Genomic DNA, 233,933 nt, shown 5'->3' with positions numbered 1-233,933 from the left:
AACTGGGAACTCGGAAATCTCTGACTTCTGACTTCAGTGCGTTCAAGACAACTGGAAACTCGGAAATCTCTGACTTCTGACTTCAGTGCGTTCAAGACAACTGGAAACTCGGAAATCTCTGACTTCTGACTTCAGTGCGTTCAAGACAACTGGGATCTCGGGAAAACACGAGCTCCTACTGGCAAAAACCTTTTGAACGGTCATCCAACTCAGGAACACTGGCATCTTTCTAGAGAAGTGTCTCCCGGCCCTGGTCCTTGAGTACCCCCAACAGAACACAGTCTCATTGTAGACCTTGACAAACATGCCTAATTCAACTCATTGAGGGCTTGACGATTAGTTGACAAGTTGAATCTGGTGTGCTTGTCCAGGGTTACAATAAAAAATGATTGTAAACGCAATACAGTTCATGGCTCACTCGGAATACGTCATCAGAGTCGATACAGCTTCTTCACGCATCGCACCTACAGAAACGAACATCTCTCTGGTAAGAAGAAGGGCGGGCGTGAATGCCTTGTGATTAACAAGACGAGGTGTGATCATAACAACATACAGAAACTCAAATCCTTCTGTTCACCTGACTTAGAATTCCTCACAATCAAATGCCTACCGCATTATCTACCAAGAGAATTCTCTTCGATCATAATCACAGTCGTGTGTATCGACCCAAAGCAGACAGATCGACGGCCCTGAATGAACCTCATTTGACTCAATGTAAACTGGATACCACATATCCTGAGGATGCATTTATTGTAGCTGGGGATTTTAACAAGGCTAATCTGAAAACAAGGCCCCCTAAATTTTATCAGCATATCAAATGCGCGACCCGGGCTGGCAAAACCCTGGATCATTGTTCTTTTAACTTCCGCAACGCATATAAAGCCCTCCCCCGCAGTCCTTTCAGAAAATCTGACCACGGCTCCATTTTGTTGCTCCCAGCCTATAGACAGAAACTAAAACATGAAACGCCCATGCTCAGGTCTGTTCAATGCTGGTCTGACCAATCGGAATCTACGCTTTAAGATTGCATCGGTCACTTGGACTGGATATGTTCCGCATAGTGTCGGGCAACAACATTGATGAATACGCTGATTCGGTGAGCGAGTTTATTAGCAAGTGCGTCGGGGTTGTTGTACCCACAGCGTCTATTAAAACCTTCCCCAACCAGAAACTGTGGATTGATGGTTGCATTCGCGCAAAACCGAAAACGCAAACCTCTGCTTTTAACCGTGGCAAGGTGACTGGAAACATGTCCGAATACAAACAGTGTAGCTATTCCCTCCGCAGGGAAATCAAACAAGCTAAGTGTCAGTATAGAGACAAAGTAGAGTCACTATTCAACAGCTCAGACGCGAGAGGTAAGTGGCAGAGTCTACAGTCAATCATGGACTACAAAAAGGAAAACCAGCCCCGTAGCGGACACCAATGTCTTTCTCCCAGACAAACGAAACAACTTCTTTCCTCGCTTTGAGGACAATACAGTGCCACTGACACAGCCCACTACCAAAACCTGCGGGCTGTCCTTCACTGCAGTCAATGTGAGTAAAACATTTAAACGTGTTAACCCTCGCAAGGCTGACGGCCCAGACGGCATCCCCAGCTGCGTCCTCAGAGCCTGCGCAGACCAGCTGGTTGGCGTGTTTACGGACATATTCAATCGATCCTTATCCCAGTCTGCTATTCCCACATGCTTCAAGGAGGCCACCATTGTTCCTGTTCCCAAAAAAGCAAAGGTAACTGAGCTAAATGACTATAGCCCCTTAGCACTCACTTCCGTCATCATGAAGTGCTTTGAGAGACTAGTCAAAGACCATATCACCTCCACCCTACCTGACACCCTAGACTCACTCCAATTTGCTTACCGCCCCAATAGGTCCAGAGACAACGCAATCGCAATCACACTGCCCTAACCCATCTTCACACTGCCCTAACCCAGAGGAATACCTATGTAAGAATGCTGTTCATCGACTACAGCTCAGCATTTAACACCATAGTACCCTTCAAACTTGTCATTAAGCTCAAGACCCTGGGTCTCGAACCCGCCCTGTGCAACTGGGTCCTGGACTTCCTGACAGGCCGTCCCCAGGTGGTGAGGGTAGGTAACAACATCTCCACCCAGCTGATCCTCAACACTGGGGCCCCACAAGGGTGCGATCTCAGCCCTCTCCTATACTCCCTGTTCACCCATGACTGCGTGGCCATGCACGCCTCCAACTCAATCATCAAGTTTGCAGACGACACTACAGTGGTAGGCTTGATTACCAACAACGACGAGACCGCCTACAGGGAGGAGGTGAGGGCACTCGGAGTGTGGTGTCAGGAAAATAACCTCACACTCAATGTCAACTAAACAAAAGTAAATGATCTGACTTCAGGAAACAGCAGAGGGAGAAACCCAGTATCCACATCGACGGGACAGTAGTGGAGAAGGTGAGAAGTTCCTCGGCGTACACATCACGGACAAACTGAAATGGTCCACCCACACAGATCACTGCCTGGTACAACAACTGCTCCGCCCACAACTGTAAGGCTCTCCAGAGGTTAGTGAGGTCTGCACAACGCATCACCGGGGTCAAACTACCTGCACTCCAGGACACCTACACCACCTGATGTCACAGGAAGGCCAAAAAAATCATTAAGGACAACAACCACCCGAGCCACCGCCTGTTCACCCCGCTATCATCCAGAAGGCGAGGTCAGTACAGGTGTATCAACGCGGGACCGAGTTGAGAGACTGAAAAACAGCTTCTATCTCAAGGCCATCAGACTGTTAACCAGCCATCAATAACATTGAGTGGCTGCTGCCAACATACTGACTCATCTCTAGCCACTTTAATAATTTAAAAAAATTATGTAATAAACATATCATGTATGTAATAAATGTATCACTAGCCACTTTAAACAATGCCACTTCATATAGTTTATATACCCTACATTACTCATCTCATATGTATATACTGTACTCTATACCATCTACTGCATCTTGCCTATGCCGTTCGGCCATCGCTCATTCATGTATTTTTATGTACACATTCTTATTAATTTCTTTACACTTGTGTGTATGAGATAGTTGTTGAGAAATTGTTAGGTTAGTTTACTTGTTAGATATTACTGCGTGGTCGGAACTAGAAGCACAAGCATTTCGCTACACTCGCATTAACATCTGCTAACCATGTCTACGTGACAAATAACATTTGATTTGATTTGAGTAGTGGTGTGTGGGTCACCAGGAAAAAAATCTCCATATTACAACCCATGTGTTGTGATAATTGCGTTGTTTTGCTCTATTGTTAGTTCATATTCCTTGCCACCAGTGGCAATTTTAGCATGTAAATCTTGATGGGGCAAACAAAACAATGTGGAATGCATGCCAGCAAAGCCACTACACAACAAAACAAGTTTACATACACCTTAGCTAACTACATTTAAACTCCGTTTTTCACAATTCCTGACATTTAATCCTGGTAAAAATTCACTGTCTTAGGTCAGTTAGGATCACCACTTTATTTTAAGAATGTGAATTGTGATTTATTTCAGCTTTAATTTCTTTCATCACATTCCCAGTGGGTCAAAAGTTTACATACGCTCAATTAGTATTTGGTAATATTGCCTTTAAATTGTTTAACTTGGGTCAAACATTTCAGGTAGACTTCCACGATAAATTGGGTGAATTTTGGCCCATTCCTCCTGATAGAGCTGGTGTAACTGAGTCAGGTTTGTAGGCCTCCTTGCTCGCACATGCTTTTTCAGTTCTGCCCACACATTTTCTATAGGATTGAGGTCAGGGCTTTGTGATGGCCACTCCAATACCTTGACTTTGTTGTCCTTAAGCCATTTTGCAACAAATTCGGAAGTATGCTTGGGGTCATTGTCCATTTGGAAGACCCATTTGCAACCAAGCTTTAACTTCCTGACTGACGTCTTGAGATATTGCTTCAATATATATCCACATAATTTTCCTACCTCATGATGCCATCTATTTTGTGAAGTGCACCAGTCCCTTCTGCAGCAAAGCACCCCCACAACATGATGTTACCACCCCTGTGCTTCACGGTTGGGATGGTATTCTTCGGCTTACAAGCTTCCCCCTTTCTCCTCCAAACATAATGATGGTCATTACAACCAAACAGTTGTAACAGACCAGAGGACATTTCTCTAAGAAGTTCAATCAATCTTTGTCCCCATGTGCAGTTGCAAACTATAGTCTGTCTTTTTTATGGCGGTTTTGGAGCAGTGGCTTCTTCGTTGCTGAGTGGCCTTTCAGGTTATGTCAATATAGGACTCGTTTTACTGTGGATATAGATACTTTTGTACCCATTTCCTCCAGCATCTTCTGGGATTGATTTGCACTTTTTGCACCAAAGTACATTCATCTCTAGGAGACAGAACGCGTCTCCTTCCTGAGTGGTATGACGACTGCATGCTCCCATGGTGTTTATACTTGTGTACTATTGTTTGTGCAGATGAACATGGTACCTCCAGGCATTTGGAAATTGCTCCCAAGGATGAACCAAATTTGTGGTGGTGTGCAATTTATTTTTCCTGAGGTCTTTGATTTTCTTTTGATTTGACCCATGATGTCAAGCAAAGAGGCACTGAGTTTGAAGGTAGGCCTTGAAATACATCCACAGGTACACCTCCAATTGACTCAAATTATGTCAATTAGCCTATCAGAAGCTTCTAAAGCCATGACATCATTTTCTGGCATTTTCCAAGCTGTTTAAAGGCACAATCAACTTAGTGTATGTAAACTTCTGACCCACTGGAATTGTGACACGGTGAATTATAAGTGAAATAATCTGTCTGTAAACAGTTGTTGGAAAAATTACTTGTCATGCACAAAGTAGATGTCCTAACCGACTTGCCAAAACTATAGTTTGTTCACAAGAAATTTGTGGAGTGTTTGAAAAACGAGTTTCAGTGACTCCAACCTAAGTGTATGTAAACGTCCGACTTCAACTGTATATATTGTTTTCTGTATTTCTCTATCGACAATGTTTTTCCAGTCTTTGTCAAAGAGAAGGTCATTGGGACAATAATTAACATTTTGTAGGTGGTTCCTAAACAATATAGCTTTTGCTTTGTTGTCTTTGATCTTGTTACTTTAGCACAGGTATGATATTATTAGTTTTGTCTCCATTTATTGTTTAGATTTTTTGCCAGAAGGTCCGGGGGTTGGTGTCTGTTTCTAGCTGGTGATAAAAGGCAGTCCACTCAAAGCATCCTTCACTCATGCTGCCAAACATACCCTCGTAAAACTGACTATCCTACCGATTCTTGACTTCGGCGATGTCATTTGCAAAATAGCCTCCAACACTCTACTCAGCAAATTGGATGCAGTCTATCACAGTGCCATCCGTTTTGTCACCAAAGCCTCATATACTACCCACCACTGCAATCTGTATGCTCTCGTTGGCTGGCCCTCGCTTCATATTCGTCGCCAAACCCATTGGCTCCAGGTCATTTATAAAAGTCTTTGCTTTGTGACATCTGTCACTCCAGTGTTTAATTCCTAAATTGGAATTATTTCGCCACTACAGCCTATTTATTGCCTTTTCTCCCTAATCTTACCTCATTTGCAGACACACTGTACATGGACGTTTCTATTGTGTTATTGACTATATGTTTGTTTATTCCATGGGTAACTCTGTGTCGTTGTATGTGTCGAACTGTTAATGCTTCATCGTGGCCAGGTCGCAGTTGTAAATGAGAACTTGTTCTCAACTGGCCTACCTGGTTAAATAAATATCTCGAAAGTGTTTTATCAGAAGCCTTTTGGCCTCTGCAGAACCTCTGTCAGCCACCAAATGTTGGCAACTAGATCTCTGGGTTGCCCCATGTGGAATTGCTCCAAAAGGTGCAGCCTCTTGTCACGGCTTCTATAAGTAGTGGGTGGAGGAGTCCGGTGCAGAGAGCAGGGTAGTTCAAAAGATGTGGATCTTTATTTTCCAAAAAAAACAGAGAGACGGTCACGCCACACACACAAGGGTGCGTAAAGACCCAGTCCAAACAAACAGGACGAAACTGATCGGAAAAGTAATACCACAAAATAATCTCACACCATAAACAGAAAAACAAGCCCGCACAAAAGCCGACGCGCCTACTGGGTTTAAATAGCCCACAACCAAAACCTAAACACAAAACAGGTGCAACTAAATGACACAGAAAAGGGGATCGGTGGCAGCTAGTAGGCCGGCGACGACGACCGCCGGAAAAACAGGAAGCGGCACCATCTTCGGCGGGATTCGTGATTCGTGACACCTCTCTTTGCTGTTCTCGGTACTGACTTCAATAGCATGTTCAAAAAGGCTCCGCATGTGTGTCAGTTGACCTACGATGAAACAAGAGCTATGTGGTGGTAGCCCTTTGTTACAACATACTACTTTGACCCTGGCCCTGTGCAGTAAGCACAGACGTGGTGAACAATAGGGATCCCAGGTCAGCCCATGGTGTTTGGTTGTGTGCTATGGGGACTTGTGACATACCTCTTGTAGCCAATTCACTGAAAGGGACTGTTCACGTGACAGCACTGTTAGCCAATATTTCAGCTTCGAGTTGAGTCTCTTGTTTCTCTGATGCTTGTTCCCTTTTTTTCAATACTTCAACTTTAACCTTTTCAGCCTCCAAATGGAGCCTGATAGAAGATGTGGTGGATTGTACAGAGTGCCTGCTGTGTTGTGATCCATTTCCATGTTTTGAGGAGACATTTTAGATACTGTCCCTTGGCAGTATCTCCTCATCAGGTTTGTTAGCCGCTGAGCACTGGTTCTTCCAGCCACTGGTTCTTCCAGCCACTGGTTCTTCCAGCCATGTGTCCACTGTGGTTGCAAAATAACCCAGTGTTGATGCATTTGGGCCATACCATTCTTCCGGATCCTTTCCTGCCTCCTCGGCAGGTAACAAAGATTGTATGGACACATGGAGATCATGCAACTCCTTAATAAACAACTTTGAGAAATCAGTGCACATCTTTGTGTCAACCAAGTCAACATTTCCACCATAAACTGTGTGATCTCGTTTATCTTTTTAGTAAGTGCACCTAACTTAGCACTTCTAGATCCTTTCAATTTCTGCAGTTTCCATTGTAAAGGCACCTAACACTGAACATAAATCCCATTCAATTCCATTGATTTGCAACCATCAGCACAGTATGAACGCATTTTAGCACGTCACAGCTTAAATGAATGAGCCCAACAGTCCTCAAAACAGACACAACAGCCAATCAGCAAAGCGACCGATTTTCTCTCCGCTCCACAGCCAGTTCTCAACTCAGAGCGCGAATCCAAACATCAGAAGACACACACAATTTAAACTCGAAGAGTAACCAAAATTCGAGCAGATTGAGCAATACAAAGAGCAACTGCACTTCATTCCCCTCGCTCCACAGTGAGTAGCACAAATCAAACAGTCAGAGAGTTACAATAGCTTCCGTCACTTCTTAATTTATACAGTAGAGCATCAGCGCTTTTTCACCTTTGTTCAAATTAAATCTTTACCTCCAATCCGATGTTTGATCATGCTGATAACCCATTCGTCAGCCTTCCATCCAGCGATAGTTTTTTGGCAATTTGTATTTCAACTCCACAGGTATGTGATGCAGGGCAGTCAGATGCGCTTCCAAAGTAACCACAGAACAGGGAGTCCAAAACTCCAATAATGTAAAAATAAACATTTATTATGCAAGCAAACCGTAATTTCATAGGCTATATTCCATCGATTAACAGAGTCAAAGCGATCGGATGTAAAGTGTATAGACTACTATCAGCTTGCTTAGTGTAGCGGAGGGAACTGAGGTTGACCCATACTGCTAAATAGTTAAGGGGAAAGAAGGAATGTGCCCAGGAAAGGCTCCATAATGGTTTTACATACCCATGATAACCATAGAAAACCAAAAAAACACGAGTTAATCAATCATACTCCATAATGCAATATTTATACTTATATTCATATAATGTTTTTTTTTCTAAATTGAGCAAAACAATAAATATAGCACAAATAAAGAAAATTGGAATTTGGCTCCAACACTATGTATGTGTACGGCGTCGTGTGGCCGAGCGGTTTGCTGTCAGCGTTGTGAACAGAATGACCCATTGTGGCAATTTAAATGCACAAAAAAAATCAAAAATACCTTGAGGAGATCCTTAGGCCCATTGTAAGGCCCATTGTAAGGCCCAAGGTATCGTATCTGTGACCAACATGCATATCTGTGTTTCCAGACTGTTTCCTGACATGTGAAATCCAAAGATTAGGGCCTAATTAATTCATTTTAATCGATGGACTTCCTCATATGAACTGTAACTAAGTAAAATCCTTGAAATTGTTTCGTGTTCAGTATAATTATGGCTCTAAAGAGTTCAGACATGTAACAATGCTAGTGGTCATGAAAAGGAATGTGTCATCAGTATTCCTTTTAGCTATGAGTAACCCTGTGTTCCTATATTGTGTCATATCTGGAGAGTTGAATGGACCACTGGACTATAGAGAAACAAGGGTCTATACAAAACCAACTACAGAAATGAGGCCAAATCTATCCGTGAAGCACTACTCAAAATCCACTGGTCCATGCTCACCCGGAGGCTCTCCTTCTCTACTTACAACACCAGACCTGAAACATGTAACCTTGTTGTTAATCTACTGAAATAACAATCATGGAAATGCCTTGAGTTAATCCATGATTCTTATTAAGCTTCATAAGGGATTGACATGGCCTAGCCTACCTGCTATTTACGCTTGGCATTCATGATCATTTTCACAGATTCACAATTCCCCCACAGGAGACTGAAAAGATTTGGCATGGGTCCTCAGATCCTCAAAAAGTTCTACAGCTGCACGATCGAGAGCATCCTGACTGGTTACATCACTGCCTAGTATGGCAACTGCTCGGCCTCTGAAGGCACTACAGAGGGTAGTGTGAACGGCCTTGTACATCACTGGGGCCAAGTTTCTTGCCATCCAGGACCTCTATACCAGGCGGTGTCAGAGGAAGGCCCTAAAAATGGTCAAAGACTCCAGCCACCCTAGTCAATGACTGTTTTCTCTGCTACCGCAAGGCAAGCAGTACCGGTGCGCCAAGTCTAGGTCCCAAAAACTTCTTAACAGCTTCTACCCCCAAATGGCTACCCAGACTATTTTCAACCCCCCCCCCCTTTTACGCTGCAGCTCCTCTGTTTATTATCTATGCATAGTCACTTTAACTATACCTACATTTCACTGTAATACCTGTTGTATTTGGCGCATGTGACAAATTGGATTTGATTTTAAATTAATATCCAACTAGTCAGTGACAACTGTGTGGAGTTTGTGACAGCAACTACGTGAGCTTATGACAGAAGGAATGTCCACCAGAGCTGTTGACAGAGAATTTCATGTGAATTTCTCTAGCATAAGTCATGAAACGGAAGAATATTTCTGTCTGTAATAAAGCCCTTTTGTGGGGAAACTCATTCTGACTGGCTGGGCCTTGCTCCCCAGTGGGTGAGTCAGTTTCCCAAGTGGGTGAGCCTTTGCCCTCCCAGGCCCACCCACTTCATGTGAAATCCATAGATTAGGGCCTAATACATTTTTTTTTTAATTGGCTGATTTCCTTACATGAACTATACCTTAGTAAAATTGTTGAAATTGTTGCATGTTGCATTTATATTTTTGTTCAGTATAGATCAAATCAAATCTTATTTGTCACATGCGCTGAATACAACAGGTGTAGGTCGACCTTACAGTGAAATGCTTACTTACAAGTCCTTAACCAACTATGCAGTTGTAAGAAAATACCTTTTAAAAAAAGTAAGAGATAAGAATAACAAATAATTAAAGAGCAGCAATAAATAACAATAGCGGGGCGAAATGCAGGGGGTACTGGTACAGTAGAGTCGATGTGCATGTGCACCGGTGTTCGGGTAATTGAGGTAATGTGTACATATATAGTTATAGGTATAGTTATTAAAGTGATAATAACAGAGAGTAGCAGCCGCAGTGTAGAAGGGGGGGGACAATGCAAATAGTCTGGGTAGCCATTTGATTAGCCATTCAGGAGTCTTATGGCTTGTGGGTAGAAGCTGTTAAGAAGACCCTACTGAGTATTTCCAATCCCACTTTTACATCCACATGTACACATTTTTGTCTCATTAAGCCAACATGTAATTGATAGGCCTAATGCATTGGGGGCATTTATTTAACTTAGGAAAATGTTTTAAAACCCACAAATAATGCAAATGTCACATAAATATGAACAAATATGAATCATTGTTAATGTTTGGACAGTTTTTTTGTTTATATATACACACACATGTATACACATAATAATTATATATATATATAGACACACAATTAAATATATACACATGCACACTTTTATTTTGAAAACTTTTGATATTCCGTGACCCGGAAGTACTTTTTTAATGTTGATGACGAAATGCTGATGTAAGGAAGTGCACATCAAATTGGATAATGATTTAGCTACAATGATGCTATTTCAAATGTTAACAGTAAGTTCTACTATGCATATATTTTGTTGAAGTATTGTTGTAGTAACACTAGTCGTTCGTTTGATTGACGTTAAACTCTGGTTGATTAATCTTTTGCCGTTAGAGCCGCTACAGTTAATAGTTAACTAGCTACTATGGCTTGAATTGTTGGGATATTTGACGAATGACTGACTACCTGTTAGGGCTAGGCGGATGCTTGCTAGTCTAGGTAACTAGCTGCTGTACTAGTTAAACACTATCGTCGCCAGCAGGTAGCTAACAAGCTAGCTAAGCGAGTTTGCAGGCGATAAGTTAAAGTTAACCAACTGCCCTCGTAGAGCCAGTGGTTAAGGAACTTGTGAACGTACGTAGCTAGGTAACTAACTAGGCCTGGCTTGTTAGCAAACTAACGTTAGATAGTTTGTGTTAGCTTTCTAGTGTAAATTATTCGAAGTGTGTAGTCACGACCTTGTTCACTACAACTAACTAACTAGTTGGTGGTAGCTACTAATGCAGAATTTATGGTAGGTCAGTTAACTACTTACTTTGTATCCAATACATATTGACCAATAAATAGCCTATTGCCAGCCTATCATTACGTTCAGGATCACAGAGAGACCGATCACCACATAGCAGGACTTTTTGACCCCACAGTTGTCATTGACTGTCTGAATGTACAAGACAAGTAATTTAGTTATTATTAATGTTTTTTTTTTACCAGGCAGGTCAGTTAAAAACGAATTCTTATTTACGATGATGGCTTGGCAAAGGGCAAGTATATCTTTACTTTTACTTGAGTAATATTAAAGATAACTTTTTAATAGAAAATGACTTTAGTAAAAGGGAAAGTCACCCAATAAATTACTACTTGAGTAAAAGTCTAAAAGTATTTGTTTTTAATACTTAAGTACCAGAAAGTAGTTGTAATTTCTAAAATATGCTAAAGTATCAAAAGTAAGTCATTTCCAATTCCTTATATAAAGCAAACCAGATGCCATCATTTTTTATTTACGTATAGGCAGGGGCTCCAACACTCAGACATCATTTATAAAATAAGCATGTGTTGAGTGAGTCTGCCAAATCAGAGTCAGTAGGGATGACCAGGGATGTTCTCTTGATAAGTGTGTGAATTAGACAATTGTTCTGTTCTGATAAGCATTCAAAATGTTCCAAGTACTTTTGGGTGTCATGGAAAATGGAGTAAAACGTACATTATTTTCTTTAGGGATGTAAGTGAAGTAAAAGTTGTCAAAAATATAAATAGTACAGTACATATACCCCAAAAAAGACTTAAATAAAAATACTTGAAAGTACTACATAAGAACTTTACACCACTGAGTAAAAATACTTTAAATTAAGTTAGAGTTCATATGAGGAAATCAGTCAATTGAAATAAGTAAATTAGGCCCTAATCTGTGGATTTCACATGACTGGTCACAAATATGTACAAGAAAAAAAATTGACCTCAGTATCTCGTAATGGTATTTTTGTGCATTGAAATTGCCAATTGATAAAATGCAATTGTGTTCATTGTTTGTAGCTTATCCCTGCCATACCATAACCCTACTGCCACCATGTTTACAACGTTGACATCAGAAAACCGCTAGCCCACACGACGCTATAAACATGGTCTGTGGTTGTTAGGCTGTCTGAATGTACTGCTAAATTCTCTTACACGGTACACCTGGCGCCGACAGAGATGGTCGCCTCACTTCGCGTTCTTAGGAAACTATGCAGTATTTTATTTTTGTATGTATTATTTCTTACACTGTGTTACCCCAGGAAATATAAAGTCTTATCACATACAGCCGGGAAGTACTATTGGATATAAGAGCAACGGCAAATGACCAACATTACGAACAGGAATAGGACTTTCCCGAAGCGGATCCTCTGTTTGGACCACCACCCAGAACAATGGATCGAATCCCAGTAGGCGTCCCAAAACAATGGCGCCGCAGGAGGGGAAGACAAGAGCGGTCTTCTAGTCAGGCTCCGTAGACGGTCACATTGCGCATCGCTCCCAAGCATACTACTTGCCAATGTCCAGTCTCTTGACAACAAGATAGATGAAATCCGAGCAAAGGTTGACTTTCAGAGAGACATCAGAGATTGTAACATTCTCTGTTTCACGGAAACATGGCTCTCTCGGGATACGTTATCAGAGTCGGTACAGCCACCCGGTTTCTTCACGCATCGCTCCAACAGAAACAAACATCTTTCTGTTAATTAAGAAGAAGGGCGGGGCTGTATGCCTTATGATTAACGAGTCATGGTGTGATCATAACAACATACAGGAACTTACATCCTTTTGTTCACCTGACCTAGAATCCCTTACAATCAAATGCCGACCGCATTATCTACCAAGAGAATTTTCTTCGATTATAATCACAGTCGTGTACATCCCCCCCAAGCAGACACCTCGACGGCCCTGAAAGATCTTCATTGGACTCTATGTAAACTGGAAACCATATATCCTGAGGCTGCATTTATTGTAGCTGGGGATTTTGCACGACCCGGGCTGGCAAAATTCTGTTATCATTGTTACTCTAACTTCCGCGATGCATACAAAGCCCTTCCCCGCCCTCCTTTCAAACCAATCTGACCACGACTTTTATGTCCATTTTGTTGCTCCCAGCCTACAGACAGAAACTAAAACAAGAAACGCCCGTGCTCAGGTCTGTTCAATGCTGGTCTCACCAATCGGATTAAAACTGAGCTAAATGACTATCGCCCTGTAGCACTCACTTCCGTCATCATAAAGTGCTTTGAGAGACTAGTCAAGGAACATATCACCTCCACCCTACCTGACACCCTAGACCCACTCCAATTTGCTTACCGCCCCAGTAGGTCCACAGACGATGCAATCACACTGCACTATCCCATCTGGACAAGAGGAATATCTACAGTTGAAGTAAGAAGTTTACCTACACTTAGGTTGGAGTCATTAAAACTTGTTTTACAACCACTCCACAAATTTCTTATTAACAAACTATAGATTTGGCAAGTCGGTTAGGACATATACTTTGTCCATGACACAAGTAATTTTTCCAACAATTGTTTACAGATATCACTTATAATTCACTATCACAATTCCAGTGGGTCAGAAGTGTACATACACTAAGTTGACTGTGCCTTTAAACAGCTTAGAAAATTCCAGAAAAGAATGTCATGGCTTTATAAGGTTCTGATAGGCTAATTGACATCATTTGAGTCAATTGGAGGTGTACATGTGGATGTATTTCAAGGCCTACCTTCAAACTCAGTGCCTCTTTGCTTGACATCATGGGAAAATCTAAAGAAATCAGACAAAACCTCAGAAAAATCATTGTAGACCTCACAAGTCTGGTTCATTCTTGGGAGCAATTTCCAAACGCCTGAAGGTACCATGTTCATCTGTACAAAAAATAGTACACAATTATAACCACCATGTCATACACAGCTGTCATACCTCAGGAAGGAGACGTATTCTGTCTCCTAGAGATTAACGTGCTTTGGTGCAAAAAGTGCAAATCAATCCCAGAACAACAGCAAAGGACCTTGTGAAGATGCTGGAGGAAACAGGTACAAAAGTATCTATATCCACAGTAAAACGAGTCCTATATCAACATAACCTGAAAGGCCGCTCCGCATGGAAGAAGCCACTGCTCCAAAACCGCCATAAAAAAGCCAGACTACGGTTTGCAACTGCACATGGGGACAAAGATCGTACATTTTGGAGAAATGTCCTCAGGTCTGTTGAAACAAAAATAGAACTGTTTGGCCATGATGACCATTTATGTTTGGAGGAAAAAGGGGGAGGCTTGCAAGCCGAAGAATACCATCCCAACCGTGAAGCACGGGGGTGGCAGCATCATGTTGTGGGGGTGCTTTGCTGCAGAAGGGACTGGTGCACTTCACAAAATAGATGGCATCATGAGGTAGGAAAATTATGTGAATATGTTTTGAAGCAACATCTCAAGACGTCAGTCAGGAAGTTAAAGCTTGGTCGAAAATGGGTCTTCCAAATGGACAATGACCCCAAGCATACTTCTAAAGTTCTCGCAAAATGGCTTAAGGACAACAAAGTCAAGGTATTGGAGTGGCCATCACAAAGCCCTGACCTCAATCCTATAGAAAATCTGTGGGCAGAACTGAAAAAGTGTGTGCGAGCAAGGAGGCCTACAAACCTGACTCAGTTACACCAGCTCTGTCAGGAGGAACGGGCCAAAATTCACCCAACTTATTGTGGGAAGCTTGTGGAAGGCTACCTGAAACATTTGACCCAAGTTAAACACTTTAAAGGCAATGCTACCAAATAGTAATTGAGTGTATGTAAACTTCTGACACTGGGAATGTGATGAAAGAAAATTAAAGCTGAAATAAATCACTCTCTACTATTATTCTGACATTTCACATTCTTAAAATAAAGTGGTGATCCTCACTGCCCTAAGACAGGGAATTTTTTACGTGGATTAAATGTCCGGAATTGTTAAACTTAGTTTAAATGTATTTAGCTCAGGTGTATGTATACTTCCAACTTCAACCATAAGTAAGAATGCTGTTCATCGATTACAGCTCAGCATTTAACACCATTATACCTTCCAAATTCGTCATTAAACTCCAGACCCTGGGTCTCGACCCCGCCCTGTGCAACTGGGTCCTGGACTTTCAGACAGGCCGCCCCCAGGTGGTGAGGGTAGGAAACATCTCCACCCCGTTGATCCTCAACATTGGGGCCCCACAAGGGTTTGTTCTCAGCCCTCTCCTGTACTCCCTGTTCACCCATGACTGCGTGGCCATGCACGCCTCCAAATCAATCATCAAGTTTGCAGACGACATTACAGTGGTAGGCTTGATTACCAACAATGACGAGACGGCCTACAGGGCGGAGGTGAGGGCACTCGGAGTGTGGTGTCATGAAAATAACCTCACACTCAACGTCAACAAAACAAAGGAGATGATTGTGGACTTCAGGAAACAGCAGAGTGTGCACCCCCCTATCCACATCGATGGGACAGTAGTGGAGGAGTTGGAAAGTTTCAAGTTCCTCGGCATACACATCACGGACAAAATGAAATGGTCCACCCACACAGACATTATGATGAAGAAGGCGCAACCTCAGGAGGCTGAAGAAATTTGGCTTGCCACCTAAAACACTCACAAACTTTTACGGATGCACAATCGAGGGCATCCTGTCGGGCTGTATCGCCGCCTGGTACGGCAATGGCACCGCCCACAACCGCAAGGCTCTCCAGAGGGTAGTGAGGTCTGCACAACGCATCACCGGGGGCAAACGATCTACCCTCCTACAACACCCGATGTCACAGAAAGGCCAAAATGATCATCAAGGACAACAACCACCCGAGCCACTGCCTGTTCACCCCGCTATCATCCAGAAGGCGAGGTCGGTACAGGTGCATCAAAGCAGGGACCGAGAGACTGAAAAACAGCTTTTATCTCAAGGCCATCAGACTGATAAACAGCCATCACTAACAGTGAGTGGCTGCTGCCAACATACGGACTCATCTCTAGCCACTTTAATAATTAAAAATGGAATGTAATAAATGTATCACTAGCCTCTTTAAAAATGCCACTTTATATGTTAATATGCCCTACATTATTCATCTTATATGTATATACTGTACTCGATACCATCTACTGCATCTTGCCTATGCTGTTCGGCCATCGCTCATCCATATATTTATATGTACATATTCTTATTCTTCTCTTTACACTTGTGTGTATAAGGTAATTGTTGTAAAATTGTTAGATATTACTGCACGGTCGGAACTAGAAGCACACGCATTTTGCTACACTCGCATTAACATCTGCTAACCATGTGTATGTGAACAATAACATTTGATTTGATTCGTAAAAGACGTTTGAGGCGTCTTATGGTAGAGAAATTAACATTACATTCTCTGGCAACAGCTCTGGTGGACATTCCTGCAGTCAGCATGCCAATTGCACGCTCCCTCAACTTGAGACATCTGTGTCGTTATGTTGCGACAAAACTGAACTGGACATTTTAGAGTGCCCTTTTATTATCCCCAGAACAAGTTGCACCTGTGTAATGATCGTGATGTTTAATCAGTTTCTTGATATGGTACACCTGTCTGGTGGGATGGCCCGTGATGGCACAAGGTCAGTTTGACAATCTAGATACCGCCACTCCAAAAAAATAAGCAAAAAACTTCATGTATTGTTTTATATTTCTTGATGGTAAACATTGTCAGTGTAAACTGAAATGACTAAAAACAAAGAATGTTTTTGACTAAGAATCTTGGAGAACTAACAGTCACAAATTAAAAACTAGACAGTTGGAGACAATCTAAAATTCATAAAATGTCGTGGCATGTGGCCGCAATTGTTAAAATGTTTTGAGTCGCTCAGATAGTATAAGAAGACGGATGAAGCCATGTCACAATGACAAAGAATATCAAGAAATTAGCTTTAAAGCTGAAATGTTTTCTCAGCCCCAAGACAAAAAGTGTATCATTGCTTTAAAAAGCAAAATATTGTCTCTGTGACCAAGAGGGCCTTTACAAATGTTGGCCACAGCCACTACCATGCCCCCTACAATCATTGCAGCTCAAGAACTCAATTCAACTTCCTCTTGCAGTACGCAGTCAGACCAATCTATCTTAGATGCTCCTATTTTTCGGATGTCATGGAGAAATGTGCTGAATAGTGCAATTTCTGTTTTGAAACATGGTTTTTATTTATGATTTTAACAATCCATAATTGAGTAGACTTTGTGCCGTAAGAACTGAACACCTCAGAATGTTGCCTACATGAATGTCATATTTGACTAAGCTCTGGCTAGGCAAACCATTTGAGTATGTGTTAGACTGAGCCCCAACCAAATCCTTTTTCTCCCTCCCCCTTTGTTCCAGGTGCCTAGTCAAACCTTGCCTTAGTGTGGGACCCCCGGCCTGGGTATGGCTCTAATCGAGGGGGTGGGGGACGAGGTCACCCTGCTCTTTGGGGCGGTCCTCCTGCTGCTGGTACTGGTGATTGCCTGGGCCTCCACGCACACGGCCGAGCCCCCCGAAAACCTCTTCACAACACCCCCTACCTCATCCTCCTCCTCTTCAGTCTCTGCCTCCCTCCAGCTCCGGACCGCCCCCTCTGATCCGCACCCGGCTCCCAATAACATCACCACCAATGACAGCGACAGTTCGGAGTTGCCACCTACCACAACCACTCTGGTCAGCCTGACCCCACCTTTGGGGGAGGAAGGCAAGGCAGAGGCCGGAGGACAGATTCCTGAGGTGGGTGGAGAAAGGGGAGTAGAGGGGGCAGGTGGAGAGAGCAGCCTTCTGGAAGAAGAGGGGTCGGGCTTCAGGAGGGATGGTGTGAGACACCGAGAGGGCGTCGGAGGTGGCCAGGCTGGAGCCGGCCCCTCTCCTTCCCCTTCTTTCCCCACCCCGACTCCACTAGACAGTGCCTCAAGTGACAGCCACTTCCCTGATGTGGATACTACTGCCGCTGCCGAGAGGAACATGGTCTTGCGTCTTAAGTTCCTCAACGACACAGAGAGGATGGCCCAGGTCAAGCCTGAGGACACCATTGGTTACATCAAAAGGTACCTATTCTTTTGAGGTTTGTATCTATCTATTGCATTTGACCTATTCATTCATATGAACACTTGAGACACATTCAATTTGGTTTGCCTCTTAGTTAAGAGGGCAGCTTTCAAGTAGACCTACACTTCCTCCTATTCTTTCAGGGTCTATCTGCAAGTTTAAATGTATTTTAATTTTTTAATGTGATTGAACATTTATGCAGAGACTTGCAGGGATTAACCAAGTCCAAGGCTAACTCATTCTTAACAGAGCCTTCTCACAGCATTCTGTCTCTCCTTATAGACCTTGGGGATGGTGACACACATGGCAAGGTGTTTCAGGATGCTTTTTAGGCTGACCTATAGCATCAAGGGAATCGACTTAATCGTTTTCCAAATACTTAGGCAGAAACTAGGGATTTGTGGGTTGTAGTAAGATTGTTTGAATATAATCCCTATGGTTAAGATTTGGGTAGTGTGTTTACATAGATTCACACTGGTGCCGACCACTATTGAGGCTGGCAGAGGTGAAGGGGTGGGTGTGTATCAATCAGACCTGCGTTCATAGAACTATATTTAAATTATTTTCAAGTACATTTGGCAAAAACCATTTAGATTAGGTTATTTGAAAATACATCTATATTTAATTTAGTATTAAATGCATTTAGAAGATATTGGCAGGCATTTACAACTACGTCTATTTGAAGAAGACTAGTTGGTTTGGGCTGTGTATTTGAAAATATCCAAAACACGAAAGTGTATTTCCAAATAAAAAAATACTGCTGCTTGTGGCAACATACTGCTGAGTCTCATTTGAAGATTGTGTACAATTTATAATGTGGTGCCCTTAACTATGTAGCTTATTTCAAAGTGGGAAACCATTGTTTATGTTGTAGGGTTAGGGTTTACTAAGGCGCTTGTAACGCCAGGGTAGTGGGTTCGATTCCCGGGACCACCCATACGTAGAATGTATGCACACATGACTGTAAGTCGCTTTGGATAAAAGCGTCTGCTAAATGGCATATACTAAGGGATGTTCTATATGAATTCAATCACTCTTTTACCTCACTTTGATTTGATTTGAACAAAACCTTCCATACATGTTTGCCCATGGTAGAAGAGGTCAGAAAGAGACGTTTTGGACCTGATTTACAAAATATTAAGGAGATGGAGGTTCTCAAAGTTGACCCTTCTGCAAATTTAATGACCCCCCCCTGTAAAAAAAAAAAAAAAATCACATTTACATAAGTATTCAGTCCCTTTGCTATGAGAATCAAAATTGAGCTCAGGTGTATCCTGTTTCCATTGATCATCCTTGTGATGTTTCTCCAACTTGATTGGAGTCCATCTGTGGTAAATTCAATTAATTGGACATGATTTGGAAAGGCACACACCTGTTTGGAACCACCAAGACTCTTCCTAGAGCTGGCCGCCCGGCCAAACTGCGCATCGGGGGAGAAAGACATTGGTTAGGGCGGTGACCAAGACACAATGGTCACTCTGACAGAGCTCCAGAGTTCTTCTGTGGAGAACCTTCCAGAAGGACAACCATCTCTGCAGCACTCCACCAATCAGGCCTTTATGATAGTGGCCAGACGGAAGCCACTCCTCAGTAAAATGCATGACAGACCGCTTGGAGTTTGCCAAAAGGCACCTAAAGGACTCTGACCATGAAAAAAACAGATTCTCTTTTCTGATGAAACCAAAATTAAACTCTTTGGCCGGAATGCCAAGCATCATGTCTGGAGGAACCCTGGCACCATCCCTACTGTGAAGCGTGGTGGTAGCGTCATGCTGTGGGAATGTTTTTCAGCGGCAGGGACTGGGAGACTAGTCAGGATAGAGGGTAAGATGAATAGTGCAAAGTACAGATCGATCCTTGATGAAAACCTGCTCAGAGTGCTCAGGTCCTCAGACTGGGGCAAAGGTTCACCTTCCAACAGGACAACAACCCTAAGCACACAGCCAAGACAAAACAGGAGTGGCTTCGGGACAAGTCTCTGAATGTCCTTGAGTGTCCCAGCCAGAGCCCGGACTTGAACCCGATCGAACATTTCTGGAGAGACCTGAAAATAGCTGTGCCGCGATGCTCCCCATCCAACCTGGCAGAGCTGGAGTGGATTTCCAGAGAGGAATGGGACAAACCCATCAAATACAAGTGTGAGAAGCTTGTAGCGTCATACCCAAGAAGACTAGAGGCTGTAATCGCTGCCAACGGTGCTTCAACAAAGTACTGCGTAAAGGGTCTGAATACTTTTATTACATGTATTATTTCAGTTTTTGTTTTTAATACATTTGCAAAAATATCTAAACAGTTTTTGCTTTTTTATGAGGTATTGTGTGTCAATGGGGGGACAGGGACTATTTAATCCATTTTAGAATAATGTAATGTAACAAAATGCGCAACAAAATGCACATCAAGGGGCCTGAATACTTTTCAAATGCGTTGTAAATGTAAATTATCCAAAAACTCAAATAAAAAAGTTTTGCATATGTTATAGCTCAGACCCTATTTTACTATAGAAAGTTACGGGGAATAATTATCCCAGGAAAAATAGTTTTGGGGGCGTGCTCTTTGCATCTGTAACTGTGCGTCTGAGTTTCATCATTATACATGATTTATTCATGATCATCCATAACCGTGGTAGCATCCACATTAATCTAGAAGTGCTCAAACATATTATTTTCTTATTTACAATAAAACTAACTCCAAAATGACACTAGATTACTTAACGATTCATTTCTATTGGGCACAACAATTCCAAACACGACCAAAACAAATTGCAAATGCATCCAACAAGTTTGTAGTCACAAGCTTGATGTAGTCATTGCGTGCTAGGAATACGGAATCAAATAATCTTTTGACAAAATTGAATACACTAAGTGAATTTGTCCAAACACTTATGACCCCTTCAAATGTGGGGACTAGATACATAAAGTGATTTAATTTCTAAACAGTAAATCAGATAAAATACCCTGAAATAAAAGGTGACGTACTGTCACGTCATATAAAACATTGTATATCAAATAGAAAATGCTGGAGCAAAATGTAAAGTTTTAGCTTCTCTGTCCAAATAAGTAGTGGTTCTTGAGGAATAGAACTTATAAATGTCTCATGAACTTATACTGAACAATTATATAAACGAAACATGTAAAGTATTCATGAGCTGAAATAAAAGATCCCAGAAGTTTTCCATGCACACAAAAAGTTAACTCACCTATTTTGTGCACAAATTTGTTTATGTCCATTGCTGAGCATTTCTCCTTTGCCAAGATAATCCATCCACCTGACAGGTGTGGCAGCTTGTGCTGGAGACAATAAAAGGCCCTTTTAAAATGTGATGTTTTCTCACACAATGCCAAGTTGTGAGGAGTGTGCAATTGGCATGCTGACTGCATGAATGCCTACCAAACCTGTTGCCAGAGTACCAGTCAGATTGCAGACAAGCGTGTATGGCGTAGTGTGGGCAAGCGGTGGGGTTATGGTATGGGCAGGCATATGCTACGGTCAAGAAACACAATAGCATTTTATCGATTTAAAAATTTGAATGCACGGAGATACCGTGATGAGATCCTGAGGCCCATTGTTGTGCCATTCTTCCACCTCCATCACCTCATGTTTCAGCATGATAATGCACGGTCCCATGTTGCAAGGATCTGTACACAATTCCTAAGAAGCTGAAAATGTCCCAGTTCTTCCATTGCGTGCATGTCACCCATTGAGCATGTTTGGGATGCTCTGGATTGACATGTACGACAGCGTGTCCAGTTCCCGCCAATATCCAGCAACTTCGCACAGCCATTGAACAGGAGTGGAACATCTAGCCACAATCAACAGCCTGATCAGCTCTATATGAAGGAGACGTCACACTGCGTGAGGCAAATAGTCACACCAGATACTGACTGGTTTTCTGATCCACGCCCCTACTTTTTTTTTTTTTTTTATGGTATATTTGACCAACAGATGCATATCTGTATTCCCAGTCATGTGAAATCCATAGATTTGGGCCGAATGAACTATCCTACCACAGCAGAACCTAAAATATAAGGGCAATTCTAGCATTCTGGATGTGACACCCCCATGCAATATCACAACTTTAATATCTCAGAGAATGGCCAAACAGAACATACATTCAATGTTTGGTGTGTGTTTCTATAGTCCCCCTTGGTGAGGGAGTATACCCCAAAAAACAGACTTTATGGATGTGAATGGCCAAGCTTTTTTGGGGGAGATTAAACATATTAGCATAAGGGTAAAAACATGGTTAGCCATTTCAAAAGGAAGGCTCTACTGAACACAAAAAAATCGTACATTTGAAAATATTGTTATTTTCAATATTACCTTGGAGAGATAAAAAAACAACGGTTATGGAAGTTACACCCTTTGTTGTTGTGGATGGGACTGAGTCTGAAATAGACATTTGTTGTCGCCTGGAACATTTTTTATATTATTATTATTATTATCATTTCAGCAGAAGGTAAAGTACTTTAGGGTAGCCTGAATAATATACTGCGTTAGGCTAAGGCCAGGCACCACACCCAAATAGGGGAATTTGTACTCTTTACATACACTGAGTGTACAAAACATTAAGAACACCTTCCGAGCATGAGTGTTGAAAGTGTTCCACAGGGATGTTGGACCATGTTGTGTCCCACATTTGTGTCAAGTTGGCTGGATGTCCTTTTGGTGGTGGACCGTTCTCAAAATGTTGAGCGCAAACCCAGCAGTGTTGCAGTTCTTGACACAAACTGGTGCGCCTGGCACCTACTTCTATACCCCGTTGAAAGGCACTTGTCTTGGCCATTCACTCTCTGAATTACACACATACACAATCCATGTCTCAATTATTGTCTCAAGGCTTAAAAATCCTTCATGTACAGTGATTGAAGTGGATTTAACAAGAGCCATCAATAAGGGACCATAGCTTTCACCTGGATTCACCTGGTCAGTCTTTAACCTGTCTCCTCCCCTTCATGTACAGTGATTGAAGTGGATTTAACAAGAGCCATCAATAAGGGATCATAGCTTTCACCTGGTCAGTATGTCATGGGAAGAGCAGGTCTTCATAATGTTTTGTACAATCAGTGTATATCACAATTAACCATAACCAGTTGAATGTAGACACAAATTTGAGATTTGTAATAAAATATACATGTGCCTATACCACCAATTCAATTGGAGACCAAATAAAACCTTGATGGAAGTTAGCTTTACAGAGCGTTTCAAGATGATGTGAGGTGCATGTATTACAAAAACATTTTTAAAAAAAACACACAAAAAAACATGGATGTTGTTACATTACAGTTGCAATCGTCTTTCTTTCTTACATGACTTTAGAACTCGCAAATAAATCCCAGGACACTTCAGTGTGGTCTGTATTATTTAATTGAGATGTTAACTTCATAAACACTGGGGGACAGCTGTGAGTGTCCAGTATAATAGCCAACATTCATGCAATTTCTTACTTAAACTCGTCATATAAAGCATACATTCCAACATATAGTTCATGACATCTGCTCGATCATCTGGTCTGAGACCACTCTCGGCAGATGTCCACATGTTGCATGTGGTCTTCCCGGAGGTTAACCACAATATGAGAGTAATGGCAGCCAGCAGAAAACTACCTAACTCTGATGTAACCTTTGTCCTTTCTCCCCAACCCCACTTCAGGACCTACTTCGCCGGTCAAGAGCACCAGGTGCGCCTCATCTACCAGGGCCAGCTGCTACAGGATGATGGCCAGACACTGGCCTCGTTAAACCTGTCTGACAACTGCGTCTTGCACTGCCACATCTCCCAGCACGCCACCAGGGCAGCACCAGCAGGGGCCCGGGCTGCCGACCAGGTCCACGTGGCCCTCAACGTGGGCAGCCTCATGGTGCCCCTGTTTGTGCTCATGCTGTCTGTGCTCTGGTACTTCCAGATACAGTACCGTCAATTCTTCACCGCGCCCGCCACCGCGTCACTGGTGGGCATCACCATTTTCTTTAGCTTTGTGGCGTTTGCGGTCTATCGCCGCTGAGGTGAGTTTCCCTTTGGTACGAGCCACATCCCGGATGTTCTTAAATGAGCTTCGTTAATTTGCAGTAGTAAAAGTGGCTCCGGATTGTCTCGTTCTATTTATCTGCACTGGTGTGGAACAGCAAGACAGACAGCTATTGCCTCAGTAGGTGTCCTCTAGTCTACCATATTGTGCTTTCACATGAGTGCAGATGAAGGGGAGATGAGGCCATTTTAGACTATCGAGATGTACCCTTACTTAGTTCCTCTCCCTTCGTGGATTCTCTGTGAAACAAGCTTTCTGTCTTTCCTTCCCCAAATGCTCCATTCATGTAAAGAACAATGTCACCAGATGGATGTGCTGTGATTTTATTTCTCCTCCCCCATGTTTTTTTTGCATAGCGATTCTCATTGTGCCTATCCTAATATTACAGTTTTTTTTCTTATGTATTCTGGTATGCTACCGCCTCCAGTTTAGTTGGTGCTTGCCTGTAGATAGAGTCTATTTTTGGGGCTTACCCCCTTTTGACTCGAGGCAAGACTTGGACTTGGCCAGAGGACAATTTGTCTGTTTGCCTGTCTTTCTCACTGCAGTGATGGAGGTTCAACTGCTGTTGTGCTGTATGTATGTAGGTTGGGACTTAAAGCCTAATTTATGTTTAAAATATGGCTTTTTGAAAGGAAAATATTCAAATTCTATTAAATCATTCTTTTATTTACTGCTGGCTTTTGTGTGTGCATCTTTTGAAGAGGTTTTCAATATTTCCACATTGGGTTTGCATCAGTCATTGTTTTTGGCCTTTATATACAATATTAACCATTAATTTATTAAAGCTACAGACTGGATTTGGGAAATTGTTCGAAGGTAATTTTAATTTGTGATATTTACCCATCGATTCTTGAATAATTGATTTATCTGCACCCCAGTAAATCAATGGATTTGATTAATTAGATTCAATGCAATTTCATCTTTGTGGATTGCACAGATCCCGAAGCTTCTGCCCATGTACGGGATGCTCTACTCATTCGGCTTCCCAGAGAACAAGCTACTCCGGTGAATGTCAGTGATGAATGGCGCTCGTTTAAACAAGTTAGATCAAAGCTGAATCAATGTCTGCAAGATCACATGATGATAGAATTCTACATAACAGAACCAAATATAATAGCACAGTATAACATTATTTTAAGACAAAAATATCACCTTATGATTGGTTGCATTTTTCTCTCGTGGCCAAAACTCAACGTATTGGTGGAGTGCTGCAGAGATGGTTGTCCTTCTGGAAGGTTCTCACATTTCCACAGAGGAACTCTGGAGCTCTGTCAGAGTGACCATCGGCTTCTTGGCCATCTCCCTTACCCTGGGCCCTTCTCCGCCAATTGCTCAGTTTGGCCAGGCGGCCAGCTCTAGGAAGAGTCTTGATAGTTCCAAACTTCTCCCATTTAAGAATGATGGAGGCCACTGTGTTCTTGGGGACCTTCACTGCTGCAGAAATGTTTTGGTACTGTAAAGTAACAAATTGTAGAACAAGTCAAGGGGTCTGAATACTTTCCGAAGACACTATGCTTCATGATCAAAACCTATTTCTTCATGCAACAAACTTGGATAGTTAATTGTTTTACTTTGAGGTTAATTTTAGTGTTTTAACGACCATTCCACAGGTGCATGTCATTTATTGTTTATGGTTCATTGAACAACCAATGGGACACAGTGTTTAAACCCTTTACAATGAAGATCTGTGAAGTTATTTGGATTTTTACGAATTATCTTTGAAAGACAGGGTCCTGAAAAAGTACTTTTTTTTTCTGAGTTTACATATGATATTGGCAGAAAGTTTAAATTATTGTTAATCTAACTGCACTGTCCAATTTACAGAGAGAGGATGTCATGCTATTGTTTTAGGAGAGTGCACAATTGTGAACTTAAAAGGATTTAACCAATTTGGCAGTCTTGATACAACATTTTGAACAGATATGCAATGGTTCATTCTAAAACTCATCACTAAGCTAAGAACCCTATTAAACACCTCCCTCTGCAACTGGATCATGGACTTCCTGATGGGCTGCCCCCAGGTGGTAAGGGTAGATAACAACATATTTGCTTCCATGATCCTCAACACGGGGGTACCTCGGGTGCGTGCTCAGTCCCCTCCTGTACTCCCTATTCACCCATGGCCAAGCACGACTCCAACACCATTAAGTTTGCAGACGACACAACAGTGGTAGGCCTGATCACTGACAATAAGACAGCCTTTAGGGAGGAGGTCAGAGACCTGACCGTGTGGTGCAAGGACAAGAACCTCTCCCTCGATGTGATCAAGACAAAGGAGCTGATCATGGACAACAGGAAAAGGATTCCCGAACACACACCCTTTCAGATCAGATGGGGCTGTAATGGAGAGGGTTGAGAGTTTCAAGTTCCTTGTTGTCCACAACACTAACATACTGTCATGTTCCAAACACACCAAGACAGTCGTGAAGAGGGCACGACAATACATTTTCCCCTTCAGGAGACTGAAAAGATTCGGCATGGGTCCCCAGATCCTCAAAAAGGTCACCAGCTGCACCATCGAGAGCATCCTGACCGTTTGCATTACCACATGGTATGGCAACTGCTCGGCTTTCGCCCCTAAGGCAGTACAGAAGGTAGTGCATACGGCCCAGTACATCTTGGGGCCAAGGGTCACCCTAGTCGTAGACTGTTCTCTCTGCTACAGCACGGCAAGTGGTAACGGAGCGTCAAGTCTAGGTCCAAAAGACTCCTTAACAGCTTTTACCCCCAAGCCAAAAGACTGATGAACAATTAATCAAATGGCCACCCTGACTATTTACATTGACCCCCCCCCCCTTTTTACACTGCTGCTACTGGCTGTTGGCTGTTTATTATCTATCCATAGTCACTTTACCCCTACCTACATGTACAAATGACCTCGATTAACCTGCACACCGACTCGGTACCGGTAGCCCCTGTATATAGCCTCATTATGTTATTGTGTTTGTTTTTATTTGATTTAGTAAATATTTTCTTAGCCAACAATGCAGCTCAGGAAATAGTTAAGGGTTTGTATAAGTAAGCATTTCACATTAAGGTCTACATGTTGTATTCTGCAGATGTCACAAATAATATGTAATTGGATATACACTAAAGCAAGGCTTGTTTTGGTAATGAATATAGGCTACAAGATAGATAGGCTGTTTGTAATAAGTGAATTACCCTTTGAAAGAAGCGGTACACACAGCTGTCTTACCAAAATAATGCAAAACTAAATGCTTGAAAGGAGTAGCCTAGTTATTCATGCACGCAAACAAAAATACTGAATAGCAGTTTTGCTTAGAATATCAACACAACTGGAATGCGAACGAATGAATGCAAGCAGAACAAATCAGCAGCAACAAGTGGGCCTAGTAAACTAAATAAAGCTATGACACAATGTATATTTAGGCTAGTTACAGTACATTAACAGTGACCACACCCCATAAAAGGTGAATGGAGAACCAAAACACAGCGAGATGCAGCCATGCACAGCTGTCTTGCCAAATAAATAGGCCTATAGGCCCACTTCAGACATGGAAAATCATGCCGCTCATTAGTACAGCAACACGTTGTAGTGTGGCACAATACACTTCGGTGAATTAAATTCCACCCACCCACGTAATCAAATAAGCAATGCTGGCCTACCATAAACATGTTTCCAGAGTATTAAGATTGTTAAAATATGTATAGTCTTCTGATTATTTTCGGGAAAATTTGCAAACTATATGCACATTTTGTGTCACCTTTTTGGGCCTTCACCATTTTGTGTCACCTTTTTCGGCCTTCACCAGTTTGTCACCTTTTTGGGCCTTCACCAGTTTGTATCCCTGCTTCCTCACTGCCTCCCTCTACTTAAGGCCTCAGCATGCTTCAGTTCCCGACAGCCGAAGTTGGCTAGACGAAGTACTCAAAGTACTCGAGTACTCCCTTAAGACATTTGCTTAAAAAAACTAGAAAAAAATAGTCAACATTACTGTTTGTCCAATTTGAGATGCCGTGGCCAGTATACACTTCCTCAAAATAGTCAGAATTAATCTAAGATAACTCAAGAAATCTGTCAATTATCTTTACTTTTTATCAAACTAAGATGTTTGGTGCAGTATTTCTAAAAGAAAAATTATGTGCATGAAAACAAGTCGTTTCTCATTGAATGACAACAAAGACTTTACTGAAGAATCCCTACTGTTTACCAATCACCGACGAAGGGGTGTAGACTTTGGGTACGGACTTCGGCTTGCCTCAAGAAAAATTGCTTGAACAATCAAAAAAGCCTTAATCGAAGTCCAAAACTAAGAAAAACACCACAAAACGTTGTAATATATGCACATAATCTTCCAAACTGTTTTGGCTATGCGGACGCCTTAGAGGCCTCCAGCTCCCCTTGAAAGAAGGCAGTGGCAGTGAGGCCTTCTGCTTTGTAAGTCTGGCTTTTTTTAGAGCAGGTAGAGTACTTTACCTCTCTGGTCTGATAAAATCAAATCAAAGTTTATTTGTCACGTGCGCCGAATACAGTGAAATGCTTACTTACAGGCTCTAACCAATAGTGCAAGAAAGGTATTAGGTGAACAATAGGTAGGTAAAGAAATAAAACGACAGTAAAAAGAGTCTATAAACAGAAGTGAGGCTATAAAAGTAGCGAGGTTAGTTTGTGTCTCATCAACCTGCTTGTCGGTGATCAGGCCTTTGTACCACTGTTGTCAGGTCTCTGCAAACTTAATGATGGTGTTGGAGTCGTGCCTGGCCATGCAGTCGTGGGTGAACAGGGAGTACAGGAGGGGACTGAGCACGCACCCATGGGGAGCTCCAGTGTTGAGGATCAGCGTGGCAGATGTTGCTACCTATCCTCACCCCCTGGAGGCAGCCCGTCAGGAAGTCCAGGATCCAGTTGCAGAGGGAGGATTACCAGGACGTGCAGGTCTTTGTGTTCTTGGGCACAGGGACTATGGTGGTCTGCTTGAAACATGTTGGTATTACAGACACAATCAGGGACATGTTGAAAATGTCAGTGAAGGCACCTGCCAGTTGGTCAGCACATGCCGGAGCACATGTCCTGGTAATCTGCCTGGCCCCACAGCCTTGTGTATGTTGACCTGTTTAAAGGTCTTACATCTGCTACGGAGAGCGTGATCACACAGTCGTCCGGAACAGTCGTCCGGAACAGCTGATGCTCTCATGCATGATTTAGCTCATCTGGTAGGCTCGTGTCACTGGGCAGCTCGCGGCTGTGCTTCCGTTTGTAGTCTGTAATAGTTTGCAAGCCCTGCCACATAAGACGAGCGTTGGAGCCGGTGTAGTATGATTCAATCTTTGTCCTGTATTGAACCTTTGCCGGTTTGATGGGTCATCGCAGGGCATAGCAGGATTTCTTGTAAGCTTCCGGGTTAGAGTCCCGCACCTTGAAAGCAGCAGCTCTAGCCTTTAGCTCAGTGCAAATGTTTCCTGTAATCCATGGCTTCTGGTTGGGGTATGTACGTACAGTCACTGTGGGGACGACGTCCTCGATGCACTTATTGATAAAGCCAGTGACGGATGTGGTCTATTCCTCAATGCCACCGGAAGAATCCCGGAAAATGTTCCAGTCTGATAGCAAAACATTCCTGTAGTTTAGCATCTGCTTCATCTGACCACTTTTTTATGGACCGAGTCACTGGTGCTTCCTGCTTTAATTTTTGCTTGTTAGCGGCAATCAGGAGGATAGAGTTGTGGTCGGATTTACCAAATGGAGGGCGAGGGAGAGCCTTGTACGCGTCTCTGTGTGTGGAGTACAGGTGATCTGGAATTATTTCCCCCTCTGGTTGCACATTTAACATGTTGATAGAAATTTGGTAGAACTGATTTAAGTTTCCCTGCTTTAAAGTCTCTGGCCACTAGAAGCGCCGCCTCGGTGTGTGGTTTCCTGTTTGCTTATTTCCTTATACAGCTGACTGAGTGCGGTCTTAGTGCCAGCATTTGTCTGTGGTGGTAAATTAACAGCCAAATAAATTAATGAAGGAGCCATCACTGAGGTGGACAGGTAATCATTACATTTTTTTCACCATCCTCTTGACTGCGGCCTGGGTCATGGGCATCCTGGGGAGGACGCCCCGCAGGTGGGTTTACAGGAGCAGGTAGCGTGGCAGGGACTGTTTCACACTCTGCAGTAACATAATGCCACAGCTGTCAAGAATCCAGAAGCTTCTCTGGGCTGGTGTTAAGAGCAGATCCACCCGCTCCAGGATGTCTTTCCCTGTGGTGCTTGGCCAGTATCCCATCATTGGCAGCTCTCATGGGCTCTGTCCATCGACTGTGGTCCAATACGACCCTTGCTTGATGGCCCCAGAGCAGGCAGCACAGGGAGAAGCTGTCAGGGACAGTGGTGTTGTGGCTGGCAGCGGCCAAGATGTGCTTGGCAGATCTAAAAGAAAGGCACAATATTCTTTGAATGACAAAGCCTTGACGATACACTAACCTAAATAGTGTGTGTGTGTGTGTGAGAGACAGAATGAGTCACAGTGCCTGCAGAGGGTATTCGCACCCCTTGACTTTTTCCAAATGTCGTTGTATTAGAGCCTAACTCAGTTACCGCAGAGAAAAGAAACCACTCAGGGATTTCACCATGAGGCCAATTGTGATTTGAAAACAGTTTGAGTTTAATGGCAGTGATAGGAGAAAACTGAAGATGGATCAATAACATTGTAGTTACTCCACAATACTAACAGAGTGAAAAGAAGGAAGCCTTGTACAGAATACAAATATTCCAAAACATCCTGTTTGCAACAAGGCACTAAAGTAATACTGCCTGCATCATGTAATGAGTATGCTTGTCATTGTCAAGGACTAGGGAGGTTCTTTTATAATAAAATTAAACGGAATTGAGCTAAATCCAGGAAAAATACTAAAGGAAAACCTGGTTCAGTCTAGGAGAATATTGCACCTTTCAGCAGAACATTTTTTAAAATGTTTTATCTATATTTTATTTCACCTTTATTTAACCAGGTAGGCTAGTTGAGAACAAGTTCTCATTTACAACTGCGACCTGGCCAAGATCAAGCAAAACACATTAAACAACTCAGAGTTACACATGGAATAAACAAACATACAGTCAATAATACTGTAGAAAAGTCTATATACAGCATGTGCAAATGACGTAGGCTAAAGGAGGTGAAGCAATAAATAGGCCATGGTGTCGAAGTAATTACAATATAGCAAATAAACACTGGAATGGTTAAATGTGCAAGAAGAGATACTGGGGTGCAAAGGAGCAAGATAAATAAATACATAAATATTATAAATACAGTATGGGGATGAAGTAGATTGGATGGGATATTTACAGATTGGCTATGTACAGTGATCTGTGAGCTGCTCTGACAGCTGGTGCTTAAAGCTAGTGAGGGAGGTAAGAGTCTCCAGCTTTACTGATTTTTACAGTTCGTTCCAGTCATTGGCAGCAGGATGACATGGAAATGGCTGGCTAGCAATGATCAACACCCAATTTCACAGTTTGAAGAATTTTTAAAATAATGTACAAATATTGTGCAACCCAGGTGTGCAAAGCTCTTAGAGATCCATAAAGACTCACAGCTGTAATTGCTGCAAAAGGTGGGGGTTGATTACTTATCTAATCAAGATATACAGGCAGTTCACTATACACTGTTCCTAGGCCGTCATTGAAAATAAGAATTTGATCTTAACTGACTTGCCTAGTTAAATAAAGGTAAAATAAAAAATAAACAGTGAGGGAAAAAAGTATTTGATCCCCTGCTGATTTTGTACGTTTTCCCACTGACAAAGACATGATCTGTCTATGATCAGGTTTATTTGAACAGTGAGAGACCAAATAACAACAAGAAAATCCAGAAAAACGCATGTCAAAAATGTTATAAATTGATTTGCATTTTAATGAGGGAAATAAGTATTTGACCCCCTCTCAATCAGAACGATTTCTGGCTCCCAGGTGTCTTTTAAACAGGTAACGAGCTGAGATTAGAGCACACTCTTAAAGGGAGTGCTCCTAATCTCAGTTTGTCCACAGAAGCAATCAATCAGATTCTCCAAGGATGTCAGGGACAAGATTGTAGACCTACACAAGGCTGGAATGGGCTATCGTCAAGCAGCTTGGTGAGAAGGTGACAACAGTTGGTGCGATTATTCGCAAATGGAAGAAACACAAAAGAACTGTCAATCTCCCTCGGCCTGGGGCTCCATGCAAGATCTCACCTCGTGGAGTTGCAATGATCACAAGAACGGTGAGGAATCAGCCCAGAACTACACGGGAGGATCTCGTCAATGATCTCAAAGCAGCTGGGACCATAGTCACCAAGAAAACAATTGGTAACACACTACGCCGTGAAGGACTGAAATCCTGCAGCGCCCGCAAGGTCCCCCTGCTCAAAAAAGCTCATATACATGCCCGTCTGAAGTTTGCCCATGAACATCAATGATTCAGAGGACAACTGGGTGAAGTGTTGTGGTCAGATGAGACCAAAATGGAGCTCTTTGGCATCAACTCAACTCGCCGTGTTTGGAGGAGGAGGAATGCTGCCTATGACCTCAAGAACACCATCCCCACCGTCAAACATGGAGGTGAAAACATTATGCTTGGGGGTGTTTTTCTGCTAAGGGGACAGGACAACTTCACTGAATCAAAGGGACGATGGACGGGGCCATGTACCGTCAAATTTTGGGTGAGAACCTCTTTCCCTCAGCCAGGGCATTGAAAATGGGACGTGGATGGGTATTCCAGCATGACAATGACCCAAAACACACGGCCAAGTCAACAAAGGAGTGGCTCAAGAAGAAGCACATTAAGGTCCTGGAGTGGCCAAGCCAGTCTTCAGACCTTAATCCCATAGAAAATCTGTGGAGGGAGCTGAAGGTTCGAGTTGCCAAACTTCAGCCTCGAAACCTTAAAGACTTGGAGAAGATCTGCAAAGAGGAGTGGGACAAAATCCCTCCTGAGATGTGTGAAAACCTGGTGGCCAACTACAAGAAAAGTCTGACTGTGATTGCCAACAAGGGTTTTGCCACCAAGTACTAAGTCATGTTTTGCAGAGGGGTCAAATACCTATTTCCCTCATTAAAATGGAAATAAATGTATAACTTTTTTGACATGTGTTTTTCTGGATTTTGTTGTTGTTATTCTGTCTCTCACTGTTCAAATAAACCATTAAAATTATAGACGGACCATTTCTTTGTCAGTGGGCAAACGTACAAAATCAGCAGGGGATCAAATACTTTTACCCTCACTGTATTATTGTTTTATTTGTAGGATTATGTCAGGATTATTATTCCACTTTGATAGAGTATTTTGTGTAGATTGTTGACAAAACTACAATTAAATACATTTTATTCCCACTTTAACACAAAATGTGGACAAAGTCAAGAGGTGTGAATACTTTCTGAAGGCACTGTACATGTGTGTGATATCATTTGAATTACCTGTATCCAGCAGGAACTCTTCAGAGCACTCTTTTGTTGCAGCAAGAGCTGGTGCCAAAGGGAAGCAGAACAGGACGGCCTATAGGGAGGACTCCCAGCTAACAATTCAAAGGAGAGAGATTGTTTTTGTGATGTTACCCGTAATGTTCCCCTTATGTCTGTGTCCAGTTTTCCGTTAGTTAGGGGAACATTCTATCTATGTTAACTTTCTGATAACATTTTAGCATGTTGTGGTGTTAAAGTGAGGAGAACCTTCCCTTAATGTCAATATTAATTTATCTAAAATGTGGTTACATTTTCAAAATATATAACATTAACACTAGATGACTTTTATGGGACATAGCAAGAACATTGTGTCCAGTTTCCTACGGTTTACGAGAATATTCCATCAAACTACTTTTCTGCAGCTGCCACCACATCTATTTTCTCAGATTTTACATTCCATTTCTGCAGTACAGTTGAAAACCATTGCTATGAACGCTAACCTTGACGCCTTGACTTTTTCCAAATTTTGTTATGTTACAGCCTTATTCTAAAATTGATTAAACATTTTTTTTATCAATCTGCATACCCCATAATGACAAAGCAAAACAGGTTTTTAGAAATGTTTGCAAATTTATAAAAATAAATAAAAAAACATACCTTATTTACATAAGTATTCAGGCCCTTTACTATGAGACTCGAAATTGAGCTCAGGTGCATGCTGTTTCCATTGACGATCTACAACAGGAGTCCACCTGTGGTGAATTCAATTGATTGGACATTATTTGGAAAGGCACACTCCTGTCTGTATAATGTGCCACAGTTGACTGCATGTCAGAGCAAAAACCAAGCCATGAGGTTGAAGGAATTGTCCGTAGAGCTCTGAGACAGGATTGTGTCAAGGGTACAAAAAATATGTATCCAGCATTGAAGGTCCCCAAGAACACAGTGGCCTCCATCGTTCTTATATGGAAGAATTTTGGAACCACCAAGACTCTTCCTAGAGCTGGCCGCCCGGCCAAACGGAGCAATCAAGGGACGAGGGCCTTGGTCAGGGAGGTGACTAAGAACCTGATGGTCACTCTGACAGAGCTCCAGAGTTCTTCTGTGGCGATGGGAGAACCTTCCAGAAGGACAACCATCTCTGCAGCACTCCACCTATTACGCCTTTATGGTAGAGTGGCCAGACGGAAGCCACTCCTCAGTAAAAGAAAAAAGGCACATGACAGCCTACTTGGAGTTTGCCAAAAGGCACTGAATGGACTCTTCGACCATGAGAAACCAAATTCTCTGGTCTGATGAAAGCAAGATTGAACTCTTTGGCCTAAATGCCAAGCATCATTTCTGGAGGAAACCTGACACCATCCCTACTGTGAAGATTGGTGGCGTCAGAATCATGATGCGGGGATGTTTTTCAGCAGCAGGGACTGGGAGACTAGTCAGGATTGAGAAAAAGATGAACAGAGCAAAGTACAGAGAGATCCTTGATGAAAACCTAATCAGGACCTCAGACTGGGGCAAAGGTTCACCTTCCAACAGGACAACGACCCGAAGTACACAGCCAAGACAACGCAGGAGTGGCTTCAGGACAAGTCTCTGAATGTCCTTGAGTGGCCCAGCCAGAGCCCAGACTTGAACCCGATCAAACATCTCTGGAGAGACCAGAAAATATCTGCAGCGATGCTCCCCATCCAACATGACAGAGCTGGAGAGAATCTGCAGAGAAGAATGGGAGAAACTCCCCAAATACAGGTGTGCCAAGCTTGTAATTTCTAAAAACCTGTCTTTGCTTTGTCATTATGGGGTATTGTGTGTAGATTGATTTTAGAATAAGGCCGTAATGTAACAAAAAAGTCAAGGGGTCTGAATACTATCCGAATGCACTGTATATCAGTCGTTGGACTATCACTCTGTGCTGGCACATATCTACTACTCTCAGGATCCCTCACCCTTGACCCATCCTCCTCTGCTTTCTTCACTGCCTCAGCATACGACACCTTCTGCACTACTCTGACTCGAGCCACCTCAACCTGCCTCTGCGATACAGGACACTTCCGGCCCCCAGCAACATGGCCACCCCAACAGCTGACAACTTTATCCACCGAAACTACACAAACTGTGTTAACTAACCTCCAGACGAGCTTCCATGCCATACAACTCTCCTTTCTGTTGCCTCCAACTGCTCTTAAATGCAAGTAAAACTTAAATGCGTGCTCTTCAACCGATCGCTTCCCGCACCTGCCCACCCGTCCAGCATCACTACTCTGGACGGTTCTGACTTAGAATATGTGGACAACTACAAATACCCAGGTGTCTGGTTAGACTGTAAACTCTCCTTCCAGACTCACATTACGCATCTCCAATCCAAAATTAAATCTAGAATTGGCTTCCCATTTCGCAACAAAGCGTCCTTCGCTCATGCTGCCAAACATACGCTCGTAAAACTGACCATCCTACCAATCCTTGTCTTTGGCGATGTCATTTACAAAATAACCTCGAACACCCTACTCAACAAATTGGATGCAGTCTATCACAGTGCCATCCGTTTTGTCACCAAAGCCCCATATACTACCCACCACTGCAACCTGTACGCTCTCGTTGGCTGGCCCTCGCTTCATACTCGTCGCCAAACCCACTGGCTCCAGGTCATCTACAAGACCCTGCTAGGTAAAGTCCCGCCTTATCTCTGCTCGCTGGTCACCATAGCTGCACCCACCCGTAGCACGCGTTCCAGCAGGTATATCTCACTTGTCACCCCCAAAGCCAATTATTCCTTTGGCCGCCTCTCCTTCCTGTTCTCTGCTGCCAATGACTGGAACGAACTGCAAAAATCTCTGAAACTGGTAACACTTATCTCCCTCACGAGCTTTAAGCACCAGCTGTCAGAGAAGCTCACAGATCACTGCACTTGTACATAGCCCATCTATAAATAGCCCAAACAACTACCTCTTCCCCTGCGGTGTTTATTTATTTATTTTTCTCCTTTGCACCCCAGTATTTCTACTTTGCACACTGTCAAATCTACCATTCCAGTGCTTTACTTGCTATATTGTATTTACTTCGCCACCATGGCCTATTTATTGCCTTTACCTTCCTTATCTCACCTCATTTGCTCCCATTGTATATAGACTTTTTTTTCTACTGTATTATTGATTGTATGTTTGTTTTACTCCATGTGTAACTCTGTGTCGTTGTATGTGTCGAACTGCTTTGTTTTATCTTGGCCAGGTCGCAGTTGTAAATGAGAACTTGTTCTCAACTTGCCTTCCTGGTTAACTAAAAAGGTGAAATAAAAAATTAAATTAAATAAAAATTCACACTGGCTGCTCAATTGCCTGCACAGGGAGTAGCATAGAAACTCATCAGGACATTCTTAGACCCTTGATAGTGTGATATGTTTTCTCTGATTGTTATGCCAGTGTGAAAGAGACTGCAAATGCATATGATGTAAGATGATCTGAAATACTTATTTATACATACATGTGATTGACAGGTGAAATCAGGAAGAAGTCTGCAAGTAAGATCCTGGGAGGGAGGAAGAGTAAATGGGTGGAGGAGGGGCGAGTTAGTGAAATATCTCACTGGAAAAATGGGCAACAACATCACCCCCATAACCTTCATAGTCTAAATACATGTTTAAAGATTTTTTGAGTCAATTATGTTGTCATGATGTGTAGAAGCTGTTATTGACTGAAGAATCATAAATCAATAGAAAATGTTGTTGTTCCATGTACAATAGATTGAGGAGTGGTCATTAGAAAAGTGGTGGTTGATTGCATGTGGATGGTAGTCATGGATAATAATGGATGAATAATTTAAATTGAAATGTAGTCCACTCCTGATCAGCTAAATATTCACATTTGCAAAATAAGGATACACAACCCTAACACAACATTCACTGCTCTTCCAAAACCTTGACTATTGGTCTCACGTTAATCAGGACAACAGTCACAAAGTGATTTACAGATACCCAGCCTAAAACCCCACAGAACAAGCAATGCAGAGGCAGAAGCACAGTGACTACCTGGCAAAACTTGATCAGTGGGACAAGGTAACACACCTAGTGAAATCAGGTCAGGGATTCACAGCTTCAATCTGACCAGCAGCAAAAACCTTGGAAGTTGTCAGCCACATTGTTAAAATACAACCAAACCAGAAGGTGGCAGTAGCGTTGTTTGGCTATGCATATCCATGTGTATTGCTTATGGTCTAGATTCCAAGCTATCTGCGCTAATGTTGCTATTTTGGAGAAAGCCCTTGTTGATACTAGCCAGATTGCCACAGTTAGATAACTACATAGCAAGATGACAAAAGAAAATGTAATTTACTCACCATACTGCCAGTGCCAGCCCAGCCAAATGTTTATCTAGCTACCTAATGTTAGCATATTCACTAGCTAGCACAACATAGCTAGTTAGCTAACTAGGTAAGGACACTGTACTAATTCGGCAGCTAACACAGGCAGCTGTTTCATGTAAAATAGCTAATCCATTGAGATTTAATCATAATGTCAATACTAGCTACAGTGGTTAGCTAGCTTGGATGGAAGTATTTAGTGTATGGGTTCATGCTCCCTGATTGGCTCAATGTCAAGTTTTTGGCCACTGACGGGCATTGAGATTATACAAGTAAAATCGGTAGGTTTGCCGCTACCGAGTCTGCATGCACCAGGTATCGCTTTTGCTCTAGCAAGAGAAGGAACGGACTCCCACTGGGATATGTACCTATCGGCAGTGAGATTCTCAGTGTGTTTCATGCTTAAGATCACACCAGGCCCATATTCACAAAGCATCCAATGCTATTTGTCTACTTTAACACTAGTGTTTACATACTGTTTCAACCACTTTATATGTATATACTGTATTCTAGTCATGGCTCATCCTGTATACAGTGTCAAGAAAAAGTATGTGAACCCTTTGGAAATACCTGTATTTCTGCATAAATTGGTCATAAAATTTGATCTGACCTTCATCTAGGTAACAACAATAGACCAACACAGTCTGCTTAAACTAATAACAAACAAGCAATTATACATTTGCATGTCTTTATTGAACACACCGTGTAAATATACACAGTGGAAAAAGTATGTGAACCCTTGGATTTAATAATTTTTAAAATTTGATTTATTTCACCTTTATTTAACCAGGTAGGCCAGTTGAGAGCCAGTTCTAATTTACAACTGCGACCTGGACCAAGATAAAGCAAAGCAGTGTGACACAAACAACAACACAGAGTTACACATGGAATAAAAAAAACATACAGTAAATAACACAATAGAAAAGTCTATATACAGTGTGTCTGCAAATGAGGTAAGATTAGGGAGGTAAGGCAATAAATAGGCCGTAGTGGTGAAGTAATTACAATTTAGCAATTAAACACTGGAGTGATAATTGTGCAGAAGATGACTGTGCAAGTAGAGATACTGGGGTGCAAAGGAGCAAAATAAATAAATAACAATATGGGGATGAGGTAGTTGGTTGGGCTATTTACAGATGGGCTGTGTACAGGTGCAGTGATCTGTGAGCTGCTCTGACAGCTGATGCTTAAAGTTAGTGAGGGAGACATGAGTCTCCAGCTTCAGTGATTGACCCTCCTTTGGCAGCAATAACCTCAACCAAACATTTTCTGTAGTTGCGGATGAGACCTGCACAGCGGTCAGGAGGAATTTTGGACCATTCCTCTTTACTAAACTGTATCAATTCAGCAACATTCTTGAGGTGTCTGGTGTGAACCGCTCTCTTGCGGTCATGCCACAACATCTCAATCGGGGTTGAGGTCAGAACTCTGACTGGGCCACTCCAGAAGGCGTATTTTCTTCTGTTGAAGCCATCCTGTTGTTGATTTACTTCTGTGATTTTGGGTCGTTGTCCTGTTGCATCCCCCAACTTCTGTTGAGCATCAATTGGATTACATTCTCCTGCAAGATGTCTTGATAAACTTCATTTTTATTAATTTTGTCTGGTGATGATAGCAAGCTGACCAGGCCCTGAGGCAGTAAAGCAGCCCCAAACCATGATGCTCCCTCCACCAGACTTTACAGTTGGGATGAGGTTCTGATGTTGGTGTGCTGGGCCCTTTTTTCTCCACACATAGTGTTGTATGTTCCTTCCAAACAACTCATCTGTAGTTTCATCTGTCCACGGAATATTTTGCCAGTAGCGCTGGGGAACATCCAGGTGCAATTTTGCAAACTTCAGATATGCAGCAATGTTTTTTTTGGACAGCAGTGGCTTCTTCTGTGGTGTCCTCCCATGAATATCATTATTGTTTAGTGTTTTACGTATCGTAGACTCGTTAACAGAGATGTTAGCACGTTCCAGAGATTTCTGTAAGTCTTTAGCTGACACTCTAGGTTTCTTCTTAACCTCATTGAGCATTCTGTGCTGTGCTCTTGCAGTCATCTTTGCAGGACAGCCACTCCTAGGGAGAGTAGCAAGAGTGCTGAACTTTTTCCATTTATAGACAATTTGTCTTACCATGGACTGATGAACATCAAGGCTTTTAGATATACTTTTGTAACCCTTTCCAGCTTTATTCAAGTCAACAATTCTTGATCTTAGGTCTTCTGAGATCTCTTTTGTTCGAGGCATGGTTCACATCAGGCAATGCTTCTTGTGAATAGAAAACTCACATTTTGTGAGTGATTTTTATAGTTCAGGGCAGCTCTAACCAACATCTCCAATCTCGTCTCATTGATTGGACTCCAGGTTAGCTGACTCCTGACTCCAATAAGCTTTGTAAAAGTCATTAGCCTTGGGGGGTTCACATACTTCTTCCAACCTACACTGTAAATGTTTAAATGATGTATTCAATATAGACAAGAAAAATACAATAATTTGTCTGTTATTAGTTTAAGCACACTACGTTTGTCTATTGTTGAGACTGAGATGAATATCAGATTACATTTGATGACCAATTTATGCGGAAATCCAGGTAATTCCAAAGGGTTCACATACTTTTTCTTGCCTCTGTAACTACTGCTGTACACACCTTTTCTATTCATATCCACGCTGTCTATCCACGCCATTGTAAATAACAACGCATTCGGAAAGTATTCAGACCCCCTTCCCTTTTTTCACATTTTGTTACATTACAGTTTTACGGATTACGGATAATCCTGCATGGATCCGGAGGTACCTGCGTCTTCATCCTCAGTTCTGTCTCCCTCTCCGGTGGCTTCTACCTCGGTTCTGTCTCCCTCTCCGGTGGCTTCATCCTCGGTTCTGTCTCCCTCTCCGGTGGCTTCTACCTCGGGTCTTATAGCCCTTCCCCTTCTATTAATACAACATAAGCATCATCAATTATTATAATACATCAATAATTTAGTGCAGCCCCTATCATGACCCCTATCACTTTACACCCCCTGCTATAATGTGGATAAAAACTTGCCTAACAGAACACAGAGGGTGTTCTTTAATGGAAGTCTCTCAAACATAATCCAGGTAGAATCAGGAATTAGCTGTTTAGGCCCCTTGCTTCTTACATTTTTTACAAACGACATGCCACTGACTGAATAAAGCCAGAGTGTCTATGTATGCGGATGACTCAACACCATACATGTCAGCTACTACAGCGACTGAAATGACTGCAACACTTAACAAAGAGCTGCAGTTAGTTTCAGAATGGGTGGCAAGGAATAAGTTAAGTCCTAAATATTTCTAAAACTAAAAGCATTGTTTTAAGGAAAAAAACACTCACTAAACCCTAAACCTCAACTACATCTCGTGAATGAATAATGTGAACATTTAGCAAGTTGAGGTGACTAAACTGTTTGGAGTAACCCTGGATTGTTAACTGTCATGTTCAAAACATATTGATAAAATAGTAGCTAAGATGGGGAGAAGTCTGTCCATAATAAAGTGTTGCTCTACCTTCTTAACAACACTATCAACAAGGCAGGTCCTACAGGCCCTAGTTGTGTTAGACTTTACTGTTCAGTCGTGTGATCAGGTGCCACGAAAAAAGGACTTGTATTTATGAAAGTTATTGACATGTTGAATGCACCGAACTGTCTGTTTAAACTATTAGCACACAGCTCAGACATCCATGATTACCCCACAAGACATGTCACCAGAGGTCTGTTTAAAATATTAGCACACAGCTCAGACATCCATGATTACCCCACAAGACATGTCACCAGAGGTCTGTTTAAACTACTGGCTCCAGCTCAGACATCCATGATTACCCCACAAGACATGTCACCAGAGGTCTGTTTAAACTACCGGCTCCAGCTCAGACATCCATGATTACCCCACAAGACATGTCACCAGAGGTCTGTTTAAACTACCGGCTCCAGCTCAGACATCCATGATTACCCCACAAGACATGTCACCAGAGGTCTGTTTAAACTACCGGCTCCAGCTCAGACATCCATGATTACCCCACAAGACATGTCACCAGAGGTCTGTTTAAACTACCGGCTCCAGCTCAGACATCCATGATTACCCCACAAGACATGTCACCAGAGGTCTGTTTAAACTACCGGCTCCAGCTCAGACATCCATGATTACCCCACAAGACATGTCACCAGAGGTCTGTTTAAACTACCGGCTCCAGCTCAGACATCCATGATTACCCCACAAGACATGTCACCAGAGGTCTGTTTAAACTACCGGCTCCAGCTCAGACATCCATGATTACCCCACAAGACATGTCACCAGAGGTCTGTTTAAACTACCGGCTCCAGCTCAGACATCCATGATTACCCCACAAGACATGTCACCAGAGGTGAAAAAAACACCTTATGGAACAGCGAGGACAGAGAGAGTTGAAAACAGCAGGTCTGGAACAGGTAGCAGGTCCGGTGAACAGGTCAGGGTTCCATAGCCACAGGCAGAACAGTTGAAACTGGAGCAGCAGCACGGCTAGGTGGACTGGGGACAGCAAGGAGTCATCAGGCCAGGCAGTCCTGAGGCATGGTCCTAGGGCTCAGGTCCTCCGAGAGAGAGAGAAAGAAAGAGAGAATTAGAGAGAGCACACTTACATTCACACAGGACACCGAATAGGACAGGAGAAGTACTCCAGATATAACAAACTGACCCTAGCCCCCCGACACATAAACTACTGCAGCATAAATACTGGAGGCTGAGACAGGAGGGGTCAGGAGACACTGTGGCCCCATCCGAGGACACCCCAGGACAGGGCCAAACAGGAAGGATATAACCCACTGTGCCAAAGCACAGCCCCCACACCACTAGAGGGATATCTTCAACCACCAACTTACCATCCTGAGACAAGGCTGATGTTAGCCCACAAAGATCACCGCCATGGCACAACCCAAGGAGGGGGCGACAACTCCCAGGTAACTTTTGACCCCTCAACATTATCGATCACCACTGAGCTGACATTTCTAATTAACAGAAAACCTAGGAATGCACTCACTGTCTTATCTAAAAACCCCAGAGCTAAGTTTCTGTAGGTTCAATGCTAGGTTGAACGACCTTATGTGTTTACACAGTCCCCAACCCATTAGTTTCTTCCTAGTTGGAATGGTGTTCATTAACTTTAATTACTCCTTGTCCGTGTCTCACAATCCCTTCTTATGAACTCATATTGTTAATCAGATATAATAAAACAGAGTATAAGTTTGACTTAGTTACAGTTCCATTTAAAATGATTCGTTCAGTCATTTAATCATAATTTTACCAACAGAAGTCCTGACGAACCATGTCCAGATAAAACGTCCAGAGTGAAAAAGTTGAATGAAAAAAAGTTGAGTGAGGGAAAAACTAAAAATATAAACGGTAATTTAAAAGTAAAAAACGTAAAAGTTGTCAGGTAGCAAGGTAAGGTTGGCAACAAAACGCACAGCAGCACGTAAACAAGTCTGCTAGTTGTGACCAGAAATGACAAGCAATAGGGAGTGTCCCAAATGGCACCCTATTCCCTATGGGCCCTGGCGTTTTAGTAGAAGCTATCTTTGGAATTCCGGTAACTCTCACCTGCCCACCAGGTGGCAGGGTGACAGGTTGTCTGTGCGAACCAGACCGCTCCTCTCTTTTCGTCTTCATCAGTTGCGCTTTCTCTCATATGCCTCCTTGATAACAGGATGGACTTGTAATGTGCTAAGGACATCTTCACCTTCCTTTTCTCTGCAAGTCTCTACACTACAGACGTATTTGTGCCGACCAAAATAGACACGTCACCTTTCATGGCCGGATCAGGACATACCAACACAAGTTCTTCCATGGTCTCTGCAACACACGCAACCGATGCTGATAACTCAAGCTTGAGCGACATATAGCCATCAAATGGATACTGATCAGAGCTAAGTCCCCATATCTCTAAGTTTCCTACTGGAATCAATGGCGAATGCGTCAGGTACTTGTCATAAAAGATAAATAAAAGTAAAAGTATAAAAGTAAAAGTATCTGTAAAGTAGCGTAATCTGAGAACCACTATCTAGTAAAGCTTTAGCATAGATACCTTCAATCTGTACAGGAACAACAGAACTTGGACCAACTAAACATGTAGGTCTTTCATGTCTTCATACTTGTGGCACTTTGTGGAACATATCTTCACCGGGATGTCAGGCCGCTCCTTTACTGGGTCCCACTGTAGTTTCCCATAGACCGCTTTTGTTTGATCAGGTGTGAGTTGACTTTCCTCAAGTTATCTTCACCTTCACAGTTTCTCTTGAAATGGCCATCTTCTCCACATCTATAACAGAACACTCCAGGTTTGCTGTCGGCTTGTGTCTGTTCTTGTGATTGATTTACTTTCTTGTTTTTGTGTGTCAGATTGAGCTGCTGTGACATTAGCAGACAGGAGACGCATCATTTCAGTTTTTAAACATTTTAGCTCTTTTCTTCTATCTCAGAATTAGCTTCTTCGCAAACTGTAGCAACAGGAGCAACAGCTGATTACTTCACAACACTCTTCGTTGTGTTCCTGTCTTGAATCATGCCGTCCCCCTCCTCCCTTACTTCTTGCAGCAGCTCAGTAAAGGTTGGTGGTTCACACAGCTTATAGGTCATGCGAATACAAAGTGCAACCATGTCATGTAAGGATGCACCTCTCACTACTTGGCCAATGCTTGTGCGATTCATCTCTGACAGCTCAATGCCTCCTTTTCGATACACAGTATGCAGCAATTTGTCTCAACAGGTAAGCTGAACGCTTTTCTCCTTCACTCTGGAATGTGTTTTCTGAACCTTACCATGAGATCAGGTGCACTTTCGGTGGTACCGAATGCTGTTTCTAGAGCCTTCATGTATTTGATCGCTGTAGCATGGGGGTTTCCTGTCTTGCAGAACCTCACAATGTCAGCAGCAGAGGCCCTTTAAGACTTTCTATTATTCTCTGTTCTTTCACATTGTCGGTGCACTGCCATCCCTCTAGTAGAAAATTGGTGGTTTGTTCAGCCACTGCGTCATACTCTTCCTCACCACTAGAAGTGGGTTTCACACCTGAGAACATACGCCGCTTACAGTAACTCTGACATGGAACCAAAACCGGCTGCGCGCATGCGCCATTGTGCGCCATCGTGCATACATGTATTTTGTCCCCCCACAACAAACGCGATCACGACACACAGGTTAAAATATCAAAACAAACTCTGAACAAATTATATTACATTTGGAGACAGGTTGAAAAGCATTAAATCAAATCAAATCCAATGTTATTTGTCACATACACATGGTTAGCAGATGCTAATGCGAGTGTAGCGAAATACTTGTGCTTCTAGTTCCGTGAATGCAGTAATAACCAACGAGTAATCTAACCTAACAATTCCACAACTACTACCTTATACACACAAGTGTAAAGGGATAAAGAATATGTACATAAATATATATGAATGAGTGATGGTACAGAACGGCATAGGCAATATGCAGTAGATGGTATAGAGTACAGTATATACATATGAGATGAGTAATGTAGGCTATATAAACATAAAGTGGCTAGTGATACATGTATTACATAAAGATGGCAAGATGCAGTAGATGCAGCAAGATGCAGCAGTTTAAATGAGTACAGTATATACATATATGAGATGGTATGTAAACATTATATTAAGTGGCATTGTTTAAAGTGGCTAGTGATACATTTTTACATACATTTCTATCAATTCCCATTATGAAAGTGGCTGCAGTTGAGTCAGTATGTTGGCAACAGCCACTCAATGTTAGTGGTGGCTGTTTAACAGTCTGATGGCCTTGAGATAGAAGCTGTTTTTATGGCCCCCGGTGATGCGTTGTGCAGACCTCACTACTCTCTGGAGAGCCTTACGGTTGTGGGTGGAGCAGTTGCCGTACCAGGCGGTGATACAGCCCGACAGGATGCTCTCGATTGTGCATCTGTAGAAGTTTGTGAGTGCTTTTGGTGACAAGCCGAATATCTTCAGCCTCCTGAGGTTGCTCCTGAGGTTGCTGCTGCACTTTCTTCACAACGCTGTCTGTGTGGGTGGACCAATTCAGTTTGTCCGTGATGTGTATGCCGAGGAACTTAAAACTTACTACCCTCTCCACTACTGTCCCGTCGATGTGGATAGGGGGGTGCTCCCTCTGCTGTTTCCTGAAGTCCACAATCATCTCCTTTGTTTTGTTGACATTGAGTGTGAGGTTATTTTCCTGACACCACACTCCGAGGGCCCTCACCTCCTCCCTGTAGGCCGTCTCGTCGTTGTTTCTAATCAAGCCTACCACTGTAGTGTCGTCCAAAAACTTGATGATTGAGTTGGAGGCGTGCATGGCCACTCAGTCGTGGGTGAACAGGGAGTACAGGATAGGGCTCAGAATGCACCCTTGTGGGGCCCCAGTGTTGTTACCTACCCTCACCACCTGGGGGGTGGCCCGTCAGGAAGTCCAGTACCCAGTTGCACAGGGCGGGGTCGAGACCCAGGGTCTGACGAGTTTGGAGGGTACTATGGTGTTAAATGCTGAGCTATAGTCAAACAGCATTCTCACATAGGTATTCCTCTTGTCCAAATGGGTTAGGGCAGTGTGCAGTGTGTTTGCGATTGCGTCGTCTGTGGTCCTATGGGGCGGTAAGCAAATTGGAGTGGGTCTAGGGTGTCAGGTAGGGTGGAGGTGACTAGTCTCTCAAAGCACTTCATGATGACGGAAGTGAGTGCTACGGGGGCGGTAGCCTTTTATCTCAGTTACCTTAGCTTTCTTGGGAACAGGAACCATGGATGCCCTCTTGAAGCATGTGGGAACAGCAGACTGGGATAAGGATTGATTGAATATGTCCGTAAACACACCAGCCAACTGGTCTGCGCATGCTCTGAGGACGCGGCTGGGGATGCCGTCTGGGCCTGCAGCCTTGTGAGGGTTAACAAGTTTAAATGTTTTACTCAAGTTGGCTGCAGTGGAGAGCCCGCAGGCTTCCTCGAAAAGAAAGCGCAGGGGCAGAGTTTTGGTGGCGTACACGAGCGCTGTGATAGCACCGCACCCACCCCAGCCTCGGACGCGTCCACCTCCACTATGAATGTTAGAGAGGGGTCCGGGGGCGCCAACACGGGTGCATCCGTGAACAGCGCCTTCAACCTGTTGAAGCTCTGTCCGCCTCTGCTGACCACCGCAAATGCACCGGCCCCCCTTCAGCAGTGAGGTAATGAGAGCCGCTATCTGTCCAAAACCACGGATAAACCTCCAGTAGTGGTTGGCAAAACCCAAAAACCGCTGCACCTCGTTTACCGTGGTCGGAGTCGGCCAATTACGCACGACCTTAATGCAGTCACACTCCATCACCCCCTCCCCGAGGTGGAAATGCGATAACCCAGGAAGGAGACGGCTCATTTGGAGAACACACACTTCTCAGCCTTGACGTATAGGTCATGCTCCAGCAGTCTACCAAGCACCTTGCGTACCAGGGACACATGCGCAGCGCGGGTGGCTGAGTAGATCAGAATGTCATTGATATAAACAACCACGCCCTGCCCGTGCAGGTCCCTAAGAATCTCGTCTACAAAGGATTGAAAGACGGCTGGAGTATTCTTTAACTCATACGGCATGACGAGGTACTCATAGTGGCCCGACGTGGTACTAAACGCGGTTTTCCACTTGTCTCCATCCCGAATACGCACCAGACTATACGCGCTCCTGAGATCCAGTTTTGTGAAGAACTGGGCTCCGTGAAATGATTCCACCGCTGTAGCGATGACAGGTAGTGGGTAACTAAACCCCACTGTGATGGCAGTTAGACCTCTATAATCAATACACGGACAGAAAACCTCCCTCCTTTTTCTTCACAAAAAATGAACTTGAGGAGATGGGTGAGATGGAGGGCCGAATGTACCCCAGTCTCAGAGACTCCGTGTCATATGTCTCCATAGCCAACGTCTCCTCCTGGGACATGACTCATCCCCTCCCGGTCGATGAGGTAGTAATTTAGTCGCTTTCTTTTTACTGAAAGCGATTGCCAAATCGACATTTTCGGGGGGCATGTGCACCGTGGAACCCTGGTCTGGACTCTCCACTGACGTGGCACCGATGGAATCTCCCAGACACCTTCCAGAACCGAGCCGAGCCAGCCAGGGAATCCCCAGCACCACTAGAAACGCAGGCGAATCAATAATAAAGAGACTTATACGCTCCCTATGATTCCCCTGCGTCCCCATGTCCAGTGGAACCGTGGCCTCCCTGACCAATCCTGACCCTAATGGGGAGTGTACGGGAAAGGGAGAATCTATCGGCACAAGCGGAACACCCAACTTGATGGCGAGTCCACGATCCATAAAGTTCCCAGCTGCACCTGAATCGACTAGCGTCTTATGCTGGAAAGAGGGGGAAAAAATCAAGAAATAAAATCAAGAGAAACATGTGACCAACAAGGGGTTCTGGGTGAGTTTGGTGCTGACTCACCTGGGGTGACCGAGAAGCATTCCGCCTGCCATCTCGACTCCCAGACGGACCCCCCCAGCACCGATCGGCCATGTGACCTCTGCGACCACAGCTGGTGCATGGGGAGCCTCCTCCTCCGGTACGCCTCGGCACGGCCCCTACCAACTCCATTGGAATGGGAGCAGGGGTGCTGGGTGGTGGAACGCACAGGACCCTCTCCGAATGCCGGTGGGCAGCAGGCAGATTGTCCAGCCGGATGGACATGTCAATTAGTTCATCTAGGGAGAGAGCGGTGTCCCGACACACTAGTGGTCGATAAGGGCCCTGTCGTTCCACCCAGATCCAGCGGCCAAGGTCCGGAACTCCAGCGCGTAATCCTGGGCGCTCCTCCTCTCCTGCCTAAGATGGAACAGTCGCTCTCCCGCCGCTCGTGCCCCTGGAGGGTGGTCAAACACGGCACGAAAGTGGCGGGTGAACTCTGGGTAGTGCTCCTTCGCTGAGTCTGGGCCATTCCAGACCACGTTCGCCCACTCCAGAGCACGACCCATCAGGCAGGAGACGAGGACACTCACCCTCTTCGCTCCCGAGGGAGTGGGTCTCACGGTCGCCAGGTACAGTTCCAGTTGGAGTAAGAACCCCTGACACCCCGCCGCCGCTCCATCATAATCCCTCGGGAGCGCAAGACGGAGAGCGCTGGAGCCGGGGGATGGGGAGAAAGGAGAAAGGGAAGTCTTGAGCTGGGGAAGCCGAAGGTGGAGAGAGGAGACTACTCCTCCCCCATCGGTCCATTCTCTCCATCATTTGGTCCATGGCGGATCCGATCCGATGGAGGACGGTGGTGTGGTGGAGAACACGTTCCTCCATCGATGGGAGGGGGTTGGCCGCTGCTCCTGCTGAAGTGGTTTAGTAATAATAGTTTGTTTCTGTTGTTCAGTGGGAGCAGGGCACCATTGAAAGGAGTGATTAATGGGGGTTGGGGTAAATGTGAAAATGGACCAACCGAAGTGGAAGATTCCCGGTATTTGTGATGCTCATCGTTTGATGTGACGCAGAACGGGTGGCGTGAGTGGTGAAACAGAAGTCATTGTCTGTTCTTTTGAGTTTTGATATTGATTCTTTGCCCGACAGTGATGTTAGGATATCAGTAATCCCTTACAATATTTTTTGGCCTGAGGTGCGACTAAATAGATTTAGCGGAGTAGGTAGGTGGGTTTTAAATGAGTGTATGGGTTATTGTAGACTATTTGTGGATTTTTTTTTAAAGCAAGGTATAAGGGAGTTATACTCCAGACTAGTTGGTGGCGGTAATGCAACATTTATTTGATGCCACAGTCATTAAACCTCATAGAAGAAGAAACAGGTCCCACCTCCCAGATCTCATGCTCGCTCTGGCCTTACTTGCAAATGGCTGTTTGCACATCTACCAATATTTTTGTCATTGTAGGGCGCAAAAGTACAGCTTAAAGTCTGAGTGTGAAATTGACATGTGTGGCAATAATTGCGTAATTTAAATTAGTTTTTTTAAATGTTCACAACTCATCAGTTACACGTTTGAGTAAATGTGTTTACAACTACAGAGTATTATTTCATGTTCACTATTAATCAGTTCCACACTTACAAATGTATTCTACACGCCCAAATCATTATGTCCATGATTTACCTCCACAGGGCAGAGACATGCGCAAAGCTTTTCCTTGTTTATTTTCGTCACGAACGCGGGGAGAGACAGACAGCAGATAATGACAGACAGCAGATAGGGCGAGAGAATAAAAAACAAGGGGAAAAGATAAGCGGCTGCCAGAGCCTCGACAATAATTGCAATAACGGAATTGTCTCTCGGTGCCTAAAAGCTTGTTCTTGAAAAACGTATCACCACATTTGGCAATGAGGACATCTGTCGCCCGTGCATACCATTTGTTTTTGGAGGATTCGGGGACACAACTGAATCGGGTTTTTACAGCTGAAAGGGTGTAATTAAAGCTTGGATATAGGGAAAGGTTGGAAATAGTGTGGAGAGGACGTTTTGGGCAGGACATTTCACCATATCCAACGGATACTTTAAAAAAATGATCTCATCGTGTGTTATTAAACAGAGGTTGATTCCGTAGCCTACAATTCCCATTTCAATCTAATTTGTGGTGTTGGTTTTTTGATTTTCCACTCATCTTTTTCCGTGGTAAAGGATGCCAGACCAGATCTCGGTATCCGAGTTCCTCTCGGAGACCACCGAGGACTACAATTCCCCCACGACTTCCAGTTTCACCACCCGGTTGCAGAGCTGTAAGAACACCGTCAATGTTCTGGAGGAGGTAAGGCCGTGCAGAAAACGCTTAATTGGCAATGAGATGAGCACAGGGGACAAACGTATAAACTCAACTATGAGTTACGTGAATGTCATGCAATTGCACTTGCAATTAGTCCATACTCGGCTCTTGAAATTGAATGAAATCGGCCCCAACTCTCTCGAACTGCTTCAACACAGCATTCATTCTGCTTTACCTGAAGGGCAGGCTATGTTAGGCTACAATGCGTCCACGTTGTGCAATAGGGGCCACGCATTTTCCACAGGGATGAGTGTTGGCATGCGGAAGAATGAATGGTCAGATAAGCCCATTGTTCTGCTAGGTCTATTTTAATATTTAATTTATAGCGGTCCCAAGGATGGTAGGAGTGATTCCATACGAAACCAGGACAGAAAAAGACCATGATTGGGGGGATTTTCACGAAATTAAATAAAACAACGTGGAGGAAGACTGTTGACATACATTTGACATCTGTATCTTAAAGCATAATTGAGAAATAATTGATCAAAGTTGCCATATTGATTACATTTTGGCCATACCCGGCCTCCTTTTATAGGCGGCAGGTAGTTAAGAGGGTTGACCAGAAACTGAAAGGTAAAAAATCTGCTCATGTGCTCCTGAGCAAGGCACTTATCTCTCTAATTAAATCGCTCTGGATAAGTGTCTGCTAAAGCTTCATATGACACCAAGTGTTGCTTTGTAGCACCTACAGAGTAAACATTATGGTGTCTTAAAGGGATAGTTCACCCAAATTACAAAATGACATTTTGGTTTCCTTACCATGTAACCAGTCCATGGACTAGGTGTGACAGCAATCCATGCTTTGCTTGTTTCCACCTGCTAATATTGGTCCCATGACTTGAAAAGTATTTGTGCCACATGCTAAAATGTTAGCCTCTGGAAACAGTGTCAGGGAAACTAAACCAGGGTATGGGTTGCTGTCATGCCTTGTCCATAGACTGCTTACAGGGTAAGGAACCCAAAATGTCATTTTGTAATTCGGGTGAACTATCCCTTTAAGACACCATCATGTTTAATCTGTAGGTGCTACAAAGCAACACTTGGTGTCATATGAAGCTTTACTTTTTGCTCTGTAATATGAGTAGTATTTTGATATCAATACAAAAATATGTAGTTATATGACATTAATTTATGAATATAAAACAAATATAAAGATGAATATTGAAAACACAATTTGTGGCAAATTATTCTTTATATTGCTGAACATAATATTCTGTATGGGCATATCAAAGGTCTAGAGTGGGATTTCTGCTACTTTTAGACTTACTATCCAATTTGCATTACCAACAGAATTAATGTGAACATTTATAAAAAATGTTTGCCCTCTGCCAGTGATTTGCAGTATGTGCAATGATACAAGTGAAAGGTGGGCAATGATTGGTTATATTGCCTACTATTCCAATTTCTCTGAATAAAATGGACCATATCTTTAAAACTAGCAGGGTTCCCACACTGGAACTTTGATATGCCGTAGAGCAGGGTTCCCACACTGGAACTTTGATATGGCGTAGAGCAGGGTTCCCACACTGGAACTTTGATATGCCGTAGAGCAGGGTTCCCACACTGGAACTTTGATATGCCGTAGAGCAGGGTTCCCACACTGGAACTTTGATATGCCGTAGAGCAGGGTTCCCACACTGGAACTTTGATATGCCGTAGAGCAGGGTTCCCACACTGGAACTTTGATATGCCGTAGAGCAGGGTTCCCACACTGGAACTTTGATATGCCGTAGAGCAGGGTTCCCACACTGGAACTTTGATATGCCGTAGAGCAGGGTTCCCACACTGGAACTTTGATATGCCGTAGAGCTAATTGGTCAACTGTGGCGAATGCATTGGAACGTAAAGGAAGACCGATGAGCTCACAGATTGCTTTGACGCAGTTGTCGGTCTATTATAGGCTACTGTTTTCCCTTTGAATAATTTTAATGACTCTATTTAGGCTTCCAGTTGACAACTCTCTGGTTTCCTAGTGTGTTCATATTCTCTTGGGGAAATGCAAGGCAAAAGTGATGAATCGCCTGGGGCAGAGAAGAGGTGCATGATGGTCTTTTGATGTTGGCACACTGGGTTCATTGCACTGCAGTGACTGCACAGCTCTCTTCCTGTCACACTTCACATCTCTTAAACTTAAATGTCTTTTGTCTGCATAATCAAATTGTATTTGTCACATGCGCTGAATACAACAGGTGTGGACCTTACTGTGAAATGCTTACTTACAAGCCCTTAACCAGCAATGCAGTTTGAAGAAAATACCTAACAAAAAAAGTAAGAGATAAAAATAACAAATAAAGAGCAGCAGTAAAATAACAATAGCGGGGCTATTTACAGGGGGTACTGGTGGAGTCAATGTGCACCGGTGTCGAGGTAATTGAGGTAATATGTACATGTAGGTAGAGTTATTAAAGTGACTATGCATAGATGATAACAGAGAGTAGCAGCAGAGGGTGGGGGGGATGGGGGCAAGGCAAATAGTCCGGGTTGTCATTTGATTAGCTGTTCAGGAGACTTATGGCTTGGGGGTAGAAGCTGTTTAGAAGCCTCTTGGACCTATACTTGGCGCTCCGTTACCGCTTTCCGTGCGGTAGCAGAGAGAACAGTCTATGACTAGGGTGGCTGGGGTCTTTGACACATTTTAGGGCCTTCATCTGACACTGCTTGGTACAGAGCTCCTGGATGGAAGGAAGCTTGGCCCCACTGATGTACTGGGCTGTACGCACTAGCCTCTGTAGTGCCTTGCGGTCTGGGCCGATTAGTTGCCATACCAGGCAGTGAAGCAACCATGCTCTCGATGGTGCAACTGTAAAACCTTCTGAGGATCTGGGGACCCATGCCAAATCTTTTCTGTCTCGTGAGGGGGAATAGGTTTGTCGTACCCTCTTCACGACTGTCTTGCTGTGCTTGGACCATGTTAGTTTGTTGGTCATGTGGACGCCAAGGAAGTTCTCAACCTGCTCCACTACAGCCCCGTCGATGAGAGTGGGGGCGTGCCCATTTCTCCTTTTCCTGTAGTCCACAATCATCTCGTTTGTCTTGATCAAATTGAGGGAGAGGTTCTTGTCCTTGCACCACACTGTCAGGTCTCTGACCTCCTCCCTATAGGCTGTCTCATCGTTGTCGGTGATCAGGCCTACCACTGTTGTGTCATCAGTGAACTTAATAATGGTGTTGGAGTCGTGCCTGGCCGTGCAGTCATGAGTGAACAGGGAGTACAGGAGGGAACTGAGCACGTACCCCTGAGGGGCCTCCGTGTTGAGTATCAGCGTGGCAGATGTTGTTACCTACCCTTACCACCTGGGGGCAGCCCGTCAGGAAGTCCAGGATCCAGTTGCAGAGGGAGGTATTTAGTGCCAGGGTCCTTAGCTTAGTGATGAGCTTTTAGGGCACTATGGTGTTGAACGCTGAGCTGTAGTCAATGAACTGCATTCTCACATAGGTGTTCCTTTTTGTCCAGGTGTGGATCTAGGATTTTGGGGATAATGGTGTTGATGTGAGCCATGACCAGCCTATGGGTCGGTAGTCATTTAGGCAGGTTATCTTAGTGTTCTTGGGCACAGGGACTATGGTGGTCTGCTTGAAACATGTTGGGATTAGAGACTCGGACAGGGAGAGGTTGAAAATGCCAGTGAAGACATACTATACACAGTTAAGGTGGCAGGTTGCTGGTTCGACTCTCCGAGCCGGCAAGGTGTAAAAATGCCCTTGAGCAAGGCGGTTAACCCCCAACAGCAACTGCACCCTGGGCGCCAATGACATGGACGTTGATTAAGGCATCCCCCCGCACTGCTCTGATTTGAGGGGTTGGGTTAAATGGGGAAGACACATTTCAGCTGAATGCATTGTTGTGCAACTGACTAGGTATCCCCTTTCCCTAATTATTAATGGTTAAAGAGTTCATTTTTAATGGGGGTGGTAGTTGCCTCGTCCCCCAAATGACTTAGGTACCTATACCATAGACATGCATCACACACACACACCCTCATCATCTCCATCAGCATCATGAATGTGTTTATGCATTGTTTCTCATCGATTCATTCTCTAATCGAACCGAATCATTTCAAACTAAAATGTGTTGTTCCTGTGGTATTGGGGTCCATGTAGATGGGTATCGAATCGTCTTGAAAGGTAAAAATGCAAATCCCTTACCCGAGAGTCTATGGAGTTCCTATGGCTTCCATTGTCAGATCCAACAGAAGATTGCTTTGTTTCTTGGGACCTAGAACTAGCATCTCTGTTTTGTCCGAGTTTAAAAGTAAAACATTTTCTGCAGCAACTTTCTTATGTCAGAAACACAGGCAATTTTGGGGCTCCGGAGAAGGCAATTTTGGGTCTTCGCCATGTTTCATCGAAATGTACAGCTGTGACTGTCCGCATAGCAGTGAAAGTTATGTTTCCGAATGACATCACCAAGAGGTAAAATGTATAGTGAAAACAATAGTGGTCCTGTAACGTAACCTTGATGAACACTGAAATTTACATTTGATTTGTCAGAGGACAAACGATCCATAGAGACAAACTGATATCTTGCCTTCATTGTTAAAACAAAGCCTTCAATCACCCCACTTCCCTGCCTACACACACTGCCATAGAACTGAGGTGTGTTTGTGTGTTCATTTATTGACGATGATTCAAGCCATGATTCATACACACACACACAGGCATAGTTCAATGGGCCTATATTCGGCTTATACTGTAAACTGTAATGTAGATTTGTGTTTTGTGTCGATTTTGAGTTGCATCAGCAAAAAAGCGGCAAATGGAGAGATCTGTGCTTGAGTGTGTATTCTTGCCGACGTCTACTTGTGTGATCACTCGTACAAATCATTCATCCCTTAAAGAGCCATGGTTACCATGGCACAAGTCTGATTTATTTTGGAATAGAAGCACAGATAGCAATTCCAATGTACAGACAATCAGTCCGCAGGGATGCCAGTATACGCCATGCCAGAAAATAAAATATCTTAAAAAAAACAAGTGAAGGCATTGTACAATAAACACTTGACTGAACTGTCCATTTGCAATGGCGGTTGAATGTCATTGTCCATGGGGAAAAAAAAGAAGCTTTTCATGATTAGGGCTGAGATTCTAACAAGTGCAGATAATCAACATCAGCTGGTGATTTTCCTCAATAGAAACTAGAACCATGGGCCTCCCGAGTGGCGCAGTGCTAGAGACGTCACTACAGACCCGGGTTCAATCCTAGACTGTATCACAACCGGCTGTGATTTGCGGTCCCATAGCGCGGGGCACAATTGGTCCAGTGTTGTCCAGGTTAGGGGAGGGTTTGACCGGGGGGCTTTACTCATCACGCTATAGCGACTCGTTGTGGCAGGCCGGGTGCCTGCAGGCTGACCTCGGTGGACTGTGTTTCCTCCGACACATTGCTGCGGCAGGCTTCCTTCCGGGTTAAGTGGCTGGGTGTTTGGTGGGTCATGTTTCGGGGGACGCATGATTCGACCTTCGCCTCCCGAGCCCGTTGGGGCGTTGCAGCGATGAGACGAGATCGAAATTGGGTAGAAAAAGGGGGTAGCAAAAAATTAACTAGAACCATTAGTTTGGTATTGTCAAAAGGGGATCCAGAGTTGGACTATGACCAGATCTGTCAGAGAGCGAGAGAAAGAACATAGAGGGAGAGCATGAACAGAGAGTAATGCATTTTCCGATACTGATAATCTAATCCAGAGAGCGAGAGAGAGCGCGATAGAGCCTCTGGGCTTTCCAAACATAGAGAAAAACCCCAGGCACAGACACTGCAGTCAGAGGATTTCAGGGCTACCAATGCAGACATAAAACCCACCAGTAGAAACTTACTGCAGTAATAATGCGGTAACGACAGACTTCATCTCAGTGTGGACTGCTTTAAATTGTGCATGTCAAATATGAGGTGGCTCTATTCAATCAACTGTTGTTTCAATCTGGGCCTTTTTTCAGTTTATGTAGTTTGAAGATAATCGCACTGTGGTTCTGCGAGGCGATATCTGTATTTATGTTTCTAACAAATGTGTGTGTTTTAGCACTAGGGTTGGGCGGTATACCTTATACTGTATGTATTTTGAAACACCCATGTTCTGATTTTCAATAGTAACTACTGTTAAATATTTTTTTGTATTTTTGAATACATTTCAATATTTGTGCTTCTTTGAATAAATACCTCCAGTCAACTTGTGCACAAGGTAATATAAAAAGCACATCATGTTCTTAATTTCACGTGTCAGATTATTCATTATGAAACATTCCCCAAACGGCTGATTTAAGCCATGGCATTTGTGTTGACATAGAAACACAATGAGCAAATGGGAGCAAATGGGAGCCTTGTGATGTCAGTCACTCCAGGTCAGCGTGTTATTTACATCTGTATGAAATTCACAACTATTGTTTAAAGTAGTTTTTTAATCAAGTTAATTGCAGGATTTGCTGTGATTAATACCAAAATATTATTAAAAAACATGACATGAATATTCACCTTTTTTGTAACGGTTAGGAAAATCTGGTAAATTGACAAAGCCCACTTTCTTTAACCTTAATGTAAACTTGTTTTGACATTGTTGTTTTTTAGCTGTATATATTTAGGATGTTTTAGTGTATTTAGAATACTTTCAATACTTTCAGTGCGATGAATCACGTTTAATGAAAATGAGTGCACTGAAATTACAAAAAGTTAACTTGACAAAACTGATTTAATTCTGGCAGCCCTAGTTTAAAGTGAATTATCTAAGATGTGCAACATTTATTATATCCAGCTGTGTATTTGGTTTGCTAACTTGTTAGCTAGTGGCTTGCAATATCAAGCATCTTGGTAACAGCAGCTGCTAGAGACAATACCCTTCTGGATCAAGGGATCCTGGATCCCCTCCTGCTGTGTAATATTTGTTTTGTGTGTGCAGTAAACTATGAGTAGCCTTTTGAGATACTTGTATAACGTTGAGTTGTCTGTCCTTGGGGTTAGTTTGTTTGCTCACGCTAGTTAGCATTTACCATGTATCCAATACAGGAATTAAAAAAAAAAAATATATATATATATGCCATTTAGCAGACGCTTTTATCCAAAGCGACTTACAGTCATGTGTGCATACATTCTACGTATGGTCATGTGTGCATACATTCTACGTATGGGTGGTCCCGGGAATCGAACCCACTATCGTGGCGTTACAAGCGCCATGCTCTACCAACTGTGCTACAGAATTCCCATGTATAGGATTTGTTAGCATTCTAGTAACACATGCTTGTTGGGCTTTTATCTATCATGGTCCAAACACACCAACACGGTTTTGAAGAGGGCACAACAATGCCTCTTCTCGCTCAGGATTCAGCCTTTATTTAACTAGGCAAGTCCGTTAAGAACAAATTCTCATTTACAATGACGGCCTTCTGGAAACAGTGGGTTACCTACCTTGTTCAGGGGCAGAAAGACAGATTTTTTACCTTGTCAGCTCGGGGATTTGATCCAGCAACCTTTTGGTTATTGACCTAGCGCGCTAACCACTAGGCTACCTGCCGCCCCAGGAGGCTGAAAGGATTTGGCCTGGCCCCTCAGATCATTAAAAAGTTCTTGACTGGCTGCATCATCACTTGGTATGGCAACTGCTTGGCATCCGACCGCAAGCCGCTACAGAGGGTAGTGAGTACGGCCCAGTACATCACTGCCATTCAGGACATGTTGAAATCATGAACATGTATTGAACATATCTTTAGTAATGCTTCAGAAATGTGCTTGAAAGCAGTGTACAGATCCATCAGATGTAGTGATCACAACATAGTAGCCATATCTAGGAAATCCAAAGTTCCAAATTCTGGGCCTAATCTAATGTATAAGAGGTCATAACAATAAGTTTTGTAGTGATTCCTATGTTGTTGATGTAAAGAATATTTGTTGGTCCGTGGTGTGTAATTAGGAGCAAACAGACTTGACTTCACTTGACAGATTTATGAAATTACTAATAAGCACACCCAATAAGAAAATCAAAACTGTAAACACTGTTAAATCCCCTTTGATTGATGAGGAATTGAACAATTGTATGGTTTAGAGGGATGAGGCAAAAGGAATGGCAAATAATTCTGTCTGCACAACCGATTGGCAAAAGTACTGCAAATTTAAGAAATCATATGACTAAACTGAATAAAAAGAAAAAACTACACTATGAAACAAAGATAAATGACATAAAGAATGTAAATAAGTAAAGTAAATAGCTTTGGAGCACCTTCAATGAAATGTTGGGAAAAAAGGCAAACTCAGCTCCTTCATCCACTGAATCAGATGGCTCATTCATCACACAACCAACTGATATTGCAAACCACTTTAGTGATTGTTTAATTGCCAAGATTAGCAAATTTAGGCATGACATTCCAGCAACAAACGCTGACACTACACATCCACGTATATTTGAATTCTGTAAAGTCAGTGTGGAAGAGGTGAAAAATGACAAGCCACCGGGGTCTGACAACTTGGATCGCAATTTACTGAGGATAATAGTGGACGATATTGCCACTCCTATGTGTCATATCTTCAAATTAAGCATCTTAGGAAAGTGTGTGCCCTCAGGCCTGGAGGGAAGCAAAAGTCAATCTGCTACCTAAAAATAGTAAATCCCCCTTTGCTAGCTCAAATAGCTGACCAACCAGCCTGTTACCAACCCTTAGTAAACTTCTGGAAAACATTGTGTTCGACCAGATACAATGCTATTTTACAGTAAAAAACAGGCGTTCAGCATGTTTATGGAGAAGGACATTCAACAAGCACAGTACTTACAGAAATTACTGATGATTGGCTGAGAGAAATTGATAATAAAAATATTCTGGGGGCTGTTTTGTTAGACTTCATTTCAGCTTTTGACATTATCCATCAAAGTCTGCTGGAAAAAACGTGTTATGGCTTTACACCTCCTGTTATAATATGGATAAAGAGTTACCTGTTTAACAGAACACAAAGGGTGTTCTTTAATGATGGCCTCCAACATAATCCATGTAGAAACAGGTTTAGGCCCCTTACTTTTTCAATATTTACTAACAACATGCCACTGGCTTTGAGTAAGGCCAGTGTGTATGTATGTTGATGAATCAACACTATACATGTCAGCTACTACAGTGACTACAATTACTGCAACAATTAACAAAAGAGCTGCAGTTAGTTTCAGAATGTGTGGCAAGGAATAAGTTAGCCCTAAATAAAAAAAATATAAAAAATGAAGCATTGTATTTGGGACAAATCACTCACTCAACCCTAAACCTCAACTACACCTCCTAATGAATAATGTGGAAATCGAGCAAGTTGGTCATGGTCAAAACATATTGATACAACAATAGCTAAGATAGGGAGAAGTCTGTCCATAATAAGGCGCTGCTCTACATTCTTTACAGAACTATCAACAAGGCAGGTCCTACAGGCTCTAGTTTTGTCACACCTTAAGTCCCTGTTCAGAGGGACTTAGGAAAATTGCAATTGGCTCAGAACAGGACAGTATGGCTGGCTCTTGGATGTACACAGAGAGCAAACATTAATACTATGCATGTCAATCTCTCCTGGCTCAAAGTGGAGGAGAGATTGACTTCATCACTACTTGTATTTGTGAGAGGTATTGGCATGTTAAAAGCACAGATGTTTAACTTCTTAGGGACTGGGGGGAAATATTGAGTAGCTTGGATAATAATAAGGTGCCCGGAGTAAACTGCCTGCTACTCAGGCCCAAAAGCTAGAAGATGCATATAATTACATTTGGATAGAAAACACTCTGAAGTTTCTAAAACTGTTTGAATGATGTCTGTGAGTATAACATAACTCATATGGCACGCAAAAACCTGAGAAAAAATCCAACCAGGAAGTGGGAAATCTTGAGGTTTGTAGTTTTTCAAGTTATTGCCTATTGAATGAATATACAGTGTCTATGGATTCATATTGCACTTCCTATGGCTTCCACTAGATTTTAAGTCTTTAGAACCTTTTTTGAGGTTCTACTGTGAAGGAGAGAATGAGAGCTGTTTGAGCCAGAGGTCTGTCAGAGTGCCATGAGCACAGTCTCGCACACGCTCGTGAGAGGTAGCTGCGTTACATTGCATTTCTAAAGACTAAGGAATTCTCCGGTTGGAACATTGGACAGTTATTGTGGAACTGGGATTCCTGGGAGTGCATTCCGATCAAGATCATCAAAGGTAAGTTTCTATTTATAACGCTATTTCTGACTTTTCTGACACCTCTCCTTCTTTGGAAAATGGCTGGATGTTTTTCTGTGACTAGGCGCTGACCTAACATAATCGTTTGGTGTGCTTTCGCCGTAAAGCCTATTTGAAATCTGCTGTTTTGAATTTGGCACCATGCAATTTCACTGGCTGTTGGCGAGGTGAGACGCTACCATCCCACATATCCCAGAGAGTTAAACGACTAGCACACAGCTCAGAGGTCTCTTCACAGTCCCCAAGTCCAGAACAGACTTTGGGAGGCTCACAGTACGACATAGAGCCATGACTACATGGAACTCTATTCCACATCAGGTAACTGATGCAAGCAGTAGAATCAGATTTAAAAAAACAGAAAAATGCACCTTAAGGAACAGTGGGGACTGTGAAGCAACACAAACATAGGCGCAGACACATGCGCACACACACACACACACACACACACACACACACACACACACACACACACACACACACACATGGATTTTGTGTTGTAGATATGTGGTAGTAAGAGTAGGGGCCTGAGGTCACACACTTAGTGTGTTGTGAACGCTGTTATTAATGTGTTGTAATGTTTTAAAAATTGTGGAACTGCCTTAATTTTGCCAGACCCCAGGAAGAGTAGCTGCTTCCTTGGCAGCAGCTAATTGTGATCCATGATAAATATAAATACACCAGGCGGTGTCAGAGGAAGACCCTAAAAATGGTCAGACTCCAACCACCCAGGTCAGAGACTGTGCTCTCTGCTACCACATGGCAAGAGGTATCGATGCACCAATTCTGGAACCAACAGGACCCTGAACCGCTTATACGCCAAAGCCATAAGAATGCTAACTTAGTTAAATAGTTTATCAAAAAGCTATCAGGACTCGCTGCATTGACCCTTTCTGCACTAACTTTCACTCATCACATACGCTGCTGTTACTGTTTATTATCTGTCACTATATTCCTCGTTATATGTATATATATCTACCTCAATTACCTCGTACCCCTGCACATCAACTCGGTACTGGTGTCCTGTGTATATAGCCAACCTATCATTACTCATTGTGTATTTATTATTACGTATAATGACTTTTCTATTATTTCTCTATATTCTCTCTGCATCGTTTACAAGGGCCCGTAAGTAAGCATTTCACTGTTAGCCCATACCTGTTTAGAAAGCATGTGACGAATAACATTTGATAAAATTTTGTTGACATGAGACACATTTGATGGAAGAAACGGGAGTTAGAGAAATGCAGGTACCGAACCGTTTTTCATGTTGTAGTATCGAAAATGTACCAAAGTTACGGTATACCGTACAACACTATTGTGAACTACATAAATGAATAACATGCATTCTTCCAACATGAGCAGTCCAATATTAATTATAAGCTTTTGAGCCTCACATTCTAAATGCTGGGTTGAAATCTCAAACATGAACCTTCAAAATAATCAAACTGGTGTCCTCTCTATAGGGTAAAGATGATTTATGTATTAAGATGCGCAATCTAAGGATCATTTTCTATGGATGGTCAATGTGATCTGCCGTTGATAAAAAAAAAAATGGTGCGCCCCATGACTAACAGCAGTTAAGAAGAATTAAACTATTGGTCCAAATATCAGTCTATGAAATTTTGCGACTGACTTTTTACATTATTTTACATACTGTACCTCTTTGATCATCATCAGTACAATTGTACCAGAATCACTCGCTCTGATTTAGGATTTTTTGGGGGGTCAGTTTGAAAGGTAAAGAATACATGGTTGTCTCGACTGGTTTATAGGGTAGCTTTTGGGACTGAGCTGTGTCTTTGTGGAAGGAAAATTGCCTGGCTCAGCTGGTGTCATTGTGGTGGAGTTGACTGACGCTGTTGTGACTTTGCCTGGGGACAGTGGCAGGGCGGTGCCCGGCGATGCTCTATGGCAGCGTTACACAAGCCCTGTCTCCTGTCCTCGGGAGTGAGGTCACCAAACCATTCATGGTTACTGCTGTTGTTGTCTCGACTGAGATTTGAGTCTTGTGGATTCTCTTTGTCACTGTAATAGGAAAACAGTGTGCCCTAAATGTAACAAAAGAAGGGGTTGAGCTGCTCAATTTGTCTTGAGTTTCAGGTGTAATGGTAGAAACACTAGGATGGTGCAGTGTCGTGATAGATGGGGCAGTAAGACTATCATAATACTTAATTAAAAGTATGGCAGTTAGAGAACAGCACATCTGATTGATACACACACGACTCACCTATACAGTAGTCAGTTAATGTTGATTTCCACATCTGTTGTTTTGGTCAGTGGAAACCACCCAAACACGATTTTGCATATTTGAAGTGCTCTTCAGTGTCATTAAATAAGTTCCCTCTTTGTAAAACTTTGCCCCCTACTACTTCTTTCCTGTCAAGGCAACAATAACAACTCCCCTAACCTGTGTCAAGGAGTGAGGGGTTTGTGGTTAACAATTTGTTTCCTGATGTATCATGTCAGAAATGTTACTAACTCTACTGTAACACGGAACCCAAACCGGCTGCACGCGCATCGTGCATAAATACATTTTGTCCCCCTACACCAAATGCGATCACGACACGCAGGTTAAAATATTAAAACAAACTCTGAACCAATGACATTAATTTGGGGACAGGTCGAAAATCATTAAACATGTATGGCAATTTAGATAGTTAGCTTGCACTTGCTAGCTAATTTGTCCTATTTAGCTAGCTTGCTGTTGCTAGCTAATTTGTCCTGGGATATAAACATTGAGTTGTTATTTTACCTGAAATGCACAAGGTCCTCTACTCCAACAATTAATCCACACATAAAACGGCCAACCAAATAGTTTCTAGTCATCTCTCTTCCTTCCAGGCTTTTTCATCTTTGAACTTATATGGTGATTGGCATCTACACTTCCATAGTATTACCACGACAACCGGCAAAACATCTTTTAGTCACCCACGTGGGTATAACCAATGAGGAGATGGCATGTGGGTACCTGCTTCTTTAAACCAATGAGGAGATGGGAGAGGCAGGACTTGCAGCGCGATCTGCATCAGAAATAGGAATGACTTCTATTTTAGCCCTTGGCAACGCAGTCGCTCGCGAGCATTGTGGGCGCAATAATTGAATAACATGGATTTCTAAATGTATTTTGCGACGCTCGCGCACGCGACGTGTCCGGTCTGGTCAGCATGTAAGACAGCTGTGAGGATTGTTCGTAGGTGAAACATTTCACCCTTCCTTTATCCTGTTCATAGTGCCCAATTAAGATGTCACTTTATTCATGAATTGTACACAAGGTCCAGCGGAAATTTGACTTCCGCTTTATCCTAACCCCTCCAAAAGACACACATGCATATACAGGTTGGAGCAGGGGGATAACACACCGCAGTCACCTGCTGCTTTTAGCCATTTGTCGTTCTGGTGTGAAAATAGTCGTTTTTTCAGCCTGTATCTAGTAAGTCTCTTTGGCTTTTTTTAAAATTGAAAATATTTTAAATTAAATTTTACTATAATAGATGAATCCATATAAATACAATCTGTTTTGACATCAATACGTGGGTTCATTATTAGTGGGTTCGTTATTAGTGGGTTCATTATTAGTGGGTTCATTATTAGTGGGTTCATTATTAGTGGGTTCATTATTAGTGGGTTCATTATTAGTGGGTTCATTATTAGTGGGTTCATTATTAGTGGGTTCATTATTAGCCTACTTAACATGATTGTTATATTTAAGTGTCCATGAAAGTTTTTGTAGGTGAACCTGTTTTTTTGGAGTCCAGCTTTCTTTCTCCTTTTTAATTCCGTTTTGATTTGCTTTAAAAATAGTGTTCGAGGGACAAAAAGTTATTTTATAGTCATAATGGTCCTTCTGTAGCTCAGTTGGTAGAGCATGTAACGCCAGGGTAGTGGGTTCGATTCCCGGGACCACCCATACGTAGAATGTATGCACACATGACTGACTGTAAGTCGCTTTGGATAAAAGCGTCTGCTAAATGGCATATATTTATTATATATTATAATGCACCTCGTCTTCCAAATCTTATTGTCCACCAAAAGTATTTAGGATTGTCATTCCAGCTATTGTCATCCATCAACAAACCTACTCATCCCAGGGTTTTTCTTTATTTCTACTATTTAATACATTGTAGAATAATAGCGAAGACATCAAAACTATGAAATAACACATGGAATCATGTAGTGACCAAAAAAGTGTTAAACAACTAAGATAGCCCTATTTGGTAAAATACCAAGTCCATATTATGGCAAGCACAGGTCAAATAAGCAAAGAAAAATGGCAGTCCATCATTGCTTTAAGACATGAAGGTCAGTCAATCCGGAAAATGTGTGTGCAGTTGCAAAAACCATCAAGCGCTATGATGAAACAGGCTCTCGTGAGGACCGCCACAAGAAAGGAAGAACCAGAGTTACCTCTGCCGCAGAGGATCAATAAATTAGAGTAACTGCACCTCAGATTGCAGAACAAATAAATGCTTCACGGAGTTCACGTAACAGACGTATCTCCACATCAACTATTCAGAGGAGACTGTGTGAATCAGGCCTTCATGGTCGAGTTGCTGCAAAGAAACCACTACTAAAGGACACCAATAAGAAGACATTTTTGGTTCCAACCGCCATGTCCTTGTGAGACGCAGAGTAGGTGAACGGATGATCTCCGCATGTGTGGTTCCCACCGTGAAGCATGGAGGAGGAGGTGTGATGTGGGGGTGCTTTGCTGGTGACACTGTCAGTGATTTATTGCGAATTCAAGGCACACTTAACCAGCATGGCTACCACAGCATTCTGCAGCGATACGCCATCCCATCTGGTTTGTGCTTAGTGGGACAATCATTTGTTTTTCAACAGGACAATGACCCAACACCGCTCCAATCTGTGTAAGGGCTATTTTACCAAGATTGAGTGAACCCAATTGAGATGGTTTTGGATGAATCAGACTGCAGGATGAATGAAAAGCAGCCAACAGGTGCTCAGCATATGTGGAAATCCTTCAAGACTGTTGGAAAAGCTGGTTGAGAGAATGCCAAGAGTGTGCAAAGCTGTCAAGGCAACGGGTGGCTACTTTGAAGAATCTCAAATGTACACTCCCATTCAAAAGTTTGGGGTCACTTAGAAATGTCCTTGTTTTCCATGAAAACATACATGAAATGAGTTGCAAATTGAATAGGAAATAAAAAATATTGATTTTTTTAATTGAAATAATTAATTGCAAAGAATGCAGGTGGTTATACTAGGGAAATTGGATTTCCATAGCTAGCTTTGATTGTGAGAAACAACCTCTGGATAATCAAAACAGAGCTTTGTGAGGTGTTAACATTCACAGTTAGCCATTGTTATGTAAATGAAAGCTGAAAAGTACCATGTCCTGGCTTTGGTCTGCCGGAGCCATGGCCCAGTGTGACACGGGTGCCGGCCCACAAAGAAACGGAAAAGTCTGAGCCTTTTTTGGGTAATACACTGGGTTAAATTTATTTAGCAAATTCTCAATAGTCATAAAGATGTCAGAATACAGATCCACTGCGTGGTTCAATATGCCCATAAATCAGTGCAATTTTTTAATGATTAAAAAAAAAAAAATGCCGGGGTCATGGAAATAGAATTGGGGTCATGTATACTGTGATAATGCAGATACAAAATAAGAGTAACAGAGAGCAATTTCTAACACGGCAAACTTAGCATACGTGGCATTTGTGGAACTGCATGGATGCGGACATCTTTATGCACGTCTGCTATTTTGCCTTCAACATAATGTTGAAAGCCCTGCAGCCTTCTGTCATAAGAGTTCATGAAACGTCCACCTCAGCACTTGTCTCTGTGCTATACACTTCCATCTATCCCTGACCACTTGCAAAGTGGGCCATTTTTAGCTGTGCTGAGAGGGAAGGTTGTAATCTTGCAAAGGTTTAGTGTTTCTTCCTTGACGATAACTGGTGCAGCTCTACATGAGTGTTGTCTAATTTGCCTTTGGCAGTCGCTCTCAGGGATGTTTTGGTTTGGAAAGGGAAAGGGAGTTGAATAGTGGTGGTCTGATAGGGAGAGCAGGACAGGTAGTGATAGAGGGTTAGGAAAAGGACAGAGGAGAAGGGAGAATGGACAAGAAAAATAGGTAGAGGAAGAGCGAAAGAAAGAGTTGAGGGCTAAATGTTGGGTTTAGTGAAGTGGCTCCATTGAGATCAAGAGACGTGAGTGCGTGTACCTTCTGACCAAATAGCTTGGCAGTGTGATGTATGTTCAGCTGCGTTGTCTGGCTGTATGCACATCAGTGTGGGTGAGAGATTGTGTGTGTGTGTGTATTTTTTATGCTACCCTTCAGACAGGGTCTTGAAAATCCAGTCTCTCTCATGACATCATTTGATATTGTCCCATAGATGTGTTACTTTTCCTACAAACTTGAAATGGACACAATGGCTATGTTAAGCCTGAATGTGTTTGTTTGTGATGTGTTTGGTAGGTTTTTGCTGAGTAACATCACTTTGCACGCTTGTCCTTGGCAAATCTAAATACTGGTGATTGACACCTTTCTTTATGGTCTTTGCTGACCCAGTTCATTGTTTTGGACTTGGACAAGAGAATGCTGAATCAGGTTGTCAGTTGTTTGGCTCACACTGCAGAAATGGTCTTGCATCTGAGTTCTGGAAGTGTGTGTGTGTGTGTGTGTGTGTGTGTGTGCCTGCATGCCTGTGTGCAAGAGAGAGAACTCTCATTATCAGGTGTCTCCTGGACTAAAAGCCATGCTTAATTCATTTTATCCACACCACAGCCATTTGAACATTAAAATTTTCCAACAAGGCACATTTTCTAATGAAGTATGAAGTGAAGAGTGAAAAACCTTCCCATAGTGTGATCTGTAGGCTGTATATTATAAATGGCTGCACACCAATGCACAAAAATGTTATATTTCGATTTGGAATAATAATCATACTCATAATAATTAATTTAAATTGTAAAGCGCGTTTCTGCCACCCAAGGCGCATACATGCCATAGTAAAAAATACAAAAATAGATTTCCCCTCACTCGAAGGGAGGACCTTGTCCAATGCTGCACTGAGGTCCAATGGTATGAGGATGCTGGCAGTCCCAGAGTCAGCACTCATGAAGAGGTCATTGGTGGCCTTTTACCAGGGCAGTCTCGCTGCGGTGTCTAGCCCAGAAACTTGACTGGAAGTGCTCCAGTAGCTTGTGAGGGGTCAGATGGTGTTGGAGTTGTCTAGACACAGCATGTTCAAGGAGCTTACCTGAAAAGGGCAGGTTGGAGTTCTCAAGGTCATCTCGGTCAGATCCAGGCTTTTTAAGTACTGGGTGAGCTGAGGAGAACTTTGCTGTAGAACCATTGCTAGTGCACTGTCATTGCTATTGGGTGTCCCGATCTGGCCGTATTCGTAACCGGATCCCTAAATTGACAGTTAATAGTCAGATTGGCTGATACTCATGATCTAAAAAATTTAATTGTTTTTAAAATAGTTGAATTATTTAGAGCACACTTTTTGAGTGACATGAAAGAGATGCGTGCTGGCTGCTAAAAACATATATTATTTTTAGATCACGCATAATTACAAAAAATACTCTTATCATAATCATATTGTGACAATTTTCCATATCGTTACGATACTAGTTTTGATGGAGTACTCAGAACAGCCCTAGTCTTTGTCCTCTACCACCTTGATTTTAATAGTGCTTTATTAGCTAACTGCACTAGTCGTCTATGGAGAATAGCTATGAAAAAGGTCTATGGAGAATCTTTATTCAAGGTGTTTTTAGTCTAGGAATAGGTTCAATCTGGGTCCAGGAAATCATCACAATGAGTTTAATCAGTTGTGTTAATTAGCGCTGCAGCAAAAGTGTGACACTGTTGTGGTCCTCGAGGACAAAAACTACCCCGCCGTTGGTTAAAGGAGAAGTCTGCCTGTACCACTTGCCAAGTTCCTTGCTGTGAGAGCATTTTGACTCAGATCCAACCCACTGAGCACACCACATCATTTCAAGATGGATAATTGGGTAATGTTTGGTTGATATGTTGATCAGAGAGATTATAACCTATTTATTTGTATTTATTCAGGGGAGCCCAATTGAGACCCTGTCTCATTTGCAATGGTGCCCTGAGGACAAACATTCCATAAATACCCCCCACTCCCAAAAAAGACAGCTATAAATACATTGAATCAGGTTATTACAACAAGTTATAATAGTCAATTAAAACAATTGCACACTTCAGTGTACTCCTTTTAATAGCAGAGTTTTAAACTGCCCTATCAGCACCAGGGAATCCAGGTGGAATTTGTTTTAAACTGCCCTATCAGCACCAGGGAATCCAGGTGGAATTTGTTTTAAACTGCCCTATCAGCACCAGGGAATCCAGGTGGAATTTGTTTTAAACTGCCCTATCAGCACCAGGGAATCCAGGTGGAATTTGTTCTGTAAGGTATTCCATAACTGTGGTGCGTTAAAACTAAAGGTGGATTTAACCAACTTTGGAGACAAGCGGGTCCTTGAGTTGACCAACAAACGGGTTTGGTATCTTATATTTCAACAGGGAAGTAAGGTACAGTGCCTTCTGTAAGTATTCACACCTCTTGATCTTTTCTACATTTTGTTGTGTTACAGCCAGTGTCACTGTGTTTTTGGCAGAAATGCCTTCTGGAACATGTGAACTTTCATGTGCCTTAATAAACAACGTGTATGCCATCTGTAAATATGAATCAAAATGTTTAATTACAAACCTTGTTGGTTAAGCCACAGCAAAAGTCAGCAACCTTCCCACTAGCCATTATTGGCTGAGATTAGTGGGCTGGACATGCCGAGAGAGGAGTTCAGATTGGTCTGCCATATAGAATGTTTCTGTCAATATGAGCTGGTCAGTCTGTGTCGGTAATCCTGTTGAACGCAGTTAAAAAAATTTATTGTATAGTGAAGCTGCATAAGTGTTGCTCTCCACTTTCTGGAGGATAAAGTTTTGAAATCGGTCGAATTAGAGAATGATAGCTGAAGAGATTGAGAACCTGTCTCCGGATTACATCTTCAAACTAAGGGCAACCGTGGCATGGCATCTGTGACAGGGAGACGAGTCCATCATGCATGATGATGTATACAGGTAAGATAGTCTAGCGTCAGCTAGCTACATTTTCCAGATATTACACAAGGTGGTTTTATGTCAAGTTAGTGTACTGTTAGCTAGCTAGCTAACATTAGCTGGCTGGCTCCCTAGCTAACGTTACATGTATGATGTTATTATTTGTATCCCAGAAGCATTTGCTTTGCTAGTTAGAACCTAATATGAGCTAGCTAACAATGAACCTGGTTGGTTAGCTCCCAGCAGATTCATGCAGGGTAGTACCGACATGATTTGGCACTATGTTCATTGTTGTTTAACTAGCTAACATTAGCTGGCTGGCTCGTTACTTGACGTGTGTGTGATCTTAAACATTGTTTACCTAACTAGGTTCATTGTTTACTAGCTAGCTAGCTAGCTAGCTTTATGTCTTAAGCTAAAGTGTACAACACCCTTTGAATATGGCCCGTGTCAGTAAACATCAGCAAAAAAGTATAATGAAATCTTTGCCAGCAGAGCTGGTTAGGCTGTTTTTATGTTATCCAGAGGAACACAAATCATTGGCTAGAGCGTCAAGTGTGGGCTCTGAACGCTCCGAGAGCGAAACGATATGGGTAAATTTTAAGGTGTGAACAATGCTGAATGGGTGTGTAGACAAGAAGAAATCTTCACTCGATACCAAAACGTTCGAAGGCCATTTTCTCAAAAGTGAGTTTACAAGTTGATCAATTTTCAATGCAGAATTACTTTCCCATTGTTCCTCAAAAATACACTGTATGATATACCATTTTGTATCTCTGAGTCTCTACTTTTATCCAATGTAAAAAACACAATTTCGAATTTTGCTACATATGACCAAATCCAGGTGGTGAGTCACATATATTTAGTTTTTCCTGCACTAAGTACACGTTTTAAATCAAATTGGGCTTTCTGTAATTCAACAAAATCAGATTGCAGCTCTAATTTAGCTTGGTCAACAATTGGTGCAATTGCATACATAACTGTACATAACTATACATGGACCAATATTATTTACGTCTGCATACAGATTAATATTACAGGATTTAATACATGGACCAATATTATTTAAATATCTATCTATAGAGAGTTTTTGTTCATATCCCAGAAATGTTCCATATGCACAAAAAGCGTATTTCTCTCAAAATTTGTGCACAAATGGGATGTAAACCAAAGAGGCTGATTAAACAGTATGGTAATGACACAGGTGCACCTTGTGCTGGGACAATAATAGGCCACTCTAAAATGTGCCGTTTTGTCACACAACACAATGCCACAGATGTCTCAAGTTTTGAGGCTGTGGGCAATTGGTATGCTGACTGCAGGAAACTGTCATTTAAATTCTCTATCATAATCCACTTTCTACATATAATTATATATATGTGTTATTTTTTTATTTAATACATTTTTGTTATTTTTCCATGTTTTTTCTTTATTTTCTTATTTTACCCCTTTTTCTCCCCAGTTTCGTGGTATCCAATTGGTAGTTAGTCTTGTCTCATCGCTGCTACTCCTGTATGGACTCGGGAGAGGCGAAGGTTGAGAACTGTGCGTCCTCCGACACACAACCCAACCAAGCCGCACTGAGGAAACACTGTACACCTGGCGACTGTGTCAGTGTGCACAGCGCCCGGCCCACCAGAGGAGTCGCTAGTGCTCAATGGGACAAGGACATCCTTGCTGGCCAAACCCTCCCCTAAGCGGGATGACGCTGGGCCAATTGTGCGCCGCCCCATGGGTCTCCTGGTTGCAGCCGGCTGTGACAGAGCCTGGACTCTAACCCAGAATCGACTGCGATGCAGTGCCTTGCGCCACTCGGGAGGCCCTTCAACATATCTTTTGAGAATTTGTAAGTATGTCCAACTGGCCTCATAATCGCAGACCAAGTGTATGTTGTCTTGTGGGTGAGTGGTTTGCTGGTTTTGCTGTCAATGTTGTGAGCGTAGTGCCCCATGGTGGTGGTTGGTTATGGTATGGACAGGCATAAGCTATGGACAACGAACACAATTGCATTTTATCGATGGCAATTTGAAGGCACAGAAATACTGTGAAGAGATCCTGAAGCCCAAGTCATGCCATTCATCTGCCACCATCACCTCATGTTTCAGCATGACAATGCAAGGCCCCATGTCACAACTATCTGTACACAATTCTTGGAAGCTGAAAATGTCCCAGTTCTTCCATGGCCTGCATACTCTCCAGACATGTCACACATTGAGCATGATGAGATGCCCTGGATCGACGTGTACGACAACGTGTTCCAGTTCCCGCCAATATCCAGCAACAGGCCACAATCAACAACCTGATCAACTCTATGCGAAGGAGATGTGTCGTGCTGCATGAGGCAAATGGTGCTCATACCAGCTACTGATGGGTTTTCTGCCCCTACTTTTTTTTCCACTGTATCTGTGACCAACAGATGCTTATCTGTTTTCCCAGTCATGTGAAATCCATAGATTAGGGCTTAATTAATTAATTTAAATGGACTGTTTTCCTTATATGAACTGTAACTCATTAAATATTTAAAAATGTTGCATTTATTCAGTATAGTAAAGAGAGCAGGTCCCAGTACCGACCCCTGTGGTACACCTTTCGTAATATCCAGGAAACTACACTTGACACCATCAGAAAGCACACATTGTATCCTGTTTGTCAGATAGCTCTTAAACCATTTGCAAGACTTACTTCCAGGCCCATTTAAGAATGAGTACGGAATAGTCAACGATGTTGAATGCCTTAAAAAGCTCTAGAAATAGGGCAGCACAATGTTTTTTTTACGATCTTGGCAATTTAATGCATCATCTAAAACAAGCATAGTGGCAGTGCTATGTCCAGTTCTAAAATCAGACTGGTGCCTATTTAGAATAGAATGAGAAGTTTTAAAAAAAAGTTGTTAACTGGGAGTTGGTCAGGGATTCACCTTAAAAAGACAGCTAAAAGTGAATTGAATTATCACTATGCTTTCAACCATCTAAAAGCACCACTGAATTCCAATGGAAAAACAATGTCCAATTTATGTTTTAGTTGTCACCCAAATGTCTATCACTGCTCTTTCAACTATCTTAAAAGCACAGCGAAGTTCAAATCAGATATTTAGTTTATTTATTCATCAGTTTATTGTATTATCACTGTGATTCATCTAAAAGCACAACCAAATTACCTGAATTGCAGTTGAGATTACATTAAAAGTACAAAATGCAAGTGATCAGTGCTGTAGAAATTCTGCACAGATTATTACAGCAATCGTGAAGATCTCCACAGACCTGCAATGACCTATACATGGTATCAATGACCTATACATGGTATCAATGACCTATACATGGTATCTTGAACATGTATGCTTTACAGGTATATGATTACAGAAGAAGAAATGTATAGGTACACTAACCTCAATGTGGCCATGGACGTGTTACTCATTTTAAGGTTGAATATTACATTCGTTTGTAAGATGGCCTCAACTTTTGGCTATTTACTGTATTAGAAAAGTGATATTGAATTGTGCTGGGTTGACAACTCATCCAACAAATGTACATTTACATCTGAGCCGCTGGCATAATCTAAATGTTTTACTTTTATTTTTGGTTGATTTGGATACGTGAATCCAACTCATTTTTTAACTTGTTAATTAAAAAAAAAAAAGTTTATTGTATTTCAAAAGAACTTGAATTCTTTTGGTTGTCATCAATAATGTCATCGAATAATCGAATATCAACATTTGAAGGAGATGTCTCTTTCTCTTGGATACTTCCATCTGTTCCACTGACTTCGTCTGGCTTTAATTTCAGTTTGTCTACAAATTAATAATTGATATGTTCGATGCACGTCTCCATCTCAAACAATTATAGAAATAGAAAAATAGGACTAAATTGAAACTTTAAATTGAGTTTCATTTGCTTTAGTCCTAGTCTTTCACTTTTGGTTGAGATTGAGACGTGAATCTGACATATCAATTATTAATTTGTAGACAAACTGGAATTAAAGCTAAAATAAGTCAGTGACACAGATGATCCTTCAATGTTTAATATGTGGTTGCATTGACAACCAAACACAATTCAACATCACTTAATATCATTACATTTTAAATCAGGGGTTGAAACCCTAGCCTAGGCCTATAATTACTCTACCAGTCAAAAGTTTAAGAACACCTACTCATTCAAGGGTTTTTCTTTATTTGTACTATTTTCTACATTTGTAGAATAATAGTGAAGACATCAAAACTATGAAAAAACAGATATGGAATCATCTAGTAACCAAAAAAACATGTTAAATGAATCAAAATATATTTGCCTTGATGACAGCTTTGCACACTCTTTGCATTGGCAGTTAATACATGGTGGAAGCATCTTTGACAGCACTCTTAGGGCAACATATATCCATTGTTTTGTCAAAATTGCTCAAGCGCTGTACATTTGGTTGGGAATCATTGATGGACAGGAATATTGTAAATAAAAGTGTAATTGTGCCACTGAAAAACATCACTTTTCTAATACAGTAAATAGCCAAAAGTTAAGGCCATCTTACAAACTAATGTAAACTGGGGTTAGGTTTTCAACTTTATACTTGGGCTTTGCTCCTTTCATGATCCTGACAAACTCTCCATTCCCTGCTGGTGACAAGCATACCCATAAAGTGATGCTGCCAACACATTACTTGAAAATACAGAAATTACAGGCAGCACAATGTCACAACTGTGCAAAGAGTCTGTAGACGTTCACTAAGCAGACTTTGTCATCAGCTCCAGTTCAGGCAGTACATCTGACACTGAGGTGACCCACATCCCGGGGTCGTGGTTGCTGTGGCAACAAGGACCGCCGGAGACACGTAGCATCATTCCGCGGTTCTCTTCCCTCCCCCTCACCTCTGGCTGTAGACCTTTGTCTACCTCACCTTTCATGTATTCTTGGGATTTATATTTTACATCAGATTAAGACAGTGAATGCTCACTTTTTGTATAGTCGAAGCCCAGTCTTTGAGCCGAGGAGGTCAAAATGATGAGAGAAGGATATTGGCAAAGAACTTGAAACATTATGTAGACCTAGGAGGGCATTATTGGGAAAGCTTTTAAGAAATGATCTCAAGAGATTGTCAGAAAGACAGTACAGATAGAGAGATCATTAGTAGTTTAATGGTGGTGGTGGTAGTAGTAATGGTAGTTGTAGTAGTACTGATGTAACGGTGATGATGATGATGGTGGTAATAGTTTTAGTAGGTACAGATAGTAGTGGTAGTAATGCTAGTAGTGATGATGGTGGTAATAGTTTTAGTAGGTACAGATAGTAGTGGTAGTAATGCTAGTAGTGATGATGGTGATAATAGTTTTAGTAGGTACAGATAGTAGTGGTAGTAATGCTAGTAGTGATGATGATGGTGGTAATAGTTTTAGTAGGTACAGATAGTAGTGGTAGTAATGCTAGTAGTGATGATGGTGGTAATAGTTTTAGTAGGTACAGATAGTAGTGGTAGTAATGCTAGTAGTGATGATGGTGGTAATAGTTTTAGTAGGTACAGATAGTAGTGGTAGTAATGCTAGTAGTGATGATGGTGGTAATAGTTTTAGTAGGTACAGATAGTAGTGGTAGTAATGCTAGTAGTGATGATGGTGGTGGTAATAGTTTTAGTAGGTACAGATAGTAGTGGTAGTAATGCTAGTAGTGATGATGATGGTGGTAATAGTTTTAGTAGGTACAGATAGTAGTGGTAGTAATGCTAGTAGTGATGATGGTGGTGGTAATAGTTTTAGTAGGTACAGATAGTAGTGGTAGTAATGCTAGTAGTGATGATGGTGGTGGTAATAGTTTTAGTAGGTACAGATAGTAGTGGTAGTAATGCTAGTGTACTAAACTCTATTCTACTGTGCTCTACTATACTAAACTCTCCTACTGTGCTCTACTATACTAAACTCTTCTACTGTCCTCTACTGTACTAAACTCTATTCTACTGTGCTCTACTGTACTAAACTCTATTCTACTGTGCTCTACTGTACTAAACTCTATTCTACTGTGCTCTACTGTGCTAAACTCTCCTACTGTGCTCTACTGTACTAAACTCTATTCTACTGTGCTCTACTGTACTAAACTCTATTCTACTGTGCTCTACTGTACTAAACTCTATTCTACTGTGCTCTACTATACTAAACTATATTCTACTGTGCTCTACTATACTAAACTCTATTCTACTGTGCTCTACTGTACTAAACTCTATTCTACTGTGCTCTACTGTACTAAACTCTTCTACTGTACTAAACTCTTCTACTGTACTAAACTCTATTCTACTCTGCTCTACTGTACTAAAATGTATTCTACTGTGCTCTACTGTACTAAACTCTATTCTACTCTGCTCTACTGTACTAAAATTAATTCTACTGTGCTCTAACGGAAATAAACTCTATTCTACTGTGCTCTAACGGAAATAAACTCTATTCTACTGTGCTCTACTGTACTAAACTCTATTCTACTGTGCTCTAACGGAAATAAACTCTATTCTACTGTGCTCTACTGTACTAAACTCTATTCTGCTGCGCTCTACTGTACTAAACTCTATTCTACTGTGCTCTAACGGAAATAAACTCTATTCTACTGTGCTCTACTGTACTGAGCTCTTCTGTGCTGTGATACATAAACATCTATGATTGGTACAGATTTGGTCTGTGGAATTGCCCTACAACATCTTCCTTTGGTTCACAGCCTTACATCCCATCTGGGTTTGAAGACTGTTGTCCAAGAAAAGCACTTGTTCCAAAAAAGACTGGCAAGATGGTTTCTATGGTTACTGTGTGACAATACCCCTCATCAAGCCTCTGTCTGTGAAACCGGCCTCATGGGAGCAACAGTACACGTACACACACGTACACGTACACACACGTACACACACACACACGTACACACACACACGTACACACACACACGTACACACACACACACACACACACACACACACACGTACACACACACACACGTACACACACACACACGTACACGTACACACACACACACACACGCACATTCTCTGATATGAGTACTGCGTCTGTGTTAACACGCTTGGGCACATGGAAAATCAATATTCCTTGATTTAATTTATTTTGCCTCATGTAAGGGTGTTCTCCAGGGCTGTACTTTACTTGCACTAATGGATGTTGCTTTTGTCTTATGCCTTTTTGCTTTGAATATGAGGGGTTGGGACCTTGGATCCTGTTGCTATATTATTACTGATGGCCATAAATACATTGTGTTGAAATTGATTCCTCACTAATGTAGGGAAGGAATGGATCTTTCCCCTTTCGGTATAAATGGCACCGCCTCCCTTTCCATAGCACATATTGAACTGCTTGAGTCAGCAATTATAAAGCGAAATTGCTCTCTCAAATGGCAATGTTAGTGTAGTTTCGGTTCCCATTGCCTATTACATTTACATTTAAGTCATTTAGCAGACGCTCTTATCCAGAGCGACTTACAAATTGGTGCAAACACCTATGACAACCAGTGGAACAGCCACTTGCATCTAAATCTTGTTGGGGGGGGGGGAGAAGGGGGAGGGTGAGAAGGATTACTTACCCTTACTTACCCTATCCTAGGTATTCCTTGAAGAGGTGGGGTTTCAGGTGTCTCCGGAAGGTGGTGATTGACTCCGCTGTCCTGGCGTCGTGAGGGAGTTGATGATTGATCAATTGATGATTGTCTTTACCATATCGTGTACATTATCACACAAGGCTAACGTTGGTCAGTGCTTTCTTTACATCTCTGTCATCTCAGTTACCTTGTATTTAAGTCTTTTGTTCATAAGTTTTCAAATTACGGTAACAGCAAGCTGTTTAATTGTTATGAGCACCTCTTCTCTTTGAGGCATCTGTTGTTGGGAGTGTTGCATACAGTTTATTTTTGCTTCTCTCAAGCCCTTTGCCTTTGCTGCAGAAAACAGGTGTTGCCTCTGTCTCTTGTGAGAACCTATGACCTTGTGACCTTGTGGCATAGCTGAAAGTCATCCAACGGTGATTTGAGGAGATGTGTGAACATTGTAAAAAGGACTACAAGAATTGAATTCTCAAGTTATTTTCTCTCTAGGCTAGCCTACTTCAATGTGCTACTACCAAAAGCCTATTTAATCAAACATGACCTCAGATTGAATTAATATAAATTCCACCTTGTGCCATAATGCTGAATTTGGGGAGTCATATAAAGGTGTGAAAATGAAACGTATTCAGTACCAAAGTTTGGACACAGCTACTCAAGTTTTTCTTTATTTTTCCTATTTTCTACATTGTAAAATAATAGTAAAGACATCAAAACTTTGAAATAACACATATGGAATCATGTAGTAACAAAGAAAGTGTTAAATGAATCAAAAGGTTATATATTTGAGATTCTTCAAAGTAGCCACACTTTGCCTTGATGTCAGCTTTGCACAATCTTGGCATTCTCTCAAACAGCTTATGAAGTAATTTACAGGTGTGCCTTTTTTAACCTTTTGCGACTAGCAATCCCGGATCCGGGAGCGTAATCATAGCCTCAAACGAATTAGCATAACGCAGTGGACATAAATACCCCTAAACTTTTCCTATTCATGAACATCGCAAATGAAATATATTCAAACACAAGCTTAGCCTTTTGTTAATCACACTGTCATCTCAGATTTTCAAAATAGGAGACTCCCAGTTAGATAGCAAATGTTCCTTTTTTCCAAAAATATTATTTTTGTAGGCGAAATAGCTCCCGTTTCTTCATCATGCTTGGCTGAGAAATCGACCGGAAAATGCTACCACTACAACGCCAAACTTTTTTCCAAGTTAGCTCCATAATATCGACAGAAACACGGCAAACATTGTTTAGGATCAATCCTCAAGGTGTTTTTAAATCAAATCAAATCAAATCAAATTTATTTATATAGCCCTTCGTACATCAGCTGATATCTCAAAGTGCTGTACAGAAACCCAGCCTAAAACCCCAAACAGCAAACAATGCAGGTGTAAAAGCACGGTGGCTAGGAAAAACTCCCTAGAAAGGCCAAAACCTAGGAAGAAACCTAGAGAGGAACCGGGCTATGTGGGGTGGCCATTCCTCTTCTGGCTGTGCCGGGTAGAGATTATAACAGAACATGACCAAGATGTTCAAATGTTCATAAATGGCCAGCATGGTCGAATAATAATAAGGCAGAACAGTTGAAACTGGAGCAGCAGCACAGTCAGGTGGACTGTGGACAGCAAGGAGCCATCATGTCAGGTAGTCCTGGGGCACGGTCCTAGGGCTCAGGTCCTCCGAGAGAGAGAAAGAAAGAGAGAATTAGAGAGAGCATATGTGGGGTGGCCAGTCCTCTTCTGGCTGTGCCGGGTGGAGATTATAACAGAACGTGGCCAAGATGTTCAAATGTTCATAAATGACCAGCATGGTTGAATAATAGTAAGGCAGAACAGTTGAAACTGGAGCAGCAGCATGGCCAGGTGGACTGGGGACAGCAAGGAGTCATCATGTCAGGTAGTCCTGGGGCATGGTCCTAGGGCTCAGGTCCTCCGAGAGAGAGAAAGAAAGAAGGAGAGAATTAGAGAACGCACACTTAGATTCACACAGGACACCGAATAGGACAGGAGAAGTACTCCAGATATAACAAACTGACCCTAGCCCCCCGACACATAAACTACTGCAGCATAAATACTGGAGGCTGAGACAGGAGGGGTCAGGAGACACTGTGGCCCCATCCGAGGACACCCCCGGACAGGGCCAAACAGGAAGGATATAACCCCACCCACTTTGCCAAAGCACAGCCCCCACACCACTAGAGGGATATCTTCAACCACCAACTTACCATCCTGAGACAAGGCCGAGTATAGCCCACAAAGATCTCCGCCACGGTACAACCCAAGGGGGGGGGGCGCCAACCCAGACAGGCCGACCACAACAGTGAATCAACCCACCCAGGTGACGCACCCCCCCCAGGGACGGCACGAGAGAGCCCCAGCAAGCCAGTGACTCAGCCCCAGTAACAGGGTTAGAGGCAGAGAATCCCAGTGGAAAGAGGGGAACCGGCCAGGCAGAGACAGCAAGGGCGGTTCGTTGCTCCAGAGCCTTTCCGTTCACCTTCCCACTCCTGGGCCAGACTACACTCAATCATATGACCCACTGAAGAGATGAGTCTTCAGTAAAGACTTAAAGGTTGAGACCGAGTATGCGTCTCTGACATGGGTAGGCAGACCGTTCCATAAAAATGGAGCTCTATAGGAGAAAGCCCTGCCTCCAGCTGTTTGCTTAGAAATTCTAGGGACAATTAGGAGGCCTGCGTCTTGTGACCGTAGCGTACGTGTAGGTATGTACGGCAGGACCAAATCAGAGAGGTAGGTAGGAGCAAGCCCATGTAATGCTTTGTAGGTTAGCAGTAAAACCTTGAAATCAGCCCTTGCTTTGACAGGAAGCCAGTGTAGAGAGGCTAGCACTGGAGTAATATGATCAAATTTTTTGGTTCTAGTCAGGATTCTAGCAGCCGTATTTAGCACTAACTGAAGTTTATTTAGTGCTTTATCCGGGTAGCCGGAAAATAGAGCATTGCAGTAGTCTAACCTAGAAGTGACAAAAGCATGGATTAATTTTTCTGCATCATTTTTGGACAGAAAGTTTCTGATTTTTGCAATGTTACGTAGATGGAAAAAAGCTGTCCTCGAAATGGTCTTGGTATGTTCTTCAAAAGAGAGATCAGGGTCCAGAGTAACGCCGAGGTCCTTCACAGTTTTATTTGAGACGACTGTACAACCATTAAGATTAATTGTCAGATTCAACAGAAGATCTCTTTGTTTCTTGGGACCTAGAACAAGCATCTCTGTTTTGTCCGAGTTTAATAGTAGAAAGTTTGCAGCCATCCACTTCCTTATGTCTGAAACACATGCTTCTAGCGAGGGCAATTTTGGGGCTTCACCATGTTTCATTGAAATGTACAGCTGTGTGTCATCCGCATAGCAGTGAAAGTTTACATTGTTTTCGAATAACATCCCCAAGAGGTAAAATATATAGTGAAAACAATAGTGGTCCTAAAACAGAACCTTGAGGAACACCGAAATTTACAGTTGATTTGTCAGAGGGCAAACCATTCACAGAGACAAACTGATATCTTTCCGACAGATAAGACCTAAACCAGGCCAGAACATGTCCGTGTAGACCAATTTGGGTTTCCAATCTCTCCAAAAGAATGTGGTGATCGATGGTATCAAAAGCAGCACTAAGGTCTAGGAGCACGAGGACAGATGCAGAGCCTCGGTCCGATGCCATTAAAATGTCATTTACCACCTTCACAAGTGCCGTCTCAGTGCTATGATGGGGTCTAAAACCAGACTGAAGCATTTCGTATACATTGTTTGTCTTCAGGAAGGCAGTGAGTTGCTGCGCAACAGCCTTCTCTAAAATCTTTGAGAGGAATGGAAGATTCGATATAGTCCGATAGTTTTTTATATTTTCTGGGTCAAGGTTTGGCTTTTTCAAGAGAGGCTTTATTACTGCCACTTTTAGTGAGTTTGGTACACATCCAGTGGATAGAGAGCCGTTTATTATGTTCAACATAGGAGGGCCAAGCACAGGAAGCAGCTCTTTCAGTAGTTGGGCCATCACGGTTGACAACTCCATTGTGTCCTCCTCCCAGAGCGCTAAGAACCTTGGCGTGATCCTGGACAACACCCTGTCGTTCTCAACTAACATCAAGGCGGTAGTCCGTTCCTGTAGGTTCATGCTCTACAACATCCGCAGAGTACGACCCTGCCTCACACAGGAAGCGGCGCAGGTCCTAATCCAGGCACTTGTCATCTCCCGTCTGGATTACTGCAACTCGCTGTTGGCTGGGCTCCCTGCCTGTGCCATTAAACCCCTACAACTCATCCAGAACGCCGCAGCCCGTCTGGTGTTCAACCTTCCCAAGTTCTCTCACGTCACCCCGCTCCTCCGCTCTCTCCACTGGCTTCCAGTTGAAGCTCGCATCCGCTACAAGACCATGGTGCTTGCCTACGGAGCTGTGAGGGGAACGGCACCTCAGTACCTCCAGGCTCTGATCAGTCCCTACACCCAAACAAGGGCACTGCGTTCATCCACCTCTGGCCTGCTCGCCTCCCTACCACTGAGGAAGTACAGTTCCCGCTCAGCCCAGTCAAAACAGTTCGCTGCTCTGGCTCCCCAATAGTGGAACACACTCCCTCACGACGCCAGGACAGCGGAGTCAATCACCACCTTCCGGAGACACCTGAAACCCCACCTCTTTAAGGAATACCTAGGATAGGATAAAGTAATCCCCCCTTAAAAGATTTAGATGCACTATTGTAAAGTGGCTGTTCCACTGGATGTCATAAGGTGAATGCACCAATTTGTAAGTCGCTCTGGATAAGAGCGTCTGCTAAATGACTTAAATGTAATGTAAATGTAGTTTAGTTGGAATAGGGTCCAGTATACAGCTTGAAGGTTTAAGGTTTAACATATATATTCGATAATATATCCGTTGAGGCAATTTGTTTCTCATAAGAAGCGATTGGAAAAATGTCTACCTCAGTATTTTACGCAAGATTTTCTGCGGGAGACACCATGTGACCACTTTCTAAATATGGTCCCTTACGGCTATTCTTCAAAGGAAATGCGTAAAAAGACGTCACAATGCTGTAGACACCTTGGAATACATAGAAAACGTTAGCTCATTCATTGCAGTTTTGGAAACGTCAGTGTTTCTATCCAAAGCTGTCAATTATATGCATAGTCGAGCATCTTTTCGTGACAAAATATCTTGTTTAAAACGGAAACGTTTTTCATCCAAAAATTTAAATATCGCCCCCTTGTCGCAAGAAGTTTTTAAAGTTAATTTGTGGAAGTTCTTTCCTTAATACATTTGATCCATCATTTGTGTTGTGACAACGTAGGGGTGGTAATACAGGTAAAAGACCAAGTCCATATTATGGCAAGAAAAGCTCAAATTAGCTACGAGAAACAACAGTCCATCATTACTTGAGACATGGTCAGTCAATGCAGAAAATTTCAAGAACTTTGAAAGTTTATTCAACTGCAGCCACAAAAACCAACGAGTTATGATGAAATTGGCTCTCATCAGGACCGGCACAAGAAAAGAAGAGCCAGAGTTACCTCTGCTGCAGAGGATAAATTCATTAGAATAACTGCACCTCAGATTGCAGCCCAAATAAATGCTTTACAGAGTTCAAGTAAAAGACACATCTCAACATCAACTGTTCTGAGGAGTCTGTGTGAATCAGGCCTTCATGGTCGAATTGCTGCAAAGAAACCACTACTAAAGGACACCAATAATAAGAAGAGACTTGACTAGGCCAAGAAACACGAGCAGTGAACCAGTGGAAATCTGTCCTTTGGTCTGGTGAGTACAAATTTGAGATTCTTGGTTCCAACCGCCGTGTCTTTGTGAGACGTAGAGTAGGTGAACGGATGATCTCCACGTGTGTGGTTCCCACCGTGAAGCATGGAGGAGGAGTGATGGTGAGTGTGTGCTTTGCTGGTTACACAGTCTGTGATTTATTTAGAATTCAAGGCACACTTAACCAGCATGGCTACCACAGCATTCTGCAGCAACACACCATCCCATCTTGTTTGTGCTTAGTGGCACTATCATTTGCTTTTCAACAGGACAATGACTCAAAACACACCTGCAGGCTGTGTAAGGGCTATTTGACCAAGGAGAGGGACGGCGTGCTGCATCAGATGACCTGGCCTCCACAATCACCCGACCTCGACCCCAATTGAGATGAAATGGGCCGCAGAGTGAAGGAAAAGCAGCCAACAAGTGCTCAGCATATGTGGGAACTCCTTCAAGACTGTTGGAAAAGCATTCCTCATGAAGCTGGTTGAGAGAATGCCAAGAGTTTGCAATGCTGTCATCAAGGCAAAGGGTGGCTACTATAAATATATTTTCATTTGTTTAACACTTTTTTTGGTTACTAGAATACTCCATATGTGTTGTTTCATAGTTTTGAAGTCTTCACTATTATTCTACAATGTAGAAAATAGTAACAAAATAAAGAAAAACCCTTGAATGAGTAGGTGTGTTCATACTTTTGACTGGTACTGTGTGTATATTCCTCACTTCAGAGATGCCATACTGCACTGTAAACACATACCACCAACCTTGGTTGTTTGGCATTAAAGTATCTTGTATTAGTAAAACGTAATATTAAACTGCCTGTGTAATAATATAAGTGTTACTTTTGGAGCAATGTTTTATTAGCATGTTACAAAATACTTTGGTAATTGCATTTTAATTGCATAGCAATGAGCTGAGACTTTGTAACTACTGTACATGAGGAATAGTGACTAACTTATTCCACTTTACAAAGCAATTTCTAAAGTCCTATGTAACAACAATGTTGCTATTTTAATAATCACTAGTTACTTCACATGTTTAAAAACTGAAAATTACTGTAATACCTTATGTCACTCATTATGGAAATATATTTGCTAGTCATTTTGAAGATGTAAAAGTGGTTTACTCTAATGTTGAGGCGATTTCATGTCCCTCGTATTTAACTCTAGGCTATATTAAGATTTAGGCTATATTAGGATTAATATCTGAGAGCTCTCCAAACCATGTGCTTATGATAATATATCTAAACTAATTCAACTAACTGTTATAGTTTTTTTGTTCTTCATCATCCGCAGCTAGCTAGCTGCTATCCAAGTGACTAGTGGCTAACGTCGGTCCCGGAGCAAGCACCAATTAGCCTGGAGCTAGCCCATGCTAGGCCCTTTCTCCCGGCTAGGTAAAAAGGCCCATCAGCCACTCCTGGGTTCCAGTACCCGGACCCCTTCTACTGCCGGTACGGGGCACGGAATCACGCCGATTCCTCACGACTGGACTACGACGTAGTCTGCTGGAGGGGGTACTCAACTGGCCTCTACATTGCGACGTCCCCTGAATGCCCATCTGCTAGCAGCGGCCCGCTAGCTGTCTAGAGCATTTTGGACTGTTAGCTGTATAGATCCATCTGCCAAGTTCTCAGGCCACTATACCTATTTTGCTTGGACCCCTCTGCTACTCGGAACCCTACTAATCCATCACGACTGGTCTATCAATGTCACTGCATACGGAGGCTAAAACAGACTTTCCTCTGTCGAGACGTCCCTCTGAGGTCTGCTAGCTTGCGAGCCCCGGTCTGCTAGCTTGCGAGCCCCGGTCTGCTAGCTTGCGAGCCCCGGTCTGCTAGCCGTATCTCCAGCCAGCCCAACCACTCAATGGACCCCTATTGATCACCTGGCTACGCATGCCTCTCTCTAATATCAATATGCCTTGTCCATTACTGTCCTGGTTAGTGATTATTGTCTCTAGAGCCTCTATCCCTGCTCAATATGCCTTAACCACCATTTAGTTCCACCTTGAACAAATGCGGTGACATCACCTGGTTTAAACGTCTCTAGAGACAATATCTCTCTCATCATTACTCAATGCCTAGGTTTACATCCAATGTACTCAAATCCTACCATACCTCTGTCTGTACATTATGCCTTGAATCTATTCTCTCGCGCCCAGAAATCTGCTCCTTTTACTCTGCTCTGAACACACTAGACGACCAGTCCTGATAGCCGTTAGCCGTACTCTTATCCTACTCCTCCTCTGTTCCTCTGGTGATGTTGAGGTTAATCCAGGCCCTGCAGTGCCTAGCTCCACTCCTACTACCAAGGTGCTCTCAATTGTTGACTTCTGTAACCGTAAAAGCCTTGGTTTGGGGCGACAGCGTAGCCTTGGGGTTAGAGCGTTGGACTAGTAACTGAAAGGTTGCAAGTTCAAATCCCCGGGTTGACAAGGTACAAATCTGTCGTTCTGCCCCTGAATAAGGCAGTTAACCCACTGTTCCTAGGCCATCATTGATAATAAGAATTTGTTCTTAACTGACTTGCCTAGTTAAATAAAGGTAAAATAAGATGAAAAAAAATGCATGTTAACATTAAAAGCCTCAAATTTGTTTTATTCACTGCTTTAGCACACTCTGCCAATCCGGATGTCCTAGCCGTGTCTGAATCCTGAAATCCTGAAGTGTCAAAACCCCTGAAATTTTCATCCCTAACTATAACATTTTCTGACAAGAGAGAACTACCAAAGGGGGTGGTGTTGCAATCTACTGCATAGAGCCTGCAGAGTCCTGTCTTACTATCCCAAACAATTCAAGCTTCTACTTTTAAAAATACACCTTTCCAGAAACAAGTCTCTCACCATTGCCGCTTGCTATAGACCACCCTGCCCTGGACACATATGTGAATTGATTGCCCCCCATCTCTCTTCAGAGCTCGTGCTGCTAGGTGACCTAAACTGTGACATGCTAACACCCCGGCCATCCTACAATCTAATCTTGATGCCCTCAATCTCACGCAAATTATCAATGAACCCACCAGGTACAACCCCAAATATGTAAACACGGGCACCCTCATAGATATCATCCTAACCAACTTGCACTCCAAATACATCTCTACTGTTTTCAACCAAGATATCAGCTTCACTGCCTCATTGCCTGCATCCATAATGGGTCTGCGGTCAAACGACCACCCCTCATCACTGTCAAACTCTCCCTAAAACACTTCAGCAAGCCAGCTTTTCTAATTGACCTGGCCAGCGTATCCTGGAAGGTTATTGTCCTCATCCTGTCAGTAGAGGATTCCTGGTTATTCTTTAAAAGTGCCTTCCTCACCATCTTAAATAAGCATGCCCCTTAAAAAAAAATTTGAACCAGGAACAGATATAGCCCCTTGTTCTCTCCAGACATGACTGCCGTTGACCAGCACAAAAACATCCTGTGTCGTTCTGCATTAGCATCGAACAGCCTCCGTGATATGCAACTTTTCAGGGAAGTTAGGAACAAATATACACAGGCAGTTAGGAAAGCTAAGGCTAGCTTTTTCAAGCAGACATTTGCATCCTGCAGCACAAACTCAAATAAGTTCTGGGACACTGTAAAGTCCAATGAGAATAAGAGCACCTTCTCCCAGCTGTCCATTGCACTGAGGCTTGGAAACAGTGTCACAAACAAATCCACTATAATTGAGAACTTCAATAAGCATTTTTCTATGGCTGGCCATGCTTTCCACCTGGCTACCCCTACCCCGATCAACAGCCCTCTGCCCCCCACAGCAACTCGCCCAAGTCTCCCCCACTTCTCTTTCACCCAAATCCAGATAGCTGATGTTCTGAAAGAGCTGCAAAATCTGGACCCCTACAAATCAGACGGGCTAGATAATCTGGACTGTCTCTTTCTAAAATGATCCGCCTCAATTCTTGCAAACTCTATTACTAACTAGCATGTTCAACCTCTTTCGTATCGTCTGAGATTCCCATAGATTGGAAGGCTGCTGCGGTCATCCCCCTCTTCAAAGGGTGACACACTCTAGACCCAAACTGCTACAGACCTATATCTATTCTTCCCTGCCTTTCTAAGGTCTTCGAAAGCCAAGTTAACAAACAGATTACCGACCATTTCGAATCCCACCGTACCTTCTCCGCTTTGCAATCTGGTTTCAGAGCTGGTCATGGGTGTACCTCAGCCATGTTCAAGGTCCAAAACCTCCATCGATAAGAGACATTACTGTGCAGCCGTATTCATCGACCTGGCTAAGGCTTTCGACTCTGTCAATCACAACATTTTTATTGGCAGACTCAACAGCCTCGGTTTCTTAAACGATTTCCTTGCCTGGTTCACCAACTACTTCTCTGATAGAGTTCAGTGTGTCAAATCGAACGGCCTGTTATCCGGACCTCTGGCAGTCTCTCTTGGGGTGCCACATGGTTCCATTTTCAGGCCGACTCTTTTCTCTGTATACATCAATGTCGCTCTTGCGGCTGGTGATTCTTTGATCCACCTCTACGCAGACGACACCATTCTGTATCCCTCTTGCCCTTCTTTGGACACTGTGTTAACTAACCTCCAGACGAGCTTCAATGCCATACAACTCTCCTTCCGTGGCCCCCAACTGCTCTGAAATGCAAGTAAAATTAAATGCATGCTCTTCAACCGATTGCTACCTGCCCGCCCGTCCAGCATCACTACTATGTACTGTTCTGACTTAGAATACGTGGACAACTACAAATACCTAGGTGTCTGGTTAGACTGTAAACTCTCCTTCCAGACTCACATTAAACATCTCCAATCCAAAATATAATCTTGAATCGGCTTCCTATTTTGCATCAAAGCATCCTTCACTCATGCTGCCAAACATACCCTCTTAAACAGATCTTAAACTTGTCTCAGCTCATTGGTCACCATAGCAGCACCCACCTGTAGAACGCTCTCCCGCAGGAATTTCTCAATAGTCACCCCCAAAGCCAATTATTCCTTTGGCCGCCTCTCCTTCCAGTTCTCTGCTGCCAATGACTGGAACAAACTGCAAAAAGCAGTAAAGCTGGAGACTCTTACCTCCCTCACTAGCTTTAAGCACCAGTTGTCAGAGCAGCTCACAGATCACTGCACCTGTACACGCCCATCTAATCTACCTCATCCCCATACTGTATTTATTTATCTTTATCCTTTGCACCCCCAGTATCTCTACTTGCACATTCATCTTCTGCACATTCTACCATTCCAGTGTTTAATTGCTATATTGTAATTACTTCGCCACCATGACCTATTTATTGTCTTTACCCCCCTTATCCTACCTCATTTGCTCATACTGTATATAGACTTTTCTACTGTATTATTGATTGTATGTTTGTTTATTCCATGTGTAACTGTGTTGTATGTGTCGCACTGCTTTGCTTTATCTTGGCCGGGTCGCAGTTGTAAATGAGAACTTGTTCTCAACTAGCCTACCTGATTAAATAAAGGTTAAATAAATTTAAGATAAAATAAAATCAAGTATATATAAGAAATATGTTTGTAATTTGTTTTCAGATAACTTTATTTAAATACCTTCAAATATCATTTGTTTTTCTCAGACCTGTATTTGAATATTTAAAGAAAAAACATTAACTACAGTGGGGCAAAAAAGTATTTAGTCAGCCACCAATTGTGCAAGTTCTCCCACTTAAAAAGATGTGAGAGGCCTGTAATTTTAATCATAGGTACACTTCAACTATGACAGACAAAATGAGAAGAAAAATCCAGAAAATCACATTGTAGGATTTTTTAAAATGAATTCATTTGCAAATTATGGTGGAAATTAAGTATTTGGTCACCTACAAACAAGCAATATTTCAAAAATCAAATAAACTACAAAATACTATTTTCTGCTTAGGTCTGTAAGGGTCCTCCCTGAAAAATGCTGATCCCCTCAACTTCTACAGTCATTGATGATTATGTTTAAAATATAGTTTAACACATGTTCCGGTAATACAAGGATGCACTGTATCTTGAAGACTTTCAAATGTGTCTGATCTCATCTCCCTTTTCTCTTATCTCCCCGTCCTCAGGCTTTGGATCAAGACCGGACTGCTTTACAGAAGGTGAAGAAGTCTGTGAAAGCCATCTACAACTCTGGTCAAGGTAGTCTCGTCCTCTTACTCAGTCCATACTCCTACACGTCCCCGAAAGGCCTCATCGTCTCAACTGTTCTGGTTTTGCGCCTCCCAATTTTTTTTTCAAGCCCAAATTTCTAGCTCAGTGCATGAAATATGTGATTAATCACTGCACAAAAATTGTATGTGTGGCGGTGGGACTGTCGACATTGTGTTATTGGTTTTCTTCCTGTATGTACCACAGTGAGTGGGTGTATAGTTCTGACCCTTCAAAATGAAGTTTTCTTGTTTTACCTCAGTGAAGGAGACCCATGGTGCACCATGTGGCAGTAAGCACAATTACAAGTTGGTTTGTTACAAGCTGGTGTACAGTCACAGTGGAGGGAGTTCAAATATCGAAAGCTGAATTTTAAAACACCCACGTCTGAATGACAGTCCCAGCTAGTACCAACGCCTCATAGTTTTTCCCCACAATTTATATTCTAATTCACATATAAGTGACGATACTTTGTCATCCTGCGTCCCTCCAATATAAATCGATGCAAGGCTTTCACATTAACGACTTCACCATAGATTGTCTGTCAATTATGGAGTGTGTGTCGGGCACAGTATTTAAAAAAATATTTGATTGGGTGGGACAACAATATGTTATTCCGGCAACCGCTTCATTTTTACTGCAGTGAGTTTGTCGAACTGTTAAAGTTGACAGTTCTATAAGTGGCGTACACCTAATGACTATATTACTAGGTCACTACAGCTTCAACCTGTAGCTGTATGCTCAATCTTCCTTTAGCCTGTTCCATTCTATCCAACCCCCATCTGTCTACTGCTGCCCCCTTGTTAGCCCATGCGTCAACCCTGGAGGGATATTCAACCACCAAGGCCAGGACATGCACAATGCCCTTATGGCCTCGCCCTTTCTCAACTTAACTCAATATCTGTGATGGCTTACACAATTCAGAGCTACATATTGGAATGGGACTAGTGGCTAAGACTATGCCTCGTCAGACACTGGCCCCCAGGGGTGAGAAGGAAGGTGTGTTATATACACTATAACTACTTATATAGGCCATGGTTCACTTGCTAAACAGATGATGACAAAGGCTAAAACATTTTCATAGTTTGTGTTTCTAATGTGTTTTTTAAAGTATAAGGGATAAAGTATAAGTGTAATTGTTGCCAATTTCATACAATTCTTTGTTGTGAAACAATACAAAACATTCGTTATCATTAGATTTACAATAGAAGGACACTTTGTTGGGTCTTGAAGTCAGCAGGGGCTGTGGTTCATTAGAGCTAACCGCTGCAGTTCGATACAGATTTAAACTTATCTTGTGCCTTATGTCCCATATTGACCTGTAGTAGGTTGGTGATCTCCCAAGGGATCAATAATCCTCCAAGACAAAGATCCCTTTGGGGGAAACACTGCATTTTCACTGTCGATGCTGCCTAGCAAATGTTAGCTACTGCTCCTTGAATGTGAATCAGGTGAAATCCAATGGTCTTTACGGAGAAGGCTTCTGTGGCAGGTTCCATATTAGGACATGACATTTCTATTCAAGAAAAAAAATTATTGAACGTTCGGTGTAGGACGCCTGGGAGTCATGTGACTGCGCCATTGATAGGATAGAGGGGTGTTTGTGTTCGTAATACACGTAATAACCTCTTTAGGATATGTGGGACACTAGCGTCCCACCTGGCCAACATCCGGTGAAATTGCAGAGCACTAAATTCAAAAACAGAAATACTCATAATTAAAAATTCATAAAACATACAAGTGTTCTACATCTCCTTAAAGACGAACTTCTTGTTAATCCAGACACTATGTCAGATTTCAAAAAGGCTTTACGGCGAAAGTATACCATGCGGTTATCTGAGGACAGAGCCCAGCACACAAAAGCATACAAGCATTTTCCAGCCAGATAGAGGAGTCACAAAAGTCAGAAATAGCGATAAAATGAATCACTTACCTTTGATGATCTTCATATGGTTGCACTCACAAGACTCCCAGTTACACAGAAAATGTTTGTTTTGTTCAATAAAGTCCCTCTTTATGTCCCAAAAACTCGGTTTTGTTGGCGCGTTTTGTTCAGTAATCTGATGGCTCCAAGGCGGTCACAGCAGGCAGACGAATGCATACGAAAAACACCGGTAAAGTTAGTTGAAACATGTCAAACAATATTTATATTTAATCCTCAGGTTGTTTGTCTTTATAATCAATACTTTTTAAACTGGATAATACTGTTTTCAATAGAAAGGAAAAATAACAAACGGTGTGCTGACGGGAGCACGCCGAATCAGGTCTGTTAAGTTCCTTTGTCCTCTGACCAACATTGCTGTTTACTCGTCGTTTTTCAAAATTAAAGACTGAAACCATGTCTAAAGACTGTTGACATCTATTGGAAGCCATAGGAACTGCAATCTGGGTCCTAACTTATTGGATTATCTATAGGCATTGAGTTGAAAAACAGCCACATGAAAATAATTCCACTTCCTGGATGGATTTTTCTCAGGTTCTCACCTGCCATATCAGTTCTGTTACACTCGCATACATTATTTTAACAGTTTTAGAAACGTTAGTGTTCTATCCAAATCTACCAATTATATGCATATCTTAGCTTCTGGGCCTGAGTAATTTCAAATATTACACGTTTCTAATTTTGTCAGGACGTCGTTTTCATTTCAATTTAAAGCGTACTGTTAGCTAGCTAGCTAACGTTAGTAGGCTGCCTAGCTAATGTTAAGTGTATGATCTGTGTAGTTCTATTATTTGTATCTCAGATCCATTTGCATTGCTAGTTATAGCCTAATGTTAGCCAGCTAACATTGAACCTGGTTGGTTAGGTACCTGCAGATTCATTCAGGGTAATAATGTTATGAGTTGCGATTATGGTTCATTGTTTAACTAGCTAGCAAGCTACATGTCTAAGCACAAAACTCCACATTTTAAAATGTGTTTTTATTTAACCTTTTATTTAACTAGGCAAGTCAGTTAAAACCTCTTTGGGCAGAGATCACGCTAACGGGATCGATATGACAACAGCCAGTGAAAGTGCAGGGCGCCAAATTCAAAACAACAGAAATCCCATAATTAAAATTCCTCAAACATACAAGTATGTTACACCATTTAAAGATACACTTGTTGTAAATCCAGCCACAGTGTCCGATTTCAGGCTGTTTGGCCATAATGACGATCGTTATGTTTGGAGGGAAAAGGTGGAGGCTTGCAAGCCGACGAACACCATCCCAACTGTGAAGCATGCGGGTGGTAGAATCATGTTGTGGGGGTGCTTTGCTGCAGGAGGGACTGGTGCACTTCACAAAATAGATGGCATCATGAGAAATGCAAATTATGTGGATATATTGAAGCAACATCTCAAGACATCAGTCAGGAAGTTAAAGCTTGGTCGCAAATGGGACTTCCAAATGGACAACGACCCCAAGCATACTTCCAAAGTTGTGGAAAAATGGCTTAAGGAGAACAAAGTCAAGGTATTGGAGTGGCCATTACAAAGTCCTGACCTCATCCTATAGAAAATTGTGGGCAGAACTGAAAAAGCGTGTGCGAGCAAGGAGGCCTACAAACCTGACTCAGTTACACCACCTCTGTCAGGAGGAATGGGCCAAAATTAATCCAACTTATTGTGGGAAGCTTGTGGAAGGATCCCCAAAACGTTTGACCCAAGTTAAACAATTTAAAGGCAATGCTACCAAATACTAATTAAGTGTATGTAAACTTCTGACCCACTGGGAATGTGACGAAAGAAATAAAACTGAAATAAATCATTCTCTCTCCTAATATTCTGACATTTCACATTCTTAAAATAGTGGTGATCCTAACTGCCCTAAGACAGGTCATTTTTTACTAGGATTAAATGTCAGGAATTGTGAAAAACTGAGTTTAAATGTATTTGGCTAAAGCGTTTGTAAACTTCCGACTTCAAGAATGTTGTTCATTGACTATAGCTCACCATTCAACACCATAGTACCCTCCAAGCTCATCATTAAGCTTGAGGCCCTGGGTCTGAACCCTGCCCTGTGCAACTGGGTCCTGGACTTCCTGACTGGCTGCCACCTTGTGGTGAAGATAGGAAACCACCTCTCCTTCGCTGATTCTCAACACTAGGGCCCCACACTCAGCACTCGATGTCACAGGAAGGCCAAAACTTCATCAAGGACGACATCCACCCGAGCCACGCCTGTTCTCCCTGCTATCATCCAGAAGGCGAGGTCGGTACAGGCGCATCAAGCTGGGACCGAGAGACTGAAAAACAGCTTCTATCTCATGGCCATCAGACTGTTAAATAGCCATCACTAGCACATTAGAGGCTGCTGCCCAAACTTGAAAACACTGACCAATTTTTAATAATGGAACGGTCGTCACTTTAATAATGTTTACATATTTTGCATTACTCATCTCATATGTATATACTGTATCCTATCCTATTCTACTGTCTTAGTCTATGCCGCGCTGACATTGCTCATTCAAGTATTTATATATTCTTAATTCCATTCCTTTACTTTAGATTGTGTGTATTGTTAGATATTACTGCTCTGTTGGAGATAGAAACACAAGCATTTCACTACACCCGCAACAACATCTGCTCAACATGTGACAAATATAATTTGATTGGATTTTTCCACCTTTGGATGTTGGTAAGTAGTAGTTCCCCCTTTTGAGGTTCACTATGGTTTTCTTGCTGGGGAACTTAACAATCATAATAATTGTAATAATAACAATAATACCAATCAAATCAAAATTTTGTTATCATGTAGACATGGTTAGCAGATGTTAATGCCAGTGTAGTGAAATGCTTGTGTTTCTGGTTCTGACAGTGCGGTAATATCTAACAAGCAATCTAACAATTACCCAACAACTACCTAATACACACACATCTAAAATGGGTGAAGGAGAACCCTTTCTGTCCCAGCTTTGATGCACCAACCTCACCTTCTGGGTGGTAGCGGTGTGAACAGGCAGTGGCTCGGGTGGTTGTTGTCTTTGATCTTTTTTGCCTTCCTGTGACATCGGGTGCTATATTTGTCATGGAGGGCAGGTAGTTCTCCCCGGTGATGCGTTGTGCAGACCGCACTAATCCTAACCATTCTTTAAATGTTATAGGCCTATTTCTGTTTGGACCTATTTATCAAAAGTGTTGGAACAACTTGTCAATAATCAACTGACTGGCTTTCTTGATGTCTGTAATATTCTCTCTATGCAATCTGGTTTCCCCTGAGGTTATGGATGTGCCACTGCAACCTTGAAGGTCCTAAATTATGACACTATTGCCCTTGATTCTAAGGAATTGTTGTGCTGCTATTTTTATTGGCCAAGCTTTTGATATGGTAGACCACTCCATTCTTGTGGGTAGGTAAGAAGTATTGGTGTCTCTGAGGGTTCTTTCGCCTGGTTTACTAACTACCTCTCTCAAAAGAGTGCAGTGTGTAAAGTTAGAACATCTTCTGTCTCAGCCACTACCTGTCACTAAGGGAGGAAGTACCCCAAGGGTCGATCCCAGGCCCCACACTCTTCTCAATTTACATCAACAACATAGCTCAGGCAGTAGGAAGGTCTCTCATCCAGCTCTTCAGTAAGGCCAATTTAATGCCAATGTTTGTCTATGGAGATTCCATGGCTGTGTGCTCGATTTTATACACCTGTCAGCAATGGGTGTGGCTGAAATAGCCTAATCCACTAATTTGAAGGGATGTCCATATACTTTTGGAAATTATTCAGACCCCTTGACTTTCCACATTTTGTCAAAAAAAATGTTTTAAAGCTCATCAATCTACACACAATACCATATAATGACGTAGTGAAAATAGGTTTTTGAAATGTTTGCAAATTTAATAAAAATCAAAAAACAGATACCTTATTTATGTAAGTATTCAGACCATTTTCTACGAGACTCGAAATTCAGCTCAGTTGCCTCCTGTTTCCATTGATCATCCTTGAGATGTTTGTACAACTTGTTTGGAGTCCACCTGTGGTAAATTCAATTGATTGGACATGATTTAGAAAGGCACACACCTTTCTATATAAGGTCCCACAGTTGAGAACAGGGCTCCGGGCAGCCGAGCGGAAATGGAGGAAAACTCTCCTCCCTGCGGACCTGGCATCCTTTCACTCCCTCCTCTCTACATTTTCATCCTCTGTCTCTGCTGCTAAAGCCACTTTCTACCACTCTAAAATCCAAGCATCTGCCTCTAACCCTAGGAAGCTCTTTGCCACCTTCTCCTCCCTCCTGAATCCTCCCCCCTCCTCCCTCTCTGCAGATGACTTCGTCAACCATTTTGAAAAGAAGGTCGACGACATCCGATCCTCGTTTGCTAAGTCAAACGACACCGCTGGTTCTGCTCACACTGCCCTACCCTGTGCTCTGACCTCTTTCTCCCCTCTCTCTCCAGATGAAATCTCGCGTCTCGTGACGGCCGGCCGCCCAACAACCTGCCCGCTTGACCCTATCCCCTCCTCTCTTCTCCAGACCATTTCCGGAGACCTCCTCCCTTACCTCATCTCGCTCATCAACTCATCCCTGACCGCTGGCTACGTCCCTTCCGTCCTCAAGAGAGCGAGAGTTGCACCCCTTCTGAAAAAACCTACACTCGATCCCTCCGATGTCAACAACTACAGACCAGTATCCCTTCTTTCTTTTCTCTCCAAAACTCTTGAACGTGCCGTCCTTGGCCAGCTCTACCGCTATCTCTCTCAGAATGACCTTCTTGATCCAAATCAGTCAGGTTTCAAGACTAGTCATTCAACTGAGACTGCTCTTCTCTGCATCACGGAGGCGCTCCGCACTGCTAAAGCTAACTCTCTCTCCTCTGCTCTCATCCTTCTAGACCTATCGACTGCCTTCGATACTGTGAACCATCAGATCCTCCTCTCCACCCTCTCCGAGTTGGGCATCTCCGGCGCGGCCCACGCTTGGATTGCGTCCTACCTGACAGGTCGCTCCTACCAGGTGGCGTGGAGAGAATCTGTCTCCTCACCACGCTCTCTCACCACTGGTGTCCCCCAGGGCTCTGTTCTAGGCCCTCTCCTATTCTCGCTATACACCAAGTCACTTGGCTCTGTCATAACCTCACATGGTCTCTCCTATCATTGCTATGCAGACGACACACAATTAATCTTCTCCTTTACCCCTTCTGATGACCAGGTGGCGAATCGCATCTCTGCATGTCTGGCAGACATATCAGTGTGGATGACGGATCACCACCTCAAGCTGAACCTCGGCAAGACGGAGCTGCTCTTCCTCCCGGGGAAGGACTGCCCGTTCCATGATCTCGCCATCACGGTTGACAACTCCATTGTGTCCTCCTCCCAGAGCGCTAAGAACCTTGGCGTGATCCTGGACAACACCCTGTCATTCTCAACTAACATCAAGGCGGTGGCCCGTTCCTGTAGGTTCATGCTCTACAACATCCGCAGAGTACGACCCTGCCTCACACAGGAAGCGGCGCAGGTCCTAATCCAGGCACTTGTCATCTCCCGTCTGGATTACTGCAACTCACTGTTGGCTGGGCTCCTGCCTGTGCCATTAAACACCTACAACTCATCCAGAACGCCGCAGCCCGTCTGGTGTTCAACCTTCCCAAGTTCTCTCACGTCATCCCGCTCCTCCGCTCTCTCCACTGGCTTCCAGTTGAAGCTCGCATCCGCTACAAGACCATGGTGCTTGCCTACGGAGCTGTGAGGGGAACGGCACCTCAGTACCTCCAGGCTCTGATCAGGCCCTACACCCAAACAAGGGCACTGCGTTCATCCACCTCTGGCCTGCTCGCCTCCCTACCACTGAGGAAGTACAGTTCCCGCTCAGCCCAGTCAAAACTGTTCGCTGCTCTGGCCCCCAATGGTGGAACAAACTCCCTCACGACGCCAGGACAGCGGAGTCAATCACCACCTTCCGGAGACACCTGAAACCCCACCTCTTTAAGGAATACCTAGGATAGGATAAGTAATCCTTCTCACTCCCCCCTAAAAGATTTAGATGCACCATTGTAAAGTGGCTGTTCCACGGGATGTCATAAGGTAATGCACCAATTTGTAAGTCGCTCTGGATAAGAGCGTCTGCTAAATGACTTAAATGTAATGTAAATGTTGACAGTGCATGTCAGAGCAAAAACCAAGCCATGAGGTCGAAGGAGTTGTCCGTAGAGCTCCGAGACAGGATTGTGTCGAGGCACAGATCTGGGGAAGGGTACCAGAATATTTCAGCAGCATTCATAATGCTGCAGAACCTTCCAGAAGGACATCCCTCTCTGCAGCACTCCACCAGTTAGGCCTTTATGGTAGAGTGGCCAGACGGAAGCCACTCCACAGTAAAAGGCACGTCAGTCAACTTGGCGTTCGCAAAAAAGGATTCAGAGAATCAGAAACAATATTCTTTGGTGTGATGAAACCAAGATTTGGACTGAATACCAAGCGTCACATCTGGAGGAAACCTGGCATCATCCCTACGGTGAAGCATGGCGGTGGCAGCATCATGCTGTGGGAATGTTTTTAGGCGGTAGGGACTGGGAGACTAGTCAATATCGACGGAAAGACGAACGGAGCATAGTACAGAGAGATCCTTGATGAAAACCTCCTCAGGAACGTGGACTGGGGTGAAGGTTCACCTTCCAATGGGACAACGCAGGAGTGGCTTTGGGACAAGTCTCTGAATGTTCTTGAGTGGCCCAGCCAGAGCCCGGACTTGAACACGATCGAACATCTTTGGAGACACCTGAAAATAGTTGCGCAACAATGTTCCCCATCCAACTTGATGGAGCTTGAGAAGATCTGCAGAGAAGATTGGGAGAAACTCCCCAAATGCAGGTGTGCCAAGCTTGTAGTGTCATACCTAAGAAGACTCCAGGCTGTAATGGCTGCCAAAACTGCTTCGACAAGGTACTAAGTAAAGCGTCTGAAAATATTATGTGACTTGTTAAGCAGCATTGTACTCCTGACCTTATTTAGGCTTGCCATAAAGGGGTTGAATACTTATTGTCTCAAGATCTTTCAGCTTTTTATTTTTGTATTAATTTGTAAACATTTCTAAAAACAGAATTCCACTTTGACATTATCTCAGTTTAATCCAATCTAATTTCAGGCTGAAACTAAACAAAATGTAGAAAAAGTCAAGAGGTGCGAATACTTTCTGAATACTTTCTGTACTTTTGGATTTTGAGATCTATCTATTCTTTTGGATGTTATATTGATCATTAAAAACAAAGTCTGCTGTTAAAATGGAAACTTTTTAAAACAAATATAATGGGTCCCTATATTTTATGTCATTGATGTTTCCGACTTCAAAATCACTCATTACAAAGATATACAAGGACCTTCAGAATTCCCCCCAGTGGCAAACCGTTATCGGGGGAGGGTCTATATTAAAGAAAAGTATTGGCTGATCCCACCATACATTTGAGGATTTCATTGATAATTTGGTGTGTCTAAATACAAAGTTTGATTGATGTTACTCAACTTATATGAAGGGAAATTACATTGTGAGTGAAATGATTAATTATCACTTAAGCTAAATATTTTTCAAGGGTTAATGACCTTAGATTTGAGCATCTGTGGCCTCAGTTTATGAAAATCCTCAATTAAAAAATTGATGTTACTACTACTACTTTTGGCGCAATGTTATCATAATGGTAAAAACTCATTAAGCTGCCATATTAGGTGATTTTCCAAAATGCCACCGCAAATAAAGAACGATATAGTAACGATATAATATCCATAATGTCTATATACATTTCATAGACTTAGGGTACCAGTTATATGTGAAGAAAATATTTTGGTCTGTTGAACATGAAAGGGATACTTAGCTCCAGGAACGTTATTAATGAAACCCTTGTTTTGAGTGAACATGTTTTTCCATGTGTTGTGTCACACTTGCAGATCACGTCCAGAATGAAGGGAATTATGGCCAGGCACTGGACAAGTTTGGTAGCAACTTCATCAGCAGGGACAACCCCGATCTAGGAACCGCCTTTGTCAAGTTCTCCAGCCTCGTCAAGGAGCTGTCCGCACTTCTGAAGAACCTGGTGAGATTTTTTTAAATAAACAGATAGTGATCATGGCTCTGTATTAAACTGCGTTGCCGTGACTTCGTTTTGGACTTGGGGACTGTGAAAAGATCCCTGGTGCCATGTAATTGTGAGGTGTGTATCGGAGTCTGAGCTGAATGTTAATTGATTATGCAGACAATATGACATTTTTGAATTTTATAATAAAAACTAGAAGATAAGTAGTTAATCTCTCATCAACCCTCAACCATGAAAGTCTGGTATGCATGTTATTTCTGTATGTGCAGTTAAGAGCAAGGCATGGTTCTCTGTTTGGAGCCAGCTGTAGTTTTGCTCGGTTTTTCTGTGCTGTACTAGACCATATTACCGGACAGTAATCAAGATGGGACCAAAGCCTCAACTAGTACAGTTTGTTTTGTGTGTTTTTTAAATTTGATTTATTTCACCTTTATTTAACCAGGTAGGCTAGTTGAGAACATGTTCTCATTTGCAACTGCGACCTGGCCAAGATAAAGCAAAGCAGTGTGACACAGACAACAACACAGAGTAACACATGGAGTAAACAATAAACAAGCCAATAACACAATAAACAAGTCAATGACACAGTAGAAAAAGAAAGTCTATATACAGTGTGTGCAAAAGGCATGAGGAGGTAGGCAATAATAGGCCATAGGAGTGAATAGTTACAATTTAGCAGATTAACACTGGAGTGATAAATGAGCAGATGATGATGTGCAAGTAGAGATACTGGTGTGCAAAAGAGCAGAAAAGTAAATCAAATAAAAACTGTATGGAGATGAGGTAGGTGGATTGGGTGGGCTATTTACAGATGGACTATGTACAGCTGCAACGATAGGTAGTTGCTCAGATAGTTGATGTTAAGTTGGTGAGGGAAATAAGTCCCCAACTTCAGTGATTTTTGCAATTCGTTCCAGTCACTGGCAGCAGAGAACTGGAAGGAAAGGCGGCCAAAGAGGTGTTGGCTTTGTTTTGTGTGTCAAAAAACGCAGAACATATTTTTATTAGACACCCCTTCCAATCTTCACAACAACTATCATGGTCAACTTTATTCAAATAAAATAAAAAGAGAAAACAAAAATGGTTACGCTGACAATGTCTTTTCATTTCTGAATGAGATGTTGAAATGATTAAATAAATGTTTCAAATAAAATAAAAAGAGAAAACAAAAATGGTTACGCTGACAATGTCTTTTCATTTCTGAATGAGATGTTGAAATTATTAAATAAATGTTTCCTCCCTTGATTAAGTTAGCCTGCTGGTTCCCCCGAACAAATACAGGTTTCTCCTCTACAACTACAGTCTGCCCACCATAACCCAGACCTGTGTGTGACCTGCCTACTGAAAAACAAATGACCAAATACAACTCCTCAAATTAAAACAAAACAAAACAGGATAAAATATTTGAATTTAAAAAATCCTCAATTTTCAATTTAGAAAATTCCATCTATCAAGTAGTTAAATGTGTAAATCCACAGAAAAATACATTGTAGTAATGCATTGTAAGGTCACATACATGGGCCAAAAAGCTGGACCTGATACTGTGACATACTGTGACATTAGGCAAGGCTTCTTTCACTAGAATTGTCTACTTGGAGAGGGCTGTTTTTTTTTTTGTTAAACTGTTCAACTATTGTCTCTCTCTCGGAGACAACTACTCACCACATTTTATGCACTGCAGCGCTAACTAGCTGTAGCTTATGCTTTCGGTTGACCATGATAATTGACCATCCAATGTCATCCTGTACCTAGGAGTTTCGCTTCCTCCACTTGCTGAATGCTCACACACCCTTTATGTACAACTCCAATTGAGGTTTAGGTCTTAGAGAATATTTTGAAACCGCAAAGCATCCCCACACCACCTCCTCCATGCTCCTACTCTGCGTCTCACAAAGACGTGGCGGTTGCAACCAAAAATCTCTAATTTGGATTTGAAATTTTCCGGATTGACTGACCTTCATGTCTTAAAGTAGTGACAGACTTTTGTGTCTATTTGCTTATTTGAGCTGTTCTTGCCATAATATGGACTTTTATCAAATAGGGCTATCTTCTGTATACCAACCCTACCTCGTCACAACACAACTGATTGGCTCAAACACATGATAAAGGAAAGGAATTCCACAAATTAAGGTTCACCTGTTAATTGAAATGCATTCCAAGTGACTACATCATGGAGCTGGTTGAGAGAATGCCAAGAGTGTGCAAAGCTGTCATTAAGGTAAAGTGTGGCTACTTTGAAGAATCTCTAATATAAAATATATTTTGTTTAACACTTTTTTTTGGTTATGACATGATTCCATATATGTTATTTCATAGTTTTGATGTCTTCACGTCCAAACTTTTGACTGGTACTATATGTTCTTTTGCCCATCTAAAGTATTTCTTTTTTTGGCCAGTCTGAGATATGGCTTTTTCTTTGCAACTTTCCTAGAAGGCCAGCATCCCGGAGTCGCCTCTTCACTGTTGACGTTGAGACTGGTGTTTTGCGGGTACTATTTAATGAAGCTGCCAGTTGAGGACTTGTGAGGCGTCTGTTTCTCAAACTAGACACTCTAATGTACTTGTCCTTGTTAAAGGAATTTTTATCAATAATGACTAATTATGTATACATTTCAATCAGGACTGACTAACCAGAATACTATTATGTTACTGTATATGTACTAATCAGAATACTATTATGTTACTGTATATGTATGAATTTTCTTTCTTAATCCTAGTACTGAATATAATGTGTAAATATAATGAAGAATTAGAACAATGACTGTCACTTCCTTGGTAGAAATGAATTAACTATATCTTCAGGCTGGCTAGAATGCACAAGAAGACCTTGACTCGGCCATAAATTATATTCAATTGATAGGGAGACGATGTGGGAAGGCTTGAAATACTGCCTTTGTACCAGGGTGGGAGAAGAGACGGGTTGGTACTGGAACTAATGACATCATTTTCAGTTTATAACCTGTGGTAACCTGTATCGTGTTCAGTACTCTCGTGAATAAACTCTGCTGTTTGACTTTAAGACTGGGCTCTGTCCATTAATATAAAATAAGGGTCTTACAAATCCTTATGAATTGACAGAGTGTTTTAATTTTAATTGGGTATTAAAACAGAGCAATTTAATTCCTGCAACAGTCCTCTTGCTCAGTTGTGCACCGGAGCCTCTCACTTCTCTTTCAATTCTGGTTAGATTCAGTTTGCGCTGTTCTGTGAAGGGAGTAGAACACAGCATTGTACGAGATCTTCAGTTTCTTGGCAATTTCTCTCATGGAAAAGCCTTCATTTCTCAGAACAAGAACAGACTGCTGAGTTTCAAAAGAAAGTACTTTGTTTCTGGCCGTTTTGAGCCTGTAATCGAACCCACAAATGCTGAGGCTCCAGATACTCAACTAGTCTAAAGAAGGCACGTTTTATTGCTTCTTTTAATCAGAACAACAGTTTTCAGCTATGCTAACATAATTGCAAAAGGGTTTTCTAATGATCAATTTAACATTATTACATTGGATTAGCGAACACAATCTACAATCAAAGATGGTGTAGCAGTCAGACGTCTTTGTCGTGTTCCTTGTATATATCTTTTTCATCGCATATCCTTCAAAATATTTTGCTAAACCTCAACATCTAAATACTCTCCTGCAACCCGCCTCACCCAATGTGGCGTGGATCTGCTTTTTTCCCCTAAAGTATTTATATTTACTTCGGATCTGGAATTCCTCAACTGAAGCTAGCCAGTTAACTACCAGCTATCAGTCAGCAAACCATTGCCAGCGGTCATCATCATCAACCTTCAGCTCGGAAAGCTCTCGTCAGTTCGAACAACGTGTCTCTAACCAGAGCGTAACAGACCTGTTATTTTTATCCCCGGATTCCTACCGCAAACTGAAAATGTTCATCTAGCTAACCGCAATCCCGGATGACTACTCCTGGCTAGCGTTTCCATCCCAGAGCAAGCACAAATTAGCTTGAAGCTAGCCCGGGAGGGGCGCCTGTGCTACCACCGAAGTATACTCCTGGGCTACAATATCCGGACCCCTTCTACAGCCGGTATGGGGCATGGAACCCCGCAGATCCCCTAAGACTGGAATACCGACATAATCTGCCCGAGGACTCCCAACAGGCCCCTCGGGCGCGATGCCCGCTGAAGGCCCATTATGCTAACCAGCTAGGCCTGCTAGCTACCTAGAGCTACTTGGAACCCTACTAATTCCATGACTGGTCTATCAACGTCACCGCACGAAGAGGCAAAAACAGACGTCCTCCAAAGGCTAACTTTCTAGCTCCCGCTATCTGCTTGCTTGCTATCCCGGTCGGCTAACTGCTAGCTTGCCTGCCCGGTCTGCTAACTGCTAACTGCTAGCCCTTGCTAATTGCTTGCTTGCTAGCTAACCCGGTCTGCTAACCCGCATGCCTCTTTTTTTTCTTTTTACCCCTTTTTCTCCCCAATTTCGTGATATCCAATTGTTGTACTATCTTGTCTCATCGCTACAACTCCCGTACAAGCTCGGGAGAGACGAAGGTTGAATGCGTCATGCGTCCTCCGATACACAACCCAATTCACGCTTCTGATAATTTACATAATTTGGGTCAATTTGAGGTGTACCTGTGGATGTATTTCAAGGCCTACCTTCAAACTCAGTGCCTCTTTGCTTGACATCATGGGAAAATCAAAAGAAATCATCCACAAGTCTGGCTCATCCTTGGGAGCAATTTCCAAACGCCTCAAGGTGCCACGTTCATCTGTACAAACAATAGCACACGAGTATAAACACCATGGGACCACGCAGCCGTCATCCCACTCAGGAAGGAGACGCGTTCTGTCTCCTAGAGATGAACGTACTTTGGTGCGAAAAGTGCAAATTATCAAAGGACCTTAACATGAAAAGACCTTGTGAAGATGCTGCAGGAAACAGGTACAAAAGTATCTATATCCACAGTAAAACGGGTCCTATATCGGCATAACCTGAAAGGCCGCTCAGCAAGGAAGAAGCTACTGCTCCAAATCCACCATAAAACAGACTATGGTTTGCAACTGCATATGGGGACAAAGATTGTGCTTTTTGGAGAAATGTCCTCTGGTCTGATGAAACAAAAATAGAACTGTTTGGCCATAATGACCACCGTTATGCTTGGAGACAAAAGGGGGATACTTGCAAGCCGAAGAACCCCATCCCAACCGTGAAACACTGGTGTGGCAGCATCATGTTGTGGGGCTGCTTTGCTGCAGGAGGGACTGTTGCGCTTCACAAAATAGATGGCATCATGAGAAATGAAAATTACGTGGATATATTGAAGCAACATCTCAAGACATCAGTCAGGAAGTTAAATGGGTCTTCCAACTGGACAATGACCCCAAACATACTTCCAAAGTTGTGGCAAAATGGCTCAAGGAGAACAAAGTCAAGGTATTGGAGTGGCCATCACAAAACCCTGACCTCAAGCCTATAGACAATTTGCGGGCAGAACTGAAAAAGCGTGTGTGAGCAAGGGGGCCTACAGTTCTGACTCAGTTACACCAGCTCTGTCAGGAGGAATTTTGGGGAAGCTTGTGGAAGGCTACCCAAAATGTTTGACCCAAGTTAAACAATTTAAATGCAATGCAACCAAATACTAATTGAGTGTATCTAAACGTATGACCCACTGGGAATGTGATGAAAGAAATAAAATCTGAAATCATTCTCTCTACTATTATTCTATTATTCTGACATTTCACATTCTTAAAATTGAGTGGTGATCCTAACTTACCTAAAACAGGGATTTTTATTTCTTTATTTTTTATTTGGATTAAATGTCAGGAATTGTCATAGTGAAATGTATTTGGCTAAGGTGTTTGTAAACTTCCAAGTGGCAGATCAAATGCAAGCCTGGCAATATAATTAAAATATGCCACTTTGCAGGTGCTTTTGTCCAAAACGGTGAAAACATTTCTAGGATGTCTGTGATGATTCCTTTTGGAATTAAATCCATGACCTCTGTGTTGCTGGTGCCATTCTCTTACCAATTGATCCTTCGCTAAGCCCTACACCCTTGGTTACTGTTGCAACCTCTGACAACATTTTCCCTGGAAGCCACATTCTTACCACATGCGAAATCCCCTCACAATGGTCTCAAACTGTGTTTTTAATACAACAGGCTCTGCATTTCAGGAATCACAGTAGCAAATAACCCTGGTGCCCTATTCAATTATTTAGCCATTTAAACAATTTGTTTTTGTATCAAAACTATTTTGTAATGCCCTCAATGGCTTTCATGTGTTTCAAACGTGATCTTGTCCGAGACTTCTGAGTCGACCACAGTTGCTATCCATTGGAGCACTGCGATTGGTTGGCCAAAATTCTGGGGCAGATCTTAGCGTCGGGTCAATTGAGCCAGGCAAAATCGAAGAACCACAAAGATAAATGTGTGTATTGGTTATGTCATTCACTGGCTCTGTGCATGACACCTCAAATTCAAGTACTGTGATTAGAGCTGCCAAATTCCCATCGAAATAAAAGAATGAACCATCCTCTGTCTCATCCACAGCTCCAGAGCTTGAGCCATAATGTGATCTTCACCCTGGACTCTCTTCTCAAAGGGGACCTCAAAGGAGTTAAGGGGGTAAGTTGTTGCTGTATTGGATAGAATCCACGACCTCATCACGTCCTGCCAAGTTAATAAGAGGCCGTCTCTTTGCAAAGATTTACTGACCCATAACATTATGAAACCTAAATCTGAAAATCTACATAGTAAATGTCAGAAGTACTAGTCAGTGGGTTTTTCACTCTGGCTTTCCTTTAATACACATGTATAATAATATATATATATATATATTATAATATATAATAATATTTAATATGTCCTATTTTTGACTGCCATTTCCTGATGTCATCCCCAAAATTCTGCTGGGCCTTTTTTCTTGTTAATGCACGAGTGTACATAAAATCAAATTGTATTAGTCACATACACCGAATACAACCTTACAGTGAAATGCTTACTTACGAGCCCCTAACCGACAATGCAGTTTAACAAACATATGGATAAGAATAAGAAATAAAAGTAACAAGTAATTAAAGAGCAGCAGTAAAATAATAATAGCGGGACTATCTATATACAGGGGGCTACCGGTACAGAGTCAATGTGCGGTGGTACTGGTTAGTTGAGGTAATATGTACATGTAGGTAGAGTTATTAAAGTGAGATGACAGAGAGTAGCAGCGGTGTAAATGGGGGGGAAAATGCAAATAGTCTTCGTAGCCATTTGATCAGGTGTTCAGGAGTCTTATGGCTTGGGGGTAGAAGCTGTTTAGAAGCCTCTTGGACCTAGACTTGGCACTCCGGTACTGCTTGCCGTGCGGTAGCAGAGAGAACAGTCTATGACTAGGGTGGCTGGAATCTTTGACAATGTTTAGGGCCTTCCTCTGACACCGCCTGGTATAGGGGTCCTGGATGGCAGGAAGCTTGGCCCCAGTGATGTACTGGGCCGATCACACTACCCACTGTAGTGCCTTGCGGTCGGAGGCCGAGCAGTTGCCATACCAGGCAGTGATGCAACCAGATGCTCTAGATGGTGCAGCTGTTGAACCTTTTGAGGATCTGAGGACCCATCCCAAATCTTTTCAGTCTCCTGAGGGGGAATAGGTTTTGTCGTGCCCTCTTCACGGCTGTCTTGGTGTGCATGGACCATGTTAGTTTGTTAGTGATGTGGACACCAAGGAACATGAAGCTCTCAACCTGCTCTACTGCAGCCCCGTCGATGAGAATGGGGGCGTGCTTGGTCCTCTTCTTCCTGCAGTCCACAATCATCTCTTTTGTCTTGATCACGTTGTGGGAGAGGTTGTCATCCTGGTACCACACTGTCAGGTCTCTGACCTCCTCCCTATAGGCTGTCTCGTTTTCATTGGCAAACTTAATGATGGTGTTGGAGTCGTGCCTGGCCATGCAGTCATGAGTGAACAGGACTGCGCACACACGCCTGAGGGGCCCCTGTGTTGAGGATCAGCGTGGCAGATGTGTTGTTACCTACCCTTACCACCTGGGGGTGGCCCGTCAGGAAGTCCAGGATCCAGTTGCAGTTGTTTAGTGCCAGGGTCCTTAGCTTATTGATGAGCTTTGAGGGCACTATGGTGTTGAACGCTGAGCTGTAGTCAATGAAAAGCATTCTCACATAAGTGTTCCTTTTGTCCATGTGGGTAAGTGCATTGCAGAGTGCAATAGAGATTGCATCATCTGTCGATCTTTTGGGGTGGTATGCAAATTGGAGTGGGTCTAGGGTTTCTTGGATAATGGTGTTGATGTGAGCCATGACCAGCCTTTCAAAGCACTTCATGGCTACAGACGTGAGTGCTACGGGTCGGTAGTCATTTAGGCAGGTTACTTTATTGTTCTTGGGCACAGGGACTATGGTGGTCTGCTTGAAACATGTTGGTATTACAGCCTTGGACAGAGGTTGAACATGTCAGTGAAGACACTTGCCAGTTGGTTAGCACATGCTCGCAGTACACATCCTGATAATCCGTCTGGCCCTGCAGGACTTTGCGAATGTTGACCTGTTTAAAGGTCTTACCCACATCGGATGTGGAGAGCGTGATCACACAATCTTCCAGAATAGCTGGTGCTCTCATGCATATTCCAGTGTAATTTGTCTGGAAGTGAGCATAGAAGTAGTTTAGCTCGTCTGGTAGGCTCATGTCACTGGGCAGCTCTCGGCTGTGCTTCCCTTTTGTAGTCTATAATGGTTTTCAAGCCCTGCCACATCCAACGTGCGTCAGAGCCGGTGTAGTACAATTCAATCTAAGTACTTTATTGAAGCTCTGACTGTTTGATTGTTCATCGGTGGTATAGCGGGATATCTTATAAGCTTCCGGGTTAGAGTCCCACTCCTTGAAAGCGGCTGCTCGAGCCCTTAGCTCAGTGCGAATGTTGCCTGTAATCCATGGCTTCTTGTTGAGGTTTGTGAGCATTTTCTTGTTTGCTTATAGCGGAATACAGCTCATTCAATGCTATCTTAGTGCCAGCCTCTGACTGTGTTGGTATGTAAAACAGCTATGAAAAATACAGATCAAAACTCTCTAAGTAGGTAGTGTGGTCTACAGTTTATCATGAGATACTCTACCTCAGGTGAGCAATAGCTCGAGACTTCCTTAGATATCGTGCACCAGCTGTTATTTACAAAAATACATAGTCCGCTGCCCCATGTCTTACCAGATGCTGCTATTCTATCCTGCCAGTGCAGCTTATAGCCAGCTGTATGTTGATAGTGTTGTCATTCAACCACGACTCCGTGAAGCATAAGATATTACAGTTGTGAATGTCCCGTCGGTAGTTTAATCTTACGCGTAGGTCATCAGTTTTATTGTCCAAAGATTGCCCATTTGCTAGCAGAATGGAAGGAAGCGGGGGTTTATTTGATCGCCTACGAAATCTCAGAAGACAGCCCCGCCCTCCGGTCCCTTTTTCTGCGCCTCCTCATCACGCAAATAACAGGGATCAGGGCCTGTTTCCGAGAAAGCAGTATATCGTTCGCGTAGGCCTCAACAGTATCCTTAAAGGAGAAAAAGTATTCTGCCAGTCTGTGGTGAGTAATCGCAGTCATGATGTCCAGAAGTTATTTTTGATCATAAAGCGGCAACATTTATGTAAAACAATAGTTACAAACAACACTAATAAACAAACAAAAAAATACAATCGGTTGGGGGCACATAAAAATTCTGCCGCCTTCTCCGGTGCCATCTTAAATCCGTGTACACAAGACACAGAAATGTCTTGTGTACACAGAAATGTCTTGTGTACACAGAAATGTCTTGTGTACACAGAAATGTCTTGTCTCAAAACAGAAAATACATTCATCAAAACTAAAAGATACCGTAAAACTGGCAAATTCCAGCTTTGCACACCTGATTATGGGGAGTTTCTCGCATTCTTCTCTGCAGATCCTCTCAAACTCTGTCAGGTTGGATGGGGAAGGTCACTACACAGCTATTTTCAGGTCTCTCCAGATATTCAATCCGGTTCAAGTCCAGGCTCTGGCTGAGCCACTCAAGAACATTCAGAGACTTGGCTGTATGCTTAGGGTTGTTGTCCGTTGGAAGGTGAACCTTCGCCCCCAGTCTGAGGTCCTGAGTGCTCTGGAGCAGGTTTTTATCAAGGATCTCTCTGACTTTGCTTCGTTCATCTTTCCCTCAATCCTGACTAGTCTCCCAGTCCCTGCTGCTGAAAAACATCCCCACAGCATAATGCTGCCCCCACCATGCTTCATTTTAGGCATGGTTCCAGATTTCCTCCAGAAGTGACTGTCGGCATTCAGGCCAAAGAGTTCAATCTTGAGTTCAATCTTGGCAAACTCCAATTGGGCTGTCATGTGCCTTTTACTGAGGAGTGGCTTCCGTCTGGCCACTCTACCATAAAGACCTGATTTGGTGGAGTGCTGCAGAGATGGTTGTCCTTCAGGAAGATTATCTCATCTGCACAGAAGAACTAGAGCTCTGTCAGAGTGACCATCGGGTTCTTGGTCACTTCCCTGACCAAGGCCCTTCTCCCTCGATTGCTCAGTTTAGCCGGGCGGCCAATTGGTATTTTACCAATTGACATCTTTTGCAGGATAAATCAATGTTAAAGTTTGTATATCTGGCCATATGTGGATGTAAAATGTTCCTTTATTGGTTGGTTATGTAGGCTTCTTCTAACCCATCGCTTTCTACTTCATATAATATGGTTAAATTAAATCTTCACATCAAACCAAAGTCTATCAGAAATCGAGTCAGTCCAATAAATGTTATACTTCTTGGTCTTCAAGAATAGGACTTGGAAATATGTACGTATAGATTAGCCAAATTGTTTTACCTGAATATGACCCCAAAACGAAGAACTTATGAGCTCGCCCTACTCTCGTGTTTATGATTTTGTTGTCATTGAGGACTGTTTGGGCCTATTGATTGGCATATCCTCTACCCCTTGATTCCATTCGCTCCGTTCCAGCTATTATTATGAGCCGTTCTCCCCTCAGCAGCCTCCACTGGTTTCATTCCATTCCATTCGCTCCGTTCCAGCTATTATTATGATCCGCTCTCCCCTCACCAGCCTCCACTGGTTTGATTCCATTCGCTCCGTTCCAGCTATTATTATGAGCCGTTCTCCCCTCAGCAGCCTCCACTGGTTTGATTCCATTCCATTCGCTCCGTTCCAGCTATTATTATGAGCCGCACTCTCCCCTGACCAGCCTCCACTGGTTTGATTCCATTCCATTCGCTCTGTTCCAGCTATTATTATGAGCCGTTCTCCCTCACCAGCCTCCACTGGTTTGATTCCATTCGCTCCGTTCCAGCTATTATTATGAGCCGTTCTCCCCTCAGCAGCCTCCACTGGTTTGATTCCATTCCATTCGCTCCGTTCCAGCTATTATTATGAGCCGCTCTCCCCTCACCAGCCTCCACTGGTTTGATTCCATTCGCTCCGTTCCAGCTATTATTATGAGCCGTTCTCCCTCAGCAGCCTCCACTGGTTTGATTCCATTCCATTCGCTCAGTTCCAGCTATTATTATGAGCTGTTCTCCCCTCACCAGCCTCCACTGGTTTGATTCCATTCCATTCGCTCCGTTCCAGCTATTATTATGAGCCGTTCTCCCTGACCAGCCTCCACTGGTTTGATTCCATTCCATTCGCTCTGTTCCAGCTATTATTATGAGCCGTTCTCCCCTCACCAGCCTCCACTGGTTTGATTCCATTCCATTCGCTCCGTTCCAGCTATTATTATGAGCCGTTCTCCCTCAGCAGCCTCCACTGGTTTGATTCCATTCCATTCGCTCCGTTCCAGCTATTATTATGAGCCGTTCTCCCTCAGCAGCCTCCACTGGTTTGATTCCATTCGCTCCGTTCCAGCTATTATTATGAGCCGTTCTCCCCTCACCAGCCTCCACTGGTTTGATTCCATTCCATTCGCTCCGTTCCAGCTATTATTATGAGCCGTTCTCCCCTCAGCAGCCTCCACTGGTTTGATTCCATTCCATTCGCTCCGTTCCAGCTATTATTACGAGCCGTTCTCCCCTCACCAGCCTCCACTGGTTTGATTCCATTCGCTCCGTTCCAGCTATTATTACGAGCCGCTCTCCCCTCAGCAGCCTCCACTGGTTTCATTCCATTCCATTCGCTCCGTTCCAGCTATTATTATGATCCGCACTCCCCTCAGCAGCCTCCACTGGTTTGATTCCATTCGCTCTGTTCCAGCCATTATGAGCATGAAATGTTAACTGGTAGTCTTTCTTGAAAGAACTGTATAATTATTATTTGTATCAATTGGGTGGTCATTGTTTTACCAACTGTGCCACGACGTGCTGCAGCAGTAGGCCTAACAACAGAAACATTGCTAGACCAACACATGTCCTCCCCCTGCCCCTGGATGTTGTTTCTCTATGAATAATTGTAATATCGAGGATTTAAAAAAGAAAGATGCAAAACCAGGAAATACAAAACGGAGAAAACAGAATTGTGGTCTCAAAGTTGGTATTTGAAAAGGTATGTTGACAGAGTTGGTATTTGACCAGGTGTGTCGACAGAGTTGGTATTTGACCAGGTGTGTCGACAGAGTTGCTATTTGACCAGGTGTGTCGACAGAGTTGGTATTTGACCAGGTGTGTCGACAGAGTTGGTATTTGACCAGGTGTGTCGACAGAGTTGGTATTTGACCAGGTGTGTCGACAGAGTTGGTATTTGACCAGGTGTGTCGACAGAGTTGGTATTTGACCAGGTGTGTCGACAGAGTTGGTATTTGACCAGGTGTGTCGACAGAGTTGGTATTTGACCAGGTGTGTCGACAGAGTTGGTATTTGACCAGGTGTGTCGACAGAGTTGGTATTTGACCAGGTGTGTCGACAGAGTTGGTATTTGACCAGGTGTGTCGACAGAGTTGGTATTTGACCAGGTGTGTCGACAGAGTTGGTATTTGACCAGGTGTGTCGACAGAGTTGGTATTTGACCAGGTGTGTCGACAGAGTTGGTATTTGACCAGGTGTGTCGACAGAGTTGGTATTTGACCAGGTGTGTCGAGAGAGTTGGTATTTGACCAAGTGTGTCGACAGAGTTGGTATTTGACCAGGTATGTTGACAGAGTTGGTATTTAACCAGGTATGTTGACAGAGTTGGTATTTGACCAGGTATGTTGACAGAGTTGGTATTTGACCAGGTATGTCGACAGAGTTGGTATTTGACCAGGTATGTTGAGAGAGTTGGTATTTGACCAGGTGTGTCGACAGAGTTGGTATTTGACCAAGTGTGTCGACAGAGTTGGTATTTGACCAGGTATGTTGACAGAGTTGGTATTTAACCAGGTATGTTGACAGAGTTGGTATTTGACCAGGTATGTTGACAGAGTTGGTATTTGACCAGGTATGTCGACAGAGTTGGTATTTGACCAGGTATGTTGAGAGAGTTGGTATTTGACCAGGTGTGTCGACAGAGTTGGTATTTGACCAAGTGTGTCGACAGAGTTGGTATTTGACCAGGTATGTTGAGAGAGTTGGTATTTGACCAGGTGTGTCGACAGAGTTGGTATTTGACCAAGTGTGTCGACAGAGTTGGTATTTGACCAGGTGTGTCGACAGAGTTGGTATTTGACCAGGTGTGTTGACAGAGTTGGTATTTGACCAAGTGTGTCGACAGAGTTGGTATTTGACCAGGTGTGTCGACAGAGTTGGTATTTGACCAGGTGTGTCGACAGAGTTGCTATTTGACCAGGTGTGTCGACAGAGTTGCTATTTGACCAGGTGTGTCGACAGAGTTGCTATTTGACCAGGTGTGTCGACAGAGTTGGTATTTGACCAGGTGTGTCGACAGAGTTGGTATTTGGCCAGGTGTGTCGACAGAGTTGGTATTTGGCCAGGTGTGTCGACAGAGTTGGTATTTGACCAGGTGTGTCGACAGAGTTGGTATTTGACCAGGTGTGTCGACAGAGTTGGTATTTGACCAGGTGTGTCGACAGAGTTGGTATTTGACCAGGTGTGTCGACAGAAAATACATATCTTGTACACCAATAACCCAGGGAAGAGTTTCAGGGTAGAGGATGTGCCAATATGAAAGCTATAAAAATGGGTTACACTTTACTTGACACACAGCGTCATAACACATTACTACACGATCATAACCATGTCATAATATGTCATAACACTGTCATTTACATATTTTGAGACATATATTGTGTGTTCATAAACATATTGTTGACACTATGGTGTAATGACATGTTTTGCTTTGTGTGGTCGGTTTTGTGGGTTTTGACACAGGTGTCATAACCAGCCATAAAATAACGCAATATATGTCACAACAGGTCTAAATATGTGTCATGACAGTGTCATGACCATGTTATATGAGCTACCAAAAAGTGTTACCCAAACAATTTGTAGCTCACGATATGTTTATATATTTTGTAAAAAGCTCTCATGCTAGAAAAGGTGGAAGAACCTTGTTCTATAGGTACGATTGACCACAGCTCCAAAAGAGTCGTTGTACATGATTGAGAAAAATGCTAATATTGATTTATTTGCAATGATTTGATTGGCTTCTTTCCTCGTTAATCTTCAGGACATAAAGAAGCCGTTTGACAAGGCATGGAAGGACTATGAGGCTAAGTTGTAAGTTTGCTTTACTGCACATTTGTGTGCGTGCATATGCTTGTGTAAGTCAACTTACATTTTTCGTATTGTATTCTCTGTGACTGTATTTTGAATGTGATCCTAACCTTGAGTGGAATTCTGGATTTTTTTCCCCCCCAGCACCAAAATTGAGAAAGAGAAGAGGGAGCATGCTAAACAACATGGGATGATTCGGACTGAGATTACCGGAGCTGAGATTGCAGAGGAGATGGAGAAGGAGCGACGTCTCTTCCAGTTACAGATGTGCGAGGTCAGTGAGTTTGTGTGCTTGCGTGTGGATGGGATAGTATGCGCACGTACTTTCTCTCTCATGCTCTGCTTTAGCTTCTCGCTCTTCCTCCACTCTCTGTGACTGAACAAAAATATAAACGCAACATGTGTTTTCCATATGCAAAGAAAAGCTTATTTCTCTCTAATGTTGTGCACAAATGTGTTTACATCGCTGTAAGTGAGCATTTCTCCTTTGCCAATATAATCCATCCACCTGAGAGCTGTGGCATATCAAGAAGCTGATTAAACAGCATGATTATTACACAGATGTGTCTTGTGCTCTGGAGAATAAAATGCCACTCTAAAACGTGCAGTTTTGTCACACAACACAATACCACAGCTGTCTCAAGTTTTGAGGGAGGGTGCAATTGGCAGGCTGACTGCAGGAATGTCCACCAGAGCTGTTGCCAGAGAATTGAATGTTCATTTCTCTACCATAAGCCGCCTCCCAATGTCATTTCAGAGAATTTGGCAGTACATTCAGCCCACATTCATTGTGTGAGCGAGCGGTTTGCTTATGTCAACGTTGTGAACAGAGTGCCCAATGATGGCGGTGGGGTTATGGTATGGGCAGGCATTAGATATGGACAACGAGCACAATTGCATTTTATTGATGGCAATTTGAATGCACAAATTCTTCATCTGTATTTTTTCGTTTTTGTTGTATTATCTGTGATGGTTTTGTTTCTTGTTTAGTTTTTGAATCATTATTGTACCTAAACTGTCTGTGTAAACATGTACATGCAGGGCCCAGCTGTAAACGAGACCTTGATCTCTTTCTGTGTTCCTTGTTGAAACAAAGGTATAATAATAATCTGAGACCAGCCACCCGCACAGTTGGCAAACTGTCAGAATTTCTCATTTTTAATAGTTTTTTATTTAACCTTTATTTAACTAGACAACAACACTGTGGGTCTTGACCAGGTTCTCGAACTGACTGCAGTTTGGCGTCGTAACCGACTTCAGTTGGCAAATGCTCACCTTTGATTGCCATTGGTACGCTGGAGAAGAGTGAATCCCGGTTTCAACTGTACTGGGCAGATGGCAGACAGCTTGTATGATGTCTTGGGTGAGCGGTTTGCTGTCAACATTGTGAACAGAGTGCCCCATGGTGGCGGTGAGGTTAGGATATGGGCAGGCATAAGTTACGGACAACAAACACACTTGGCATTTGGTAGCCTTCAATAGTGGCTGTACTAGAGAATGCAGGCACACGGGAGACCGGGGTTCAATTCCCCGACGGGCGGGAAGGAGTAGGCTGTCCTTGTAAATAAGAATGTGTCCTTAACTGATTCCATGTGTATTATTTCATAGTTGTGATGTCTTCACTATTATTCTACAATGAAGAAAATAGTAAATGTAAAGAAAAACCCTGGAATGAGTGTGTCCAAACTTTTGACTGGTACTTGCTTAATTAATTAATAGTAATGGTGTTTCTACTCTAAGAAAAACGAAAAACCCTCTGGGTTTCCGTTAGGATGGAACGGAAAGTATGGCAGTGTACAATTTGACGGTCGGGAATACAGTAGTGTGTTATAAAGAATCCCTGTGTCGCGCGGGAGACCGGGGTTCAATTCCCCGATGGGGAGGAAGGAGTAGGCTGGCCATTGTAAGTAAGAATTTGTTCTTAACTGACTTGCCTAGTTTAATAAAGGTTGTACTAAGAGCATACCATTTCTACACCCTAATTTTCTAATTCTAGTCCAACGAATAGCCAAACAGAGATTCAGTGAAAATAAAAATCTCATTGATTTATTAAAGCCAGTCCCCATGCTTGTCTCAGAGCAGCACAAAACGGTGCTAAAATAGTTGTAGTCTATTCCTTCAAATCCTATTGCTTCTAACTTCAATATGCTCTTTAAATAAATAAAACCTACACCACTTTTAACATCACATTACTCAACACTAGTGAGACTCGTGTCGCCTACAGTATATCAGAAAATATGACGTGACTCTCAATAATTACATATGGAGGATATTTCTGTAATTCAGTGATATTTATTCCCATAGTAATTCGTTATGGATCCATAACTAAATAAACATTGAGTATTTTTATCAGTATTTTATTAACGAAAGCATAAAGATGCCATTGTTAGTTACATTGTTTTAGTTTGAACGTGCAGACTGGCACTAAGAACAGAACAGTGGGAACGTTTCCCTAGTCAGCGCCATCATTAGTGCAAAGCCCCTTAAAGTGTGGCGTGGAGGGGGTCCATCCCCCTTCCCCTTCCTCCTCCTCCCTTCCCCATGGTCTTAGGTCGGTCTTCTTTGCGCGGCTCTGCGGCCCATCCCTCGTGCCTTGAACCTGGCGCACTTTCAGTGGATACAGTTGGAGAACTGCAAGGCAATCCCATTGTGCGCCACTCGGGAGCCATTACCAATATGACCGATATGTATTGTCCTGCTAATAACAGGGTTAATAATATATTTGTGAGAATATCCAACACGCTTTTATATAATTATAAATTCTATAAATGTATTTATAATAATAATCGCTTTGTTTAAAAAATAACAATATTTTGGAGATGATTTTAGTTTTCAAATTAAGTGAAATGAGCGAGGAGAAAGCCATTCTTGAACATGGGGTGAGACATTGTTACTAATTTGTAAATAAAGCCAGTTTGTTACTTAGAATTCTTTCTGTTTTTAGAGGGAGAGAAAGCAAAATCCTACAATCATCTCATGGGTCTCCCAGTCGAGGGCAGCACGGGTATTGATCCAGCATCTGTAGCAATACGGCTTGCACTGCTATGCAGTGTCTTAGATAGTTACACCACTCTGTGCAACATGACCGGTTGGGTCGACAGTACTATAGTGTGTATGTCTTTGTTGTCTCTCTGTTGAAATCACTGGTCCATCTGGGGAGTAATTTGACAATGTCTCTGATTTGTCCATCAGAGAGCAAGGTCTTTCGTAGTTGTAGCTCTGTTATAATGAATACACCACACTCAGTCAAGTTTACTAGACTACAGTACTTAAACAGCTACAGACTGAATGTTCCTGTGTAGTCCTTCATCTAGTCCTTTAACTTCCCTGCCGTTGTGTGGGAGAGAGTTTCTGCAGGTATTTACGACCGTCATCAAACTGTAGTGGGAGGGTGGTGTATCTTAAACCTATGATCCTCACCCAAAAGGGCAAGTCATGACAATGTTTACTATTTTTTACATTGTTAATAGTGAAGACATCAAAACTATGAAATAACACACATGGAGTCATCTAGTAACCAAAACATATATTTTATATTTGAGGTTCTTCAAAGTTGCCACACTTTGTCTTGATGACAGATTTGCGCATTCTTGGAACTTTCTCAACCAGCTTCACCTGGAATGCTTTTCTAACAGTCTTGAAGAAGTTCCCACATATGCTGAGCACTTGTTGGCTGCTTTTCCTTCACTCTGCTGTCCAACTCATCCCAAACCATCTCAATTGGGTTGAGGTCAGGTGATTGTGGAGGCCAGGTCATCTGATGCAGCACTCCATCACTCTCTTTCTTGGTCAAATAGCCCTTACAAAGCCCGGAGGTGTGTTGGGTCATTGTCCTGTTAAAAAACAAATGATAGCCCCTAAACCAGGTGGGATCGTGTATCGCTGCAGAATGCTGTGGTTGCCATGCTGGTTAAGTGTGCTTTGAATTCTAATAAATTACCGACAGTGTCACGAGCAAAGCACCCTCACATCAACACACCTCCTCCTCCTCCATGCTTCATGTGGTGGGAACCACACATGCAGAGATCATCCGTTCACCTACTCTGCGTCTCACAAAGACACCTCTGAACAGTTGATGTTGAGATGTTTCTGTTACATTGACTCTGAAGCATTTATGTGGGCTGCATTTTCTGAGGCAGGTAACTCTAAAACTGATCCTCTGCGGCAGAGGTAATTTTGGATCTTCCATTCCTGTGGCAGTCCTCGTGAGAGCCAGTTTCATCAATCATAGTGCTTGATGGTTTTTGCAACTGTTCTTGAAGAAACTTTCAAAGTTCTTGAAATTGTCCAAATTGACTGACCTTCATGACTTAAAGTATTTGATGGACTGTCGTTCTCTTTGCTTATTTGAGGTGTTCTTACTATATTATGGACTTGGTCTTTTACCAAATAGGGTTATCTTCTGTATACCACCCTTACCTTGTCACAACACAACTGATTGGTTCAAAGGCATTAAGAAGGAAAGACATTCCACAAATGAACTTTTAACAAGGCTCATCTGTTAATGTAACTGCATTCCAGGTGACTACCTCACAAAGCTGGTTGAGAGAATGCCAAGATTGTTCACAGCTGTCATCAAGGCAAAGAGTGGATACTTTGAAGAATCTGAAATATGTTAGCAATTTATGTTATTCTTCAATAACACAAACTCCAAAGGAAATCAGGGAAGAAAAATATGTTTATTCAGAGAGGACAAATCAAGATGTTATGCTGGGAGTCAGATGTTCAGTCTCCCCTGTCCTCAGCTTTCCCACCCAGAGCAAAGGACAGGATGCCACTTATAACCCCCCACCCTAGTCTGGTGTTGACCAATCAGAAGTGCTTGCTGGACAACTTGGCCAATGGCCAAATAACAAGTATCCCACTTCCAACAATTGTTTACAGACAGATTATTTCACTTATAATTCACTGTATCCCACTCAAAACTCCACAATTCTAGTTATCTATGGGACTGATACCAGTGTGGAAGAGCTGGTCATGTCTAATAGTTATCTATGTGGGACTGATACCAGTGTGGAAGAGCTGGTCATGTCTAATAGTTATCTACTCAATACTTTAGTAGTGTCCATAGATCTTTACTCATTACTTGAGTAGCGTCCATAGTTCCTGTTCAACTATACCCATGTCCCATAGATCTTTAATCACTACTTTAGTAGCGTTCATAGCTTCCTGTTCAACTATACCCATGTCCCATAGATCTTTACTCACTACTTTAGTAGTGTCCATAGCTCCTGTTCAACTATACCCATGTCCCATAGATCTTTACTCACTACTTTAGTAGTGTCCATAGCTTCCTGTTCAACTATACCCATGTCCCATAGATCTTTACTCACTACTTTAGTAGTGTCCATAGCTTCCTGTTCAACTATACCCATGTCCCATAGATCTTTAATCACTACTTTAGTAGTGTCCATAGCTCCTGTTCAACTATACCCATGTCCCATAGATCTTTAATCACTACTTTAGTAGCGTCCATAGTTCCTGTTCAACTATACCCATGTCCCATAGATCTTTACTCATTACTTTAGTAGCGTCCATAGTTCTGTTCAACTATACCCATGTCCCATAGATCTTTACTCACTACTTTAGTAGCGTCCATAGCTTCCTGTTCAACTATACCCATGTCCCATAGATCTTTAATCACTACTTTAGTAGTGTCCATAGCTTCCTGTTCAACTATACCCATGTCCCATAGATCTTTACTCACTACTTTAGTAGTGTCCATAGCTCCTGTTCAACTATACCCATGTCCCATAGATCTTTACTCACTACTTAGTAGTGTCCATAGTTTCCTGTTCAACTATACCCATGTCCCATAGATCTTTAATCACTACTTTAGTAGTGTCCATAGCTTCCTGTTCAACTATACCCATGTCCCATAGATCTTTAATCACTACTTTAGTAGTCCATAGTTCCTGTTCAACTATACCCATGTCCCATAGATCTTTACTCATTACTTTAGTAGCGTCCATAGTTCCTGTTCAACTATACCCATGTCCCATAGATCTTTAATCACTACTTTAGTAGCGTTCATAGCTTCCTTGCTAATGGGATACTGTTTTGTGCAAGGTGGGGCAACAGCTGTCAAGCACACTGATTCCATATCCAAAGTGCCACACTCATTTTTCTCCGTAGTCCAAATAGCATGGTTCTGAACTATAGTTTCGGTTCTGTCAGAAGTCTACCTACACCTGAGCCAAATTAATTTAATCTCAGTTTTTTTTTTCACAATTCCTGACATTTAATCCAGGATTTGTGAAAGGCCTTGTTTTAGGTTAGTTAGGATCACCACTTTATTTTACGAATGTGAAATGTCAGAATAATAGTAGATAATTATTTATTTCAGTTTTTATGTCTTTCATAAAATTCCCAGTGGGTCATTTTCTGCAATTTTCTAAGCTGTTTGAAAGCACAGTCAATTTAGTGCATGTCAACTTCTGACCCAATGGAATTGGGATACAGTGAATTATAAGTGAAATAATCTGTCTGTAAACAATTGTTGGAACAATTACTTGTCATGCACAAAGTAGGTGTCCTAACCGACTTGCCATAACTATAGTTTGTTAACAAGAAATTTGTGGAGTGGTTGAAAAACGAGTTTCAGTGACTCCAACTTAAGTGTATGTAAACTAGTTTTAATGACTCCAACTTAAGTGTATGTAAACTTCTGACTTCAACTGAATATATTTAGCATAAGATATGGGCAATACAGTGACTTCAGCACCCGTATCCACTAAAAATTCTACTGCAAAGTTGTTAACCGTCATGTTAATATTTCTTCCATCCGATTTCATATGTACACCAGCTGAGATGAGGCAGAAGAGGGATTCTATTAATTTACCTCCTCAGCATCTAGCATCCTCTGCTGCTGAGCCAGAGAGAGCTTCTTACATTTCTGCACAAGTATTATGTCGTTGGGGCTGTTGTCTTGATTCCGTTTTCCCTGAGACAGACCCTTCTTCTCCTGGCCACTTCTCATAAAACCAAGTTTTCTTTTCCTACTTTCTCGTTGCCAGTGACCGGAAATCCTGCAATTAATAACATACGTTTGTCTTCTACTGAACGAATAATGTCGTTGGTTTCACTCGGAACCTGTACGACACTGATAAGCACGTCTTGTGGATGTTTAAACGTTGTTGACCATTTTAACCAAACTGTTTTGGAAATGCTGATTTATGTGTGATCTCCAGAAGTTTTGTCTTTTACTTCCTTTTAGAGCCTGTGTTCTGGTCGGCCGAAGACATCATTCGTCACTGCTGTCAGAATCTGTTGACTCAGTCAGGCAGTGCTGACCAGTTGCTTGAAACCTGATCTGCCTTGCCCAATTCAGTGTGAAAGGGAAGCAGTGTGGGGGTCACGTCTGACTTTTTCACGTGCGTCTCCTCTTCTACTTAGAAATGGTTGTGGACAGTGAATTTCATGTTCACATCCGGAAGAGCGGTTCCACCCTTTTCCAGAGTGGTTTTCTCACTTAACAAAAGTTGTATAATCTATGTCTATGTTTATATATTTATTTCACCCCATTACACATTATACATTACACATTATACATTACACATTATACATTACACATATTATACACGACATGATAATACTATACATCATATACATAGCACAACATAATACATGACATAATATACATAACAAATATATAATATACATAGCAATACATAATATACAGTACATAATACATGACATAATATACATAACAATATATAATATACATAGCAATACATAATATACATAGTACATAATACATGACATAATATACATAACAATATATAATATACATAGCAATACATAATATACAGTACATAATACATGACATAATATACATAACAATATATAATATACATAGCAATACATAATATATAAGCAATACATAATATACAGTACATAATACAATACAATATATAATATACATAGTACATAATAATACATGACATAATATACATAACAATATATAATATACATAGCAATACATAATATACAGTACATAATACAGTACATAATATACATAACAATATATAATATACATAGCAATACATAATATACATAGCAATACATAATATACAGTACATAATACATGACATAATATACATAACAATATATAATATACATAGCAATACATAATATACAGTACATAATACATTACATAATATACATAACAATATATAATATACATAGCAATACATAATATACAGTACATAATACAGTACATAATATACATAACAATATATAATATACATAGCAATACATAATATACATAGCAATACATAATATACAGTACATAATACATGACATAATATACATAACAATATACACCCGTGGCATCTTTCTTTTGGTGTTTTTCCAGAGTCAGTAGAAAGGACTCTTTAATGTCCTAAGTTTTCATAACTGTGACCTTAATTGCACATACATACATACATACATACATACATACATACATACACACACACACACACACACACACACACACACACACACACACACACACACACACACACACACACACACACACACACACAGCTCCAAAAATAAAGGGAACACTTAAACAACACAATGTAACTCCAAGTCCATCACACTTCTGTGAAATCAAACTGTCCACTTAGGAAGCAACACTGATTGACAATAAATTTCACATGCTGTTGTGCAAATGGAATAGACAACAGGTGGAAATTATAGGCAATTAGCAAGACATCCCCAATAAAGGAGTGGTTCTGCAGGTGGTGAACACAGACCACTTCTCAGTTCCTATGCTTCCTGTCTGATGGTTTGGTCACTTGAATGCTGGCAGTGCTTTCACTCTAGTGGTAGCATGAGACGGAGTCTGCAACCCACACAAGTGGCTCAGGATGGAGGCGCTACCAGGAGACAGGCCAGTACATCAGGAGACGTGGAGGAGGCCGTAGGAGGGCAACAAGCCAGCAGCAGGACCGCTACCTCCACCTTTGTGCAAGGAGGAGCAGGAGGAGCACTGCCAGAGCCCTGCAAAATGACCTCCAGCAGGCCACAAATGTGCATGTGTCTGCTCAAACGGTCAGAAACAGACTCCATGAGGGTGGTATGAGGGCCCGACGTCCACAGGTGGGGGTTGTGCTTTCAGCCCAACACCGTGGAGGACGTTTGGCATTTGCCAGAGAACACCAAGATTGGCAAATTCGCCACTGGCGCCCTGTGCTCTTCACAGATGAAAGCAGGTTCACCCTGGGCACACGGCACATCTGGAGATGCCGGAGAACGTTCTGCTGCCTGCCACATCCTCCAGCATGACCGGTTTGGTGGTGGGTCAGTCATGGTGTGGGGTGGCATTTATTTGGGGGGCCGCACAGCCCTCCATGTGCTCGCCAGAGGTAGCCAGACTGCCATTAGGTACCGAGATGAGATCCTCAGACCCCTTGTGAGACCATCCAATGCTAGACCTCATGTGGCTGGAGTGTGTCACAGTTCCTGCAAGAGGAAGGCATTGATGCTATGGACTGGCCCGCCTGTCCAGATCTGGGACATCATGTCTTGCTCCATCCACCAACGCCACGTTGCACTACACTGTCCAGGAGATGGCGGATGCTTTAGTCCAGGTCTGGTAGGAGATCCCTCAGGAGACCATCTGCCACCTCATCAGGAGCATGACCAGGCGTTGTAGGGAGGTCATACAGGCACGTGGAGGCCACACACACTACTGCGCCTAATTTTGAATTGTTTTAAGGACATTACATCAAAGTTGGATCAGCCTGTAGTGTGGTTTTCCACTTTAATTTTGAGTGCGACTCCAAATCCAGACCTCCATGGGTTGATAAATTTGATTTCCATTGATCATTTTTGCGTGATTTTTGTTGTCAGCACATTCAACTATGTAAAGAAAAAAGTATTTAATAAGAATATTTCATTCATTCAGATCTAGGATGTGTTACTTTGTTATTTCAGTGGACCCAAACCTCTTCTAGAACAAATTGTTTCTGTGGAGCCTGGCTACCCATAACTTATGTTCATTCAAAGCTTGTTGAATGCTTACAAGGCTTACTTTAACCACATGTGTATAAATTGCTACTCAACTAGCAATTCACTTCTATGCAACAAGGTTACACCCCCCAAAAAATCTTCTCAACGAGCAACTCACTTCTATACAACAAGCAACAACAACCTTTTCGTAGAGAGGCCTCCAACCTTTTCGTAGAGAGGCCTCCAACCTTTTCGTAGAGAGGCCTCCAACCTTTTCGTAGAGAGGCCTCCAACCTTTTCGTAGAGAGGCCTCCAACCTTTTCGTAGAGAGGCCTCCAACCTTTTCGTGGAGAGGCCTCCAACCTTTTCGTGGAGTGAGGCCTCCAACCTTTTCGTGGAGTGAGGCCTCCAACCTTTTCGTGGAGTAACAAAGGACTAAACTCTGTAATATAACAAAGGACTTGAACACTGATACATCACAGATACATATCACTCATTGCATGCACTATTTTAACCTGATTTGGTTCTTTAACAATGACATTGGTCTAGACTCACCCAGCATTTCTGCCATCAATCAGGAGATTAAGAATTGGCTCCCCAAAGTGGGTTTTGTCCAGCCTTCTCTCTTTCTCTGGATAAACACTCAGATAATGTTTTATTGTTATAAGAAATGCATGCTATAATTTGGTCCTATTATTTCTAATACAATAGAGAATTTTCGAAAGGATGAAGAGTGTAAGTTGTAACTGGGAATTACATCTCCATACCACTCTATGGCATAACAAGGCTATTACTTCCCGTAATAAACCTTTTGAGTCTAGAGCCTGGTCGGCAAAACAGGTAAATAATCTAGGGGAGATATTTAACTCAAAGGGTCTTCTTAGTTTTCAGGTACTTTGTCTTCATTTTCATATTCAAGGGCCATCATTCATTCTATATCTTAGACTGCTGTCAGCTCTTCATCCCTATGGGGTTCATTCTATATCTTAGGCTGCTGTCAGCCCTTCATCCCTATGGGGTTCTATATCTTAGACTGCTGTCAGCTCTTCATCCCTATGGGGTTCTATATCTTAGACTGCTGTCAGCTCTTCATCCCTATGGGGTTCTATATCTTAGGCTGCTGTCAGCTCTTCATCCCTATGGGGTTCTATATCTTAGACTGCTGTCAGCTCTTCATCCCTATGGGGTTCTATATCTTAGACTGCTGTCAGCCCTTCATCCCTATGGGGTTCTATATCTTAGACTGCTGTCAGCTCTTCATCCCCCTATATCTTAGACTGCTGTCAGCTCTTCATCCCTATGGGGTTCTATATCTTAGACTGCTGTCAGCTCTTCATCCCTATGGGGTTCTATATCTTAGACTGCTGTCAGCTCTTCATCCCTATGGGGTTCATTCTATATCTTAGACTGCTGTCAGCTCTTCATCCCTATGGGGTTCATTCTATATCTTAGACTGCTGTCAGCTCTTCATCTCAATGATTTAAAGCAGAAATATCCATGGGTAAATTATTTTTGCTGTCGTGGGCTATTGATTGGTTCAATGTCTGGTAGGATTTATGAATTCATTCTTTATATCTTAGACTGCTTTCAGCTCTTCATCACCCTATGGGATGTCCTGAGGTTTACGAGTTTGAGGACAGTGTCATATATTCTCTCTGACATGGGGTTCTATATCTTAGACTGCTGTCAGCTCTTCATCCCTATGGGGTTCATATTCTGGTTACCATGATCTTAGACTGCATACAATCAGGATGTAATTATGTTTGAGTGTAATTGTTTTTTTTAATGATTGTATTGCCCTTGTCACCCAATAAAAAAACAGTTGTCACAAAAAAATAAAAACCTGATCTTGCTTTGTCATTATGAGGTATTGTGTTTAGATTGATGTAAGTTTAAAATGTAATTTTAGCGATTTTAGAATAAGGTTGTACTGTAACAAGATGTGGAACAAGGAAAGGCGTCTGAATTCTTTCCGAATGCACTGCAGAGTACATTGATGTGTCCTATAAGGAGCATTGGTGGCAAATCTGATGGTAAAATGGTAAAGAACATCTCGCCGCTCGAGAGCACCCTTACCTGTTAGAACTATAAATGATGTCTCCGTAATCTAGCATGGGTAGGATGATCATCTGAATCAGGGTTAGCTTTGGCAGCTGGAGTGAAAGAGTAGCGAATACGATAGAGGAAACACAGTCTAGATCTAATTCTGCAGCTTGTATATGTGCTAAGAGAAGGACAGTGTAACGTCTACCCATGCTCCCAAGTACTGGTATGAGGTGACTACCTCAAGCTCTTAAACCCTCAGAGGTAGTAATCACACAGTGGGGGGAATTCTTCTTACTGAACCACATGACCTTTGTTTTGGATGTGTTCAGAACAAGATTAAGGGCAGAGAAAGCTTGTTGGACACTAAGAAAGCTTTGTTGTAGAGCATTTAACACAAATTCCGGGGAGGGGCCAGCTGAGTATAAGACTGTATCATCTGCATATAAATGGATGAGAGAGCTTCCTATTGCCTCATCTATGTTGTTGATGTAAATTGAGAAGAGTGTGGGGCCTGGGATCGAGCCTTGGGGTACTCTCTTGGTGACAGGTAGTGGCTGAGACAGCAAATATTCTGACTTTTTTACTGCACTCTTTGAGAGAGTTGTTAGCAAACCAGGCCAAAGACCCCTCAGAGACACCAATACGCCTTACCTACCCACAAGAATGGAATGGTCTACCATATCAAAAGCTTTGGCCAAGTCAATAAAGATAGCAGCACAACATTGCTTAGAAGTAAGGGTAATGGTGACATCATTTAAAACCTTCAAGGTTGCAGTGACACATCGATAAGCTGAGCAGAAACCAGATTGCATACCAGACCAGAGAGAATACTACAGACATCAAGAAAGCAAGTTTTTCCCAACACTTTTGATAAACAGGGAAAGATCAAAATTGGCCTATAACATTTAGAATCGGCTTGATCTCTCCCTTTAAATTAAGGATGCACGGTGGCTGCCTTCCAAGCACTGGGAACCTCCCCAGAGAGGAGATATGTGAGAGGCTCTGTGATAATAGGGGCAGCAACCTCAAAGAAGAAAGGGTCTAAACATCTGACCCAGATGTTTTTTGGGGTCAAGTTTAAGGAGCTCCTTTAGAACAGTAGACTGGATAGTGTTATCTGAAGAGGTTTACAGCCAGTGTTGGTGATTTACTGCCACCTGGATAGTGTTATCTGAAGAGGTTTACAGCCAGTGTTGGTGATTTACTGCCATCTGGATAGTGTTATCTGAAGAGGTATACAGCCAGTGTTGGTGATTTACTGCCATCTGGATAGTGTTATCTGAAGAGGTATACAGCCAGTGTTGGTGATTTACTGCCACCTGGATAGTGTTATCTGAAGAGGTTTACAGCCAGTGTTGGTGATTTACTGCCACCTGGATAGTGTTATCTGAAGAGGTATACAGCCAGTGTTGGTGATTTACTGCCACCTGGATAGTGTTATCTGAAGAGGTATAGAGCCAGTGTTGGTGATTTACTGCCACCTGCTTTCTGGAATGTTTGCTCAGGAGTATAATTAATTGATTCTTCCTGATGACCTCGATGAAATTATGTGATCCTTACTTAACCCATAAGAAGTCCCACCCAGTTGACTACTTTAAGAGGTTGAAACCCCTTAAAGGTATTTTCCATGCTAAAACCAGTTCTATCCATCCAGATTCCCCGTTCTACCCCTATGAGCGTTCAGCAGTGCTAAAGTGAGTGCCGCTGTCCACTGTGAATCAGCCAGCACCGCTGTCCACTGTGAATCAGCCAGTGCCGCTGATGCTGAACAGGAAACGATCCTTCTGTAGCTCAGTGAGTGCATGGCGTTTTCTGTGGGCAGAGGTTTGCACACATGACTCCATGATGCTGAAATGGAAACATTATTATTATTATTATTATCTTTTATCCTTTTGCTTGTGGCCCTGTCCATGGTGCTGAAGGGGGTGTCCTTCGGTCATGGCTTGAAGATATCCAGCTTTTGACAACCCAGACTTTTTTCCAAACCTTAAGCAATTTTTTCTGTCCTGCTACGTTAATCCTAACCTGCTGCGTAAATTCTCCTAACCTGCTACGAAAAGTTATCTGATTTTAATCTCATGTTAATTTGACAATCTGTCCTTCAGCCACACCTACGCTCATACCTCTCTTGGTGCCACACCCTTTTCATCGTGATCAGCTACAACAGCTGGATGCCCAGGAATGTACAAGACAATTCTTGCTTATCACTTACTCAGTCACTCATGCCACAACTTCCTGAGCATACACACACACACATATACACACACACACGCTACAATTCACCAAGCACACTCAAACATTGGGGAAAAAAACGTTGGGATTTGTGTGCCATACAATTGAAAAGTTTAGATGACTGGTTTCTGATTGTACATTTTTTAAAATTGTTTTGATTTGTGTAAGAGGCTGTCATTCCAAATATCGTCATTTTTCTTCATGTCCCAACAGTACCTGATCAAAGTGAATGAGATCAAAACTAAGAAGGGAGTTGACCTGCTCCAGAACCTCATAAGGTACTACCATGCACAGTGCAAGTAAGTATACTGACACAACTTCCAGCTCATACTTCCTGTTCACACCAGAAAAGGCAGTGTTTATCCATTAATCAATATCTTTGTACCACAGTCAGGGATGCAACAGTAAAAACAATAACCATACAACAGATGTACAACATAAGAAAAATAGTAAGAGATCCACTACACTATTAAAATCATCAAATAGGAGCCGTTTATTTCGGCCCCATGCTGATTCAAATCAAATGTATTTATATAGCCCTTCTTACATCAGCTGATATCGCAGTGCTGTACAGAAACCCAGCCTAAAACCGCAAACAGCAAGCAATGCAGGTGTAGAAGCACGGTGGCTAGGGAAAAGCTCCCTAGAAAGGTTTAAACCTCGGAAGAAACCTAGAGAGAAACCAGGCTCTGAGGGGTGGACAGTCCTCTAGCTGTGCCGGGTGGAGTTTATAACAGAACATGGCCAAGATGTTCAAATGTTCATAAATGACCAGCGTGGTCAAATAATAATAATCACAGTAGTTGTCGAGGGTTCAACAAGTCAGCATCATCGATCATTGAGAGTATATCTACTGCTCCTGCTGTCTCTAGAGAGTTGAAAACAGCAGGTCTGGGACAGGTAGCACGTCCGGTGAACAAGTCAGGGTTCCATAGCCGCAGGCAGAACAGTTAAAACTGGAGCAGCAGCACGGCCAGGTGGACTGGGGACAGCAAGGAGTCATCATGCCAGGTAGTCCTGAGGCATCGTCCAAGGGCTCAGGTCCTCCGAGAGAGAGAGAGAGAGAGAGAGAGAGAGAGAAAGAGAGAGAGAGCATACTTAAATTCACACAGGACACCAGAAAAGACAGAAGAAATATTCCAGATATAACAGACTGACCCTAGCCCCCCGACACATAAACTGCTGCAGCATAAATACTGGAGGCTGAGACAGGAGGGGTCAGGAGACACTGTGGCCCCATCCGATGATACCCCTGGACAGGGCCAAACAGGCAGGATATAACCCCACCCACTTTGCGAAAGCACAGCCCCCACACCACTAAAGGGATAGCCCACAAGATCTCCGCCACGGCACAACCCATGGGGGGTGTTGTTAACACAGATTATGGGATGTATTGTGAGTGGAAGGGATGAGTTTTGGGTTACTTAGACACATTGTTGGTTGAGGGAGTACTATCAGTGTTGTTGTCAGGTTAGCAGTTGCGGTTAAAATATCAACTTCCGTAAGATCGCTGCATGGCAAAGGCAACACAAGTGTTGGAATAATCAAACGTATGTGAAGGACAAAGAACTTTTCAGACTCCTTCATGTTAGATATCAAAATGCAAGCCATTGTATTCAAACAATTTTATTGTGAAAGAAAAACGTATTAAAAAATATACACTGCTCAAAAAAATAAAGGGAACACTTAAACAACACAATGTAACTCCAAGTCAATCACACTTCTGTGAAATCAAACTGTCCACTCAGGAAGCAACACTGATTGACAATAAATTTCACATGCTGTTGTGCAAATGGAATAGACAACAGGTGGAAATTATAGGCAATTAGCAAGACACCCCCAATAAAGGAGTGGTTCTGCAGGTGGTTACCACAGACCACTTCTCAGTTCCTATGCTCCCTGGCTGATGTTTTGGTCACTTTTGAATGCTGGCGGTGCTTTCACTCTAGTGGTAGCATGAGACGGAGTCTACGACCCACACAAGTGGCTCAGGTAGTGCAGCTCATCCAGGATGGAACATCAATGCGAGCTGTGGCAAGAAGGTTTGCTGTGTCTGTCAGCGTAGTGTCCAGAGCATGGAGGTGCTACCAGGAGACAGGCCAGTACATCAGGAGACGTGGAGGAGGCCGTAGGAGGGCAACAACCCAGCAGCAGGACCGCTACCTCCGCCTTTGTGCAAGGATGAGCAGGAGGAGCACTGCCAGAGCCCTGCAAAATGACCTTCAGCAGGCCACAGATGTGCATGTGTCTGCTCAAACGGTCAGAAACAGACTCCATGAGGGTGGTATGAGAGCCCGACGTCCACAGGTGGGGGTTGTGCTTACTTGCCAGAGAAAACCAAGATTGGCAAATTCGCCACTGGTGCCCTGTGCTCTTCACAGATGAAGGCAGGTTCACACTGAACACATGTGACAGATGTGACAGTCTGGAGACGCCGTGGAGAACGTTCTGCTGCCTGCAACATCCTCCAGCATGACCGGTTTGGCAGTGGATCAGTCATGGTATGGGGTGGCATTTCTTTGGGGGGCCGCACAGCCCTCCATGTGCTCGCCAGAGGTAGCCTGACTGCCATTAGGTACCGAGATGAGATCCTCAGACCCCTTGTGAGATAATATGCTGGTGCGGTTGGCCCTGGGTTCCTCCTAACGCAAGACAATGCTTGACCTCATGTGGCTGGAGTGTGTCAGCAGTTCCTGCAAGAGGAAGGCATTGATGCTATGGACTGGCCCGCCCGTTCCCCAGACCTGAATCCAATTGAGCACATCTGGGACATCATGTCTCGCTCCATCCACCAACGCCACGCTGCACCACAGACTGTCCAGGAGTTGGCAGATACTTTAGTCCAGGTCTGGGAGGAGATCCCTCAGGAGACCATCCGCCAACTCATCAGGAGCATGCCCAGGCGTTGTAGGGATATCATACAGGCACGTGGAGTCCACACACACTACTGAGCCTCATTTTGACTTGTTTTAAGGACATTACATCAAAGTTGGATCAGCCTGTAGTGTGGTTTTCCACTTTAATTTGGAGTGTGACTCCAAATCCAGACCTCCATGGGTTGATAAATTTGATTTCCATTGATACATTTTGTGTGATTTTGTTGTCAGCACATTCAACTATGTAAAGAAAAAAGTATTTAATAACAATATTACATTAATTCAGATCTAGGATGTGTTATTTCAGTGTTCCCTTTATGTTTTTGAGCAGTGTATGTTTATGTATATGTGCTTATGCTAGAAAACCAGACTACTCTTTCTTCTTCAGCTTTTTTCAGGATGGATTGAAAACCGCAGACAAGTTGAAGCAGTATATTGAGAAGCTTGCAGCTGACCTGTATAACGTAGGTCATATTTACATTTAAAAATTATTAGACAAAAGGCTACGTTGGTCTCTCTGCTGTATGGCTTTGTGATTTCATCTACAGTACCAGTCAAAAGTTTTGACACCTACTCATTCAAGGGCTTTTCTATATTTGGACTATTTTCTACATTGTAGAAAAATAGCGAAGACATCAAAACTATGAAATAACACGTGGAATCAATTTTTAAACAAATCTAAATATATTTTATATTCTTCAAAGTAGCCACCCTTTGCCTTTGACAGCTTTGCACATTCTTGGTATTCTCTCAACCAGCTTCATGATGAATGCTTTTCCAACAGTCTTGATGGAGTTCTCACATATGCTCAGCACTTGTTGGCTGCTTGTCTTTCACTCTGCGGTCCAAAAAGTCCCAAACCAACTCAGCTGATTGTGGAGGCCAGGTCATCTGATGCATCACTCTCCTTATTGGTCAAATAGCCCTTACACAGCCTGCAGGTGTGTGTTGCGTCATTTTCCTTTTGAAAAACAAATGATAGTCCCACTAAGCGCAAACCAGATGGGATGGTGTATCGCTGCAGAATGCTGTGGTAGCCATGTTGGTTAAGTGTGCCTTGAATTCTAAATAAATCACAGACAGTGTCACCAGCAAAATACCCCCACACCATCACACCTCCTCCTCCATGCTTCACGATGGGAACCACACAAGCGGAGATCATCCGTTTACCTACTCTGTGTCTCAGAAAGACAAGGAGGTTGAAACCAAAAATCTCAAATTTGAACTCATCAGACCAAAGGACAGATTTCCACCTGTAGGATGTCCATTACTTGTTTTTCTTGGCGCAAGCATGTCTCTTCTTCTTATTGGTGTACTTTAGTTATGGTTTCTTTGCAGCAATTTGACCATGAAGGCCTGATTCACACAGTCTCCTCTGAACAGTTGATGTTGAGATGTCTGTTACTTACACTCTGTGAAGCATTTATTTGGGCTGCAATTTCTGAGGCTGGTAACTAATGAACTTGTCCTCTGCAGCGAGGTAACTCTGGGTCTTCTTTTCCTGTGGTGGTCCTCATGAGAGCCAGTTTCATCAAAGCGCTTCATGGTTTTTGCATCTGCACAAAGTTCCTGAAATTTTCCAGACTGACCTTCAATTGCTTCATGTCTTAAAGTAATGATGGACTGTCATTTATCTTTGCTTATTTGAGCTGTTCTTGTCATAATATGGACATGGTCTTTTGTCCAAATGGGGCTATCGTCTGTATACCACCCCTACCTTGTCACAACACAACTGATTGGCTCAAACACATTAACAAATGAACTTTTAACAAGGCGCACCAGTTAACCTGTCTAGGACTGGGGTTCCGCCCCCCAACAGCCAGTGAAAGTGCAGGGCGCCAAATTCAAAACAACAATAATCTCATAATTAAAATTCCTCAAGCATACAAGTCTTTTACACCATTTTAAAGTGAATTTCTCGTTAATCCAGCCACAGTGTCGGATTTCAAAAAGGATTTACAGTGAAAGCACCACAAACGATTGTTAGGTCACCACCAAGCCACAAAAAAATCACAGCCATTTTTTCCAGCCAAAGAGAGGAGTCACAAAAAGCAGAAATAGACATAAAATGAATCACTAACCTTTGATGATCTTCACCAGATGACACTCATAGGACTTCATGTTACACAATGCATCTATGTTTTGTTTGATAAAGTCAAATAAAAAAAATCTGAGTTGACATTGGTGCGTTACGTTCAGTAGTTATAAAACATGCGTTGATATTGCAGAGAGCCACATCAATTTACAGAAATACTCATAATAAACATTGATAAAGATACAACTATTATACATGGAACTTGATAAACCTCCCCATTAATTCAACCGCTATGTCAGATTTCAAAAAAACTTTACGGAGAAAGCAAACCATGCAATAATCTGAGTACAGCCTTTAAACAACAAAGCAGCAAAAAGATACCCGCCATATTGGGTAGTCAACATTTCTCAGAAATAGCATTTTAAATATTCACTTACCTTTGATGATCTTCATCAGAATGCACTCCCAGGAATCCCAGTTCCACCATAAATGTTTTGATTTTTTTTCGATAATGTCCATCAGTTGTATCCAAATATCTTCTTTTGTTAGGGGTAAAGAAATCCAAAGCGCGTTTAGGTCGCACCGAACGTCGGACGAAAAGTTAAAAAGAGTCCGTTACAGCCCGTAGAAGCAGGCCAACCTAAGTATGGAATCAATCTTTAGGATGTTTTTAACATAAAACTTCATTAATGTTCCAACCGGACAATTCCTTTGTCTGTACAAAATGGAGTGGAACGTAGCTACCTTTCACGTGAGCGCGCCAGACCGAGGCTGTGGCACTCTGCCAGACCACTCACTCAAAGAGCCCTTATGAGCCCCTCCTTTAGAGTAGAATCCTCAAAACATGTTCTAAATACTGTTGACATCTAGTGGAAGCCTTGGGAAGTGAAACATAACTCATATCACCCTGTACCTTCAATGGGGGCCGAGTTGGGGAAAAACTACAAACCTCAGATTTCCCACTTCCTGGTTGGATTTTTCTCAGGTTTTCGCCTGCCATATGAGTTCTGTTATACTCACAATCAAACAGTTTTACAAACTTCAGAGTGTTTTCTATCCAATGCTATTAATAATGTGCATATATTAGCGTCTGGGACAGAGTAGGAGGAAGTTCACTCTGGGCACGCTATTCATGCAAAAGTGAAAATGCTGCCCCCTATCCCAAAAAGGTTAATTGAAATGCATTCCCGGTGACTACCTCATTGGGTTAGCAGGGTAGCCTAGTGGTTAGAGCGTTGGACTTGTAACCGGAAGGTTGCAAGTTGAAACCCCTGAGCTGACAAGGTACAAATCTGTCGTTCTGCCTCTGAACAGGCAGTTAACCCACTGTTCCTAGGGCGTCATTGAAAATAAGATTTTGTTCTTAACTGACTTGCCTAGTTAAAAGTCAAATTAAAAAAAATATTTTTAAAAAGATGGTTGAGAGAATGCTGAGAGTGTGCAAAGCTTTCAAAGGCAAAGGATTTGAAGAATATAAAATATATTTAGATTTTGTTTAACACTTTTTTGGTTACTACATGATTCCATGTGTCTTTCATTTCTACAATGTAATTTTTTTTTTAAATAAAGAAAAACTCTTGAAATGAGTAGGTATGTCCAATCTTTTCACTGGTACTGTATATCTCTCCATTCATTGTATGTGGGGATTTGATTGTGACTGATGGGAATTTGTAGTGATGTGAATGGTTCTCACTCCACAGATAAAGCAGACCCAGGATGAGGAGAAGAAGCAGTTGACGGCTTTAAGAGATCTCATTAAATCATGTCTGCAGCTGGACCAAAAGGAGGTAGCTCTTTTTGTCTAACATACCACGGGAGTGCAGCAGGGCACCATACTTAGACCAATGTTTATTTGGATTTTGGTATTGGCCCTGCCTATGCCATGTTGTTGACTTTTATAGTGTGGTTTTGTATCCTTGGGTAATGCTCTAACATTTCTCTAAAATACATCTGTTTTCTTAAACATAAATAATCTTCTATGACCATATCTACTTGCTAACATTCACAAGTTCTCAATGAAATGGAAATATATCAGTCAATCCTTTCATTATTTCTCATTTTACCTTAGACCATCCATTCCTTCTACCTCCATACTTCTCTTCCTCATCTGACTCAAACTCATAAGAATCATAACCCAAACCCATTTCAACAGTCCATTGTTCTATACTTTTCTGCATAAGAAGTGCAATAACAGTAATGGAGAAAGTCTCATGCTTCATACCCACTGAGCCGTGTTTTGCCAGGGAAACACTGTACATGCTGTATCCAGCAGTTACATAAAACATGAGATTAAGTCTCTCCCCTAATGTGTCTCCCACTTAGAGCACACTGCAGTTCCACCAAAGTGTGCATGATAATAGACCTCAGGTACGCCATATTTATTCACCCCACGTCAGTTACAAACTCGGTGGCCTTGTGGTTAGTGTCTGCCCTGAGATTGGAATGTTGAGGATTTGATCTAAAAATTGGATCCGATTACTCTCTACTGCTTAGCATTAACACTCTTGAACCATTAAAGCAATCATTTGGACTGCTCATTAATTTAAAAAGTAAAAAAATGTATTACTCTGACATTTTTTAAAAATTTTCTTCCCCCCTCTACCCTGGGTTTTTCAAAATGAGTCTATATAATACACTCTCGTTGTTAGAATCTTAATACAACAAACAGACCGCACTCAACGTGCTGTATATGTCCATAAGCAAACATGAAAATCCTCATCCAGAAGCGACGCTCCTAGTAACTTTAATGCAGGCAAACTTAAATCGGTTTTATCCTAATTTCTACCAGCATGTCACATGTGCAACCAGAGAGAGAGAAAATAAACTCTAGACCTTTACTCCACGCACAGAGACGTGTATAAAGCTCTCCTTCGCCCTCCATTTGGAAAATCTGACCATAATTATATCCTCCTGATTTCTGTTTACAAGCAAAAATTTAAGCGGGAAGTACCAGTGACTCGCTCAATACGGAAGTGGTTTGATTACACGGTTTTGCTAGCACAGACTGGAATATGTTCCAGGTTTCATCTGATAGCATTGAGGAGTACACCACTTCAGTCACCGGCTTCATCAATAAGTGCATCGACAACGTCGTCTCCACAGTGACCGTACGTACATATCCAAACCAGAAGCCACTAGTTACAGGCAACATTCGTACCTAGCTAAAGGCTAGAGCTGCTGCTTTCAAGAACCTGGACACTAATCTGGATGCTTATAAGAAAGCCCGCTATACCCTCAGAAGAACCATCAACCAGGCAAAGCGGCAATACAGGACTAAGATTGAATCCTACTACACCGGCTCTGGCGCTCGTCGTTTTTGGCTGGGCTCGCAAACTATTACAGACTACAACTTGACGAGCTAAATGCCTGTTATGCTCGCTTCGAGGCAAGCGACACTGAAGCATGCATGAGAGCACCAGCTGTTCTGGGCCACTGTGTGATCCACAAATAACTCAATCTCAATTGCACTCCACACTGCCCTTTCTCACTTGTACAAAAGGAACACCTATGTGAGAATGCTGTTCATTGACTACAGCTCAGCGTTCAACACCATAGTGCCCACAAAGCTCATCACTAAGCTAAGGACCCTGGGACTAAACACATCCCTCAGCACCTGGATCCTGGACTTTCTGACAGGCTTCCTTAAAAGCTTCTACCCCCAAGCCATGAGATTGCTGAACAATTAATCAAATGGCTACCTGGACTATTTGCATATCCCCCGCACCCTTTTTTCTTTTTACACTGCTGCTAACTCTCCGTTTACCCCTACCAACATGTACATATTACCTCGATTTACCGGTACCCCCCCTGTATATAGCCTCATCATTGTTATTGTGTTACTTTTTTGTTGCTTAACTCTTATTTTCTTATAACTGCATTGTTGGTTAAGGGATTTTAAGTAAGCATTTCACGGTAAGGGAATTCATTCGGTTGTATTCGACGCATATGACAAAATGTGATATGATTATAACCAATTTTACGAGGGCATGTCATTTCATCTTCTGCTGACAGTAGGGCCTGCTTTGCCCCATCTCCTGACAGTGGAATGAATCAGTCCAACGAATCCACGCAGTCTCATCAGTTTACTCTGGAAACGAATATGACATCTCTGATGATTATTCTTCTGATTCTGCGGCCTAAATGCAAAAAAAGATGCCGCACTACCATCAAATGAAACGGTCAGACAGGAGGGAGGAAGGGACGGCACCGTTTGGATAGAACAAGCCGGTGACAATGCTACGGGCTGATTATCAGCACAAAATGTCATCGCTGAGAGAGCAGGCTCTACAATGCACTCACTAGCTTTCATTGTCCGTGACATGGACATGCTCCAACAGATGCCATTGCGTGAACACACACACCATGTAAGCGTAAGCTGACAATAATCTATTTTTAACCTCTGTCATATCGACACTTATATTCATTAAAACATCACTATTGCTTTTGTGCTGAGTTTCACTATTTATCAAGCACACTTAACGCTTATAATGATATGTAGGCTTCTGATCTTTCCATAATTTGACTGTGCATTTGCTGACCTTTATAACACACATGCCTTCTGTTTTCATAGGTGTACGAAAGGCACAAATAAAATGTTTTGAGCACATGAAATTGTGTTTTATGTTTTTGTTTTTACATATAGCCGACAGCAGGGGTCTCCAACAGGTAGATTGCAAGTTACCAGAAGCTCACAGCCCATCTATGAGTAGCTCACCAATTCATTCTGAAAGTACATGGATTTTTTTCAATTGATCCATCGCAAACTCTCTTAAACATAGAACTGGCTGTTCCCCAATCAAAGCCACATTATCCCACCCCTGGGTAGCCACTATTGGCTTAAAAAGCCAAACGTAACACAATATCTGATCATTAATCTCCATCAATATTGCCTCTGTCTGTTTGGTGCGCGGGTTTGTTAATCACTTCGTATGTAGCCAGTTAGCGATGCTAATGAGAATAGTCTTGTGGGTAGGCAGAAAGACTTTCCCCAAAAACCTACTCAATTAAATGTTAATGGAGAAGTTCACTCAAAAGCACTTCAGGGCCCTTTATAACACTTGCCTGGATGTTTGTCAGTACCCCAGACAGTTTTTAGGTCCATTGTTTGAGTATTTAGAGTATTCTGTATTTTATATGAAAATGTAAACATTTCTGATGACTCAAAATAAATATAAAACTGTGCATTTATTGTTACTTAAACAACGATTTGTGTCCCGGCATTGAATTGCCAGATACATGTGTTTGATGTAACAAGTTTTACTTCTTGCGACTAGCAATCCCGGATCCGGGAGCGTAATCATAGCCTCAAACGAATTAGCATAACGCAGCGGACTTAAATACCCCTAGAAAATGTTCCTATTCATGAAAATCACAAATGAAATATGTTGAGACACAGCTTAGCCTTTTGTTAATCACACTGTCATCTCAGATTTTCAAAATATGCGTTATAGCCAACGCTAGACAAGCATTTGTGTAAGTTTATCATGGCATAATGCTATTCTAGGCTCTGCTGGCAGCAGGCAACATTTTCACGAAAATAAGAAAAGCATTCAAATGAAATAATTTACCTTTGAAGAACTTCGGATGTTTTCACTCAGGAGACTCCCAGTTAGATAGCAAATGTTCATTTTTTCCCAAAATATGATTTTTGTAGGCGAAATAGCTCCCGTTTGTTCATCATGCTTGGCTGATAAAATAGACCGGAAAATGCTACCACAACAACGCCAAAATTTTCCCCAAATTAACATATATATTCGATAATATATCCGTCGAGGCAATTGGTTTCTCATAAGAAGCGATTGGAAGAATGGCTACCTCAGTATTTTACGCAAGATTTTCTGCGGGAGACACCATGTGACCACTTGCTAAATGTGGTCCCTTACGGCTATTCTTCAACATATATGCGTAAAAAGACATCACAATGCTGTAGACACCTTGGGGAATACGTAGAAAACGTAAGCTCATTCGTAGCTCATTCACAGCCATATAAGGAGTCATTGACATGAGGCGGTTTTTAAAAAATGCGGCACTTCCTGATTAGATTTTTATCTGGGTTTTGCCTGTAACATCAGTTCTGTTGCACTCACAGACAATATCTTTGCAGTTTTGGAAACGTCAGAGTGTTTTCTATCCAAAGCTGTCAATTATATGCATAGTCGAGCATCTTTTAGTGACAAAATATCTTGTTTTAAACGGGAATGTTTTTCATCCAAAAATTTAAATATCGCCCCCTCGTCGTAAAAGTTTTAAAAAACAAAGGCCTACTTCGTACTTCCATATAGTCTGTAATCAGGTAGCAACTCTTCCTCCTGGTTCTAAGATGGATAAGTACAGGATGCGGGACAAAGGATCATCTTACTATTGGTCTTGAAGAAAGGAAATCAAAACGGAAGGAAGGAAGTAAACAATGAGATGGTATCAAGTTAGGCTAGCGGTTAGTAATCTCTTAAGTAAAGTAAGGCTAATAACAATAGTAGTCGAGTAACTGAGTGACGTTGGCCATAATTAAGTGCAATAATGTTCCGGTCAGATAAAAATACACAAATACACAGATAATCAAGGACTACAAAAAGAAAACCAGTCATGTCACCGACGGCATGTTTCCAGAAACACTAAACACCTTCTTTGCCCGCTTCTCCGTGGCTGACGTGAGCGAAACATTTAAACGCGTTAACCCTCGCAAAGCTGCTGGCCCAGATGGCATCCCTATCAACGACCTCAGAGCATGCACAGACGAGCTGGCTGGTGTGCTTCCGGACATATTCAATTCCTCTCTATCCCAGTCTGCTGTCCCCACATGCTTCAAGATGGTCACCATTGTTCCAGTACCCAAGAAGGCAAAGATAACTGAACGAAATGACTAACACCCCGTAGCACTCACTTCTGAAGTGTTTTGAGACTAGTCAAGGATCTTATCACCTCCACCTTACCGGCCACCCTAGACCCACTTCAGTTTGCATACCACCACCACAGATCCACAGATGATGCAATCACCATCACACTGCACACTGCCCTATCCCATCTGGACAAGAGGAATACCTACGTAAGAATGCTGTTCATTGACTACAGCTCAGCATTTAACACCATAGTACCCTCCAAACTCATCATCAAGCTAAAGGTCCTCAACCCCGCCCTGTGCAATTGGGTTCTGGACTTTCTGACGGGCCACCCCTAGGTGGCAGCGTAGCCTAGTGGTTAGAGCGTTGGACTAGTAACCGGAAGGTTGCGAGTTCAAACCCCTGAGCTGACAAGGTACAAATCTATCGTTCTGCCCCTGAACAGGCAGTTAATCCACTGTTCCCAGAAAATAAAACGGAGGAAACAGAATTTGGGAAATGAGAAAATATCCTTTTAGGTGGCATGTCACTGTTTAATAACCATTATTTTACCAGGTATATTGACAAAGGAGAAGAATGTGCCTATTTAAAAGCTGTAAAAAAAAAATGTTTAGCTTGCAACATTTTATTTTTTTCATGTAGCTCTCGTGCATGTATTAAAAAATAAAAAAGTATTCAGACCATTTGCTATTCAACTCAAATTTGAGCTTCCATTGATCATCTTTGAGATGTTTCTACAACTTGATTGGTGTACACCTGTGGTAAATTCAAGTGATTGGACATGATTTGGAAAGACACACCCCTGTCTATATAAAGTTCCGCAGGTGACGGTGCATGTCAGAGCAAAAACCTAGCCATGAGGTCGAAGGAATTGTCCGTAGAGCTCCAAGACAGGATTGTGTCGAGGCACAGGTCTTTGGAAGGGTACCAAAAAATGTCTGCAGCATTGAAGGTCCCCAAGAACACGGTTGCCGCCATCATTCATGTTAAATGGAAAAAGTTTGGAACCACCAAGACTCTTCCTAGAGCTGGCTGCCCGGGTTAATTGGGCAATCAGGAAGAAGGGCCTTGGTCAGGGAGGTGACCAAGAAGCCGATGGTCACTCTGACAGAGCTCCATAGTTCCTCTGTGGAGATGGGAGAAACTTCCAGAAGGACAAATATCTCTGCAGCACTCCACCAATCGGGCCTTTATGGAGTGGCAGACGGAAGCCAATCCTCAGTTAAAGGCACGTGACAGCCGGCTTGGAGTTTGACAAAAGGCACCTAAGACTCTCAGACCATGAGAAACAAGATTCTCTGGTCTGATGAAACCAAGATTGAGCTCTTTGGCTTGAATGCCAAGCATCACATCTGAAGGAAACCTGGCAGCATCCCTCCAGGGAAGGATAGTGTTGGAGACATCATGCTGTGGGGATGTTTTCAGCGGCAGGGACTGGGAGACTAGTCAGGATCGAGGCAAAGATGAACGGAGTAAAGTACAGAGAGATCCTTGATGAAAACTTGCTCCAGAGTGCTCAGGACCTCAGACTGGGGCGAAGCTTCACCTTCCAACTGGACAACGACACTAAGCACACAGCCAAGACAACACAGGAGTGGCTTCAGGACAAGTCTCTGAATGTCCTTGAGTGGCCCAGCCAGAGCCCGGACTTGAACCCGATCGAACATCTCTGGAGAGACCTGAAATAGCTGTGCAGCAACTTTCCCCATCTAGCCTGACATCTTGAGAGGATCTACAGAGAAGAATGGGAGAAACTCCCCAAATATAAGTATGCCAAGCTTGTAGCAAAGAAGTCTCAAGGCTGTAATCGCTGTCAATGGTGCTTCAACAAAGTACTGAGTACAGGGTCTGAATACTTATGTAAATGTAATATTTCAATTTTTTTGTGCAAACATTTCTGAAAAACCTGTTTTTTGCTTTGTCATTATGGAGTATAGTGTGTAGATTGAGGGTGGAAAAACATTGAATACGTTTTAGAATAATAACGTAACAAAATGTCAATTGCTCTGAATACTTTCAGAAAGTATTTAGTTGACTTTTCATTGTCTTAAGCCAGCTTTAGATAAGTCAGAGTGGCCAGTGCTGTACCATGCTGGTAGCCAGTGTCAAGTAACCCCTTGCTGGGAACCAGTGTTGTGCTACACTGACTGCTCAGTCTAATGTAAACCTGGTTTGTTTTGAGCATTGGATAATGGATGTGTCTTTAGATAGTGTTATTTATTTTTTTATTCACTGCTACATTTATTGGGGGGGTGATGCACTGAGTACAACCCAGCGGATTAAACTTTAAAGCCATTCCACTTGTTTCCAACGTGGTCCGTGATGGAACTCTCTTCTTTTCCGGAGCCGTAACCATACAGAATGTCCTTGGTGCAGGGAGTAATGGTCCCACAAGGACAACCGTACCGTACCCTAATGGTATTTAGCATCCTTCTGAAAAGAGTACAGTATAGATCTGATTTAGCCATGGTGGATCTCAGATTTGTATTCAAATACTTACAGGGAAATCTTCAACCATAAAATGTTGCCCTCTTTATTAATCAGGATTTACCCACCATCACATCCCAGTCAAAGTCCATTCAACATCGTTTTACCTCCCCTCAAGCCTTGAAAGCAGGAATAATATTGTTAAATATAACTGTTAAAGCTGCAGTGTGTAATGTTTTGGGGGACCTGACCAAATCAACATAGACATGTGAGTTATAGATCTGTCATTGTTATTGAAAGCAAGTCTAAGAAGCGGTAAATCTGTTCTATGTGCTCTATTCCTATGCTTACCATTATTAAATTTAGTTTTTGTGTCTTTTCAGTTTTGTACACCAGCTTCAAAACAGCAGAAATAAAATAGTTTGGGTTATGGAAATATATTTCACGGCGGTTTAGATGATTCTCTACCCTATTCTTGCATTTCTTTTGTCACATAATCTGAAATTAGACAAGCTATAAACATTTAGTAACCAGGAAACGGTGGATTGATTTCTGAATAGTGCATTTTTAAGGTGTGGATATAGGCATCCCATATTCCCTTTTATAGTAGCCAATTGCCTGAGGAGTGGTATTTTTCCTGAAATTAATAATACTTACCACTCTCTGTATTTACTGTTTTCTTGATCAGGGGTCTCCAACCCTTTCTAGCACGAGGGCTACTTGTAAAGAATGTCGCAAGCTACACATTTTTTAAAGATCTTTTAAATAGGCACATTCTGCTCTTCTGTCGATACACCTGGTAAAATAGTGGTTCATAAAACAATATTTGGCATGACAGGCCCCATAAAATCATCTTATGTATTTTTCTGTTTTCTTTTTCCTGTTTTTTTTGTATTACAGTTATTCATAGACCAACAATGAAAATGTATGAGTCCATGTCAATGCTTAAATCACACCAGAAGACAATTCCGCAAGAGCGGAATGTGTTGGTCTAACGATGATGCTGCTGTTTGGCCTGCTGCTGCAGCGTCTCATGGCAAAGTTAGCAAAATAATGGCCACCCAATTGATGTAAATAATCATAATACAGTGGGGCAATTGTGCAAGTTCTCCCACTTAAAAAGATGAGAGGCCTGTAATTTTCATCAACTATGACAGACAAAATGAGAAAAAAAAATCCAGAAAATCACATTGTAGGATTTTTAATTAATTAATTTGCAAATTATGGTGGAAAATAAGTATTTGGTCACCTACAAACAAGCAAGATTTCTGGCTCTCACATACCTGTAACTTCTCTGTCCTCCACTCGTTACCTGTATTAATGGCACCTGTTTGAACTTGTTATCAGTATAAAAGACACCTGTCCACAACCTCAAACAGTCACACTCCAAACTCCACTATGGCCAAGACCAAAGAGCTGTCAAAGGAACACTGGAAACACAATTGTAGACCTGCACCAGGCTGGGAAGACTGAATCTGCAATAGGTAAGCAGCTTGGTTTGAAGAAATCAACTGTGGGAGCAATTATTAGGAAATGGAAGACATACAAGACCACTGATAATCTCCCTCGATCTGGGGCTCCACGCAAGATCTCACCCTGTGGGGTAAAAATTATGACAAGAACGAACGGTGAGCAAAAATCCCAGAACCACACGGGGGGACCTAGTGAATGACCTGCAGAGAGCTGGGACCAAAGTAACAAAGCCTACCATCAGTAACACACTACGCCGCCAGGGACTCAAATCCTGCAGTGCCAGATGTGTCCCCCTGCTTAAGCCAGTACATGTCCAGGCCCGTCTGAAGTTTGCTAGAGAGCATTTGGATGATCCAGAAGAAGATTGGGAGAATGTCATATGGTCAGATGAAACCAAAATATAACTTTTTTGGTAAAAACTCAACTCGTTGTGTTTGGAGGACAAAGAATGCTGAGTTTCATCCAAAGAACACCATACCTACTGTGAAGCATAGGGGTGGAAACATCATGCTTTGGGGCTGTTTTTCTGCAAAGGGACCAGGACGACTGATCCTTGTAAAGGAAAGAATGAATGGGGCCATGTATCGTGAGATTTTGAGTGAAAACCTCCTTCCATCAGCAAGGCTATTGACGATGAAACGTGGCTGGGTCTTTCAGCATGACAATGATCCCAAACACACCGCCCGGGTAATGATGGAGTGGCTTCGTAAGAAGCATTTTAAGGTCCTCGAGTGGCCAAGCCAGTCTCCAGATCTCAACCCCATAGAAAATCTTTGGAGGGAGTTGAAAGTCTGTGTTGCCCAGCAACAGCCCCAAAACATCACTGCTCTAGAGGAGGTCTGCATGGAGGAATGGGATAAAATACCAGCAACAGTGTGTGAAAACCTTGTGAAGTCTTACAGAAAACTTTTGACCTCTGTCATTGCCAACAAAGGGTATATTAGTATTGAGATAAACTTTTGCTATTGACCAAATACTTATTTTCCACCATAATTTGCAAATAAATGTATTAAAAATCCTACAATGTGATTTTCTGGATTTTTTTTCTCTTCTCATTTTGTCTGTCATAGTTGAAGTGTACCTATGATGAAAATTACAGGCCTCATCTTTTTAGTGGGAGAACTTGTACAATTGGTGGCTGACTAAATACTTTTTTGCCCAACTGTATAGTCAGCCTACTTTGCAGTTAATGTTTATTTGAGAATGTTTATGGAGAAAGTCTTTGTCTACCCACAACACAGTTCTCATTAGCATCGCTAACTGGCTACATACAGAGTGATAAGCGCGACAACCAAACAGGCAGACGGGCAATATTGCTGCAAATTAAATTGTCAGATATTGTTACGTTTGGATGTTTAAGTTAATAGTGGCTAAGCAGGGGTGGGATACTGTGGCTTTGATTGGATAGTCGCCAGGAGATTTATGTTTATGACCGTTTGTGATGGAACAATTGAAAAAATCCATCTACTTTCAGAATTACTTGGCGAGCTACTCATAGGTGGGCTGCGAGCTTACTGGTAGCTTGCAATCTACCTGTTGGAGACCCCTGTTCTTGATACTTCAACATTGGTGCATTCTGACATACAGCCTGTCTTCCTCTTCACCGCATTCTCTGACTGAAGTCTAGGAGAGTAAGTGCTGTTCCATCAATAATAACCAGTGGCTTCCTTTATTTTGTCCTGTAACCATTTCCCACTCTGTTTGTGATTTATTGGTAAAGTAGTGTCTATCTCTGGTAGTGTGTCTGTAGTGTGTCTGTGTAAAGGAGTGTGTCTGTAAAGTAGTGTCTATCTCTGGTAGTGTGTCATGTAAAGTAGTGTGAGCATGTAGTGTGTCTGTGTAGCAAAGTAGTAAAGTGTGAGCATGTGAAGTGTGAGCATGTAAAGAGTGTCTGTGTAAGCATGTAAAGTAGTGTGTCTGTGTAAAGTGTGAGCAGTGTGTCTGAGCATGTAAAGTAGTGTGAGCATGTAAATGTAAAGTAGTGTGAGCATGTAAAGTAGTGTGATCATGTGCTAGTTTTTGTAAAGGAGTGTGTCTGTGAGCATGTAAAGTCGTGTCTATCTCTGCTAGTTTTTCTAAAGGAGTGTGTCTGTGAAGTAGTGTGAGTAGTGTAACGGGTGTGTAACGGCTAGCTTAGTTAGCGGTGCGCGCTAAATAGCGTTTCAATCGGTGTGAGCATGTAAAGTAGTTTATATCTCTGGTAGTTTTTCTAAAGGAGTGTGTCTCTGTAAAGTAGTGTGAGCATTTGAAGTAGTGTGAGCATGTAAAGTAGTGTCTGGTAGTTTTTCTAAAGGAGTGTGTCTCTGTAAAGTAGTGTGAGCATGTGAGGTAGTGTCTGGTAGTTTTTCTAAAGGAGTGTCTCTGTAAAGTAGTGTGAGCGTGTGAGGTAGTGTGAGCATGTAAAGTAGTGTATCTCTGGTAGTTTTTCAAAAGGAGTGTGTCTGTATAAAGTAGTGTGTCTGTGTGAAGTAGTGTGTCTGTGTGAAGTAGTGTGTCTGTGTGAAGTAGTGTGTCTGTGTAAAGTAGTGTGTCTGTGTAAAGTAGTGTGTCTGTGTAAAGTAGTGTGTCTGTGTAAAGTAGTGTGTCTGTGTAAAGTAGTGTGTCTGTGTAAAGTAGTGTGTCTGTGTAAAGTAGTAGTGTGTCTGTGTAAAGTAGTAGTGTGTCTGTGTAAAGTAGTAGTGTGTCTGTGTAAAGTAGTGTGAGCATGTAAAGTAGTGTGAGCATGTAAAGTAGTAGTGTGAGCATGTAAAGTAGTGTGAGCATGTAAAGTAGTGTGAGCATGTGAGTGTGAGTAAAGTAGTAGTGTGAGCATGTAAAAGTAGTGTGAGCATGTAAAGTAGTGTGAGCATGTAAAGTAGTTTGTGTGAGCATGTAAAGTAGTGTGAGCATGTAAAGTAGTGTGTCTGTGTAAAGTAGTGTGTCTGTGTAAAGTAGTGTGAGCATGTAAAGTAGTGTGTCTGTTTTGTAAAGTGAAGTAGTGTGAGTAGTTTAACGGATGTGTAATGTGTGTAAAGTCTGTGTAAAGTCAAGTGTGAGCATGTAAAGTAGTGTGAGCATGTAAAGTAGTGTGTCTGTGTAAAGTAGTGTGTCATGTAAAGTACTGTGTCTGTGTAAAGTGTGAGCATGTAAAGTAGTGTGAGCATGTAAAAGTAGTGTGTCTGTGTAAAGTAGTTTTTCTGTGTAAAGTAGTGTGTCTGTGTAAAGTAGTGTGAGCTGTGTAAAGTAGTGTGTCTGTGTAGTGTGAGCATGTAAAGTAGTGTGTCTAGTGTGTTTCTAAAGTAGTGTGTCTGTGTAAAGTAGTGTGTCTGTGTAAAGTAGTGTGAGTGTGTCTGTGTAAAGTAGTGCGAGCATGTAAAGTGTAAAGCATGTAGTGTCTGTAGTTTTTCTAAAGGAGTGTGTCTGTGTCTAGTGTAGCATGTGAAGTAGTGTGTCTGTGTAAAGTAGTAGTGTGTCTGTGTAAAGTAGTAGTGTGTCTGTGTAAAGTAGTAGTGTGTCTGTGTAAAGTAGTAGTGTGTCTGTGTAAAGTAGTAGTGTGTCTGTGTAAAGTAGTAGTGTGTCTGTGTAAAGTAGTAGTGTGAGCGTGTAAAGTAGTAGTGTGAGTGTGTAAAGTAGTAGTGAGCGTGTAAAGTAGTAGTGTGAGCGTGTAAAAGTAGTGAGTCTGTGTAAAGTAGTGTGAGCGTGTAAAGTAGTGTGTCATGTAAAGTAGTGTGTTTGTAAAGTAGTGTGTCATGTAAAGTAGTGTGTCTGTGTAAAGTATGTAAAGTAGTGTGTCTGTGTAAAGTAGTGTGAGTTTGTAAAGTAGTGTGAGCATGTAAAGTAGTGTGTCTGTGTAAAGTAGTGTGTCTGTGTAAAGTAGTGTGTCTGTGTAAAGTAGTGTGAGTTTGTGTAAAGTGTCTAGTGTAGTGTGTCTGTGTAAAGTAGTGTGTCTGTGTAAAGTAGTGCGAGCATGTAAAGTAGTGCGAGCATGTAAAGTAGTGCGAGTATGTAAAGTAGTGCGAGCATGTAAAGTAGTGCGAGCATGTAAAGTAGTGTGTCTGTGTAAAGTAGTGTGAGCATGTAAAGTAGTGCGAGCATGTAAAGTAGTGCGAGCATGTAAAGTAGTGCGTCTGTGTAAAGTAGTGCGTCTGTGTAAAGTAGTGCGTCTGTGTAAAGTAGTGCCTGCGTGTAAAGTAGTGCGAGCGTGTAAAGTAGTGCGAGCGTGTAAAGTAGTGCGAGCGTGTAAAGTAGTGCGAGCGTGTAAAGTAGTGCGAGCATGTAAAGTAGTGCGAGCATGTAAAGTAGTGTGTCTGTGTAAAGTAGTGTGAGCATGTAAAGTAGTGTGTCTGTGTAAAGTAGTGTGAGCATGTAAAGTAGTGTGTCTGTGTAAAGTAGTGAGTGTCTGTGTAAAGTAGTGTGTCTGTGTAAAGTAGTGTGAGCATGTAAAGTAGTGTGTCTGTGTAAAGTAGTGTGAGCATGTAAAGTAGTGTGTCTGTGTAAAGTAGTGTGAGCATGTAAAAGTGCTGTAAAGTAGTGCGAGCATGTAAAGTAGTGCGAGCGTGTAAAGTAGTGCGAGCGTGTAAAGTAGTGCGTCTGTGTAAAGTAGTGTGAGCATGTAAAGTAGTGCGAGCATGTAAAGTAGTGCGAGCATGTAAAGTAGTGCGAGCATGTAAAGTAGTGCGTGTGTGTAAAGTAGTGTGTCTGTGTAAAGTAGTGTGAGCGTGTAAAGTAGTGTGAGCGTGTAAAGTAGTGCGAGCATGTAAAGTAGTGTGTCTGTGTAAAGTAGTGTGAGCATGTAAAGTAGTGTGAGCATGTAAAGTAGTGTGAGCATGTAAAGTAGTGTGTCTGTGTAAAGTAGTGTGAGCATGTAAAGTAGTGTGAGCATGTAAAGTAGTGTGTCTGTGTAAAGTAGTGTGAGCATGTAAAGTAGTGTGTCTGTGTAAAATGCGAGCATGTAAAGTAGTGCGAGCATGTAAAGTAGTGTGTCTGTGTAAAGTAGTGTGAGCATGTAAAGTAAAGTCTGTGTAAAGTAGTGTGTCTGTGTAAAGTAGTGCGTCTGTGTAAAGTAGTGTGAGCGTGTAAAGTAGTGTGAGCGTGTAAAGTAGTGTGTCTGTGTAAAGTAGTGTGAGCATGTAAAGTAGTGTGTCTGTGTAAAGTAGTGTGTCTGTGTAAAGTAGTGTGAGCATGTAAAGTAGTGTGAGCATGTAAAGTAGTGTGAGCATGTAAAGTAGTGTGAGCATGTAAAGTAGTGTGAGCATGTAAAGTAGTGTGTCTGTGTAAAGTAGTGTGAGCAGTGTGTCTGTGTAAAGTAGTGTGAGCATGTAAAGTAGTGTGAGCATGTAAAGTAGTGTGAGCATGTAAAGTAGTGTGAGCATGTAAAGTAGTGTGAGCATGTAAAGTAGTGTGAGCATGTAAAGTAGTGTGAGCATGTAAAGTAGTGTGAGCATGTAAAGTAGTGCGAGCATGTAAAGTAGTGTGTCTAAAGTAGTGTGTCTGTGTAAAGTAGTGTGAGCATGTAAAGGAGTGTGTCTGTGTAAAGTAGTGTGTCTGTGTAAAGTAGTGTGAGCATGTAAAGTAGTGAGTTTGAAGTAGTGTGAGCATGTAAAGTAGTGTGTCTGTGTGTAAAGTAGTGTGTCTGTGTAAAGTAGTGTGAGCATGTAAAGGAGTGTGAGCATGTAAAGGAGTGTGAGCATGTAAAGGAGTGTGAGCATGTAAAGTAGTGTTTATCTCTGGTAGTGTGTCTAAAGGAGTGTGTCTGTGTAAAGTAGTGTGTGAGCATGTGAAGTAGTGTGTCTGTGTAAAGTAGTGTGTCTGTGTAAAGTAGTGTGAGCATGTAAAGTAGTGAGTTTGAAGTAGTGTGAGCATGTAAAGTAGTGTGTCTGTGTAAAGTAGTGTGTAAGCATGTGAAGGAGTGTGTCTATGTACATTGAACCCTGTGACTGGGTATTTCAGGACTCTCAGAGCAAGCAGAGTGGATACAATATGCACCAGCTACAGGGGAACAAGGACTTTGGCAGTGAGAAGAAGGGCAATTTGATGAAGAAAAGCGATGGGTGGGTGAAAGAGTGGATGGGTGAATGAGTGGATGGATGAAAGAGTGGATGGATGAAAGAGTGGATGGGTGAAAGAGTGGATGGGTGAAAGAGTGGATGGGTGAAAGAGTGGATGGGTGAAAGAGTGGATGGGTGAAAGAGTGGATGGGTGAAAGAGTGGATGGGTGAAAGGGTGGATGGGTGAAAGGGTGGATGGGTGAAAGGGTGGATGGGTGAAAGGGTGGATGGGTGAAAGGGTGGATGGGTGAAAGGGTGGATGGGTGAAAGTGAAAGGGTGGATGGGTGAAAGGGTGGATGGGTGAAAGGGTGGATGGGTGAAAGGGTGGATGGGTGGATGGGTGAAAGAGTGGATGGGTGAAAGAGTGGATGGGTGAAAGAGTGGATGGGTGAAAGAGTGGATGGGTGAAAGAGTGGATGGGTGAAAGAGTGGATGGGTGAAAGAGTGGATGGGTGAAAGAGTGGATGGGTGAAAGAGTGGATGGGTGAAAGAGTGGATGGGTGAAAGAGTGGATGGGTGAAAGAGTGGATGGGTGAAAGAGTGGATGGGTGAAAAGAGTGGATGGGTGAAAGAAAGAGTGGATGGGTGAACGAAAGAGTGGATGGGTGAACGAAAGAGTGGATGGGTGAACGAAAGAGTGGATGGGTGAAAGAGTGGATGGGTGAAAGAGTGGATGGATGAAAGAGTGGATGGATGAAAGAGTGGATGGATGAAAGAGTGGATGGGTGAAAGAGTGGATGGATGAAAGAGTGGATGGGTGAAAGAGTGGATGGATGAAAGAGTGGATGGATGAAAGAGTGGATGGGTGAAAGAGTGGATGGGTGAAAGAAAGAGTGGATGGGTGAACGAAAGAGTGGATGGGTGAACGAAAGAGTGGATGGGTGAAAGAGTGGATGGGTGAAAGAGTGGATGGATGAAAGAGTGGATGGATGAAAGAGTGGATGGGTGAAAGAGTGGATGGATGAAAGAGTGGATGGATGAAAGAGTGGATGGATGAAAGAGTGGATGGGTGAAAGAGTGGATGGATGAAAGAGTGGATGGATGGGTAAATTTGGAGATGTGGTGATGTGAACGCTGACTTACAATACAGTGCCTTCAGAAAGTATTCACACACGCCTGAATTAACAATTTGTTAAATAGATCTTTTGTGTCATGGGCCTACACACAATACCCCATAATGTCAAAGTGGAATGAGGTTATTTTGAAAATGTTTATTTTACAAATGAATTTGCAAAGAAATGCTGAAGAGTCAATACGTATTCAACCCTTTTGTTATGGCCTAAATAAGTTCAAGAGTAAATATTTGCTGAACAAGTCAAGTAATAAGTTGCATGGACTCACTCTGTGTGCTATAATAGTGTTTAACATAATTTTTTATTGACGACTGTAACAGTTTTGACTTGTTGTTTGTTTGGGGTGCCAGGTAGGCGGTGTCTACCAGAGAAAAATTATAGATTTGTCCTTTTTGTTTGAGAGGGAATGAGATCTGTCTAGTCCGTCAAGTCTATACCAACTTGCAGGTTCCTTGGTGAAAGAGTGGGGTAACATCTCACAGCAAGAACTGGCAAATCTGGTGCAGTCCATGAGGAGGAGATGCACTGCAGTACTTAAAGCAGCTGGTGGCCACACCAGATACTGACTGTTACTTTTGATTTTGACCCCCCCTTTGTTCAGGGACATATTATTCAATTTCTGTTAGTCACATGTCTGTGGAACTTGTTCAGTTTATGTCTCAGTTGTTGAATCTTGTTATGTGCATACAAATATTTACACAGTGAGTTAACAGTGAGAGGACGTTTCTTTTTTTGCTGAGTTTGAATACAGGAAATAATTAAAAGTCAGTTCCAATACCATGTTTACATGTGCAGGGATACTGGAGCGATAGAGGTGGATATGTATAGGAGTAAGGTGACTAGGCATCAGGATATAAGATAAACAGAGTAGCAGCAGCTTCTATATGAGTGGGTCTGCAGGTGTGTAGAGTCAGTATAAATCTTTGTGCATATTATGTGTGAGTGAGAAGATGATGGAGCGAGTTTTGTTCAAGAGCCTGTTGGTGTCAGACTTGATGCACCGTTACCTCATGCCATGTGGCTGCAAAGAAAGTAGTCTATGGCTTGAGTGGTTAGGGTCTTTGATGATTCTCTGGGCCTTCTTTCTGCACTGCCTGATATAGGTCCTGGATGGCAGGGAGCTCGGCCCCAGTGATGTACTGGGCTGTCTGCATAACCCTCTGTAGCGCCATGCGATCGAGAGCGGTGCTATTACCATACCAAGCAGTGATGCAGCCATTGCAAGCAGTGATGCTTGTCATTGGCAAGGACTCATGAGTTTTTTTAGGATAAAAATAAATGGAATAGATCTAAGCACAGGCAAAATCCTAGAGGAAAACCTGGTTGTCTGCTTTCCACCAGACACTGGGAGACAAATTCACCTTTCAGTAGGACAATAACCTAAAACACAAGGCCAAATATACACTGGAATTGCTTACCAAGACGACAGTGAATGTTCCTGTGTGGCCTAGTTACAGTGTTGACTTAAATAGGCTTGAAAATCTATGGCAAGCAGGTGTGCAAAGCTCTTAAAGACTTACTGAGAAAAATTCACATCTGTAATCACTGCCAAAGGTGATTCTAACATGTATTGACTCAGGGGTATATACTTATGTCAATTAAATATTTGTTTTTAATTTCCAATAAATTTGCAAATATTTCTAAAAACATGTTTTCACTTTTGTCATTGGGCTATTGTGTGTAGATGGGTGAGATTTTTTAAAATCCATTTTGATTTCATGCTGTAACATTACAACATTTGGAAAAGGTCAAGGGGTATGAATACTTTCTGATGTTTGTCTGGGTTTACATTTGTAAGATTAAGAAGTGTAAAAAATGTTATTCCTAAATGTATTTCCTTTTTTCCTAGGTTACGGAAGGTGTGGCAACGGAGGAAATGTTCTGTGAAGAGCGGCATTCTCACTATCGCACATGCCACAGTGAGTAGTACTATATTGCACTACATTACCCATAATCCATTGCAACACCGCAACACAGTATCACTCTTGTCCAGAAGCCAAATCCTACTGGACAAAAATAATTTGAACCAACGTTCTATCAACATGTCATATCTTTTCAAAATACTGATGTTCAACAACTGGCTGATTTAATTCATCCTTTAATTTCTTCACCTATTGCGTATGTTATTTATCTCTGTCTGTCATCTAGTCTAACCGACAGCCTGTGAGACTGAACCTACTGACCTGCCAGGTCAAACCCAGTGGGGAGGACAAGAAGTGCTTTGACCTCATCTCCCGTGAGTTCCTATAATATTATTTTAGAATAATATAATATATGATTATGTATTTCCTATAATATCATATATCAATGACATGATAAATTAGCAGACAGTTTTACTAATAATTGACTCTACAGGAATGGAATCGGCCGTCTGCACCAGACCTGGGTTGAATACTGTATGTCAAATACTTTCACATACTTGGGCTGTGCCTGATACAATGCAGTAATAGTTGTCAAAATCTTAGATAAATAGTCATAGCTCAATAGCTAATCATAGTGCACCCCCTAATCGTAGCTAATCATAAAGCACATAAACTTTTTTGAAGGAGAACGTAATCCCTTAGAATATACTATTTCTTGGTAGCAGTGGAGTGAGGTAGACACAAGTGTGAGGGGTAGATGAGATTAGAAGAGTTGTAAAATCTTGTGTAATTTGGTCAGCTGCGTGATTAACTTCTGTGTTCATACGTGTTAGAAATTGAGTCTCCAACCCCACTGAACTAATGCTGCTCTTAAACTCACGCATTCCATTCAGTCCTGGTAGATTATCTTGGTCTACACGCAGAATATGTCCATGGGAGATTATTATCGTTGAAAGTGAAGGTCTGGTGCCTGAGTTTGGCTGAATGGTACCACCAACTCTACGACATGTAGGGCAAGCTCAGTAATTGTATAATCTTGTAATCAACGATTATGGATGAAGACAGTGAAGAAAAGGAAATAACTGTCAAAACAGCTTTAATAATACATTCATTTTAGAAAATATATTTTCCATCAATTGTATTATTTTCAACTAGATATCCTTGACTCAATAGCAGAACTGTAAATCAAATGTATTTTTCAAATCAAATGTATTTATATAGCCCTTCGTACATCAGCTGATATCTCAAAGTGCTGTACAGAAACCCAGCCTAAAACCCCAAACAGCAAGCAATGCAGGTGTTTAAGCACGTGTACATATGGGCCCAGTGAGTCGTTGGGCTGACTGGGGACACGGAGATTCAGACATTTAGCAGGCCGTAGCTAACAGTTAGTAGGCCGGGGCTAAACAAGCTAGCAGTTAACAGACTGGGGATGGCAATTTAGCAGTTATCAGACTGGGTTAGCAAGCAAACACTTGGCAGACCGGGGCTAGCAGTTAGCAGACCGGGTCAGGCAAGCTAGCAGTTAGCAGACCGGGGCAAGCCGTCTAGAAGTTAACAGACTGGTGCTAGCAAGTTAGCCTTTGGGGGACGTCGCGATGGGGGTAAGTCTGTTTTTGCCTCTTCGTGCGGTTGATGTCGATAGACCAGTCATGGAATTAGTAGGCTTCCAAGTAGCTCTAGGTAGCTAGTAGGCCGTGGTTAGCAGAATGGGCCTTCAGCGGGCGTCGAACCTGAGGGACGTGTTGGAATCCTTGGGCAGATTATGTCGGTATTCCAGTCGTAGAGGATCGGCGGGGTTCCGTGCCCCGTACCGGCAGTAGAAGGGGTCCGGATATTATAGCCCAGATTGTGGTTAGCTAGTTGCGAAGATCCAGATGAAAATGTTCAGAGTTTGTGGTAGGAATCCGGGTAGATGTGGGATAAAAAATGTTAATAAAAATAATAGGTCCGTTATGCTGTGGTTTGAGTCACGTTGTTCGAACTGGCGAGAGCTTTCCGAGCTAAAGGTTAGCTGATGACCGCTAGCAATGGTTTGCTGACTGATAGCTGGTAGGTAGTTAGCTGGCTAGATTCAGTTGAGGGATTCCAGATCTGAAGTAAATAGAAATACTTAAGAAAAATAACAGATCCACGCCACATTGGATGAGGCGGGTTGCAGGAGAGTATTTGGAAGTTGAGGTTTAGGAAAATATTTTTTTAAATGATATGCGAAGATAAAGATATATATACAAGGGACACGACAGGACAAAGGCTTCTGACTGCCACGCCATCTTGGATTCAAAAGTCTTAAGTACATTTTAGCAATTCCATTTATTTTTGATACTTAAGTATCTTTTACTCAAGTTGTATTTTACTGGGCGACTTTTACTTTTACTTGAGTCATTTTTGATTAAGGCATCTTTAGTTTTACTCAAGTATGACAATTTAGTACTTTTTCCACCACTGGAAGTGGTCACATGACCCATCAATTTAGACAAGTGTGTCTGAGTAAACATCATCTAATATTTATAAAATATTTTTTATCTGGACACTTTCTGTTTACCTGGAATTTTTCCTTACTTTTACCACTTTTAGTCTTAATCTTCAGGACACTACTCACTGTTTAGTACATGACCTCACATGTGAATCCTTAAAGAGATGGGTGGGGCTGTGAACAATGCTGAACGGGTGTTGAGATGGGTGTTCCACTAGGTACCAAAACATTCAAAGGCCATTTTCTCAAAAGTGAGGTTGCAAGTTTATCAACTTTCAAAGCAGAATTTAATTTCCCATGAATATGGATGTTAGTACAGAATGGTCTGATCAACCTTTAAAGAGATGAGTGGGGCCAAGGCTTAAGAGGGTGTGAACAATGCTGAATGGGTGTAGACAAAGGAGGGCTCTTCAATAGTAGTACCAAAACATTGAAAGACGGTTTTCTCAAAAGTGAGTTTCCAAGTTGGTCAACATTCAAAGTAATTCATACTGTCTGTTAGTGCGTATGTGTCAGAACATGACGGCAGTTGGGAACATGGCATTAGCATGTCGCTTGTGCCTTGAAATGTATGTTATTAAATGTGGCAACACATTGAAAATAACCTATGGATTCAGCCTTGTATATATAGCTATTTTTAGCTTGAATATATAGCTAACCAAGTCATTACAAAACTTAGTCAGACAACATGAAAAACTACAAGTAATCTAGTAAAAACCATTGAATTCACAAGAGTATAAAACAGCAAATTAAAAACATTGACAGGTCAGGGAATCAGCCTCAAAATCTTTCATCTGTGATTTAAAAACACCAATCGGGACAAGTTCTTCCAGTTTAAAAGTATTTTGGAAGGTGTTCCAAGACGATGGCGCAGAGTAAAAAAAAATTAAAAAGCACTTTTTACCAAATTAAGTTCGGACATTTGGAACAGTTAGCAGAGAACGAAGAGAATACCACATTTCTGAACAATAAAAATGCACAAAAAGAGGTAGTAAACCCAAAATGGCTTTGTCAATAAAAGTATACCAGTGACTGAGCCTACGAGTGACTAGAGAAGGCCAGCCAACCCTGGTATACAAAGTGCAGTGGTGTGTAAGGGTTTTGCAGTTTAAAATAAATCTCAAAGTGCCATGGTAAAGAGTGTCAATTGATCTCAAACACTGAGCGGAAGCATTCATATATAAAATATCCCCATAGTCTAGTAAAGGCATAACTGTAGCTGATACTAGCCTCCTTCTGGCTTCAAAATAAAAACAGGCCTTATTCCTAAAATAAAATCCCAATTTCAGCTGCAATTGTTTTGTAAGTTGTTGAATATGCAATTTAAAAGAGAGGCCGTCATCAATAAACATTCCAAGATATTTATATGAGGTTACAACCTCAATCTCCTTGCCCTGACAGGTAGTAATAGGTGAAAGGTTCAGAGAGTTTAGTTTTGTCAGTATTGAGGATAAGCTTCAATTGACACAAAGTACAGTGGGGAGAACAAGTATTTGATACACTGCCAATTTTGCAGGTTTTCCTACTTTCAAAGCATGTAGAGGTCTGTATTTTTTTAATCATAGGTACACTTCAACTGTGAGAGACGGAATCTAAAACAAAAATCCAGAAAATCACATTTCCATCTCCATACAGACCTCTACATGCTTTGTAAGTAGGAAAACCTGCAAAATCTGCAGTGTAGCAAATACTTGTTCTCCACACTGTATGTTGAACAGTATAAAAAGCAGTTTGCATGTTCTGGAAAGCTTTTTTAAGAGACGAGGCACGAGCTATGACCAAGCATCATTACAACCGAGGATATATTTTGGAAAGTTATGATCATTGTAGCCGGACGTCTTTTGATCTATCCCATTAGTCTTTGAGAGATACGAGACCAATCAGTGCAGATGTCGCGGTATCTGACGGAAGACAATGATATATCCTGCTGTTTGAATAAAGACAAATACTTTAAAATAGAAAGTGACACTGTGAAGGACTAACGCAGGGATGGACCCCCTGTCTGCTACCACTATACCAAAACACCTCAATGTTCAAGTATTTGGAAGTATTTTATGTGTTTCACCGAACCCAGGTTCCGAGACAGTGAGGGAGAAGCCCTTTTTGTCTTTTTGTGTGTGTAAAAAATAGGGCTCCCACAGTGTTTTTACTTCTAGTCATTCTAATCTAGTAATACTAGCTATGCACTAAGGTATGTCTGTCATTTCTCTTTTACAGATAATCGCACATATCATTTCCAGGCCGAAGATGAACAGGAGTTTGTGATGTAAGATAATCTACTATATGGTGTGTGTGCATGTGCTCAGTATGAAGGAGACTCTGAACATGGTGTTTAGTGCATTTGGGGACTGTAAAATATGGTGGGGGATCTGTTTTTGCTTCCCACTGGTCCTTGGGTCCTTGTTAAGGTCAACGGCATCATGAACCTTACCCAGTACCAGGACATTTTAGTTAAAAACCTGGTTGTCAAGAGGCTGAATCTTGGCCACAAATGGATCTTCAGAAAGTCAATAACACAAATCAACATTATTAATTGACCACAAAAATAGAAATAAGGAATGGTCTAAGAACCCTCCCAATGTATTATCCAATCTCATAAAACATTATTTTTTTTAAATCTCGGTGCCATTATCCTCGTAAGGTGAAGTATTGAAAACAGGGGAGTCAATAATTTTGTCCCCTCTCTTTGAGAAAATTTTTTTTATGACTTTTTAAACAAAATCTCTTTCTCTGAGAAATTGTATTAGTATAGAATAATGTCCCCGTTTTTCTAGCGTACAATATAGCTCAGTATTTGAATGATTTATTTTCTGAAGTCCTTTTTGCTCAAGGGTGTCACTGTATACAGTATATATATATGTGTGTGCAGCTGGATATCGGTGCTGACCAACAGTAAAGAGGAGGCACTGAACAAGGCGTTCCACGGGGAGCAGAGTACAGGAGGAGAGGACACCCTGGAGGAACTGACCAAAGCCATCATAGAAGACGTGCTACGGATACCTGGCAACGAAATCTGCTGTGACTGTGGTGCAGCTGGTGAGTGAGAGAGTGTGTGTCTGTTTGCGCCCTCGTGTGGTTTGTGATCTCTCATCACCCCAAACATATAGTAATAACACTAATAATAGATTTATTTTACACAACGCTTTTCATTACAAAGACAATCTCAAATACACTTTTAAAACGAACAAAACAAATGCAGGTCTTGGGCGATGATCTTCCACTCCGCAGCTTCAGATGGTGTTGTTCAGCCAGGCAGTTCAGAAAGGCTGAGCACTAGTTTAAGCGGAAGGAGCTTCAATGGCGCAGAGTCAGTCAGTTACTTAGACTGGTCCGGAGATCTTCATCAGGCCCCTCGTACGTTGTCGCTGCCTCCTCTGTAGGCTGGATGGTCCACTACTGAAGCGTAGCACTCATCTGGGTGACGCTTCGGCAGCTATAAGCGCCAGAAAGACCAACAAACCTCCGGCAGTAGTTAGGAATGTGGTGGAAATTATAACCAAAAGGAAGAGGGAGACTGTGGATTCTTCAAACAACAGGTTTATTTTAAGATTTGCAAAAAATGGAGTGGTTAACCATCCACTCAACAGTGCAGAGTTAAAAGCCCAACGAACGGTTGGCTCTCAGCTTTTTATAGAAAGTACAACTTGTCTTCGTGGCAGTTTAGCAGATGGGTGGAAACGGCGACGGGTTTGTCTATGCCGACTAAGACGGCATGAGAGCTCAACTGTTATAACTGTGTTTTGTCACAGTTCACACTATAATGTGCTCCTTCCTGCAAGTTTCCACACAGCCGACTTCCTGCAGATAGTAAAACCACGGGATGTCTCACCCAAAAGGATCTTACGCCCAAGTCTTATGAATAACTCTCAAAAAGACAAGTTTGTATCAGGTTGGAATAGTCCATTAAGTTACCCTCACCCTGGGGTATGAATGTACAGCATTGGTCACCTATCATTTGACCCCCTCTGCAGGAGATGTGATGCTACTACTACAAAGAACTTGCCTTCCGGTGATGTGGCCTCCTGTTACAAATATATTTGAATTGAAATAATAATACACATTTAAAAAAATAACTAAGATATTGCAGCTCCCTTAATACCAAATAATGACTGAACCCATCCAAACGGATTCCAATCGTTGTCTGGTTGGTGTTCATTTGCAATGGTCACCTATCATTTGGCCCCCTCTGCAGGAGATGTGATGCTACTACTACAAAGAACTTGCCTTCCGGTGATGTGGCCTCCTGTGTACAGGGATCTGTGGCTATTCTTTCATGTTTTGTACCTTTTTTTATTTGTCACTGAAATTCGACAATAGTGTCTGAAATGACAACAGTATATCTGCTAGAATCTGCAACTAACACCCCTTACGCAAACATTGTCTCAAACACATGACCCCCGTATGTTCTTAGCCTTCTGCTTCAAATACGTTTGCACATAATCATTCCATCTAACCCATAACACGTTAGTTAGTCACTGCTGCTAGTCCACTTATATAGTTATAAACATACGAAAACATGCTCAAGTCAATTGTGCTATATATCATCCAGAAAGCCATATGTGTTGATACGCCTTAACATGAGAATTCTGTTAACATGGTGAAGCTTTTTCAACCCAAATTTAGAATGACAGTCTTGAGGTCTTCACGTTGAGTCACTCAAATTGAAGACCATCGACTAAGCACACACGGTTAGAATGTACATCCACAAACAGGGGACCGTATATAGACAGTTTTTACTACTCATATTACCAGTATTAACTTTTTTCATGACAGCCCTTGTTCATCCCTGTTTTACAATGTAACGAGTGACATGTTAATAACAGATCTCAATGCATTGGAATCTAAATTACAATCAGCTTCCCGGTGTGTAAACCTCCAAAATCAATCCTAAATACATGTACAGACACAGTTGACCACCCCCCCTCCTTCCCTGCACTCGTCTTCCAGCGTCTGTTCATATTCTGCCTTATCAAATCAAATGTTATTTGTCACATACACATGGTTAGCAGATGTTAATGCGAGTGTAGCGAAATACTTGTGCTTCTAGTTGCGACAATGCAGTAATAACCAACGAGTAATCTAACTAACAATTCCAAAACTACTGTCTTATACACAGTGTAAGGGGATAAAGAATATGTAAATAAAAAAACATACAAAATAAAATCCACTTCCTGTGTTAGAGGATTCTCCCACCTCACGAGTATAAGGGCAGATCCTATTCTCCCACCTCACTAGTATAAGGGCAGATCCTATTCTCCCACCTCACTAGTATAAGGGCAGATCCTATTCTCCCACCTCACTAGTATAAGGGCAGATCCTATTCTCCCACCTCACTAGTATAAGGGCAGATCCTATTCTCCCACCTCACTAGTATAAGGGCAGATCCTATTCTCCCACCTCACTAGTATAAGGGCAGATCCTATTCTCCCACCTCACTAGTATAAGGGCAGATCCTATTCTCCCACCTCACTAGTATAAGGGCAGATCCTATTCTCCCACCTCACTAGTATAAGGGCAGATCCTATTCTCCCACCTCACTAGTATAAGGGCAGATCCTATTCTCCCACCTCACTAGTATAAGGGCAGATCCTATTCTCCCACCTCACTAGTATAAGGGCAGATCCTATTCTCCCACCTCACTAGTATAAGGGCAGATCCTATTCTCCCACCTCACTAGTATAAGGGCAGATCCTATTCTCCCACCTCACTAGTATAAGGGCAGATCCTATTCTCCCACCTCACGAGTATAAGGGCAGATCCTATTCTCCCACCTCACTAGTATAAGGGCAGATCCTATTCTCCCACCTCACTAGTATAAGGGCAGATCCTATTCTCCCACCTCACTAGTATAAGGGCAGATCCTATGCTCTGTCTACTTGTATTCTGTAAATACAGAAGAAATTATGCAGTTATACACTATTCCCCTCTTCCCCTCTCCTCCTTCTCTCTCTCTCCTCTCCCCCTCTTTCACCCCATGTGTATCTGTCCCATTCCTTCCCTCTCCTCTCCCCCTCTTTCACCCCATGTGTATCTGTCCCATTCCTTCTCTCCTCTCCCCCTCTTTCACTCCATGTGTATCTGTCCCATTCCTTCTCTCCTCTCCCCCTCTTTCACCCCATGTGTATCTGTCCCATTCCTTCTCTCCCCCTCTTTCACTCCATGTGTATCTGTCCCATTCCTTCTCTCCCTCTCCCCCTCTTTCACCCCATGTGTATCTGTCCCATTCCTTCTCTCTCCTCTCCCCCTCTTTCACCCCATGTGTATCTGTCCCATTCCTTCTCTCTGCTCTCCCCCTCTTTCACTCCATGTGTATCTGTCCCATTCCTTCTCTCTCCTCTCCCCCTCTTTCACTCCATGTGTATCTGTCCCATTCCTTCTCTCTCCTCTCCCCCTCTTTCACTCCATGTGTATCTGTCCCATTCCTTCTCTCTGCTCCCCCTCTTTCACTCCATGTGTATCTGTCCCATTCCTTCTCTCCCCTCTCCCCCTCTTTCACCCCATGTGTATCTGTCCCATTCCTTCTCTCTCCCCTCTCCCCTCTTTCACTCCATGTGTATCTGTCCCATTCCTTCTCTCTCCTCTCCCCCTCTTTCACCCCATGTGTATCTGTCCCATTCCTTCTCTCCCTCTCCCTCTCTTTCACCCCATGTGTATCTGTCCCATTCCTTCTCTCCCTCTCCCCTCTTTCACCCATGTGTATCTGTCCCATTCCTTCTCTCTCCCTCTCCCCCTCTTTCACTCCATGTGTATCTGTCCCATTCCTTCTCTCTCCCCTCTCCCCCTCTTTCACTCCATGTGTATCTGTCCCATTCCTTCTCTCTCCCCCTCTTTCACTCCATGTGTATCTGTCCCATTCCTTCTCTCTCCCCTCTCCCCCTCTTTCACCCCATGTGTATCTGTCCCATTCCTTCTCTCTCCTCTCCCCCTCTTTCACTCCATGTGTATCTGTCCCATTCCTTCTCTCTCCCCTCTCCCCTCTTTCACTCCATGTGTATCTGTCCCATTCCTTCTCTCCCTCTCCCCCTCTTTCACTCCATGTGTATCTGTCCCATTCCTTCTCTCTCCTCTCCCCCTCTTTCACTCCATGTGTATCTGTCCCATTCCTTCTCTCTCTCCCCTCTTTCACTCCATGTGTATCTGTCCCATTCCTTCTCTCTCCCCTCTTTCACTCCATGTGTATCTGTCCCATTCCTTCTCTCCTCTCCCCCTCTTTCACTCCATGTGTATCTGCCCCATTCCTTTCTCTCTCCCTCTCCCCTCTTTCACTCCATGTGTATCTGTCCCATTCCTCTCTCTCCCCTCTCCCCCCTCTTTCACTCCATGTGTATCTGTCCCATTCCTTCTCTCCTCTCTCCCCTCTTTCACTCCATGTGTATCTGTCCCATTCCTTCTCTCTCCTCTCCCCCTCTTTCACTCCATGTGTATCTGTCCCATTCCTTCTCTCCTCTCTCCCCTCTTTCACTCCATGTGTATCTGTCCCATTCCTTCTCTCTCCTCTCCCCCTCTTTCACTCCATGTGTATCTGTCCCATTCCTTCTCTCCCCCTCTTTCACTCCATGTGTATCTGTCCCATTCCTTCTCTCCCCTCTCCCCTCTTTCACCCCATGTGTATCTGTCCCATTCCTTCTCTCTCCCCTCTCCCCCTCTTTCACTCCATGTGTATCTGTCCCATTCCTTCTCTCCTCTCCCCCTCTTTCACCCCATGTGTATCTGTCCCATTCCTTCTCTCCCCCTCTTTCACTCCATGTGTATCTGTCCCATTCCTTCTCTCCCCTCTCCCCCTCTTTCACCCCATGTGTATCTGTCCCATTCCTTCTCTCTCCCTCTCCCCTCTTTCACCCCATGTGTATCTGTCCCATTCCTTCTCTCTGCTCTCCCCCTCTTTCACTCCATGTGTATCTGCCCCATTCCTTCTCTCTGCTCTCCCCTCTTTCACTCCATGTGTATCTGTCCCATTCCTTCTCTCTCTCTCCCCTCTTTCACTCCATGTGTATCTGTCCCATTCCTTCTCTCTGCTCCCCCTCTTTCACTCCATGTGTATCTGTCCCATTCCTTCTCTCCCTCTCCCCTCTTTCACCCCATGTGTATCTGTCCCATTCCTTCTCTCTCCTCTCCCCCTCTTTCACTCCATGTGTATCTGTCCCATTCCTTCTCTCTCCTCTCCCCCTCTTTCACCCCATGTGTATCTGTCCCATTCCTTCTCTCCCCTCTCCCCCTCTTTCACTCCATGTGTATCTGTCCCATTCCTTCTCTCCCTCTCCCCTCTTTCACTCCATGTGTATCTGTCCCATTCCTTCTCTCTCCTCTCCCCCTCTTTCACTCCATGTGTATCTGTCCCATTCCTTCTCTCTCCCTCCCCCCTCTTTCACTCCATGTGTATCTGTCCCATTCCTTCTCTCTCCTCTCCCCCTCTTTCACTCCATGTGTATCTGTCCCATTCCTTCTCTCTGCTCTCCCCCTCTTTCACCCCATGTGTATCTGTCCCATTCCTTCTCTCCCCTCTCCCCTCTTTCACTCCATGTGTATCTGTCCCATTCCTTCTCTCTCCCCCTCTTTCACTCCATGTGTATCTGTCCCATTCCTTCTCTCTCCCCTCTTTCACTCCATGTGTATCTGTCCCATTCCTTCTCTCCCCCTCTTTCACTCCATGTGTATCTGTCCCATTCCTTCTCTCTCCCCTCTCCCCCTCTTTCACTCCATGTGTATCTGTCCCATTCCTTCTCTCTCCTCTCCCCCTCTTTCACTCCATGTGTATCTGTCCCATTCCTTCTCTCCTCTCTCCCCCTCTTTCACCCATGTGTATCTGTCCCATTCCTTCTCTCTCTCCTCTCCCCCTCTTTCACTCCATGTGTATCTGTCCCATTCCTTCTCTTCTCTCTCCCCTCTTTCACTCCATGTATCTGTCCCATTCCTTTCTCTCCTCTCCCCTCTTTCACTCCATGTGTATCTGTCCCATTCCTTCTCTCCCCCTCTTTCACTCCATGTGTATCTGTCCCATTCCTTCTCTCCTCTCTCCCCCTCTTTCACTCCATGTGTATCTGTCCCATTCCTTCTCTCCTCTCCCCCTCTTTCACTCCATGTGTATCTGTCCCATTCCTTCTCTCTCCTCTCCCCCTCTTTCACTCCATGTGTATCTGTCCCATTCCTTCTCTCCCCTCTCCCCTCTTTCACTCCATGTGTATCTGTCCCATTCCTTCTCTCTCCTCTCCCCCTCTTTCACTCCATGTGTATCTGTCCCATTCCTTCTCTCCCCTCTTTCACTCCATGTGTATCTGTCCCATTCCTTCTCTCTCCCTCCCTCTTTCACCCCATGTATATTTGTCCCATTCCTTCTCTCTCCTCTCCTCTTTCACCCCATGTGTATCTGCCCCATTCCTTCTCTCCTCTCCCCCTCTTTCACCCCATGTGTATCTGTCCCATTCCTTCTCTCTCCCCTCTCCCCTCTTTCACTCCATGTGTATCTGTCCCATTCCTTCTCTCCTCTCCCCCTCTTTCACTCCATGTGTATCTGTCCCATTCCTTCTCTCCTCTCCCCCTCTTTCACCCCATGTGTATCTGTCCCATTCCTTCTCTCCTCTCTCCCCTCTTTCACTCCATGTGTATCTGTCCCATTCCTTCTCTCCCTCTCCCCCTTTCACCCCATGTGTATCTGTCCCATTCCTTCTCTCCCCTCTCCCCTCTTTCACCCCATGTGTATCTGTCCCATTCCTTCTCTCTCCTCTCCCCTCTTTCACTCCATGTGTATCTGTCCCATTCCTTCTCTCTGCTCTCCCTCTTTCACTCCATGTGTATCTGTCCCATTCCTTCTCTCTGCTCTCCCCTCTTTCACCCATGTGTATCTGTCCCATTCCTTCTCTCTCCTCTCCCCCCTCTTTCACCCCATGTGTATCTGTCCCATTCCTCTCTCTCCCCCCTCTTTCACCCCATGTGTATCTGTCCCATTCCTTCTCTCCCCTCTCCCCTCTTTCACTCCATGTGTATCTGTCCCATTCCCTTCTCTCCCCCTCTCCCTCTTTCACTCCATGTGTATCTGTCCCATTCCTTCTCCCTCTCTCCCCCTCTTTCACTCCATGTGTATCTGTCCCATTCCTTCTCCCTCCTCTCCCCCTCTTTCACTCCATGTGTATCTGTCCCATTCCTTCTCTCTGCTCTCCCCTCTTTCACCCCATGTGTATCTGTCCCATTCCTTCTCTCTCCTCTCCCCTCTTTCACTCCATGTGTATCTGTCCCATTCCTTCTCTCCCCCCTCTCCCTCTTTCACTCCATGTGTATCTGTCCCATTCCTTTCTCTCTCCCCTCTTTCACTCCATGTATCTGTCCCATTCCTTCTCTCTCCCTCTTTCACCCCATGTGTATCTGCCCCATTCCTTCTCTCCTCTCCCCCTCTTTCACTCCATGTGTATCTGTCCCATTCCTTCTCCCCTCTCCCCTCTTTCACTCCATGTGTATCTGTCCCATTCCTTCTCCCTCTCTCCCCTCTTTCACTCCATGTGTATCTGTCCCATTCCTTCTCTCTCTCTCCCCTCTTTCACTCCATGTGTATCTGTCCCATTCCTTCTCCCTCTCCCCTCTTTCACTCCATGTGTATCTGTCCCATTCCTTCTCTCTCCTCCCCTCTTTCACTCCATGTGTATCTGTCCCATTCCTTCTCTCTCCTCTCCCCTCTTTCACTCCATGTGTATCTGTCCCATTCTTCTCTCTCCTCTCCCCTCTTTCACTCCATGTGTATCTGCCCCATTCCTTCTCTCTCTCTCCCCCTCTTTCACTCCATGTGTATCTGTCCCATTCCTTCTCTCTCTCCTCTCCCCTCTTTCACTCCATGTGTATCTGTCCCATTCCTTCTCTCTCCCCTCTTTCACTCCATGTGTATCTGCCCCATTCCTTCTCTCTCCTCCCCTCTTTCACTCCATGTGTATCTGTCCCATTCCTTCTCTCATCTCTCCCCCTCTTTCACCCCATGTGTATCTGTCCCATTCCTTCTCTCCTCTCCCCCTCTTTCACTCCATGTGTATCTGCCCCATTCCTTCTCTCTCCCTCCCCTCTTTCACTCCATGTGTATCTGTCCCATTCCTTCTCTCTCCTCTTTCACTCCATGTGTATCTGTCCCATTCCTTCTCTCTGCTCTCCCCTCTTTCACTCCATGTGTATCTGCCCCATTCCTTCTCTCTCCTCTCCCCCTCTTTCACCCCATGTGTATCTGTCCCATTCCTTCTCTCTCCCCCCTTTCACCCCATGTGTATCTGTCCCATTCCTTCTCTCTCCTCTCTCCCCCTCTTTCACTCCATGTATCTGCCCCATTCCTTCTCTCTCCTCTCCCCTCTTTCACTCCATGTGTATCTGTCCCATTCCTTCTCTCTCCCCTCTTTCACTCCATGTGTATCTGTCCCATTCCTTCTCTGCTCTCCTCTTTCACCCATGTGTATCTGCCCCATTCCTTCTCTCTCCTCTCCCCTCTTTCACTCCATCTGTATCTGTCCCATTCCTTCTCTCCCCTCTTTCACCCCATGTGTATCTGTCCCATTCCTTCTCTCCTCTCCCCCCTTTCACTCCATGTGTATCTGTCCCATTCCTTCTCTCCTCTCCTCTTTCCCCATGTATATCTGTCCCATTCCTTCTCTCTGCTCTCCCCTCTTTCACCCCATGTGTATCTGTCCCATTCCTTCTCTCCTCTCCCCTCTTTCACCCCATGTATATCTGTCCCATTCCTTCTCTCTCTCTCCCTCTTTCACCCCATGTGTATCTGTCCCATTCCTTCTCTCTCTCCCCTCTTTCACCCCATGTGTATCTGTCCCATTCCTTCTCTCTCCTCTCCCCTCTTTCACCCCATGTATATCTGTCCCATTCCTTCTCTCCCCTCTCCCCTCTTTCACGCCATGTGTATCTGTCCCATTCCTTCTCTCTCCCCTCTCCCCTCTTTCACGCCATGTGTATCTGTCCCATTCCTTCTCTCTCCTCTCCCCTCTTTCACCCCATGTGTATCTGTCCCATTCCTTCTCTCTCCTCTCCCCCTCTTTCACCCCATGTGTATCTGTCCCATTCCTTCTCTCTCCTCTCTTTCACTCCATGTGTATCTGTCCCATTCCTCTCTCTCTCCTCTCCCCCTCTTTCACACCATGTGTATCTGTCCCATTCCTTCTCTCTCCTCTCTTTCACGCCATGTGTATCTGTCCCATTCCTTCTCTCTCTCTCCTCTTTCACTCCATGTGTATCTGTCCCATTCCTTCTCTCCCTCTCCCCTCTTTCACTCCATGTGTATCTGTCCCATTCCTTCTCTCTTCTCTCCCCTCTTTCACCCCATGTGTATCTGTCCCATTCCTTCTCTCCCTCTCCCTCTTTCACTCCATGTGTATCTGTCCCATTCCTTCTCTCTCCCTCTCCCTTTCACTCCATGTGTATCTGTCCCATTCCTTCTCTCCCCGCCATGTGTATCTGTCCCATTCCTTCTCTCTCTCTCCCCCTCTTTCACCCCATGTGTATCTGTCCCATTCCTTCTCTCTCTCTCCCCTCTTTCACTCCATGTGTATCTGTCCCATTCCTTCTCTATCCCCTCTCCCCCTCTTTCACTCCATGTGTATCTGTCCCATTCCTTCTCTCTCCCCTCTTTCACTCCATGTGTATCTGTCCCATTCCTCTATCTCTCCCCTCTTTCCTCCATGTGTATCTGTCCCATTCTTCTCTCCCCTCTTTCACCCCATGTATCTGTCCCATTCCTTCTCTATCTCCTCTCCCCTCTTTCACTCCATGTGTATCTGTCCCATTCCTTCTCTCCCTCTTTCACTCCATGTGTATCTGTCCCATTCCTTCTATCCCCTCTCCCCTCTTTCACTCCATGTGTATCTGTCCCATTCCTTCTCTCCCCCCTCTTTCACCCCCATGTGTATCTGTCCCATTCCTTCTCTATCCTCTCCCCTCTTTCACCCCATGTGTATCTGTCCCATTCCTTCTCTCTCCCCTCTTTCACTCCATGTATCTGTCCCATTCCTTCTCTATCCCCTCTCCCTCTTTCCTCCATGTGTATCTGTCCCATTCATTCTCTCCCCCTCTTTCACCCCATGTGTATCTGTCCCATTCCTTCTCTCCCCTCTTTCACTCCATGTGTATCTGTCCCATTCCTTCTCTCCCTCTCCCCCTCTTTCACTCCATGTGTATCTGTCCCATTCCTTCTCTCCCTCTTTCACCCCATGTGTATCTGTCCCATTCCTTCTCTCTCCTCTCTCTTTCACTCCATGTGTATCTGCCCCATTCCTTCTCTCTTTCACTCCATGTGTATCTGTCCCATTCCTTCTCTCCCCTCTCCCCTCTTTCACCCATGTGTATCTGTCCCATTCCTTCTCCCCTCTCCCCCTCTTTCACTCCATGTGTATCTGTCCCATTCCTTCTCTCTCCCCTCTCTCCCCCTCTTTCACTCCATGTGTATCTGTCCCATTCTTCTCTCTCCTCTCCCCTCTTTATCCATGTGTATCTGTCCCATTCCTTCTCTCTCCCTCTCCCCCTCTTTCACTCCATGTGTATCTGTCCCATTCCTTCTCTCCCCCTCTTTCACTCCATGTGTATCTGTCCCATTCCTTCTCTCTCCTCTCCCCTCTTTCACTCCATGTGTATCTGTCCCATTCCTTCTCTCTCCCCTCTTTCACTCCATGTGTATCTGTCCCATTCCTTCTCTTCTCTTCACTCCATGTATCTGTCCCATTCCTTCTCTCTCTCCCCTCTTTCACTCCATGTGTATCTGTCCCATTCCTTCTCTCTGCTCTCCCCCTCTTTCACCCCATGTGTATCTGTCCCATTCCTTCTCTCCCTCTCCCCTCTTTCACCCCATGTGTATCTGCCCCATTCCTTCTCTCCCTCTCCCCTCTTTCACTCCATGTGTATCTGTCCCATTCCTTCTCTCTGCTCTCCCCCTCTTTCACTCCATGTGTATCTGTCCCATTCCTTCTCTCCTCTCCCCTCTTTCACCCCATGTGTATCTGTCCCATTCCTTCTCTCTCCTCTCCCCTCTTTCACCCCATGTGTATCTGTCCCATTCCTTCTCTCCCCCTTTCACCCCATGTGTATCTGTCCCATTCCTTTCCCCCTCTCCCCCTCTTTCACTCCATGTGTATCTGTCCCATTCCCTCTCCCCCTCTCTCCCTCTTTCCATGTGTATCTGTCCCATTCCTTCTCCCCTCCCCCTCTTTCACTCCATGTGTATCTGTCCCATTCCTCTCCCCTCTCCCCTCTTTCACTCCATGTGTATCTGTCCCATTCCTTCTCTCTGCTCTCCCCTCTTTCACCCCATGTGTATCTGTCCCATTCCTTCTCTCCCCTCTCCCCTCTTTCACTCCATGTGTATCTGTCCCATTCCTTCTCTCCCCTCTCCCCTCTTTCACTCCATGTGTATCTGTCCCATTCCTTCTCTCTCCCCTCTTTCACTCCATGTGTATCTGTCCCATTCAATCTTCTCTCTCCCTCTTTCACATGTATCTGCCCCATTCCTTCTCTCTCCTCTCCCCCTCTTTCACTCCATGTGTATCTGTCCCATTCCTTCTCCCCCCTCTCCCCCTCTTTCACTCCATGTGTATCTGTCCCATTCCTTCTCCCTCTCCCCTCTTTCACTCCATGTGTATCTGTCCCATTCCTTCTCTCCTCTCCCCTCTTTCACTCCATGTGTATCTGTCCCATTCCTTCTCCCCTCTCCCCTCTTTCACTCCATGTGTATCTGTCCCATTCCTTCTCTCTCCTCTCCCCTCTTTCTCCATGTGTATCTGTCCCATTCCTTCTCCCCTCTCCCCTCTTTCACTCCATGTGTATCTGTCCCATTCCTTCTCTCTCCCTCTCCCCTCTTTCACTCCATGTGTATCTGCCCCATTCCTTCTCTCTCTCTCCCTCTTTCACTCCATGTGTATCTGTCCCATTCCTTCTTCTCCTCTCCCCTCTTTCACTCCATGTATCTGTCCCATTCCTTCTCTCCCCCTCTTTCACTCCATGTGTATCTGCCCCATTCCTTCTCTCTCCTCCCCTCTTTCACTCCATGTGTATCTGTCCCATTCCTTCTCTCCTCTCTCCCCTCTTTCACCCCATGTGTATCTGTCCCATTCCTTCTCCTCCCCTCTCCCCTCTTTCACTCCATGTGTATCTGCCCCATTCCTTCTCTCTCCTCTCCCCTCTTTCACTCCATGTGTATCTGTCCCATTCCTTCTCTCTCTCCCCTCTTTCACTCCATGTGTATCTGTCCCATTCCTTCTCTCTGCTCTCCCTCTTTCACTCCATGTGTATCTGCCCCATTCTTTCTCCTCCTTCCCCTCTTTCACTCCATGTGTATCTGTCCCATTCCTTCTCTCTCCCCCTCTTTCACTCCATGTGTATCTGTCCCATTCCTTCTCTCTCCTCTCCCCTCTTTCACTCCATGTGTATCTGCCCCATTCCTTCTCTCCTCTCCCCTCTTTCACTCCATGTGTATCTGTCCCATTCCTTCTCTCTCCTCTCCCCTCTTTCACCCCATGTATATCTGTCCCATTCCTTCTCTCTGCTCTCCCCTCTTTCACCCCATGTGTATCTGTCCCATTCCTTCTCTCTCCTCTCCCCTCTTTCACCCCATGTATATCTGTCCCATTCCTTCTCTCTGCTCTCCCCTCTTTCACCCCATGTGTATCTGTCCCATTCCTTCTCTCCCTCTCCCCTCTTTCACGCCATGTGTATCTGTCCCATTCCTTCTCTCTCCCCTCTCCCCTCTTTCACGCCATGTGTATCTGTCCCATTCCTTCTCTCTCCTCTCCCCCTCTTTCACTCCATGTGTATCTGTCCCATTCCTTCTCTCTCTCTCCCCTCTTTCACACCATGTGTATCTGTCCCATTCCTTCTCTCTCCTCTCTTTCACTCCATGTGTATCTGTCCCATTCCTTCTCTCTCTCCTCTCCCCTCTTTCACACCATGTGTATCTGTCCCATTCCTTCTCTCTCCTCCCTCTTTCACGCCATGTGTATCTGTCCCATTCCTTCTCTCTCCCCTCTCCCCCTCTTTCACTCCATGTGTATCTGTCCCATTCCTTCTCTCTCCCCCTCTTTCACTCCATGTGTATCTGTCCCATTCCTTCTCTCTCTCTCCCCCTCTTTCACCCCATGTGTATCTGTCCCATTCCTTCTCTCCCCTCTCCCCTCTTTCACTCCATGTGTATCTGCCCCATTCCTTCTCTCTCTCCCTCTCCCCCTCTTTCACCCCATGTGTATCTGTCCCATTCCTTCTCTCCTCTCCCCTCTTTCACTCCATGTGTATCTGTCCCATTCCTTCTCTCTTCTCCCCCTCTTTCACCCCATGTGTATCTGTCCCATTCCTTCTCTCTGCTCTCCCCTCTTTCACTCCATGTGTATCTGTCCCATTCCTTCTCTATCCCCTCTCCCCTCTTTCACTCCATGTGTATCTGTCCCATTCCTTCTCTCTCCCCTCTTTCACTCCATGTGTATCTGTCCCATTCCTTCTCTATCCCTCTCCCCTCTTTCACTCCATGTGTATCTGTCCCATTCCTTCTCTCCCCTCTTTCACCCCATGTGTATCTGTCCCATTCCTTCTCTATCCCTCTCCCCCTCTTTCACTCCATGTGTATCTGTCCCATTCCTTCTCTCCCCTCTCTTTCACTCCATGTGTATCTGTCCCATTCCTTCTCTATCCCTCCCCCTCTTTCACTCCATGTGTATCTGTCCCATTCCTTCTCTCCCCCTCTTTCACCCCATGTGTATCTGTCCCATTCCCTCTATCCCCTCTCCCCTCTTTCACTCCATGTGTATCTGTCCCATTCCTTCTCTCCCCCTCTTTCACTCCATGTGTATCTGTCCCATTCCTTCTCTATCCCTCTCCCTCTTTCTCCATGTGTATCTGTCCCATTCCTTCTCTCCCCTCTTTCACCCCATGTGTATCTGTCCCATTCCTTCTCTCCCCTCTTTCACTCCATGTGTATCTGTCCCATTCCTTCTCTATCCCCTCTCCCCCTCTTTCACTCCATGTGTATCTGTCCCATTCCTTCTCTCTCTCCCTCTTTCACCCCATGTGTATCTGTCCCATTCCTTCTCTCTCCCCTCTTTCACCCATGTGTATCTGCCCCATTCCTTCTCTCTCCTCTCTTTCACTCCATGTGTATCTGTCCCATTCCTTCTCTCCCCTCTCCCCTCTTTCACTCCATGTGTATCTGTCCCATTCCTTCTCTCCCCTCTCCCCTCTTTCACTCCATGTATCTGTCCCATTCCTTCTCTCCCCTCTCCCCTCTTTCACTCCATGTGTATCTGTCCCATTCCTTCTCTCTCCTCTCCCCTCTTTCACTCCATGTGTATCTGTCCCATTCCTTCTCTCTCTCCCTCTCCCCCTCTTTCACCCCATGTGTATCTGTCCCATTCCTTCTCTCCTCTCCCCTCTTTCACTCCATGTGTATCTGTCCCATTCCTTCTCTCTGCTCTCCCCCTCTTTCACTCCATGTGTATCTGTCCCATTCCTTCTCTCTCCCCTCTTTCACTCCATGTATCTGTCCATTCCTTCTCTCTCCCCTCTTTCACTCCATGTGTATCTGTCCCATTCCTTCTCTCCTCCCCTCTTTCACTCCATGTGTATCTGTCCCATTCCTTCTCTCTCTCTCCCCTCTTTCACCCCATGTGTATCTGTCCCATTCCTTCTCTCTCTCTCTCCCTCTTTCACTCCATGTGTATCTGTCCCATTCCTTCTCTCTCCCTCTCCCCTCTTTCACTCCATGTGTATCTGTCCCATTCCTTCTCTCTCTCTCCCCTCTTTCACTCCATGTGTATCTGTCCCATTCCTTCTCTCTCCCCTCTTTCACTCCATGTGTATCTGTCCCATTCCTCTCCCCCTCTTTCACTCCATGTGTATCTGTCCCATTCCTTCTCTCTCTCCCCTCTTTCACTCCATGTGTATCTGTCCCATTCCTTCTCTCTCCTCTCCCCTCTTTCACTCCATGTGTATCTGTCCCATTCCTTCTCTCTCCCCCTCTTTCACTCCATGTGTATCTGTCCCATTCCTTCTCTCTCCCCTCTTTCCTCCATGTGTATCTGTCCATTCCTTTCTCTCCCCTCTTTCACTCCATGTGTATCTGTCCCATTTCTCTCCCCTCTTTCACTCCATGTGTATCTGTCCCATTCCTTCTCTCTCCCCCTCTTTCACTCCATGTGTATCTGTCCCATTCCTTCTCTCTCCTCCCTCTTTCACTCCATGTGTATCTGTCCCATTCCTTCTCTCTCCCTCTTTCACTCCATGTGTATCTGTCCCATTCCTTCTCTCCCTCCCCCTCTTTCACTCCATGTGTATCTGTCCCATTCCTTCTCTCCCCTCTCCCCTCTTTCACTCCATGTGTATCTGTCCCATTCCTTCTCCCTCTCCCCTCTTTCACTCCATGTGTATCTGTCCCATTCCTTCTCTCTCTCTCCCTCTTTCACTCCATGTGTATCTGTCCCATTCCTTCTCTCTCCTCTCCCCCTTTCACTCCATGTGTATCTGTCCCATTCCTTCTCTCTCCTCTCCCCCTCTTTCACCCCATGTGTATCTGCCCCATTCCTTCTCTCCCCTCTTTCACTCCATGTGTATCTGTCCCATTCCTTCTCTCTCCTCTCCCCTCTTTCACCCCATGTGTATCTGTATCTGTCCCATTCCCCCTTCACCCCATGTGTATCTCTCCTCTCTCCCCTCTTTCACTCCATGTGTATCTGTCCCATTCCTTCTCCCCTCTCCCCTCTTTCACTCCATGTGTATCTGTCCCATTCCTTCTCCCTCTCCCCCTTTCACTCCATGTGTATCTGTCCCATTCCTTCTCTCTCCTCTCCCCCTCTTTCACTCCATGTGTATCTGTCCCATTCCTTCTCTCCTCTCCCCCTCTTTCACTCCATGTGTATCTGTCCCATTCCTTCTCCCTCTTTCTTTCCTCCATGTGTATCTGTCCCATTCCTTCTCTCTCCTCTCCCCTCTTTCACTCCATGTGTATCTGTCCCATTCCTTCTCTCTCTCTCCCCTCTTTCACTCCATGTGTATCTGTCCCATTCCTTCTCTCTCCTCTCCCCCTCTTTCACTCCATGTGTATCTGTCCCATTCCTTCTCTCTCCTCTCCCTCTTTCACCTCCATGTGTATCTGTCCCATTCCTTCTCTCCTCCCCTCTTTCACTCCATGTGTATCTGTCCCATTCCTTCTCTCCCTCTCCCCTCTTTCACTCCATGTGTATCTGTCCCATTCCTTCTCCCCTCCCCCCTCTTTCACTCCATGTGTATCTGTCCCATTCCTCTCCCCCTCTTTCACTCCATGTGTATCTGTCCCATTCCTTCTCTCTCCTCTCCCCTCTTTCACTCCATGTGTATCTGTCCCATTCTTCTCTCTCCCTCCCTCTTTCACTCCATGTGTATCTGTCCCATTCTGTCCCTCCCTCTCTTCCTATCTGTCCCCTCTCTCTTTCACCCCATGTGTATCTCCATTCCTTCTCTCTCCTCTCCCTCTTTCACCCCATGTGTATCTGTCCCATTCCTTCTCCCCTCTCCCCCTCTTTCACCCCATGTGTATCTGTCCCATTCCTTCTCTCTCCTCTCCCCTCTTTCACTCCATGTGTATCTGTCCCATTCTTCTCTCCCTCCCCTCTTTCACTCCATGTGTATCTGTCCCATTCCTCTCTCTGCCCCCCCTCTTTCACTCCATGTGTATCTGTCCCATTCCTTCTCTCTCCTCTCCCCCTCTTTCACTCCATGTGTATCTGTCCCATTCCTTCTCTCTCCTCTCCCCCTCTTTCACTCCATGTGTATCTGTCCCATTCCTTCTCTCTCCCCTCTCCCCCTCTTTCACTCCATGTGTATCTGTCCCATTCCTTCTCTCCTCTCCCCCTCTTTCACTCCATGTGTATCTGTCCCATTCCTTCTCTCTCCTCTCCCCTCTTTCACCCCATGTGTATCTGTCCCATTCCTTCTCTCCCCCTCTTTCACTCCATGTGTATCTGCCCCATTCCTTCTCTCCCCCTCTTTCACTCCATGTGTATCTGTCCCATTCCTTCTCTCTCCTCTCCCCCTCTTTCACCCCATGTGTATCTGTCCCATTCCTTCTCTCTCCTCTCCCCCTCTTTCACTCCATGTGTATCTGTCCCATTCCTTCTCTCTCCTCTCCCCCTCTTTCACTCCATGTGTATCTGTCCCATTCCTTCTCTCTCCTCTCCCCTCTTTCACTCCATGTGTATCTGTCCCATTCCTTCTCTTCTCCCCCCTTTCACTCCATGTATCTGTCATTCCTTCTCTCCCTCTCCCCCTCTTTCACTCCATGTGTATCTGTCCCATTCCTTCTCTCTTCTCTCCCCTCTTTCACCCCATGTGTATCTGCCCCATTCCTTCTCTCTCCTCTCCCTCTTTCACTCCATGTGTATCTGTCCCATTCCTTCTCTCTCCCCTCTCCCCTCTTTCACCCCATGTGTATCTGTCCCATTCCTTCTCTCTCTCCTCTCCCCCTCTTTCACTCCATGTGTATCTGCCCCATTCCTTCTCTCCCCTCCCCCTCTTTCACTCCATGTGTATCTGTCCCATTCCTTCTCTCTCCCCTCTTTCACTCCATGTGTATCTGTCCCATTCCTTCTCTCTCTCCCCTCTTTCCTCCATGTGTATCTGTCCCATTCCTTCTCTCTCCTCTCCCCTCTTTCACTCCATGTGTATCTGTCCCATTCCTTCTCTCCCCTCTCCCCTCTTTCCTCCATGTGTATCTGTCCCATTCCTTCTCTCTTCTCTCCCCTCTTTCACCCCATGTGTATCTGTCCCATTCCTTCTCTCTCCCCTCTCCCCCTCTTTCACTCCATGTGTATCTGTCCCATTCCTTCTCTCTCCCCTCTCCCCTCTTTCACCCCATGTGTATCTGTCCCATTCCTTCTCTCTCCTCCCCCTCTTTCACTCCATGTGTATCTGCCCCATTCCTTCTCTCCCCTCTCCCCTCTTTCACCCCATGTGTATCTGTCCCATTCCTTCTCTCTCCTCTCCCCTCTTTCACCCCATGTGTATCTGTCCCATTCCTTCTCTCCCCTCTCCCCTCTTTCACTCCATGTATCTGTCCCATTCCTTCTCTCTCCTCCCCCCTCTTTCACCCCATGTGTATCTGTCCCATTCCTTCTCTCTCCTCCCCTCTTTCACTCCATGTGTATCTGTCCCATTCCTTCTCTCTCCCTCTCCCCTCTTTCACCCCATGTGTATCTGTCCCATTCCTTCTCTCCTCTCTCCCCTCTTTCACTCCATGTGTATCTGTCCCATTCCTTCTCTCTCCCCTCTTTCACTCCATGTGTATCTGTCCCATTCCTTCTCTCTCTCCCTCTCCCCTCTTTCACGCCATGTGTATCTGTCCCATTCCTTCTCTCTTCTCTCCCCTCTTTCACCCCATGTGTATCTGTCCCATTCCTTCTCTCTCCCCTCTCCCCTCTTTCACTCCATGTGTATCTGTCCCATTCCTTCTCTCTCTCCTCTCCCCTCTTTCACTCCATGTGTATCTGCCCCATTCCTTCTCTCTCCTCTCCCCTCTTTCACTCCATGTGTATCTGTCCCATTCCTTCTCTCTCTCTCCCCTCTTTCACCTCCATGTGTATCTGTCCCATTCCTTCTCTCTCCTCTCCCCTCTTTCACTCCATGTGTATCTGTCCCATTCCTTCTCTCTCCGCTCCCCCTCTTTCACTCCATGTGTATCTGTCCCATTCCTTCTCTCTCCCCTCCCCTCTCCCCCTCTTTCACCCCATGTGTATCTGTCCCATTCCTTCTCTCTTCTCTCCCCTCTTTCACGCCATGTGTATCTGTCCCATTCCTTCTCTCTCCTCTCCCCCTCTTTCACCCCATGTTTATCTGTCCCATTCCTTCTCTCTTCTCTCCCCTCTTTCACCCCATGTGTATCTGTCCCATTCCTTCTCTCTCTCCCCTCTTTCACCCCATGTGTATCTGTCCCATTCCTCTCTCCCCTCTTTCACTCCATGTGTATCTGCCCCATTCCTTCTCTCCCCCTCTTTCACCCCATGTGTATCTGTCCCATTCCTTCTCTCTCCTCTCCCCCTCTTTCACTCCATGTGTATCTGTCCCATTCCTTCTCTCCCCCTCTCCCCCTCTTTCACGCCATGTGTATCTGTCCCATTCCTCTCTCTCCTCTCCCCCTCTTTCACTCCATGTGTATCTGTCCCATTCCTTCTCTCTCCTCTCCCCCTCTTTCACCCCATGTGTATCTGTCCCATTCCTTCTCTCTCCTCTCCCCTCTTTCACCCCATGTGTATCTGTCCCATTCCTTCTCTCCCCTCTCCCCTCTTTCACTCCATGTGTATCTGTCCCATTCCTTCTCTCTCCTCTCCCCTCTTTCACTCCATGTGTATCTGTCCCATTCCTTCTCTCTCTCCCCTCTTTCACTCCATGTGTATCTGTCCCATTCTTCTCTCTCCTCTCCCCTCTTTCACTCCATGTGTATCTGTCCCATTCCTTCTCCCCTCTCCCCTCTTTCACCCCATGTGTATCTGTCCCATTCCTTCTCTCCCCCTCCCCCTCTTTCACCCCATGTGTATCTGTCCCATTCCTTCTCTCCTCTCCCCCTCTTTCACTCCATGTGTATCTGTCCCATTCCTTCTCTCTCTCCCCCTCTTTCACCCCATGTGTATCTGTCCCATTCCTTCTCTCTCCTCTCCCCTCTTTCACTCCATGTGTATCTGTCCCATTCCTTTCTCTCTCCCCTCTTTCACCCCATGTGTATCTGTCCCATTCCTTCTCTCTCTCTCCCCTCTTTCACTCCATGTGTATCTGTCCCATTCCTTCTCTCTCCTCTCCCCCTCTTTCACTCCATGTGTATCTGTCCCATTCCTTCTCTCTCCCCCTCTTTCACCCCATGTGTATCTGTCCCATTCCTTCTCTCCTCTCCCTCTTTCACCCCATGTGTATCTGTCCCATTCCTTCTCTCCCTCTCCCCCTCTTTCACCCCATGTGTATCTGTCCCATTCCTTCTTCCTTCTCTCCCCTCTTTCACTCCATGTGTATCTGTCCCATTCCTTCTCTCTCCTCTCCCCTCTTTCACTCCATGTGTATCTGTCCCATTCCTTCTCTCCCTCTCCCCTCTTTCACTCCATGTGTATCTGTCCCATTCTTCTTCTCTCTCCCTCTCTTTCACTCCATGTGTATCTGTCCCATTCCTTCTCTCCTCTCTCCCCTCTTTCACTCCATGTGTATCTGTCCCATTCCTTCTCTCTCCTCTCCCCTCTTTCACTCCATGTGTATCTGTCCCATTCCTTCTCTCCTCTCTCCCCCTCTTTCACTCCATGTGTATCTGTCCCATTCCTTCTCTCCCCTCTCCCCCTCTTTCACTCCATGTGTATCTGTCCCATTCCTTCTCTCCTCTCCCCCTCTTTCACTCCATGTGTATCTGTCCCATTCCTTCTCTCTCCTCTCCCCCTCTTTCACTCCATGTGTATCTGCCCCATTCTTCTCTCCTCTCCCCCTCTTTCACTCCATGTGTATCTGTCCCATTCCTTCTCTCTCCTCTCCCCCTCTTTCACTCCATGTGTATCTGTCCCATTCCTTCTCTCCCCTCTCCCCCTCTTTCACTCCATGTGTATCTGTCCCATTCCTTCTCTCCTCTCCCCCTCTTTCACTCCATGTGTATCTGTCCCATTCCTTCTCTCCTCTCCCCCTCTTTCACTCCATGTGTATCTGCCCCATTCCTTCTCTCCTCTCCCCCTCTTTCACTCCATGTGTATCTGTCCCATTCCTTCTCTCTGCTCTCCCCTCTTTCACTCCATGTGTATCTGTCCCATTCCTTCTCTCCTCCTCTCCCCTCTTTCACTCCATGTGTATCTGTCCCATTCTTCTTCTCTCCCCCTCTTTCCTCCATGTGTATCTGTCCCATTCCTTCTCTCTCCCCTCTCCCCCTCTTTCACTCCATGTGTATCTGTCCCATTCCTTCTCTCCCCCTCTTTCACTCCATGTGTATCTGTCCCATTCCTTCTCTCTCCCCTCTCCCCCTCTTTCACTCCATGTGTATCTGTCCCATTCCTTCTCTCCCCCTCTTTCACTCCATGTGTATCTGTCCCATTCCTTCTCTCCCCCTCTTTCACTCCATGTGTATCTGTCCCATTCCTTCTCTCTCCTCTCCCCCTCTTTCACTCCATGTGTATCTGTCCCATTCCTTCTCTCCTCTCTCCCCTCTTTCACTCCATGTGTATCTGTCCCATTCTTCTTCTCTCCTCTCTCCCCTCTTTCACTCCATGTGTATCTGTCCCATTCCTTCTCTCTCCCCTCTCCCCTCTTTCACCCCATGTGTATCTGTCCCATTCCTTCTCTCCTCTCCCCTCTTTCACTCCATGTGTATCTGTCCCATTCCTTCTCTCTCCTCTCCCCTCTTTCACTCCATGTGTATCTGTCCCATTCCTTCTCCCCTCTCCCCTCTTTCACTCCATGTGTATCTGTCCCATTCCTTCTCTCTCTCCTCTCCCCTCTTTCACTCCATGTGTATCTGTCCCATTCCTTCTCTCCCCCTCTTTCACTCCATGTGTATCTGTCCCATTCCTTCTCTCCCCTCTCCCCTCTTTCACCCCATGTGTATCTGTCCCATTCCTTCTCTCTCTCTCCCCTCTTTCACCCCATGTGTATCTGTCCCATTCCTTCTCTCCTCTCTCCCTCTTTCACTCCATGTGTATCTGTCCCATTCCTTCTCTCCCCTCTTTCACTCCATGTGTATCTGTCCCATTCCTTCTCTCTCCTCTCCCCTCTTTCACTCCATGTGTATCTGTCCCATTCCTCTCTCTCTCCCCTCTTTCACTCCATGTGTATCTGTCCCATTCCTTCTCTCCCCTCTCCCCTCTTTCACTCCATGTGTATCTGTCCCATTCCTTCTCTCCTCCTCTCCCTCTTTCACTCCATGTGTATCTGTCCCATTCCTTCTCTCTCCTCTCCCCTCTTTCACTCCATGTGTATCTGTCCCATTCCTTCTCTCCTCTCCCCTCTTTCACTCCATGTGTATCTGTCCCATTCCTTTCTCTCTCCCCTCTCCCCTCTTTCACTCCATGTGTATCTGTCCCATTCCTTCTCTCTCCTCTCCCCTCTTTCACTCCATGTGTATCTGTCCCATTCCTTCTCTCTCCCTCTCCCCTCTTTCACTCCATGTGTATCTGTCCCATTCCTTCTCTCTCTCTCCTCCCCTCTTTCACTCCATGTGTATCTGTCCCATTCCTTCTCTCTCCTCTCCCCTCTTTCACTCCATGTGTATCTGTCCCATTCCTTCTCTCTCCTCTCTTCCCCTTTCACTCCATGTGTATCTGTCCCATTCCTTCTCTCCCTCTCCCCCTCTTTCACTCCATGTGTATCTGTCCCATTCCTTCTCTCCCTCTCCCCTCTTTCACTCCATGTGTATCTGTCCCATTCCTTCTCTCCTCTCTCCCCTCTTTCACTCCATGTGTATCTGTCCCATTCCTTCTCTCCTCTCTCCCCTCTTTCACTCCATGTGTATCTGTCCCATTCCTTCTCTCCCCTCTCCCCTCTTTCACTCCATGTGTATCTGTCCCATTCCTTCTCTCTCCTCTCCCCTCTTTCACTCCATGTGTATCTGTCCCATTCCTTCTCTCTCTCCTCTCCCCTCTTTCACTCCATGTGTATCTGCCCCATTCCTTCTCTCTCCTCTCCCCTCTTTCACTCCATGTGTATCTGTCCCATTCCTTCTCTCCCCCTCTTTCACTCCATGTGTATCTGTCCCATTCCTTCTCTCCTCTCCCCTCTTTCACTCCATGTGTATCTGTCCCATTCCTTCTCTCCCCTCTTTCACTCCATGTGTATCTGCCCCATTCCTTCTCTCTGCTCTCCCCTCTTTCACCCCATGTGTATCTGTCCCATTCCTTCTCTCTCTCTCCCCCTCTTTCACTCCATGTGTATCTGTCCCATTCCTTCTCTCCCTCTCCCCCTCTTTCACTCCATGTGTATCTGTCCCATTCCTTCTCTCTCCCTCTCCCCTCTTTCACTCCATGTGTATCTGTCCCATTCCTTCTCTCCCTCCCCCTCTTTCACTCCATGTGTATCTGTCCCATTCCTTCTCTCCCCTCTCCCCTCTTTCACTCCATGTGTATCTGTCCCATTCCTTCTCTCCCTCTCCCCTCTTTCACTCCATGTGTATCTGTCCCATTCCTTCTCTCTCCCCTCTTTCACTCCATGTGTATCTGTCCCATTCCTTCTCTCCCCCCCTCTTTCACTCCATGTGTATCTGTCCCATTCCTTCTCTCTCCCCCTCTTTCACTCCATGTGTATCTGTCCCATTCCTTCTCTCCCTCTCCCCTCTTTCACTCCATGTGTATCTGTCCCATTCCTTCTCTCTCCTCTCCCCTCTTTCACCCCATGTGTATCTGTCCCATTCCTTCTCTCTCTCCTCTCCCCTCTTTCACTCCATGTGTATCTGTCCCATTCCTTTCTCTCTCCTCTCCCCTCTTTCACTCCATGTGTATCTGTCCCATTCCTTCTCTCTCCCCTCTTTCACTCCATGTGTATCTGTCCCATTCCTTCTCTCTCTCCTCTCCCCTCTTTCACTCCATGTGTATCTGTCCCATTCCTTCTCTCTGCTCCCCTCTTTCACTCCATGTGTATCTGTCCCATTCCTTCTCTCTCCCCTCTTTCACTCCATGTGTATCTGTCCCATTCCTTCTCTCTCCCCCTCTTTCACTCCATGTGTATCTGTCCCATTCCTTCTCTCTCCCCCTCTTTCACTCCATGTGTATCTGTCCCATTCCTTCTCTCTCTCTCTCCCCTCTTTCACTCCATGTGTATCTGTCCCATTCTCTCTCTCTCTCCCCTCTTTCACTCCATGTGTATCTGTCCCATTCCTTCTCTCTCCCCCTCTTTCACTCCATGTGTATCTGTCCCATTCCTTCTCTCTCCCCCTCTTTCACTCCATGTGTATCTGTCCCATTCCTTCTCTCTCCTCTCCCCCTCTTTCACTCCATGTGTATCTGTCCCATTCCTTCTCTCTGCTCTCCCCCTCTTTCACTCCATGTGTATCTGTCCCATTCCTTCTCTCCTCTCTCCCCCTCTTTCACTCCATGTGTATCTGTCCCATTCCTTCTCTCCTCTCTCCCCTCTCCCTCTCCCCTCCATGTGTATCTGTCCCATTCCTTCTCTCTCCCTCGTTCGCCCCGTTCTTCCTCTCTTTTTCTTCTCCCTTTCTCTTTGTTCTCTATTAAACAACCACCCAATATTTGCATGGCTTTTCAAATGCATTCATTTAAAGGGTGCTAATCTGCTTCCCGCATCTTTCGCATTGCAATGCTTTTTGAGTATTGACAAAACAATAGACGTTAATGAATTCATTCTTCAACGCTGAACAATTTGGTTTGTTATTTATATCTCGTGTAATTGTGTCTTAAATCCCTACATAAACCTTCGATTGTTTTTGTGTTTTACTTCAGTGGGTACATTTACATTCACACACTACAATTATTGTGAGTACTGAGATTAATATAATAGTTTGATAAAATGTTTACATGTTTTTCAAGAAGAACGATTTCCCTGATAATCAGGCTACCTGATGGAACTTTGATAAATGCAGAAAAGTCCCTAACCAAAATAAATGTTCCGAAACAGCGACTTGTTATTTTTGGGAAGCCAATTTGATTCTGAGTTTGGACATGTAAAGTTTGTTTGTTTTAAAACTATACTTCACTCGTGCGTAAGAGGGAGGCTTGCGTTGCTAGCACATGGCGCAGATCAAATACACTGCTGTTTACATGTCCTAATAATTAGAAAGATTGCAAAATAATCAACATATGCTTACTTCGATTATGACCGTACACCGATTTAAGATAAGCAGAGTAAGGTATTTGTATGACTAATGCCATACTCGGCCTACTGCAATAATCAGTTTAATATTGAATAATTAGTGTGCATGTAAACATAATCAATGTTTATTCAGTTTTTAAGGGCATTGACTCAGCTTGGTGTTAAGCCCAGAGCATCTTTGTATATAACTGCATGCATTGGCTTTGGTGGATACGTCAGTTAAGAACAAATCCTTATTTACAATGACGGCCTACACCGGCCAAACCGGGTGCGCCACCCTATGGGACTCCCAATCATGGCTGGTGGTGATACAGCCTGGAATCGAACCAGGGTCTGTAGTGACACCTCTAGCACTGCGATGCAGTTCCCTAGACCACGACGCCACTCGGGAGCCCAACATTCCACATTTGATAACCCTGGCCTCAGTACTGTTTGGCTCTAATGTCCCTTATAAGCAGCACCTCAGTCAATCAGACTGACAGAGAGACAGTTGTCTGGATGTTTAAAGCGACCTCAACTTCTGTTGTCTTATTGTTTAGGAATTTCCCATCCTCTTTTGTATTGTTTTTGTATTATTGATAAAGAGAGTGATAGCGTTGAATGAGAGGGGTCCTAGAGCGAGGGGAGTGTACAGTACATAGCAGTGGTACCAGGATTCGATCCCATGCACAAGGGTATAATTTATATATATTTATAGTGTGTGCTGAAGGTGGAGACGTACCTGCTAGACTTGCCCAGACACTGTTGTCATCTGTTCTCTCTTTGCAGAGCCAAAATGGTTGTCTACTAATCTCGGCATCCTGACGTGTATCGAGTGCTCTGGGATCCACAGGGAGATGGGTGTCCACATCTCCCGCATCCAGTCCATGGAGCTAGACAAACTGGGGAGCTCCGAACTCTTGGTATGTTGACGCGTACACTGAGTGTACAAAACATTGTGAACACCTGCTCTTTCCATGACATAGACTGACCAGGTGAATCCAGGTGAAAGCTATGATCCCTTTTTGATGTCTCTTGGAAAAAATTGAGACATGAATTGTGTCTGTGCCATTCAGAGGGTGAAGACCAAAGATTTAAGTGCCTTTGAACGGGTTATGGTAGACCTGCCACGCTGCTGGGGTTTTCATGCTCAACAGTTTCCCGTGTGTATTAAGAATGGTCCACCACCCAATGGACATCCAGCCAACACAACTGTGGGAAGCATTGGAGTCAAAATGGGCCAGCATCCCTGTGGAACTCTTTCTATACCTTGTAGAGTCCATGTCCCGTCGAATTGAGGCTGCTCTGAGAGCAGAAGCGGGCATGCAAATCAATATTAGGAAGGTGTTCTTAATGTTTTGTACACTCAGTGTATACTGGTATCCTGACACATCTTGAGGCTCCAGGGCCTCACAATTTGTTTGTCAAAATGAATTTCCGGGCCGGAAGGAGGGGCCGTTCTTTCAAAAATGATATAGGTCCATTATAATTCTACATTCTTTATATCAGGTTTTAAACATTCAAGTGTAGCTTGGAGTCATTTTTTTTTATACACAATATAAAAATAAATATGTTGGTGTATTTGTGTTACTCAATGAGATGCATATGATGTGTTTGACATTATGCAATGAATGTATATGTGACACCGTTTGTGATGGATGTCTAAAGGGTCAGTTTCCATGACTCAGACTAATTTATCTCTTTGGAATTACTGCATATTTTTAGTCTAGGACTCTGCTTAATCTCGTTCCTAATTTCTTTGTCCAGGTGTGTTATTTTGTGTATATACTGTCCAAGACAATGTTCCCTGTCAACATTGACTTTTATTGTATCTAAGTTTAATCATAGTGCCTTGCAAAACCACTCAGACCCCTTAGATTTCCTCACATTTAGTGTTAAATTAAATCTATTTTAATCCCACTTTGTATTTTTTTGTCAACTATCTACACAAAATACACTATAATGTCAAAGTGAAACAAAAATGTTGTTGTAATAATAATTACTATATATATATATATATAAATCACACAAAAATTATCAATGGAAATCAAATGTATCAACCCATGGAGGTCTGGATTTGGAGTCACACTCAAAATTAAAGTGGAAAACCACACTACAGGCTGATCCAACTTTGATGTAATGTCCTTAAAACAAGTCAAAATGAGGCTCAGTAGTGTGTGTGTGTGTGGCCTCCACGTGCCTGTATGACCTCCCTACAATGCCTGGGCATGCTCCTGATGAGGTGGCGGATGGTCTCCTGAGGGATCTCCTCCCAGACCTGGACTAAAGCATCCGCCAACTCCTGGACAGTCTGTGGTGCAACGTGGTGTTGGTGGATGGAGCGAGACATGATGTCCCAGATGTGCTCAATTGGATTCAGGTCTGGGGAACGGGCGGGCCAGTCCATAGCATCAATGCCTTCCTCTTGCAGGAACTGCTGACACACTCCAGCCACATGAGGTCTAGCATTGTCTTGCATTAGGAGGAACCCAGGGCCAACCGCACCAGCATATGGTCTCACAGGGGGTCTGAGGATCTCATCTCGGTACCTAATGGCAGTCAGGCGACGGCCCCCCAAAGAAATGCCACCCCACACCGCCAAAGCAGTCATACTGGAGGATGTTGCAGGCAGCAGAACGTTCTCCACGGCGTATCCAGACTGTCACATGTGCTCAGTGTGAACCTGTTTTCATCTGTGAAGAGCACAGGGCTCCAGTGGCAAATTTGCCAATCTTGGTGTTTTCTGGCAAATGCCAAACGTCCTGCACGGTGTTGGGCTGTAAGCACAACCCCCACCTGTGGACGTCGGGCCCTCATATACCACCCTCATGGAGTCTGTTTCTGACCGTTTGAGCAGACACATGCACATTTGTAGCACCTCCATGCTCTGGACACTACGCTGACAGACACAGCAAACCTTCTTGCCACAGCTCGCATTGATGTGCCATCCTGGATGATCTGCAAGTGACCAAAACATCAGCCAGGAAGCATAGGAACTGAGAAGTGGTCTGTGGTCACCACCTGCAGAACCACTCCTTTATTTGGGGTGTCTTGCTAATAGCCTATAATTTCCACCTGTTGTCTATTCCATTTGCACAACAGCATGTGAAATGTATTGTCAATCAGTGTTGCTTCCTAAGTGGACCGTTTGATTTCACAGAAGTGTGATGGACTTGGAGTTACATTGTGTTGTTTAAGTGTTCCCTTTATTTTTTTTAGCAGTATATATATGTATATATATACACAAACACATATATATATATGTGTGTGTATATATATATAATTGTTCCATGTGTAGGGGTTTACATCATTGTTAAATGACTAACCCTTCCTCTGTCCCCCATACATACAACATCTGTAAGTTCCCTCAGTCAAGTATTGCATTTAAAGTACAGATTCCTTCTGAACTGAGCTGCAGGACAGGAATGAAACTGCTTAAGGATGTTACCATGAGGCCATTGGTTGATTTTAAAACAGTTCAATGGCTGTGATGGGAGAACACTGAGGATGGATCAACAACAATGTTGAGACTCCACAATAATGATCTAGTGGTAAAATATTCCAGAATATTCCATCTTGTACGCAACAAGGCACTAAAGAGGGAAAATAACACAGCAAAGAAATACACTTTTTTGGCCTAAATACATAAATACTAAATATATACCTCAACAGCCTTTGCTTCTCAAATGACTGCCTCGTCTGGTTCAGCAACTACTTCTCAGATAGAGTTCAGTGTGTCAAATCGACCGGCCTGTTGTCCGGACCTCTGGCAATCTCTATAGGGGTGCCACAAGGTTTAATTCTCGGGCCGACTCTTAACTCTGTATACATCAATGATGTCGCTCTTACTGCTGGTGATTCCCTGATCCACCTCTACCCACACGACACCATTCTATATACTTCTGGCCCTTCTTTGGAAACTGTCTTAACTAACCTCCAAACGAGTTTCAATGCCATACAACACTCCTTCCGTGGCCTCCAACTGCTCTTAAATGCTAGTAAAACTAAATGCATGCTCTTCAACCGATCCTTCCAGACTCACATTAAGCACCATTCCAAAATGAAATCTAGAATTGGCTTCCTATTTTGCAAAAAAGCATCCTTCACTCATGCTGCCAAACATACCCTCGTAAAACTGACCATCCTACCGATCCTTGACTTCGACGATGTCATTTACAAAATACCCTCCAATACTCTACTCAGCATACTGGATATAGTCTTATCACAGTACCATCCGTTTTGTCACCAAAGCCCCATATACTACCTACCACTGCAACCTGTACGCTCTCGTTGGTTGGCCCTCGCTTCATATTCGTCGCCAAACCCACTGGCTCTAGGTCATCTACAAGTCTCTGCTAGGTAATTCCCCTCCTTATCTCAGCTCACTGGTCACCATAGCAGCACCCACCCGTAGCACACGCTGTCCAGCAGGTATATCTCAATGGTCATCCCCAAAGCCAATTCTTCCTTTGGCTGCCTTTCCTTCCAGTTCTCTGCTGCCAATGACTGGAACGAATTGCAAAAATCACCGAAGCTTGAGACTCATATCCCCTCTAACTTTAAGCATCAGCTGTCAGAGCTGCTTACAGATCAATGCACCTGTACATAGCCCATCTGTAAATAGCCCATCCAACTACCTCATCCCCATATTGTTATTTATTTGTTTTGATCCTTTGCACCCCAGTATCTCTACTTGCACATTCATCTTCTGCACATCTGTCACTCCAGTGTTTAATTGCTAAATTGTAATTATTTCACCACTACGGCCTATTTATTGCCTTACCTCCCTAATCTTACCTCATTTGCAGACACACTGTATATAGACTTTTCTATTGTGTTATTTACTGTACGTTTGTTTATTCCATGTGTAACTCTGTGTTGTTTGTGTCGCACAGCTTTGCTTTATCTTGGCCAGGTCGTAGTTGTAAATGAGAACTTGTTCTCAACTAGCCTACCTGGTTAAATAAAGGTGAAATAAAATGTTTAAAAAAAATATATATATATTTTTTTTTGTGGCAAATCCACCACAACATGTCACTGAATAACTGCCTCCTTATTTTCAAGCATGGTGGTTGCTCCATCATGGTATGGGTATGCCTGACATCAGCTCATACTGGGGAGTTTTTCAGGATAAAAATAAATGGAATATAGCTAAGCACAGGAAAAATCCTTGAGGAAAACCTGCTTTAGTCTGCTTCACACCAGAGACTGGGAGAATAATTCACCTTTCAGCAGGACAATAACCTAAAACACAAGCCAAAGTCTACACTGGAGTTGCTTACCAAGAAGACGGTGAATGTTCCTGAGTGGCCAAGTTACAGTTTTGACTGAAATATGTTTGAAAATCTATGGAAAGAAAAATTGCTGTCTAGTCATGATCCCCAACATCTTTATAGAGCTTGATGAAATTTTGAAAAGAATAATGGGCAAATATTGTACAATCCAACCCAGAAAGTCTCACATCTGTAATCGATGCCAAATGTGTTTATAATATGTATTGACACAATATAATGCGAAGAAATCCAAAGGGTCTGAATACGTTTGAATGGCACAGTATATGGCATGTTTAACTCCTAAACTTTGTCTGTTTCAAAGGCAGTTTACATGTTATTCAACCCACCTGTTCTGTTCTCTCTCCTCAGCTGGCTAAGAACATGGGGAACAGTAGTTTCAATGGCATCATGGAAGGCAATATTCCATGTCCCTCGCCAAAGCCCACCCCATCAAGTGACATGTGAGTGTTATTGAATCAATGTGAATCTTTTCAACCCATCTGAAATCTAAAATGGTTGTCATCATAGCAGGTTTACTGGAGGGGCATAATTAATAATAATGTCTTTTGTTTCAAAATATATGTCTTTTGTCATAATGTTTCAATCTGTTTTTCAAATAAATCAATAGCGAGGCTATATACAAGGAGTACTGGCACTCAGTCAGTGTACTGGGGTATGAGGCAGTTGGGGTTATTGATTGAGGTAATATATACATGTAGGTTTGGTTAGGTTATTGATTGAAGTGCTATGTACATGTAGGTAGTGGGTGAAAAACAAAACATGCGGGTAGCTGTATTATTCACTATTCAGCAGTCGTATGGCAGTCGTAGAAGCTGTTCAGGAGGCTTTCGGTCCCAGACTTGGCACTCCGGTACCTTGCGGTAGCAGAGGGAACAGACTGTGAGTCTTTGGCTGGAGTCTTTTTCAGGGCCTTCCTCTGACACCATCTGGTATAGTATAGAGGTCCTGGATGACAGGGAGCTCGGCCCCAGTGATGTACTGGACCATACGCACTACCTTCGAGCAGTTGCCATGCCAACGGTGATGCAGCCAGTCACGATGCTCTCTATGGTGCCGCTGTAGAACTTTTTGAGGATCAGAGGACCCATGCCAAATCTTTTCAGCCTCCTGAGGGGGAAGAGGCGTTGTCGTGCCCTCTTCACGACTGTGTTGGTGTGCTTGGACCATGATGGGTCTTTAGTGATGTGGAAACCGAGGAACTTCAGGCTCTCGACCGTATCCACTACAGCCCGTCGATTTGAATGGGGGCGTGCTCGGCCCTCCGTTTCATGTATTCCACTATCAGGTCTTTTGTCTTGCTGACGTTGAGAGAGCGGTTGTTGTCCTAGCACCACACTGCCAGGTCTCTAACTTCCTCCCTGTAGGCTGTCTCATCGTTGTCAGTAATCAGGCCTACAACTTTGTGTCATCAGCAAACTTAATGATGGTGTTGGAGCCGTGTGCGGCCACACTGTCGAGGGTGACCAGGGAGTACAGGAGGGAGCTAAGCATGCACCCCTGAGGGGCCCCCGTGTTGAGGATCAGCGTGGCGGATGTGTTGTTGCCTACCCTCACCACCTGGGGGCGTCCCATCAGAATGTCCATGATCCAGTTGCAGAGGGAGGTGTTAAGTTCCAGAGTCCTTAGCTTAGTGATGACCTACGTGGTCAATGTACAGCATTCTCACATAGGTGTTCCTTTTGTCCAGTTGGGAAAGAGGCAGTGTGGAGTGCAATAGAGATTGCATCATCTTTGGAGGCATTTCCAAATTGGCATGGGTCAGGGGGTTTCTGGAATGATGGTGTTGATGTGAGCCATGACCAACCTTTCAAAGCATTTCACGGCTACAGGTCTGAGTGCTACCGGGCATACAGGACGTAGTCATTAGACAGGTTACCTTGGCGTTCTTGGGCATGGGGACTATGGTGGTCTGCTTGAAACATGTAGGTATTACATTTTATTTGTATATATTTAACCCTTAATTTACCAGGTTAGTTGACTGAGAACACTTTTTAAGTTACAGCAACTACCAAGGGAATAGTTTCAGAGAAGAGGAAGGGGATGAATGAGCCAATTAGAAGCTGGAGATGATTAGGTGGCCATGATCGTATGTGGGCCAGATTGGGAATTTAGCCAGGACACTGGGGTTAACACCCCTACTCTTACGATAAGTGCACTGGGATCTTTAGTTACCACAGAGGGTCAAGACACCCGTTTAATGTCCCATATGAAAGACGGCACCCTACAAACTGGATGAAGGTTGAACATGTCAGTGAAGACACTTGCTGGTCAGCTCATGCTCTGAGTACGCGTCCTGGTAATCCGCCTGGCCCTGCGGCCTTGTGAATGTTAACCTGTTAAAAAGCCTTACTCACATCGGCTACGGAACAATTGGTGCTCTCATGCATGGTTCAGTGTTGCTTGCCTTGAACCAAGCATTGAATGCATTTAGCTTGTCTGGTAGACTTGCGTCACTGGGCAGCTTGCGGCTGGTATTCCCTTGGTCAATCATCATAGTTTGCAAGCCCTGCCATATCGGATGAGCATCAGAGCTGGTTTAGTAGGATTCGATCTTAGTGCTGTATTGACACTTTGCCTGTTTGATTGTTCGTACACAGGTGTAGCGGGATTTCTTATAACCATCCAAATTTGTGTCCCGCTCATTGCCTTTAGCTCAGTTCAGATGTTGCCTGTAATCCATTGCTTCTGGTCAGGCTATTTATGCACGGTCACTCGGGGGACTACATTGTCGATGCACTTATTAATGAAGCCAGTGACTGATGTGGTAAACTCATCAATGCCATAGTATGAATCCCACAACATATTCAAATCTGTGCAAGCAAAACATTCATGTAGCTTTAGCATCCACTTCATCGAACCACTTCCATATTGAGCTCATCACTGGTACTTCCTGTTTCAGTTTTTGCTTGTAAGCAGGAATTAAGAGGATGAGGTTATGGTCAGATTTGCCAAATGAAGGGCGAGGGAGAGCTTTGTATGCATCTCTGTGTAGAGCAGATGTGATTTAGAGTTTTTTTTGCCTGTAGTTGCACATAAGACATGCTGGTAGAAATGGTTTCCCTGCATTAAAATCCCCAGCCACTAGGAGCACCACATCTGGGTGAGCATTTTCTTGTTTGCTTATGGCCTTATAGAGTTGGTTGAGTGCAGTCTTAGTGCCAGCATCGGTCTGTGATGGTAAATAGACGGCTACGAATAATACAGATGAAAACTCTCTTGGTAGATAGTGTGGTCTACATCTTGCCATAAGGTAATCTACCTCAGGTGAGCAAATACCACTAGACTTCTTAATTATTAGACATTGCGCACGAGCTGTTATTGACAAATAGACACACACTCCCACCCCTCCTCTTACCAGATGTAGCTTCTGCATTTTCTTGTTTGCTTATGGCCTGGTGGTAAATGGAGAGCTGCAAAAAAATATACATGAAAACTCTTGAAAGCTCTCTTTTGGGAAATAGTGTGGTCTACAGCTTATCATGAGGTTTTCTAACTCGGATGAGCAGAACCTTGAGACTGCGCACCAACTGTTGTTGACAAAGAGACACACACCCCCTTCCGTCACCTTACTGGACACAGCTGTTCTGTCCTGCCGATATATAGAAAAAACAGCTAGATTTATATTTTCCATGTAAGTTTATGGGAAGAACCATGAGCCTCCTAGGTTTTGTAGTCAATGTAGCTAGAGGAGAACGGAAGCTAGCTGTCCTCCGGGTACACCATTGTGCTACACCAGAGAGTGCTGCTGAGGCTACTATTATAGACCTTAATTTCAAAACAGTGTGCTTTAATCAGTTAAATAAGTATACTGTATTTAGGGTAGTTTTGTCTAAAAATTATAACTTTTTCAATGTTTCACTATAAGAATAAAAAACAATCACTCAGTAGGATGGTTCTCCTCTTCCTCCTCTGAGGAGCCTCCACTGCTGCACACGTTCATCCCCTATAAATGAATTCCAAAAGCACACCAGCCATTTGATGGATGTAAAAATACCTGCGCAAGAAAAACACCAGGAAGTGTAATAATATTTGGCAATTGAGACATTTGTAACCTGGACAGGAACGTAATAAAAGTAATAATTTTTAAGCCTCATTTAGATATTTTTCTGCTTATAATTTCTGAAATTTGGTAGGCTATTTGTTAGTCAACTTGTCTATTATTAGATGGGCGACATACTGCTCTTGTCATTACTTGACGCTCTAGAATACTAAAATAAGACTTTCCTCACCAGAATGTCATACATTTATAGAACATCAACAATCTAGTTGACATGTGTAAGGTTCTCTTACATTTCTGCTTCTCTCGCAGAGCAACGACGTCCAAGTCTAGAACCAACAGGACCCTGAACAGCTTCTACCCTGAAGCCATAAAGACTGCTAAATAGTTAGTTAAGTGGTTAACCAAATAGCTACCCAGACGATCTGCATTGACCTTTTTTTGACTCATCACATACAGTGCTGCTACTGTTTTATTTGTCAATTTATTTCAAGTTATACTCTATGTACATATCTACCTTAATGACCTCGTATCCCTGCTCATTGACTCGGTACTGGTACCTCTTGTATGTAGCCAAGTTATCGTTACTCATTGTGTATCTATTACTTTTATTATTATGTTTTAATTTTCGATTATTTCTCTATTTTCACTCACTGCATTGTTAGAAGGTCCCGTAAGTTAGCATTTCACTGTTAGTCTACAACAGTTGTTTACGAAGCATGTGACGAATATCATTAGATTTGGTTTAGGTCCCGGGGGAGATTTTCTGTGCAAAATTTCCAAATTATAACAGTTAAACTGGTTTTAATGAATTTAAAATCTGTGAAAACGATCCAACATGTTTCTGATAGCATTTCAGTTCATCTGGATGCATATTTTATTTGGTTGGGGGAAAAAAATGCTGTACGAGAGAAATCATATTTCTCTAATCCTGTTCCGAGACAAAAATGAACATTTGGGCTATTATTTTTACTGCAAGGATTCTGCAGGAGGCCTACAGTCCGTGTCCAGTTACTTTTCCACCTGAACTTCAAAGGTTCAAACCAGGGAGTGCTGTTACTGTGGCAAATATTTTACCGATACGGTGTACCACCACTATTTACTTGACTCCGTACCTGCTTACTGTCACCCCTGACTCTGTCAATAAATATAAATCATCTCCGTATGGTGCAAATCAAATGCATTTCTGATACCGGCCTAAGTATTAGTTCACTGGCAAACAGATAATTATGATAAGAAACAAACCTTATATTCTCTATGGCAGGACGGTGAGGAAGGAATACATCAACGCTAAATACCTGGACCGCAAATTTGCCCACCAGACTGGCAAAGCCACGGTTCCAGGCAAGTTGTCGGAGGCGGTGCGCTCCCGAGATCTGCTGTTACTTATCCAGATTTATGCCGAGGGGGCGGAGCTTATGGAGCCCCTGCCCGAGGCAGGAAAGGTAAGGGTAGCTGTGTTCATTTTATTCTTGAATAGCATATTAACTGAAGTGCACAACGAGTCAGAAAACAATTCAGAAAGCTTCAAGTGGTCACAAAACAATTTGGCATCACTGGACGAAGACGTGGTTTTGAAAAGTGGCGTTATTTGATATATTTTTATTCATGTATATTTTATTTACAGTACCAGTCAAAAGCTTCGACACACCTACTAATTTTCTTTATTTTTTTACTATTTTCAACATTGTAGAATAATAGTGAAGACATCAAAACAAGTAAATAACAAATATGGAATCATACACTAACCAAAAAAGTGTTAAACATATCCAAATATATTTTAGATTTGACATTCTTCAAAGTAGCCACCCTTTGCCTTGATGAGAGCTTTGCACACTCTTGGCATTCTCTCAACCAGCTACATGAGGTAATCACCTGGAATGCATTTCAATTAACAGGTGTGCCTTGATAAAACTTAATTTGTGGAATTTCTTTCCTTCTTAATGCGTTTGATACAATCTGTTGTGTTGTGACAAGGTAGGGGTGGTATACACGTTTTGGTAAAAGACCAATTACATATTATGGCAAGAACAGCTCAAATAAGCAAAGAGAAACGACAGTCCATCATTACTTTTTATGACAAAGGTCAGTCAATCCGGAAAAGTTCTTAAAGTGCAGTCGCAAAATCCATCAAGAGCTATGATGACACTGGCTCTCATGACGACTATCACAGGAAAGAAAGATCCAGAGTTACCTCTGCTGTAGAGGAAAAGTTCATTAGAGTTACCAGCCTCAGAAATGGGCAATTAACGGCACCTCAGATTGCAGCCCAAATAAATTCTTCAGAGTTCAAGTGACAGACGTATCTCAACATCAACTGTTCAGAGGAGACTGCATGAATCAGGCCTTCATGGTCGAATTGCTGCAAAGAAACCACTACTAAAGGACACCAATAAGAAAAAGAGACTTGCTGTTGATGCTGTCAGTGATTTCTACAGCATTCTGCAGCGATACACATCCCATCTGGTTTGTGTTTTTTTTTTTTTCAACAGGACAATGACCCAAAACACACCTCCAGGCTGTGCAAAGGCTGTGTATTTGACCAAGAAGGAGAATGATGGAGTGCTGCATCAGATGACCTGGCCTCCACTATCACCAAACCACAACCCAATTGAGATGGTTTGGGATAAGTTGGAACGCAGAGTGAAGGAAAAGGAGCCAACAAGGGCTCAGCATATGTGGGAACTCCCTCAAGACATTTTGAAAAGCATTCCATATGAAGCTGATTGAGAGACACAAGATGGTACTGACTCTCTTACTAGAAAAGATGCAATATTTTTTTTGTGTGTGTATTATTCCTTACATTGTTAGCACAGAAAATCTTAAGCGCTATTACCGGTAGGAACTATTGGAATTAAGTGCGACGTCAACTTACCAACATTACGACCAGGAATACGACTTTCCCGAAGCGGATCCTTGGTTTGGACCGCCCACCCATGACAATGGACCTAATCCCAGAAGTCGACCCAAAGCAACGCCACGGAGCAGCCTTCTGGTCAGGCTCCATAGATATGTACATCGCCCACCACTCACCGGGAATACTACTCACCAATGGCCAGTCTCTTGACAACAAGGTAGACACAATTCGAGCAAAGGTTGCTTTCCAGAGAGACATCAGGGATTGTAACATACTCTGTTTCACGGAAAGCTCTCTCGGGATACGTTGTTGGAGTCGGTGAAGCCATCGAGCTTCTTCATGCGTCGTGCCGACAGAGATAAACACCTCTCTGGGAAGAAGGGTTCTTGTCCGTTGTGTGTATTCCCCGTCAAGCAGACACCACAATGGCCCTCAAGGAACTTCACTGGACTGTATGTAAACTGGAAAGCATATATCCTGAGGCTGCATATATTGTAGCTGGAGATTTTAACAAAGAAAATTTGAGAACAAGGCTACCCAAATTTGATCAGCATATTGATTTCAGCACTTGCAAGGGTAATGCACTCGATCACTGCTACTCTAATTTCTACGATGCATACAAGGCCCTCCCTCGCCCTCCCTTCCTCAAATCCGACCACGAGTCTATCTTGCTCCTACCGTCTTATAGGCAGAAACTCAAACAGGATGTACCTGTGACGAGAACCATTCAACGCTGGTCTGACCAATCGGAATCCACGCTTCAAGATTGTTTTGATCACGCAGACTGGGATATGTTCCGGTCAGCCTCAGAGAATAACATTGATCTATACGCTCTCTCTGTGAGTGAGTTTATAAGGAGGTGCATAGGAGATGTTGTACCCACTGTGACTATTAAAACCTACCTTAACCAGAAACCGTGGAGGGATAGCGGCATTCGCGCATAACTGAAAGCGCGATCCACCGTATTTAACCATGGAAAGAGGACTGGGAATAAGGCCAAATATAAACCGTGTAGTTATTCCCTCCGCAAGTCAATCAACCAAGTGAAATGTTGGTATAGGGACAAAGTGGAGTCGCAATTCAACGGCTCCGACACGAGACGTATGTGGCAGGGTCTACAGACAATCACGGATTACAGAAAGAAAACCAGCCACGTTACACTGCAGACAAACTAAACACCTTATTTTCCCTCTGAGGATAATACAGTGACACCATCGCGGCACGTTAACAAAGCCTGTGGCCCCCCCTCTCCTTCTCCGTGGCCGATGTGAGTAAGACATTTAAGCATGTTAACTCTCGCATGGCTGCTGGCCCAGACGGCATCCCTAGCCACGTCCTTAGAGCATGCACAGACCAGCTGGCTGGAGAGTTTTGGACATATTCAATTGCTCCCTATCCCGTCTGCTGTCCCCACATGCTTCAAGATGTCCACCATTGTTCCTGTACCCAAGAAAGCAAAGGTAACTGAACTAAATTACTACCGTCCAGTAGCACTCGCTTCTGTCGTCGTGAAGTGCTATGAGAGACAATGCAAGGATCATATCACCTCTACCTTACCTGCCACCCTAGACCCACTTCAATTTGCTTTCCTCCCCAACAGGTCAACAGTCGAGGCAATCGCCATCACACTGCCCTATCCAATCTGGACAAGAGGAATACCTATGTAAGAATGCTGTCCATTGACTACAGCTCAGCATTCAACACGACGGTTCCCTCCAAGCTCATCATTAAACTGGATGCCCTGACTCTCAACCCGACCTGTGCAATTAGGTCCTGGACTTTCTGATGGTGGGCTTGATTACCAACAACTACGAGACAGCCTACAGGGAGGAGGTCAGGGCACTCGGAGTGTGATGCCAGGATAACAACCTCTCAGAGAGAGGGAGCACCCCCCATCCACATCGAAGGGACAGTAGTGGAGAAGTTGGAAAGTTAAGTTTCTCGGCGTGCACATAGATAAACTGAAATGGTCCACCCACACAGAAAGTGTGGTGAAGAAGGCGCAACAGCACCTCTTCAATATTAGGAGGCTTAAAAATCCCTGACAAATTTTACAGATGCACATTCGAGAGCATCCTGTCGGGCTGTATCACTGCATCGTACAGCAACTGCACTGCCCTCAATCGCTCTCCAGAGGGTAGTGTGGTCCGCAAAATGCATCACCGGGGGCAAACTACCTGTCCTCCAGGACACCTACAGCACCCGATGTCACAGGAAGGTCATAAAAGATCATCAAGGACAACAACCACCCGAGCCACTGCCTGTTCACATCAAGAAGGCGAGGTCAGTACAGGTGCATCACAGCTGGGACCGAGAGACAGAAGCTGGTTTTCAATCTCAAGGATATCAGACTGCTACACACCAATCACTAACAGCTATCAGATATCAGCTGATATCTCAAAGTGCTGTACAGAAACCCAGCCTAAAACCCCAAACAGCAAGCAATGCAGGTGTGCATAGTGGCTAGGAAAAACTCCCAAGAAAGGCCAAAACCTAGGAAGAAACCTAGAGAGGAACCAGGCTATGAGGGGTGGCCAGTCCTCTTCTGGCTGTGCCGGGTGGAGAAAATATAACAGAACATGGCCAAGATGTTCAAATGTTCATAAATGACCAGCATGGTCAAATAATAATAATCACAGGCAGAACAGTTGAAACTGGAGCAGCAGCACGGCCCAGGTGGACTGGGGACAGCAAGGAGCCATCATGCCAGGTAGTCCTGAGGCATGGTCCTAGGGCTCAGGTCCTCCGAGAGAGGGAAAGAAAGAGAATTAGAGAGAGCATACTTAAATTTACACAGGACACCGGATAAGACAGGAGAAGTACTTCAGATATAACAAACTGACCCTAGCCCCCCGACACATAAACTACTGCAGCATAAATACTGGAGGCTGAGACGGGAGGGATCAGGAGACACTGTGGCCCCATCCGATGATACACCCCTGGACAGGGCCAAACAGGAAGGATATAACCCCACCCACTTTGCCAAAGCATAGCCCCCACACCACTAGAGGGATATCTTCAACCATCAACTTACCATCCTGAGACAAGGCCGAGTATAGCCCACAAAGACATCTGCCACGGCACAACCCAAGGGGTGGCGCCAACCTAGACAGGAAGATCACATCAGTGAAGCACCCCTCAAGTGACGCACCCCTCCTAGGGACGGCATGAAAGAGCACCAGTAAGCCAGTGACTCAGCCCCTGTAATAGGGTTAGAGGCAGAGAATCCCAGTGGAAAGAGGGGAACCGGCCAGGCAGAGACAGCAAGGGCGGTTCGTTGCTCCAGAGCCTTTCCGTTCACTTTCACACTCCTGGGCCAGACTACACTCAATCATATGACCCACTGAAGAGATGAGTCTTCAGTAAATACTTAAAGGTTGAGACTGACTCTGGGTCTCTCACATGGGTAGGCAGACCATTCCATAAAAATGGAGCTCTATAGGAGAAAGCCCTGCCTCCAGCTGTTTGCTTAGAAATTGTAGGGACAATTAGGAGGCCTGCTTCTAATAGATTGCATTTACAGCGGGGCAAAAAAGTTTACAAAAAATTCATCATAGGTACACTTCAACTATGACAGACAAAATGAGAAAAAAAATCCAGAAAATCACATTGTAGGATTTTTAATGAATGTATTTGAAAATTATGGTGGAAAATAAGTATTTGGTCAATAACAATAGTTTATCTCATTACTTTGTTATATACCCTTTGTTGGCAATGACAGAGGTCAAACGTTTTCTGTAAGTCTTCACAAGGTTTTCACACACTGTTGCTGGTATTTTGGCCCATTCCTTCATGCAGATCTCCTCTAGAACAGTGATGTTTTGGGGCTGTTGCTGGCAACACGGACTTTCGACTCCCTCCAAAGATTTTCTATGGGGTTGAGATCTGGAGACTGGCTAGGCCACTCCAGGACCTTGAAATGCTTTCTTATGAAGCCACTCCTTCGTTGCCCAGGCAGTGTGTTTGGGATCATTTTCATGCTGAAAGACCCAGCCACGTTTCATCTTCAATGTCCTTGCTTATGGAAGGAGGTTTTCACTCAAAAACTCACGAAACATGGCCCCATTCATTCTTTCCTTTACACGGGTCAGTCATCCTGGTCCCTTTGCAGAAAAACAGCCCCAAAGCATGATGTTTCCACCCCCATGCTTCACAGTAGGTATGGTGTTCTTTGGATGCAACTCAGCATTCTTTGTCCTTCAAACACGATGAGTTGAGTTTTTACCAAAAAGTTATATTTTGGTTTCATCTGACCATATGACATTCTCCCAATCTTCTTCTGGATCATCCAAATGCTCTCTAGCAAACTTCAGACGGGTCTGGACATGTACTGGCTTAAGCAGAGGGACACGTCTGGCACTGCAGGTTTTGTGTGTAGTGTGTTACTGATGGTAGACTTTGTTACTTTGGTCCCAGCTCTCTGCAGGTCATTTACTAGGTCCCCCCGTGTGGTTCTGGGATTTTTGCTCACCATTCTTGTGATCATTTTGACCCCACGGGGTGAGATATTGCGTGGAGCCCCAGATCGAGGGAGATTATCAGTGGTCTTGTATGTCTTCCATTTCCTAATAATGTGTATAAGGTAGATAGTACTGCACTGACGGTACTAGAAGCACAAGCATTTCGCTCTCATTAACATCTGCTACTCATGTGTATGTGACAAATAAAATTAGATTTGATTTGAGAATGCCAAGAGTGTGCAAAGCTGTCATCAAGGCAAAAGGTGGCTACTTTGAAGAATCTCAAATATATAACATATTTTGATATGTTTTAATAATTTTTTGGCGACTACATGATTCCATATGAGTTATTTCATAGTTTTGATGCCTTCACAGTTATTGTAGAAAATAGTACAAATAAATAAATAACCCTTGAATGAGTAGGTGTGTCCAAACTTTAGACTGGTACTGTAGTTGAAATACACAGACTCGTTCCCAACAGGAGCCCGGTGAGACTGCCCTCCACTACTCTGTGAGGACTGCTGACCAGACCTCCCTGCATCTAGTGGACTTCCTGGTGCAAAACAGGTATATGACAGTAGTGTCCCGGCAGAGGGAACTCAATCACACATTTAAAGTTGGAACGTATAACCAACACTTTTACTAAATACTTGTTAATGACTTACTAATGATTCTTAAGGTTTACTTTTTTATTCTTTGTATTACTATTACTATTATTATTATTAGAATTTGACAGAATCAGTCTCTCTCACTCTCCTCCCCCAGTGGCAATCTAGACAGGCAGACGGAGAATGGAAACACTGCACTACACTACTGCTGTCTGTACAAAAAACAAGAATGTTTGAAACTGCTACTGCGGGGCAAACCAGCCATCGACATCGGTGTGTGCAAAACTCTCGGATTGTCCCTGTCGGACTTGTCATCTCATTGCATGTTTATAATCTTAGATTTCATAGGACTGAAATATGTGAGGCAAACCAAGGTGTTTTTTTGGAGAGGTTGGAGATAGAGAGAGACATGATTTGTTTGTTCTGGATAGCTATGAAATACATTTGTAAGTACTTTACAAGTACTTTTTTTCTTCAGAAATATTTTCTTTCTTACTTTCAGGCATATATCAAATAGTTTAGGAAAAGTAACTACTGTAATTGTAAAAAGCAGTCAAGTAATTATCTGCCCCTTTATCACAGTATTTAACAATTTAACAATTATTAAGTATTTATCCAGTCTGTTTTTCTAAAACCATAATTTCCCTCACAACATTAAAACATCATCTGACTTTTGTTGCATGTCATGTCATGTCATTTCAAATCAATTCATTACAACTTCATTTATCCCCTTGGGGCCATATAAGAAAACCATCGTCAAATTACAAATCACGTCATGAGACTCCGCACTTATGGTGACCACTGCCTACTTGTTCTTTCAGCCAATCAAAGTGGAGAGACTGCTCTGGACATTGCAAGAAGGTTGCGAGATACCCAGTGCGAGGAACCGGTGAGTATCAACCTTAATATCTAGAAGGCTGGATTATTTCCAGCAACATCAAACTGTTTTAGAGACTGACAGACATGGTCTGTTAGTGCTCCAGTTCCCCCTGTCATTACTAGCAACAGAGGACAAGGGAAGCATGCTATGTCCTGTAGAAGTGCGGACAATGTGAGTACCCTCGTATGCTTCTTTATTAACTCCCCTGAATACCTCTGTCAACCTGGCAGCTAGTGGTTGAAACGAACCTCCCACAGTATCACCACATCCAACCACATAATACAAACATCAAGTGGCATACAGTATGTACAGTGCTTTCAGAAAGTATTCACACTTGACTTTTTCTACATTCTGTTGTTTTCAAATTAAATTAATTAAAGTGCTGAGATGTCTTCAGTCAATAAGTATTCAACCCCGTTGTTATGGCAAGCCTAAATATGTTCAGGAGTAAAAATGTGCTACCTCATCTCTGTCCACCACATGTGCTGCCATCCTGTTAGAAGGTAAGATTACTTTATTACAATGGTTAAATTGGATTTTCATTGTGTTCAATGGTGTTATTTGCCCCCTAGTGGAGCTTTCTGGTACTTAGAAAGACGACGCAAACAGGAAGTAGAGAATTTGTTCTGCACGCATAGAAGCAGCTACAAACAACGCTACGGTGCAGGTCTTTCAGTGTAGTTATTTCAGCCTTGGAAAATATTTGTTTTTTCACAACATAAACGTTTTCAATATATTCATTCAAGAAAAGTCACGCCTTGGGACTTAGTTGTTAGCTATCTGTCTAGTTTTGCATGGGAACGCAACTCAAGGGCAGAATACCACACATACAATTACTGTATCTGTAAGGTTCCTCAGTCGAGCAGTGAATTTCACACACAGATTCAACCACAAAGACCAGGGAGGTTTTCCAATGACTCGTAAATAATGTCACCTATTGGTAGATGGGTGAGATAACAAAAAAGCAGACATTGAATATCCCTTTGAGCAAGGTGAAGGTATTAATTACACTTTGGATGGTGTATCAATTTCACCATGAGGCCAATGATGAATTTAAACAGTTACAGAGTTTAATAGCTGTGATATGGGAAAACTGAGGATGGATCAATAACGTTGTAGTTATTGATAACCTAATAACCTAATTGACAGAGTGAAAAGGAAGCAGGTACAGAATAAAAATATTCCAAAACATACATCCTGTTTGCAACAAGTAACTAAAGTAGTACTGAAAAAAATGTGGCAAAGCAATTCACTTTTTGTCCTGAATACAAAGTGTTATGTTTGGGGCAAATCCAATACAACACATTACTGAGTACCACTCTCCATATTTTCAAGCATAGTGGTTGCTGCATCATGTTGTGGGTATGCTTGTAATCGTTAAGGACTGGGGAGTTTTTCAGGATTTAAAAATAAACTAAACGGAACTAAGCACAGGCAAAATCCTGGAGGAAAACATGGTTCAGTTGTGCTTTCCACCAGAGACTTGGAGATGAATTCCCTTTTCAACAGGACAATAACCCAAAACAGAGGCCAAATCTACACTGGAGTTGCTTACCAAGAAGACAGTGAATGTTTCTGAGTGGCTGAGTTACAGTTTTGACTTAAATCTGCTTGAAAATCTATGGCAAGACATGAACATGTTTGTCTAGCAATGATCAACAACCGATTTGACAGAGCTTGAAGAATTTTGAAAAGGATAATGGGCAGATGTTGTACAATCCAGGTGTTGAAGGCTGTTAGAGATTTACCCAGAAAGTCTCACAGCTATAATCGCTGCCAAAGGAGATTCTACATAGTATTGACTCAGGTGTGTGGATATTTATGTAAATTAGATATTGCTGTATTTAATTTTCAATAAATTTGCAAACATTTCTATATACAAGTTCTTTCTCATTAAGGGGTATTGTGTGTAGATGGGTGAGAAAAACATGTATTTCTTCCATTTTGAATTCAGTCTGTAAAACAGCAAAATGTGGAATTAGTCAAGGGGTATGAATACTTTCTGAAGGTACTGTACTATATGACATTACTACACTATTGCATGTCTACCAGTACAACCTTTTCAGTATTGTGACTAGCTCTCACAATGTAACTAGTCTCACAGTGGTCAGTTCAGACAGGAAACACAATGTATTGGTTTAACCATTTATTAGAAGTAAATTAGAATACATTAGGTCTTGTTGTTAGGCTCTGCAGCTTCAGGGTAGCTCAGTGCCATAGCGATGCTCAATCGTTACCATAATAATAAACTACAGGTATAGCTGTACCAATCCCCCTGACAGGTGGAGGCTGGGGTTGTGCTGGTTTAGCAGTAAACAAGACAATGTGTAGTGAGTAACAGCATAGTTGCAGCATGGGCAGCAAGAAACTCCAGCGCAAAGCTTGCAGGCCGCCTTGTTAAGCTAGGAAGTCTTAGCTGTTGATGCAAACACCCTGGTTACCAGTCTGAACTGGCTTTGCTTCATGTAGAAAAGCATGCTAGTGTTCTCAACTATGGGAAGTATCATATCACTTTTTCACACGTTGCACACACTGTTCTTGCCTCTTCCCATAATCTATCCTGTCTGTGATATGGTCATGTAAATATATACTATTAATATTGTCACTCTCTGTAACTTAGCCTTTTTCTCCTTTGTTTATCTCTCATTCTCTCTCTTGCTCATTCTCTCTCTATGTATCTCGCTCATTCTCACTTTCTCTCTCTCTCTGTCTCTCTTTCTCTCATTCTCTCTGTATGTATCTCGCTCATTCTCTGTCTCACTGTCTCTCTCTCTGTCTCTCTTTTTCTCATTCCCTCTCTCTGTATGTATCTCTCTCATTCTCTCGGTCTGTCTCTCTTTCTCTCTCAATCTGTCTGTATGTCTGTCTCTCACTCTCCCTCTATTTATATCTTTCATTTTCCTTCTCTCCCTCTAGCTGATGGAGGCGGCAGAGGGGAAGTTTAACCCTCACGTCCATGTGGAGTATGAGTGGAACCTGCGACTGGAGGAAATAGACGAGAGTGATGATGACCTTGATGATAAGGTACTCCATCATTACTGAATTTATAAAACAATGAAGGCTTGAATTTAATGAATATACAGACCCCTTGACTTTTCCAAAACATTTTGCTTCACAGCTTTATTCTAAAATGGATTAAAAGTCCCCCCCCCCCCATCAATCTACAAACAATACCCCATAATGACAAAGGAAAAACTGTTTTTTTTATCATTTTGGCACACCTGAATTTGGGTAGTTTCTCCCATTCTTCTCTGCAGATCCTCTCTAGCTCTGTCAGGCTGAATGGGGAGCATCGCTGCACAGCTATTTTCAGGTCTCTCCAGAGATGTTCGATTGGGTTCAAGTCCGTGCTCTGGCTGGGCCACTAAAGGACATTCGGAGACTTGTCCCGAAGCCACTCCTCCGTTGTCTTGGCTGTGTGCTTAGGGTCGTTGTCCTGTTGGAAGGTGAACCTTCACCCCAGTCTGAGGTCCTGTGAGCTCTGGAGCAGGTTTTCAACAAGGATCTCTCTGTACTTTGCGCCGTTCATCTTTCCCTCGCTCCTGACTAGTCTCCCAGTCCCTGCCGCTGAAAAACATCCCCACAGCATGATGCTGCCACCACCATGCTTCACCGTAGGGATGGTGCCAGGTTCCCTACAGACGTGACACTTGATGAAGAATTGTTTTTATTTAATCCATTTTAGAACGAGGTTGTAATGTCAGAGAAATGTGGAAAAGTGAAGGGGTCTGAATACCTTCAGAATGCGCTACAATATGTATCCATGTCATATGTTAAACTGCACACTTGGAAAGACAAAGGCAGCTGCATCGATCTGGTATTGTTTCTTATAGTGATCTTGTTTGGTTATAGTTTCAAGTTTTAATGTCACATGCACAAATAGAGTGAAATGCCGTTCTTGCAAGTGCAACAATGCAATATTAAAACGAATAAGGTAAAACAAAAGCACACACAGTATGAAAATAAGAATATGAAGAACACTATCAAGTAAGTAATCATACTACATACAGTACCAGTACCATATTAACAATGTACAAGGATACTGGAGTGATGGAGGTAGATATGTATAGGGGTAAGGGAACTATATACAGGGTCAGTACCATATTAACAATGTACAAGGATACTGGAGTGATGGAGGTAGATATGTATAGGGGAAAGGGAACTATATACAGGGTCAGTACCATATTAACAATGTACAAGGATACTGGAGTGATGGAGGTAGATATGTATAGGGGAAAGGGAACTATAGACAGGGTCAGTACCATATTAACAATGTACAGAGATACTGGAGTGATGGAGGTAGATATGTATAGGGGAAAGGTGACTAGACATCAGGATATATGATTAACAGCAGCGTATATGATGATGGTGTGTGTTTGTGTGTGTGTCAATTCAGTGTAAATCTATGTGCGTGTTGTGCAAATGATGGAGTGTGTGTTTTGGAGTGTCAGTGTGTGGTAGTTCCAAGATGGCGTAGCAGTCGGACGTGTGTTTTGACCTGTTCCGTGTATATATCATTTTCGTCGTATATAATTCGTATATATTTTCATCTCCCTTTCTATCTACGGACTGGATATCCTCTCCTGCAACCCTCCTCACCCAATGTGATACGGATCTCTTATTTTTATACTTTAGAACCGGAACCCCCATCAGCAGCTAGCCAGCTAACTTGCTACTAGCTAGTAGTCAGTTAGCCACTGCTAGCAGTCCTCAACATTAACTCGGACATCAGCCAGCCTCAGCCCGGTCAATTCCTGCCAGTCTGCACAGCTCGATATAAACCCAGAGTATATCGGACTGCTCTTTCTCTACCACATCTCTGGATCCCTACCACAAGCTCTGAACCTTTACACCGGATCATCGCAGCTAGCCACTGAGTGGCTACTCCTGGGAAACATCTCTGTCCCGAAGCAAGCACCAGTTAGCTTGGAGCCTCGAGCTAGGCCCATCTCCCGGCTAGCCAAAGAGGTCCACCAGCCAATTCTTGGGCTACAATATCTCTTTTGCCAATTGGCCTGAACTCTTTACTGCCTACACGGAGCCCCGCCAATCCATCACAACTGGTCTGGCAACGTAAACGTCGAGGTGGTTTCAACAGGCTCTTCCGTTGCGACGTTGCCTGATGCCCATCTGCTAGCTGTCTGAATCGCCGTGTCTCCAGCTCACCTAGCGTAGTAACGACTACTGAATTGGCTCCCTGACTCATTTGACCCTATGATCACTCGGCTACACATGCCTCTCCATAATGTCAATATGCCTTATCTATTGCTGTTTTGGTTAGTGATTATTATCTTATTTCACTGTTGAACCCCTATCTTATTTCACTCTCCTACTCCTCCTCTGTTCCTCTGGTGATGTAGAGGTTAACCCTGCAGCCCCCAGCACCACTCCCATTCCCCAGGTGCTCTAATATGTTGACCTCTGTAACCATAAAAGCCTTGGTGTCATGCACATTAACATTAGAAGCCTCCTCCACAAGTTTGTTTTATTCACTGCTTTAGCACACACCGCCAACCCTGATGTCCTAGCCGTGTCCGAATCCTGGCTTAGGAAGACCACCAAAAACCCGGAAACTTCCATCCCCAACTATAAAATTTTCTGACAAGATAGAACTGCCAAAGGGGGCGGAGTTGCAATCTACTGCAGAGATAGCCTGCAGAGTTCTGTCATACTATCCAGGTCTGTACCCAAACAATTCAAGCTTTTATATTTAAAAATCCACCTTCCCAGAAACAAGTCTCTCACCAATGCCGCTTGTTATAGACCACCTTCAGCCCCCAGCTGTGCCCTGGACACCATATGTGAATTGATTGCCCCCCATCTATCTTCAGAGCTCGTACTGTTAGGTGACCTAAACTGGGACATGCTTAACACCCCGGCCGTCCAACAATCTAAGATAGATGCCCTCAATCTCGCACAAATTATCAAGGACCTACCAAGTACAACCCTAAATCCATAACCACGGGCAACCTCTTAGATGTCATCCAGACCAACTTGCCCTCCAAATACACATCTGCTGTCTTCAACCATGATCTCAGCGATCACTGCCTCATTGCCTGCGTGCGTAATGGGTCCGTGGTCAAACGACCACCCCTCATCATTGTCAAACGCTCCCTAAAACACTTCAGCGAGCAGGCCTTTCTAATTGACCTGGCCGGGGTATCCTGGAAGGATATTGACCTCATCCAGTCAGTAGACGATGCCTGGTTGCTCTTTAAAAGTGCTTTCCTCGCCATCTTAAATAAGCATGCCCCATTCAAAAAATGTAGATCTAAGAACACCCCAGACTTGACTGCCAGCACAAAAACATCCTGTGGCGTTCTGCATTAGCATCGAATATCCCCAGCAATATGCAACTTTTCAGGGAAGTCAGGAACCAATACACTCAGTCAGTTAGCATCCTGTTGTACTAATTCCAAAAACTTTCGGGACACTGTAAAGTCCATGGAGAATAAGACCACCTCCTCCCAGCTGCTCACTGCACTGAGGCTAGGAAACACTGTAAAGTCCATGGAGAATAAGACCACCTCCTCCCAGCTGCCCACTGCACCGATGCTAGGAAACACTGTAAAGTCCATGGAGAATAAGAGCAGCTCCTCCCAGCTGCCCACTGCACCGATGCTAGGAAACACTGTAAAGTCCATGGAGAATAAGAGCACCTCCTCCCAGCTGCCCACTGCACCGATGCTAGGAAACACTGTAAAGTCCATGGAGAATAAGAGCACCTCCTCCCAACTGCCCACTGCACTGAGGCTAGGAAACACTGTAAAGTCCATGGAGAATAAGAGCACCTCCTCCCAGCTGCTCACTGCACTGAGGCTAGGAAACACTGTAAAGTCCATGGAGAATAAGAGCACCTCCTCCCAGCTGCCCACTGCACTGAGGCTAGGAAACACTGTAAAGTCCATGGAGAATAAGAGCACCTCCTCCCAGCTGCCCACTGCACTGAGGCTAGGAAACACTGTAAAGTCCATGGAGAATAAGACCACCTTCTCCCAGCTGCCCACTGCACCGATGCTAGGAAACACTGTAAAGTCCATGGAGAATAAGAGCACTCCCAGCTGCCCACTGCACCGATGCTAGGAAACACTGTAAAGTCCATGGAGAATAAGAGCACCTTCTCCCAGCTGCTCACTGCACTGCTAGGAAACACTGTAAAGTCCATGGAGAATAAGAGCACCTTCTCCCAGCTGCCCAAATGCTAGGAAACACTGTAAAGTCCATGGAGAATAAGAGCACCTCCTCCCAGCTGCCCACTGCACTGAGGCTAGGAAACACTGTAAAGTCCATGGAGAATAAGAGCACCTCCTCACAGCTGCCCACTGCACTGAGGCTAGGAAACACTGTAAAGTCCATGGAGAATAAGAGCACCTCCTCCCAGCTGCCCACTGCACTGAGGCTAGGAAACACTGTAAAGTCCATGGAGAACTCCCAGCTGCCCACTGCACCGATGCTAGGAAACACTGTAAAGTCCGTGGAGAATAAGATGCTCCCAGCTGCCCACTGCACTGAGACTAGGAAACACTGTAAAGTCCATGGAGAATAAGAGCACCTCCTCCCAACTGCCCACTGCACTGAGGCTAGGAAACACTGTAAAGTCCATGGAGAATAAGAGCACCTCCTCCCAGCTCCTCCCAGTCCTGCACCTCCTCCCAGCTGCCCACTGCACTGAGGCTAGGAAACACTGTAAAGTCCATGGAGAATAAGAACACCTCCTCCCAGCTGCTCACTGCACTGAGGCTAGGAAACACTGTAAAGTCCATGGAGAATAAGAACACCTCCTCCCAGCTGCTCACTGCACTGAGGCTAGGAAACACTGTAAAGTCCATGGAGAATAAGAGCAACTCCTCCCAGCTGCCCACTGCACTGAGGCTAGGAAACACTGTAAAGTCCATGGAGAATAAGAGCACCTCCTCCCAGCTGCCCACTGCACTGAGACTAGGAAACACTGTAAAGTCCATGGAGAATAAGAACACCTCCTCCCAGCTGCTCACTGCACAGGCTAGGAAACACTGTAAAGTCCATGGAGAATAAGAGCACCTTCTCCCAGCTGCTCACTGCACTGAGGCTAGGAAACACTGTAAAGTCCATGGAGAATAAGAACACCTCCTCCCAGCCTCACTGCACTGAGACTAGGAAACACTGTAAAGTCCATGGAGAATAAGAACACCTCCTCCCAGCTGCTCACTGCACCGATGCTAGGAAACACTGTAAAGTCCATGGAGAATAAGAGCACCTCCTCCCAGCTGCCCACTGCACCGAGGCTAGGAAACACTGTAAAGTCCATGGAGAATAAGAGCACCTCCTCCGAGCTGCCCACTGCACTGAGGCTAGGAAACACTGTAAAGTCCATGGAGAATAAGAACACCTCCTCCCAGCTGCTCACTGCACTGAGGCTAGGAAACACTGTAAAGTCCATGGAGAATAAGAGCACCTCCTCCCAGCTGCTCACTGCACCGAGGCTAGGAAACACTGTAAAGTCCATGGAGAATAAGAACACCTCCTCCCAGCTGCTCACTGCACTGAGGCTAGGAAACACTGTAAAGTCCATGGAGAATAAGAGCACCTCCTCCCAGCTGCTCACTGCACTGAGGCTAGGAAACACTGTCACCACCAATAAATCCACCACCACCAGTTTTTTGGTTCCTACATGATTCCATATGTGCTATTTCATAGTTGTGATGTCTTCAATATTATTCTACAATGTAGAAAATAGTAAAAATAATGAAAAATCCTTGAATTTGTAGCTGTGTCCTAACTTTTGACTGGTACTGTATTTATTCACAATAGGGAATATGATGCCATTCTGCTTGCAGTCCTGGATAGGTATGAGCAGTCTCTGACCTCTTACTATTGACCCCTCACAGCCAAGTCCTGTGAAAAAAGACCGCTCTCCGCAGCCCCAGAGCTTCGGCCACTCCTCCAGTATGTCCTCCCCTCAGGACAAGCTGACACTCCCGGGGGGTTACACCCCTCACAGGGACAAACAGCGCCTATCCTACGGGGCCTTTGCCAACCCAGTCTACAACACCTTCACAGACATGTCTCCCTCACCAGGACCTGACGGGACTACACTACCCAGCAGGACTGCAGGGAAAGGTAATTTGAATAATATTATTCATCTAATTTTAATCTATTATATAAAGAAAAAATAAATGCGCTTTGCATAGGAGTCTTTCCAATGGTGCTGGTTATGGCAGTAGCAACTGAGAATCATGTATTTTATAAAATACATCAGGTCTCTTTGTCAACCGAAAGATTGCTGCTTTTTGGAGGGCGGAATAAGAGAAAGGTGTTATGGAGGATCACAGCACAGTTTACATATGTCTTAACAAGGAATGTTATAGTTGCAGCCTACGCCACCAATACACCAACACTTGGTGTTCAACTCAATCACGCCCACATTGCCGTGTTAAAACAGTAGCTCTTTTTCACATACACAGTAAAACCAAAGACAGGTTTAGGTTAAGTCCAAATATATTAATTCCATTGTATATATATTCCATTGTAACAGGGAATATTTCATTGTACCAGACAAACGTCTGTAAATCAAAAGCATAGCTTTTAAACAAAGACATAAACAAAAAGGAAAGATTTATTGAATTCTAGGTCGGCGTCAATTGAATTTAATCTGACCCTGCTGGTCTTCTATGAACATTTGAACATCTTGAAGAACGGTCTGGCCTAAATGGCCATGTACTCTTATAATCTCCACCTGGCACAGCCAGAGGACTGTCCACCCCTCAGAGCCTGGTTCCTCTCTAGGTTTCTTCCTAGGTTCCTGCCCTTCTAAGGGAGTGTTTCCTGGTCACAGTGCTTCTATATCTGAATGGATAGCTTTTTTTTGTGTTGTTGCTGGGTTTCTGTACAGCACTGTGACATCTGCTGATGTAAAAAGGCTTTATAAATACATTTGATGTACATTATTATACAGTTCCATAATGCTCTATGACCGGTTTGAAAGCAGTATAACAAGGTCCTTCAACTAAAGTGTTGCATTATCTTAATGGAAGGTTCGCTCCAAAATCAACGTTTGTCAGATGTTTTCAGACCTAAAAAGAAAATACAATTGGGGTGAAAAGGCAAAAAGGTGCAACTCACCATTACAAACATGTTATTTTATTTAAGACGCTATTGAAAGCTTGACGTTTGGGCCTTCATCAATGGCCTTCATCTACATTTCTGATAGTGTGCAATCATTGCACCTTTTCTTATTCAAAGATGCTAACTTGGGTTGCACCTTGACTAACGTTGGTTAAGCGCCCTCCACTTATCTTTCCATAACAAATAATACAACAAGCAGTTCCTTGGATCCCCAGACGATAAGCACTTAAAAGCCTTAATTAATATACTTGTTTCCAAAGTGATGGTAAAACTCAATGAAATCAAGAAATTATATGCCGTTTATCTTTTCCATTCCGATACATGGCCATGGACTCATCTCATCTTTCGATGTCTGAAAATATCTGTTAACCTTTGATTTTGGAGTGAACTGTCCCTTTAAAGGGGCAGTCTGGATGGAAACAACAACAAAGTGGTCCCACCCCCCACTTTAAAAAGATGAGGGATGGGGCTGGAGAAATGTTAGCGCTCAAACGTATAGCCGGAGCTATTGATATATGGACTGAACATCAATGACATTGCAACTAAGCTCATCAGGCATTTCTAAGTTATATTCTTCAAGTATTAATGGCTGTACATTGTATACAGTTAACCCACTGTTCCCCGGGCGCTGAAGACGTGGAAGTCGATTTAAGGCAGCCCCCCGCAACTCTCTGATTCAGAGGGGTTAAATGCGGAAGACACATTTCAGTTGAATGCATTTAGTTGTACAACTGACTAGGTATCCCCCTTTCCCTTATTTCCTGCATTTCTATATAATTAATTTAAAGATGCAAAAATGTATGTTCCAAAATCCCAGCTTGACATCTGCTGATATAAAAAGGGCTTTATAGATACATTTGATTGACTGATGTACAGAGTTTTCATGCATGGAATAATCCAGTGTTTTTGAATAGTTTGTTAATGTCAAAATAGATTGATAGTGCCTTCCGCTTTGTGTCAGAGAAATCAACTTGAACATCCTGTTCAATCTTTGCATCTTTACAGTACCCTCTTTCTGAATTAAATATGGCTTTGATCATAGATAACAGCTCTGTAGCACGCCTCCATAAAACGAGATTTTTGCCCTCTTGTTTTAACCAATCACAGCATGCCTCTTCCCCTGTATTTTCTAGCACCCTCTACTGGCCCGCCTACCTCCCTTCCCCTGGGCTCCCAGACTGGAGGCAGCGGTGGAATCTCCGCCCTTAAGAAGAGACCCCCACCCCCTCCCCCCGGGCACAAGCGTACCCTCTCAGACCCCCCCAGCCCAGTCCCGCAAGGCCCCCAGAGCACAGGTGGGACCGGTTGGGGTGAGTGGGACGGCGGTCGAAAAGTTTAAAACAACACTGTGCATGTTTCCAGTGACATGTTGTGAACCTTTTGCATATAGAAGTAAATAGTGCTGACGGGATTCCCTGTTCTACACTACGCACAATAAGATTAATAAGATGGTTCACATGATCCCTTTCTAATAATAATAATAATAATAATAAATGCCATTTAGCAGACGCTTTTATCCAAAGCGACTTAGTCATGTGTGCATACATTCTACGTATGGGTGGTCCCGGGAATCGAACCCACTACCCTGGCGTTACAAGCGCCATGCTCTACCAACTGAGCTACAGATGTTCTGTAACTTTGCATCCTCCTGAACACACAACAGAGAAAAGAGTACATTGTCTTCTTCCTTATATTTAGTATTACTCAAATCTCCAATGAATAGTCTCTAAAGGGGGAAAGCTATGGTTTACTGGAGCAGATTGGGCTACACTTACACCAGTTGGGAATGGAATGCACCACCATTATGTTATTGATAACAGCCTATTCATTCAATTTCCACGCATTGTGCACTCTACCATATGTGCTCGATAGTTTTACCCCAGGGCCATGTTCAGTCTTGAAAAATGGTAAAACGCTGCAGAAGAAATGCTATGAATAGAGCCCGACGAGATGTCTTATTCCACGTGTCAGAGGCATGTCTGTTCTACAGAACACATTTATATCTGAACGTCCCATAACGTTGTGTCTCTCTGCTGATTTGATCAGAGGCCAAAATAGAGAGGCTGCCTTTGACCCTGCTGTTGCTCCTCTTTGTTTCTCATTTTGTTTCACTTCCTCTGCGAGCAGAAAAAAAATTGAAATAGAGGCCAAGTGCTGAATGCATTCCCACTGTCACATATTGCTGATACATATAATGTATTTTTCCAATACGAAACAACCGTGTTTAATAGTTTACATTTGAGTCATTTTGGGGTGGTTCCTAGACACCGATTACGCATTGTCTTGGATATTAAATCGTGCGTTCAATGAAGAATCTCCATTGAAAATACTTTAGTCCAGGACTAGCCTTAATCTGTGTCTGGAAAACCACCCCTTTATGTGTAACACCCATATAAGTTTTTAATTGTAATTCATATGACTCATTTTGACATAAACCCTCCATTGGAATTCAAGCATTTAAATTCAGGCAAAACTTTCTTGAAGCTCCTTTGTTATGAAGTATTATATTGGCTTATAAACATGAATTAACTAATGGATACAGTCTTAGAGCATTGTGAAACTGTATGACTGAGCAAAAAGGCATGGTTGGCATATATCATTAATATATCAGCTGGAGGGCCTCTCATATCTTATGATTATACATTAAAACATGTTATTTTATTTAAGACACTATTGAAAGCTTGACGTTTGGGCCTTCATCAATGGCCTTCATCTACATTTCTGATAGTGTGCAATCATTGCACCTTTTCTTATTCAAAGATGCTAACTTGGGTTGCACCTTGACTAACGTTGGTTAAGCGCCCTCCACTTCTCTTTCCATAACAAATAATACAACAAGCAGTTCCTTGGATCCCCAGACGATAAGCACTTAAAAACCGTAATTAATATACTTATTTCCAAAGTGGTCCTTGATGGTAAAACTCAATGAAATCAAGAAATTATAATTCATCTAAAAATCCAAAAATGTATGTTCCAAATCCCAGCATGCCCCGGTAAAGCGTGTGGCCATAAATCTTCACTCTGTTTCCCACACAGGAAGCGTGTCCACTCCCCCGCCCACGAACAGGACCTCACCTGGAAACCAGTTTGAGCAGCAGCAGAGGTACAGTACCATCCCCGCTGCTTCAACTCACTCATTCAGCCTTTCCAGGCTCAGCGCGATAGTGCCAATCGCATATTTAGCAGATGCATTTATCAACAGTGCTCACAATTAAAGGGGTGTTTAATTTTGTGGATGACTTACAGTTTACGTATTTTGGAATATGGTCGAATAGAAACGGTGTCGCAATTTAACGGCTCAGACACAAGACTTATGTGGCAGGGGAAAACAAAGGGAAAACCAGCCACGTCACGGACACCGATGTCTTGCGCTCAGACAAGCTAAACACCTTCTTCGCCCGCTTTGAGGATAACATAGTGCCACCGACTCGGCCCGCTCCCAAGGACTGCGGGCTCTCGTTCTCCGTGGCTGACGTGAGTAAGATTTAAACGTGTTAACCCTCGCAAGGCTGCCGGCCAAGATGGCATCCCTAGCCGCGTCCTCAGAGCATGCTCAGACCAACTTACGGACATATTTAATCTCCTATCCCAGTCTGCTGTCCCCACTTGCTTCACCATTGTTCCCGTAGTACTCACGTCTATAATCATGAAGTGCTTTGAGAGGCTAGTTAAGGATCATATCACCTCCACCTTACCTGACACCCACTTCAATTTGCATACCACCCCAATAGATCCAGAGACGATGCAATCGCCATCACACTGCACACTGCCCTATCCCATCTGGATGAGAGCAATTCCTATGTAAGAATGCTATTCATTGACTATAGCTCAGCCTTCAAAACAATAGTACCCTCCAAGCTCGTCATTAAGCAGGGGGCCCTGGGTCTGAACCCCGCCCTGTGCAACTGGGTCCTGGACTTCCTGATGGACCGCCCCCAGGTGGTGAAGGTAGGAAACAACACCTCCACTTTGCTGATCCTCAACACTGGGGCCCCACACGGGTGCGTGCTCAGCCACCTCCAGTACTCCCTGTTCACCCATGAATGCGTGGCCAAGGACGTCTCCAACTCAATCATCAAGTTTGCAGACGTCACAACAGTAGGCCTGATTACCAACAATGACGAGACTTCCTACAGCGAAGAGGTGAGGGCCCTGGTGGAGTGGTGCCAGGAAAATAATCTCTCACTCAACGTCAACAAAACGAAGGAGCTGATCGTGGACTTCAGGAAAGAGCAGAGAGAGCACATCCCATCCACAGCGACCAGACCGCAGTGGAAAAGGTGAAAAGCTTCCTCGGCGTACACATCACCGACGATCTAAAATGGTCAAATTGAGAGCATCGTGTCAGGCTGTATCACCGCCTGGTATGGCAACTGCACTTCCCGCAACTGTAGGGCTCTGTACAGGGTGGTGCGGTCTGCCTAACGCATCACCGGTGGCGCATTGCCTGCCCTCCAGGACACCAATGTGACAGGAAGGCCAAAAAAGATCATAATGGACATCAACCACCCAAGCCACGGCCTGTTCGCCCGGCTACCATCCAGAAGGCGAGGTCAGTACGGGTGCATCAAAGCTGGGACCGAGAGACTGAAAAACAGCTTCTATCTATCAGACTGTTAAATAGCCATCACTAGCCAGCCGGGTACCACTAGCCGGGTATCACCTGATTACTCAAACCTGTACCTTCAGGCTGTTGCTCTATGTACATAGACATGGAATCACTGGCCACTTTAATAATGGAACACTCGTCACTTTAATAATGGTTACATACTGCTTTACTCATTTCATATGTATATACTGTGTTCTAATCTGCTGTATTTTAGTCAATGCCACTCCGACGTTGCTCGTCCTAATATTTATATATTTCTTAACTCCATTATTTTACTTTTAGATTTGCATGTGTTGTTGTGAATTGTTAGATATTACTACTACTGAACACAACATTTAGTTAGATATTACTGCAGCTAGGAACACAACTGCATTAGGAACTCAAGCTACACCCGCAATAACATCTGCTAAATATGTGTATGTGACCAATATAACTTGATTTGATTATGAGAGTCAACAACCAAAAAGATGGCTTAGAACTTAAGCACTTACATAGTGCATGCAAACATTCAGAAATTGACCCCTCGACCTTCAGAGGCTAAGATCACATTGTATAATGGGTCATCATATCTCTCTTTCAGCGCTACCATTAGTAATACAAAGTCAACACTTGGTCCAAGGGTTCTACCCAAACTACCTCAAAAAGGTATTACGTTTTCTCTCTTATTTGACAGAAAATGTGCAACAATGAAAGAAATCACACAGTATAGATTACTGGCCAGTTTCCCAGACACGGATTAAGCCTAGTCCTGGACTAAAATGTTGTTTCAATGGAGAATCTCCATTGAGAATGCTTTTTAGTCCTGGACAAGCTTAATTTGTCTGGGAAACCAGCACTACATGTGTACAATTTATTAAAGATACTGATAATATATACCAAAATAAGTTGATGCAAGTTGACACTTTTTAACACCCCATCCTGTCTTTTTGAAGTGACACTACGGAAGATCGACACTATCCACCTCCCTTCAGTGGACAAGCTCTGCCAACCTCCGGAGGTTCTACAGAGGTCAACCTGCGCCCAACTAGAGTCTTACCAAAAATCGCCCCAGCCACTGCAGACCCCCGGAGACACCCCTCAGAGGGCCCCGTTGGCAGAAAAAACGCAGCTAAGTGAACTGCCTCCCAAGCCCCAGATGTCAGATCTTCCCCCCAAGCCCCAGCTCTCTGACCGACCCCCGAAACGACAACTGTCGAATCTCCCGCCCAAACCGCAGCTCAAGGACCTCCCGCCCAAACCTCAACTGAGCGACATCCCTCCAAAGCCCCCTGTCAGTGAGCGGCTCCCTCCGGGCGAGGCCGTGCAGACTGCGATGGACAAACAGTCTTGCAGTCAACAGGGGGCGCTATCCCCCAGACAGGCCAGTGAGGACACCAATGGATCCCCGCCATGTGCAGTGGAAATGCCTGTGCCGCTGCCTCGGAAGATCAACACTGTGAGTGCAGACTAAAGATAGTGCTTCTTGTTGTCGTACCTATGGCTGGTTTCAAGCCGAAATCGCGGAAGATCCACGTTAGGTCATTTCCGATTCAGCTGACATATGCAGCGTTTACCATGAATGTGTAAACATTGCCTTCAACCCTGCTTAAAACCTTTCAAGGCTGAACAGGTTTTAACAAGAAAAAAAATGATAACTCCATCAAGTCATACACCATGTGGAAATATATCAATGTACTCTGACGGTAATGTAAACATTACTAAGCTTATTGCATTTTCACCCAGGGGAAGAGTAAAACGAGACGGGTGAAAACCATTTACGACTGCCAGGCAGATAACGATGATGAGCTGACCTTTGCAGAGGGAGAGGTTATCATCGTCACAGGAGAAGAGGACCCGGAGTGGTGGGTGAGTATGTGTCCTGCATCAGGCTGCAGCCACACTCATAAATGAACATGGATAAAATCCTATATGGCGTACATCATTGTCTGTTCTTGTCTATCAAAAGTGCAACTCATCTCTTTTTTTTTTAGGATGAGTTCAGATGAGTTGCATAAGTTAAAAGACTGATAATTTGTGTGGTTTTGTTGGACAACCATCTGTGTTGACATTCATCTGGCAACGGATTTGTCCTACTGAAAAAGCATTGGCTCCGTCTGAAATATTCGGACACAAAATGTTAATGTGGCCACAGCCTCACCTGTCAGCATTCATGCTTCTTCTGAGAACTATAAGAAGTATCTCTGGGAGTTTGAGGAGGAGTTTAAAAAGTAACTCCACAGTGTTGCCTACATTTGACATGTTTATCATTTCAAGAGAGACATAAACTGTTGATGAGAGTTTTGAAATCTGGTCCCCGTTCAGTGGGGCACAATATTGTGGATTAATAAGAAATTAATATATGAACAGAGGCCTCTGTGACATTTAGAGTAAGGAATCCCAATTCAAAGCGTTTATTCAAAGCGTTTCTATCTGCAACATTCAGTAGGTTGCACACTCCTGAACGTAACCAAATCCATTGCCTTTCTTTGATGATCTAAGAGGACTAGGCTGACTGACAACTGTCTGTAAGTCACTCTGGATGAAAGTGTCTGCTAAATGATGAAATTGTAAACAATTATACCAGAAAGGTGATGGCGATACTGTATGGCAGAAGTTGTCAGGTAGGCTAGGGGAAGCTTCTGCCATTAATTTTTCTCCTTTCCAATCCTTTTAGATCAGATTAGTTAAGGTACAAAACCAAGTACACCAAATTATTGAAGTATGAGAGTATACTCATGTACGTGTCACTCATGTCAAGCCTCATCGTGAAGCTGTCACAGTAAAATATGCATAATGTATTCATCATTATCCATCTCTTTTTTTTTAATCTCTTTCAGATCGGGCACATAGAAGGACATCCCGAGAGGAAAGGGGTTTTCCCCATGTCCTTTGTGCACATTCTGTCCGACTGACAGCCAGAGAGACAGGTGTGAGGCCATTCCTCTCATCAAGCCCTTCCCTGGCCTCACATCAGACTTTAGGCAGAAGTGAAACAAATGCGAACAAAGAATCCAACTCAGCGTCATCGCAATGAAGACGTATTATATATAAACTGTGATATCCGGCCTACCAGTATTACTGTAGCAGCAACCCAGCATGAAACTGGGTTTGCAGTAGCTTTCCTCAATGTATGCTGTAGCTGTATTTTCAATGACTGGCCTAGGAACAGTGGGTTAACTGGCCTAGGAACAGTGGGTTAACTGCCTGTTCAGGGGCAGAACAACAGATTTGTACCTTGTCAGCTCGAGGGTTTGAACTCGCAACCTTCCGGTTACTAGTCCAACGCTCTAACCACTAGCCTACCCTGCCGCCCCTGTGTATAGATAAACAAATCTATGTATGTCCATGTAAGTGTGTCTTTGTACATACATATGCACACCTAAGAGTGTATATTTCTGTACTTGTATACAAGTGTGCATATGTACATTGACCCAGCTTGCTCAGAAAGGCAGGGCTATCTTCTTCTTGTTCCAACGGTCTACCATTTTAGCTTGACTGTTTTATGTCATTATGATATTTGATAAGGAGTTTGTTACTCAGATAATATACAGTATATTAGCCCTTATGGCACATATCCTCTCTCTCTACTGGCCTGTTTATTTGGAAATGCAACAAAGTGAGTTTTGAGATCGCTGAAAGACTGGAGGAAGTATTTATTCATGACAAATATAAAATGTGTTTGTTTTATTTTTTGCTTATAATGGGATCCATTTGGAGAGACTTTTCTGTCACGGTAAATTATACAATGCTAATTTGAGCGATAAAGTGATTAAGAGCCTAGGAAGTCAAACCATTTGTTGTAGTGCTGGCGGCTGCCACAGTTACTGCATCAATCCCCCAGTTGTTAGTAGTTCTCCTTCACCTTAACTGTGATATTATATGATTACATGTATAGTGCGAGAAATATGCACTTAACGAATCTTGAGATTGTTGTGAAACGTGAATTTTCATGGAAATCTCCCCTGCTTGCCCAGAGTATCAATCCATGAAGTGAAAATGGTGTTACACACACACACACACACATACACACACTCACACTAATGCACACACATTGTTTCACAAGATCAAACATGACAATTGTAATCAAACCAAGCATTGTGTGTGATACAAATTATAGCTTGAGGATAGATGCTTCGTTTCATACCGGGCTTCCATCAGTATTGGTCTGCAAGTGTCAACGGAGAAGGATGAAGTTGCCCAACTAATGGTTAAAGGGGGACTGAACATCATTTAGCCACATTTTTCATATTGCCCATTAAGAAATGCAGCAGGCACGACTGAAGCCAAATGAGAGTTGTCTTGTACATTCAGTACACAATTAGAGTCACTCACCCTTATAGATAACTTGAAATAGTCAAACCAGGTCATTGTCATGTTGCACACCTTTTAGTTTTCTTATTAAATGCTTTCAATTTTTGTATATGAATTTCTATCATTTATAGTTGGAGGTTTTTAAGTCATAATAATTTGGAGATATTGTCGTTTGAAATTTGAGGCTGACAAACTCCCCAGTCCCTGCTGATGACAAGCACACCCATAACATGAAAATACAGACAGTTTCACTTTGCATTGGATTTGACCCAATACTTTAGTTTTTTAATTCATGCCAGAAAGTACAAATCTTAGCCGAGTTGACGGTCGTTACTTAACGGTCCTGTTGGAAACAGAGTGGATGATTTGTAGTGGATTTTTGAATACAGGCCGAAGCATGAGGTCATGTTGTTGAGCTTCAGGATTGTTATTGTATCTTCTTTTTTTTTTACTCTTATTCAATTTTACGGTGGAATATGATTCATTGTTATGTTTGTTTAGATTTGTCATGGAGGAATTTGCTGTGACTGACGGAGGTGTGAAAATGACTCTGAATGACATGCCATTTTTAAGTACAAGGTTTCGCCTTAGTTTAAAATAAAGCTGTTGTCGTATTAACAGGAAGGAAATGATGAACTATTAATGCTTCTTGTATTATATTTGATGTTGAATGGTCAGTGACATTTCTTATGACTATAGTTAGTGATTGCTAAATGGAGACACCTTTTATTGTGTACTGAGTGTAAATGTATGTTTGTTTCTGTTTGGGGTAGGGGAAAAAACTGTCTCATTGACAAGCTACACCACTATCCTTGTGTTTGGCATTGACTGTTTACAGTAGCTCATTCAGCTAGGTTATTCCTTGTGTTTGGCATTGACTGTTTACAGTAGCTCATTCAGCTAGGTTATTCCTTGTGGGGGGAACATTTGTTAGCACGTCTTGTTGTTATTGTTCCTAATATGTGTGATGAGAATTGAAGCTTTCATCACAGCCCCTTTAGACCAGGCTTTTTGTTACATTTCTCAACTAAGTTTGTGTGATTTCAGCACAGGCAAAACCGGTGGGGCTCCACTGATGGAGGAGTGATTAAGCCATGGCAATCAATTGGCTGATTCCCAAATCCTCTAGATTTGTACATTTACTTGAATATTTATTTAATCTAGAATTATACCAGAAGCTGGACATGGGTAATAATAATTAATTAAACATATTCTAATGCATCAAATTCAAGTCAGATTCCGCGCCTGTGTTATTCCTCACTCAAGTTGGATGTATATTGGACTGGCACTGCCAAACCGTGCTTTTTAGAAGGCTAGTTTGACATTTGTTTTATTGCGAAATAACTGGATGCAGAGCTACCCATGTTCCGCATGTGTGTTGGCTTCATTGTTTGATATTGTGTGTTGAGGACAGAACCATGACTCCATTATTCATCGAATAATAAAGATTTTATGTTGAATTATTGTGAATGCTTGTTTCATTTAAAAGCTTTAGGGGGGTCTGAAAGATAGTGATGGACTCTGAGTCATGGGTGGCTGGAGGGAGAGAGTTACAGAGCCTAGGAGAAGGCCCTGTGACCGAAGCTCTGGAGCTTCAACCTGGGGGATGGAAAGGTGGCCAGCTGTGGGGGAACGGAGTCTGCGTGTTGATTGTTGGGGGAGAAAAGGTTCGTAGGTCAGAAGGAGGAGCTTGTAATCAATCAAATGTATTTATAAAGCCCTTTTAACATCAGCTGATGTCACAAAGTGCTGAACAGAAACACAGCCTTAATCTCCAAACAGCAAGCAATGCAGATGTAGAAGCAAGGTGGCAAGGAAAACCCCACTAGAAAGACCAGAATTTAGGAAGAAACTGAGATGAACCAGGCTCTGAGGGGTGGCCAGTCCTCTTCTGGCTGTGCCAGGTGGAGATTATAACAGAACATGGCCAAGATGTTCAAACGTTCATAGATGACCAGCATGGTCAGATAATAATCAGTGGTTGTAGAGGGGTGCAGCAAGTCAGCACCTCAGGTGTAAATGTCAGTTGGCTTTTCATAGCCGATCATTCAGAGTAAGAGGCAGCAGGTGCGGTAGAGAGAGAGAGAGTCCAAAACAGCAGGTCCGGGACAAGGTATCACGTCCAGTGAACAGGTCAGGGTTCCATAGCCGCAGGCAGAACAGCGGAAACTGGAGCAGCAGCATGATCAGGTGGACTGGGGACAGCAAGGAGTCATCAGGCCAGGTTGTCCTGAGGCATGGTCCTAGGGCTCAGGTTCTCAGAGAGAAAAAGAGAGCGAATTAGAGGGAGCATACTTAAATACACACAGGACACCGAATAGGACAGGAGAAGTACTCCAGATATAACAAACTGACCCTAGCCCCCCGATGCAAACTACTGCAGCATAAATTCTGGCGGCTGAGACAGGAGGGGTCGGGAGACACCGTGGCCCCATCCGACGATACCACCGGACAAGGCCAAACAGGCAGGATATAACCCCACCCACTTTGCCAAGGCACAGCCCCCACACCACTAGAGGGATATCTTCAACCACCAACTTACTTACGAAGACCTCCCCCATGGCACAAACCCGAGGGTGGTGCCAACCCGAACAGGAAGATCATATCAATGACTCAGACCCCGTAATAGGGTTGCACTCAATCATAGGACCTACTGAAGAAATGAGTCTTCAATAATATAATAATATAATAATATAATAATAATAAAATAATAATATATAATAATAATAATATATAATAATATAATAATATATAATATAATATATATCTTCAATAAAGACTTAAAGGTCGAGATCCAAGTTGGCGTCTCTCAATTTCGTTGGGAGCTAGTAGAGTTCACAGAGGACAGGGGTGATGTGCTGCCAGGACTTAGTGTGGGTGAGGAGTCCCTTTGGAGCTTATGGAGGGCCCTTGAGCTGATGCGTAGCAGTAGCCATGAGGATTTCAGCAGCAGGACGGGCGGAGCCTTTGGCACGGTGGAAGAATGAGGATTTGACAGTCTGTCTAATGTGGTGGTCAAATGAGAGGGTGTAGTTGTGTGCATGGAGGGAGAGATCGTGGTGTCATCTTTGGTGAGGATGGATTTGGTGCCTATGAGGAGGAGTTCAGTCTTATCACTGTTGAGGATGTTTTGTTGCATTGATGTTTTTATTTTATTGTTATTTAACCAGGTAGGCCAGTTGAGAACAAGTTCTCATTTACAACTGCGACCTGGCCAAGATAAAGCAAAGCTGTGCGACACAAATAACAACACAGAGTTACACATGGAATAAACAAACATACAGTCAATAACACAATAGAAAAATCTATATACAGTGTCTGCAAATGAAGTAAGATTAGAGAGGAAAGGCAATAAATAGGCCATAGTGGCAAACTAGATTTAATTTTGGATTGGAGATGCTCGATGTGAGTGTGGAAGGAGAGTTTACAGTCCAACCAGACTCCAGGTATTTGTAGTTGTTCACATATTCTAAGTCAGAACTGTCCAGAGTAGTGATGCTAGACGAGCGGGCTGGTGCGGGCAGCGATCGGTTGAAGAGCATGCATTTAGTTTTACTTGCATTTAAGAGCATTTGGAGGCCATGTCAGGAGAGTTGTATGGCATTGAAGCTCATCTGGAGGTATGTTAACACAGTGTCCAAAGAAGGGCCAGAGTAGTTTCCAAAATGGTGTCGTTTGCGTAGAGGTAGATCAGATAATCAAAAGCAACAAGAGAAACATCATTGATGTATACAGCGAAAAGAGTCGGCCTGAGAATTGAACCCTGTGGCACCCCTATAGAGACTGACAGAGATACGGGCAAAAGGACCTCCGAGATGACACACTGAACTCTGTCTGAGAAGTTGTTGATGAACCAGGGCAGGCAGTTATTTGAGAAACCAAGGCTGTTAAGTCTACCGATAAGAATGTGGTGATTGACGGAGTCAAAAGCCTTGGCCATGTCGATGAAGACAGCTGCACAGTACTGTCTCTTATCGATGGCGGTTATGATATAATTTAGGACCTTGAGCGTGGCTGAGGTGCACCCATGACCAGCTCGGAAACCAGATTGCATAGCAGAGAAGGTACGGTGGGATTCGAAATGGTCGGTGATCTGTTTGTTAACTTGGCTTTCGAAGACCTTGTAAAGGCAGGGTAGAATGGATATAGGTCTGTAACAGTTTGGGTCTAGTATTACTTGAGGAGAGTGCACAGTTTTGAACATGAAAAGATATTAATAAACAAACGTTTACAATAAACACACGTTTGGGCAGTCTTGATACAACATTTTGAACAGAAATTAAATGGTCCATCGGATCAGATAAAAACCTTTGCACATACACTGCTGCCATCTAGTGGCCAATATCTAAATTGCACATGGGCTGGAATAATACATTATGGCCTTTCTCTTGCATTTCAAAGATGATGGTACAAAAAAAATAAAAAAGAGCGGTTGTTTTTTTCTTTGTATTATCTTTTACAAGATCTAATGTGTTATATTCTCATACATTCCTACCACATTTCCACAAACTTCAAAGTGTTTCCTTTCAAATGCTACTAATAATATGAATGTCTTTCCTTCAGGGCCTGAGCTACAGGCAGTTTGGGTATGTCATTTTAGGAGAAAATTGTAAAAAAGGGGTCGATCCTTAAGAGGTTTTTAAGCATATCCCAGTTTAGGTCGCCGAACAAACTCTGAAGATAGATGGGGGGCAATTACTTCACATATGGTGTCCAGGGCACAGCTTGGGGCTGAGGGGTGTCTATAACAAGTGGCAATAGTGAGAGACTTATTTCTGTAAAGGGGGATATTTAGAAGTAGAAGCTCGAATTGTTTAGGCACAGACCTGGATAGCATGACAGAACTCTGCAGGCTATCTCTGCAGTAGATTGCAACTCCACCCCCTTTAGCAGTTCTATCTTGGCGGAAAATGTTGTAGTTGGGGATGGAAATTTCAGAATTTATTGTGGCTTTCCTAAGCCTGGATTCAGACACGGCTAGGACATCAGGGTTGGCGGAGTGTGCTAAAGCAGTGAGAAGAACTTAGGGAGGAGGCTTCTAATGTTAACATGCATGAAACCAAGGCTTTTACAGTTACAGAAATCAACAAATTATAGCTCCTGGGGAATAGGAGTGGAAGGGGGGGCTACAGGGCCTGTGTTAACAGAGGAACAGAGGAGGAGTAGGATAAGGGTACGGCTAAAGGCTATAAGAACTGGTCGTCTAGTGCGTTGGGGACAGAGAATAAAAGTAGAAGATTTCTGGGTGTGGTAGATTAAATATTCAAGGAATAATGTACAGACAAGGGTATGGTAGAATGTGAGCACAGTGGAGATAAACCTATGCTTTTGATGACAATGAGAGAGGTTTCTTCTTCTTGCAACTAGCAATCCCGGATCCGGGAGCGTAATCATAGCCTCAAACGAATTAGCATAACGCAGCGGACATGAATACCCCTAGAAACTTTTCCTATTCATGAAAATCGCAAACACAAGCTTAGCCTTTTGTTAATCACACTGTCATCTCAGATTTTCAAAATATGCGTTACAGCCAACGCTAGACAAGCATTTGTGTAAGTTTAGCATGGCATAATGCTATGCTAGGCTCTGCTGGCAGCAGGCAACATTTTCACGAAAATAAGAAAAGCAACCAAATTAAATCATTTACCGTTGAAGAACTTCGGATGTTTTCACCCAGTTAGATAGCAAATGATCCTTTTTTCCAAAAATATTACTTTTGTAGGCGAAATAGCTCCCGTTTGTTCATCATGCTTGGCCGAGAAATCGACCAGAAAATGCTACCACTACAACGCCGAACTTTAAAAAAAAAAATTGCTCTTGAAGCATGTTGGAACAGCAGACTGGGATAAGGATTGATTGAATATGTCCGTAAACACAACAGCCAGCTGGTCTGCGCATGCTCTGAGGGCGCGGCTGGGGATGCCGTCTGGGCCTGCAGCCTTGCAAGGGTTAACACGTTTAAATGTTTTACTCACCTCGGCTGCAGTGAAGGAGAGGCCACATGTTTTGGTTGCAGGCCGTGTCAGTGGTACTGTATTGTTATCAAAGCGGGCAATAAAGTTATTTAGTCTGCCTGGGAGCAAGACATCCTGGTCCGTGACGGGGCTGGATTTCTTTTTGTAATCCGTGATTGACTGTAGACCCTGCCACATACCTCTTGTGTCTGAGCCGTTGAATTGCGCCTCTATTTTGTCTCTATATTGACGCTTAGCTTGTTTGATTGGCTTGCGGAGGGAATAGCTACACTGTTTGTATTCGGTCATGTGTCCGGTCACCTTGCCCTGGTTAAATGCAGTGGTTTGCGCTTTCAGTTTTGCGCGAATGCTGCCATCAATCCACGGTTTCTGGTTTGGGAATGTTGTAATAGTTGCTGTGGGTACGACATCGCCGATGCACTTGCTAATAAACTCGCTCACCGAATCAGCATATTCATCAATGTTGTTGTTTGACTCAATGTGGAACATATCCCAATCCACGTGATCGAAGCAATCTTGAAGCGTGGAATCAGATTGATCAGACCGGCGTTGAACAGACCTGAGTGCTTCCTGTTTTAGTCTCTGTCTATAGGCTAGGAGCAACAAAATGGAGTTGTGGTCAGCTTTTCCGAAAGGAGGGCGGTGCAGGGCCTTATATGCGTTGCGGAAATGGAAGTTAGAATAACAATGATCCAGGGTTTCACCAGCCCTGGTTGCACAATCGTTATGCTGATAGAATTTAGGGAGTCTTGTTTTCAGATTAGCCTTGTTACAATCCCCAGCTACAAAGAATGCAGCCTCAGGATATGTGGTTTCCAGTTTACATAGAGTCAAATAAAGTTTGTTCAGGGCCATCGACGTGTCTGCTTGGGGGGGAATATATGTGTCTGATTATAATCGAAGAGAATTCTCTTGGTAGATAATGCGGTCGACATTTGAATGTGAGGAATTCTAAGTCAGGTGAACAGAAGGACTTGAGTTCCTGTATGTTGTTGTGATCACACCACGTCTCGTTTATCATAAGGCATACACCCCCGCCCCTCTTCTTACCAGAAATATGCTTGTTTCTGTTGGCACGATGCATTAAGAAACCAGCTGGTTGTACCGACTCCGATAGCGTCTCTCGAGTGAGCCATGTTTCCGTGAAGCAAAGAACGTTACAATCTCTTATGTCTCTCTGGAATGCTACCCTTGCTCGGATTTCATCAACCTCGTCGTCAAGAGACTGGAAATTGGCAAGCAGTATGCTCGGGAGTGGTGCGCGATGTGCCCGTCTCCGGAGCCTGATCAGAAGACCCCTTCAACTGCCCCTTTTACGGAGTCGTTGTTTTGGTTCGGCGGCTGGGATCCGATCCATTGTCCTGGGTGGAGGGGAAAACACAGGATCCGCTTCAGGATAGTCATATTACTGGTCGAAATGATGGTGAGATGACGTTTATCTTATATCCAGTAGCTCACGACTGCATGTAATCAACCTAAGATTACCTGGGGAACCAATGTAAGAAATAACACGTAAAAAAAACAAATACTGCATAGTTTCATAAGTACGCGAAGTGAGGCGGACATCTCTGTCGGAGCTGGAAGTTGAGTTAGGTTGAGGTCAGACAGTAGGAACAGGGAGGGGTAATATGAGTTAGGTTGAGGTCAGACAGTAGGAACAGGGAGGGGTAATATGAGTTAGGTTGAGGTCAGACAGTAGGAACAGGGAGGGGTAATATGAGTTAGGTTGAGGTCAGACAGTAGGAATAGGGATGGGTAATATGAGTTAGGTTGAGGTCAGACAGTAGGAACAGGGAGGGGTAATATGAGTTAGGTTGAGGTCAGACAGTAGGAACAGGGAGGGGTAATATGAGTTAGGTTGAGGTCAGACAGTAGGAACAGGGAGGGGTAATATGAGTTAGGTTGAGGTCAGACAGTAGGAACAGGGAGGGGTAATATGAGTTAGGTTGAGGTCAGACAGTAGGAACAGGGAGGGGGAATATGAGTTAGGTTGAGGTCAGACAGTAGGAACAGGGAGGGGTAATATGAGTTAGGTTGAGGTCAGACAGGAGGAACAGGGAGGGGTAATATGAGTTAGGTTGAGGTCAGACAGTAGGAACAGGGAGGGGTAATATGAGTTAGGTTGAGGTCAGACAGGAGGAACAGGGAGGGGTAATATGAGTTAGGTTGAGGTCAGACAGTAGGAATATGGAGGGGTAATATGAGTTAGGTTGAGGTCAGACAGTAGGAACAGGGAGGGGTAATATGAGTTAGGTTGAGGTCAGACAGTAGGAATGGGGAGGGGTAACATGAGTTAGGTTGAGGTCAGACAGTAGGAACAGGGAGGGGTAATATGAGTTAGGTTGAGGTTAGACAGTGGGAACAGGGAGGGGTAATATTAGTTAGGTTGAGGTTAGACAGTAGGAACAGGGAGGGGGAATATGAGTTAGGTTGAGGTCAGACAGTTGGAACAGGGAGGGGTAATATGAGTTAGGTTGAGGTTAGACAGTAGGAACAGGGAGGGGGTAATATGAGTTAGGTTGAGGTCAGACAGTAGGAATAGGGATGGGTAATATGAGTTAGGTTGAGGTTAGACAGTTGGAATGGGGAGGGGTAATATGAGTTAGGTTGAGGTCAGACAGTAGGAACAGGGATGGGTAATATGAGTTAGGTTGAGGTCAGACAGTAGGAACAGAGAGGGGGTAATATGAGTTAGGTTGAGGTTAGACGGGAGGAACAGGGAGGGGGTAATATGAGTTAGGTTGAGGTCAGACAGTTTGAACAGGGAGGGGGTAATATGAGTTAGGTTGAGGTCAGACAGTAGGAATAGGGATGGGTAATATGAGTTAGGTTGAGGTCAGACAGTAGGAACAGGGAGGGGGTAATATGAGTTAGGTTGAGGTCAGACAGTAGGAACAGGGAGGGGGTAATATGAGTTAGGTTGAGGTCAGACAGTAGGAACAGAGAGGGGGTAATATGAGTTAGGTTGAGGTCAGACAGTTGGAACAGGGAGGGGGTAATATGAGTTAGGTTGAGGTCAGACAGTAGGAACAGGGAGGGGGTAATATGAGTTAGGTTGAGGTCAGACAGTAGGAACAGAGAGGGGGTAATATGAGTTAGGTTGAGGTCAGACAGTAGGAACAGGGAGGGGGAATATGAGTTAGGTTGAGGTCAGACAGTTGGAATGGGGAGGGGGTAATATGAGTTAGGTTGAGGTCAGACAGTTGGAACAGGGAGGGGTAATATGAGTTAGGTTGAGGTCAGACAGTAGGAATAGGGATGGGTAATATGAGTTAGGTTGAGGTCAGACAGTAGGAACAGGGAGGGAGAATATGAGTTAGGTTGAGGTCAGACAGTAGGAACAGGGAGGGGGAATATGAGTTAGGTTGAGGTCAGACAGTAGGAACAGGGAGGGGGAATATGAGTTAGGTTGAGGTCAGACAGTAGGAACAGGGATGGGTAATATGAGTTAGGTTGAGGTCAGACAGTAGGAACAGGGAGGGGTAATATGAGTTAGGTTGAGGTCAGACAGTAGGAACAGGGAGGGGGAATATGAGTTAGGTTGAGGTCAGACAGTAGGAACAGGGAGGGGTAATATGAGTTAGGTTGAGGTCAGACAGTAGGAACAGGGAGGGGTAATATGAATTAGGTTGAGGTCAGACAGTAGGAACAGAGAGGGGTAATATGAGTTAGGTTGAGGTCAGACAGTAGGAACAGAGAGGGGGTAATATGAGTTAGGTTGAGGTCAGACAGTAGGAATAGGGATGGGTAATATGAGTTAGGTTGAGGTCAGACAGTTGGAACAGGGAGGGGTAATATGAGTTAGGTTGAGGTCAGACAGTAGGAACAGGGAGGGGTCAGACAGTAGGAACAGGGAGGGGTAATATGAGTTAGGTTGAGGTCAGACAGTAGGAACAGGGAGGGGTAATATGAGTTAGGTTGAGGTCAGACAGTAGGAATAGAGATGGGTAATATGAGTTAGGTTGAGGTTAGACAGTAGGAACAGGGAGGGGTAATATGAGTTAGGTTGAGGTCAGACAGTAGGAATAGGGATGGGTAATATGAGTTAGGTTGAGGTCAGACAGTAGGAACAGAGAGGGGGTAATATGAGTTAGGTTGAGGTCAGACAGTTGGAATGGGGAGGGGTAATATGAGTTAGGTTGAGGTCAGACAGTAGGAACAGGGAGAGGGAATATGAGTTAGGTTGAGGTCAGACAGTAGGAACAGAGAGGGGGTAATATGAGTTAGGTTGAGGTCAGACAGTAGGAACAGGGAGGGGTAATATGAGTTAGGTTGAGGTCAGACAGTAGGAACAGAGAGGGGGTAATATGAGTTAGGTTGAGGTCAGACAGTGGGAACAGGGAGGGGTAATATGAGTTAGGTTGAGGTCAGACAGTAGGAATAGGGATGGGTAATATGAGTTAGGTTGAGGTCAGACAGTAGGAACAGGGAGGGAGAATATGAGTTAGGTTGAGGTCAGACAGTAGGAACAGGGAGGGGTAATATGAGTTAGGTTGAGGTCAGACAGTAGGAACAGGGAGGTCAGGGGAATAGGGATGGGTAATATGAGTTAGGTTGAGGTCAGACAGTAGGAACAGGGATGGGTAATATGAGTTAGGTTGAGGTCAGACAGTAGGAACAGGGAGGGGTAATATGAGTTAGGTTGAGGTCAGACAGTAGGAACAGGGAGGGGAATATGAGTTAGGTTGAGGTCAGACAGTAGGAACAGGGATGGGTAATATGAGTTAGGTTGAGGTCAGACAGTAGGAACAGGGAGGGTAATATGAGTTAGGTTGAGGTCAGACAGTAGGAACAGAGAGGGGTAATATGAGTTAGGTTGAGGTCAGACAGTAGGAACAGGGAGGGGGTAATATGAGTTAGGTTGAGGTCAGGACAGGGAGGGAATATGGGGTTGGGTAATATGAGTTAGGTTGAGGTCAGACAGTAGGAACAGGGAGGGGTAATATGAGTTAGGTTGAGGTCAGACAGTAGGAACAGGGAGGGGTCAGACAGTAGGAACAGGGAGGGGTAATATGAGTTAGGTTGAGGTCAGACAGTAGGAACAGGAGGGGTAATATGAAGGTTGAGGTCAGACAGTGGGTAATATGAGTTAGGTTGAGGTCAGACAGTAGGAACAGGGAGGGGTAATATGAGTTAGGTTGAGGTCAGACAGTAGGAACAGGGAGGGGTAATATGAGTTAGGTTGAGGTCAGACAGTAGGAACATGGGGAGGGTATATGAGTTAGGTTGAGGTCAGACAGTAGGAACAGGGAGGGGTAATATGAGTTAGGTTGAGGTCAGACAGTAGGAACAGGAGGGGTAGGGAATATGAGTTAGGTTGAGGTCAGACAGTAGGAACAGGGAGGGGAATATGAGTTAGGTTGAGGTCAGACAGTAGGAACAGGGAGGGGTAATATGAGTTAGGTTGAGGTCAGACAGTAGGAACAGGGAGGGGTAATATGAGTTAGGTTGAGGTCAGACAGTAGGAACAGGGAGGGGTAATATGAGTTAGGTTGAGGTCAGACAGTAGGAATAGGGAGGGGTAATATGAGTTAGGTTGAGGTCAGACAGTAGGAACAGGGATGGGTAATATGAGTTAGGTTGAGGTCAGACAGTAGGAACAGGGAGGGGTAATATGAGTTAGGTTGAGGTCAGACAGTAGGAACAGGGAGGGGGTAATATGAGTTAGGTTGAGGTCAGACAGTAGGAACAGGGAGGGGGTAATATGAGTTAGGTTGAGGTCAGACAGTAGGAATAGGGATGGGTAATATGAGTTAGGTTGAGGTCAGACAGTAGGAACAGGGAGGGGGTAATATGAGTTAGGTTGAGGTCAGACAGTAGGAACAGGGGAGGGGTAATATGAGTTAGGTTGAGGTCAGACAGTAGGAACAGAGAGGGGGTAATATGAGTTAGGTTGAGGTCAGACAGTTGGAACAGGGAGGGGTAATATGAGTTAGGTTGAGGTCAGACAGTAGGAACAGGGATGGGTAATATGAGTTAGGTTGAGGTCAGACAGTAGGAACAGAGTGTCCTGGGTAATATGAGTTAGGTTGATCAGACAGTAGGAACAGTTAGGTTGAGGTCAGACAGTTGGAATGTGGAGGGGTAATATGAGAGGTTGAGGTCAGACAGTAGGAATAGAGATGGGTAACCACCAGGTTGAGGTCAGACAGTAGGAACAGGAGGGGTAATATGAGTTAATCCTGAGGTCAGACAGTTGGAATGGGGAGGGTAATATGAGTTAGGTTGAGGTCAGACAGTAGGAACAGGTGGGGTAATATGAGTTAGGTTGAGGTCCAGACAGTTGGAATGGGGACCATGAGTTAGGTTGAGGTCAGACAGTAGGAACAGAGGGGTAATATGAGTTAGGTTGAGGTCAGACAGTAGGAACAGGGAGGGGTAATATGAGTTAGGTTGAGGTCAGACAGTAGGAACAGGAGGGAGAATATGAGTTAGGTTGAGGTCAGACAGTAGGAACAGGGATGGGGAATATGAGTTAGGTTGAGGTCAGACAGTAGGAACAGGGGGGGGAACCATGAGTTAGGTTGAGGTCAGACAGTAGGAACAGGGATGGGGAGTTAGGTTGAGGTCAGACATAGGAACAGGGAGGGGTAATCCATGAGTTAGGTTGAGGTCAGACAGTAGGAACAGGGAGGGGAATATGAGTTAGGTTGAGGTCAGACAGTAGGAACAGGGATGGGTAATATGAGTTAGGTTGAGGTCAGACAGTAGGAACAGGGAGGGGGTAATATGAGTTAGGTTGAGGTCAGACAGTAGGAACAGGGATGGGTAATATGAGTTAGGTTGAGGTCAGACAGTAGGAACAGGGAGGGGTAATATGAGTTAGGTTGAGGTCAGACATAGGAACAGGGAGGGGGAATATGAGTTAGGTTGAGGTCAGACAGTAGGAACAGGGATGGGTAAATGAGTTAGGTTGAGGTCAGACAGTAGGAACAGGGAGGGGTAATATGAGTTAGGTTGAGGTCAGACAGTAGGAACAGAGAGGGGTAATATGAGTTAGGCTGAGGTCCTCCAGTAGGAACAGAGAGGGGGTAATATGAGTTAGGTTGAGGTCAGACAGTAGGAATAGGGATGGGTAATATGAGTTAGGTTGAGGTCAGACAGTTGGAACACCAGGGGTAATATGAGTTAGGTTGAGGTCAGACAGTAGGAACAGGGAGGGGTCAGAGGTTGAGGTAGGAACAGGGAGGGGTAATGGAGTTAGGTTGAGGTCCAGTAGGAACAGGGAGGGTAACCATGAGTTCCTTGAGGTCAGACAGTAGGAATAGAGATGGGTAATATGAGTAGGTTGAGGTAACAGTAGGAACAGGGAGGGGTAATATGAGTTCCTCCATCAGACAGTAGGAATAGGGATGGGTAATATGAGTTAGGTTGAGGTCAGACAGTAGTCCTCCATCAACAGAGAGGGGGTAATAGAGTTAGGTTGAGTAACCATAACCAGCTGAATCCTCCATCACCACCATTGGAGGGGGGTGAGTCCTCCATACCATTGAGAGGGGTGTACCACAACCAGCTGAGTCCTCCATCAGACAGTAGGACCAGTAACCATAACCAGGACCATTGGGTACCATAACCAGCTGAGTCCTCCATCACCACCTTGAGTGGGGGTCAGGTAACCATAACAGTAGAGTCCTCCATCACCACCATTGGAGAGGGAAGGTAACCATAACCAGGCTGAGTCCTCCATCACCAGAGTGGGGGTAGGTAACCAGTAGGTCCTCCAACCAGGGAGTCCTAGGTAACCATAACCAGCTGAGTCCTCCATCACCACCTTGAGTGGGGTGTCAGTAACCATAACAGCTGAGTCCTCCAACATTGGAGGGGTGTCCTAGGTAACCATAACCAGAGGTCACCACCAGTGGGGGGAACCATAACCAGCTGAGTCCTCCATCACCACCATTGGAGTGGGGTGTCACAGGTAACCATAACCAGCTGAGTCCTCCATCACCACCATTGGAGTGGGGTGACACAGAAAACCATAACCAGCTGAGTCCTCCATCACCACCATTGGAGTGGGGTGTCCTAGGTAACCATAACCAGCTGAGTCC

General features: G+C 43.5%; 2 protein-coding genes across 4 annotated transcripts; both read left to right on the top strand.

The window, feature by feature from the left end:
* Window positions 1-10,366: 10,366 nt before the first annotated feature.
* On the top strand, window positions 10,367-24,726 carry tmub1 (transmembrane and ubiquitin-like domain containing 1). The gene is made up of 3 exons (XM_035800587.1): window positions 10,367-10,481; window positions 17,336-18,027; window positions 23,678-24,726. The coding sequence occupies exons 2-3, from the start codon at window positions 17,381-17,383 to the stop codon at window positions 24,027-24,029; spliced, it is 999 nt and encodes a 332-aa protein (XP_035656480.1). The 5' UTR covers window positions 10,367-10,481; window positions 17,336-17,380; the 3' UTR covers window positions 24,030-24,726.
* Window positions 24,727-49,885: 25,159 nt separating this feature from the next.
* Window positions 49,886-221,370, top strand: LOC118401640 (arf-GAP with SH3 domain, ANK repeat and PH domain-containing protein 1-like). Of its 3 annotated transcripts, none has more exons than XM_052477345.1 (28): window positions 49,886-50,529; window positions 89,123-89,195; window positions 99,054-99,199; window positions 105,716-105,790; window positions 113,737-113,786; window positions 113,928-114,057; window positions 128,214-128,299; window positions 131,265-131,340; window positions 134,612-134,698; window positions 149,576-149,676; window positions 152,597-152,666; window positions 152,896-152,983; window positions 157,303-157,351; window positions 157,955-158,121; window positions 183,601-183,734; window positions 188,454-188,545; window positions 193,367-193,547; window positions 199,901-199,986; window positions 200,185-200,300; window positions 200,849-200,916; window positions 203,824-203,931; window positions 209,775-210,006; window positions 212,145-212,306; window positions 214,048-214,114; window positions 216,201-216,265; window positions 216,553-217,055; window positions 217,343-217,465; window positions 218,437-221,370. In XM_052477345.1, the coding sequence occupies exons 1-28, from the start codon at window positions 50,404-50,406 to the stop codon at window positions 218,509-218,511; spliced, it is 3,336 nt and encodes a 1,111-aa protein (XP_052333305.1). In that variant the 5' UTR covers window positions 49,886-50,403; the 3' UTR covers window positions 218,512-221,370. The 3 variants fall into 3 exon arrangements, with proteins under 3 accessions (XP_052333305.1, XP_052333306.1, XP_052333304.1); XM_052477346.1 differs by having other exon boundaries at window positions 49,887-50,529; window positions 128,214-128,278; window positions 212,145-212,321; XM_052477344.1 differs by having other exon boundaries at window positions 49,887-50,529; window positions 212,145-212,321.
* Window positions 221,371-233,933: the final 12,563 nt, after the last annotated feature.

Source organism: Oncorhynchus keta, chromosome 23, assembly GCF_023373465.1.
Source record: "Oncorhynchus keta strain PuntledgeMale-10-30-2019 chromosome 23, Oket_V2, whole genome shotgun sequence".
NCBI lineage: Eukaryota > Metazoa > Chordata > Actinopteri > Salmoniformes > Salmonidae > Oncorhynchus > Oncorhynchus keta.
The sequence above is the reverse complement of the archived record's forward strand: the minus strand, read 5'-3'. Positions and strand labels throughout refer to the sequence as shown.

Coding starts and splice junctions, on each gene's coding strand:
- LOC118401640 (XM_052477344.1), top strand. CDS start 50,404: ATGCCAGACCAGATCTCGGTATCCGAGTTCCTCTCGGAGACCACCGAG. Junction 131,341..134,611: donor TTGCAGCTGACCTGTATAAC/GTAGGTCATATT, acceptor CTCACTCCACAG/ATAAAGCAGACCCAGGATGA. Junction 183,735..188,453: donor TGGGGAGCTCCGAACTCTTG/GTATGTTGACGC, acceptor CTCTCTCCTCAG/CTGGCTAAGAACATGGGGAA.
- tmub1 (XM_035800587.1), top strand. CDS start 17,381: ATGGCTCTAATCGAGGGGGTGGGGGACGAGGTCACCCTGCTCTTTGGG. Junction 18,028..23,677: donor ACCATTGGTTACATCAAAAG/GTACCTATTCTT, acceptor ACCCCACTTCAG/GACCTACTTCGCCGGTCAAG.